At 39.4% G+C, this 207,881-nt stretch overlaps 20 protein-coding genes, 2 long non-coding RNA genes and 1 pseudogene across 39 annotated transcripts in view; 10 read left to right on the top strand and 13 right to left on the bottom strand.

Moving 5' to 3' along the window:
- Positions 1-6,988, bottom strand: part of LOC127143087 (uncharacterized) — a 51,250-nt gene extending 44,262 nt beyond the window's left edge. Inside the window, exons 1-4 of the long non-coding RNA XR_007814270.1 lie at positions 6,816-6,988; positions 5,348-5,741; positions 1,322-1,511; positions 979-1,017 (exon numbers count right to left, since the gene is read on the bottom strand). This is a non-coding gene — a long non-coding RNA (uncharacterized LOC127143087). The remainder of the gene's footprint in view (positions 1-978; positions 1,018-1,321; positions 1,512-5,347; positions 5,742-6,815) is intronic.
- A 1,875-nt stretch (positions 6,989-8,863) lies between these two features.
- Positions 8,864-12,312, bottom strand: LOC108889380 (green-sensitive opsin). The gene is made up of 5 exons (XM_018685805.2): positions 11,949-12,312; positions 11,639-11,807; positions 10,107-10,272; positions 9,654-9,893; positions 8,864-8,962 (listed from the first exon to the last, which is right to left on the bottom strand). The coding sequence occupies exons 1-5, from the start codon at positions 12,310-12,312 to the stop codon at positions 8,864-8,866; spliced, it is 1,038 nt and encodes a 345-aa protein (XP_018541321.1).
- Positions 12,313-14,012: 1,700 nt separating this feature from the next.
- LOC108889378 (green-sensitive opsin) lies at positions 14,013-17,870 on the bottom strand. Its single transcript, XM_018685804.2, has 5 exons — positions 17,507-17,870; positions 17,210-17,378; positions 15,395-15,560; positions 14,980-15,219; positions 14,013-14,338 (listed from the first exon to the last, which is right to left on the bottom strand). Exons 1-5 carry the CDS (start codon positions 17,868-17,870, stop codon positions 14,240-14,242), a joined length of 1,038 nt encoding a protein of 345 aa, XP_018541320.1. The 3' UTR covers positions 14,013-14,239.
- A 9,845-nt stretch (positions 17,871-27,715) lies between these two features.
- On the bottom strand, positions 27,716-33,502 carry LOC108889345 (sodium- and chloride-dependent GABA transporter 2). The gene is made up of 14 exons (XM_018685744.2): positions 32,755-33,502; positions 32,456-32,590; positions 32,163-32,303; positions 31,996-32,080; positions 31,776-31,908; positions 31,538-31,672; positions 31,072-31,175; positions 30,841-30,965; positions 30,636-30,748; positions 30,404-30,541; positions 30,025-30,127; positions 29,742-29,842; positions 29,123-29,293; positions 27,716-28,978 (listed from the first exon to the last, which is right to left on the bottom strand). Exons 1-14 carry the CDS (start codon positions 32,948-32,950, stop codon positions 28,814-28,816), a joined length of 1,845 nt encoding a protein of 614 aa, XP_018541260.1. The 5' UTR covers positions 32,951-33,502; the 3' UTR covers positions 27,716-28,813.
- A 2,870-nt stretch (positions 33,503-36,372) lies between these two features.
- On the top strand, positions 36,373-58,144 carry slc6a22.1 (solute carrier family 6 member 22, tandem duplicate 1). Of its 2 annotated transcripts, none has more exons than XM_018685742.2 (15): positions 36,373-36,538; positions 43,470-43,660; positions 46,672-46,806; positions 47,138-47,278; positions 48,690-48,777; positions 48,881-49,013; positions 49,898-50,032; positions 50,531-50,634; positions 50,772-50,896; positions 51,020-51,132; positions 51,558-51,695; positions 51,792-51,894; positions 51,974-52,074; positions 52,678-52,848; positions 52,928-58,144. In XM_018685742.2, the coding sequence occupies exons 1-15, from the start codon at positions 36,468-36,470 to the stop codon at positions 53,036-53,038; spliced, it is 1,860 nt and encodes a 619-aa protein (XP_018541258.1). In that variant the 5' UTR covers positions 36,373-36,467; the 3' UTR covers positions 53,039-58,144. The 2 variants fall into 2 exon arrangements, with proteins under 2 accessions (XP_018541258.1, XP_018541259.1); XM_018685743.2 differs by lacking the exon at positions 36,373-36,538 and adding an exon at positions 39,861-40,097.
- On the bottom strand, positions 36,771-45,377 carry LOC127143074 (uncharacterized). The gene is made up of 2 exons (XR_007814247.1): positions 44,440-45,377; positions 36,771-37,102 (listed from the first exon to the last, which is right to left on the bottom strand). It is a non-coding gene; the product is annotated as an uncharacterized LOC127143074 (long non-coding RNA).
- fkbp5 (FKBP prolyl isomerase 5) lies at positions 56,104-74,411 on the bottom strand. 2 transcript variants are annotated; one of them, XM_051074260.1, is made up of 11 exons: positions 72,900-74,411; positions 65,635-65,767; positions 65,311-65,455; positions 64,277-64,419; positions 62,776-62,890; positions 62,501-62,657; positions 60,873-60,963; positions 60,657-60,740; positions 60,391-60,576; positions 59,990-60,229; positions 56,104-58,793 (listed from the first exon to the last, which is right to left on the bottom strand). In XM_051074260.1, the coding sequence occupies exons 2-11, from the start codon at positions 65,737-65,739 to the stop codon at positions 58,692-58,694; spliced, it is 1,368 nt and encodes a 455-aa protein (XP_050930217.1). In that variant the 5' UTR covers positions 65,740-65,767; positions 72,900-74,411; the 3' UTR covers positions 56,104-58,691. The 2 variants fall into 2 exon arrangements, with proteins under 2 accessions (XP_050930217.1, XP_050930216.1); XM_051074259.1 differs by lacking the exon at positions 72,900-74,411 and adding an exon at positions 70,891-71,242.
- Positions 71,580-86,509, top strand: srsf3a (serine and arginine rich splicing factor 3a). Of its 3 annotated transcripts, none has more exons than XM_018685755.2 (8): positions 71,580-71,749; positions 80,683-80,830; positions 81,943-81,996; positions 82,999-83,209; positions 83,316-83,450; positions 85,513-85,551; positions 85,647-85,733; positions 85,818-86,509. In XM_018685755.2, the coding sequence occupies exons 3-8, from the start codon at positions 81,990-81,992 to the stop codon at positions 85,843-85,845; spliced, it is 507 nt and encodes a 168-aa protein (XP_018541271.1). In that variant the 5' UTR covers positions 71,580-71,749; positions 80,683-80,830; positions 81,943-81,989; the 3' UTR covers positions 85,846-86,509. The 3 variants fall into 3 exon arrangements, with proteins under 3 accessions (XP_018541271.1, XP_018541269.1, XP_018541272.1); XM_018685753.2 differs by having other exon boundaries at positions 80,683-80,879; XM_018685756.2 differs by lacking the exons at positions 71,580-71,749; positions 80,683-80,830 and adding an exon at positions 81,099-81,122.
- Positions 86,510-86,666: 157 nt separating this feature from the next.
- Positions 86,667-106,495, top strand: rab44 (RAB44, member RAS oncogene family). 3 transcript variants are annotated; one of them, XM_018685738.2, is made up of 10 exons: positions 86,667-86,820; positions 87,196-99,411; positions 100,472-100,545; positions 101,341-101,426; positions 101,590-101,724; positions 102,458-102,539; positions 104,311-104,425; positions 104,767-104,865; positions 104,970-105,046; positions 105,141-106,495. In XM_018685738.2, the coding sequence occupies exons 2-10, from the start codon at positions 87,214-87,216 to the stop codon at positions 105,226-105,228; spliced, it is 12,954 nt and encodes a 4,317-aa protein (XP_018541254.1). In that variant the 5' UTR covers positions 86,667-86,820; positions 87,196-87,213; the 3' UTR covers positions 105,229-106,495. The 3 variants fall into 3 exon arrangements, with proteins under 3 accessions (XP_018541254.1, XP_018541253.1, XP_050930215.1); XM_018685737.2 differs by having other exon boundaries at positions 101,587-101,724; XM_051074258.1 differs by lacking the exon at positions 105,141-106,495 and having other exon boundaries at positions 101,587-101,724; positions 104,970-105,050.
- A 503-nt stretch (positions 106,496-106,998) lies between these two features.
- On the bottom strand, positions 106,999-110,425 carry trub2 (TruB pseudouridine (psi) synthase family member 2). Its single transcript, XM_018685747.2, is given in 9 exon segments — positions 106,999-108,398; positions 108,497-108,633; positions 108,857-108,929; positions 109,250-109,301; positions 109,303-109,332; positions 109,418-109,479; positions 109,585-109,659; positions 109,870-110,004; positions 110,158-110,425. Coding segments are annotated over 9 exon segments (1,008 nt in total). The 5' UTR covers positions 110,276-110,425; the 3' UTR covers positions 106,999-108,072.
- A 30-nt stretch (positions 110,426-110,455) lies between these two features.
- hdhd3 (haloacid dehalogenase-like hydrolase domain containing 3) lies at positions 110,456-112,964 on the top strand. Of its 4 annotated transcripts, none has more exons than XM_018685749.2 (3): positions 110,456-110,562; positions 111,870-112,204; positions 112,337-112,964. In XM_018685749.2, the coding sequence occupies exons 2-3, from the start codon at positions 111,875-111,877 to the stop codon at positions 112,730-112,732; spliced, it is 726 nt and encodes a 241-aa protein (XP_018541265.1). In that variant the 5' UTR covers positions 110,456-110,562; positions 111,870-111,874; the 3' UTR covers positions 112,733-112,964. The 4 variants fall into 4 exon arrangements, with proteins under 4 accessions (XP_018541265.1, XP_018541266.1, XP_018541267.1 ...); XM_018685750.2 differs by lacking the exon at positions 110,456-110,562 and adding an exon at positions 110,584-110,761; XM_018685751.2 differs by lacking the exon at positions 110,456-110,562 and adding an exon at positions 110,785-111,299.
- A 1,711-nt stretch (positions 112,965-114,675) lies between these two features.
- Positions 114,676-120,786, bottom strand: tgfa (transforming growth factor, alpha). Of its 2 annotated transcripts, XM_018685730.2 has the most exons (8): positions 120,467-120,786; positions 119,791-119,820; positions 119,498-119,671; positions 119,176-119,358; positions 117,625-117,739; positions 117,398-117,547; positions 117,120-117,211; positions 114,676-116,431 (listed from the first exon to the last, which is right to left on the bottom strand). In XM_018685730.2, exons 1-8 carry the CDS (start codon positions 120,504-120,506, stop codon positions 116,424-116,426), a joined length of 792 nt encoding a protein of 263 aa, XP_018541246.1. In that variant the 5' UTR covers positions 120,507-120,786; the 3' UTR covers positions 114,676-116,423. The 2 variants fall into 2 exon arrangements, with proteins under 2 accessions (XP_018541246.1, XP_018541247.1); XM_018685731.2 differs by lacking the exon at positions 119,791-119,820.
- Positions 120,787-122,907: 2,121 nt separating this feature from the next.
- On the top strand, positions 122,908-130,030 carry slc2a11a (solute carrier family 2 member 11a). Its single transcript, XM_018685769.2, has 12 exons — positions 122,908-123,004; positions 123,464-123,562; positions 124,475-124,635; positions 125,266-125,390; positions 125,547-125,676; positions 125,755-125,903; positions 126,223-126,410; positions 127,067-127,177; positions 127,817-127,918; positions 128,529-128,604; positions 128,733-128,860; positions 128,984-130,030. The coding sequence occupies exons 1-12, from the start codon at positions 122,987-122,989 to the stop codon at positions 129,200-129,202; spliced, it is 1,506 nt and encodes a 501-aa protein (XP_018541285.1). The 5' UTR covers positions 122,908-122,986; the 3' UTR covers positions 129,203-130,030.
- Positions 130,031-130,901: 871 nt separating this feature from the next.
- Positions 130,902-137,183, top strand: LOC108889357 (solute carrier family 2, facilitated glucose transporter member 11-like; annotated as a pseudogene).
- A 74-nt stretch (positions 137,184-137,257) lies between these two features.
- Positions 137,258-150,701, bottom strand: patz1 (POZ/BTB and AT hook containing zinc finger 1). 3 transcript variants are annotated; one of them, XM_018685764.2, is made up of 6 exons: positions 147,779-150,701; positions 146,792-146,855; positions 146,509-146,680; positions 145,405-145,563; positions 141,748-141,960; positions 137,258-141,347 (listed from the first exon to the last, which is right to left on the bottom strand). In XM_018685764.2, the coding sequence occupies exons 1-6, from the start codon at positions 149,026-149,028 to the stop codon at positions 140,869-140,871; spliced, it is 2,337 nt and encodes a 778-aa protein (XP_018541280.1). In that variant the 5' UTR covers positions 149,029-150,701; the 3' UTR covers positions 137,258-140,868. The 3 variants fall into 3 exon arrangements, with proteins under 3 accessions (XP_018541280.1, XP_018541281.1, XP_018541282.1); XM_018685765.2 differs by lacking the exon at positions 141,748-141,960 and having other exon boundaries at positions 147,779-149,957; XM_018685766.2 differs by lacking the exons at positions 141,748-141,960; positions 145,405-145,563 and having other exon boundaries at positions 147,779-149,945.
- Positions 150,702-150,855: 154 nt separating this feature from the next.
- Positions 150,856-163,336, bottom strand: eif4enif1 (eukaryotic translation initiation factor 4E nuclear import factor 1). Of its 5 annotated transcripts, none has more exons than XM_018685758.2 (19): positions 162,975-163,336; positions 162,131-162,283; positions 161,971-162,044; positions 160,210-160,337; positions 159,528-159,802; positions 158,886-159,084; positions 158,547-158,710; positions 157,680-157,818; positions 157,090-157,266; positions 156,520-156,791; positions 155,814-155,888; positions 154,437-154,623; positions 154,009-154,097; positions 153,484-153,620; positions 153,089-153,170; positions 152,823-152,946; positions 152,421-152,738; positions 152,117-152,287; positions 150,856-151,722 (listed from the first exon to the last, which is right to left on the bottom strand). In XM_018685758.2, exons 2-19 carry the CDS (start codon positions 162,227-162,229, stop codon positions 151,535-151,537), a joined length of 2,898 nt encoding a protein of 965 aa, XP_018541274.1. In that variant the 5' UTR covers positions 162,230-162,283; positions 162,975-163,336; the 3' UTR covers positions 150,856-151,534. The 5 variants fall into 5 exon arrangements, with proteins under 5 accessions (XP_018541274.1, XP_018541279.1, XP_018541275.1 ...); XM_018685763.2 differs by having other exon boundaries at positions 156,565-156,791; XM_018685759.2 differs by having other exon boundaries at positions 162,131-162,280.
- Positions 163,337-166,315: 2,979 nt separating this feature from the next.
- Positions 166,316-179,780, top strand: sxph (saxiphilin). Of its 2 annotated transcripts, XR_007814265.1 has the most exons (22): positions 166,316-166,407; positions 166,508-166,606; positions 166,785-166,851; positions 167,119-167,249; positions 167,343-167,424; positions 167,498-167,676; positions 167,755-167,830; positions 168,422-168,517; positions 168,623-168,699; positions 168,818-168,920; positions 169,015-169,111; positions 169,424-169,584; positions 169,666-169,740; positions 170,240-170,314; positions 170,429-170,605; positions 170,683-170,888; positions 170,971-171,054; positions 171,152-171,420; positions 171,514-171,601; positions 171,721-171,862; positions 171,970-172,069; positions 172,785-173,121. XR_007814265.1 is itself a non-coding variant. In XM_051074355.1 (21 exons), the coding sequence occupies exons 5-21, from the start codon at positions 173,495-173,497 to the stop codon at positions 179,384-179,386; spliced, it is 2,187 nt and encodes a 728-aa protein (XP_050930312.1). In that variant the 5' UTR covers positions 171,274-171,420; positions 171,514-171,601; positions 171,721-171,862; positions 171,970-172,069; positions 172,785-173,494; the 3' UTR covers positions 179,387-179,780. The 2 variants fall into 2 exon arrangements, 1 of the variants encoding a protein (XP_050930312.1); XM_051074355.1 differs by lacking the exons at positions 166,316-166,407; positions 166,508-166,606; positions 166,785-166,851; ... (12 more) ...; positions 170,683-170,888; positions 170,971-171,054 and adding exons at positions 173,944-174,107; positions 174,609-174,708; positions 174,814-174,990; ... (11 more) ...; positions 179,056-179,242; positions 179,343-179,780 and having other exon boundaries at positions 171,274-171,420; positions 172,785-173,549.
- A 134-nt stretch (positions 179,781-179,914) lies between these two features.
- Positions 179,915-182,812, top strand: sirt4 (sirtuin 4). Its single transcript, XM_018685771.2, has 4 exons — positions 179,915-180,151; positions 180,937-181,421; positions 181,583-181,877; positions 181,967-182,812. Exons 2-4 carry the CDS (start codon positions 180,937-180,939, stop codon positions 182,117-182,119), a joined length of 933 nt encoding a protein of 310 aa, XP_018541287.1. The 5' UTR covers positions 179,915-180,151; the 3' UTR covers positions 182,120-182,812.
- A 134-nt stretch (positions 182,813-182,946) lies between these two features.
- Positions 182,947-183,826, bottom strand: lg12h1orf74 (linkage group 12 C1orf74 homolog). The gene has a single exon (XM_051074356.1). It carries the CDS (start codon positions 183,819-183,821, stop codon positions 183,030-183,032), a length of 792 nt encoding a protein of 263 aa, XP_050930313.1. The 5' UTR covers positions 183,822-183,826; the 3' UTR covers positions 182,947-183,029.
- A 280-nt stretch (positions 183,827-184,106) lies between these two features.
- Positions 184,107-185,207, bottom strand: tomm6 (translocase of outer mitochondrial membrane 6 homolog (yeast)). Its single transcript, XM_018685773.2, has 3 exons — positions 185,040-185,207; positions 184,278-184,411; positions 184,107-184,155 (listed from the first exon to the last, which is right to left on the bottom strand). Exons 1-2 carry the CDS (start codon positions 185,135-185,137, stop codon positions 184,315-184,317), a joined length of 195 nt encoding a protein of 64 aa, XP_018541289.1. The 5' UTR covers positions 185,138-185,207; the 3' UTR covers positions 184,107-184,155; positions 184,278-184,314.
- An 8-nt stretch (positions 185,208-185,215) lies between these two features.
- LOC108889361 (ubiquinol-cytochrome-c reductase complex assembly factor 2) lies at positions 185,216-187,239 on the top strand. Its single transcript, XM_018685775.2, has 4 exons — positions 185,216-185,429; positions 186,441-186,515; positions 186,882-186,948; positions 187,074-187,239. Exons 1-4 carry the CDS (start codon positions 185,292-185,294, stop codon positions 187,181-187,183), a joined length of 390 nt encoding a protein of 129 aa, XP_018541291.1. The 5' UTR covers positions 185,216-185,291; the 3' UTR covers positions 187,184-187,239.
- A 401-nt stretch (positions 187,240-187,640) lies between these two features.
- Positions 187,641-190,051, bottom strand: tspo (translocator protein). The gene is made up of 4 exons (XM_018685774.2): positions 189,881-190,051; positions 188,661-188,836; positions 188,426-188,564; positions 187,641-188,336 (listed from the first exon to the last, which is right to left on the bottom strand). The coding sequence occupies exons 2-4, from the start codon at positions 188,831-188,833 to the stop codon at positions 188,163-188,165; spliced, it is 486 nt and encodes a 161-aa protein (XP_018541290.1). The 5' UTR covers positions 188,834-188,836; positions 189,881-190,051; the 3' UTR covers positions 187,641-188,162.
- A 419-nt stretch (positions 190,052-190,470) lies between these two features.
- frs3 (fibroblast growth factor receptor substrate 3) lies at positions 190,471-206,226 on the top strand. The gene is made up of 7 exons (XM_018685768.2): positions 190,471-192,697; positions 194,581-194,706; positions 194,818-194,906; positions 195,000-195,186; positions 196,250-196,411; positions 198,556-198,677; positions 198,758-206,226. The coding sequence occupies exons 3-7, from the start codon at positions 194,841-194,843 to the stop codon at positions 200,078-200,080; spliced, it is 1,860 nt and encodes a 619-aa protein (XP_018541284.1). The 5' UTR covers positions 190,471-192,697; positions 194,581-194,706; positions 194,818-194,840; the 3' UTR covers positions 200,081-206,226.
- The last annotated feature ends 1,655 nt before the right edge of the window (positions 206,227-207,881 follow it).

The raw sequence follows: 207,881 nt of genomic DNA, 5'->3' as shown, positions 1-207,881 counted from the left end.
GATTTTTGACCCTTACTATACTATGACATTTTTTGACCATTTTTGACCCTTACTATACTATGACTTTTTTTTGATGATTTTTGACCCCTTACTATACTATGACATTTTTTGACCATTTTTGACCCCTTACTATACTATGACATTTTTTGACCATTTTTGACCCCTTACTATACTATAACTTTTTTTGATGATTTTTGACCCCTTACTATACTATAACTTTTTTTGATGATTTTTGACTCCCTACTATACTATGACTTTTTTTGATGATTTTTGACCCCTTACTATACTATGACTTTTTTTGATGATTTTTGACCCCTTACTATACTATGACATTTTTTGACCATTTTTGACCCCTTACTATACTATGACTTTTTTTGATGATTTTTGACCGTTTTTGATCCCTTACTATACTATGACATTTTTTGATGATTTTTGACCGTTTTTGATCCCTTACTATACTATGACTTTTTTTGATGATTTTTGACCGTTTTTGATCCCTTACTATACTATGACATTTTTTGACCATTTCTGATGTATTACTATATTGTGAGATTTTTTATGGTTTTTGATGCCTTACTATACTATACCATTCTTGATGGTTTTTAGTTTTTGCTATACAATGACCCTTTTTTTACGTTTTTGATGCCTTATTATGACTATTATCTCTTTTTTTGTGATTACTAATTACCTCTTAGTTACATTACTCCCATTAATACAGATTACTACGATATCATTAATTTTGTTTATGTTAAAGATTGTATGGTACAGACTTATACTTTTTTTGACATCATTACTTGTTACATGGTTTTTATTTAGCTCTGTGACATCTGAGAGACAGTTTAAGTGTCTTTTTCTTTCCTAATAATATTTTAATAATTGAATGAATTGTTTATGTTTTAAGGTTTACAAGTATTTACTACTTATTATTATTTACTGTTATTTATCTGTGTTTTTATGGAAATAAAAATATTTTCTTACCTTACCCTTTCGTGGATCCTATTGTTTCTGTGAATTCAGCTGAAACACACAGAACCTTTGTTTAAAACCCAAGTTTTTCCAAACACAACATTAATCATAAATAACAATTCACAACTTGGCATAACTGGTCATTATCTTTACAGTAGCAGTCGTTTCATCCTTAAATTCTTCATTTCTTTTAAGTTTTTTTAACAATAAGTATGTAAATAAACTTCATTAATGAGTTAAGTCTTTTTTTTTTTTTGACAAATTACGAACTATTCAGACTGAAGATCAAATATATAAAACATGCAATGTCAGTGCTCTGTGTTGGACAGTTGATGTAAAGCTATTTGTGAATTACCTGGAGGCCTCTGTCCTGGTCTGAAAGAACTTCTTCATTGTATGAGGACTCTGTGATCGTGGATGATATCTCTGCAAGTCATGGACAACGTCCCTGATTGTGGACAATGTCTCCCTCATCCTCAACAACATCTCTCTGATCATGGACAATGTCTCTGTGATCATGGACGATGTGGACAAAGTTGTGACACCTGAAGGAAATCAAACAGAAACATACAAAGGAATATTATCAATACACTACTACCTATTCCTCATTGACACTTTAATCATGAAAATTCTGAAAAACTTTCAACATTACAGCTGAGCCACAACATTTTCCATACATTGAGGGCTGTTCCAGAAAATGAACAGTTGACTGTCATCACCTCCTGAAGAACCAACAACAACAAGTATTTGGGAAAAGTAAAATGATTATTAATTGTGTGTCTATCAACTACTCAGTGAAGCAATGATGTATGTTACTGTGAACTGCACAACAATAATAAACACTATCAGTTAAGTCAATTTTTTGAATGCAGGATTTTAACTTATGTTGTTTATTACACTTCAGTAAAAAGTCTGAGTATTTCTTCCACCACAGACGATCACATAGAGAATCATTCCACATTTCAACCTTCTTCTTATTAACACATTTAAAATGTCTTTGTTTTGTGTTGTTTTCATGTAATGAATACAACCAAATTTACATAGGTCAGCAGCTTATGTGAAAATTTTTAAGTAAGTGTAGAACTCGTCGTCATATACTGTAAAGATATTTTTTTAAATCACACTCTGAACAGTTAAAATTAACACACTTATGAACAACTCACTCCAATATTTTATCTGTAGACTTGATATTGTTTTGCACAGTGTAGTCTAGTGTGTCTAGCACATACACATAATTAAGAATTTGTGATTATGTACAATCAAACTGAAGCTAAATATTTTTCAACCCCATTATAATCCTTAACAATAACATTTGACATTTTTGATGTCTAGTATAACATGACATTTTTACATCTGTTATTATTATTCTGCATATTATTACTTCTGCATTGTTTTTATATTACAGATTGCTTTTGCTGTGACTGACATTAAATTACTTTGCCATTATATATTACTTTTTTTATTCCATATTACTTCCATATTTACAGATAACTTTTACTGTTGCAAACTACATCTAGTTCAAATTTTAAAAATAAATGTATAAATGACTTGCATACATTCTTTATTTTAAGGACCTGGTCTAAAATTTCTGGTTTTAATAAACAATAAGAGAATTTTAGAGGGGTTTTTAGCAAAAATGTACCAAGTAATTTAACATGCTTTTAACATGCTTAAAAAAGGTTTAAATTTAAATAAAACATCCCATCAAGTAGTTTGGCATAATCTTACACGATCACTGTTTTATAGTAAATAAAAGTAAGCTAACAAAATTATTTTGAGTATTAACATTAGTTTGGGGAAATCGTGTCATGAACTCAATTTACTGAAATGTCAGCATGGTGTAACCACAGTTCAAGGAGCCCTTTTGTTAATATTGTTTATCATATCATGTGACAGGAAGTGTTATTACACAGAAGGACTCCTGACAAGCCTAGCTGCTGCAGGACAAGGTTAGCTGCTCTCTTTTAAAGATGAGATAATTTGACATTTGTAGAGCGTGGTCACATACGCTTGGGTGTACATGTCAAATGGTATGACCTCAGAAAAATATTTAAAATTCATGATATTTGTAAAAATGAGTATTTACTTTAAAAATTATGTTTGAATTGTTCAGACCAAAGACATGTGCATCCATAGGTGTCTATGATAATTCCTGAGAAATTTGATTTTAAGTTGAAATGTCAAGTGGTGTAACTGGTTACACCACTTGACTTCTAGTACAAACCTTTCCGTTAGAGGCCTGTTTTTTTAAATATCAGCAGTTTATTATGCTGATTAAAGGTGCAACATGAATAAGTTACTTATGCACAATTGCTGAACATGAAAATAACTGTAAAAGGCCTAAAACTCCAGTAAATTATAAGAGAAATGTTTTAAAGATGAAAATTTACATCTGGGCAATAAAATTCAATAAATTTCTGCTTTATCATAATTAATATGATATAATAGAGTCTTTTTTCTATCATTAGATGCCTTTTTCAAGTTGTAATGTATTGTGTAGTTACCAGGAAGGAGAGAGGGAAAGACTAAAAGCACTCTAGTAGCTGAGCTTTCCAAACAAAAGCCGGAGAAGATGTGAAAAAAGTGGAGAGAGTACCAGAGAAACTATAGAAAAAACAAAAAGGAGCTTGCTGATGTTCTTGACTTAACTCCACAATCTGTGGACATTTCAGTGGATGAGGAAATTCAACATCCAAATAATCCTGAGCCTATGCACAATCACCTTTCCAAAAAGCTTTCCACTTTAGTGGCAGCTGCAAGCAGGTTACAATCCACGCCTGTGTAGTGTATGCAGCCTCATCAGCCTTCTCCTATACACGATGAATGTGCTGTATGGGCTCACATGGAGCCTGTATTGAGAGATGTCATAGGCAAGTGTAACACACCACCCACAACTCTACATGTTATCAGTGATGGACCAGTGACCCAATACAGAAACAAGAAAAACATTTTCCTGCTCAGCACAGTGCCTTTCCTGACTGGTTTCAAGAAGGTCACTTGGAACTTCAGTGACAGCGGATGGCGGATACAGCCGTCTGAAGTGGCACTGATTTGCAAAGAACTTACTGAAAGTTCAGTCATCTAACATAAAATGCTAGTGGATATCTGAGGAAGCCATTTGCAAAGTATGATGAATCAGTGCCAACGAATGTCCCTGCTGTGAGGGGTACACTGAAAGTTCACCAAGTGACCTCTGAAGAGCCATCTGTGATTCAGTGGAGGGAACTTTCTTGTTTCTGTGCAAGACCTGGTATCTGCAAGTGCTATTATTCAACTGTGGTAGATTTCCACACCCCAAGAGAAAACCTTCCCTCAACGTCTACTGACGGTCAGCAGGATTTGAAAGGCAAGTTTGTTCTGGTCAGATATGAAAATAAGCCTTTTGTGGGACATGTTATGCAGGTGATTGGAGAAGAAGTAGAAGTGAGCTGCATGCAACAGCTGGGCGGGAAGAATGTCTTCACCTGGCCTCATCCACCTGACCTCATATTCTATTATGAGTCAGATGTGCTGCACATAATCTCAGAGCCAGAGCCTTTGAATTCACGTCATTCAAAACTGTGCTGAGCTGTCGCATTGAAATAGTTTTCTGGACAGTCAGGTTTCTCCCACACCTGCTTGCTCTCTCTTACTTCAGTAAGTTCAGTTCAGATGACCTGTCATTCTTGGTTTTCTTGGTCAATTTCTTCAAGAAACAATGGCCTTTGGCTGTAGGGGTGGTATTGTCAATTGGTGTAACCACTTAGCGTCAAGTGGAGTAACCAGAATTTCTTTTAAAAATATAAAAATATGCAGTTCAGTTATTGTGGAATGAATAATATTCTCTATTACAATGTAATAATGTGTTTTTCCACAATTTTTAAATAATTTGTCAAAAATTATTGAGAAAACCAAGGTCATTTCAGCCTTGTGTTGACCTCAGTACTGTGAAAACGGCTGAAATTTAAATTTACCGATTATCCCAATAAAATCCATTGACATGTGGTATTTTAAAATCAAATAATTACTTTTATGAGTACATGTACAAACACTTTAGATGTATAAAATATTCAATATTCTTCATTTTGTTGCGGTTACACCATTTGACATTTTCAGGTGTATTCAGTCTTTCCTTTTGTTAAAAATGTTGTAAATGTCATTTCAAATGACATAAAACCAACATGAACACAAAATATACATTTTAACAAACCTGAGGCATGCTTTCAAAACATGATTTTAAAAGATTTTTTAAATTGTCCTGTGGACAACCCTTATTTGTCACTGACCCAATTACAGATTAATTTTATCATTACACTTTTCTGGTATGCTGAATACTGAACATAAACTAGTTAAGGTCAGTGCTCTCTGTTGGACGGTTGATGCAAAGCTGTTTGTGAATTACCTGGAGGCCTCTGTCCTGGTCTCAAAGAACTTCTTCATTGTACGAAGACTCTCTGTGATCGTGGACGATGTTTCTCTGATTGTGGACGATGGCTCTGCGATAGTGGACAATGTCTTTGAGATCATCATAGGCGGTGTCTCTCTGATTGTGAGTGCTGCCGTCGAATCTGGGACCCCCGTCACTGCCGATTCTTGTGCAGGTCTCTACGAGTGATGGACAATGTCTCTGATCATGGACAACATCTCTCTCATCTCTGACAAGGTCTCTGTGATTGTGGACAATGTCTTTGATCATGGACAATGTCTCCCTCATCTTCAACAATGTCTCTGATCATGGACCATGTCTCTGTGATAGTGCACGACTGCTCGGTGATCGTGGATGGAAGTGGTGACACCTGGAAGAAATCGAACAGAAACATACAAAGGAAATGATCAATACACTACTACCTATTCCTCATCAACACTAACCATGAAAACACAGAAAAATATTCAACATTACAGCTGAACCAGAACATTTAACAAACATTAGAGAGTTGTTCCAAAAAATGAACAGTTGACTGTCATCACCTCCTGAAGAACCAAGAACAACAAATATTTGGGAAAAAGTAAAGTGATTATTGTCTGTCTATCAACTAATCAGTGAAGCAATGATGTATGTTACTGTGAACTGTACAACAATAAACACTATCAGTTAAGTACATTTTTGAATGCAGGATTTTAACTTGTGTTGTTTACTATATTTCAGTAAAAATCTGAGAATTTCTTCCACCACAGACAGTCACATACTGAATGATTATTTCACATTTCAACCTTCTTTTTATTAGCACATATTTAAAATGTTTTGTGTTGTTTAACCAAATTTATTAAGATCTTAACAGCAGCTTGTGTGAAAATTAGCAATAATGTAGAACTGGTCATTATATACTGTAAGGATATGTTTAAAGTCACCCTCTAACAGTGTATAAGCCCTGGGGCTAGAGCAGGCATATTACACTGAACAGGCTTGGTGACTGCAGTGAACAGAACTGCATGTAGCATGTTCGTTCCCCAGCTCACCACTAATGCTAACGCTAACATCCAGGTGTAAAGCAGCCAGTTACAGACGCGATATAATACAAAATGACCACAAATAGACACAATGTGATGACAACGACATGATAGACCGCTATAAAAGGAGTTAAAATGGCCAGGGTGGAACACAAAGTTACAAAGAGATGCAAAATGTCGATAAGGTGACTGTAAACAAATACAACTGAGATTTAAACAGAGAAGAGCTTGTTGTGTTTTCACCCGTCCATACTGAGGATCTATAACTCATATCAGGGACGCAGTCACAGAAACACAAACACAAATGACTGAAAATGGATTTAAGGTCAAAAGATGTCACTGAAAGAGAAGGCTAATGCTAACGCTCGCTGCTAACGCAAATGCTAAAGCTAGCCGCTGGCGAGTTCGCTCCTTAGCCTTACCTTCGCGCTGCAGGTGGATTCAGCGTCCAGTCTCACTCGTGTTCGACCAAAAAAACAGCTCCAAACCCTGTTTTAGTATCCAGGCTTCTTCAGAAATTAAGTTTTCTCACCGCACTGACAAACCGATGCAACACTTCAAATGTTGGTTTAAATCTGTTTGCCGACGTCGTTTCCCCGCCTCTCTGCGCTCCTCCCACAACGTCATGACCAATGACAACACACGCAAGCCAACGTCGGCAGAAGGAACGACAGTTGACCAGGTGATTCTCTTCCGCCTAGCAACCGACTCTGATTGGTCTGACAGGGGAAGGTAGGATACCAATAAGGTGTAAATCAATGCTGTCCAGGCATCAGAAACGAACATGCCGGAAAACGGGGAAAAGAGAGAGATGCATAAAATTAAAGAAACACAACACTAACAAATATATGATAATATAATGCATAGGCTGCAGGGTATTCTGTATATAGTATGGATGCATACACTATGCTTAGGCCTTCTTGGGTATTAATTATATTGAGGAATATAATGGCTATCTTATGTTATAATTCACCTATTGATTTTTGAATGGTGACACAGTCCCAGTGTCAGTGATCTCTAGCGCCCACCAGAGGGGAGAAGTTGAAATGTCCAGGGTGTGAAGGCTCTTCATTTTTCCTGCCTGCTTCCCTACTCAGGACGTGTATAAGCCCTGCAGACGTATTACACTGAACAGGCTTGGTGACTGCTGTGAACAGAACTGGGTCAACAGCTCCTGCAGGTGGCTTGTTCATTCCCCAGATTATATCAAAAAGTCCACCCTCTGCTGGGCCTTTTTATGTAGACTATGTGGCCTGGATTAAGTGTATGTAATCAAGTTATTTTCGGTATTGATTACTTTTCCTAAATAATAGTTACTGAGAGAAATTGTAGACTATAGGCTTAGCTGAGGTGTATTTTTATAGTGTATTTTGTGACTGTCCTCCAGGTAGGGATATTCAACCCCAGGAAAAGGGGAAGGTTTGATGTTTTGCTCTTCCAATACCTGCAACTGAACCTGTTATGCCATCTGGATATTAAGCCCAGAATGTGCTATTTCTACTGATTTTAGGGTTGAAGGCGCACAAGTTTGGAGCTCATTGAATATTTTTTCATAAATACTGTGTCAGGGTGTGTGATATATACTATATATGAGATATGATATATATGTATTTGATTGTGTATTTTAAGTATTGTGCCTTTCTGAAGCCATCAGCTACCAAACAAAATTTTGCCATGTGTATGCATAATGACAATAAATGATTCTTGAATCTTGAATTTTGAATATACTGTGAGGCAATATTAATCTGTCAACCATCAGACATTTTGCCATTTGGTTTGGTTTCTTTTCAACATCTTTAGGTTTATTATAGCTGTTTTGAAGATCAGTAAGTAAGGCTGCTTTAAGGTAATTCTTTAATTAATTCTTTGCTTGTACCTTGCTAGTACCAGATGTTGTCAGGTATTTAATTTGCTGTATTAGCCAAAAAATAAATATTCCTATCTAGTTATTTAATGCATTAAGAGTTTCTCAATTGATTTTCCAGAAAACCTTGGTACATTGCTAACATTGCTACCTACTTCAAAATAAAAGCATGTAAACTGTTTAAATGTTTGTTTTAAAATAAAAACACCACCACCAACAGGTCTTTTCATGCATGCATTTAATGACTTTTTCTACATTTTTTTTTTGTTGTTGTTTATAAAATATTTACATAATATTATGACAGAGGCCAACAAATATGCTAACCTCTCCATGTCATAAATATACAAAGGTGACTTTTGCCCACTCACCCATCCAGACATATCACAAGCATCTGTTACCATCAACATTTGTTACAAGAAAACACTTTTTTTGCTTGAGCCAAATGATGTTGGAGTCCTGACACACACAAAAATAAAGAATCTGTCCATTTGTTGGTGAAAACAATCATTCACTTGTATCCATTTGCTTATTTCCATTTGAAGACAGCCATTCAGAATCAGGGAGACATCAGGAAGGTGGACGTCCAGAGTAATGTAGTTATCATCCTTAAGAGACAGAGGACACTTCTGTCTTGCTGGTTGATACTGAGGTCTCATCATCCACCATACCACCCATTCCAACAGTGCTCAGCATGCAGTTACGGAACTGAAAAGGTGAAAGCATACAGGGGTGAGATATCAAGTGTAATATTATACAAATCTAACAAAAAGAAACCCTCATTTGGAGATCATGCATATAACTGTATAACTGAAATATAAAGGTGGTTTCTCAGTAAGTCAGCAAATGAAAGACTATACAAGCACTAATCTGAAAATTTGTTTCAATAAAAGCAATAGTATACAAACATTTAGTAAGTGTCACACAATAATGAAGTTATAAGAAGATATAAGGATATTTTTTATAGTTGTTGGCAAATTAATTAATAAAATTAATAAATACTCATGTCTTCTTATAACTACATTACACCACATTATAAATCATTTTTTGAATATTTATTTACCACTTAAAAATAGCAAATGGGGAACTTAAAAATGCCCTTCTCTGATAAGTCACAGTAATAAGCTCTTAATAACCACCGTGTTTGGGTTGCTAGGTTGTGGCTAATGTTTATGCTGCTCTTGTCTCCAATAAATCAAGTAATGTCTAATTTTATGGAAAAGCACTGCATAGCAACATTTATAAGTACTGAGGATTAAACAAATTATTAACCAACAACAAAGCCATCAGTTTTAACTTATATACTCCTTATAAAGGGAGACTTATCATGAAGAGGCACCTTTCCCAAGGACAATTGGTTTTCGCAGTAACAGTTGCTAGACCGTAGTAATAGACTGACCTGTTTGTTCATTAGCACATAGATAATAGGATTGAACAACGCTGAGCTCTTTGAGAAGAAGGCAGGGATGGCCATGGCTGTAGCTGTGAAGGCAGCTCCCTTGTTGAAGAAGATCCATGCAGCAAAGCTAGCATATGGGGTCCAGGCCACAAGGAAGCCCAGCACCATCAAGACGCACATGCGTGTCACTTCCTTCTCAGCTTTCTGGGTGGATGCAGAGTCCTGCTGCTGGGATGCAGCCTGAAGTATGTTGAAAATAGGAGCAGGAAGGAGGTTAGATAGATGAATATACAGCAGCCCTTTGCACAAGTATAAATGCCAAACACACTTATCACATCTGGGTGGTAGGGGATGTAGGTGTTAAAGTTACAGGTACAAGTGAGTTTATCTGAGGGATGACAGACTACTGCAGCACAGTTTATGATATGGAACAGTTAAGAAAGTAAGACTTACAGCTTTGACTGTCAGCACAAGGCTTCCATAAGTGAAAAAGATGGTGCCAACAGGGAAACAGAAGTGGCAGATGAACATGTACATGACATATGATTCGTTGTTGTAACCTGGGGCCAGAGTGTAGTAGTCTGGTCCACAAGAGCACTGTAGACCCTCAGGAATGTACCTAAGTGAGAACAGAGAGGGAGAAAACCATTCACTACTGAATAACAAATGAGCTGTAGGAATCAGTAAAGTTAATGAACATACTTTTCACTCTTACTTGAGACCATTTTGGAAGCAAGAAAAGTTTTCATTCACACTTTTCTCACTTTTACATTTCAATTGGTTTGAATTCTGATTGTTTAATTCTTAAATATGTGTTTGCACCCTAGCTGCAGCCTGCCCATTTCACCAACTGTAGAATAATGAATGAAGCAACAGCAGCAGATCTGGATGAGCCACAACATCCCTGGTCTCACTTTTTTTTTTTTTTTTTTTTTTTTTGCTCAGTGGGAAAATACATTTGTGTAGACAGCACAGGCAGTTCTTTGTGTCAGACTAAACTGGGCTGCAGGTGAAATCTTGTGTGACAGCAGATCAGCTGTTCAGCTACTGCTGTTTTCTCTCTTAGTACAAATATCCAAGTGATACTGCCAACAGTGTGCAGCGCAGTGTTGGAGCACAAGTACATTTATGCAAGCACAGTATTTAAGTTTGATGTAGAGGTACTTGTTCTTTATGTGAATAGTTACATTTAATGCTAGTTTACACTTACATCTTACACTATTCCACTGGAGTTGCCAAAATCATTCACAAAATCGCTATAGTTTTTTCCATAATCAGTTACAAATCTAGCTCTATGGTGCATTAACACATCAGTTTCCTTAAGTCATATCACATATCCATCACCTTGCATTTGTGGCTTTTTACATGTCATTTCACGCTTCGTCATTTCTCTACCTACTAACCCCTAACCCTCCCTCTGACACTAACCCTGACTAAAACTGTGTGACATGCAAAATGTCCTGAAAGTGGCGTGCTAATTATACACAATCCCATGAGATTACATTACCATGGGGGTTTGGGGCTATTTGCACCAGTGATGCTTGGCTAAATGTATTAGGGTCAGCTTCCCTTCAGAAACCAGAGGGTGATGCCACCAGTGATACATCAGTTTTATAATGTACATAATTGTCCCTAAACTACTATATTGCTGAAATTTGCTTGTTGTTTGTCATAATTTTTGTCATATTTTTTTCTAACAAAAGCTTCTGATTCTAAGAACATTTTTTGTGATGCAAGGTTGGTTCACACATTGTCAAAATTAAAGGATAGGTTCACCTTTTTTCAAGTCTATCTGTAAAGAGTACTTAGTTATCTGTATGTACATTGCAGCAGTGTATGGTCATCACAGCTGTTTCCATGCTGACTAGTTACATTATACATGTGTGCGGGTGACTACCATTTTAAGACAGGCTTCAAAAAATGTGTAGCTTCTCTGAATATTTTAGTTTTAGTGTATCAGCCCAGATGTTTGATATTTGAATTACCTAGACCAGCCAGCAAGCGGAGGGGCAGCACAAGCGAGAGCCATGATCCAGGTGAAAAGAACTCCAACTCCTGCATGAGTTGCAGTGAATTTGAAGCTTCCCATGGGTTTGCAGACAACAATGTATCTCTCAACAGCCAAGACGACCAGGGACCAGAGAGCGACTTGACCTGTGAGACAATCAATGAATAGAAAACATCTGGTTACAGCCAGAGTTGCATGAGACCCTTTTGGTAGATATTTAAAGATATATAAAATCTAAAGCAACAATATGCAATAACATGTACTAAACGTCCTATTGTATATTATACCTCCTAAAGTAGCCATGAACCCTTCAATGGCACAACCCATTGGTCCAAAAATGAAATAGCCGTTAAGAGCTGTTACGAAGGTGATGGTGAAACCAAAGCAGACCATGATGAGTCCGGCCACAGCCAGGTTGACCAGGATGAAGTTGAGAGGTTGCCGGAGTTTCTTGTTCTGAGCAGTGACCACCAGAGTCAGAGCGTTGATGGGGAAGCCAGTGCAGATCAGGAAGAACATGTAGACAGCAAGAATTTTGAATTGCCATGGATCCCCCAGATAGTACTGTGGATAATAAAAAGGACTCCTCACAAGCCCCGTCCTGTTGTTCATGGGGATGTAGAAGTTCTTGCCCTCTGTGCCGTTCTCCATCTTCTCTCAATTAAAGGACCGTCAGTGTGCAGTTTGTCCAACAGAGTGCTAACCCCTTCTTGTGCATCTCATGTCAGGTCTAGGCGTTAGCTTTATACTGTTCAAAAAGTGGATTACAGGGGGATTGAGAATTAGTGTTTTGTGTAAGCCTCAGTAATTCATCTTAACACCGGATAATCATTAGGTGGTTGAGGCGTGTTGTTATAAAAGTTTCAACAACACAGCTCTGTATCCGCCACCCCCCACCCCCCACCTTTTTTTGGGAGGGGTGTTACTGCAGTTGTGTTTGAGGTTGAAAATCTTGAATTTATCTGGAGAGGAAATAAATTCTCTTTTCTTAAATCCTCACATTCTAACAAAGGTACAAAGTTTCTTTCTGTAATAAAAATAAATGTATTCAATCTTGAAGTAATAGATTGTAATTTTGAATCATCATGTGTACCACCCAACTGATGATCTCTTACACATTTTAGTAGTTCTTATTACTGTTGTTACAACTGAGAGGAAACCTCTTGGTCCTTTGCACTTACTTGTTTTATGATTGCTTTACACAAGCTGACACCACCAATATAAAATTAAAGTGCATTTGATGTCTCATCTTCTAATACCATCTGAAAACTACATATATGCATGCAGTGAAAACTGTTCCATATTTCCAGGCATTTAAAAAAAACTTTTCTTTTTTTATTATGCATTTTTTAGTGTGTAGCATTTCAGCTGGATGAATGATTTCCTAACTATGTAAAATGTACTATTTGTGTTTAAACTAGACAACGTCACAGTAAATAATGTTTATGTGTCATTAAAAAATCTTAAATACTTGACTGAAGCGTATATATAAATACTAGTTACATGGATCATCTTGCTTAGTGTGAGCTGGGACTGGCTTCAACCCCCCAGCGATCCTCAAAGGATATGCAATATAGCTATAGGATGGATGGATGGATTTGTGTCATGACCGGAGAGTTATTTGTAAGAGGACCAGCAGAAATACCTCACACTGTTTTTCACCTTTCCCACCATCCCCACCATAACCACCACCACAACTAGACAGGATGCAGTTTAAAATGCTTAATGATTGCTGATAAGAGTAAATATAGTCTTTTACATGTATACGTCCATGTCAAATGTATTCTGCCATGATGCTTCATAAATTTGCTTTCAGTGTTATTGCTTTATTCATGCATTAATTTATTTATTAACCATCCAGCTGATTATTCTTATTCAGACTAACACAGACTGGAGAATGCTCAAATCTCCATTTGATGGACCCAAGAAATTTTGTTATTTGTTTCCTCTTCACTTTTGTTTTTTATTTCTTTTATTTTATGAGGCATTTTCAGCTGCATTTTGTGTAGGGCAGGTGCTCTATGACTGAAGTTTAAATAAAGGGACTATGTAAGTGGTCAGTGTTCATGTAATAATCCACCTATTCATCCATGACCTGTCCAGGTGAGCAATGTGAGCCTAGATAGGTCATGGACACTGAAAGTCAGTCTATGGCACGGCTAACAACATGTAGACAGACAACCACACACTATTTGCTTCCAAATAAATAATAAAATAACAGATAAGCGAAACTTTAAACTAAAATTATATATGTTTCATAAAAGGTGTACTAAAAGAAACAGACACATTTTGGATGCATGCATTTATTTACCTACATTTACAATCATGAGTATTTATAAAATATATATGTACAATAGGTCAAGAAAATTAATTCTGGCCCTCAAATATAAAGTTTCCATATGGCAGAACAAAGTAAGTGCTCGTACATTTGTATTGGTAACCTAGTTGTACATGGTAACCTAGTCTGCAGTATTTCTTGGAGACCCAACTGATTGTAACCAAATGATAACACTGTCCGTATTGAAATGTTATTAGTCCATGCGAAAAATCCATCAGAGTTGTTGAGATTTGTCCGTGTTTAGGAAACAGAGGACACTTCTGTCTTGCTGGTTGATACTGAGGTCTCATCATCCACCATACCACCCATTCCAACAGTGCTCAGCATGCAGTTACGGAACTGAAAACAGAATATATTACACAATAAGAAAATATAGATACAGTGAACACTGACTATAAACAAAAGTATTTCTCATAGTAATACTTGTCTTGAATTCAAAAGTATATAGAAACATATGGTTTATTTCACACTATAATGTAGTTGTAAGCACATACAGTTTAAAGGACACTGTTTAAGTGTTTATTAATCTATTTGTTAACAAATATAAATCTTCCTCTGAAGCATCCCCACATGTAACTGGTATATAAACATATGGCTGTAAAACATTATGCATTTTTGCTATATTCAGAAATTTGTGTTGTAAATAGATTTGTGATGGCATGACAACTGAGAAAAGTCTTAAGTAGGCCACAAGATAAAGCTAAAAGCCTTGGAGGAAATCTGGTAAGTTGACCTTAATTCACGCCCATCATGTCTTCTGTGAACATTCTTTTTAACAGCCTTTTAAGACTTGATCATGTGTTCAGTCATATATTATTAACAATGAATACAGCTATGTTATGCTGCATGAGCTGTGTTGACAAATACATTAATAAACCCTTAAAAAATGTCCTTTTGTCTACTGACTACTCCGTTATAGGTCGTTATAAACAGTTTATTAAGTGTACATAGACTGCTTACTAGTGTCAGTAGTATCATACCTGTTTGTTCATCAACACATAGATCACAGGATTGAATATTGCTGAGCTCTTTGAGAAGAAGGCAGGGACGGCCATAGCTGTAGCTGAAAAGGCAGCTCCCTTGTTGAAGAAGATCCATGCAGCAAAGCTAGCATATGGGGTCCAGGCCACAAGGAAGCCCAGCACCATCAGGATGCACATGCGTGTCACTTCCTTCTCAGCTTTCTGGGTGGATGCAGAGTCCTGCTGCTGGGCTGCAGCCTGGAAATTAGGTCATCATCAGTTATTGCATGTATATACTTCTTGTTTGATTTCACATTTAAAACAGAATGGGGCAAGATGTTAGGTAAGTTGTAGAAGTCTGTATGAAATATCCAAAAATGGATTTAAAGACATCACACTTCACATCACACAGATTAAAGAACATGTCTCTTACCGCCTTCACTGTGCACACCAAATTTCCATAAGTGAAGAAGATGGTGAAGACAGGAATACAGAAGTGGCAGCTGAACATGTACATGACGTATGATTCATTATTGTAGCCAGGTGCCAGAGTGTAGTAATCAGGTCCGCAGGAGACCTGAATACCCTCAGGAATGTACCTGTAAAGCCAAGACATGCAGCATTAGATGCATGAGATCAGTGTTTACATTATACAATATATCATAATCTCTTCTGTGTCTAGCCTAAGATTTTGGAAGTCAAGCACATTGGTCTTAGGAGGAACTGTAATTGAACAACATGCTGTGCCACTGTATAATGAATATACTAGGATTGCATGAGGGATTACAGTACTATGAGTATCAAATTATTCAAAGTAATAATGGTAGCAGGACCAAAGGTAGAGCACAAATCAACACTTTGTGGTGACCCACTGCTCTGCAACATGTACGGTTGTAATATTATGTGTGTTTCTTTGTAATGGTTTCTTGTGTGTGTAGATAATTAATAATAATCGTAATGTCATTACAATCTGATTTTAACTAATCCAAGAAATAGTGAAATGCCATAAACCTTGTGCTGGGAAGGGATTGGCATGCAGCTATAGTTACTGTAATATTTGATCATGCACAGCAGGAGGTACGTTTTCAAACTGCACCTCCAAATACTACAATAATCAATAGGTTTTATTGGGTACAGTGGTTGAAGTAAAGGATCATCATCTAAAAAGGAGAAAAGTTATCTCCAAACATTGCAAGGGTTGCAAGTAAATCATAAGTGACATCTGCAGAAAAGCTCAACAAGTAAAACATTACCAGCAAAAGCACTGATATGATACTAAATATGAAACTACAAAATTCAAGGGCAGTGTCATTTGGTTATATGAATGTGCAGTTCAGGCGTGAATGGGTAGTGACTAGTGGCCAAAGTGGATTTACAAAAGCAATACCTGTACCACTGAACCTAGTCGTACCCATTTCTACAGCCATGAAACATCCACATTTTTCACACATATCAGTACCAGTGCATGCAAGTATTGAGCTTTTCAGGAAACATGTGATCAATTGTCTCTTTTATGACAGTCCAACTATATACACATAAAGCTTTTAACACAAATGCCTCTATATTACTGCTGGAAAACTATTTCCTCCAGTACCTCAGAGCATTAGGTTAATACAATATTGTTTACCCTTGCATTGTGTTTAATTAAATAAGTAAAACTGAAAGCTTTTAGCTGGTTTTAAGACTGTGGTATCCATGGTCACGATTTACTTTTAAAATTTAATTTAAAAAAATAAAACATTTATAGTCTGTCTTATTTGAAGTCTGGACATCATCCCTGTTGGTTATGGCAACATTTTACCAACTTGATTGCTGAGAACTGAAGAAGCACCTGCATTACTAGGATAGAGGCCAGCGGAGCAGTCACATGAGCTGTCACATGACAACATGATCAGCCACAAAACAAGACAGGTTGGAAGCAAACATGTTTAAACTATGTTACCCACTTTTTTTTTTGGAGGAAAAATTAAAAGTAAACACACCCAGACTGTGTTGATGGTTTGTAGCCCTACTGGGTTTCAGTTAAATCGACACATCCCAACAACTGCATAATTAAGTTGGTAAAACGCCAATTAAACAGGACAAATGGACAAGACTACAAAAATAAGAGCCAGGTTTCACAGATAAATGCATAAATAGAAACAATATTGGTAATTCTGATGTGGAAAGAGTATCAATAAGGTCTTCTCCATTCTCCATCCTGCCACCCAAGGGTCATGTGAGCCATGTTGGGGAAGTAGCTTGTTACCTTGACCAGCCAACTAGAGGAGGTACTGCACAGGAGCAAGCCATGATCCAGGTGAATGCACAACCTACTGAAGCATGGGTGGCTGTAAATTTGAAGCTGCCCATGGGTTTGCAGACCACAATGTATCTCTCAATAGCTAGAACCACAAGAGACCACAGAGACACTTGACCTGTTGGTACAAAAATGGAGCAGAGGTTATTATGAGAATCTCAAAATCTTGGCATCTGTTATTGTAATTTAGTTTTATAGAATCATCAGTCAGAAACTAAAATGGTACTAGACAATAAGACATTTTACCTCCAATTGTAGACATGAATCCTTCAATAGCACAACCCATTGGTCCCAAGGAGAAATAGCCCATGAGGGCAGTATAAAAGGTGACTGTGAATCCAAAAATGACCATGACGAGTCCAGCCACAGCCAAGTTGACCAGGATGAAGTTGAGAGGTTGCCGTAGCTTCTTGTTCTGAGCTGTGACCAATAGTGTCAGACCGTTGATGGGGAAGCCAGCACACATCAGGAAGAACATGTAGAGAGCCAGTAGTTTGAACATCCATGGATCCGCCAAATAATACTGTGGATAATGAAAAGGACTCCTCACAAGCCCCGTCCTGTTGTTCATGGGGACGTAGAAGTTCTTGCCCTCTGTGCCGTTCTCCATCTTTGCTAATTAAGGATTTGGACTGGCAGAGTAGAGTAGCCTTGGAGTGCTGTCAATGCAGCCAAGAGTCTGCTCTGTGACTTGCTACATGTGATACTACAGCTATGGTTATATAGCCCCCAGGGGAGTCCCAGTGGATCAAGAAGATGAGCAAAGAGGATCTGCATGAGAATTCAGCCCATAATCTGAGTAATCTGAGTATAATCACTTGTTTTCTTTCATGTGTTTCATCATTCAAATGATGAATGTCACAGAATCACGAAGGTCAATTTCATAGAGAGATTCTTGATTTCTCTTCTTTCTTAAGGTTTTCCTTCAAGGTATATTTTTTAAAAATACATACACTTATTCATCCATTCCAACACGACAAAACCACAATGAAGCAGCAGATACTTTCCTGTTACAAACAGCTCTGACATAAATTCCTGTCTATCTGTCCACCTCTGTTTCTGCTCTTGTATGGCATTTCCTTTGAGGGAGCTAAGTGAATTATACTTTAGACACAATGTGTGCGCACAATTTTAAATGAATTAAGCCCTTTTAATTGAACAAAATGTGTTTATGTCCTAAACACCATTAAAGACAGTCTTGCACTGACTGCTGTAATTTGATTAGGTTGCCTATCCATTTAGTTTGTATACAGCCAACAATATGTTAATAGGATTTCAGAGTGCAGGTCAGTGCTTTGCTTACTTACTTGCTGTACTGCAGCAGCACATTTACTGTAGCAGAAGACAGTATGCTGTTTATTATAGACAGATAGATAGATAGATAGATAGATAGATAGATAGATAGATAGATAGATAGATAGATAGATAGATAGATAGACAGATAGATAGATAGATAGATAGATGTCACAACAACTTTTTTCACATCTTAGGACTAGTATTATGTAGCTAATGTATTTTCTGAGCTAACCATTTCAAATTTGCTGTAAGTTACCTGTAAAAAAAAAAATAGAAAAGAAAAAAGAATCTCAATTTGTCCAGCACTTCAGTTTAGTCAGGCACTGATTCAAAATGCTGAGTTTTAATGGTATATCTTATATATGAAGTTGTGTCTCTGTAAAAGCAGCATAACTATTTCACAAGCACACCTGTGTCTCTATGCAGATATTATGGATGGTATTAGGGGTCAAAAGTGCAACTCTGGAGACCTGAGTGTTTATCCAGTAATGAGATTACCATTTGGTCAAGCAAAACATGCTTCCAAAGATTACTGCAGAGGCCATGCCTTAGGTCTTTCTCTAGTTTGGTTAAATCCAAAGAAAATGGTAATTTGTCCATTTGTATTCTCAGTTATTTCATACAATTGTATGGAGCCCCTCTGGTGACATTTGAAGGAAAAAAATATTGTGTAGGGATGAGTTAATATAATGTGGGAACAAAATCATTCCATGGCTACAAATTAATAATGGGTGGGAACTAGATACAATTCCATGGCCACAACTCTCTTCATGAGTGGGAATGAGATTATTAAATTCTGGCCACACTATAATAACGCATGGGAGCAAGATGAACAATTTTGACTTGATGTCTTTTTATTTTAACCTTGGAATGAATTACAATGACATACTACAGTCATTTGCTTTTATGCATGGAGTAAATATTGGTTGCACTCATTCCCACTTGTCAGGAAAGTCATGGCCACAGAGTAAGAGCTCGTCCCCACACAATATATCTTTTTTCCTTCAACTGTCTCCAGAGGGGCTCTGTACAATTTCTGCAGTACACTAACTTCTAGGCATACTGGGCTGGTAGGCAAGTCTTCATTTTACCATTGTGTAATGACTCCGCTCCATGCAATTACACTTGCAATAAACTTTGCAGTAGAATTACAATTTACACCAGTCTGAAGTCAAGTCTTTTTTGTGTTTGTTCCTGGTCATCATTAACATGCTGTAGCTGTGGGCTGAGTGAACTGTGTCCCCATCATCAGGGTGTTACTCATTCTTATCCTAGGATAATCCACTTACTGAGGTGTAAAGCCAAGTGGAAGAGCTGCTTCTTTTTACCAGACAACAAGGAGCTTCAAAGCATAATGCAGGTTTGATTCAGTTTACCCTCCCCCACCTACCAAACCCCACATCCTCTGAGTGTTCCAGCCAACACTTCAATGTGTTCAATTGAAGGTGCAACCAAGGCACCACTAACAGGAATGGATCCTTCCCTGAGTCCCAGCCTTGAATTCTAGTGTTGCATGTAAAGTATATGGAGTTTCAAGCAACAACAGAAGTCATTATAAATACTGAAATTCTTTTGGTAGTTTTGAATCAATCTTCCACCTGACTTTGTGGTGTTTCCCTCTGTCTCAGGAAGTCAGGTCAATTCAGCTATAGTGCATATATAAAAACACCTAGTGTTGACCAAATTACTTTGCTGACAGATTAAAAATCCACAAAAATAATAATAATTTTTTTTAAATGGATATAAAATAGATAAATAAGTGGAAAATGTGCGCAGCTCTAAAAATAAGAACTGGTGAACCAGCTCTTTGCTGTCCGTCTGATTGCTATTAAAACCAAATTGATGCAGAATTGGCTGAAGCTAAAGTTCTAGAAGGTACCAGGTGAAAAGTTCCCACCAGTTGACGATCTATGTAAAGAGGAGCAGCATTGTTCTTGTACTGCAAGAACGTATTATAGAAGAAGAATTGATTTTATTATAAAGAACTAGAATTACCGCCTTATGGTTGTAGGCCTCTGGGAAACCAGTCCGGTTGCAGTTAATTTGAGTGTGTAATCTTGAGTTACAGCAACAAACATGCTTTGTGCAATCACACTGACCTTTGATTTTTGCTCACCACAATCTAATCAGTTCATCTTTGAGTTCAAGTGAACGTTTGTACCAAATTTGAAGAAATTCCCTCAAGGCATTCCTAAGATATCATGTTCACAAGAATGGTACAGACGTTGTTCAAACAAAGGTAACAAAAGTAAGTTTCAAATCATTCTTTCATGAAATTAACAAACATCATCATTTATTTAAACTGCTGAAAAATGACATAGATTTACATGTCAGTATTCTATATCACATAAGTCTGTTGTTCCTGCAGGTCTGCTTAACTGCTAGGACAAGGCTAATCCTTGTTCTGATTTAATTAGACAAGCCAGAACGTATTACCTTGTTATTATTGGCTTGTAAATAAGATCAATGGATGATGAACCAAGCACTGCAGTTAACCAGATTCAGTGTGCTTTTGGGTAAACACACTGTTTTAATTCACAGCCACTGACACTGGGTGTTTCTCTGAAGACTTGCTACAACTACAGCTAAACACAGTGATAGTTAGCAGCTGTCTGGTCCACTTTATGTAGCCTTTGAAGTTGCATAATTCTATTTCCAGGTGTTTCACACATTCTATCTAATACTCTAAGAACTTCCATTAAGGCATTACTTTTTCATTCAGAATTTCATGCACATGTCCCTGTAATTTAGTGTAAGATAGTGTAAGATTGCCTTGCAAAGATATGGAGAAAGATCTCTGTAGATATGATGGAGCTTGGCCACTCAGCAGGCCAGCATTATAATGCCCTGCCAGTATGACAGGTGTTTTTTAATGAATTTAAACCTTGAACCTTGTTGGCTGCCACTCTCAACACCTTAATGCCACTTTAAATAACCAGATCAGTAGCCAAGTAACGTCCATTCTATTTGTCAATTACGGTAAGAGTGTTTGCCACTAAACCATTTACAAGAACCATCTATTCATAGAAATACTGTAATGTAAAATGATCATGAAGGAAAAGAACTTTCTTTTCTGTCTTTTCCAGTTGAAATATTAGTTTAGATAGTTTTTTTTTTGAGAGAGAGAGAGAAAGAGAGAAAAATCAAACAACTCTCAGTGAAGAAACTTTCACACAAAGGTTGATACACACAGGTTACACGGGTTTACAGAAAATTTTTTGTTTTATCATCTGATGCATGAGTAGGTGGCCATTCAGGTCGTTCAAACTCTGATTCTGAGTTAGATGCACATAAAGCGTCCATCCTCCAACCAAACAAGCATTTATTTGGCACACACTACACGCACCCTAATACCAATTTAAATAACTAGATTACTGGCTGGAGTGAGACAGTTTGTCCTGCGGTGAACAATGTTTGGCAATACCTGAGGTTATCACCTCACCGCAGGGTCAGTCTTTGATGAGGAAAGAGAGCTTACTTCATTAGAGATTTAAAATTCAATTACATGGTTAGGATAAAGCTCTAATACTTATTGAACCACTTTGCTTTCCCTTAAATCTATTAACTTAGTTTGGGACCTTGGCATACAGCAGCAACTAGTGTGGCAACTAGCAGCTTTTTACTGAATGAATGCCAGCTGTTTGTTTTTACTGAATATTTTTTTATTTTGCACTGAAGTACATAATCAAATTAAAACTAAAGCAATCTCTCTTGATGACTATACATATAGTATCATATCACTAATTATCATTGCTAGTATTTGAAAATGCATTTTTTTTTTTATATTTGTATATTTGTAAATACTGTCAGTGTGAGATGAATCAATTTTCTCTGTGGTTTTTCTTGGTTGGTTGCCAGGGACTCCTTAAGCTGCTATTAAATATCATTGTTCAATATATGATGCTGAGGATTTGCTCATGCACCAGTCTGAATGGTGGTGAATGGAAGTTCACCTCACATGCTTTCATGACTTACATACTGTACGTAAATGAAAAAAACAAAACAAAACACATGTGTGATCTATTCTTGTTTGGTGCTGATCATTTAGTAATATTTGCACTGTTTATAATGGCTCAATTATTAAATGAACTGGAATTAACTGGATTGCAAATACTTTTGATTAGTTATATACAGTAACTAATAATGAGTTCTAAAGTGTGCATTCCATTTCTGTAAATATTTAAGGGTGTAAATGCAGAGCATTTCATGTTTTTTTTTATGTCTCTTAAACTGTAAATGCACAGATGAATAATGAGAAAATGGGTCACTGGGCACAGTCAGGTAAAAGGCCCCTTAGTCCTCCAATATCGCATCCTGAGACTGAGAGAAACACACTGTTTGTGTGTCCTTGTTGTTTTTGTTTTTCATCCCTTTGTGGTTATTTTTTGTCTTTAAGCTGAGCTCTGTGATAGTAACATTTTTCATTTTATTCAGACCATCAAGAGGCCCCCTGATCTCTCAGGCCCTCGGATGAGTAACATCCATTCAGAGACTCATCCACATGGACATGTTGTTCTCATAAGATTGTGTTGTATGCCACATTGAGTATTTTAAATTTTGAATATAGTGTGTGTATACATCATGGCTTAGTCACAGAAAGTGATTTTATAAAAGGAGATATACTTGTTGGTGTACTTCTCTGATGATTTCCAGGTTGCCTATAAAGTCTTGGCACATTTTTAGAAATTTGACATGAAGCAATAAAAATGATTTAATGTGGTCCAATTTACATTAATGAATTAGTAGTCATACATCTCCCCTATTATTTGCTGTTTGTTGTGTTTTTCTGGCTCTCTGGTATAACCTGGTCATTTGAAAATTTAATAAAAGCAGGCAAACGCCTATTAAAAATTAGCCTACACATAAAGAGTATCCTCTTGTCCCAAGTACAGCAAGAAAACTGTTTCTTTTCTTCAAACATTCAAATTGTTGACACAGCATGAGAAAGTGATTTGTAACAATTCTACCAATAAAACAATCATGTATGGCAATGGCCTGGATCTCCAGGCAGGAAACCATCTGTCACACAGCTTTCATAAGCGTGCCAATTCCCACAAGTGGGATTTCCAGACCAAGGAGCTTGTGTTTATCTGCTTAGCATCCAAAAATTGTCACTAGCAAGCTGTTAAACCGGAGGGATTTGGCCCTTTCTAATCTTCAATCCCCACAAATTGGATTCACACCTTGTACGCAATTCAGAGGTGTTGAGCAGGTTGTCTGGGAGTCAGGCTGCACGTTAGAGGTGACACCTGTCTCCCTCAATTGACGTACTCTTCAAAAGTGATTACAACAACCATGTACTGACTCCAGAGGTCAAAGACCTCAGGTTGCCTCTGTAGGCAGACAGTGAAGGTCATATGTGTTTTATTATTTTATTCCTCTGTATTTTCTTATTTAGTTGCCTTTATAATGAAATATCATTTGTCTGTTTGTTTGTTTGAGATGCACTGTTGTTGCACCATCGCTTCCTAATGAAGCACAATACAATAAAATTCAGTGTTAACTGCTTTATGTTTGGAATTTAAATGATGTTCATGTAATTTTTAAATGTTAAATATGTTAAATATGTTTGGAGGATCAATGCAGCATCATTAAACAATGCAGTGTAGATTAATGCAGTAAAGATCAAAACTGAAACCACCTGAACTGTGCATCCTTGTGTTACATATTATATTAATTGCATATAGACAGACAGACAGACAGATAGATAGATAGTCTTTAAAACTTATCTTCTTCTACCTTTCTCACACAAACAATAAATGCTCTGTTTTGTTTACAGTTTTATGTTTAACATGAACTTAGAGCATACATTATGATTGAATCACATCACTGGAGTTTATGTCTATGTAAAAGAATTTCAAAACTACAACTTAACAATAACAAATAGTGATCTTAACAATGACAAATTATAGCAAAACAGCACTGGAGATCTTTGCACAACTGCTGTTGTTTATACATCCAGGAATTAAAAGTGGTTTTAGCGTGAGTGAAAGGTCAGAGTGATTTGCTTATGTGGGGCATCTGGTCCAACAAGGATGTGAGAGTTGAGCTGTAAATGAGATTGATATAGAGGCTTTGAGATGCAGGTGAGAAGTCTGAAAAAGCTTAGATCAATAGGGTGTCTGCCTCGTGCCCTAAGTCACACGAAAACAACAGGTAATTGGAATTAGCCTTTTGCTTTACAGCTACACAAGCGCTTAAAACAGTGGAGGCTCAGTGTGTTGAACACTGTGACCGGAAGTGCTGTACCTGTGACAAACAGGAACTAGACCTAATCTGTTAGTGGGTCAGGAAGACGCATTATATGACCAATCTAGAACATTTTGTACCACTTTGCCAAATGTCAACCAGGGAAAGTAAGGCCCTCCTAATGTCGCCCATTTACCAGTTTTTACTCCGGGTGACTCAAATGCCAAAATCTGATTTCTCTGAGTAAAAAAAGCTGATATTCTCACCACATTTTGAGTTTTGTATTTGAATTTCTTATGGTGAGAGCAATAAGAAATGTTAAGAAGCAAGGTATGAAGAAGAGGGAAGGGTTTGTTCTTGTACTGTTGCATTTAATAAATCAGACATCTTACCACAGAGTACAGATATCTCTTATTGCTTTGTGTAAAATTAAAATACATACAGTAGGTTAGTGACCAGTGCATTTCTAGTATCTGTTCCAAGGACATCTGAAACATTTAGATGATTTGTCAAACAACTAGAAACTAACTGGCAACCATTTTGAGGGTCGATCAATCAGTCTCCTAATTTTTAGAAGATGCTTCACATGGCAGTAGGTCAGTCATCTTTAGGTTGTTTTCCTTTGAGGCTTAACTGAAAACGTGAAAATCGTTCAAGTTGCCTCATGTGAATTGATCCTGACAGGTGATTGAACATCAATAAAAAATGACGAAGTTTTCATTAAGTGTCCTGTCGTGTCATATGGTGTTTCAGTGGGATAAACATTAAATAAGTAACAATAATAACACTTTCTCTGAGGCCCTGTGAGAAGATCTGTGCTCTGTCTAATCTCTGCATTCACAGTGGCCCAGACACTCATGCGAACCAAAGGATTAAGATCTAATGCTCAGCTGTCCCACCCACCCTGCACATAGATGTTACAGCCCACCAGTACTGTGTTCAATAAATTATAAAGTCCTTCAAACACTTTCTATAGTATCTTATTACACCCCTCACATCTCAAAAGTCTGATAAACGAGAACCTCATGTTATTACATTAAAAAAAAAAAACAGTGTGTATCTATAAGACGGTTATCACCACCTAACCTGTTATCACTTTCATGAAGATTATTATTCAGTTTTTGTTTAAACTGTTTTAGAGGTTTTGATTCAGTTTTATTGTCCTGTTGGAGCCTGCTGTTTGTGGCACTGTTGAACTTTTTGTTTTGTGTCATATTCAAAGGTGTTTCTAATATTTTGTCCATCCAATTCATATGTCTCACATCAATACCTGTATCAGTGTGTAATTAGACGATAGGGCTGTCTCCTGTACATATTACACGTCAAAATAAATATAAAATGTATAAAATATGTGAATCAAAGATAAGATAATAATTAGTAGGTATATAAATAAAAAGTAAGGACATGTATCTCTAATGGCACAATAACTACCTGTATACTGGTTTATACATTTGGAAAACAAATTACATCTGCCAGCATTACCTTTCAATTATGATTATACCAGATAATACTATTGTAATAACGGAGTAGTTTAACGCTGGGTGTGTAGGTATAGATAGATAATATACCCTGCACTGCCTTTCAGGGAGTTTAAAAGACTATAGAGGCTGTGAAATCACAGGGCTCCATATGACCTGGAAGAGTGAAGAGACTGTTTGTGTTTCTGGCTGAAACGCCCCCTGGTGGTCAACTTTATTCTGCTCAGCACAGTTCACTCTGCGAATAATCACTAGGGGTGGTTGTTCAATGCTGTTGCATGTTGGGCTGATGTGGGTAATGACAGGAGTAGGATTGCCATGTTTATTTATGTCGTTTCTATTATTATTCTGTTCCACACCCCACCATTGTGTGTTATTTTCAGTGTTTTAAAAGTGCCTTAAGTGATCAGTTAACAATATTCCTCAGAACTTTTAGGAGGCTGTCGTGACCAGAGCTGTATGTTATATTTGCATTTTGTTAGATTTTTTTTTTACTCATTTTCTGAGCAACACTAGAGTATGTGCTAGTTTGCCCTACGTTATTTGTGCTGTTCTTGTAGCATGTCTTTCATATTTTGTTTGGGTGACCAAAACCAGTCTCCTATCTGAGAATTAATAAATAATATAAGTGCAAACATTAACATTAAATTATTCTTAATTATTCTACACCTTAGCTGAAGTTCTAGTTGTATGTTTTAACACATTTGAGCTGTTTCATTATTCAATAAAATAACCAGAGCACCAGCTTGGTGGTCCTCCCTGTGTCTGTGTGTAATGTCACAGTTCTGGCAGAAGATGTCCCACTGTTATTTTCAACCGATCTGAAGAAGCACCACTGTTCAGTCCAGTAGCCTATTTATTTTAGTCATATTATATATTTACATATATTTAGTCATACATACTGAGTACTTAACATCACATCTCTTCAGTGTATTTCATTTTATGTCAGAGACAAAATGAAAAATGACACATCACAGAGGTGCATGTGTATACCTGCTACTATGGAGCAGAGTCGAGAGCCCTTATTGCAGGAAATACGCTGTTCTTACATCAGGATGTTTTGAACAAAGACCTGCAGCGCCTCCCAGAGGCCAAAACTTAGAATAAGTGATGACCAGTATGAAGGGAGTCGGATATGACCATTTACAAGGTATAAGCACAGCTCCTGAGCAAGAATCAGGAACTGTGGGGAAATGTTCATAAACTCATTAAGTAGTTTTGATATAATTTAACAAAAAAATTATAATATACTTTTAAAAAAACAACAAAAAACATTTGGGTATAAAAATGAATGAGTTTTAGGGAAAGATGTTTTGAAATGTAAAGTGCAGTAAAAGTGAGTTAAGAGTGTATTTTCAGAAACATAGTTGTTGTTTTTTGTTTGTCTGTTAGGTTGTTTTTTAAACATATATATATATATATATATATATATATATGTGTGTGTGTGTACATATATATATATATATATATATATATATATAGTCCTGTCATAATAGTTATTTCATAAACAATAAAGGAGTCAAATCATTTGTGGCACTTTCCCTCCACTAAAGTTAGAGGATTAAGTTTATTTAGAGCACTTGTCAAAATCATTGACCACCAAAGTGCTTTTCAAAAACCAAATATAAAACAACTGAGTTAAGTTCAAATAAGATAAGAAGTTAGCCATTTGAAAAAAGTGGTTTAAAAGAAGTTTTAAAAAGTTTTCATCAGACAGGTTATTGACAGGTTTTTCGTTTTCACAGCAAAAGCCTCTGGTCTCGTACTGGTTTCAGCTTCAGTATGGGAACAGAAACAGATTTTCTACATGAGGACTGTGCGCAGGTTGATAAGGAGTAACAGAGATATGTCCCACATTATCTGTACTTACACTATAATTAAAGCGAAGCACGGCTGAACGGTTTATATTTCTCTGTAATTACTCTGTAATGTGTTGAATTACAGCCTGTATATCCAGTTTTCATACAGTTTCACATGCCCAAGACACACAGGTGTGGTCTGTTATACCTCTGAAAGCTACATTACAGGTGCATTGTAAAGTGCGCAACCTCCTTTGTCACTCTACCTTATTACCTGTTTTGTATACTCGTTTTTCCCAATGTATTTACATGAAGTATATCACTATTTTGCTTTTTCTCAAGCTTTTTGTTTATTCTAAAATTAGAATACTAATGCACCCTATAAATATGCACTAAGCACTCTTAATTTTATTTTAAAGTTTATCTTAATATAAACATTAATGGCACCAAAACTTATTTAGAATATTAATATTGTTAACCAGGGTCTTAAACACCTTATGTTTGTTACCTGGTAATGATCATAATAGGTATTAAGTAATTGATATTAATATAATCTCACCAAAATACATTGTTTTACATACTGCCAACTGGTGTACACAAGAAATACTGTATATAATACAGTTTATAATCAAAGGAAAAACATTTTTTCCTTCCTAAAACATAAATACATATTTTTTAAAAATTTTTACAGTTTGATTTTTAAAATCTTCTGTGACATAAATTGTTGTCTGAAACATTTTAACAGCTGAAAGATCTTTCTTTTCTTTGCCGTTCTGTTTTTCTCTTGCAGTTTAAATAAAAGAAGTTCTCTGAGATCTGTTCTCTCCGTTCTCAGGGTTTTCTGTCTTGCGTAAAGTGTGCAAGCTTGTGAAAGTCTGAAATGCTTCATGATTTGATGCTTTCTTTAACACTGCAGTGGGTAAGTCCTTTGCTGGAGTGCACAGAACTTTCAGTCTCTGTGTGAAGGAAAAGACAAATTATCCATTATGAATACTCTGAAACTAATTTATTCTGTGATGGGTTTTTTAAAAATTTGTAATCATTTTAACTGCATCGTCTGACCTACTTAAGTTTGTTACATCAACAACATATGACCGTACCTGTTTCAGGGTTCCTGGAGTGACACTCACAGAATATAGCATCCATAGAGGAACCATGAGTGTTGATGAGAGAGTAAAAAATCCTCCAAGGGTGTAGCCCCACCAGGGGTATTCGTAAGTTTGGTTGAATTTGAGTGGAGTATATTTTATCACAGAGAACAATAATGTGCACTACAAAAACACACAAGCAGAGAGAAAATGAGAGAAGGCATGAAAAAGATTCCAATTTTATATTTGATACCTTCAGTTCTATCAACTACTAAATCTTTTTTCTTAAAGTAAATGTGGTGGTGATAGCTTCAGATCAAGATTTCTTGGCCAAAGTATCACTTATCTAAGTTCTTTAGATCGTCCTGTAATTTAATATTTCTTCAGGAGAAACAAGCCAGTGATGAGCTGAATTCTTACACAGATTCCTTAAACATTTAATTCAAAATGATGGCGAACAGCTCTGTGTTGCTATACACTGTAGTACCCCATTAATGGAGCTGGTTTCCATCTGGTTCAGACAAGGACTAGCCTCAGGACAGAAGCCTCTGGCAGCTGTCAGATACACTTGCTTGATTATAAAGCATGACCAAAGTTACCAGGCAGGCCTGTGTACATTTCCAATACTTACAGTGCAGATAGCTGGCGTGAAGTACTGCCAACAATATTTCATAAAAGGCCACGGTCGATATCCAATCATGTCCTTTATATTATCATATTGACGATCTGCACCTTCAGAAAACAAGCAGTGTTCGTTAATACAGCGTTATGGCTTCGCAATGCACTCAAACACAATCTGGCATATACAGTATATAAACTCTTGGATCTTGGTGGAGAGACACTGGTTTGAAAATGACTGGGCTGTACAGCATCAGTCTATAAAAAGGCATCTAACAGTGCAGCTAGCTCCTTACCATACACCCATCCAATACAGAGAGACTGAAGAATAGCAAAAAGTAGCAGTGTCATCCCACTGCAGGCATAGTGGTCAAACAGCTGGAAAATATAAAGACCTCCCTACGAATAAGAAGAAACAGAATTATTCTGTGAAAGTCAATGAAAGGTTGTTATTGCATTGTGTGTTATTATATTAATATGGTCCATATACAGGTACAGCAAATAAAATGGTGTGTATATTTAACAGAGGTAGATTATTCTTGTAAATATGACTCTTAAAGAGACAAAAATGTTCTTTCTTTTGTTCAAAGATGCAGACAAATGTGTTTTAATAGTTAATATTAAGACCGGCATATACCATAAATACAGGACTGACTGACTGAAGAAACCACTTACCTCTGTAACCATCAAGAGGCCAACAAAGAAACTTGCTGCACTAATGGCAAGAAGAAGTAGTTTACGGCGACAATTGCCTTGAAAGAATGAGGGATACATGTCGGAGATGGTTGTGACCAGCGCCTCTTGATAAACAAACTGCGGCAACAAAACATATTATGTTAATAAATAAGAACTCTATTAAGATATCTGAATCTAACAATTAAAAAACAGAGTTGATATGTAGTCCTACCTCGCTGTCTAATCCTAGGAAGATGATCATAATGAAAAAGGCAACAGCCCAGAGCTGAGGAAGTGGCATTAGAGCCACAGCTCGAGGATAGGCAATAAATGCCAAACCTGGACCTGTAAAAGTACATGAAGAACATTGTCATATTCTTAAACAAAGAAGACAGCATCACTCTGGGTTTCTGTTAAGCATTATAAAAAGTCCATACCTGATTCAGCCACCATCGATATATCCACACCTTGCTCTTTTGCCATGAATCCCAGCACAGAGAAGATGGCGAAGCCAGCTACGAAGCTGGTCAAGCTGTTCAACAGGCACAGGTAAACACAGTCCCTGTAGGTGGAATTTGGAGATATGATTAATCCAAACTACAGTCAGTAGTAAGACGTTTGAATAGAAATGAATTCTATAGGGTCACCAAAGATATAATAATACAAACCTGTAGCAGTTGTTGCTGTACTTGTTGTAACTTCCTAAAGATGTCAGAACACCTGTACAAACTCCATAGGAGTAGAAAATTTGGCTGCCAGCGTCCATCCATACCTGAGGTTTGTAAAGATCCAGGAAGCCAAAGCTGTTAGGGAATGTTAGGGAAAGACTGTGGTCTTGCTTAAAGACTGAAAAGGTCAACACTTACTTAAAGGCAGGAGAGAGCAAGTCTTTAGTGTGATTTATCAAAAACTTTCTTTCCTTAACCCTAACCAAAGTGTTTTTGTTGCTTAAACCTAACCACACACAGGACCCTGGTCTGGAGTCACCCACGTCCCTGTGACTCTCCTGCCTCACAAGGTCACAGTGAGTGAACATAATGTGGCAGCAATCGCATTGTATAAACATAATTTCTAGAAAATAAGGTTGGTTGATGATGATGATTGCAGCAACAGTTGACTTTGTGATAAAAGTACCTCTGGATCAGTGAGGCGTGATGGGTCTGGGTAGAGGTAGAACATAATCCCATCTTTGGCCCCTGGTAATGTAAGACCTCGAACAAGCAACACCACCAGCATTACATACGGAAACGTGGCAGTGAAGTAGACCACCTGAAACACAACCAATAGTCAATATTTGTGTACTTTTTAAGATTAAATATTTTTTTTAACATGAAATCCGACACTACAAGTTAACATTATGATGGTGCTGTACCTTTCCTGTAGTCTTCACTCCGTTCCAGACACAGAAGTAGCACAATATCCAGGCAAGAAGTAGACAGAGGGCCAAGTCCCAACGAATATTTCCAATTTTCTCAATTCCACTGGACAGGCCCAAGATTCTCCTCCTGTAAAATGTCAAGTTTATTTAAGGGACATACATAAAAAAGGGGGAAAAACACCGCCAGTCCTTACATGATTCTGATACTACTTACTCCCAAAATTCAACAACTGAAGATGTACTCTCTCCATACAGGTGCAGAGGGGATGTTTGGTTGTGACTGTGCTCAAAACAGCCATCTAACATGAAAGAATAAGAGGCTGTGACAACCGAGCAGCAAAGGAGACACACCACACACACACAAACCATGTTACCCTGTACCTGTGTTCCAGCTGTTGCGGCAGCTCGCCCACGGAAGCTCAGACTTGAAGGAATGAAACAGGTAGAGAAACGTCCAAGCCAGTATGATGATGTAATACACCCCTGTGTACAGAACAACCACCTGGCTTCCATAACCTAAACCTGAGGAGAGACGGTGATGTCAAAAACACACCTGACTAATGTCTGAAACAGAGATAAGAACAACAATCTAATAGAGGGTAGACTGATCAAAACAGACTGTCAAAGTTACTCAAACAGCTGATATAAACACAAGCTCCAAGTACGAGATTAACCTTCAAAAAGAGGGCAGATTTTTCTCCAACATGTTATTCCACCCTGGCTGGTGTATTGGCCCAAAGATGTCTCCAGGAAGAAGAGTGGGATGCCACAGGTGAACAAGAACAAAACATAAGGGATGAAGAAAGCCCCTGGAAAATAAAAAAATTAAATTTCTTGTTATAATACTGCATTAATATGTGTTAATTAACAGTCTACAGCTTGTCCTTTGTGGTTTTACAGCATTTGCAAACTGTTGCCCCGACAGGCCAACTATCAGCTGAGTAAAATGTTAATCATAAAAGCAAAGATTTACCTCCTCCGTTTTTGTAACAAAGGTATGGAAATCTCCAGACGTTTCCCAGACCAACAATGTGTCCGGCCACTGCCAGGATGAACTCCAGCTTATTGGCCCACTGCTCCCTCTCCTGAGGTTTGGGTTGAGTTTGTTCTGGTCCAGTCCCAAGGATCGTCAGATTCATTCTCACCTGTGAGTTTTGGTTTCGGTCCATTTTAAACCTTAGTAATTATGACAGTGTATGTCTGTGAGTGTGTAATACAACAGAGGTCACAAAGTTGGCTGAAATATACAGGCTGGTTTCCTCATTGTTCTCAGGTTTCACTCAGTGGCATACCACACAGGCCATACTAGAAACTAGAGCTAAACATTGCCAAACAAACATTTGCCATCTTCAGAATCAGATATGAAAACAATATGAAAGAGTCTGTACATGTACAGCTGGTGGTACTATAGCATAGCAGTTCAGTTAAAAGCTAACATTCACATGCTAACATGACAACACAAACACAAACAACACAAACCAAAGTATTGGACACATTTAAAATTCGACCCGATGATGATGCCAGATGAAAAGTCAGTGCATCATCAGAATTATTACAATTCAACTGAACTTTAACTCTTTAAAATAGAAAACATTTTACTAAAAACTACAAAAAGCTGCATCATGGTGGGACTGCAGGAAAAGTTACTACCAAAGCCATTAGGATTCATCATGAGGGAACCATGAAAGTCTACAAAGAAAAGCTCAGTTTTGAAACATGGCCATGTAACAAGTGATTCTATCTACATCATTTATTTTTTCATTTTTTTACTAGTAAATTTTAGCATCTCAATCTGAGTGAATTAGAACATGACATGAAGTAAGAAGTAGTGAATAACCTGATAGTAAATTCAAGAAAAACACAGTTCCTTTACCAAACATTTCTGTGTAGAGCTGTAGTAAAGGAAAAAGAGATTTAACTGTATAAATAACCACCTCACTCTAATATAACATTAGAAAGAAAATTTGAAACTTGATGCACACCTTACCTTGAGCTGTGTTTCCTCCTCTGAGAAGTGAATGGAAACACCAGCCCCTCTCCAAGAATAAGTAGAGTTAAATCGGTTTCTGTGAGGAGTGGCTACTGAAACTAACAAAACCAGTCTTTTCTTTAGAACCAGTAGAAACCAATAGAGCAGGGCATTCACACACACACACACACACACACACACACTGTCTGTTTTGTCTGTTTGAAAACAGATAAAACAGATAACCATTTGAGGAGGGGGTCTCCTTTATCATGGGGCTACAGGCTTCCATGTATGTTTCTCTCTTGTTCTGTAGAATACATCTGAAAGCGCTGGATCGTGTCCAAAAGCAGCATCAGTGCTGTTTTTCATGAATCAAGGGTTATATCTGTTTTGTTTTTGAACTGAATTGTGCACTTTATGTTATCCATTATGCTACCTTTAACTGGTTTTCCCTCTGTTCACATCCACATCTCATCGCATAACAAGAGGAGCAAAAACATCAGATCAAAGGAAACAATTTCTCACGTTTCTTAGTCTCTTTGTTTCCAGAAAGGAGTCTGTTTTATCTGGTATCGAGCAGTCTGCTGATGTCTACACATAATTATACACATTTGACATAAGGATACAGGGGCTAAAATAAGAAGACCATTTCAGATTGAGGTATCTTCTGAAAGAGTGTACTAGTTACTCAAAGGAGTGTAGCTCTTAACAGTGAAAAAGTAAAGTAAAAAGTGCTTATTTTTGACTATAAATGTTTTAACACATTTCTTCAACATTATATGAGATCATACCTGATCACGTTTCACTGCTGCTAAACAGTGTGATCTGAGGTTTTGGTTTTTGTGCTAACACAATATAGCATAATTTAGTGTTTTCCTGGTCTGAAACATTAATTTTTTTTTTTACTTTAACACATCTGTGTGACAATGAGACCATTTCTGAGTTCATTAAAAAATAAATAAGTCTACATAAACAGTAGTATCCTTGTGATAAGCCATCCTGTTTTGGATCATATGATTGTCTAAACACATAAACATTATCTGGATTTTGCTTCTTTATATATCGTCATCAGTAATGGAAGACAGGAGCTACAAATGATATTCACCTTCAGTATACAGGGCAAACAAAGAACAGCACTAGAAAACAGGTTCAGTATTTACTATGTAAATTATTTCTAATACGAAATCCTCACACTATGCAGCATAGTGACACATATGAAAAGCTATACAGAGTACTGAAACTGGCTTATTATCCAAACACAGATGCTGCATGTCATTAGGCACTAGAGGGAGCCAATGATCTGCTTTCTATGAAACTGAAGCACATCTTGACCAGACATACACACATAAATATTAGGTACCAGGTGATGTTATCGTTTACAGGTACGACATTTATTTATCTGCAGCTGTTTTCCACATTTAAAATCTAATACACTGTACATCTGGGTACATCTGCTGTATTCAGGTTCATCTGGTATAGTAAAATCACCACTGATTTTAATGTGTTAATTTTGCAGTTGGAGAGAAAAAAAGTACATCTACATCTGTGCTACAATTTATAGTATTATATGTAGTACTTTTTTCTCAGTTTGCTGGTGCACTTTCCTGCAAGTCATTGTGCAATATTAATTTCGGCTAATGTTATTCCTTTCATGTATGTTAAACATAATTTTAGCACTTGACTGGCGTTGTTTGCGTTTCCTTCCATCTCACAGAGAAGACTGAACGACTCCTTTTAGTGCTTGTGTTTCTGACAAGCTGTTGTACCCACATGACAAAATAGGTCATTTGTCAGTGGTCATGTGACCCAACAAAAGGGTAACAGTGGTAAAGGTTAAGAGAAGTGATGGGATGTGAACTACAGTCTCTGGTGTCAGCGTCAGACAGCCAAACCCCATCCGCCCCCAACTTCCTCCTTAAAATAGATTAAGAGCTTTTGTAGCTGAACATCACACGATGTTTTTGTTTGTGAGAGAAGGACGGTCATTATTCACATGACCACAAGAGGTCACTGTTGGGGAAATATCAACAAAAGTCATCATAAACATTTGAATGAGGATTTTCTTGCATGGTGTTTCTCTCTTTGACCATTTGAATGTAATTTCTGCGTATTTTCAGGTGAGGTGGGTGAAGTATCTGGGGTCTTTGCTCTCTTCAGCATTGATGATGGTGATTAATGGAAATGCATGGTTTTTCTTACACTGCCCACCGCAGTTGTATCCGAGACTCCCATCTGGCTCAAAGGGTCAACGTGCCAACTGCTGAGAGGTGGTTCATTATTCTCTGGTGACTATTATTACATTCCACATTTAAGCACTGTCTCTGTGTTTGCACTATAAGTTTTAATACATTACCTGGGCTGCAGGTTGTGTTAGCCAATCCTACAGTATGACGGCTGGGACTGGAAGAAAAATGCTTCTATAAGTCTATATTTCAACTCAGAATGTCTTTGAGTGACACTGACAGAATTTGAAATATGTGTTTGATGGAAAAAGTCTGAACTTGTGTTCTCAGGGGCAGCTGTGTTGGTTTGAACTTGAGTAACCATGTACAGCGTCACTTTGAAGGAGGTTGGGTTGCCAAAGATAATTCATTAACAGCCAATATAATGATCTCTCCAGCATCTTGTACTTACTGTGTTCTACACACTCATTGCAAGCTCCTCCGTCAGAGATACACAGACAGACATTAGCACTGGACTGAGAAGGAGCATTCAAAATGGAAAAAGCTGAAACTAAGTCAGTCGGACACCCACAGGGACATCAAGCTGCTTCAGAGCATGATAAGTCGTAAGTATACATTAGATTAATTCCCCTTTTTAGTGTGTTTTTTTTTTCAAAGCTCTAACATCTGTGTTTGACATGTGATTTATTCTGTTAAATTTCTGACAAAACAATTAACAAATAAGCTAAGACAGAGATAAAGCTGTCAGCTGTCAGTCCAAAGACTGTTACCACATTTTTATGCAAGTGTATGTCTCTAACAATAATAATAATAATAATAACAATAATAATAAATAAGTGAAATTTTAGAAAATTTAATGCAATACTGCACATAGGAGCAAATATACATCACCAAATTCAGACATGAGCTTAGGTAAACACAGCACTATCAAAATAGGTTGTACAATTGAGCATTAAAGTACATATATAAACGTGGGAAAACTTTGGGAGATTGAGCACCAAAACAGGCAGCAGTGTGCTGTGTTAGCTATTTTGGTCTGGGGGCAGAAGCAGGTTGGAGATGACAAGTGCAACATCATTGTGATGGACGGTGACTGACTGCACAGGAATTCTTTCCCCTGACAAGATGAGTCTCTGCCAGGTTGAGCTTTAGATGCCTTGATACAGCGCCTAGGAGGGAGGAGTGGAGGGAGAGCACTGGCTACAGGTTATGCTCTACACAACACGCACTATAACACCCTGTGCAAATACTCAACTATGCTGCGCATAATTAAATGAAAAATGTTCGTAAAACAAATTACGGCCATAGAAGGAAAGTGATAATACCAATAAACAGTTGCTCTTAGTATCAATAAAATACCCCTGCAAATAGAAAGCCTGCATACATGTGGTATTTCACACAACGCGTGTTGAAAGCATATGTGTTGAATGTAACACAAAGTTGTGATGGAGGGTTGTGGATGTAGGACCTCGGGATGTCTGCGTGGGACGAGGACTGACACAGAGGGAGGGAGAGAATGGATCATCTTGGGTCACCAGCTGTGCCTTTGTGTCAGTAAAAATTATTTAGTGGCTGTGAGGAATTGTTTATCTGCTCTAGTATTAAGTGATCACAAAACCTTGTAGTTGTAAACACGCTCCTCGGCTCTTTCAGGTCATTTGCTTGCAGTTTTATTTGCAGATTTTAAGAGTTGCTGCATCAAAATTTTCAGCAAATTAAAACATCAAAAAGGAAACAGCGTGTTTCAATCATTATGATTTGCTCTGTCCTCAATTTGCCCTTTAACTTGACCAGTTAATAATAACAACAACAGAACAACTCAGTTTCACAGCTGTCAGCTGTTCATACTGGTATGTTGTCAGTGCAGCACTGTTTATTAAAATCCTCTAAAGGAGCACCAACACTGCCATTGTTATTGATTAAAAGCCCCTCACTCTGGTGACACCTAGTAGTAGTAACAAAATCAGACAATTAATTTTGGACTGAATACATAATCTTAATTTGTCTGTAGCTCAGCCAGTCGTCTTTGATGCCAATTTACCTAAATGGCCATTTGTTTGTATTCAAAAAAACATTAACAGACAGATCTGTGAATGTGTTAACACCTCAAACTCAAACAGGATGAATTATTACTCTGTCTATTATGAATTTTTAAACTACAGAGGTTTGTGTGTAAAATTTTCCTAGACAACAGTTCCAAAGTGGAGCCAATCACAGCTGACATTGGGCAGGAGTATACCCTGGACAGATCACCAGTCTATTGCAGGGCTGACACATGCAGACAAACAACTATTCACACTCACATTCACAACTACAATTTAGTCACCAATTAGCCTAACTTTTGCATGTTCTCCTTAGGGAGAAAAGCCTGGGATTCAAACCTGTAACCTTTTTGCTGTGACAACAGTGCTAACCACTGCACCGCCATGCTGTCTTAGACTTTTCTTCCCTTATAGATATTGCCTCAACACGTAGAGTAATGAGGGCAGTGAGGTCAGGTGATGCAGATGCCAGGAACAGGGAGATAACTGCAGGGCACACACACACACACACACACACACACAAACAAACAAGATACAGTGAATGAGTGACCCAGGCCTTCACTGGTGTCCTACCTGAATTAACTCACCTCTTAATATGGTCATTATGATGTCACTGCTATAGAAACCACCACAGTTTCACAGACAGACATGTCATGTAGCCAGAATAAATGCCATTACTAAAGCAATGCTGTAAAAACCCAATTAGCACAATTCAATAGGTCTCCAAACACTGCAGCCACAGCTGAGCCACACACATCATCTCCAGCAGCAGCATCATTATTAACTAATAAAATGACAAAAATGTAAACAATAAAATGTTGGTAAAATTCATTTTATTGACCAAAACTACTGATTATTTGTAGACTAAACTGCTTCTGTCGAGCGGACATTCTCAGCCTTAAAGCTAATTAAAACTAATGTGAAATATACGACCAGGCAGACTCGACTTTCTTTCCTGCAGCTATTAAATCTATACTAACAGGTTTTAGCTTGCGCTAGTAGCTTTAGACGCTGAAGCTATAAGAGGAAGAGAATAGACAATGGGGAACAGTTTACTACATATCGCATCAATGGAAAAAGCATATATAAAACTATGATTCAATGATTGTGACAGTTTTCGGGCCAGCAGAGAAGGTCTTGATTGGACAGTTGATTGAAAAGAGGCATGACCAAGGCAATGACAAGTCCATGCTTGAATCAGGGATGTTACACGTTACTGGGGACAAAAAATGTACGTGACTTTGTGTCAGGCAGCATCTCATTTTTGTTCAGATCTGTAGTTTTGGAGGAAAGGGACATACAAAAATGTAATCTGAAAGCCCCTGGATTTTTTCACAGGCACAACTTTTGCATAAGAGCCAAGGTCTGAGCTAAATGCTAACATCTGCATGCTAGCATTCTCACACTGGCAATGCTGGCAATTCTGACATTTATCACATTTACATCTTAGTCATTTGCTAAATAGCACTCACATACAACTAATGGCTAATGGGCCTGTTTGCAATTAAACCAAAACATTGGACAAATGAACAAATCAAGTTTAATGATGACACTAAATTAAAAAGGGACCACTTAGGATTCTTCTTCTGGGAACTATCAATTCAAATCACACTGCTGAGAAATTTCACTAAAACACAAAAATGACAACCGCATGGTGGCGCTAGAGGGACAGTCAGAGGATCACCAAAGTCAGCAGGATTCATTCAGTCTGAACTAAAGCGGTGGACGTACTGATAACCCGCATCGTCACCCTAGAGTAAAGCAGCTCGCATGGCTAATGTGCAAATCCCCTCCCCTACTCTGTGAAACCATGTGGCCCCTGGAACAGTCTCCGCCTTAAGTTGCTCATTCAGAAACACATAACACCCCGCCCCCGCCCCCTCCCCGCTCACCCTGTTCCTCTTGATCTTTCTCTCTCCCTCATTGTCATACAAACACTGCTCTCTCAAACCTCTACTTATGGACTCACTCACGGTCAGAGCTAGGAGGAACACTTGCCTTGGAGAGACTGGGGGATCTAGACTTGTGTTTTCCCCAAAAGGCACCAGATGAATTCCACCTAGAGCTAAATGGAAGCATAACACAGAACCACAGACTACTGACGTGAGGCTATCTTTCTCAGGTACTCTTTATCAATGCCTTTCCCTTGAGGTCACAGTATTTATTTTTTCTGTTTATGTGTTTCTCAGTTGTATAAATATTTGAGTGTTCACTACTATGGTTTCATTTCTTGAAGGGAAGCGGTATCCTCGCAGTTGAGAGACAGCTGGGCTTTTGTAGTTGCACTTACACTTGGCGCCTGTAGCTGTATTATCTAGGCCAAAGGTTACTGGCTACGCTGCAGCTACTTCCCTTATTTAGTGTAACACCTCAGGCTGCTCTGTGACCATGGCTGATAAAAGCTAATGTTGCTTTAAACAAATATATTTCTCTTGTGCAAATGTTTAAACAGATTACATATTAACAAACTCTTTAAAAAGTTACTTTGAAAAAAATTGGACAGATAAATACATAAATATTGCTATGATTGTTTTAAGAAAGTACATTGATAAGATTCATGCATAAATTCATAAAGAGTGTTTTCTTTTTTTTTTTAGCATGTTAAGAGTTTCTTAATATTACAATTAAAGGGTTTTTATATACATGGTCAGGGGCAGTCAGAGAATCAAAATAGAATCATACAGACAAGTATTTACCACACTTTGCTGTCAGGGTTGGGCAAGGATTTTAAAAAAATATCCAGCAGAAGAGACAATCTATCCCTTTCACTGCCAAGTTGCTCAATGTTTGGCCAGACGTGGAATAAAAATATCACCTGAAATATTTTTGAAAAACCACTGTAGACTTGTGGTGTTTTGCCTCCTCCTCATATATTCACTTGCTTATCATGTCAGTTGCTTCAAATGCAGACCAGTCTAGAGTCTAGTACAAAAGTGCAGATAACCATTTCCCCTGTTACCCAGCTGTCTTCCGAGAATCACATTCCTGTGTAAGTAATTTGTGATATCTGATCTGGGATATCTGTTCCACTACACTCAGCCAGACACAATATTTTCCATTTTATTTTAATAGCTGAAGCCTCATATTTTGGAAAAAAGTTATCTTGAACCATCTGGACCTTGATGATCATCAGATCTTCAGTGGTTCACTACACTTTGTCCATGCCAGAGCTGTAGCCTGTGGGTTGTCGGTGTCATAATTTAACAACTACTACTAAAGTTTCAACAAAATGCTCCCAGGTAGATTAATTGTACTAGTACCACAAGGAGGTTCAAATTTCTGTCTGTTCACTTGTTTGCTTTATGACCAAGTATTTAAACGACATTCACCTGTACTTTGTGTTCAGTGCTAACACGCTAAACCAAGGTAGTGATGTCCTTACTGATGAATGAATGAAATAATGCATTGTCTTTGTATGTATTATAGCATGCTAACATTCACATCATGCCATACAGCATCACAGTTTGACAAATGTAACAAGTTATTGGCTTAAAACTTCACAGTATAGAGTGTAATATTGAAACATATGTTTCAGACAGTTTTCTAATGGCGATCTGGGTAAAAATGCCTCATGCAAATCTTTTGTTGACGTTCCACAGGTGGTCACTGGAACAAATGCTGTCCGACCAGTTAACTGTGGTTGTGCTGTTGACGTCACATCATGCAGCAGACACTTCCATCTACCATGTCTGATAAAGAAAAGAAATATTTGGGTGGCAGGTGGTCTTGTGGTTAAAGTAGCGTGTCCTTGCTGAATCCCCAACAAATTCAAGGCTACTGTTGAATGTCTGGGCCTGCCACAGGCCTGTAATATTTCATCATTACCTAGGAAGAATGCCTTAAATATTTTCAAGCAGTTGTCACAGTAAAACATCTGGCCTTTATTTCATGGGCACTGCCAGTCAAATTAAATTATCTTTAAAAATTCCATGATTTAGTTTCCTGTGGCCATTGCTTTGCTCGCATCTGGGTTAAGGACTGGGCGATGAAGTTACAGCTGGATGGAAAAGACATTAACAGCAACAAAGTGTCTGTTATGATTATTCCAACAGACGGTTGGTGTTCTTGAAGGCTTAATTTGAAAAACCGCAACTCAAAACCAGTTTAAAATATTTAATTTTCTGTTCGTTAAGCTGTGTAGAATTTGCTACTTGTGCACAAAATAAGATACTTTCTGCATAAATATTACTGAATGAGACCCATTGTCAGTGTCCATACTCTCCCTACGTCGAGTAGTTCTGTGTTGTCTTCCAGGAAAACAATGACACCATTTATCTGATATAAACTGAGTTGATGATAAACATGACAGCCATGCTATATGCTGTGGCTTGGCTGATTTTTTGGGCAGTGGTACAGCTTTTTTCCTGGTTTGAACCTAACACAAAGGGGGGAGAATTTCTCTAGTGAACAGAGACAGGGACAGCCAGGTACAGAAATGTATCTTTTAATTCCTTTTAATTGTGTTGCACTCCTTTGTACATATGAAAAGTTACAGATAACTTGTAAAGAAAAAAACTGTCAGATGTGTCACAATGCAACAGGGTGCTCCCCTCCAGGGAGGGCGCTGTTTGTTTACAGTGTTTACTATGTAAAGTGTACTGTTTGTTTAAAACAGGACGCGTATCAAAACTGTTTGTAGATGTTAGGATGCAGTAGTTATTTTTAAAAGATTAGGTTTGTGAGTTTTTTTTTTCACCAAATGTCAACTTATATCTGCCTCAAAAATCCAGTATGATTTGGGCAGTAGTGACCTGTGATGTAATGCCAACAGTCAAAGCCTTCAGACCATCCAGTTCTTTTCATGTTCCGGCTCTTGAGTGCCAGTCATAATTAACACATAATTACAGGCCCCTACTGTTGATAACTGACGTCCTCTGTTGGTTTTCAGAACTCTCTTCTCCACTAAATGGTCACTAAAATGCTTTATGAAAGTTGTTTTTCAGTATCCCAGGATTTGAAGCTTTTTAACAGTAGTGGCACACATATTTTCCAGTCTAGTTGCTTCACTCCCACATTAAATCCAAAGCAGCAGCACAAAAGCAACATTGATAAAAGAATTGCCCTGATGCCAAGCAGCAATGACCCTCAGTTGACCTAACGTAGCAAGACTGCTGGCTTTGTACAGATTATGAACATTTATGTACAGTGATTAAATCATGGCAATATTCCTGATGTGGTTAGTGATTATGTTGTTAACTTGTTTACTTCACACTGATGAGACTCAGGCAAAGTGCAGGTCACTTTTCTTCTTAAATACAGAGAATGTGTTCTTTAGTTACAGTTTTCTACTGCAAAACAAAATTAATACACAAACCCCACATAGTTTAAAAGTGTGTATTATGACCAGATTGTGAACATTGTAATTTGGTCACTGAATGCTGCTGAATTGTTTTTGAACAGTGCATCGCCTAAATAATCTGCTCTCATCAGAAACACAGCTGCACCTACCACCTCTTTAAACTATTTCATCCTGTTGATCTTTCTCTTGTTACAGTGTGATGGAGAAGCCCCATGATCCAGAGCTCAAGTTCAAGCTGGATATGGGCCCAGTCCATCCTGCACCTAGCACCCTGACCAGAGGACAGTGGTCTAGCAAAATTGAGTTCCTCCTGGCTGTGGCAGGACAAATCATAGGTCTGGGAAACGTGTGGAGGTTTCCTTATCTGTGCTACAAAAATGGTGGAGGTGAGTGTTATGATGACAAGGGAAAACAGACACTATTTATAAGTGAAGATATGTATCACTGTGTCTTATATCAGAAGGCAAGCTGGCCTTCTTCCTCTTTATATATTAATTTATAAAGGACTATTTCAAAAATTACCACCTTACATATGGACATTGGACCTTTTGGTAGGCATTATCCACCACATATGGTGGACACTAATGTAACAGAATTAAAAATACACTTTATGAATTATTATTTCCAATTTGTAAGTTTTATTTATCATTTTATGATTTATGAATTTTATCTCAATTAGATATTTTCATTTACCATCATTTTATAAATTCTTTATGTGGAAATTGCCTTCTGCCTTTTGTGTATCTCCTGGGCTTCTGTAGCCCCTCCCCTCTGCCCTCACAGTCCCGGTTATGTTACTGAGGGATTAAATGAGCAGAGGAAACCATGCTTGAGTCCTGCCTTCTTCATATCTCCAGCCACACACCCGTTACACTAAGTAAAAAACCCTGTTATGGAGACTTTCTGACCGAGTCATCTAACCATCTCATTCTGGTCCTCATCACAGTCACTCAGATCCTTACCCTTACCCATTTTTCCTGCTTCCAACACATCAACTTCAAAAACTCTCTGTTCACTTGCTACCAAATATCCCATCCCTTGACAGGTGCCACTGATAAGGCACCACAAGATTTGCCTATGACTTTGAAGGTACTGCAAGGACCACAAGACCTGCGTCAGACCCTCGAGAAGACGCTTACCTCAAACTTGGACCAGGAACTCTTACCTTATGCTTCAGATCTGTCCGGGGACGATCAGGAAACCCCTGAAGCTTCTAAGTCCTCTCCATCTCCTAACGCCCATCAGCAACCTCGGATGCGCTTAGCAATCACCGTTCCCCGGGTCTCTCGGCTTTCTCCCTCCAACAGTTTCAAACGTGGTCGGCCTCCACACATCAGCAGCCTCGAGGAAAATTTCTTCTTCGGGCGTACAACAGATGTCGCCCGTCCTTCTCGCCTCTTCCCGACCCGCTAGAAATCCAGGCGCTCGAACAGCACGTGAAGTGTCCGCGACCCGAAGTCATCCTGTCTACACTCCCGACAGTCCCACTGCTCCGAACACTTCCGACCGGACAGTTTCTCACCTGAGACACGCACTCAGCCAGCGAGACATCTCGTTTCATTACACCAACATTAAAATAAACATTTCCAATTATTCAAGGACTCATATCAAAACGCTACTCGCCCTCACCGGGCCTCCAGACCACTTCCGCATTCGTAACGTTGCGTTCGCACCTACGCCGACGACGTCACGGCAAAAAACGGTCAAAAACTACTTTGCAATACAGGTAACTTTCTCACTGCGCCACCATCTTCACTCCCTTCATATGATCTTAAGTCTTTAACTTCCGCATTTCATGAATTAAGAGTTCATCTCCTCAAGAAAATGGAGATCCCGGCTCTTCCTCTGAATCTCTTGGCATCGTAAATTCTGTCTTACTCCAAACATCCCGCCCAACTGAGAAAATCCATCTGATTTCCTTAATTATATCAGGTTTTCTTACAATCCATAGATGGAATAAGCATCACCTACTCAATCCCTATCATCCCTCAAGGTCGATCCTTCTTGCCTCACCTTCATTTCTTAGTTGCACAATCACATTCCAATAGACAAACGAAAAATGAGAAGAAACTCTACCAGTTCCTCTCATCATTGAACCGCACCTCCTTCTTTTACGATGACCACAGCACCAAGCCAAATGACATCCAGTTGTTCAGAAACAGCCCTTTCCATCGGCTTTGGCAGATATTGCAGTGGCAGGGCCAGCAGAGTTCTCATCTGTCACGCCTTCCTCCACCATCTGCAAAATGTACCCAGTCATTATAGCAGTCATCCTTTGGGGGCAAGAACAGTCTAAGAAGACATCACCATCTACTCCAACAACACTACTGTCATGGACATCATCAACAAAGGACTATTACATCATCTGGACATAATGCTAAATTCAGACAATTGGCACCAACCACAGACCCTCTGCCGACTCCAATCCGACTGTTTTCAGCCACCATCTTAAATTAACCTCACAGTTGGCACATTTCACCATCACCTAGCGTCATGAGTTTGTTTCTTCATGTGAAATGCGGTGAATGGTTTGAAGGCTTTGACAGAGGATAAATTTTCTTTAGGGTATATGTCCTTGAATGCCTTATTCATCATTTAGTCACTCCATAACAAGACACCATCCTGAACAGATCTAATTGATATCCAAACACTCATGCCCATCTTTCTGTTCAAGTTCCTTCTGGGGGCTCTATTCATTCAAGCATGAAAAGATGGTTCCCTCACTCTGAGTCTCAACTCCCTGGTTCCTAATGATCTCCCATCTCTATCAGACACAATCCATCTGGCTTCTTATCGCCCATCCATATGCAAACCTGATTCCTCCACCCTCATCCCTCATTCCTCTTCCTATATCCCACTGTTCCTCCAATTCTTTCATTCCTCAACCCTCCCTTTGAACCCTCAATCCATCCTTCCTACATTATCATGGCTCACCTCCATCCATATCGTAATAAATGATGTTAACCCATATCTTTATTGGTGTGGGCTTTGTTAGTGAAATTCACCGTGTGCTATTGTGCAGCTTCACATCATATTGTGTGGTAAAATACCACGAATCACAGTCTGCTACTGTAATAACTGCACACCCAAACCTTGACATTGTTGCACAGTAGAAAGCTCAGTGCTCTGCAGTTGATGAAACCATTTGCTCATGGTTTTGTAAACCTGCATACCATTTAGACAACACATACTGTTATGTAATTAGGAAAAAGAAGTGGTCTGAGTAGCCTGACACAAAAAGAACAAGTTGAACACAACAGAAATGTCTAAAGGAAACTTAAAACATGCCCAGACATGTTGACTGTTGTAAAATGAACAAACAGTGTAAATCCTATGAATTACTGAGAGTGTTCAATCTACAAACAGCTCATGTGGTGTCATTTTCCATTTTCCATAGGGGTGTTCTTCATCCCTTATGTACTCTTCCTTTTTACCTGCGGCATCCCCCTGTTTCTGCTGGAGACGTCTCTCGGCCAGTACACCAAACAGGGAAGTATTACCTGCTGGAGGAAAATATGTCCCCTGTTTGAAGGTAAACATCGAGATTTAAAGTCAGTAGTAAAAATCATAATCACTCTCATATCTCATGTTAATTTTTCCTAAAAATCAACAAAACATTTCAAATACTTATTATTGTATATAATTTAATATTTTATATTACTATTGTTTTATTTATTTCAGATTGTCAGATTGTAGTTAGCAGTTTTGTATCAGTACACATATTTTTTGTATGTAATTTATCACTATTGCTCATTTACTCTTCACAGTAGTAAGCTGGACACAGTTGTGTCCAATGTTGTGTAAAGTACTAGAGAACATATGAAAGACTTTTTGTTTGTTTTTTTTTCTTCTCTTTTTTTCAGGGATGGGTTATGGCAGTCAGGTGGTTGTTTTGTACTCCAGCATCTATTACATTATCATACTGGCCTGGGCTTTCCTGTATCTCTTCTTCTCTTTTAACACTGAACTTCCCTGGGCAAGTTGTCGCAACAGTTGGAACACAGGTACGTCCCAGTATGAGATCTGACTGAACGCATGGAAACAAATCTGTGGATTATTATGAATCTTTAGTACAACAATGACTTATTTCATTATGTCAAAGTTCAGGGCAATCACCATAATGCTGACTGATTCATTCACTTCAGTGACTCAGTTTACTGGCTGCTTTAGACATTAATCAGATAATGTGACGAGATGGGTTTGGATCTGGAGTGCAAAGTCCAAGGAAACATTTTAAGTCATGGCTTGCCAGGTTTGCCATGTGGGCTGTGTTCATGTTACATAACATATTTAAAGATCCTGTCCAGACATGTAAAAATTGCTGTTTTTTCCACAAGCCAAGCTCATCATCAAGCTCAGAGAAAATGCAAAAAACATCCATCTGTGGAACTGGATTCTAGCCACTGTCAGTGAATATCAGTGGCTGCACCTCCTCTATATTGACTCTGAGCATAGGGTCACCTCAGGGATGTGTATTCAGTCCCCTCCTGTACTGTTTACACACAACTGTGCTGCCAGCTGTGGTTTTAAAATCATTTTAAAGTTTGCTGATGATACTACCATCCTGGGCCTCATTTCGGATGGATATGGCCTTATCACAGTGGTGCAATGACAGTAATTTCTTTCTCAATATCAGCAAAACAAAGGCAATGTTGACTACATTAAGCTAAGAGAGTCTATGGGAAGCTACGAGAGGCCCACACCCTCACCCCAGTAGAAGGAGTCAGCAGTGTTAAGACAGCACCACCACATTCCCATCCAGCATCATCAGGGTGAAGAATAGCTTTTACCTTCAGGCCATCAGAATTCTGAATAACCACATAACATGTTTAGTGTGTCACAATGGTTTCGCTAAGGATTCATCTGGATCTGGATTCAGGCATTTCACTGGGTGTTAAGGACTCAGATGTGACCTGAGCAGTCACACCCTTTACACTTTTAGAACTCCAAAAAGATCTGTGCAATTTCACCTTATATAGTAATTAAAAAAAAAAAAAAAAAATCTTTGTTGCATATCTGCCTCTTTTAAATATCTTATTTCTCTTATTTAATCTCATCACAAGCATTTCATTGTACAGTTGTTTGCAATATATTGTGCATAACACAAATAAACTTATCCTTAGTTTCAATTTTTTTTACAGTTGTGTAATTTCCATACTGGACCATGATTGAATTCTAAAGTAGTTGTATAAGACACACATTCCTTATACTCCTTAAGGCATGCTCACCTTAAACATTAAGGTGGGTACAGAGAAGCTGTTCCCACTTTCATTAGCCTCTAGCGTCATGAGTTTGTTTCTTCATGTGAAATGCGGTGAATGGTTTGAAGGCTTTGACAGAGGAGAAATTCTCTTTAGGGTATATGTCCTTGAATGCCTTATTCATCATCCTGTATTCTTTGTATCTTTGCAACAGAGACCTGTGTAGAGTTTGATCGAAGGGCTTATCCTGTCAACTGGACTGTGGCAGAAAACTCAACATCACCAGTGAGAGAGTTTTGGGAGTGAGTACGAACAGAAAGTCCAAAACCAAAGCTCAGCTGTATGTGTATAAACTCTGAAAGAGACTTGACAGTTATGAATTATAACTGAAAATTTGATTTGCAGGAGAAGAATTCTGAATGTCACAGGAAGTGTCAATGAGTTAGGCAGCATACGATGGGAGTTGGCTCTGTGTCTTCTGTTGTCCTGGGTCATCTGTTACTTTTGTGTCTGGAAGGGAGTGAAGTCCACGGGGAAGGTAGGACAAGGACCTTTTTTTGTGTTGTATGTAAAGTACCAAGCAACTGTTAAAAGGAAAAAGCATACAGGAAGAAAGGAATAACCATACTTTTTGCAGGCAAAGTTCTCTTTATCTCTTCATATCACTTTCTGAGAAAGCACACTACAGTTTAATATAATGTGTTTGTATAGTGTTAACGGTTGATCATAAATGTTTTGGGCATACAAGTATCAAAGAAAGTATCAATGGAACAACACTGTTAGTGTTCGCAGGTCACTGAACATGACTTTAGCTAATGGTTAAACTACCTCAGAAATGACTTTAGTCAGTCCACTGCATTGTTCCAGGACGAAATATCAATCATCTACAACTGAATTCATTTCCACTAAATTTCATTAAGATATTGTTTGTGGCCAGAGGATGGTTCTCACTGGCGATCCACGAGCAGCTCAAAGTTGTCATTTATCAGGGGAATATCTCAATATCTACAAAATCAATTGGCACAGAATTTGTACTGTCATAATTCTCGCATGATGAATTCTACTATCTTTGGTGATCCTCTGACTTTTCCTCTAGCATCATCATGAAGTTCACATCTCTTTTAGTGAAATATCTCAACAACTGCCCAATTGCTACTAATTCTGTTACATGTTGATTAAACTCTCTTAAATTTACAGCAGCACCAAAGGGTGTTGTGCCATATTTCCTATATCTCCTCGCACATCTTTACAGAATACAGTGCAAGTGTGGATTATTAGTATGTGTTTAAATCATATTAGAATATCTCAAATCCAGCCATCCAAGTGAACTCAGACAATGCTCCATGTCAGGGAATGTGACCACATAAAAATCCATCCTGGCAACAGAGCCACAGATTAACCTGCACTCTGGCTCTTCCACAGGTAGTTTACTTTACTGCTACATTTCCATATGTGATGCTGGCAGTGCTGCTTGTTCGTGGACTCACGTTGCCTGGAGCCTTAGATGGAATAAAGTTCTACCTCTACCCGGATCCATCCCGCCTCACTGATCCACAGGTATGAAAATGGTTCTACTACCTAATTTATGACTGTTTCCAAAGATGTAAAGATGAATTATACAGAAATTTGTTTTAAGTAATGCACACCACATCTTTATATTTCCATTTGATATAGTAATGAAGCCATAAGCAACTTTTTTAAAACTTTGTGTATTCAATGTAAGCATTATGTAGCTTAAATGTGTGTAACAAACATGTACAGATGATGATGTATATGTGACATATTGTACACACACAAAGCTTCTAACATGGTAATTTTAGGGGACTTCAGGAGATGATTGGTTACATGGTTTTAAACCTTGTCATGATTTTCAGTGTAATCACATAATCATTTGCAGATGAATGTTTTACCGATGTCACAAAAGTCGTCACAGATGTAAAACATTAGCAAACGCTCATGAGGTGATTCCATCTGGACTTACTACAGAGTTGCAACACACAGTGATTCATATGTAATTTATTGTAGATATGAAAATGTCCTTAATTTGTCTTGCAGGTGTGGATGGATGCTGGCACACAAATATTTTATTCGTATGCTATTTGCATTGGCTGTTTAACTGCACTTGGCAGTTATAATAAGTACAACAATAACTGCTACAAGTAAGTTTGGTATGATATATAGAAAAAATACACAAAAAACAAAAGGCAGAAAAGAAAAACAGTGTTTTTCAGGTGCCACCATAAGTAAGTCCAGTGATTTAATACAAAATAAAAGTGATTTTGTTTTTTGTTCGTAGGGACTGTGTGTACTTGTGCCTTCTGAACAGTGGAACCAGTTTTGTTGCTGGCTTTGCCATCTTCTCTGCACTTGGATTCATGGCATATGAGCAAAACACAGACATATCAAAAGTGGCAGAGTCAGGTGAGCGCATGTAAAGAAACAGTAGAATGAATAACTGAATTAACAAATGATTATAGTCATAAGGCATAAGAGAAAATTGTTTTTGACTCAACAGAAAAAATAATCACCTCATGCTCACTGCAGGTCCCGGCTTGGCGTTCATTGCCTACCCTCGAGCAGTCGCCATGATGCCCTTTCCTCAGCTCTGGGCGATATTTTTTTTCATTATGATCATTCTCCTGGGACTGGACAGTGAGGTAAACTTCCTCAGAAGTGAAATTGATCATAATAGTGGGGTAGTAGGGTTATTGATCATGAAATGCAGGATGTTATATTTAATATACAGAAAAAGGAAGTAAACATGCTAACATGCTATATCTTGGTGCGGACTCAAATCAAGGTTCAGATGCGGAAAAATTTAAGAGGATTTTTAACTTGTTAGAACATTTTATCATTCTAATGAACTACTGCATTTACTAATTTGTCACTTTGTGTATTTTAATGCAGATCCAGATCCAGCTGCAGATTAAAAACATTTAATCTTTATCATTATCAAAAAATAATTAGATTAGAAGATTGTGCAGACTTGGTGGAGGTATGCTCTCTCTGACATCAGCTCTGTAAAGCGTGAAGCAGCAGTAGAGTTACTGTGCTCTGTGTAACTGAGAGGTCTGTGTTTCAGTTTGTTGGTCTGGAAGCTCTCGCAACAGCAATTTCTGACTTGAATCCATCCTTCTTCCACGTTGGTCATCGACGTAAACTTCTTCTGCTTGCCATCAGTGTTGTCAGTTTCTTCATTGGCCTTGTGATGGTTACAGAAGTAAGAACAAGTTAAAATGCCACATCCTTTGTAATAACTACATTCTTTCATGTTAAAAATGAAGAATGGCTAACTGAACTCCCATCTCACACACAGGGTGGACTGTACATATTCCAGTTGTTTGACTACTATGCCTGCAGTGGGATGACTCTGCTTCTCTTTGCCTTTCTACAGTCTGTCTGTGTTGGATGGGTGTATGGTGAGTTGACAGAAAAATGAAAGCATCTCTTCACTGTGAATTTGAATTTCCTCACCTCTGTGTTTTCATCTGCTCACAGGTGCCAATCGGTTTTATGAAAACATTGAGGACATGATTGGATACAAGCCTTTATCCCTGATTAAGTACTGTTTGAAATATGTCACTCCAGTGATCTGCATGGTGAGTTACAGTACAAGTTAGCAAAGCTCTGCCCCCTTTTCTGTTCTTGCCTGGTGATGTTCAAATTTAAATTAATCATTCTTGATAAATGACCTGATAAATGACATGTTGATTCAGCCCTTAAAGGACCAGTGTGCAACATTTATGGGGATCTACTGGCAGGAAGGGAATATAATATACATAAGTCTGTTTTTATTAGAGTATGATCAGCTAAAACTAATAATCGCTTTCATACTCTTAGAATGAGGGAGCAGGTCCTCTTCCACAGACTCCCCCATGTTTCTACAGTAGCCCAGAATGGACAAACCAAACCAAACAGTGGCTCTGTACAGGGTCTTCCTCCTCACTTGACAGACTAGTCCCTGTTGATGCCATTGAATTGTCACCTGATGGCCACTGAGATGTGAGGGGACCAGAATTCAGCTGGTTGCAATTTGTATTCTCACCACGAGATGCCACTGAATCATACACACTTGTCCGTTAAGTGTTAAATGGTCTCACTTTCACTGCTTTATAGCTTGGGTTGACTTGAAGAACACTTTTTTTACATTGTGTAGATTGTATTCCCATGACCTAACCTGCTTTTCTCATGTCTATTTTCAGGGAACATTTATTTTCTCTTTGGCTAAATACACTCCACTGAAGTTCAACAACACTATCACGTACCCATGGTGGGGTTATGCTCTTGGCTGGTGGTTCACTCTCTCCTCTACACTCATGGTTCCCCTCTGGATGCTGTACAATCTTAGCATCACTCCTGGTACACTACGACAGGTGAGCTGGGGTCACGAAAAAGCTATGTGTTTGTGTATTTATTTATATTTTTATTAAAACCAACATTCTTCTTTGTTAGAGGATCTCCATCTTATGTACTCCAGCTGAGGACCTGCCTGTGACCAAATCAGAGAAAAAAGCTCTTGAACTGCTCAGCCTGAACCCAGCTCCTGACAACATGGTGCTCTAGTGAGACAAGACAAACTGGAGCCCCAGATACACTGAACACTTTGAGACATAAGGGCTTACCTTCATTGTAGTAGACGTAGACTAATTTCCTTTAAAAGCAGTGACTCCCAGACTTTTTCCCCTTAAAACAAAGTTTTTTCTATTTGTACTCGTTCCACCCCCCACCCCCACCCAGTACTGGTTGGATGTCTGCCAGTTGTGACCATTTCAACCAAAGACTCATTTTTGTTTGAATACTTTTGTAAGAATACCCAGTAATTCACAAAAATCCCAACCCCCTGATTGGGAATTGCTGCACTAAAGGAACTGTCCACTAAACACTGGAGAGATATATGTTTAAGAGTATCTGCACTTAGCGGTCCATGCACAGGAGACCATGTTGTCATTTCAGTTTCAGAGCTTTCGTAAACGTCTAGCGGAGCCGTCTTGAATGTCAACATGTGACTTTCAATCAGTGACAGCTCGGAAAGCCAGCTAGTATTTTCATCATGGAATAATCAATCAATTATTCTTTTGATAATCAATTGGCGACTCATTCATTAAAATTATTGTATTCTGTCAAACAACTGATTGATTTATCTCTTCTTGTGAGTGGACCTTATGTTCGTGAATGAACACACAGGCTCCAATTCAAACTGTTACTCATTTAAAGAAAAGGTTTTGAGAATAAGAATGCTTTTTTGTTTTGTTTTAACCAGGTTTTTACAAGTTACTTTAAAGGAGTAAAGTAACTTTGCTAAATACAGATTGTGCACTTGAGTCACTGTTAGGTCACTGTAAATAGCATGAACTGAATATCAAACTGATCGTGTCAATTACTGTAGCTAAATAAAGCAGTGACATGAAAGAAGGGAGGTTGTCAAGCATTAAGGGGTCAGATCCAGACCCTGAACACTGTGTGCACCTTAGCCGGCTAAGCCACTAGGCTCTCCTGCTACTGTAAAAATGTACACGTGCTGCTCAAGCAGGCATGAAACTATTCACCATTTGTGACTTTGTATTTGGTGTTATTTTTCAAAAAAAATGGGATTGTGATAATGGAAACACCAAAAGAGAAGCACAGTGTAAATCTGTTTGCCATAACAATCAGAATAAGTGTATTTTTTTTTAACAAGAATTAAATTGACGATATTTTTTGCTATAGTTTCAGCTTAAAGCTTTTTTAATTCTAGTTCTTATGCAGAATATTCATTTATCAAGCTTGCAAGTTAATGTTTGTATCATTTTGTATCATTTATATATCATGCAGTATTGAAATTTGTGGCAGTAGGTCTTTGTATAACACACAGATGCTGTAATGTGATATTTGTCTCATTTAAGGATCAATCAATAATCTGTTTTTGAAATGAAAATGTCTGTTTTCAGTAGATATCTGTGGCAGAAATTGTGTGAAGTCATGTTTAAATTGACAAGGTCACATTTTGAAAATGGATCATAGGATTGGTGTATAATAAATTAGTGTCATGATATAAATCTTATATATAAATTATTAATAACGTGCCATTTATTTACTATTATCCATGAATGGGGCAATCGGGTATTAATGTGATTAAACAATGTGCCATTTTTTAAGTTTTAATAGGCTTCAGTAAACTGGCAGTTCATCATTGTTGACTTATTTCTGCTGTTTTCGCCTCACTATTTGGTCAAACTAAATGGTGACAGTTTAAGTACTTAACATTTGATGATTCAAAAAGAAATACCTTATTAATAATTTACAAACATTCACTAATGGTGTAATAACCCCCACCAAGGTTGAGTACCTGGGACTCCCAAACCAGCCCTTAGAACTCATGAAGCCTTTCAGATGAGAGGTGAAATGTCTCAGAGAAACCTAAAAGAAGCCCAGTTGCCCTTAACTAAGAACCAACAGTTAGCAATGATGACTTACCAGTTTGCTGTTTCTGAGAGATATCATAAAAATCAACAGTTTGTTAGTAAAATGGTTAATAAAATGTTAATAAATCGCCAATTATTAAAAAAAAAGATTTGTTTTGTGAATGCTACACTTTTAGCTGGTGATGTAGTACACTACCTGCTCAGCACCAAACTGCATACAGACACAGTAAGCGACTATCTGGTGAAAATATTAGGGCTAAAGAGGCATATATTTCCCTTAAAAAAAACATTTTCCAGGTGGACAGAAACACTTCAAAATCAAGTTCCACCATCTTCCATCTTCTAGATAACCAGCTGTTTGTGAACAAGTTTACAGCATCAACTTAAAAGGTGATGTTATGTCACTGTTCTGTTTACAAGTTGTTCCGCTGCCACTAAGTGGCCAAAAGAATCAGTAGTTTGAAGTTTAAGAGAATCAGAATCAGAATCAAAATGTGATTAATGTAATTCATCCGTCATGAACATTTGTGGGAACACTGTTTATAATCTGCAGAGTCAAAATTAGTGAGAAAATGTATAAATCCCTAAAAAATAAACTGTAATTTATAGTTGTTGTAATAAATTAAGAGAATTAAAGCACCAGTGTGTAGGATTTAGTGGCATCTAGTGGTGAGGTTGCAGATTGCAACAAACCGAATACCCCTCACTCTCCAAGCGTGTAGGAGAGCCTTCAATGACCTTCACGTTTGGTTTGTTCTGGGCTACTGTAGAAACATGGCAGTGCAACATGGCAGGCTGAGTGGATATGAAGGGCTAATTTATGCTAATGAAAACACAATGATTTGTAGTTTCAGATGATTATACACTAATGAAAAGATCATTTTGAATATTATGAATACTGCATTCATTTTCTGACTGTTGATTACAGATCCCACCTGAGGAAAAAAAGTGAGAAATTAAGTAAAAAGGAAACATCAAGTATCGACTGGAAAGATGCTGTTACACTAAAAATGGGTGCTTGAGTTATAACAAATGGTAAAATAGCTGTTCTAGCAGTTCTGGTGGTCTCCATTTAACTCATATACAAGATTTCAACACAAATGATAACTTCTCCATAATCTTCCCTTTTAAACCCTTTTAAAAAATACTGTTTTAAGGTCAAAAGCAATATCTAAAGATATTATACAGTAAAATAATATGTATAACTATGACTTAAAGAGTGACATGTTTCTTTAAATGCAACTCTTTATTTAATGCTTTTAAAGTGCAAAAAAATAAAAAAATATATAAAGAAGACATGAACAAAGGTACCTTACGTAGTTTTTTGTCTGAAAATATTTCTTTTGCATAAATGCCGGTTTAAAACATTGATCACACTTTGCTTTACAGGGCGATGATCCTTTGAATACATGTAAACATTTTGTACGACATAAAACTTCACTTTCTAATAAAACCAAACTCACATCAGCTGTGCTGCAGTTTAAGTCATCAAAAGCTCCCAAATTTTTCCTGAAATTTACACCTTCAAGTTATCAAAATGATGAATGTAGGCCTGTAAATCTATTTGTAGTTAACAGTGGGGGGATAAATAGTCTATATAATTGCTAGGAAAAAAAGTACTTCATGCCCATTTCCACTGTACAAAATGTTTGAATGTTTAGAGCCGGCAGTACTTGAAAACATTTAGCAACAAGCTGTTTAAAAACCTTGCTAACATAGAACAATATATATTAACACACACACACACACACACACACACACACACACACACACATACACACTGTTGATTTTTTACACAAAATATTTAAGACAGCTAGGGTTTTCATTCTGAACCGACCAATGTTTATAAAACATCACCATTGTCCAGACTGTATCCAGACATTTCATGAAAAGATAACAGTGTTGGTTTGACAGTCACCAAAGTGTATAATTGTCCACTATCACCTGACATTCACACATTTAAAAAAAATAAAATAGATGCAGTGAAATAAAAAGACACCTTTTCTGGGACTGCGGCGAAAAGATCTACTCAGATGTAAAATTCTGTAGTTGATCACATTACCAGTTGAAAAATTCATGACATTTATAAAATATTGAGAGAAAACTGTGGTTCTGGAGATTTTAAAGCTTAACTGCAGTTTCTGTGTCCCTCTCCCAATTTGCACTCACAGAGTCAATACTAGTGTGTCTGCCCTGTCAAATACAAAATGGTGGGAATGGTGGGAGTGATTTTATGATCAAACGCCTCCTCCTGTGGGAAGTTTGAGTCATGATTATGAGGATTTTTGAAGTAATGCTGCGTGTATTCACCTGCTGAACGAAGATTTTATGTGCGCTGACGATTGTGCCATGCTGTTAGCTGATAAATCAACATACAGTGAGTGCAACAGAAGAAGAAACTTTGAGTCATCAATCACTTAAATGCACCAAAGCTCAGGAGCGGAAACATTTAAATTTATATATATGTATTTTAACATTTTTTTTTATTTTTTATTTTTTAATCAAAGGTTTTGCAGCTGCCACCAGCTTAAAATATCAGTCTATAAAATTATGTTTTCACTCCCATAGATGCCAATCATCAGTTGTTTCCCTTGATCATCTAGAAAAACCACACTGATCTCATCATTATAACTGTTTATACAGCCCCATGTGTTTTTGTAGATAAAATATATACGATTTAAACAAATTACTAATCACCTATCACGCGTCTATTCATGAATAAATTATTTTAGTGCATGATCGTGGTATTAACCCATCTTGGAAAAACAATGCCTCATTCTTGCCCAAAACACAAGACTACATTTGAATTGCAATTCTGTAAATAATGTCTCTACAAGGCAGTTTAGGTTTTGTCATAGGCTTTTAAAAAAAAAGATGCACTGCTTTGCCTTCATGTGTAGCAGCTAACCAAATACAGTAAATTGTGAATTTGCCAGAACGCTAAAATTACAGATTTATATTTTTGTATATTTTAGTATCTCTAATTTGTGCGTTTTTCAGATTCTTCTCTCTGCTTCTGGTGTCTGGGAACTTTTTCAGTGATTTCTGACAATATTCGAGGTTTATGTCTGGGGGAGAATTTAAGTTTTTTGAGTCCTTGAATTGTAGAATTTAAGTATTTCTGTATTTCCCACCATTAAAATTAATCTTCTTACATTTTTGAATTGATTGTGGAGTTTTTAAAATGCCATTGATCTGACAGGACATGTTACACCTTTTATTCAAAGTACATATTGCACATTTAAAAAAAAAAAAAAAAAAAAATATATATATATATATATATATATATATATATATATATAGCAAAGTTTCAAGCCTGAATCCCAAACACCTTGTGACACATGCATGCAGCTGCCCAAGAAAAGGCTTAATACCAAATACAAGTCTGAGGTCTGAAAACCAATGAGTGCAGTGTTGGAATCAGAAACACACCGTGGAGGCACATCTCAACTCTACACAGTAGCCTAATGAAATAATAAACTGTAATTCCTCTGTGTTTTTGAAGAAACTATCTTTTTTAAGGGGTGAGGGGCTAGAAGTGTTCACCAAATCTTAACTCACTGATTTTGCAGTATTGAATCCACCAGGAGGTACGTCCTGGCAGTTGCACAGTCCACGTGACAGGGGAAATGCTGTTTGGCTTGCAAATGTCCCTGCTTACACTCTGTTTTATATGCAGGAATGGTAACGCTGGATTTTGGGATAAAGAGGTTTGGATTAGAGGCTTTTATACGACTTCATTCCTGCTTCTGCTCCCTGGGCCTGGAAAGCAAAGGGAGGAATGTCCCTGTTTTTCTCCCTTTCAAATGTCATTGTTACGATGGACAGTCCTGACTCCTCCGCCGTCGTTTAATGCCCACCTCGCCATTCATGCCGCTCCTCACGCTCTCATCCCTCCTCCTCTTCGGCCTCCCAACCTGTGTAACAGACAATGTTTCAGATGAAGCTCAAATGAGTCTAAGGACTAATGAAAAGTGCTCTGAATTTTTCATGGACTCTACATGTCCCACAAACAAACTCCATGTATATCAACTGAAAAGTTAAAGTCAATAAAAATCATGAAAACAAACCTAATTCAGCTCGGTCATTAATATCAAGACGTTGCTCTAACCTGTTGTGTTGTTGCTTATCTATTCTTGATTTATTTTCCTCTTTTTAACAAAGACATGAAAAAAATCAGCAATTCCATCAACGAACACTAGAGGTCAGCAGTACACTACTAAAGAAGGCACAACGATACACAGGGCGACGATGCAGACGGACAGATTAAATATCCACATATAACTGAAAGCTTTGAAAACAACAATTATATCAGCTACATAAATGTAATATGTTTGAATGAAAAAGTCCTGTCATGAAAATCTAAATATTTTTGAAGGCACTGAAGGCATCTCCTTCAGTTGCATCAGTAAATCTCACCATGATATCCAAAATAGCTGATGAATGGTCAAATATCAACATACGTGTGAACATTTTTGTCATATATGTAATAGAGCTGGAGGAATAAGAGGCTTAAAGCTTTAAAAAAAAGCTAAAGATCCCAACCCTGGTAAAACAACTTATTTTAAAGGGTTTGATGGAGGTCGACAACATGTAGAAAGTCCAGAGCTTAGAAATGTATGTGTAGTTCACACAGTTATGTGCTACGTCAAACTGTTTCCACTTCTTGACTGTTTTGATATCAAGTCTCTCAACCATTTATGGTTTGACCTTAACTTTATGATGATGATCAATGAATGCAGTGTGCCTTGGTCTTGATATTCATGGAAAGTGATGACAAAAAAACAAAAAACAAACAACCAACATAAAACAGTACTTGAACTGTTCTGGTGGGTCGTAAAACTCAGGAAAACAGGACACAGATAACTGACTATATCAGTCCCGTGGTGCGTGTGTGTGTGTGTGTGTGTGTTTGGAAAGGTATGAGATCCAAATGTTAGCACAAATGACTATAATTATTTTTTCAAATGAAATGAATGCTAATATTCAATTCACTTAGTTAGAGAAAAGAACAGAAAAGAACAGAAAAGAAAAGAAAAGAAAGAGAAAACACAAAAAACAAGTCAGGCTGACTGTTTGTCTACACTCGGCCAAGAGCAGTGAGTTTACAGACCTTGGCATCCCGTTCTGCAAATTTCTGGAACATGTTGGCGTAGGTCCTCTTGTCCTGTTCATGATGTTCCTTAATCTTGCTCTGGCAGATGGAAATCTGAGCACGAGCTGCCCGATTTGAGGGGTTGACTTGAAGCACTTGCTGAAAGTCTGCCATGGCCAGGCTGAACTCGTTGCGGAGGAGACGCGCTTCCCCGCGACGATACAAAGCCTTCTCATTGCTCTCGTCAAGCTCAATAACCTTACACACACACACACACACACACACACACAAATATATACATACAGAGAGAGAGATTAGTTAAGAATAATATATCCACAAGAGAAGCAGCTACAGAGAGACACTGTTAGGAAATAATTGGTGTTTAAATATGGACTATCATTAGGGTCACACAGCCTCACCTTATTGCAGTTCTCCACTACTTGTGAGTACTCTTTTATCCGCAGGAAACACAACGCTAAATTGAGGTGGGCCGTCAAAATAAAGTCTTGTATCCTCTTCTGCTGCTCTATCCCTGTACCACACTCCATCTCTAGCCAGGAAACAATGCGTTGGTACTGGATGACTGCCTGGAAGTACCGCCCTGACTAATAGAGGAAGATAATAAGAACTTAGAAAAGATGTAAACAAGAAACAAAAATAATAAAATCATTTGTTAAGACTGTACCTTAAAATACTGATTCCCTTTATGCTTCACTCCAGCAGCCAAATCCAGCTTTTCATTCAAGTCCATTTCCCAGGATTCTTTAGCCTTGAGGAAACACAGATAGCATCACAGAAAGTAAGTGAGTGATCCCAAATCTAGTCTAAGGTTATGTAGAATTTGGCCGTTTATAATATATGTTCTATTCATGAAACCCTGAGAAGTAGAAAGAGTGCTCACCCTTTGAAAGTCTTTGAGGGTAACTTCATATACAATGTCTTTGTCTGGTCCTATTTTGTATTCTGCTTTACCTTCACTTCCAAAGCCATAGCTGTAAAAAATAAAAATAAAAACAAAACAGAAAAACCATCATGAGCCTGTTGACAATGCTTCTCACAAGACAAAGAACAAAAATAACTGCTAAACCTTAATTTTGGAAGAGTTCTCATCTGCGTGTCAAGCAGCCAAACTGGGTACAAAGGCTGCATCACCTGTCAGCAGTCAACTCAAGCCACCTGATATTTAAAATACAAGGTGGGAAACCCCGCCTGTGACAGAACTTAAAACCCGACACTGAAAATTTCCCAAATGTTGCACATTTTTACTAGGATTTCAGGCTCTTGCTCAAACTGCGATGACGCAACAGGAACATGCTTTCACTGCTTTTGGGAATGTAGGTTGGTGAGGAATTTGGAAAGATTTCTGGAAAGACGTTCATCACACAATAGAGCAGTTAGTTTCAACACTTCTCCCTTTAGTACTTCTTCTCTATGAATCTATACCCTATGGATTTTCATATAAAGCAGGGTTGGTATGCACTTATTAATGTGTGTATTTTGCTACCACAGAGGCTGATAGCTCTTATCTGAAAAAAAAAAAACCACCTATAGGACATTTATTATTTCAAAAATAGAAGATATAGTGCAGAACTTACATTGGAAGAAGGTTTTCCCATTGAGATAAATAGGGATTTTAAGTTGAAGAAGCATTAAGATCTTACTTTATCATGTTTGTCTCTTTCGCTTGTTTGTCTTTATTTTCTACTTTCACATTTCTTACACTAACACAGACTTCTTTTTGTGTTAGTTGGCCACATGCTGGCATGAACTCTCAGCATGAATTGTTACTGTGCAAGGAATTCCTAGTACTTATCACCGGTACTTTTTATTGCTTTTGCCTGAGGGGATGAAGTGGGGGGAGGTTGGAGTGGGCGGGGTAAAAGGAGTGATATGATGTGGTTTGGCCAGCACAATGTGTTCTATTTATTGGTCTGATTCCTCCATATTTCTGTCTGCTTTATTTATGTTTAAGTATTTTTTTAATTAGTGGAACAATATTATGTGGTTTGGACGATACTACATTCACTGCATTATATTATCTTTTCCTCTTTTGGTATATGTTATTTATATTATTGATTTATATTGATCTTTTTAACTTCACTTCACTTCATGTGAAAGCTATAGATACTAGTTTCTTTACAGATATAAGACGTTAAACCAGTGGTTCCCAACATTTTTGACTTCATTTGAGTAAGTGTTCAAGGCCCAAAGAGGTAAAACTGTCCAATCTTTCACTTAAAGGGAAAAATTCCCCCAAAATAAATCTAAATTTGTGTTTCTTTGTTTTTAATCATTTCACAACTCAGAGACCAGATCCTAGGCTAAACTAGCTCCACCTCAAACTGCTACAACAGTAAAATGCAGCCTATCCATTGATTGCTCAGTATTAACAATCTGTAATGTCATATATAATAATACACCCCAGATCAGACAAAAAAGATAGAAGACAGACAGCAAAAATCATACATGAAGTATCCTGAAATAAGAAAGAAAAAGTTTCACATTTTCAGATTGTTTTTACAAACTTACTTTGGTTTTAAGTAAAGTACACAGCACTCTCCTCTCTGCATCTTGTCCATGGCTCGGTCCACTCCCAGAGGAACGCCTTTATCTTCAGCCTCGCCGACGATAAAGCTAACATCCCTGCAGTCAAACAGTCGACCACCACAGCTCCCCTCCAGGTGCACTGTGGGATACGTGACACAAATCATGATGCAACTTCACCTCTGATATAACCGTTATTGTTTATTAAACATAACTGGCACAATAGCAATATTTATCCATGAAGCAAACAATGCTGTTACCGTCAACACTTGCTCCATCGTTGGGATTAGTGTAACCGTCCCCTTTGACCTTTATTCTTCTTATGATGCCGCCGTCATCTGTGAGCATCTCTCCTTCGAACTTGAGTAGCTCCATCTGTTTTGTTGTAAACATTTATTTAATCATTGTGTTACACAAATGGTCGTACAAAGCAGAATACAAAATTACAGCTCTGCAGAATTTGGTGTGTTTTGTCACAGTGTGTAGGTGTGGGAGGAGAAAAACAAAAAAAAAAACAAAAAAAACCCATGTAGGAGTCAACACGTAAGTCTTTTATTTAAAAAAAAAAAAGAAGTAATAATGGCTATTGAAGATACAACACAGATAGACCGTGCAATCAGACATATATGTGTACACTTCGTAGCTTTAAAAGAACAAGATAAACACAATGGATTAGTCAGCTAACATAAATAGATCTCTCTCAGCTACTTAACCACTAAACATCTTCCATATCCTTTTTATTTCTCCTCAAGTAGCTTTGATGTCAGAAACTCATCTTATTCCTCTCTGACAGCAGTTTGTCTATAAATATTATTGCAACCTATTGAGACCAGAGCTGCATGATATTTACCCTGAGAGATATTCAAACAAAGGAGTGTGCTTTTCATGGCTGAACCATTCAGTCAAATGGAAATATTTTTTAAAGCCTTGTGCATCATTTTATACATGTTCCCCCCAGATTCATCCTGACATATCAGACATCTTTGGAAACGTTGGGCTCTGCTAGACTTTTTCGAAAAAGTTCTGTGGGTTTGAAGAGGGTTTGGCTGCACAGCAGGACTTTGAAATGACTGTCCCACCCAGTGGGTCAGTAGGGTTTACAGCTAGAGGATAAATACTAAAATTCAATAACACTTTTCAGCATGTTGATGCAAGCCTCCACCTATGGAGTAATAGTTAAGCCCACAGGAGTAGTTACATCTTATAACAACTGTACCATGTCTCAAATGCTTACAAATGCTTAACAGGAGAATTCAGTAAATAACCTGACATGTCAACTTATGCAGCGCATGATGAATGATCACATTTAAACACCTGATTGTAGAACACTATGTAATATCTGACATAATTAGATTTTTGTTGGCAGTGATACAGTGGAAGAATTGACACAAGAAAATTTACGTGGGGTAGAATATTCAATTTTACGACTAAAATGCGTCTATGGGGGGTAACTTGTGAAGCAGAGCAGTTGGTAAAATCTCTTTTGATTCTTCCCTGAACTGAAATATAATTATCATCGAGTGTAGAGGACCGAGAAAGCCTGAATTGTATCCCAGCTGAGCTCCAAACAGCCTGGTAAGACTGGCAACTGGACTACTCTGGCTGTTTGACTGAGAGCGATTAAAATAGACAAACCAGTTAATTTTCATCAGAGAGCTCCATCTGCAGAAACTGACACATGCTCCTAAATTATCAGAGTCCCTCAGTGTGACGCAGAATTAATGCACGGCACAAATGGCAGCACTGACGTGGCACACCTACCTCAAACACTACTGGAGAGCTGGGAGGAATTTTGTCGGGATTTCCAGCAGGTCCGTAAGCATACTCTGGTTGACACAGTAACGTGCACACCTCACCTTTCTGCATGGACAACACACCAACGTCCCAGGCCTTCAGGACTTGTCCTGTGAGAGGATATAGCAAATTTAAAAAAAGATAAGGAGGGATATTAGTGGTTCGTTGAACTGGTTCAAAAATAATTACTAATATACAAGTATGATCATGACAACTTAAAGGATTAGTTCAACATATGAAATTTGTTTTCTGCCACTCTCATATTACCCTGGTAAATATCCAGGTAGCTTAGCTTAGCATAAAGTGGAAAAGAAGGAAAACAACTAGCCTGGCTCTCTCTAAAGGTAACAAAATCACCTCCAAATCTCATAATTAACATGCAATATGTCTTTTGTTTAACAAAAACAAGCAAAAGATTGACTTGGACTCCTCCAGCCAAGAAGCAGTCTGACACATAACTGCAGAACAAACACAACTTGGCATCTAAACATATGGCTTATTGTACAGATTAAAGCAAGACTATGTAACTTTAGCTGAACAACGGGAACAACAGTCTCTGCAAACACAAGTTTAAAGTCCGAGCAGCTAAGGGTACTGCAAGCTGTGCACCCCTAAAGCTAACAGCTCATGTACTGAAAACAAAGCCCGTCAATCGCTCAGGCAACAAACACAAATCATCTCAGTACAAACCAGCAATCATGCTGTCCCCTCATGTGAGCATTCAGCTAATCTGATTGACCGTAGTGCTGTAAAGTGTTACAAACTTCCTGCAGGAAATCATAACCATTCAACAATAGTTACATGATGCAAGAACAGGTGTTTGGGGCTTAGGGAATGAAAGAGGCACCAGTTTGAAGCTATTTTAAGGAGAAATAGTGGGATCAATCTTCTCATCTAACTCAAGAGAACAAATAAGCGCAATTCCTTAAAAGCCAAGCTATCCAGTGAGAGACAATCCTAACGCACAATCAGGTTTGTCAGTGATAAATAAAGTCTCCTACCCTTGCCCACATTGAAGCAAAAAGGTTCTTTGCGATCTCGACTGCAGTCAAACTTCTTCCCCGTGAGCAGTTTTCCCGTGTAGTGGACAGTCACTCTGTCTCCAATCATCGGTCGGTCTCCATCTAAGCCTGGACGCTTTACAACCTGCAGACAGAAAAGCAAGTTTCCAGTTCAACTAAGACGCCAAGAAAACAGAATTAATAGGGGCTGGTAGATCCAGAAAGAACAGACAAAAGAATCATGATCACACCATATGGTGAATCCTACTGGAGCCTGAACAGGTACAATAAAGTTTTAGAATTTAAAGCAATGACAAAAGTTACCTTTATAACTCCTTGGTCTTTATTGGGTGTTACATCGATGCCCTTTGCAGCAAACATGAGTGTGGCTGACTGGGCATCCATGGGTAAATCCTGATCAGTGGTCATTTCTGCGTGTGGGCATCACACAGTAACACTGCAAAAAAAAAAAAAAAAAAACACATGAACACATGTCTACGTGTCAGCAATCACAGAGCACCAAAAATAACATGTCCTCATGTCTCATGTTTTCACTTTGGGACAAACTTGAAACAAGGAAAAAAGCACATGGAGTAAATCTAATTTGTGGAGCCGGACTGGAAAATCACAATCTCAGACAAAAATATCAATAAAAGATCTCCATAATCCACCCAGTAAATATGACTTTTTCTTCACATTATATAACTTGTACTGTACGGATATTTACAGCTTCTCTGCAAAAGCCACATTAACATTGCTCCTGTTTGTATGAGGAACATGACTTTCCACTGCAGTTGTGATATCACTCAACTGCATCACAACGTGTCTGATCCCCCACAGAAGAAGTAATTACATAACTATAAATCTATGTTAAAGGCAGCAGTTAGTTGCTTACTTGTCATGTCATTCTATAATATGCGCTGTGTATTCACAAAGGTACAGCATGTTCAAGACTATTACTTTATGGCCCTGCGGCAATCTATAAATGACATCTGGATATTTTATGGACCAAATTAAATCTGCGGTAGAGCAGAACCTCATTTAGATATCCTCACTGTTAACGTTGTGATGACTGTTTCAGCATTAGTCTTCTTTGTGAAAGCCTCATGTGCACAGGAAAGTGTGGGCTCGACTACGCTCACACACTCAGTACTGATAAAGCTGCGCCATCACAAGAAGAGTCAGCTTTATCTCTCTCAGTGTTTGTGATGAGGCAGGTGAAAATCTTGAATTTGATCACGACTCTTCAACTCAGTGGTGATAGCAGTGATATAATATCAGGATGGGAGGCTACATAATGTCTGGTTTTGTCTGGTGATGTTGTGATATAGTTTAGATGTCGTCATTTCTGGGTCTTTCAGGCTGTGTTTCTATAAAGTGATACAGCTTCTACATGTGTGTGGCCATCATATCCACATAACTAATGAACCTTTCTTACAATTTTCATATTTCAGTAGCACCAACCAAAAACTATATAATCACTTTATTGACAGTAAAAATATTTAGTTTTCTTGCACTTCTTCAATTTCCTAGTAACAAATCCACCCTCTTACAGAAATATTATCAAACACATCAGACAATGAATTAGCATCCTTCTCTTTTCTCTTTCTTCAGAACGATACCATAGTAACACAAAATTAAACAATGTTGTAGAAAGATACAGTATACACATCTGCCTGGGTATTTAGCACTCAACAGTTTTAATACTTGATACAGACAGTCACACAGACAGGGACTGTTTAGAGACTGAAACTGAAATTGTTCAATTTTGTGCAAATATGATACTCTGAATAGTGCACTTTTTGGTGCCTTAGTTTGAGAAACTTAAAACCTCTCTTTCATTTGCTGCAGCAAAGGCGCCAAACTTTTGCTAAATATATATTTAAATTATGAACTATGTAACTGAAGAACAGGTAAACAACATTACGAATCTGACTAGACATTATAGGCAGAAACAGAATCATATACAATATAATGGTACACGATACAGTAAGGCTATGTATAATTTCCCTGATGTACTTTTTTGGTAGTTTTGGATACGTTACTTTGAGAAGTATGAACTTGTTTTTCTACAAGACTGTTTTTTAAAACAAAAGCCCAAATTCTCAAATGTTCTCAAGTTGTCGCACAAGAACTTTGCCTGGATAAAAAAGTCTAAAACTGGCGAATCAAATTAGGATTATCTGATCAGCGAACATGATTACAAATCTAATCAGACATTCAATGACCACTTTTGCTGGGTAGACAGATAGATAAACAGACAGACAGACAGAAAGATGCTGCATAACTCTCTCCCTCCATCTCACATGTCCATGTGGCAAAAAGAAAAACAAACTTCACCAGCAGCTCTGCCAGAGCAACTAAACTGTTATGACCTGTTGGTGTTACAGCTGCTAAATCTCGCCTCTCTCATCACAGCAGATCGTTGTCGACACAAATTGTTGCTGCTTGAGTACACGTGGCTGCAGGCATTTTCGGTCTGCCCTGGCACAATAATCTTGACACTGTTTTCAGACAATGAAAGAGCTAGTTAGCTATGTTAAGCATGTTGGCAAATGCTATTTGGTGATTATTATCACATGCACCAGCTGAGACGTTCACACTTGCTAACATAGCATCAGATCACAGCTGTTCTGGGACCGTGTCAGGATGTTACAAATGTTACGAATGAGTTGTGAAGTAACAACAGCCTAATGAAAATGTAACATTTACAATGAGATGCTCAATTTCAGGCAGATCAACAAGGGCTCTGTGCATCACTTTATTAGATTTGGAAGCAGAGTTTCGAGCCCAAACTGGCTCAAAGGTATTACACCACTTTGTGTCTGAAACGTTGAGCTTTTTCTAAACGTAGTAAAGACAAGCAAAATCATTTTTGTGAAAGGATTTTGCGAGTTTTTGGGAAGCCGAAATCACCGTACAGTCTTGAACACAGCACACAGACAAAAAAGATTTGTGTGCTGTGCACAATGACCAACAAGATACCTTCGTTTCAAACTTAATACACTGCAACAAAGAAATGATGCGAGTTCTTGCTTGAATTGTTGGTAATGTGCTGATAAGTCACAACCGAACAAGATGTGTATAAAAGATAGTGTGTTTGTAAACCAGAACTATATAAGATAAGAGATTATCTAACTGATGTCACATGCATAACTTTTATCACATCACACCTTCGCTCCCCTGCTCTGGATGTCATGTTAATGTACAGTAGCGTAGATAGATTTTCTCTCCTCAAACACATTTAATTTGTCAATATTTACTGCAAAGCCTCGACAGTAATGTGAGGGAGAGGACAGGTCACACCAGCTGCTGTCTCGTAGCCACTTAATATTTCCAAATAGATGGTTTAAGGTTATGAACTTTGCACAAGGGCTGTAGTTTTGACAGAGAGGAACGGCAGCTCTCGTCCCCTGCATCGTTTTTCAACATTTTTCCATCAGTCGCCCTGTCTGACTTTCAGGACATCCCAGATGCCGTTGACGATCATGTGCAAATTTTAGAGGACATTCTGCCGTGGTGGTGACTAAGTTCTTAAAGACCCTTTGAATATGAACATTTTAGCCGCAGAGGCTTGGCCTGAGATGCATCATCTTGGCAATAGGCTCGTCATATTGAGTGCTGCAGAAGAAATAGATTTCAACTCATTTTCTCAGTGTGGGCGAGATCTTAGGAACGGTAAGAGCTCAAGCCATGGCACCACCCATGTGCCAGGACCCACAGGGTAAAACCATAAAGATCCATCTTACTGATATTTGCAGTTTATTCTGCTCCTTCAATTTTGTGACTCTCACAAATACCAAGTGTTCTTTGGCTGGATCCTCTAACACAAGTCAGAACAAAATGTCCGTCCCCTCCGTAACTACACCTTGTCCTGTGTCTTTTAGATTTCATGGATTTCGTTTTAGATGTAACTCATTGTGCGTGTGTGTGCATTTGTGTGTGTGCATTCATATGTGTGTGTGCTTGTGTGCTTGTGTGTGTGTGTGTGTGTATATAAGTGTGTGAGCCTGAACACAATGTTCCTTCTATTCACAGTTCCCCGCTGGCAGAGCCTGATGGTCTTCACCAATCTGAGACCCCCTCACGTACAAACCAGCTTCAATTTTTGGATGACAACAAGCAAGATTTTAATTAGTCAAAGTGACATTAGCTTTACCTTTACATTAACAATGACTTAAATTCAACTAAAGCAAGTGACAAATGATCATCATTAATAAAGTCATACAATTAAAAGCAACTATTTCAATCAATTTTACCCTCCAGCTTTTTGCTTTTCCTGTATGAAAAATGTATTTTTATCAAACATTAAGCAGAGAAACCAGCTGCAAATAGTTACGACACAGATAAGATGGCATGTAGGCTACATGTACCTAAACCCAGATACCCTGCGGAGGAATGCAGGAACAGAACACAATGGAAGCCAAGACCACATCAACAGAGGCATACGACGTATCTGTACATTCTGTCTCACATCCGTACTCCTACTGCTGATTCATATGTGAACATGTGAGCACACACTGTGCATGACAAACCTGTACAGAGTGACACCCTTGAAGGACAGCATTGTCTGGCACCGGGGGAAGCCTTCCTTTTTTTTTTTTTTAACCTGACAAATTCATCACAGGACATTATGAAAGATGCAGGAAAAAGCTTGTAAAGTTGCTTTTATGGACATCACTTTTTTTCCTTTTCTTTTTGGAAATGCTACCATGATGAAGCTGTGTGCTGCACATACTTTGGGCATGTAATGACACTGCAAATCCTTATATTTGTATTAAGAGCTGGTCACCCTTTTAGACTTTGTGTCTGTGTATTTGGGGAAGAAGTTATTTGTTATCATTAGACGTAGCCTGAAATCATCTCTGGGACTTGAGCCTCAGCCCTTGCCAACGTCAGTAGGCCAACTCAGCTGTCTGTGTCACCTCCTCATCTAGATCTAAAATACATGTAACACCCATACATTTTAAGTTGTTCAGAGGCTGCTGTTATCCATCCTGTAATGTACACCTAGGTCCCAAAATGAGCAAGAATCAGCACAGAGTAAACTAGAGTTGATGTTATCAAATCTCTAAGAGACAGGGTTATACAACCTGTAATTTATGAAGATACACCTAAGCCTAAAGGGATTCTGGATGTAAACTGTCCTCATCCACCTCCACTGTGATCCACAGCCAAGTGCCACATTCACACGCACACACTCACCTACAAACACACACACATGGGGAGCCTTATCAGCCCTTATTTTCCAGAGGACCGTGGGGGACACGCTGTAACCTCACATGCCCCCAGACGTGTGGAAAATGAACATCCATCCTATAGTATAATTAAAGAAGACAACTTCAACCGGACGCCTTTAAAGAGTAAGCACTATATGTTTTTTTGAAAGTGGTGTCACTGCATTTTTTTCCAATCCCAGACAAAAGATACATCTTCATGATGTATAACAAGTGTCCCTTTAACTCAGCCAGCCGTGAGCAGAAAGCGCTAGAAAGCCGGCGTGAGCCTCGTGTCTTAATTAACTCCTTAATTGAGTGAAACAGCAGCAGAATGGAGAAGAGAAAATTAAAAGACACTCACATGTCCGTGCGCTCCTGGTCTCTTATTTCTTCGTCCCGAGAAACGACCGGTGACCCGCTGCAATATTCGCTCTGTGGATTTCTAAAAGCCGCGTCTATTCCACCTAATTCAAGCCCGCCCCTCTCATCTGATATCCAGGGTACTAAATGTTCTGCACATGTACTGTTTCTGTCTCTTCTTTCTTTCTTTCTCTACCACCACCACCTCCACCTTTTATCCCTTTGCTCTCTCTGAAACGTGCCGGTGTAGTAGCCGCATGGAGCTCAGACTTCAAAATGACACAACCGAGGGAGAGAGGCAGAGACACACACACACTGAGAGAGAGAGAGAAATAGAAAAAAAGAAAGAGCGAGCGAGAGAGAGAGAGAGTAGAATAGAGTAAGAGTGGAGTTGTGGGAGGGCGTTTAGAGTAAAATTAAGGGCAGGTCTTGGAAAGCAGCCACAAAGTAACACAATGTTCCGGCTGTACTGTAGCTGTACCGCTGCCGCTGCTGATGAGAACACTGTGTTCCAACAGACACCCTGACCTGTAACCCGTTCCGTGCCGAGCCAGGCCGGGAACAGCCTGTACCGCAGCAGGCTGTCCTCTCCGCTCAGCTGACAACACATATCATCAACAGTGCTGTGTAATAGCCGAGCGCCCAGCCCAGCCTGCCTCCCCGCACATTATACTACGGGGAAGTGTAAGCACCGAAATAAAAGCTCACCCCACTGCCCGATAAGACGCGCGGTGAGACGGATTACTGTTTCTATAAGAGACGGTAAAAAAAAAAAAAACTCCGCCGTTTATATTTTTGGTTACCGGACATTTTTGTGGTTTAAGTACAATCGCTGTAGCGTTTCTATAACATATTTTAAGGTAGGGATTTCGACAAATATTCAGAAATGTTTACTTTATATTATTATTATATAATAGTTATTAATATTTTTTAAATATGAGCCTACTGCCTGTTATTGTGTTTTTTTTTTACTGGGTGGAGATCATTTGTCATTTTTTTCCAGTGTTTACATTACTGCGGTGTTTACAGTGGTGAAACAATTATTCAGCTCTTTCAGGTGAGGGTAGCAACACTATAATGTAAAAATACCACAAGTACAAGTCATAAGTTTTGACCAAATCCAGTGTAAACAGACTTAGAATTAAAATATATTTAAGGATTTCAAGAGAAAATACTCACTATGAAGGATGGTTCTTGTGACAAGCAATATACCTGGTTCTGTTGATGTAATTTAGTTATTTTTTTGTGTTTTATGAGCTCTTGTTGCAAAATGAACTGTGCAGCTGTTTTCTGCAGTAATTTAAATTTCCATCTTATCATTAGTAAACTGCTAGTAAATATTGAAGGACTTTCAGTAAGGAGCAACCCCTGTCAAGGTGTTAATGATAACCTAAACTTATTAACCTTCTTCCTCATATTAATCTGATTTAATGTGTGATTCTCTGTGGTCATGTTGGAAAGCATCATGTTTCATGAGCTCTTTGGAAGACAAACCGTAATCTGCTCTAATCTGCAAAGAAAATAATAGCCTCCAGCTGTTTTGCAGTAACTATGTCAAAGATGAAACTTGATTAGCTTACATTAACTTGACTGGTTTGGTTACTTTCTTCCTTGCCTGCCATAACCTGTAGATTTTCCCATATGGCCAGTGCAAGAAAACAAGTGTTAGACCTAACACTGAGATACCAGTAAAAGTAAAAATGCTCTCACTGTGAAGTATACTGTAGTATGGATCCCTGTCAGAGTCTTAAATGAAGAGTTAAAGTAATAAATCCAGGCCAGGCAGTGATTATGAGGTAACAATTTCATGTTATGTTGTGAAGCAGTATAATGCATTGCATTTTATGAGCTCCTTTTTTTGCAAATCAAATATTATGCTGTCAATAGTACAGCTATCATGCAGTAAAACATACAGTACTTCCTACCTAATACTGATACTGTAGCCCGGTTAAGGCCACAGTATCAAAAAATCTTAGAGTACAAGTAAATATTGAAAGTAAAAGTACTCACTGTGAAGCATACTTCCTGCCAAAGTGACAAGTGATAACTTGAAGAACAACCCTTGTCCCAGGTGCTGTTATGTAATATCTGTGTAATGTGAAGTACTATGATGCATTATATTTACGAGCTCTTGATTTGCAAGGCAAATATTCATCTGCAAAGAACAGTACGGCTATTTCACAGAAGAACATACAATATATCAAAAATATAAGGCGTAATTACAGTAGTAAATATGTAAATATGGTCAGTTACTTCCTACATAACCTGTTCCTGTAGACTAATTAAGTATCTACATTGGCAACATCAAAGTACATTAAGTACAAGTAGGAGCTGAAAATAAAAGTACTTAGTGTTGAGGATAATCATTGTCAAAGTGTTAAATGACAACTTCTGTCAACACCTCCACCTGTCCAGGTGTTATGTGTAATTATTCTGTCTCATGTTGTGTAATGCATCAGATTTCATGAATAATATATTAATCTGCAATGAAGATAGTGCTGCTATTTTGCAGTGAAGCATACGGTAATGTCTTCTGAAATGTAGCAGAGTAAAAAATGTGAATACCCAAGCATGAATGTCAGAATGACATTTCACTTGTTGCTTTCTATTTAACTTAAAGGTTAGTCACTGTAGCCTAATTAGGTTTGCCACGCGACCTATAAAACAAGTATTAACTCAAAGTATTAGACCTAGCCTTAAAAAACAAGTAAATATCCAAAGTCAAAGTACTCACTGTGAAGGACAGTAAGGATTTGAGGGTTGATTTTCCTCTAGGCTTTTAATTGCACCAAGAGGCCTCACCAGGTGACTTTATGGTCAACACACCTTAAACAACAACACACGTCAGTATAGCTAACACAAGTAAAGAGAGACAGAGATACACATGAAAGAATGAGCAGTGGAACAGAGTAGTTTTGAGTTGTCTCGACTGTTTGGAAAAACCTGCACAAGATTTGACAGAGATTGATTTTGAATTGTTTTTAATCTCATGGAAAAAACACTGAGAGAATAAAAACAAGACGGTTGGTTGTGACTGGTATATGTGACCACAGCTTACATGCGTAAACATTCAGAGATAATTTATGAACAATGGGTGAATCAGACTTGTTGCACTCATTTGGTTTTACTGCGGTTAAGTGACATGTTGTGATGTGAGTTTGACTCTTACAGTTTTGGTGAATCAAATGAAAAAGTAGTGAGTCCTAATTTAAATACAGAGAGTACGATACAGAAAGAAGACATCTAACTTCCCCCTGTGGCATAAAATCCCAGAATTACCTACAGCATGTTGATGAAATCTTGTTTTTTCTTTCAAGAAGTTCTTTCATTATGAAACAAGATATAGCATTAAGCTTAAAAATGTGAGTTGTATCCTTTTTTGTGTGCTGCACTGTGTTTAAATAAAGGGTATTTTGCATATGTTTGCACACAGAGTTGAGATGTTTCTAAATGGAAATTCATGCTCTTTGATGTAGTCACACTTTCATTGAAACAAGACATATACTTCGGGGTGGGGGGGGTGGGGGTTGCAAGAGCAGCTGAAATTCCCATAAAAGTCATAAAAGATTTTTATGGCTTTGCTTTTGTTCTGTTGTGGTTTGACAGTGCCTGAGCTGTATATTATTACATCCATATATTGTTCAGTGTTTGCAATACAGGATGTTTCATGGCTGCTTTGTGTATTTATGTTCATCATATTTTTGAATTAAAATGTTTAAAAACCCTTAAGAGGCAGCACAAATACTTGGTGTGAGAGTGAGTGATCTTTGACAAGTTAACCAGGTTTGTTCATGTTAAAACTCTAAAAGTCTGTTTGAACTGAGACGCTGAGACGGTTAAAACCTTATTGCAGGTTTCTAGTGGGTGAATCCCACAATCAGAGGTGGCGAGGACACAGTCTGACCACACTGCTGGCAGACGGCCAGGCAGCTATTGAAGGGAACATGATGATCCCGTTAATTATAAAGGTGACATAACAACACAAGTGAACCTGATTCCGCAAAGCCACAGGGATGTTGTCAGCCGGCTGAGTAATCTTCTGAGCAATCACTTGTTGGAAGAAAGTGGGTTTCACACACTCTTGTATTAGAACATTTTATTCACATTAAAAGCAAAAGATAGCACAGAAACAGAGCAAGTGTGGTCTTGTGATAAAAAAAAACACTCAACCAGCTCTCACCATGTTCTGCCACCCACCTGAAGCTATTAGCAATATATAAATCCCTTTTTTATTTAAAAAAAGAAAAAAAAAACTTGCCAAGACAGTTGACTCCAGCTCGGGCAGAGATTTGTTTGTTTTCCCAAAACCCTGGTCTGTACTGCGGTGTCCTGGTAGTCTTGTTGGCACTTCCTCCTCACTGTGGAGGTCAAAAGTGAACACAACTGACCTGAGCTGAACTGAAATGCATGAATAGATTTCTATATTGACACATGGTCTGATCTGTTGTCTTCCTTCCTGAAACACCATGAACATCTTGTTTCTGTTCTAGTGAAAGCAACAGTCTGGTAGGAAACAGGAAAATTAGATGGTTCGAGGTTAAATCAGCTATCACACATAATAAACATAGTTACTATATATATATACATATACATAAATATATATTATATATATATAACTTGGCTTTAGGGCTTTAAGGCACTTCACTGCTTTGAGTAAGAAAATTTAGCTCAGTTTTTACTAAACAGTCTTTCATTCTTTTTTAAAATAAACCAATTAAACATTAGGTGTTTTTGATAATTGGCTACACACCATTCACTAAATATTGTATGTAGCACTAAGATCTGACAAGCAGTTGCGAGAATACGTCTGTCTGAATGAGTGTCTTGGTGTAACCAGAAGCACGCGGGTGAGTTCATACAGGGATACAGGCTGCACAGTCATCAGGAAGTGAAACAGAACAGAATGTGCTGTACTAATCTGATTGAAAAACACTGCCCTGAGTGGATGCATGAAAAAAAAGGATGTCTCATTTAAACAGCTAAAAGGAGAATCCTATGGCAGCAGGGGGATACGTACAAAGAAAACAAGCTGAGCTTAACTCTTCATTTTGTGATATAAAGACCAGTGGTGAAGATAAGGTTAGAGAAGCAACAGCTCTCGCACAAACATGCACACTGCACCTAAAATAAAGCTGAGCAACATAATGCTCTTTGTTTGTGTTCTAGACATCCGTGTTACGTACATGGGAGTAATCTCCTGAGTGATCCCTTTTATCCCTGAACTTTTGCCCCCTGAAGCAAGAGTTCTTTACTGCTGTGTCTGCCAAGGACCCTACATAAATGATTCCTCGCTGCTGCTGATGAGGAGAAACACAGTGGAACAGTGACTAACAGGAGGATTTTTAAAATCAAGTCAGCTTGGTCATTAAATTATTTTATTTTTAACAAGATCTGGTGGTCATTTTATTTTCCCTTGGATTAATCAGTTATAATGACTTCTTTAAAATCATGTTTGATATCACTGTCGGATCAATCATCGGATAAAAAGTTGGAATTTTCAATACATACAGCTGTTTACTTAAATTAAAGTAGCAACACTGTAAAATACTCCATTACTAATAAAAGTCACACTTAAAATCAGTAGAAAAGCATCACTGGCAAAATGCACTTAAAGTATTAAAATTATGCAAGCAGAAAAACCTCTATCAGTGTTATATTGTTATATAATACAGTATTGGATTATTGCTGATACTGATAATAATCTGTTTTATATTTAAAATCTTAATCTGCGAAGCAACTACTAACAATAGTTTTCATATAGATGTGGTACGAGTACATTGTTTCCCTCTGAAATGTAGTAAAGTAGAAGCATGAAGTAGTGGAAAATTAGAATATTTAAGTAAAGTGCATGTACCTCAAAACTCTATTTAAGTACAATACTTCAGTACTTGAATAAATCTGTTTAGTAAAGTTCATTGTGGTTATATATATATATATATATATATATATATATATATATATATATATACACACACACACACACACACACACACACACACACACATATATATATATATACATAAATTGGGGGGGGGGGGGGGTAACAGAGAATGGTTCCTTAGAAAGTGGCCTGTGTTTATTTATAAATGTCATTTACGTGACATCTCAGTTTAGGTGCTTTTTTTGTGGATGTTCCCCCCCACACACACACACTCTATTGTGGGAGTTAAGTTGTTTTGTATCCTTGGCAATAGATTACTCTCATGCATGATGGGTACACAGGAGTGAAAGACTTCCAGATGTGTGGCTGCTTTTATCTTGATGCTTTAATGTTTTGTCTGAAATTTTGTCAGTTTATACTCTGGGTCCAAAAATTATCATTATTGTATTTTGACAGTATTTATTTTTTTTTTTTTTACCATGAAAAACATGCAACTTATGGTTTGTTTGTAATCCTGGACACCACTTAACAATATTTTATCACCTTTATGCTCGCTGACTTCTTCTAATTTTACGAAGATTGAAAATAAACATGAAGTTGAACTTATGACATGTTTCAGAAATCCACCAAAGAAAATTATATATTGATTCTGTTTGGAGTCTCACAGCTGTAAAACAAGGTTAAATACAGTTAATCTGCTCTGTGTCTGTGACTGATACTAACAGAGCTTTTTATGTAGTGCTACCCTTCTACAGAGAGGTGTTTCTGTTATCTAGCCTACCCTTGTTGATCTAAATAGGGTGAACAAAAAATATAGAAACTCTGTTGGTATAACACAGTTCAACGCCACCACAAACTACTTCCTCCAAAATAATCATACAGTTGAATGAACAGCTCTCAGTTTCAACAAAAACTGAACATTATAATCTTAGTGAACCAAGGATTTATTGCAGGGCTGTTGAATCAGACTGCATTAGTCTTCACCGGGTGTACCTAATAAACTGCCCTCATAGCGTATGTGCTCACTCCTAGCCCATATACATCACATAAAACATGACGAACATCTTTATTTGTTGTAATAACAATGCTTTATGTTTATTTCCATATTTTGTCACCTTCATTTGATGTGTATAGGCACTATTTATTATGAAGGGGAGGGTTACCGCATCTCTACTATTGGATTTTAATAAGGTTGGAGGAAAAGAAAAACCACGTGTGTTATAATTCTTCTGGCATGATCTGGCATCAGTTACAGGGAAGCCTGGTGAGTTGCAATTTCATTTGTCATGTCAGACAATCATTAATCAAAGCGCAAGACATAACTGACTCATTGCTCAAATACTAATTTCAATCCTCATAATGACAGTTGTGGCCCTGTCCGGACATATTAGGGAGTAAACAATTGCTACGTACAAGACTTGTGACACTTTGGTTTACAAAAGAAATGCTTCAAAACAGAGTCAACTGTACAACTGCTGACTCTAAAACATATTTGATTAAGGGCTACGTTCAGGGCCAATGTGGTAACTCACTGTTAATACACTACGTGCAGATTTCCCCGTAAATAAAAAGGCAATCTTTCCTCATCTTACTCTGTGTTTCACTCTGCGATGTGAGGAGTGTCCTCAGAGGTTAGGTTCATGGTCAGAGACGCACAAAGACGTCTGTTACTCACATTTTTTCCCCTGCTCAGCACTCCTTCTTGAATGTGCCTCTATACGGGAAGTGTACATACAGTATCTAACCACCCACCTGAACACTTACAAGGGGTCGTTTGTGGTGTGGTCTCCTGTTGAGCAATAACCCTCCAGCTCTGTTGATTTACTCTTGTTCCCTGCATAGCAATCACTAAACGGCAGGCAGTAACTGTTTTCTGTTTTTAAGGTCAAACTGCATGAGTAAAGTTTGTGTTTCCTGTCAGCATAAAACATAACAACTAAATGACATACTATTTGCACTAGCAAAGCATTTAACGCACCATGACATGGTCAGGGCAGTGAATTTTCTCAAGCTCATTGCTTGGGCCACTGAATTCATTTTGTTGTTCGCCTTATCAATGGTGGAAGGAGTAAGTAAGTAAACACGTCAATACAAGTAAAAGCCCTGCATTTAAAATCTTGCTCAAGTAAATGCATAGAAGAAGAAGAAGAATCAGCTAACTTTATGAGTGAATACCAGTAAAAGAACTTGTTTTGCAGAGCTGTGACTGATATAATGAAAAACATTATCAGTATGATGGAGTTGAAACTAGTTTTAACCACTTACACTACATACAGTATATTCACATATAATATAGCTACTTTAAGCTGGTGGTTCCCAAACTAAAGGTAAGAACCCCTCACATAGGGTCACAAGACCACAGGGGTGTGAGATGATTAATGAAACCAAGATAAAGAAAGGTTTTTGCCTGACACTTCTGAATCATCTGAATCATGATGAGGGGGGCCCAACTAGAATATACTAAATATCAGTCTGTACTGTGATGGAGTATAAGTATAAAATGGAATAAAACAGAATAAAATGGAAATACTTCAGTTCACGTACAAGTACCTCAAAATTGTACTTAAGTATAGTACCAGAGTACATGTACATTCCACCACTTCCTCTTACAACTTTTGTGCTCTTTTTCAAAACATCATTTTTCCTGTTTATTCTGTTTTATTGTGTCTGTGTGCTGCTGTTGAACACGTTTGTTTTTCATAAGGACACAGAGTTTAATAAACTGTAGTAATGCGGGCACTTTGCCAGTTTGTGCTTTAAAACATTATATTGATGTGGAAGAAGAGTGAGGGGATTTTTAAGGGAGAGAAGCTGCACGTCCTCACTCAGTGGAAATGTAGTATTTGGCAAAAAAAAAAATCATGCACAGGCTCGAGCACACAGGAACGAGAGCAGCCATTATGAAAAATCTCCAGCCTTGAAGACAAGGTTTGAAATGAAAATCATCAGTGAAGAGAAGAGAAAAGAAAACAGACAAAAGCAGAGAAGCCCAACTGCTGCCTCTATGGTTATAACACATTCTGATATGACTTACTTGTAATAATGTGAAGTCTATTACTGTCTTTACTTACTCTATTACTATCACTGCAATCAGTATATACCGTTGGAGTATAATAAGCTCTTGGTTCCATCTCTATGCCTCCCTTATTTATGTCTTTTATTTTATATTATTTCTTTCCCACCTCCTCAAGTGTTTTCATCTCTCCTGTTTTGTGATTTATGCGACTTATCCGTAGGTGCTGTTATGCTGATATTTCCCTCCAGGTTTAATAACATACTGTATCTATCTATCTACCTGTCTATGACCAGAGTGTAGTGGATAGAGGTAATGATAGAGATGGGAGAAAATGTGCCTGGAAAATTGAAGTGGCTCACTTTGAGCTGAATAATTATTACAGCCCATACAGGATTAGAAGGATTATGTAGGCCTATTCTATGTAAAATCGCAGAGATTCTCTTATTTGTGTGATAACTTCAACGAATTATAGTGTGGTGATGCTGCTGAGTCACTGTTTTGTGGTTATAATGATCAAATATGGCAACTTAGATTTATGGACGGATTATGAGACAATGGGTATCTTTGGCAGAGACATGTAAAGGGGTCCCCACCCCCACTACATGGGAGCAAAACACTGAAAGAGTTGTTTTGTGCAATTATGTTCCTCTTTTTGTCTCTTTTTAATCGTTTAGTGTATCTTTATGGTCATTTTGCTACTTTTTGTCATCATATTGTGTCTTATTCTAGCAGTTTTACATCTCATTGTGGTCATTTTGCTACTCATAGTGGTCGTTTTATGTCTTCTTGTGGCTCTTTACATTCATTTTACATCACAAGGTGGCATTTTGAGTCTTTTTGCAGTTATTTTTCATTTATTTGGGGTTATTTTGCTTCTCTTTTTCTGTGTATTACAGCTGTGTATTACAACTGTCCACTCCGGTACAGTAGGTGGCGGTCTGTGCATTAACACTGGTTAAACAGAGAGAAGAAGACTGCCGACTCGCTCTCTTCCGCTGAGCTGCCGGTGCTAACAACAAGCCAAGCTAGTAGCAGGATTGGACGGTGAGAAATCAGCTGCTAACATTTTTATTCTACTATATCCACAAAAAAGGTGAACTATATTTTTGAACACGTTGATCTGCTTGATTCCCTCAGTGTTTCGCATCATATAATGTCGGTCAGTGTGCTGGTTGGCTCTGATGGTATATTTTTGTAATAACCGTGTGGTCGCGTTAGATGCTATATTTGCTAACTGCCACATTCTGTGCTACCTAGCATAGCCTTATTGGCATTGCCGTCGGGGGGGGTTGTGAGTCATCGCTTCAAAAATGCGTGGCAGCTAAGTGAGACTGATGTAATTATTTTATCCAGTCGCTGTGTACGTTTTGTGCGAAATTTGTGGCTTAAATTACCAAATATTGTCAAAATTATGTCTGATGTTACCCGGGTTTCTGTTGCGCACAAGCTAACGAGAACGAGCTACGTTATCTTTGATTGTTGCTAGCTTGAGTTAGCATGGGGGTGTGGAGGTAAAGTTAACGTTTAAATAGAATGAACCAACCGTTACACTGAGTTTCAGTTCATTTATAACATCAAGGAAGAAATAATGTAGCCTAATACAACAGTCCTGCAATAAACCTTAACTTCATTAGGGTTATACTGTTCAGTTTTTATTTTTACGTTTTAGAGAGGTGTTTATTCAGTTGTTTGATCATTTTGAAGGATCCAGTTTGGTGAACTGAATTTCATTATGTTGAGACGAAATGTCTGTTGTTCATTTCATTTGTTGATAAGAGGGGGACCAAATAGACACGCCAATAATGCACGTTATTTTTAGTTAGATGCTCTTAATGAACTAACAACTGAGGGTATAATCCGATTTGTTATGGTCACTGCACAGTTAGTCAGCTGCGAGTAATGTAACTTTCATGGCAGACAGACCAGTATTTGTAAACTTGAAGAGTCCTCCTGTGGTTTGAGGATGCTCCGTAAGTGCTCTAGAGTCAAGGTTATGTCTAGAAAGATAGTAAATGTTCTCTTGCTCAAGTTATTTTTTTGTTTGTTTGTTTTATATATGTTTGTCAAGCCGTTATACTGGGTTTTCAAAATAGGATCAACCTGTTAATGTTAAACAGGAGAGTGCATTTACAGTTTTTCTCTTTCTCTTCTTTCAGGAACATCATCTGACTGTAGGACCCTAAGAAGAAAATATTTGGTGAAAATGGGAGGTATGATAACTTGTTACTGCACTGAGTTAAATCAGTAAGGTTTAACTTTCCCCTCCAGCGCAAAACATGGTTTTCCCCAAGAAATTGTTGTACCTGAGGTGGTAAGCCACCCAGATCTTGACTTGACTTCACTGCCTCTTCTTGTGATCAGTTCTGTTTAATTTTATGTAATTTTCATTCTGAAATCGCAACTTTGCTCTTTTAACTTCTAAGATTACTGTTTACCGTAACAAACAATTATTTTCATTAGTGAGTAATTTACCATTTTTTGTCAATATTAATTAATTTTTACTCCAGAAAATAGAAAAAACTGTGGAAATAGTTCCCAGCTCAGATTTAGAGCACAAGGTGACCCCATCAATTGACTTGACTTGAATTGAATCAGTTGTCTTGTTGTGTATTACAAACAACCCAAATCTAAAAGATATTCAGAATACTGTAATGTTAATACCAGGGAAAGCAGCAAATCCTTATTCTTAAGGAGCTAAAATGTTTGGCATTTTGGTTTAACAATGACAACAATTAATTATTATCAACTATTACCAAAATTGTTGGCAATTAATTTCCTGCTGACTGACTCGTTTAAGTGTTGGCAATTACAGTGTTTTTACTTGAGATGATCTTTGCTCATTCTGGTCACCATGATCTGAGGCTGACTGCTGTGTCATGTCAGATGGACTTCCTCAATATTCAAATGGTGTTTACATGCTGCTGTGTACAGCAGTTTTTTTTTTAATTGTAGTATGAACTTAAATGTTGAAGTAGCAAATTTCCTGGACATTTGATTGATAAACCATATATAGATAACATAAAATGGTGAAAATGACTGTATTTAGTTAATTCAGGCAATGAGCTTCACCAGAGGCAAGTGTCCCAGTGACATTCGACCACCATTTTACATTCAACTAACCTGTTTTTAGTTGATGATGCAGACCGAGGTCCTGCAGAAGCCACCTTTATCATATCCCTCCATGTTTATGTTTGTGTGTCTTCTTCTTTCAGACCCTGCACTTCACAGAGACTGTCCCCTCGACTGCAAGGTTTATGTTGGAAATCTAGGAAACAATGGAAATAAAACAGAATTAGAAAGAGCTTTTGGCTTCTATGGTCCTTTAAGAAGTGTCTGGGTTGCCAGGAATCCACCAGGTTTTGCTTTTGTAGAGTTTGAAGATCCCAGAGATGCATCTGATGCTGTGAGAGAACTGGATGGAAGGTAATTCACTCACTGCATTTCTTAGTTGCTCTTTTTTTTAGTGCTTATGTTTTTTGTTCTTTTTTTTTAATTGCCCTGCCCCACTCATGTGATGACTTTTGTTTAGAAACATGTGTGGCTGTCGAGTGCGTGTGGAGTTATCCACCGGGGAAAAGCGCTCTAGGAGCCGTGGTCCTCCACCATCCTGGAGCAGACGCCCACGGGATGATTACAGGCGACGTAGTCCTCCAGTCAGACGCAGGTATGTATTTCCCACTTGATAATTCATTTTACCGTGTTTTTTAAAGTCTGAGTTGCATTGTCCTTTAAAAGCAGTTTTACATTCCTCACACAGTGTAAGCAATAGCTCTTTGACTGCTTCAAAACATTAGTTTGTTTTGTAAAGCCGTTTAAATCTACCGATCAGCCACAGAGGAAAAAATCATTTGTATCTTTAGGCCTATTAAGCTTTGTCGACCTCAAGCCAAGGCCAAGTAGGGAGTAAAGTTTCTGACTGGTCATCAATATGGCCTAACAATAAAATTATTATTAGCACACATACAATATGAGTTCATCAATAGATAATCTGTGGATCTGGCTGCTTCGGGATTTGATTCAAGGTGTTTCTTTTTTATCAGTCCCAATTTTGTTAAGTTTAAAAGTCGAGTTCAGTGGCAGCTTATGTCAGCACATGACTATTTATGAACTCTTAAAACAGTATGCCTGTAAACCACCAAGCTCTACCAGAGTGATATTGCATTACGGGGACATCTTAAGAAGCACAGTTAGCATTTCATCATCCATCAAACATTTTTATAGGTACTTTTTAGAATTTCCTTCTGCAGGTGTAAATTTTGTTTTCTTTCTGAGTTCAGTTGCCATCTATTAATAAAACTGAACCCCGTTGCAGAGTCACCACCACGCTTCTCACCATCTGAGTCAGTCAACTAGTCCTCTTTCAGCATCATGTGACTGCTGACCAGCGAGCCCCAGTCAGCTTGGCTGGTGTTGTCACATGACCCAGGCGCACCGCCAGTCGTCAGGTTCCACCAACCTTTTGGTTCCTGAGCATGCAGTTCCCAGCATCCTCTTCTTCTTCCTCCAACCTTAACCCAATCGACAGCGGTCCACTTCACATTATCAACCAATCAGCGTCTTTACTCTTTCTATTCTCCAAACAACTACTGTATCAACGGGAACAGCCCTTGGCTTACATCCCTTCCCATCCTCTCCCCCCCAAAAAAGGCAGGGAAAATCTACAACTACCCCCTCCAACCAGCCACCAAGCAACTTCATATCTCCAACATTTGCATCATGTGGCAAATCCTCTCTGCAATTCGACCTCCCTCACCATCAGTCTGGCTTCCTTGCGTCATTTCTATCTTGTCCAAATCCCCCAAAATAGTAAGTTTCTTTTATCCTGCTCTTTGTAGTTTTTATGCTTGATCTAACTTTCAACACTGCTTGAGAATTTTCTCTCAGCAGTTATGTAATTTAGAGCAATTTCAGCGCAGAGCTGCAAAAATCTAAAGGTCAAAAGTTGTGGTCAAGGAACTTTGCCGTCAATCTTTAATTTTCATTTGCAAAAATTAACAATTTTTATCAGCTGTTTGCAGTGTAAGTGTATTTTCACGGCTCGACATTAAGCCATCTTGAGTCATATCCATTTGAAAAAATCGTACTGTGTTGTCTGTTTGGTTTTTTTTTTTGGTTTGGTTGTTTGTTTTTTTTTTGTTTTTTTGGTTAATGCTAGCTGTAGCTCATCCTGGGTGCACCAATTACCTAATTAAATACGCATTTAGAATTTAAGCATTATTAACGTTGTTCTGCAGCCACCTTCAGAACCAGCTCATGAAGGCAACTAATGGTTTTGGTGCTACAGTCACAAGTCCTTTCAGTGGTTCAGGATATGTCCCACATCCAGGTTTCTCTGATGTGGAAGTGAAAAGAGTCACAGTCACCATTGTTACTGATCCACTGAAAGAGCAGTTTAATCAAGGACCAGCCTTGTTTCCCTCTTGTCATAATTGTCCCAGGTTAAACCTTAATGTCGAGCCCTGATTTTGGCCTAGATTCTGAAATCTTTCTCCATGATTGGTGCTCATTGGCCAAAGTTTCCTTTTAATGAGTTGATCTTGATGCAGTTCATGGATGCAGATGATCCTTCTATAAACAGACAAGGAACTACGTGTAACCACGTTTCCACGTGTAACCCATGGCTCTTTAAGGATCAAGAATACCAAAGGTTTCATTAGCGATAGGAAAGGTTGAATTCTCTTTTGTAATTTTTTTTGTTTCATTCTTTAACTTCACCTACAACATAGATCACCAAGGAGGAGGAGCCTCAGCCGCAGTCGCAGCAGGTAAGCTTGGAGTGACAGTTTTTACTGATACTGTTTGTTTGTTGTTGATAAACAAGAAAATTCATGTTGTTGTTGTTTTCTTCCTTTTACACCAGGTCTCTTTCAAGAGACAGACGTAGATATCGGTCTCTCTCCAGAGACAAGAATCGTAAGCGCTCAAGATCCTTCTCACGGTCGAGGAGGTAAGTTTAACTGTTAGTGTGATATTATTTTAAAACCCAATCCCGGTGGCCTTGTGTTTATTCACTAGTTCATGTATTTTACAGTCGTTCCCGGTCTACTGAGAGGAAATGAAGATGTCGAAGGATGGTTCATCTGCAGGATCTCTGCCATGGTTGTGGAAATACAAATTTTTATAGTCATGTTTTTCTTTTTAGATCTTGTTTGCTAGCTCAAGGTCGGTTTATTGGGTATGATGTAATAGCTGTCTGTTGCATTCATAACAAAAGATTTTTTTTTTTTCCCAAATTTTTTTTGTCTTTGAATTTACTGTTCACATGAAAAAAAATTTTATCTTAACATTGCATGTTCTGAATCTGAAATTGAATACTGGGTTTAGTTTCACGTTGCCATACTGTTTTTTGTTTTTTAACTGCTTGACAGAATTAAAGTAATGATGTTTTATTCGTTGTTGTTTGCTTTTTCTTATTCTTGATTGACTCTTAAATTACTTTTGATTAGGGGTTACTGTGATAAGCGTCAATGGTAGAAGGGGCACACCTCAAAGCAGTGACAGAAAGCAGACTCTCAGCAAATGTTGTAAATACTGGTGCTGTTATTTGCAGGCTATCCTAGGAGCCTAAAACATCATCTGTGATTCTGTGTTTTTTTTTACCTGTTGCATTTGCAAATGAAGTCATTTACTCTGTTCTACTTTGCTTGATTCTCTGAGCTCTGATAGTTTGTGCTGATGCAGTCAAACAACTTGTTCAATAAATGTTTTTCCAAGGTGAAATTATCTCTCTGGTGCCTGTGCTTTTTTATGTTTGGATAGTTGTTTAAACTTATTATTATGGAAGAACCTGCCATGTTCGATAATGAAATGAGATAATGAAATTGAGCTTGACTCAATTCAGGAAGTGCAGTATGTTGTTGTTGCTGCTAGCTGATAAAAGCTGCAAATGTAGCCCACACAGGAAGTTGTCAGTCATAGTTGCAGTATAGGAAAACCTCCATGTGTGAAATGTAACTACCGTTTAACTGAGGCTGATGACTTGACATTTCAAAGCAACTCATGTCGTGAGACAACAGAGGTGCCAGATTTGGGTGGTAAGTACATGAGGTGTTTTAACTATTTTGTAGGAGGCCTGTTATCAAATTTAATTTCAACTAATTATTTTGCATTTAAGTTCACGTCATTGTTGCAGTTTATCCCTCTAAAAGGAACTCAGAATTCTTACTTGAGAAACTTCATAGTATGGTGTTAAAAAAGTATGTCACAAAACTTGATGTGCATGTTTTGTGTGTGCTGTAAGTGGATTTTGGGGGGACCAAAACAATGATTTGAAGTAGTAAACTCAAGACAAATTATTATGGTAGAATTTTCTCCAGATTGAGTTGATGTTATCTGTTGGGTAGTATAATTGAACTTGAAATTTGCTGACACATTGCATGATTGCATGACTTAAATGTCTCGTGCTTTAGGAGAGAAGATTAGAAATCATGTCTGCTCAAAGAACAAAGAAAAAAAGACTTGGTTCACGTCGCTGGGTAGCAAACCAAAATGAAATACCCAATGCTGATGAGTTCCCTGTAATGGACAGTACTTCTGTGGCACAACGCCACACACCAGACGGAGATAATGAATCATTAAGTTTATCGTCTAATCCTGACAGTTCACAATCTGAAACCCAACATCCACCCTCACCAGATCTCACTTTGAACAGAAGAAAACTCGGGTCTAGACGAAAAAATAAAGAACGACAGCATGTAAGGGACTCAGCCCTCGAAGCTAGAGAGGAAGTTGAGGACAACAACTGGGACAACGAAGCCCTTGAAACAGCACAAATATCACTGACAGTACAATCTGAGAGGCAGGAGGTATGTCAAGGGAGTGAGGACAATATTTCTGCAACACATGACAACTCTTTGAATTCAGCCACTGCACCTGGTTATTCTAGTGAGGACCAGAACCCTACTACAACAAACTGTCCAGAGGATGTCCTGGAAATTGTAATTCCTAAAAATGGAAATCAACAAGCACACAAAGATGAAAACGAGACTGACTCTAAAGCAATATCTTATTCTTTTAAATTAGTGGAAACCAAGTTTGAAGTGACTGACAACTCTGATGTTCTTCAAAGTGAGGAAGTCAAAGAAAATGCACATCTTGTCAGCAACTCTGACTTAACTAGTTTAAATGTACTCTCATGTTCTGCTGTAGATCAACAGCTGATTGACCAATTAAATACCAGGCAGGTGACAGAAGAATTTACCAGTGTGCATTCTGCATCAGAAAAAGAAAACAGAGAGAGAGATGAGGGCCTGTTAGGGCAAGATGTAAATTTACAGGGCAACTATTTGGTGAGTGAGTCACATGTAGAATCAGAAGTTATAGGTTTTTCTACCACGGCAGAGATAACCACTGACAAAAATAGCAACAGACAAAATATTAAATGTGAGAGCAGTGTTGAGCAAGTAACATTTTCAATACCTACAGAGGAGCTGACTGAGAACCAAACTGAGCAGTTTTCTCTTCCTCTGGACTCCGAATCTCAAACCACTTCTGTCAGTATGGAAAAGCAAATCGACACCGATTTCAACCCAACAGTGAACAGAAGAAAACTGGGTTCTAGACGTAAAAATAAAGGACAACAGCATGTAAAGGATTGTGTTGCTGAAGAGGAAGTTGTTGAAAATGTTATTGGTAATGACGCCTCTGAAACAACTAAAATGCCATTACTAATAGAGACAGCAGTGCAGATAAAATCAGTGGAGACCATGCTGGAAGGAATGGAAAAATCTGACACTCAGCTCAGTGGTCAGGTCAAAGAAACTGCACATCTTGTTGGCATCTCTGAGTTAAATAGTTCAACTTTACATCCAGCTCCCTCAGTTGATCAACAGCTGTCGAGTGTCAGAGAGATGCCAGATGAGGAACCTCTCAGTATGTTTTCTGTAACATATGCAGAAAGCAAAGAAAGAGATAAGGACACAGAGTTGTTAAAGGAGTGGGGAATTTTACAGGCCAACAATTTGGTGAGTGAGTCACATGTGAAATCAGACAGTGTAGAGTCTCTTATGACACCAGAGATATCCACAGAAAAAAACAGCATGGGAGAACACACAGAACCTGAACGCAGTGCTGAGCGAATGACAGTTTCATCACCAAAAGAGGAGTTGTTGCATTCCAGCTCATCTGAAGTCAGAGGAAATCAGCACTCAGAGGATGCTGTAAGTAAAGTCCATGTAGAGGAGGTTAATCCAACAGAAATGCAAGCTGATTATTCCTCTGAGAGCCTGATACACAGTGCCATGTCTGAAATCTATTTTCCAAACCTGACAGATCAAGCTGAAGTCAGTGACACATACCAATCTGACCTGAATGTGACAAGTGTTGATGATTCTGCTACAACGCAGGAAGTTTCAAATCCTGATGATAAACAGGATGAGCATCCGAAAAAAGAAAGCAATGTGGAGGCTTTTGACCAGATTCATGAAAATTATCATGTATATGAAACCAAGAAACCACAGACCAGTGACATGGAAGGAGCAGACACTTCTCTAGGTCAGGTATATGAAGCTGAAGGCCAACTAGAGAATGATATAAAATCCGCTTCTGAACAAACAAGTCACCAGGAGAGGGAAGGACTCCTCTCTGAAATGGAGGAGAGCAAAACCTCTCTACAAAGCCTGCAATCAGAAACAAATGCTCCTTTGGACTCACAACCTCAGGACAATTCTGTTAAAATAGATGAGCAAAATGACACTGACTTCAACCCCATTGGGAATAGAAGAAAACTGGGATCTAGTCGCAGAAATAAAAGACAACAGCAGGTCAAGGGCTCTGTGGCTGAGTCACACCACAAACCTACAGAGGATGTTGTTGGAAAAAGCAGGAATGATGAACCCCTTGAAACAACAAAAATGTCATTAATGATAAAGACAGCAGTCCAGGAAATATCAATGGAAGGAAAGAACCAGTTTGTCCCCTCTCAGACTGAAGAAGTTAGTGATGAAGTAAAAGAAAATGCACTTGTTAGAACCTCTGAGTTAACTAGTATTAGTTTACAAGTAGACCAACAGGTAATAGACCAGTCAAATATCAGGAGGATGGCAGATGAGGAACCTTCCTGTGTGTATTCTGTAACAGATTCAGGAAATAAAGAAAGAGATGAGGACACAGACATGTTAAAGCAGTGGGGGATTTTACAGGCCAACAATTTGGTGAGTGGGTCACATGACAAATCAGACTATATAAGGTCTCCTATGACACTGCAGATATCCACAGAAAAAAGCAGCCCTGGACAACATAAAGAAACCAAACGCAGTGTTGAGCAAGCAACAGTTTCATCACCAAAAGAGAAGTTGTCTACAAATAATGAACAAAATGAGCACTCCAGCTCATCTGAAGTCAGAGGAACTCAACACTCAGAGGATGCTGTAAATGAAGTGCATGTAGAGGAGGTTAATCCAACAGAAATGCAAGAAATTCATCTTATTGCTTATTCCTCTGAGAGCGGGATACACGATACCACAGAAAATTCTGAAATCTTTACAAACTTGACAGACCGAACTGAAGTCAGTGACACATACCAATCTGAGCTGAGTGTGACAAGTGTTGATGATTCTGCTACAACACAGACGGAAGTTTCAAATCCTGATGATGAACAGGATGAGCATCCTACAAAAGAAAGCAATGTGGAGGCTTTCGACCAGATTAATGAATATTACCATGTAAATGAAACCAAGAAACCACAGACTACTGACACAGAAAGAGCAGACGCTTCTCTAGGTCAGGTATATGAGGGTGAGGGCCAACTAGAGAATGATATAAAATCCACTGCTGAACAAACAAGTCACCAGGAGAAGGAAGGACTCCTCTCTGAAATGGAGGAGAGCAAAGCCTCTCTACAAAGTCTGCAATCAGAGACAAATGCTCCTTTGGAGTCACAAGATACTAACACTGTCATCAACCCCATTGGCAACAGAAGAAAACTTGGGTCTAGTCGTAGAAAGAAAGGACGAGAGCATGTCAAGGATTCAATCTCTGAATTACACCACGAACCTACGGAGGAAGATGTAGACGATATTAAGGGTAATGAAGCCTTCAAAACCAGGTCATTAACATCACTTACAACAAGTCAGGAAGAATTAACTCAAGAGAGAGAGCATGACATTATGTCTGTGACATATGACAACTCTTTGTATCCAGCGTCTACGCCTGATTATTCTTCTGAGGTTCAGAATCCTACCACAACAAACTATCTTGGGACTGACCCGGAAAGTTTAATTCCTAAAAGTGAAAATCTTCAAGAAGTCCATGATGAAAGAGAGACTGACTTTAAAGTGGGGGAGTCTGATCAATTGGTGGATGCCACACTGGAAGGAATGGACGAATCTGACACTCTTCAAAGTGAAGAGGACAACAGCACTCTATATTCAGAGGATACTTTAAATGAAGTGCATGAACAGGAGGTTAACCCAACACAAATACAAAAAAGCCATGAAAGTGACTCCTTCTTTGAAAGTGTGATACATACTACTGCAGAAAATGCTGATACCTATTATGGAAACCTGAGAGACCATGAAGAAGTAAGAGACAAACACCAACCTGACTTGATTGTGAAAAGTATTGATGATCCTGTTACCAAGCAGGAAGTTTCAGATCCGGATGATACACAGGATGAGTATCATACAAAAGAAAGCAATGTGGACGCTGAATGCAGTGTTGAGCAAGCAACAGTTTCATCACCAAAGGAGGAGTTGTCTACAAATAATGAACAAAATGAGCACTCCAGCTCATCTGAAGTCAGAGGAACTCAGCACTCAGAGGATGCTGTAAATGAAGTGCACGTAGAGGAGGTTAATCCAACAGAAATGCAAGAAATTCATCTTATTGCTTATTCCTCTGAGAGCGGGATACACAATACCACAGAAAATTCTGAAATCTTTACAAACCTGACAGACCGAGCTGAAGTCAGTGACACATACCAATCTGAGCTGAGTGTGACAAGTGTTGATGATTCTGCTACAACGCAGACGGAAGTTTCAAATCCTGATGGTGAACAGGATGAGCATCCTACAAAAGAAAGCAATGTGGAGGCTTTCGACCAGATTAATGAATATTACCATGTAAATGAAACCAAGAAACCACAGACTACTGACACAGAAAGAGCAGACACTTCTCTAGGTCAGGTATATGAGGGTGAGGGCCAACTAGAGAATGATATAAAATCCACTGCTGAACAAACAAGTCACCAGGAGAAGGAAGGACTCCTCTCTGAAATGGAGGAGAGCAAAGCCTCTCTACAAAGTCTGCAATCAGAGACAAATGCTCCTTTGGAGTCACAAGATACTAACACTGTCATCAACCCCATTGGCAACAGAAGAAAACTTGGGTCTAGTCGTAGAAAGAAAGGACGAGAGCATGTCAAGGATTCAATCTCTGAATTACACCACGAACCTACGGAGGAAGATGTAGACGATATTAAGGGTAATGAAGCCTTCAAAACCAGGTCATTAACATCACTTACAACAAGTCAGGAAGAATTAACTCAAGAGAGAGAGCATGACATTATGTCTGTGACATATGACAACTCTTTGTATCCAGCGTCTACGCCTGATTATTCTTCTGAGGTTCAGAATCCTACTACAACAAACTATCTTGGGACTGACCCGGAAAGTTTAATTCCTAAAAGTGAAAATCTTCAAGAAGTCCATGATGAAAGAGAGACTGACTTTAAAGTGGAGGAGTCTGATCAATTGGTGGATGCCACACTGGAAGGAATGGACGAATCTGACACTCTTCAAAGTGAAGAGGACAACAGCACTCTATATTCAGAGGATACTTTAAATGAAGTGCATGAACAGGAGGTTAACCCAACACAAATACAAAAAAGCCATGAAAGTGACTCCTTCTTTGAAAGTGTGATACATACTACTGCAGAAAATGCTGATACCTATTATGGAAACCTGAGAGACCATGAAGAAGTAAGAGACAAACACCAACCTGACTTGATTGTGAAAAGTATTGATGATCCTGTTACCAAGCAGGAAGTTTCAGATCCGGATGATACACAGGATGAATATCATACAAAAGAAAGCAATGTGGACGCTGAATGCAGTGTTGAGCAAGCAACAGTTTCATCACCAAAGGAGGAGTTGTCTACAAATAATGAACAAAATGAGCACTCCAGCTCATCTGAAGTCAGAGGAACTCAGCACTCAGAGGATGCTGTAAATGAAGTGCACGTAGAGGAGGTTAATCCAACAGAAATGCAAGAAATTCATCTTATTGCTTATTCCTCTGAGAGCGGGATACACAATACCACAGAAAATTCTGAAATCTTTACAAACCTGACAGACCGAGCTGAAGTCAGTGACACATACCAATCTGAGCTGAGTGTGACAAGTGTTGATGATTCTGCTACAACGCAGACGGAAGTTTCAAATCCTGATGGTGAACAGGATGAGCATCCTACAAAAGAAAGCAATGTGGAGGCTTTCGACCAGATTAATGAATATTACCATGTAAATGAAACCAAGAAACCACAGACTACTGACACAGAAAGAGCAGACGCTTCTCTAGGTCAGGTATATGAGGGTGAGGGCCAACTAGAGAATGATATAAAATCCACTGCTGAACAAACAAGTCACCAGGAGAAGGAAGGACTCCTCTCTGAAATGGAGGAGAGCAAAGCCTCTCTACAAAGCCTGCAATCAGAGACAAATGTTCCTTTGGAGTCACAAGATACTATCATCAACCCCATTGGCAACAGAAGAAAACTTGGGTCTAGTCGTAGAAAGAAAGGACAAGAGCATGTCAAGGATTCAATCTCTGAATTACACCACGAACCTACGGAGGAAGATGTAGACGATATTAAGGGTAATGAAGCCTTCAAAACCAGGTCATTAACATCACTTACAACAAGTCAGGAAGAATTATCTCAAGAGAGAGAGCATGACATTATGTCTGTGACATATGACAACTCTTTGTATCCAGCGTCTACGCCTGATTATTCTTCTGAGGTTCAGAACCCTACTACAACAACAAACTATCTTGGGACTGACCCGGAAAGTTTAATTCCTAAAAGTGAAAATCTTCAAGAAGTCCATGATGAAAGAGAGACTGACTTTAAAGTGGAGGAGTCTGATCAATTGGTGGATGCCACACTGGAAGGAATGAACGAATCTGACACTCTTCAAAGTGAAGAGGACAACAGCACTCTATATTCAGAGGATACTGTAAATGAAGTGCATGAACAGGAGGTTAACCCAACACAAATACAAAAAAGCCATGAAAGTGACTCCTTCTTTGAAAGTGTGATACATACTACTGCAGAAAATGCTGATACCTATTATGGAAACCTGAGAGACCATGAAGAAGTAAGAGACAAACACCAACCTGACTTGACTGTGAAAAGTATTGATGATCCTGTTACCAAGCAGGAAGTTTCAGATCCGGATGATACACAGGATGAGTATCATACAAAAGAAAGCAATGTGGACGCTGAATGCAGTGTTGAGCAAGCAACAGTTTCATCACCAAAGGAGGAATTGTCTACAAATAATGAACAAAATGAGCACTCCAGCTCATCTGAAGTCAGAGGAACTCAGCACTCAGAGGATGCTGTAAATGAAGTGCACGTAGAGGAGGTTAATCCAACAGAAATGCAAGAAATTCATCTTATTTCTTATTCCTCTGAGAGCGGGATACACAATACCACAGAAAATTCTGAAATCTTTACAAACCTGACAGACCGAGCTGAAGTCAGTGACACATACCAATCTGAGCTGAGTGTGACAAGTTTTGATGATTCTGCTACAACGCAGGAAGTTTCAAATCCTGATGATGAACAGGATGAGCATCCTACAAAAGAAAGCAATGAGGAGGCTTTCGACCAGATTAATGAATATTACCATGTAAATGAAACCAAGAAACCACAGACTACTGACACAGAAAGAGCAGACACTTCTCTAGGTCAGGTATATGAGGGTGAGGGCCAACTAGAGAATGATATAAAATCCACTGCTGAACAAACAAGTCACCAGGAGAAGGAAGGACTCCTCTCTGAAATGGAGGAGAGCAAAGCCTCTCTACAAAGCCTGCAATCAGAGACAAATGCTCTTTTGGAGTCACAAGATACTGACACTGTCATCAACCCCATTGGCAACAGAAGAAAACTTGGGTCTAGTCGCAGAAAGAAAGGACGAGAACATGTCAAGGACTCAGTTGCTGAATCACACCACAAACCTACAGAAGAAGATGTAGAAGATATCAGGAGTAATGAAGCCCTCAAAACAAGGTCGCTAACATCACTTACAACAAGTCAGGAAGAATTAACTGAAGAGAGAGAGCATGACATTATGTCTGTGACATATGACAACTCTTTGTATCAAGCATCTATGCCTGATTATTCTTCTGAGGTTCAGAACCTTGCTACAACAAGCAATCCAGAGACTGACCTGGAAAGTTTAATTCCTAAAAATGAAAATCTTCAAGAAGTCCATGATGAAAGAGAGACTGACTTTAAAGTGGAGGAGTCTGATCAATTGGTGGATGCCACACTAGAAGGAATGGACGAATCTTACACTCTTCAGAGTGAAGAGGTCAACAGCACTCTATATTCAGTGGATACTGTAAATGAAGTGGATGAACAGGAGGTTAACCCAACACAAATGCAAAAAAGCCATGAAAGTGACTCCTTCTTTGAAAGTGTAATACATGATACTGCAGAAAATTCTGATACCTGTTATGGAAACCTGAGAGACCATGAAGAAGTAAGAGACAAACACCAACCTGACCTGAGTGTGAAAATTACTGATGATTCTGCTACAATGCAGGAAGTTTCAAATCCTGATGATAAACCGGATGAGCATCCTACAAAAGAAAGCAATGTGGAGGCTTTTGACCAGATTCATGAAAATTATCATGTATATGATACCAAGAAACCACAGACTAGTGACAGAGAAAGAGCAGACTCTTTTCTAGGTCAGGTATATGAGGGTGAAGGCCAAATAGAGAATGATATCAAATCCACTGCTGAACAAACAGGTCATCAGGAGAAGGAAGGACTCTCCTCTGAAATGGAGGAGAGCAAAGCCTCTCTACAAAGCCTGCAATCAGACACAAATGCTCCTGGGGACTTACAACCTAAGGACACTTCTGTGAAAACAGATGAGCAAAAAGATACTGACACTGACATCAACCCCATTGGCAACAGAAGAAAACTTGGGTCTAGTCGCAGAAAGAAAGGACGAGAACATGTCAAGGACTCAGTTGCTGAATCACACCACAAACCTACAGAAGAAGATGTAGAAGATATCAGGAGTAATGAAGCCCTCAAAACAAGGTTATTAACATCACTTACAACAAGTCAGGAAGAATTAACTCAAAAGAGAGAGCATGACATTATGTCTGTGACATATGATAACTCTTTGTATCCAATGTCTCCATCTGAGGTTAAGAACCCCGCTACCGCAAACTATCCAGAGACTGACCTGGAAAGTGATGATATTGAGAAACCACAGAGCAGTGACATAGTAAGAGCAGGCATTGCATTAGGTCAGGTATATAAGAATGAGGGCCAAGTAGAGCATGATATAAAACCCCCTGCTGAGCAAACAGGTCATCAGGAGAGGGAAGGACTCCTCTCTGAAATGGAGGAGAGTGCATTTTCCCCACAAACCCTGCAATCAGAAACAACTACTCCTCTGGACTCACAACCTCAAGACAATTCTGTAAAAATAGATGAGCAAAAGGACACCAACCACAACCCTACTGGGAACAGAAGAAAACTGGGGTCTAGTCGTAGAAATAAAGGACAGCAGCATGTCAAGGACTCTGTTGCTGAATCACACCATAAACCTACAGAGGATGTTGTTCAAAATACCATGGATGATAAACCCCTTGAAACAACAAAAATGTCACTGATGAATGAGACAGCTGTCCAGGAAACAGCAATGGAAATTATGCTGGAAGGAAATGACCAATTAGTCCCTTCTCAGACTGAAGATGTTAATGATGAAGTAAAAAAATTAACTAGTGTTAGTGTACATTCAAGTCCTACAGTAGACCAACAAGTAATAGACCAGTCAAATGTCTGGGAGATGCCAGATGAGGAACCTCCCAGTGTGTATTCTGTAACAAATACAGAAAGCAGAGAAAGAGATGAGGACACAGAGTTATTAAGGCAGTGGGGAATTTTACAGGCCAACAACTTGGTGGGTGAACCACATGTGAAATCAGTTGATGTAAAATCTCCTATGACACTGGAGATATCCACAGAAAAAAGTAGCCTCGGACAACACACAGAATACAGTGTTGAGCAAGCAACAGTTTCATCACCAAAAGAGGAGTTGTCCATAAATGAGGAACAAAGTGAGCATGTAAGCTTATATGAAGTCAGGGGAGCTCAGCACTCAGATAATGCTGTACATGAAATGCATGAAGAAGAAGAGCTAAATCCAACAGAAATGGAAAAAATGCATCAAATGGATTACACTTCAGTAAAGGAGAGTAAGTCAGAAATAAAGTCTCCTTTGGACTCACAACCTATGGACAATTCCCAGAGCATCAAAGAGGAAACTCACTCAAGCTTCAAACCTACAGGTAATAGAAGAAAACTGGGGTCAAGCCGAAGAAATAAAGGAAGACAACATGTACCGTTCTCTATTACTGAACCATCCCCTGAACTTAAAGAGGAAGCTGAAGAAGTTGATGAAGTTTCCAAAACAGAAGAAATTCCTGATTTCAAACCGGCTGAAAAAATAAGAAAATTTAGAACAACAAACACAGAAAAGATGCCAGAGGACATAAGTACAATTACTCCAAGGTCAGACAAAGATGACTTTCTCAAATCCACTGAAGAAGTCAATGAGGAGGAAAAGAAACATACAGAGGAGCTTGAGAATTTAACCCCACTAACAGGATATGATACAGATAAAATTGACTTGATACAATCTGCGGAAGCCACTGTTGGTAAAGATGATTCAGACACACAAAATATCTCATATCATGATGACAATACCAACACCAGATTAGTCACTTCTGGTGACCAAGAAGAGGCGTTTCAAGTCCAAAACTCGCTGGGACAAGAAATTTATGTCCAACAGATAAAGTACATGAAAGAAACTGAGGGAGATGTCACGGTAAAAGACTATAGTACAGAAGCAGAGAGGTCAATGGATGCACAAGGGCCTGGACAGGATGAAGTGAAAAAGGAAGGTGAAGATCCTGCAAATAAATACTATGCAGCAATGCCAATGGATGTGTCTGAACAAAGTGGAATTTCTTCAGCAGGGGATGCTTCTAACAGCCAACAAGATATGCAAGAAAACACTCCTGTAGATAACAGTGAAAATTTGCAAGGAAAATTCAAACAGAAGCGAAGAAAGCTGGGCTCCACTCGCAGAACTCAACTCAACAGAAAACAAGAGGGAGAAATGGACAACAAAGATGAAACAAAAGAAAGCAACTTGGACATGGAAGTTTATGTGACAAATGTTGACAGGGTGGAGGTGGTGGAGGAGTTACCATTGATACAAGGCAATACCTCTGACCTGCAAAATACACAGCGCAACATGATATCAGTCACGGATGATTCAGTGGCTCGCCTTCCTGCACTGTCCGCCTCCCACAATGAGGAAGTTGTTAGTCCTGTTACATTTGTTCATGGAGCTGATGCAAGGGATGGTGAGGGAAATGTGGATGTTAGTGTGAAGTCACCACAGCCAGATGATTTTACTAGCACTGAGATGCAAACAACCTCTGTGGCCACTCGAAGACACAGGCGCTCAGTAAATCAGTTGCCACCTCCAAATACAGAGGGTGCTATAAACACTGACTCCGGTATTACAGGATCTTTTGGGGAGACTGTACAAAGTACACAAAATGATGAACAAAGTCCACAAGGCATAAAAGAAATACAGGAACAAGGTTTGAAATCAACAGAAGCACCTAGTGTGGCTGTAGCAGAAGTGGGAAAAGTAAAATCTGTGGTCAGGGGAGGAGCTGGAGAAGAGCATAAGAATGACGAGCAGAGTACAGAAGAGCCAAACAATGTGAATGAAGGAGCTCACAACACAAACGTTGAGATGAAGAATGCAAGTCCAAATTTCAGTGCGACCAACAGGAGAAGAAAGCTAGGCTCCAGCCGCAGGAATCTTGTATTGCGAACCAAAGGAGAGGACTTAAATCAAAAGCAGGAAGTGGATAATGAGGAAACTGCAACAAGTGTTGGAGATATTTCAACTGAAAGTGTCTCAGGAATCGAAGAAAAAGTGCCACAACTTCAGGATGAACACAAAGACAGTGACTCTGAGGAAAAGAAAGAAAAAGTATTAGAAACAGTGGAATACAGCTACGCTGGTGAGTCTCAGTCAGAACCCTTGACTCACCGGACAGTTGAAGAAAATCCCCCCAGCCAACCAGTAGAACCGGAGCATCAGCAGGCTCCACATGACCTCCCGGCAAAACCATCCACTTCACCCAAACGTGATGTCATGTCAGAAACAGCAGCTGGAGGGAGAAGAAGAAAATTGGGATCTAGCCGGAAGTCACATGGACATCAAAACTTTGAGGAACAAACTGCAACAGAGGTCAGAATGAGAGATGTCAGCAGCCTGACAGATGAAAGTGCCATCAGGACAACTGAAGAGCACAGAGAAGGATCTCTGGGCCTGGACAAAATATCAGAGGTAAGCACCAAACCAGAAAGATAAACAAGATTTTGTGTGTTGTTCATTTTCTTAAAACAGATGGACACAGGTCTTTATATAGTTGGTTGTTAGATGTGACAAGTTCTGAAAAGACGTTGAATTTACTGGTCTCACTGTTACTTAGTTAGACATTTTTGTTCAGCAGCTTTCCTCAATTACATATCAGAATTTTCTTCAGTTATCTGTTTGAAGCTCATTTTATTATACAAATCGTTGGCATTTCACAATGGCATTTGATTAGTCAACAAAATCCCACACAGTATAATTGTGCTGTAAATTTAGTGCCCTCTGTAGTCTATAGTGAACTGTTATCTATCATTGGTGGTGTTCTTTGGCACACTCAGTCTATGATGTGCTGTGCATCCTATTTGCATAAAACCTCTTGCACACTGGTCAAGTGTTTGTTGCAAGAAGAACAAAATGACACAGTGAACCAAAATGAGGAACATGTGGTCCATACTACAAGTTTCACACAGTGAAAAGGAGAACATAAACATATATCTGTTTTCTTGATCTCGCTGCTGGTGTGTATTTTTATTTAAAGCATTCAGATGATTAATTTGTACAAGTAGTTGAATTACAACCAGTCAAGAAGGCTTTTGAATCTTAATGACATGAAAATGCTTGCACAAATGTTTTTCTTGCACATGTATTCAACATTTAAAACAGCCTATTTCTTCTTGTCTTGACATTTAAATATAAAGCCCCCCTTTTCCTTTCACATCCATCATATGTCAGGAGGAGTGCAAACACCGCACATTCCTGAAAATCTGATAACATCCTCATAAAACTTCACAAAACAAACACACCACTTCCTGTGTAATAGAGGATTATTCCTGGCTTATCCGTCAAATACAGATTTTAGATCAGCAAATGCTGACTTTCAAGAGTTCAGTGTAAAAGCGTTGGACAATATTCTTGTATCATTTGGCAAACAAAAGAGAAAACAGTATGTTTACTGTATATCAAAATGTCAGTGAAATATGTAATCAGAGTCCGCCTTAACTGTCACCTCATGACTGGGATTTTTTGTCTACAGGTTGATGAAAGAGACGAGAAACCGTTATCCAACATTAGCATCTTAAAGGCAACAGAGCACTCGAGGCCTGTGAGGTAAGTGCAACCCTGAGGTTCAACAAAGATAAAGTCAAACACAGCCTCCACCTAATTAGCTTAGTACACTTAGTACACACTTAGTACAAAGTGTTGACCTGCCCGTTTGTTAGTCAGAGAATAATCTTCATTCATGTCAACATGAACCAACTGCCAGAAATATTACAAATCAATTACAACTTAATTGATTAAATTACATGTCTTTGCATATAAAGGCATGAACAACCAACTATAGACTCAGCCACTTAAGAATTCAGAAACAGTAAAGCATCATTATATCAATAATTCAAGCAATGTTCTTCTGTGACAAACACTGTACCACTCACTTTGCTAGCAATCAAAACAAAGACTTACCATCTATCTTGTAATGTCAGTTCAAAATGAAACTATCCATTGAACTGTCAAAGACATTTTGCCACTCATCCATCTGACTCATCCAGGAAGCACAGCCTCCGGCTCATTCAAGCCTTACGTTTACACTAATCCTCATGCACATAGTACTGTGCAAATATTACAAAAACAAGTTTGTTTTGTCTGAATGCCAGTGGTATTGTTGGTCCATTGTTATCCTGTTATTTCCCAACAGGGTGATTAAGAGTCTACAGTGGATTCACTGCTAGTCCAACTTAAGAAAAAAAAGACAGGTCAAAGTGACATGATGTGACTCAAGTGTAAACACTGTTAATTCTGCTGCTCTGACACGGACTGACAACTAGAAACTGCAGCAGAGTGTCATGTCACTGATTTAATATACTGAATATTGTATCATATAACACTTGGTTGTCCGTTCCACAGTGTGGCACCTAAACCAGTGACTCCAGTTCAAGATCCCTATACTGAAATCCGCCTGGGTCGAGAGAGTCTAAATAAGGTTTCTTTGGGTAAGCAGAATATTAATACTTATACTTTGAAGTCAGAGTCACAGTAGAAGGCGACTGATTGTAGACAGAAGTTTTTGTATGGAGAAACAGAAATATAACATATAACAGTGATAATAAAATAATAATAATATAACAGTGAGTGTTTTTGTTTTCCCTTCAGCAGGTGATTTAACAGGAGCAAACGCCAGATCAAAAGGTTACAATGTGTTGATGGTTGGAGACAGCAGTGTAGGCAAGACCTCCTTCATGAAAAGGGCTCAGAGTGGGAAGTTTTCTTTAGATATACCTGCCTCTGTTGGTAAGATCCTGATCTTATGGTGCGTTCCATTTACATCGGAGGTCGGAACTCAGAACTGGGAGTGACGTCAGCTCCGAATTAACGGCGTTCCAGTTGAGAAGTTGGAAAAATATGGCCGCTCACAAAGCCTTTAAAGTTGCTCTTTCGGAATATAGACAACTTAAAAACTAATATGCACTCCACCTGAAGGACACCTCAGTTGTAGACAATTGATTGTAAGGTAAACTCGTTCTTAAAACGCTGCTCAAATTTAACTGTTTGAGAAAAAAAAAAACGTTAAGCCATGTACGTGAACCGTTTCAAACATATCCCCGACTAGCCATTGTCATTGCTAACCACCAGTTGGTAATAACGCTCTAAGTGGTATTTTGCTCATACAAACAGCATAGCAACATGTCCTCGGATAAACATTGAGCAGTACTATCTGTGTGGCTGACTTTATGTGGAACAAATAAAACATAACTGCTATAAATAGTAAAATTACAAGAGTGTCCCGAACTTTTGATGCGAGTAGCAGCCATCTTGATTTCTTGCGTCGGGGTTAGGGGGTGTTACTCCGACTTTCCGAGTTGGAATTCCGACTTCAGTGGGCGTTCCGGTTCAGGTAAAATTTCCGACTTGTAACTCGGAAATTCCGACTTCCGAGTACAACTGGAACGCGCCATTAATCCAATTACATTTGAATAAATGTAGGTAAATATACAGAATAATGTTACGTACATTTATTTTGTAGGACTTGATTCTTGTAAATGGACTGTGGTAGTGGATGGAAAGCCTGTGGTGCTCCATTTATGGGATACAGCAGGCCAAGAAAGGTAAGTTTCCTGTTTACTTTTACAGTACATTATTGAGAAACTCATACCAATTATTGTTGATATAATTGAACACATTAATTATTGGAGCCTAAGTTTTCCATCTTGAGAACACAGGTCATTGTTTACGTGTCATCTCAAATGACCTTTAAATGTTCTGCCCATATTTGTGGGGAAAAGACACAGGCCTAGCGCATTTTGGCTGTTTGTTGTCCTTGACCCCATTGGCCCTGATGAAGGCCACATGCTGTAAGTTGCATCTGAAAGTTGATCATCATTCCCTGAGTATTTGTGCAGATACACTTTAAAGTCCAGCAGCTTTACATGGGTTGACTCTGGATAGATTCGTCCTGATGTCTGCTGTGGGTAGGCACAGGATCTGGTCATGGTGGAAGTTGTTGGGTGTCTCTTTGTCAATATAATAATATAAAGAGTACAGTCTAATCTTGCTCTACATGAAAAGTGCCTTGAGTTAACTTCTGTTGTGACTTGGCGCTGTATAGATAAAACTGACTTGACTCAATTCTTTTGGATGGAAGCTCATAGGCTAGAAGTTATTTACCAGATCTGGGATGGAGGCATCACCATCAAAGTACAGGGTGTTATTTTGTGGTTTGTGGTGACCTAATTGCTCTGCCGCATGCACAGAGTGTCCTCTTATTCCAGGAAGTGAGGAGGACTTTCTGCGTATAGATGCACTTCTTTGGTGACTCTGAACAGAGAACCTGTCCTGAGCCACAAGGACAGGTTGTCCTCAGGGCTTTTTTGTCACCCAATCTGTAGGCAACATCCTGGGCTCTCAGCAGTGTGTACACTTCTGCACTCAGCCAAGACTGTGGTAATGCTTACATAAGTAACATTCTGTATGCACTTGTGACTGCAGCCAGCGACAGATTTTGTAGCAGCTTCTTGAACCTGTGCCAAACAGTGTGCTCAAGACACCCTTAAGGTGTGGAGAAGTCACTTTCAGGCCAGGTTGTAACCGGTTTCCGAACTGGTTTGGCACATGTCAGCAATGTTTTGTACACTGGAATGAACACAAAGGATTTGGTTTGGGGGTGCGGTACATGTGGAGTGAACATGGTGAACATATTTGATTGGTTATATCAGATTAGATTAGCATGATCAAAATACATGGTAACAAGGCTGTTGGGATGTTCAACTTTGAGTTCACTTATGGCCCTATAGAGTTAATGTCAGCACCAGGATGTACACATCATATCATCACTTGTCATTTGAACTCATGTTAACCCAGTGTAACATGACAGGCTCCAAAGATCCCATTCGCTTTTTCCAGAATCAGATCTGGATTCTGATTTAGTCCCAATACGCAGGTAAAATGACATCACCTAAGAAAGACAAGTTTGACTCGAACTTTGTGGACTTAAAATATAATAATGTGTGTGTGTGTGTGTGTGTGTCACAGTAAAATTCACTTGACCTCATTATAGAGACAAGTGTGTAATCACTGTGTTTACATCATTGCTCCTTCCTAGAAAGACATCCAGAATACATCTCTTGAAAAAAACCTTTGTAGTCTCTGCTCAACTAACCAGTATCATTACATCACTATTATTTCTACCTTTGGGCTGTTTAGTCATGGCACTGTGTTTCTCACTGCACTACAGCACAAATCTGTGATGATTACTGATGAATGTGAGGAAAGTAATTAAAATGTGTTAGTTTAGTAAAGTTAGCGGCTTCCTGATTTAAAAAGGATGTCAAATCTCTGTGTAGATTGTCTCTGATTGCTTTCTCTTGACTCCCTTTAAAGGTTTCGCAGCATCACAAGACAGGTGTTTCATAAAGCCCAGGCATTCCTGTTGATGTATGACATCACTTCCCCTCAGAGCTTCTCTGCAATCAGCTACTGGGCAAATTGTATTCAGGTATGGTGCATTTAAAGTTACAAGTTTTGTTTATATAACATTTTCTACTGATGTTGAAATTACAGGTTTTTAGAGACCACTACAGACTACACTACAAAGCCAATGACGGGCTGCTGGGACTGGGTTCTGTTAGATTTAGTTATGACACTTGCTTTGAATTAAATGCCAAGTCAGTGTCCAGAAAAAAAAAGAAATTTGTTTGCTGTAAACATGGTAGGATTAAAGTACATGGAACCTAAATGTCAGAAACATTTGAACCTGTCCATGAAGACAGATTAGTCTCTGCAAAGATGTCTGCATGGCAAGTAAAAACAATAATCAAACCAATCGATGTTTTGCAGGAAGGGGCTGCAGAAAATGTGACAGTTTTACTTCTTGGAAATAAGAGTGATCACGCAGAGCGGAAGGTTAAAACTCAGGAAGGAGAAAGTCTCGCTAAGGCATGGATCTGTGGCATTACACCTTCTCATATTTTCAGTTCCTCTGATGACGAGGAATTTAATTAAATAGTTTTAATTATCAATCTTGCACATTGCTTCCACAGGAGTACAACTTTGAATTTATGGAGTGCAGCGCTGCCACAGGTGAAAATGTGATTCATTCTTTGGAAACCGTCGCCAGGTAATAAAAGTCACATCCCTCACTGATATTGTCTTTTTAATAGTCCATGTTGTAATGTCAGCTGATTGTGTTGTTGTTGTTGTGTTGTTGCCAGGATGTTGAGCCAAAAACTTGACACAAGAGAGGAAGCGGTGGTGTTACACAAAGAGCCCCCACAGAGAAAAAGATCAGGATGTTGCTGAGCAGATGTGTTTGTCTAAGAAATCTGAAAAGTGGTGAAATCCTGCACACAGTGGACATTTCTACATGACAACTAAATCTGATACTCAAACCATCTTCTTAATCCAACGTGGTGTTAGCTACACAAATGTATATAAGATAAATTTCCTTTTTACATTTACCTTTAGCTGCTTTACTGTTTCTACCAGCCTTAACAAATATATTATTAATTTAGAGGACATAGGACCCAACATTTAAGACATAGGGCACTTTGTTTATCATTGTAGGCATACAATGAAATTGTGTTTGTACAATATAAGAGTAAGAAATTCCTGCACTTGCATAATGTATACTGTCAGAGTCACAGAGGGAACTCTGAACTTACTGTATGCCTTCATACTACACAGCTGATGCAGGCTTTCTCTAGTACCAAGTCAATTAACAGTGGCAAAATAATCATGGACAGTTACTACATTACGATAATTGATTCTTTCCTCTTGCAAAATGCTACTTTATATTGTTTTACATTGTACATTTTACCATTTTTGTTTTTTCCTTCTATGAAATACTTGCACACTTCTACTCTACTTGTGCAATTTCAAAAGATTCACATTAAGTCAATATTTATAGAGGAATTTTTAAAGATTTATTAATTAATCTCAGAGAAACTAAACATTTAGTACTTCAGCACTTTCTCAGGTCTTTCATTTTCACAAAGAGAATTTTCTAAATTGTACAGCTATTGAATGTTTGCTCTACACTCTTTATACTTTATGGAAATTGTCAGTTTTACTTTCATTAAATACATATATTCTAAATGTCTTTAATATAAAACAAATGTGTTTAAATGTTACTGTCAATATTTTCAAGGGTATATTATGATTTAGAGTGTGTGTACATGTATAAAGAAACTTGTTGTCATACATTGCAGTGTTAAACAACTTGTGCAATATGCCTATGAACAACATTTTTGTCGCTGTTTAGTACACAGTGTTATGCAAAAATTATATTAAGTTTATTGTGATTTTATGTGTTTACCATCTGTTCTAAATGAATGTTGTTGGCACTTGTCCTTGTAGTTGTCACACAGCTGTCAGATAATAATAAATAAATTTCATGCTTTTATAATTAAAGATAGTGGTGGCAAGAAGATAAACAAGGTTTCAATATAAATGTCATATTATTCTCTTGTAATGTTTCTGTTTATTTCCCTGAAACCTGTGTCACTGAATACCTTTCATCAGATTGTTCTAATGTCATTTTCTCATGCTTAATAAACCTCAACAACGACTTGTGTGCTCACGTAGTTAATTTGTGTCCTCACGGAAGTTGTGTGTTTCCAGGCTGACAAAGACAACAGTGTTCCCACTGGAACAACAAGTCCCTCAATGGTATGAAGAGCATGACAACAATGGCGCCACTGGAATAACCTCAAAACATCCCCAAAGGAGCTTTTGTGGGCAAGAGAAACGCTGAGACAGCGTCTTCCAACCTCATCAGAGGACAGAGATGATTACACCAAATCTGATATTAGTGATTGGCACTGACTTCACTGGTTACCAAGAGAATTATTTCTGTCTCCCTCTGTTATTCAGATAATTCTGTTTTAGGCTGGAACATGTTAATTCTGTTGAAATATTAAACATCAGAAAACCTGGTAATGCCTTAATTCATGGATCTGTAATTTCAGAATACTGATAATCCCCAAGATGCTAGAAAGAATGCAATTTGGCACTGATTGCAGACATCAATTGGTTATCTTCCAAGTTATTATTAATTCCAATTAATCACTGTTGTAAGATAAAATTCTTTTAGTGAAAGCAAGAAGGAACAAAAAGGTCAAATCTGTCTTAAGACAACCATACAATTCTATATATCTGAAGAATAAAGTTTTAATAAAGTATTACATGACATTACTCAAGGAAATTCCCACTTTTGTAACAATGTACTGGAAACCTCCTGGGAACTTACAGACCTGTAAACTAAACTGCTACCAAAAACCTTTGAGGGTTAAAGATTAAGGTTAAGAGTTCAGTTTTACATTGTATATCAGGAGTAATGTTAAAGTTACTGTTGCCGTCAATATTTCTTTCTCCTGTATGACAGAGGATCTGTTACTGCTCACAGTGGGAGAGCTGACTGGCATGACAACAGAGACGATCAACCACAGAAGGGATCAGACGGTTCTTTAAACACGTGGACAGGATCAGTCCACTTTGTCTAAACATTACTGCTGTCCTGGAGATGACTGATTTAAAACAATATCAGAAACATCTTTGAGATAAAAGTGTCTGTGACCTTGAGCCACCTGGGGGAGTATTTGTGCTGATGAAGCAGGTGAATCATCTCATCTACAGACTGTTGATTTATCTTCACTTGTCATACATGGCGCCAGCTGCTTTGTATAAATGCACTATTACACATTCTGTCTGTACATGTTGAAATAAGCTCAAATTATCAAATGCCAGCACAGTCGAACAACAGAAATGTTAAGAATTGTGGTCAAATTATTTTTTAGTTTACTTTTATATAAATATTTGGTAAATAGATAAAATACAAAATTAAGTGCAAAACAATGCTGAAAACACTGGAACATTTATATGATAAGATGATATGATAAGATGATATGATAGATGGAGAGAAATTTGCATATTAACCAAATGTATAATGTAATGAAATGTGTCCACATTGATGCTTACTCTATCTTTTGGAAACCAGAATCTCTGGCCTGGCAAATCTCTTTTCCAGCTGAGCTAAACTCAAAGTGATGCAGTGTGCAGGATCAGAGTCACTGTAGAGCAGTAATATTTTGTGAAATGTTAGTTATCTGTTTATCTGTCAGAGTGGCTGCTGGTCACAGCAACAAGTTATTCAGTTCTACCTGCTGCCACTGCTTCCACGTTGGTTTCATTTTGCTGACTATCTGTCGTATTCTCTTCCAGTGGGTGTAATCCTGGTTCCTTGACCTTTGATCGGGAGTAGTTTTTATTTTTTTTAGAGGATTTGTACTGTTGGATGGCCTGCATGATATCAGAGGCAGTCCAGTGATGACGTGTCAGGGCATCCTGCAGTGTGAAGGGTCCGTCTCTGGTCCGTCTGACTCCTTTACATACTGCTGTGCTGCGCAGCTCAAGTCCTATCTCGTGCACAACTTTGCGCAAATACTTCTGAGTTTCATTTAGGCACTGCACCTCTGAAGGTACATGAAAAAAAAATCAGAAAAAAGATTAGCATTTTCATTTTTTAATTGTGAAATGAGATGTTCAGTGTGTTTGATTGAAGATTATTTACCTATAGTGAAGTTGGGGGGCTCGAAGCGAATGCAACGCAGGCCTGTCAAAATAGGCGCTGATTTCCCATCTGGACCCAGTAAACCTTGCACAGCCATCTCATAAGCTTCCTGTGAGCGCATGTCTACATTGGAATACCTGTATAGGTAAGAAAAATACAAGTCATCTAACTGCATCTAGGAAGAGCTACATTATGGCTCAGTGATGTGTCATATTGTTTCAGGGGTGTCATATTCCAGGGCAAAGCACCACAGTGGGTGTATATTACAAGATGAATAAAGTCTAATAAGGAGGAACCTAAGAGCAAAAACTGTCAACACTGTTAATGAGGAATAATTAATGTGAAATGCAGTTAGCGTACATTAACAAGGACTTCTGGTTGGCTCCCTGCAGCATTGCCAGCACTCTGTCCAGCTTATCCTGTGTGATGTGGCCTGTTGACAATCAGTATTTCACAGTCAGACACAATAAAATAGATACAAATATTAGCACAAAACAGCACATAGTATGCCTTTTCATCCAAAAGGTTAGAAAAAACTTAAAGAACATTGACAAATGTAAGTATGCTGAAATCAAATATTACAGGGTTAATGGTTATATTAGACAATATCAATTACATGAAGGCATCAAGCGACTTTAGTTATCCTCCCATCAAATATAATTATGTAAAACTAGTTCATCTTAAGTGTATGAACTTATGAAACTGAAAAAATAAAACTTTATTCACAAATGACGTAAACGTAAGGTGTCCTACCATAGGTGGACCTTTCCACAACATGACCCATGTGAGAGAAATCATCTGTTGCCGATCCCAAACTCACCCTCCAGTGTGTAGTCCTGAAACACATCAACAGCATTAACCCTGCCTGTACTAAGTCTTAATTTTATTTCTCATACGAAACCAGTGGAAAACCAAATGTACCCTTGTGATTCGTGTTCTGTAGAGATCATTCAGGATCTTATTTCCATTCCCAACTGCAAGAACTGAAGATAAAAAAAAAAGAAAGGGTGTGAATATTCTGAGAAACTACATAAAAAAATAAAATAAAAACACAACATTTTCTCATATGAGCAGCACTAAACTCATACCTAGAACACCAGAGGAAAAGGCATCCAGGCGATGTCCTACTCCAACCTGAAGATACTGAAATTCAGGTCCAGTAACTAAAACAGAAAAAACACATTTCAATCACTCGTATACTGTTGTCAGGGTGCTATTGTCAAAATGCACTTCAAAAGGTCAAATGCATATTACCTGTTTGTTAGTGGATTAAGAATGTAGTTAGTTAACTATATAAAAGCAGAACTTAATGTGTGTGAACAATGAGCAAGGGCGGGACAGATGGAGCCATGCAGCCAAGTGTACATACATACCCAGAGGGTGTTTGGACAGCGCAGGAACAGAGGCTACAGACAGTGTGAGGCCCTTGGGTGCCTCAGCATCACCGCCTGGCTGTGCCAAGAAGCGAACCTCTTGAGGACACGGCTGGGACGGTGCTGCATTTAAACCTGTAAGGCGAAACACTCAGAGGTCAACAGGTTAAATGTAAAGCTGCTAAGTGACAATTGTTAGTACATGCATGATCTGCACATTAGCTGTACTATGTCATAACTGACAAAAACATTTAATGGCGAGAGTTAGGACGTGTGCGTTATCTTCACCTTTAAGGAGCTTTGTCTCGATGTTGTCCCGTACGAGTTTCCAGTGGACACCGGAGGGTTTGTACACACAAAACAGACCCTCTACCCTCCGAAACATGCGAACAGCTGGAGCCGCCATTGTTTTAACTACATCAAGTCATTCCGAGTTCTTGAAAAATGACAGTAGGTTAGTTATGAGACTTTACTATGGTGGGTTTTCTAAGGTTGGACCTGCTTTTCCTTCACTGGCATCTTGCATGTACGCATGTGGCTGCCAAGTGTAAGTTTTGATAGCTGCTCTCTGTCCACACCGCCGCCTGCTGGACTGGATGTATACATGGCGTGTAAGGGAATAAAGGGCATGACGATGTTTAGTAGTCTCAGCAATTTAAAAAAAATGGTTGGATTATGCGTGACAATAACTGGGTATGGCATAATATAATTGATAATTACTAATATTTTATTATTCAGGGGAATGAACAGCGATTGAGCTAAAACTCCAGAAGGTGGCAACAGTAACCGTAAAGCCCCAGAATTAGTAGCAGGCGAAGAAGCAGGCAGCTAACCGATGCTAGCTGCTGCTGCTAACTGTTTACAACCGTTGACAGTTGTGAAGACGACCTCGGTAACGTTTCAGCTGTTAAAACTTTTATAATAAGACACATGTGTTGGAATAACTCTCTAACATAGCTTCTTGTGCAGGAAGTTTTGACAGTTAGCAAAGAATACAAAATGAACGAGCATGGCGTTAGGTAGCTAGCGGCAGCAAACGCAGCAGCCAGGTTCGGCGCTTGGTTTTCACGTTCAGATTCAGAATTATAACTTGTTACCATGACGACGGCGATGATGACTTACTGTCACCAGTTTTGGGTTAACAGAAATAACATAGAGAACATATATTTTTAATTCACGATGTGTTTTTTAACGTTTACATTAAGCTGAGCTTGATTTAAGACCTGAATTGTTTTAGATAATGTTGTAAAGTAGTAAGCACAGGTGTAAACACTAAAATTAATGATAGGAGAACTCCGTTCAGCTGTTTCAGTTTCAGTGTCGCCGTACTGTGTATACTCACTCATTGTCATGACTGGGACCGCTGAATAAAACAGCCAGGCTTCAAGTCTTCAAAGGTCTAATCAGACAGAAGAATTGAAAACACCTGTGTAAGTCTGCAGGGCCTTTAATGTTATTAAGAGGAACACCTGTGCTTTTCCTACCATGATAAGTCAAAATGTCCTCTGTAAAAAAAGGACCAAAACTATACCATCCATGGCTGGATTAAATCTCTTGTGAGCTCTGGGGTAAAAAGCATCTGTGGCCCTCTATTGGCCCTCTAATTGTGACACTTGGTGACAAATGTATTCAGGTATATCCAGCGTGAGCCCCTCTTAAAGACAGATACACAAGTAGCCTTGAGATCATCTGATAATGTGCTTTTCTGCTTTGTATTCAATAAATTATCACAAACCAAATGACACACATTAAAGTTTGGTCTTAGGGAACCCTAAAGTGTACAACAATAACAATACTCACTATTCACTACTCCCTGTTATGGTTTGTTTGATGGCAAAATCAGCTACTTAGCTCACAGACCTTTTTCAATTTGACTCCACTATATTTTATTTAATAAAACAATTCTCAGTAGACATTCAGTGAGTCAATATGAGGAAACACATACCAATTTGTCAGGTTTCGTTTTAAACTTTCTTGTGTGTGTGGTCTTACCTGTGCAGGTGTAATGCGAGCTCCTCTGAGGTGGGTGCTATGGGATGTGAAGGACACCCTGCTCAAGGTGCGTTTGTCTGTGGGAGAGCAGTACTGCAAGGAGTCTGAACGAATGGGCCTGAGCCTCAGTCCCACGGAGGTCGACGCTGCTTTCCGCCAGGCGTATCAAAGTTACTCCCGCAGATACCCAAACTATGGCATCGCACAGGGCCTGGACGGACAGTCATGGTGGATGGGGGTGGTGCGGGACACTTTCTCTCAGTGCAGGGTGCAGGACCCAGCCCTGCTAAATACAATGGCTCACAACCTTTATCATAATTTTAGCAACGCAGAGAACTGGGAGGTAAATGACAGAAGACACGATCCAGCAAAAAAGATAATGTTTGAATTATTTTAAAAATTGTTTCAGATTTCAGATTCAGGTGAGCAAAATGACAGCAAAGCACTGATTTTGTGTAATATCCCTTTATTTTAGGTATTTCCAGACTCAAAGACAGCCCTGGAGAGTTGCTCTTCTCTAGGTTTGAACCTGGGTGTGGTATCCAACTTTGACAACCGCTTGGAAGCAATTTTACGTGTTTGCGGCCTTCTTTCTCACTTCAGCTTTTTGATAACTTCAGAGGAAGCAGGTGTAGCAAAGCCCAGTCCAGTCATCTTTAATCAGGCACTGCAGAGATGTGGTGTACCAGCTGCCAGCGTAGCTCACGTCGGGGACCACTATGTGAATGATTACCTCACCTCACGGGCTGTGGGCATCCACGGGCTCCTGCTAGACAGACACAACAAGCACTTCCAACGCAACGTTCCTGGAGAGCATCGGCTCAGCTCTCTGGAGGAGCTGCCATCACGGCTTCAGCAGCACATGGACTGATGCCAAACAGTCATGGGCTCAAGCGCAAAGCTACTCAGTCTAACTGTTGTTCAGTTAAGGAACTCGTTGCTGGGATGTAGCCATGTTGACTTGAGTGAACTTGTCACATAACAGACTTAATGTCCCTGACAGAAATGTATAAAGAAAAATCCAGAATAATATATAAACTGCATGTTGGTAAAATGTTGCTGCATGTTGGTGTAAATAAATATTTATTAACTGGGGAAACTCAGATATTTTTTTGGTAGTGATAGGAAGTACCAATAAGTCAAAACATACACTGCTGGAGGAGGAAGCTTTGTCAAGTCTGGTCATGACCATGGTGCGTGAGTGAGAAAAGCAAGAAAAAACTACAACTAGAAACACAGAGTTTGAAAGATGAGGGTGTTTTCCAGACAGGGAGGGTCAAATCAAGCATATTTAGAGCTTGACTGTGACTCTGAATCACAACACTTCAGCTCTGCTACATCCATTTGTTTTAGTTGATCTCGCAAGTGCCCGAACTTTTCAGAAGTGCAATGAATGAACATGAATCTAAACAAAACCAAACATCTGAAGAAGTAATCTTGGAATCTGTTAAACTGTGACAAACATTTTTCACTATCTTCTAATGTTTTTATAGTATAAACAATCTATTAAGAATCGGATCAGATTAAGACTCGTCAGCAGCCCAAGTAGGAGGCCTCGAAGTAAATACCCAGATGAACAGAGAAGAGAGAAGCATAGAAACAGACTGGGTACTAAACTCTGTTTATAGATATGAACTGAAACATCATGACCTCATGTTCATGCTCTCACGCTCTCAGGATCAGCTACCGCCACAAACTACATTCCTTTTTAGGTGATTTGGGTGAAGTGACCTTTACACTGAAGCTGCAGAGCTTTCATCATCCCTAATGATTTGTTTCAGTGCTTAGCAGTTAGGAGAACAAGGCAGGGTTGCTTAACCCTAATACCTTTGTAAATACTCTTATTTCAAACCATCTGGTCAGAGGCAGATACTGGGAATGCTGGGCTGAGGATCAAAAGGAGGAAGCAGAGGAGGAAAAAAAAGAGACCAGAATGGCACTGCAATTCAAAGCAGCACTCTGGCCTCTTATGGGGAATAGGGATTGACACTTGTCCAAATCAAATTTAAAGAGTTTCAAGAAAATTTCCTGAAGTTCACAAAACAGCCTTCTCCTTCAAGCAATATGAATCAACGCCCTTTTTTTTTTTTTATATCAACTCTATCTCCCTGCTTTTCCTTGTTCTCACCTCATTCGTTCCCCTCACACTGCTTTGTACGTTAAAGGGTATTGTGTATCTTTAGGGAAGCGCCCACAAGAGCTGCTTAATTCAAAGCTGGTTTAGTAGCTCAGCCAGACGGCTCTAAAGGGCTCCACAGAAATCCAATTGTGGACATAATGGGATTCCAAAACAAAAAACGAAGCTCCTCATGCCGAGAGCGAAAGGCAGGAGCAGAGGAGATGCAGCGCGCTGTGAGGGAAGACGTCAACCCAGTGACATACAATGGACATAAGCGACAAACAGGATGTATGCGGCGCAGTCTTTTTACGGCGAACAAATGCTTTAACATGAATAGGTAGAAATTCTGTGAACTCAAAAAGACAAATAAAAAAAAAAAACTGAATGGCAATATAGAAGAGGGCTGAAACATTTCCTTCAGCTATAAAAGCACTCAAGAGTTGGGCTCTTTGTTCAATTGTGCCTGAGGTTCAGGGTTTCATGTTGGCATTTCTGTGTCTTGAAATATTCAGTGCAAGAGAAAAATAGAAGAGCAGATTGTCAGAAAATCAGGGTATTTGTTGGGGGGGTTAAAAAAAAGGAAAGAGCTTGGGAAATGAAAAGAAGGTCACGCAATGAATCAAATAACAAGACTCCAGAGAGATCAAGAGAGAGTAATAATTCATAAGCACATAAATAAAAAAAAGACACCCACACATATTTGCATTTTTAATTCATCATTGGAAAACAAATGCAGATAACACTTTCCAAGTGTGACAACATAAGTCTGACAGAGTAAAGGGTCAATCAACATTGGGATGCCCTTTTCAGATGATTTTGTATTGACACAATATATACATACATACATATACATAGAATATTCCTGTGTGTTTTTGATATTTACATATCAATGTCGTAATAATAAACATTAACAGATATTCTGACTGTAAATATCATGACATACTGTAAACAAAGACAAGCATATCATCCCCTCAGAGTCTTTTGGCATATAAATACCATCACATTCATTTTATGGTGGATTTTTTTTTTCAAAGCATACTTTATATCCATGTCAGTTTTTGATAAATTTGTATTCCCTCACCACTTACTGTTCCAGTTTTTTCCAGAAAATCTTAAATATTCAGTTTTAAATCAACCTCCAGAGGCTTTTCTCACTTTAAAATGATTTAAATTCAAAGCAGAGACAATACTATAACACACCTGAATTAAAAAAGAAAGTATTTTTGTGTTGCCTCTTTAAAAACTACAAGCTGCGATTTAAGTGCATGCATGCTCAGGTGGATGAGTACAAACCATGTGCCTCTTCCCATAGGTGCTCATTCAGGCAAAGTTAGAAACAAGTGTATTTGGCATCTCTCATTATGTGGACGCTTTTTCAAAGTGACTACATTGTACAGTAAGAGCAGTGTTCTTTTTTTAAATAAACAGTGAGCAAGCTTGCAGAAAAGTGTAATTCTACAATAGTACCATTCAGGATGTGCATGTGTCAGTACGGTTATAGTTTGCAAATCAAAAAAACCTCTGTTCAAGTACAGCTCAGGAATAAGAAATAAAACTGAGAGATATTTTAGCTTCAGTAGCAATCATCAGTCATCAAGTCATTTTGAAATAACACCTGAATGATTATTTTCCATCAATACATATCAAAAACATATTGGAACGATTTTCAATTGCATCCTTTTTTTGTGTGATTATTAGTGGAAGTCCACGTATGTCCAGGGTTTTTAATCCTTTAGCAGTCAGTCCAGTTACAATTCCTACTCCTGTCAGGTGAAGTGAGTTCCCTCTTTAAAAACCAAGACACTAAAATGTTTTTAAAGCATCAGTTTCCACCACCTTAATTTCTTAAAAATGTCCTCTGTGCTTGTAAGAGTTCTGAAGAAAGTGAGCGATGATATTAAAAGACAAAAATAGGAATTGGGGTCTTCTGACTTAAAGTCAGTGAATTACTGTTGTCCCGCAGCCCAGAATAAACGTTCCTATTCAACATCCACACCGGATGATTAATGGCCTTGTGGACCATTTCTTATACTCTCTGGGCGAGCCGTAAACAGTAATCAGGACACACGGAGCTCTTCCCATGTTAAGATTTGGCAGCAGCTTCATCCTCGGAGCTTCACACAGACAGTAGCAGTTCTGCATGTATTTCCACAGAATCAAAGAGTGAAGAAAACATGGCCCTAGGTTGCTGCCACCCAAAGGTCCCAGTCAGTGTAAAAAAAAAAAAAAAAAAAAAAAGTCAGGTAACATTTAACCACCCACGTCAAGCAGGCCTACCTCAGCCACACTGAAGATAACGCTTCTTCACCTCTGGCCAGGATTGCTTGAGCAGAACATGTGAATACCACTTTGGATGAAATCCTGAGGGTTTTGCAGGCTGGAGAGATGAGGAAAACTAAACACGCCATGATGCAAACAGCTCATGTTCCAGCAACATGTCTTCTCAAACCACTGAAAGGATAAAAAATTAACAGGTAAGTTCTCTGTTTTCTATAAGGATTTCAAGATCTTTACACAATAAGGTTGGCCACATTATAAGTCTTTCTTATTGTCAAGAAATACGATAAAAAGGGATAAAAGAAAAAAACAAACAAAAAACATTGAAAGAACATCACATCACTGAGCCAGGACATTCCACTGAAAATGGCCACTGTAGTTTATTTTAAGTAAATCCCATATACAACGTCATGCTGCCATAAATACTCACTAGAGCAGCAAATGTGTATTCATCCACTACTGAAAATAGTCCCTCATAAATACACGATTTACTCCTGCTTGAGTAACATTTTTCTAAACAACTAAGTTGTTCTGCTGATTTAGGAAACTTGACAGGAAACTGGCTTTATGCTTGTTTGCACAGGTTTACGCTTACATTAGGAACAAATGGCTTGGTGCCACAAGCTGGAAAGAACAGGGATTGTTGAACTGAACGACATTTAGTTTTTTGCTGAAATGTTGAGTTCTTCAGTCTACCCATAGCAGTTTATGCAAAATACACTGGACTCTCCACATTCATACAATTCTTCACTTGTATCAACTATTGCTTATGCTTTAATTTCATTTATTAGTTTCTGGTGTTGCCAACAGCTGATAAGTAAAATCAAACACATTTTTAGACACAAGAAAAAAAGAAAAGTACCACTCTCAGATGGATAGTAGGATGCTCCGTGCTTCTCTGGGATGTAGTGCAGTGCGTGTCTCCGCCTGCGACAGTCCTGTCTCCACCAGCAACTGAACAAGAAAGAACTCAAATACTCAAAGTCTGGCATCAAGTCCATCATTTCATTTCTTAAATGAAAAAACCACTGTGTTATCCAAAAAACCGTGCAGTTCATCAGCTATGAACCCAGAAAATGGTACAAGGGATGGGGAGATTATTGTTTTAAGAAAATCTAATAAAATATGCTTGTTACTCACTGTAAAAGTGTACACAACACCATGATCAGAACACAGCCAATAACACACAACACCAGCACTGTGGCGACGGTCTGTTGTCTGTGATTAGTTGCTACCACAGCGAGCAGGTCGGCATGTTCACACCTCATCCCGACGAAGCCTGGATGACACCTGCAACATGGAGTCAAATTAGTCTAGCAAAGTATTGAATAATGTTGGCATTTTATATTTAAATGAGTATGACTTACACGCATGCAGGTGTCTCCTCTAATATCAGGAAGCGGCATGTGCCATGGAAGCAGAAATGGCGGTGGGAGTCTGGACAGTCATCGAAATGAGACCGAACAGCCGCAGCCACAAACTCTGTGGAGACATATGACGAGATACTGTTGACATTTTCAGAAAGACGTGTGTGTAGTTTCTGAAAATTCAGGCCAGCGTTTCAAATATTCCCCCTTGAAATCAATACAGTTTAACTCATTTTACTGCAGTTGGGTGGCCAGTTCTCTTTGAGAGCAAGGTATAAGGAGACATCGACTCATGATTAGGTGAATTACTTAAAGGACGGGAACCTTCTATCTTCAGAAGTCCTTTCAGTGCATGAATTCTTCCCTCAAGTACAATATCAAATGTAATTCAAGTGCCCTTAATCAGTGTAAAGAACACAGGTGAATATGATAAATCTAAAAATAGCCTAAGCTCGCAGAGACCTGAAACAACAACATGTTCTAAATCCTAAAGCTGACACCCACGCCACCACCGGCAGACTGAAGCCTTTTGTTCGCAGTTGCGTGTGGATTTGCGATGGCTTACATCTCTCGCTGTACCTGGGAGGGACAATTAGAGTCAGGAAAAGTCAATGAAAACTCCCAGCGAGACGCTTCAGACAAAAACCTCTGTCCATCAACCCGCATTAGGACTCAGGAGAGAGCACACCCCTGCAGGAACCCTAATTCTTCAGCAGAAATTAAAACCTTTATTGTGGCTTACTCTTTTTTTTATATAGCAACTATATCAGTTTTCACTCTGACAAACAAAACAACAGAACAGAAATATCTGATTAAATGAACCACCCAGACAAAACGGGACATTTTTTACACATAAGCTGTACAGTCAGACAAATTCCTACATAGCTGACTCAAACAAAAGTCAATGTTCCACGAGCGGCTGAAACAGATGCCACAGTGTGGCATTCAGGGTGGGAAGGAGGATGAACATCCAGACAGATAGCTGCATAACAGCCTTCGTCACACACTCCATTCCAACGGTAAATGGGCTTTTGGATTGCAGCCTACATGTATTGTCTCCTTCTTTCAGACTCTGTGAAAGCCCTCTGTTGTCCCTGAGGCATCTGCCTACCACCCCTCTCCCTTTCCATGTGATTTTGGCAGTCGGACGACATTGAGACCGAAACCAGCCTTTAGGGCAAGAAAGGTGCTTTTCACATAATAACCTGAATACTGTAGGTGCAGCTTCTGTGAAATTGCTGAATATACTGCACATAATCTTTAATTTACCACAACTGCTGCCCTCACTCATGCTAAGAGGATCAATTATCAGTGCGCGCCACTCTGTCTGCATAATGTTGATGCACTGCAGCTCAATAGGAAGCTTTACAGTGATGAGGACTCCTGCTGTGAAAGCAACGCTACAGTGAGAGTGGATCAAGGGCCGCAAAGGGGACAACTGGCACATTTTATCTGAAATACAGTGATTTTTTTTTTTTTTTTTTAATGAGATGGCTTGACAATGACCTTCAACTCTTCCATGCATCTTGGCACAACTGTACCAAATCTTACTTTTAACTGGGGGGATGCTAGTGGTCGTAGTTGCAGTAGTTGTGGCGGTGGTGCCTCTGCTGCTGGTTGTTGCAGAGCTGGTTGTTGATGTGTTTGGAGCTGCAGAGGAATTTGTGTCGATGGAAATGACAGCGTCAATAATCTGTGAATCGGTCTGCCCTGCTCCAAATGTAAAGAGGGAATCTGCAGAGAGGAAAACCAACAGCTGTTAACATGTCATTCAGCCTGATGTGTAGAATTACAGGCATAACAACTAATCCCTGAGGGAAAGTTATATCATATCCCCTACAGCTTCACATCATACGACTGCTCTGAGACTTACTTTTAACCACAGGGACATCACTTGTGGTTGTAATCGTTGTGGTGCTTGCGCTGCCAGTTGTTGCAGAGCTGCCCATGGAGGTGTTTGGAGCAGCGGTGGAGTTTGTATCGATGGAAATGCGAGCTTCAATGATTGTCGAATTGCTCGGCCCAGCTCCAAATGTAAAGAGTGAACCTGCAGAGAGGGAAAGCAAACATCTGTTAGAATATGATACGGCCCTAACGTGAAAAATTTGAGGAATAACAACAAATCCCTGCAGGAATATAATAGCAAAAAAATTACTGCAAACTCACCATTGAATACCACAGACATACTAAAAGTACCTATAGGAATATAAAAAATATATATTACTATACTGTGATCCGGATCACGCCCTTAAGAAAGCCAGGTGTCACATATCCTTCTATACAATAAGCAACCTGAGGGTTAGTCCCAGAAAACTTAAATCCGATATCGATGCTTCATTGAGTACCTGGTACCCAACAATAGTAACAGGGTCAAGCATCCACTAAAAGGATGAAACCAAAACACTATAAATACAGCAGCTCCTGTGAAGACATGCGATCACAACTATAGACTGAAACCAGCTCAGAAATAGTCGTTTGTTGTTGTAAAAAGTCAAAAGGAATATGGTCGTTTCCCACCCTTTATCTCTCACCATAAAATATATATAACACAGAAATCCATCAAAATAACACACACTTCTTAAAAAATACATTGAGAAACTTACTAAAGGCATACAACCAGGTGTCAGTGACACCACAGAGGATAAACAAGTTACAATGTAAACCACTGAATTAATGTTAAATATTAGAGTCAACAGAGAGCAGCACTGAGGAGCTCCACCTCACATTCAACTCTGTTAACTTCAATAATTAATCCCTAGATGTTATCAATACCTAAACTGACAAATCAGGATCAGATTTAGACTCAGGTAAAAGCCATTTTCGTGCTGAATCAGCTACTCACCGCTTATGAGAAAAATTGTATCCCAGAAAATCCGCGTCATCCTGACGACTCGAAGCCTAAACTGTGGTAACTTGACGGGCAGCTTCACTGAAATGCGGGCGTGCGTTGAGAAACCACATTAGTCATCAGTGTTGCAGACTCCAGGGCGAGGAGCAGCAGCAGCAGCAGCAGCGACCACCAGCACAGAAAACATTTAATCACACAGCAGCTCTGTCGACCGATGTCAAACACTAACATTAGTTCAGATGTAGCGGTGGATATGTGTGTTTTTTTTCTTCTTCTTTTCTCTTCTCCGGCTGGTTGAGCGACCGTTTAACTTCACTGTGATCAATTGAGGAAACTCGTGTAATCCTGTCAGAGGCTGACCAATTAGAGATAGAGAGGGAGGAGGAGGAGGAGGAAGGGGCATCGTCTCACTGTGTCCTCAATATGACTTCTTTTGTTTCTGTTTTTTGTTAATTGAATTTGTTTGGTGCACCTTAGCTTGTATCTTAATATTAAATTATTTATTTCTAGGTGATTTAAACCAAAAGAGAATGTGAATTTTCCTCCCATTTGCAAGACCTCCTGAAATGCACTGAATTATTTTAAGTAATACCTACTTACATTTAAATAGCATGTGAAATTCAGAGTATATAACGTAAATAAAATGACTTCTTCCCCCATTTTGAGATTTCAAGACGTCATAAGACGTGTGATTTTGAGATAAATAAATAAAACTGACTTAATTTACTCTGCTGAAAAAAGTTCACAGATTTAAATGTTTGTCTTTTTCACTTGGTTCTAAAATTAACATTTTTTTTCCTTGTTTGTTTATTTGTTTGTGGGGCCTAAGAATAGCTTTTCTGCTCCTTCTGTTCGTTCATCTGTCAAACAGTTTGGTCCAGAATGAGATATCTTGACAAACGTTGGCCAGATTCCCATGAAATTTGGTGTGGATATTCATGAGCTGCAAAGGACAATTTCCAATGGTTTGAAGTGATTTTTTGACTGTCTATAGTGCCACTGTGCCTTCAATCGGGTTCAGAAAAGCTGCCAAACTTCCCAGGAAAGTTCAGCAGTGAAAGGATTTTGGATAAACTCGAGTTTAGTCAGTTTAAACTGACTGGGAAATTGTGCAGTCTGTGCTTCCTTTACACTTGCTTTAGAACATCCCAATAATCCAAAATGTGTCTCCTCTCCTTTTTTATCTGTGGCCTTGTCACCTTTACTGCATTAAGGGAGAGAAATATCCCCTGAAGGGACAAATTCATATTAAACTTATTTACCTCTTCTTTTCCTTTCACACTCTCAGCTGATGATTGTGTGACAATATGTAAAATTGTAAAAATAAAAAAGTATCCGTGGGGATGTGTCTGTAGTCTTTTCACTGTCACCTGAAGCTCCAATGCAACTGAGATGATGATGTACCCTTTTTAATAATGTATGTAAACAATTCCTTTCATTCTACAATCAAACTGCCGTCTTTATCAACCACGTGTTTTCCTATCCACAGCTGAGTTGCTTGTTCTGATTTGTGGGGCACTGATCTGTCTCACTTTCACACACACACACACACACACACACACACACAGAGTGAGCATATTGGGAGGAAAACAACAGATTTCCATGTTATGGCAGCCTGCAACATTTCAAACCAGCACCATCTGCTGGACATGAACAGTTAGTTTGCTAAGGACACATGCTTTCATGAAACAAGATCATGAAGGTTCATGTAGTAAAATAATGTCCCAATAAATGGAAATATACCAACAAATATTAGAATAACTGAAAAAAATACTTGAACATAGGTAGATAAAAGACTGGATTACCAAGGTGAAGCAGCTTCTGCGAATATATATAGATATAGATATATACACACATAGACATGTATTTCATATGTCAGTGTTGCTTAAAAAACAGTATTTAAATGCACTTTATTTATTTAGAAAAATATATATTAATAAATATATTAATTCTCACGAGAGATAAATGTGCTAAAACTACACACTTCATTATTATTTTCATGAAATATAAACTGATCCGTTAGGAGATAAAGGACATTTGAACAATGTGCAGGTGAGTTTTCATGATTAAGATACTGAGAGTTGACGTTTCCTTTATTTATTTATTTATAAAGTGAAACCGCACGTGTCAGCACCACTCCTCTGTGGTTGATGGAAAACCTCACTAACCCCACTGCGCATGCGTTGTTGTTCTTAATTACTCACTGAATACAGTATGTTGCATTAATTCTTCTCACACTCTTGTCTCCGCAACACTTCCCTTCAGTAAATCATTGTTGTGTCGTTTGAAGAGTCCTGGTGAGACATCACCTCACTGTTTGATCACTTGTGCGTAACCGGCTGATTGCGCAACTTCAGCCAATCATAACAGGCCCTAACTGCGCCTCATGCACGCTTCAGGCGCGTGCTCGAGCTCTGGGGGATGGTCAGGAGGTGGGCTGACCTGTGAGAGACTCTCTTCTGTCGGACTTCATCAAGTGACTTTTTACCCTTTTACCACCACCTTCGATTAACAATGTCCAACACAGAAAAGGTAAATTACACTTTTCACTGAGTAATCCAGGCTCTGTTAGAGTTTAATTCCCTTGTGTTTTGAACTGTAGACTCGGGGAAACCCTGTCAGAAAATCTTCATTTGACCGTGTAGTTCTTATAAGTTCCATTTGACAATCTTTAGTTTTTTAATGGGATTTTACTTTTACACCTGATCTTGTATCGCTATCATGAGACAAAAACACTCGTGCCCAGCAACAAACTATGATGACTATTTGAGAGGAAATATCAGGTAGTGTTTGCAGGTGTCTTATTGTCAGATACTGCAGCTGTAATTCTGATTCTGTCTCTCCGGCTGCAGCTGTTTTGAAGCAGATAATAGATCTTGAGAAAACAAAGAAACAATCAGATCCATTACCTGACATGGTTTTGCACTTGATCAAATGTGAATGTACATATTGTCATGAAACCTACATATCTGCCTGTATCTCTTTGTACAGGGCAGTCCTGTGACACTGGTGCTGATGGTTGCTTCTGCAGCCATTGGAGGAACTCTTCAGTATGGCTACAACCTCGCCATAATGAATGCTCCTACAATTGTAAGTTCTTTGAGTCTTTACTTTGAACTTTCTGTTTGTGTCTGTGGCACCAGATTTCCCTCTGCTGCTGAGAGGTGATTACTCAGTGGAACATGTGTACATGTGGTATATTTATTTATTTATTTAAAGCCCTGGACAGGCTCAGAGGTGAGAGTTGAGAAGGCGTTAACAATGTCTAACAGTGTGGACACCTGGCTGCAAGTAAAGCAGTCTACAACAATCCTGTGATAAATTCTCCCTTTGCGGAGATCTGCAACAACAACACAATCTGCATCTCTCAAAATGATCATAAAGTTGTATTAGATTACATCAGTTGTAACCAGGTGTATGTAACAAACAGCCAGCTATGTAAGGCTGGCACTGTGGTAAATTAAAACCAGTGATACTTCTCTATATATGTGTATTTTGTGTTGCAGACCAGCATCAGTATTATTTTAACATTTGGGTCACAGTATAAATTGGCACAATCGGGAATTAGGCTACTTGTACCAGTGATTGGTCATTCTCATTGTAACACGTCCAGTTTTACTGAGCTGTGGGTGCAGGATCTTTCCTCAGTGTTTAATGAAACCAACAGCCGCTACACACTCATAAAAGATAAAAGTAGACAATATATCATTTTATATCGTTCAGAATAACAGTGGAATTGATTTGCTGAGGCTGTTGATTGACCCTGCAGGATTTAGAATCAAGCCTCTCTCTGTTACTGGAATAAATCAATAAATTAAAATCGTCAAAAGGCAGAAATCACAGCGAGGATCGCCACCAAAATATAAACAAACCAGCTAAGAAAGTATTGCACAAGCTCCTTTGGCGGAGGTAATAAGTGTCAGCTTTAATTGCTGCTCTGTTTGAGTGTGTGTGTGTGTTTGGTTACGATTTAATGGTAAACTGACTTGTCGTCTCTCACAGTTTATTCAGACCTTTATCAATGATACGTTCATGGAGCGCTGGGACATCCAGTTGGAGGACTACCAGGTGACGCTGGTCTGGACAATCATTGTCTCTATCTTCTCACTGGGAGGCTTTGCAGGGGCTCTTATTGCAGGACCTATGACTATACGCTTCGGGAGGTAACATATATATATATATATATATATATATATATATATATATATATATATATATATATACATATAATATACACAGAGGGTTAGAAATTAAGATTTTCTCTGCAACATGCCAAGAGGGAATGATCAACGTGTGGCACACAGGTATAAATGATTACTGTGGTTATTAATTTACATGTGTATGATTGATCAGTAACACACATGTGCAGAGATCAATGATATCACACTGCTTTTAAAGGATAATTCTGGATTTATTCAATTATATGTCTTATTGTTGACAAATTCCATAAAAAGACCAAAATCCAGGCTATTTGTTATTCTCCCAGTACTCTCCGACTTCCTTACCCTTGTCATGCTCGGCCCCAAGTCCACCGATACACATTGAGGATGTAAGAGAAAGTTACTGAAGTAGTAATAAATATTGCTTTTATTGGGACTATTTGCAGTCATGTCCATGTTCATTGTAATGAAGAAATATGTCACCCAGTTCAACGTTGCTGGATAACAAAGGAATAAGATATACAAGGCTTTGGTTACACAGATTGTTGGTGTGATCTTTTCATTGCTGGTTTGGGGATCATATAGGACAACAGTTATTAATCTGTTAATTTTGTTCTCTTTTCTCTCCAAAAGGAAGAAATGTCTGCTGTTGAACAACATTTTCCTCATGACTGGTGCAGTCTTAGCTGTGACAAGTAGAGCTGCCAAGTCTTTTGAGATGATCATTATTGCACGGGTGCTGGTTGGAATAAACGCTGGTATGATATACTGTATACTGTGTGTGTGTCTTCTGATACTGTCTTCTGTACTCGTCAGACTGAAGAGAACTGAACTAAACGGAGACATTAAGCAATAATAGACTCCATGGAAACTGCAACTTAATCTTCGCTGAAAAAACACGGTTTGTTTTGCAGGAATCAGCATGAACGTGCAACCCATGTACTTTGGAGAAAGCGCGCCAAAGCACCTGCGAGGGGCTATCTCATTGTCATCAGCTGTTTTTACAGCTTTTGGTGTTGTGTTAGGACAGGTGGTGGGACTCAGGTATGGGCAGTATGAAGTAAAAATGTGTGCTGTAGGTCTCAGAGAAATCTACTGTAACACTGGATTATTTATTTATAGAGAGATTTTGGGCAGCGAGTCGTGTTGGCAGTACCTTCTCGCCAGTAACGCCATTCCCGGCCTCATTCAGCTCCTGACCCTGCCGTGGTTCCCAGAAAGCCCCAGATACCTGCTCATCGACAGGGGGGACAAGGAGGCTTGTATTAACGGTGGGTACTGTGATACATCAACCAGTGGTAGAAAGTAATCAGATACATTTACATTTACAGGACAAATTTAAGGTACTTAATAGAGTATCTCAGTTTTATATTTCTGTGTATTAGCCTTCTACTCCACCATATTTCAGAGGGAAATAATGTTTTTATCTGACAGCTGCAGTTACTGGTTAAACACAAAAAAAACACGATAAGCCGATGGTGTAAAAAAGATATAGAAACATACAGTATTTATAATGATAATAATTCAGCAGACTTTCAACAGAACAGATCATTCTCAGGTGGTAAAGTTGTTTGTTTTTGTCCCGGTCAGCTCTGAGACGTCTCCGTGGCTGTGAGGTCCAGAGCAGCGAGCTGGATGAGATCCTGCAGGAACAGGCTGAAACCAAAGGCATGAGGCCCAAACGACCCTGGGAGCTGTTCACTGATCGATCTGTGCGCTGGCAGCTCATCACCGTCATGGTCATCAGCAGCGCCATGCAGCTCTGTGGCAATGACTCGGTAAGAAGAACTGGCATTAATGTCACGATTAGAGATATTTTTTACAGCGTGTGTTGTCTCTCTTGGTGTGTAGTCGGGTCTCTCCATAGAAAATAATGTTATGTAACACGAGGATCAGTGTTACTGATACTGACCTACAGTAACAGTATCAGATGTTTCCTCCTCCTATGTCCAACAGCAGATTAGAAATTTGAGATGATCCATCAGCGGTTTGTGCCGTGTCTGGGTTTCTTTACGTTGCTGCAGATCATATCAATAATGCATACTGGTGATGGAGCATCATTCCTCATTATAATACACAGTGAATGACATGTAAAGGCAGCTTATGGATTCAAATGTGCAATATGAAGTAAAGGACTAATGGGCTTTGTTTTTTATTGATGTCTTTTGTTTCTTTTTTCACATATGAGCATTAATAACAGGTCTAGACTGATTTTCAGAGCTGCATCCAGTTGCCTTCTCATCAGAAAATGCTGACTAAATACCTCCTGTGTTTCAAGGCTTTTAACCACATGCTTGGCAGGTTTAGAGAGGGGACTGGGTATTAACACAATTACTCCATGTACAAAATGCTTAATCAGCTTAGCAACAGTTGAAACACTTGTAATGATGCTCTGCAGTATTCTCATGTCTTCCTATGTTTCTCTTTCTTCCAGATTTACTTCTATGCATCATATGTGTTTAAAGAGGCCGGAATAGCAGATGATAAAATCCAGTATGTCACCATTGGCACCGGTACATGTGAATTCACAGCCTGTATAATGTGTGTAAGTATCCGTCATTACAGCGCATGTTATGTAACCGGCTGGAGGCAAAGAGAGACTGCTGTTTGCATTCTTCTCAAAGATTACACAGCATAGTTTCTGTGTGAGAATACTAGTATGTGGTTGACATAATCATGTGCTCTGTATATACAGTATTATGTAGAATGACATTTGTTAAATGCAAGGACACTAGTTCAAGAGGGGGGAGGACAATAAAGTATATATTGCATCATATGAGCAGTACAATGCCAGTTTTATATTTCTTTGTTGAGAACATTTATGCACAACGTTACAGTAACACCTTTTACAGTTCATGAATATCTTTGCACGGGTTTTATAGTAGATAATAAGTCACTAAAGAAGAAGAAGATGTCTGAGGAAGAGTGTGATATTTTTTTGAAATACATGCAAAGATAAGCACCACTTTTGTGTCCGTATGGTAAATATGAGGCTACAGGCAGGAAACAGTTAGCTTAGCTTAGCATAAAGACTATAAACAGGTGGAAATCCAAACACATTCAGAGTGCATATACTGTACATAATATTGGCTATTAATTCATTAACAGCATGTTATCGTATGTCTCTTAATGTAAATTCAGTACAAGAGCAGAGTATAATGCACATACTTTTAATATTTTTCAGAACCTGTTGATTGAGCGCAAAGGTCGGAGGTTCATGCTGATGGGGGGGTTCATCCTCATGACCATCTGGGCTGTTGTCTTCACAATCGCTCTGTCGTTTGAGGTATTACAGACCACTCGAACTTTTTCAACGTATGTATCTTCAATATTCAAATTAACAGTGAATATGTACTGATTTGGGGGGATAATTATGTGAGTATTTAGTAAGTTACTGGGTAATTATGGTAGAGCTGTCTGGTTAGGGTTAGAGGTCAGTTGCTGGGCAAACATTACAAAACTTCACAGTCACAAACAGGAGGAAGCTTTCAGGTTTTTGTCCATTTGACTGAAAATCTGAAATTCTTATCACCCATTTTGTGTCACGCCCACTTGTACATCAAGTGAAAACACAGTGCTGTTGTATAAAGGAATGTACTCAGACATTGTCCACTAGGAGGCATCGTGAGTCAACATTCAGGCCTTAGTTGATGTCTGGGGGAAAATACTTGATGGAGGTGACAGGAGGATGATTTAAGATGTTTCACAGTTTGATTTCACCCCAGCAGAACAGATTCTTGTTCCAGTTACTCAAAGGGTTTATACAATAATGTTAAACAGGTACACTGACTAAAACACTTACCACATACCTATGGTCAGTCTATGAGATATCAGAGAGTCAGAACATCTGGTCTGGTTTATATTCTTCTTGCTTTCCTCCCCTTATATGCAAACAGCACTATATATCCTGGATGCCATACCTGAGCATGGCCTGCATCTTCACCTACATCCTCAGCTTTGGCATGGGACCAGGTCAGTTAAATATGTGCTTGTATCATGATTTCACATCAGACAAGACTCACACAATGTCTCAAGGTGAAATCTGAAATGTAAAATATTTATTTGGGTTGATTTGAGTTGAATGAGCTCTCGCTCCTCAGCTGGAGTGACCGGCGTTCTGCCCACAGAGATCTTCAACCAGACCGCTCGGCCTGCAGCCTACATGATCGCTGGCTCCATGATGTGGCTCAACCTTTTCATCATTGGAATGATCTTCCCATTTCTAGTGGTCAGTCTGTCAGACCATGTCCATTCATACACAATCCACTCATCAGCATCTGTACATCTATACAAATTAATGTTTCAAGTCATTCCTAATACTCTACACATACACCTTATGTTTCCTTCACAGAGTGAGCTGAGTGAGTACTGCTTCGTGCCTTTCGGAGCCGTCTGCCTGTTGTCTGCGCTCTACGTCGGCATGTTTCTGCCTGAAACCAAGGGGAAGTCTCTGTCAGTCATCACAAGTGAATTCCACACGCTCAACTTCAAAGGCCAGGACAGAAAGCGTACATCTCAGACTCAAGCTCAGTATCAGCTGGGTGAAGTGTGTCATTCCACAGCCTTGTAGACTGACTCTTTCTCCTGAGACAGAGTCACATTCATTGTGTGCCTCACATTGACCTGCCCTGTTGGAAAAGGAAGAAGTCATGTGCAGTCTGACAGTTACAGGAGAATGTTCACTTTTATATCACTGAAAGCAACTTTATCTGGAGCGTGTTTTCTTTAAAGGATTTAAAGAAATTACCTTCACATGTATACACTTTTATTTTGCTACTCTGTCACTGATTAATATGAAATACAAGTAATTATGGTACATTCAGCTAACTCTATTGCAGAAAAGAAATCATCTGGTGAATAGAAATAAATTGAAAATTGACTGCATGTGTCTGCTGGAGCACCTGTTGTCACCATTGCTGAGAAAACCCTCTAAAACACATCTGACATTTATTTATAAAGGTGTTTTCAGGTAGAGAATGACCATTTTAGCCTAGTAAATAAACAGTAATGCATTTTGCAAAGAGCAGTCCTTGCCTTAGCCTCTGTTTCGTTAGGTCAAAGGTCAGAGTAAGCTGTACACAGGCCTTTCTACAGGGAACTGTACTTTTTCCGGTGTGGACCTTGAAGAGAATGTACAGTATTTTCACAGAGGCAAACACATGCATTAATGTTAATTTGCACCTTATTAATTTACACTGTACATGCATTGTGCACACTTCATTCATGAAAATGGTCTATGATCCTGAGCATTAATGCTGTCTTTTGTAAAGAGTGAAATTAGTGACCCACTGTTAAGTGTTTATGTTGACTATGAAAGTCATTATTTTGTTGTTTTTACAGTCTGGAGCAGAACAAATAAAGTATTTCCCATTAACACAGTTTTTTAAATTTGTGATTTTTGATGTACATCATCAAAATGTCCCTTTCAGACAAAATACAGCAAAGACATACCCTCACATTATGTAATGGGAAACCAAATTTGTCTGACGAACACCTGGTAACAAGTGACTGTAAAGCTATTTTCTAGTCTTTTGCACTGATTGACACAGCTACACATTCAAACCAGAAGGTCACCACAATTATTTTTCATTTGATATAATGATTATGATGAGGATAAGATAAGTGTGACTTTTTACATGCCAGTTCTCATTTTAGGATAGATTGAAGATCCCTTAACAGACAACAGGAGTGGACATATTTGGGTGAGAGCAACAGGAACAGGAAGATCGGAAGTTGACAAAAAAGGATATCATTAAAATGATATTGACAATATTTCTATTTGATGTAATGGTGCGACCATAGAAAAGTGTGACTCCTGCACCTGAGCCATTTATCATCAGTATAATGATGGAACAAACAGATACAGTGTCACATATTTCAGATGGGATCACTTTATTTTTCTACCACTGTTATATTTCTTTTTATTATATTTTATTTCTCTTTAGGTAAGTGCTTCTGATATTATTTATACTACACCAATTCTTTGTACCTCAGACTTTTAAAATTAGTATTTAAATGCAGTTTACATTGCAGTTAACTTGAAACTTGTTACAGAGGCTGCGTTGATACATCATCTGGGTTATTTTTTCAGAGTTTATAAAACTCATCCCCTGCTCAGTGGAGCTGCTCTTTAATGTACACATGTACTGCGTTGATATAGGATTAATGATGTACAGTACAAACTCAATGTGAGCTTTGTTTTGTTTTTTTAAGCCACCTCCCTCTCAGATTAAGATAATGTCTAACCAGTAGAGACAGAGTTACTGGCAGGACATGTTCCACCACAGCCAGAGGAATAACCGAACCGGCCAGGTTTAATCCAGTGCAGCGTTTGTCCATCCCTATCACTCACGTCAAAACATGACGATCTTGCTCTAATAACATGAATGAACAACTAAAGTCTATTGATGTGTAACTTCAGGCGGCATCCTTCATATATGCTTGCTGTGACGCTCTTTCTTTCCAGCATCCACAGAGCCAGAGCGAAATCATGGAGAGTGCATCAAAAAAGGTGGGTGACTGTTGTTACATTACAGCACTGTTTGTGTATTCTCACTTTTCAATACTTGATTTAAAAATGTTCACTTATGCAATACACAGTTTGGGGAACATTTTATTGTGCTCAGAGAATGGACGCAATAGAAGTAAAGATATTCAATAATTTGTCAACATTTAGAAGAAGAAAAAAAAAAAATACTGCAGATGTAAGCAAAAATGAAAAAAAATGCGATTTTCTCAACTTGCTTTTTTTCCTTCTCTCTTTTAAATTGCAGCAGGTTGGGCTCTGCATATAACTTTACAATAATTATCAATTTCAAATATTTTTACTTTTTATAAGTCAATAGTCAGTGATGAACTAATATTAAGAAAAACATTTTAATGAAACAGAAAATGTTTCTACTTCTACTATAGTTAAAGGGTGTGAGATATGTGCCTGTAAAATGTCTAATGCTAAAAAATAAAACTGGGCTCAATGTAGCTCAATGTAATTTGTTTGGACTGTTTTCACTGCAAGCTATTTCTGATCAAAGGAACAGTCGTGCTTTGCCTCAAAAATGAAAATGTATTCACTTCCAAGCTACCTACATGGCTAAATATTAGTGCAGGGTTGGTCAGGGAAGATACGTTTTTCATCTTAAGTGAACATAACTAATAATTTGTTGTTATTTTGTGCAACAAAATATGAACTGGGCTGCTGTGTGGGCTTAGTCTTAGAGATAGGGAGAGGAGGGAGCTCAGATTAGAGCCACTGCTCTGTCGTGTCGAAAGGAGCCAGCTGAGGTGGTTTGGGCATCTGGTGCCTCCTGGGCAGCTTTTGGAGGGGACTCCAGGGGAGACCCAGAACTCATTGGAGGGGTTCCATATCTCATCTGGCCTGGGAACACCTTGGGATGTCTGGAACACCTCGGATAAGAGGAAGAAAATGATGATGATTAAAATATGAATTTGGGAGGAGTCCAAGTGTTCTCCTTTAAATACTTGCAGGGACAATTTTTTACATTTTTACAATGCATGATAACCCCACATGAATCCCAGCTGAGCTCTGCACAGCTGCAACTCGTGCAGGTCTAATCAGCAACTTAACTGAAAACAGCTGTGTTGGTGTGCAGGGGCTTTGATCTCTAATTACACTGAGAGAGGTCAGGTAAATGTTGTCGAGTGAAGAAGAGTTATAAAGAAGCAAATATATGAAAACTGAGTACATCAAAACTTGAGTAATGTACTTCAGGTAATGTAACTTTCTACCACTGAGTACAGGTGAAGCATTTATATAGCACATTTATTACGTAAATTAAGTAATTTATTAATAACATGAAAATAGAAAATTTTAGAAAAGCTTTTTTAAAATGTACTTTTATTTTTTTTAAACAACAAATTCTATTAAAAAAAAGAAGATATCATAGATTTAGTTGCAAGAGCGACAAGAGTTTTAAACAATTTCTAACCTTTGTGTGTCTGCACTTATGACAAGAGGGTGAAGGTTGAGGTTAAACAAACATATGTAACAGGCAGGACTGTTGAGTGCACAGTGTGACGTCATACTAAGCATCATGCAGGTTAATACATGTGGTAGTCATGGATGTCATTTATAATCATTAAACACATGTCAGGGCCCATGTCAGTGAACCATTAAGGGAATTAGCACACACCAGCTACCCTCTCCTATACTATCTAATTGCTGTTCAGAGAAAAGACAAGATAATTCATGTATATGTGATTCCCACTTCACATTTCAGCTGCAATACTGGAGGCTGTATGTGCTATCGATGGTGTTGGGAATAGGCGGATCGTTTCAGTATGGGATTCAAGTGTCTGTCATTGCCTCTCCAGCTGTGGTAAGATTTCAGAAGACGTTGTGCTTTAATTATGTCTTAATGGGGGTTTTGTCAGTGCAGTGCACCACAGTGGTATGTTTCCTACTGCACAGAAATGACATGTAGCACTGCATTCTCCTCACCACAGTAGTAAAATATATTCTTATATACATGGTGCTCACTGTCGCAGGATGATGAATGTTAAAGTGACACAAGCAGAGAAAACCTCTCTGACCTCTCTGCAGCACGTTCAGAATTTTGTGAACTACACGTGGATGTTGAGGTACCAAGGTCCAGTGGACAAATTGGCCAATCAGCTCATCTGGTCCTTCATTGTGGCTGTGCTAAGTCTGGGAGCCTGGGCCGGGGCTATTCACAGCGGCAGCCTTCCTGTCACATACGGCCGGTGAGACGCACACACAGTCATTATAGGTGTGTTATCTACAGCATATCTGCGGGGTTAGACAGGGTTGTTAATAAACAGCAAACACTCAACAGTTATTTGCTGACGTGTTTTTTTCAGAACTCACTGACCTGCCACACATCTGTTTCAGAGCCAAAAGAACCATGGGAGAAATAACAACATGAACTTTTTGCCCTGACTTTTTCAGCCACAAAGGTTGAAGAAACAGTCCAAAACCACAAGTTATCATTTTTACACATCAGTTTCTGTACATATTAACACATTTGTGCTAAGCTAAGCTAATTGTCATGCTATATAGATGTGGATTTTAAAGGCTGACATGGGTAAAACCTGAAAGACATGTGTAAAACTCTGTGTAACCTTGACTAACTTCAGCTCCTCAGTAACATTTGTATGAACTTATCCTTGATACATTTATGTGTTTAATACCTTATTTACCAGAAAGGGTGAAAGAGCGTATTGTTCCACAGACACCATTCTTGTAGCACTGGAAGTTGAGATTAACTGTGTTCAAGGCCATGGGAGAGTTCATTACAATCTATTCTTTCAATGTGCGATTGTCTCTGTGCTTCTTTGTTAGACTCAACAGGTGCACAAGCTTTGTCCTTTCAGCTGAAATAGATTGACTCTGTTATACTCAATTATTGTACAACATTTTATTAAATATGCAAAAAACAACTTCTTGATGAATTATTATTATAATAATAATTATATTATCCTAGAATTAATGGTGTATCTTCTGACTCTTCAGGAAAAAAGCTCTCTTGTTCAACAACATTGTGGCAATTGTCGCTGCTCTGCTCATGGTCTTCAGTCGCATGGCCAAATCTTTTGAGATGATCTTGCTGGGCAGATTTCTCTACGGATACAATGTCGGTATGTTCTGATGATGTGTAATGTGTGTTGTTTTTTTATCTTCTACTTTTTGTCAGGCTATTATGTTTTGTTTTTTTCATGTTGTCTTTCTCCACAGGTCTTGGCCTGAGTGTTCACCTCATGTATCTCGGAGAGAGTTCGCCAAAGAAACTCAGAGGTTTCCTGACTCTCACCAGCTCAATCTTCATCGGTTTTGGGAAAGTTATGGGTCAAATAATTGGCATCAAGTAAGAAATGTCTGTTAGCACATAACACATAAAATGAATAATATTTATAACCAAAAAACAAACTTCAAGTTAAAATGAATTTTAAGTGTAGATCTACAGTGTCGTCCTTTTTCCTTCTTCGCTCCCGATGTAAGTTTCTTTCCAACTCATCACTTGTTTACCCTCTGTTTAGGGAGATAATGGGAACAGAAGAAATGTGGCCTTATCTCTTGGCTGTCAGTGGCATTCCTGCCATCCTGCAGTTTGTGACGCTGCTTTTCTTCCCCAGAGGCACCTCGATACCTTTATATTGACAAAGGGGACACTGAAGGCAGCGTAAGAGGTGAGTGGACGATGGGAGGGAATCCTGAGGGAAAGGTTTCCAAAGCATTATTTCCAAATTAACAGTGAGACAAATATGTGATTTGATTGAGGCAGTCTAATGACCTGTGTGGTTGTGGTCAGATTTGTAAACGATGAAACAAACTTTTATCCATGTTATTATAGCAGAAAGTTTATCTTGTGTCCCAGATTAACTCACAGTTTGCGTGCATTATGTGTACCAGCCCTGCAGTGGCTGTGGCAGGAGGATGACTTAAAGGTGGAGCTGGACGACATGCAGAAAGGAGAGAGAGCGCTCACAGGGAGAGAAGGCGAAGACTGTGAAGGACGTCCTGACCTCTCGCTGTGTGAGGTGGCAGCTGCTGACTCTGGCCATCCCCTGTGCTGGTGTTCAGTTCTGCGGCATCAACGCTGTGCGTTCATTTCACCCTTTGTACCACAAAGAAAATATACATCATAATCACATACACATGGTCCAGTTTTACCTTCATGCAGGTCATCTAGTTATGTTCTCTCGTTCAGCTGTACTTCTATGCCTTTGACATCTTCCGTGAGTCAGGAGTGCCAGAGGACCAGATGCATTACTTGGCCATTGGCATCGGAGCAACAGAGCTCATCACCATATCCCTGTGTGTAAGTATTTCTTTAAAGAGAAGTGAAACAGTGGAACACACCACAGCTGAGGTCTAACAAGGCCTCTGTCCTCTGTGGAGTCTAAAAATCTGGATTTAAAGTGTGGATGCCCAAGCTATCACAGGTTGATTGTGAAAATAATATTCAGTACTTCAGTATACTCAGCAATATTCACTCACACTACATAAACATGTGATATAAATAAAAAATAAAAGAGGGTAAAAATGGGAAAATCTCAGAATTTTAGGAAAACCTTTTTATTTCCTATTTCTACTCACAGTCACTAGGATAGGATAGGTGTCAGAGGGCAGATTGATTTGTATGTTGGGACTGGAAATATAATAAATAGAAAGACAGAAAGAATAATGCACTGAGTCCTGTTGTGATAAAGAACTAAACACACAGCTGCTGTCTCTCAGTCTTTCCTGATAGATCGTGCTGGCAGAAAGAAGCTGATGGGCTACGGGTATTTATTGATGGGTGTCACCATGATTCTACTGACTGTCACGCTGTCCATCAAGGTGACTGTACCCAAACGCTTTGCTCACCTCCTCCCCTCAGTCTTGTAGAGATAAAAATCTAAATTCTCATGTATTCATGCAGGATCTGAACTCCTGGATCCCGTATGTGAACATCGCCCTGATCTTTTGTGTCATCTGCATTTATGGACTTGGACCTTGTGAGTTTTCTGTTGCTTGTCCACCTCTCAAATAAAAAAAACATTGATATTAGTCACTTGAACATGATCAAGCTTATAGTTTTGATTGCCTTTTTAAAAACAGTGTTTAATCTCCTCTCAGCTGGAGTGTCCATGGCTCTTCCTGCTGACCTCTTCCTACAAGCCTGGCGTCCTTCTGCTTATGTCATCAGTGGGACGATCAACTGGCTGGGCATGTTCGTTGTGGGGATGTTATTCGGCTATATAGTGGTGAGAGATCAGCTGTGCATCGTATCGTTATCTACAGTAAACTACATATCATGCTGTTCATTTATCACAACCTGTTTTTGTGTGTTTCCATGCAGGATGAACTTGGGCAGTTCTGCTTCCTGATTTTCGTGACTTACTCCATTTTCAGTGCAGTGTTTATGATTTATTTTGTCCCAGAGACCAAAGGAAAAACAATGGTTGAGATTATGGAAGAATTCAACAAACTGAATTACAAAAACAGTGGAATCGACATTGAAAAGACAGACATTACCCTTGCAACTAAATTATAACCTTTTTTTATTTATATTGTTTATTTATAATTTCTGTCATTTTTTTGTAAACTTTTAAGAATAAATTAGTAATTTTAAAATTAAATGCTAAACTACATGTATTTCAGGGAACATGTATGCATATATGCTTTTAACATAACCATCTAACACCTGAGATATTTTAAGCAGATCACATACACTCAACGAGCACTTAATTAGGAACACCTGTACACCTGCTTCATGCAGTATCCAGTCCAGTTACACAGCAGCAGCACGGTGCTTCAGGAGCTTCAGTCAATGTTCACATCAAACATCAGGATTGAGCTTTTGCTCAGAATAGTGTGGAAAACAAAAAACATCAAAGAGGATGTCACCATCTTCTGATGGCTACTTCCAGCATGAAAAATGAACCCTGTCACAGAAGTCATCTCACTGTGCTTCAGCAACTTCCTGAGTCACCAGATCTGAATCCAGTAGAACACCGTTGAGATGCTGAACAGGTTCAGAATAAAATGCTTGGTGAGAGGACACAGACTGCTACCATTTTGCATTGTTGGTATGAACGTGTGAAAGAGTATAAACCAGACAGATGTTTCAGTATCAACCAGCAATAATTCCAAGACAAACGTTAGGAGCTTTTTCAATTGCAATTTATTTGATGCTCATCTCTGTACCAACAAGAGAGATGAGACTCAATAACAGAGTACAAAAACAAATATCTATAGAAAAGTATGCTTATATTGAAATATGTCCAAAGACGTTATAACAAAACATGTAGCTCACATGTTTTAAGAGCAATCTTGTTGAGTACGATGATAAAATACCAAGTTAACATATTGTACATTTTCTGTGTGTGTTTTTTATACAAAAGTGTCAATGCAAGTCACTCTGTACAATTCTCAACCTTTAGAAAAGAGGACCTTTTTTAATCCACTGCTGTGCACAATCAGTATTTGGAAGGCACTTTGCAACAGACCAAAAGCAGAAAGGAAAAAAAAAAAAAAACATTAGGCCCAAATAATTCATGAAAAGTACCAACATGAGTGAAACAAATCATACATCCCAGTGAAGAAAAACACTCCTTTGCGGCATCTTCCACTTGAACTTAAACAACAATGACATAACACAACCCTTATTACCTTTTAAGGAGTAAATACTAGTGCAGAGTGGATCAAAAAAGGAAGAAGAAGAAGGGAAAAAAAAAAAAAAAACCTTGGTCAAAGACGTGAGTCGTGCAGCTGGCAGTGTGAGTGCTACCAGAGCAGAGTGACAGTACGGTGGACAGTCAAACTATTACTGCCACCACCCAGTGATCGACATTCAGTCCCCAGCTCAGCTCAGCTCAGCATGCCAGAACATGCAGTTTCAATCAAAATGGATATAACTTAACACCCCTCCACATTAAAAGACATGAAAAAAATCTATATATGTACAGGACCACCATTGACAAACACTGATCATATTGGTTGGTTCATATATATTTATATATATATATATCTATAGAATGTGTATATGAATGGTATATACACTTGTTACAATCACAATAAAACCATAAATAATATAGGAATGTACTGAATTTAACAGACTAAATTACTCACAAATAATAATTAAACAGAAAGCAGGAAACACAGAGACAAACACACACAGACGGCACGTCTACACTCTCTTTTTACAGAGTTGTCATCACCACACACACACACACACACACACACACACACACACACACACACACACACACACACACGCACACACCGCTAGCCCCTTGACTCGAAGTATTACAATAAAAAGAAATGACATCGACCTGTGAGAAATACAATAATCAACTGATGCATGTGATTTATGAGAGGTCCTTACGATACTCAATAATTACATTTTATATTGTGTATTTTGCATGTGTGTTGTTTGGTGTAGATCTTATGTTTCAATATGTACAAGACGATGAGGGAGTGCTGTATGTCATGATTGTGAAAAGACTATGCTTGAATTCTTCATTCTTTTAACTGAAACTTAAGTAGAGCTGCTTCTACAATATAAATCTGCTGCTTTTCTTTGTCATACATGACAGTATTCTGAATCTTTGGGTTTTGAACTGTTGGTCAGACAAAGCAGATTGAATAATGAAAATAATGATTAGTTGCAGCCCTAAAATGAATTAAACTCAAATTAAACAGAATCTATCTTTGCACCTAAGTTTTTCTAATCAATAACATCCTATTAGGTCATTTAAAGTGTAAAAACTGTTCCTCACAGGAATGTCTCTGGATTTAACACTTTTTCACTGTAAGACAACAAGATGAAAGCTTGTGTCCTAATTGAGCGACCATTAGTGCAAATACAGGTCATGTCGTCTGCATGATAGCACAAGCAACTGACAGGCAAGGGATGGTGGTGGGGGGTGAGGGGTGCGGGTGGTAAATACAAAATGTGCAGGTGATGAAGAAACACTGGAGAGTTAAAGTGAGCTTAATTACTTGATTCTGTAAAAGTTGCATTACGTTTGGTCGGTCCAGAGGCTGGTGGATCAGGGTGTGAATCCTTCCTCTAACCCCTTAACTGCTGCACAACACACACAAAAAACACACAACTCCATTTAACATAATTTAGAGTGAAAAATTATCAAAATGAGCAAATCACAAGATTTTTGTTTGACAATTTAAAAAAAACTGTACACAAAAACGAGGGCATGAATAAGTTAATAAAATATAATTTACATTTCTCAAAATATATACTGAAAATATACCTGACCTTGGTCCCTGTTTAATGTACACAACTGATTTTATACCTAACAAACAATACTCGGGAACATTGTCACTGTAGGGTTGGGGGGCGATACAAAGCTAATTCCCAACAAGCTCAAGGCATGTTTCAATACCATTTTCAAATCTAAATTTACGTAGACATATTTAGACTCCACCCTATTTCATTTCAACAATATTCCTGTTCACAGTATACTGTAGATCACAACAACAAAAGACTTTCCTCTTCTTACTATTGATTTTTCATATGAATTATTCTTTTCAAATCACTCGGTGTACCAATGCTTTCTGGTTAAGATTCACAACAGCTCGGACTGATAATGAACGATAACCACCCTCTAAGGTTTTTCTAAAATAACGAAAAAGCACAAGATTGGGAACTTAAAAATACTGGAAAAAAATCAAAAGCTTTGGTGCTGCTAGGACTTTATTATTATTATTTTTTTAATTTCTAAATCGACTGTGACTATTTATTTTCTAAATCCAATGAAGCTGAAAAATTAAACTTGATTAGGCTATGATCAACAAAGCCCTATGGTGTTATTTTTTACTATGAGGTAGCTTAATTATTCATTTGTTTCAGGTGAGATGATTTTTGCCAGCTTTTATGTTGCCAAATGCACTTTGTGTGGATGCTGTAACAATTCACATTTTAAGTTTTTATGACATGTTTTAAAGGTGCTTCTGAACTGCCTGTCATCAATTACAATCAATTCCTTAAGGTCCTTGACAACTATCAGTGCTACTCAGTCTTTAAAATGACTCTTTTTGAACAAAGCCGCTGCTTATAATAAATGTGTAATGAAATATGCCGTGGGCCTGTTGGGAATATGATAAGTTATTCACAATTAACTGATCCCAAGCAAAACCTGCTATCGAAATTGAGGCCAATTTAAATCCCTGTCCTTAAGAAAAACTAAATCCTCCTCAAAAGAAGAACAACATAAACACAGAACTCAGCCCTCTTGTTGCTCTGAGGTAAAGACGTCTGTTTACAGCCTTCGGGGGAAACAAGGAATATGAAGCATTAAAAATTGTTGTAATGGCCAAGGTTTGATTTACCAAGCACATCAGAGCAGTTAAAGTGGGCCAAGAGACAACAAATTTCTCATTTTAAGAATGCGGTAAATAATTCATCTCATGTCAAGAACATATGTGCAGCCAAGAATAACACACGAGCCAAAAACAACTGAAAGCCTACCAAACATAACCTCAACAGATCCACGTCAGATAAAGGAAATAAAACCTTCATGTCATTTCTTTACAAAGAAAATTTAAACACCGTTCACTTTTCATACTCTGAAAAAGTAGAAAAAGTAGGAATCGTATGGCAGTCTCTGACAAAAATATTGGATACACATTAAGCAACGTAACGAACAGAAAAAGTAGTCTTGAGGCAAAGTTATTCCCAAATACAGAGCGTCTTCTGTGGGCAACCCGGCTTTGTCCAACGAGTGAGAAGCTTTGTTACAGCTCTAGCAAATATGTCACTTCCCTCCAAAGTCGATTCCACTTTGACCGGCCTCAGCATCCACCAGTGAAGAGGCAAAAGCAGACTGGACAATCTGAAAGCCAAAGGACTCGAGCAGAGACATGTTTTGCTGAGGGGAGAAAGGAGAGGTCAGGGACGGGGCCAGCTCACTTAAGCCAGACCCAGACACCCCCTGGGCTTTCTGGGCTTTGTGAACTCTGTGCTGGTGCTTGTTGAGGTAGGACTTGGTGCGAAAGGCCTGACCGCAGATCCCACAGGTAAACTTCTTCTCTGGGTCCGTCTTGGCTTTGGATCCCTCTGGGGACCCCAACGCCTCCACGGAGGCTCCGTTACAGGCTAAAGAGGGCATCTCGAGCTCCGGCCTGTCGGGTTTGTGTGGAGATTTAAGCTCGTCGTCGTTGGGCAATTCTCCAAATGAAGGGTCTGATTCTTCTGATTCCAGGTGAGGGCATTTCCCAGCGTTTTCCTGTCCGTCTGAGATGAACACCGCGTTGATAGGAAGAGGGGAGTGAGGAAGAAGGAGAAAAAGGGGAAATGAGAGGGAAGAGATTCATGAATTAGGACAAATGGATTATCAAACAGGTTTTGTCAGATACAACTTTAATCCAATAGATGGCTGGCACCTGCAAAAAAGAGGGCAACAAGCACAACTGGAACAAGCCGTGACAATTGATTTTACACAACAATAACTACATACAGTTAAAAAAAAGACAGATCCTTAAAAAAAAGTGGCTATAGCATTAAACCAATCTATGATCTAGCTCAGTCCATTTGCCCAGTGTCCACTGAGAATTGTGCTGTGCTCATCCAACCAGTGGGCCATGCTGGCACCATTCCCCACCCCCGACCCACCCTCCTGCTGGACTGTACTGACCTGCGACAGGCCCATGGACGGGGAAGCCAGGCACCCCACCAGAGCGACACTCCCAGAAATATGGAGTCCCACCTGGCTTCCCCATGAGCAGCTCAGGCTGCAGGCCCAAGGCTGGAGGGCCAGGCTGGGGAAGAACTGGGTGTCCAGAGAGCCCATGAAAGCGACCCTCTGCCTCAGATGAGGTGAGAAGCAGCTGGCGACTGGCACACAGGTCTACACGACACCCGGCCAGGGAGAAAGGAAGGGGGAGGGACAAGACATAACAGGCCGGCGGAAACCATATGGACAGAATTACCTTCATTTCAAATGCTGTCTGTAAACACAGTTAGCTAGAGGTTTACTAGTATGCGTGAATCCATGCTGAGTGAGTCCCATCACTGAAGCTGTCGATGGTAAATTAATTAACTTTTCCCTTCTTTTCCCTTTCAGCAAATGCCACATCCCTGAACTAAGTGAACTGTAGTACACTGCTCAGCCACAACATTAGGACCACTGACAGATGAAGTGAATAACACTGATCTTCTCATTACAATGCAATGTCCTGCTGGGAAACCTTGGATCCTGCATTTGTCTGGACTTGACACGTAACAACAACTGCACAACAACCTTTTTTAGTTGGCAAAAGCACTCCCCAATGGCAGGGGCCTCCCCCAGCAGGACAATCTGTCCATCACACCGCAGAAGTGCAAGTCACTGCAAAGCACTGACATGGCCTCCAAACTCCTGAGATCACAAGGATCCAATCAGGTCAGTGGTTTTAATGTTGTGGCTGATGTGTAAATAATTATCGCAAATAATGAACTAAAACAGTTCATGTTTGTGAAAAGTACACTAGATGTGAATCATCCATTTGACTAACAAGCTAATTTTATCAGATAAAATTACATAAACTGTGTTCCATTTGAGTACAAGCCTTCCTCACAGTGGAAATTCTGACTTGTTAATCACAGGTGTAATTAAAAACATTAATAAACACATATAATGTAGGTGTAACAATGCCAGGCCTGGCTCACTGACACACAAACATAGGCATCATTAATGTTATTAGTTACACATCCTGTTGTAACATGTCAGAATACCCCTGTGAGAAAAATACCCAAGTGCAATGTTCACACATACAACTTGTTTGTCTCACATCTAGCATGACACTAAATGAAGACTACAGTGAAAACTACAGTAAATATAGTGACAGTACACATTTCTGGCCGTGGCCATTTCCACTCAGAAATTATATTTTTAGCTTTTTCTGCTCACGTATCTGAAGAGCTGTGCCACTCAGAATTAAATCATTTAACCAAATCATCTCCACATCATGCGAGTTCTCTTTCTATATCGTTATTTGCTTTACAGGAACTTGTGGTTCAGGTTCTTTCTCTGTAGCACTTTGGTTACTGGCTTGGGTGATGGTCAATCTTGCACAAATTTGAACTGCTGAAGGAAAACACATATATACTACACACTGTACAAGAGCTTTGTTAATTTAATGACACACTATAGCAGAAGAGAGGAATTAGAGGAATCACCATAACCAACTATTTAAGTCCCATAATTCTCTTACAACCTGTACTGAATAAGCAGAGAAAAAAGACAGATGTGCATAAAGTGTAAAATGCACAGGCAAATAAACAAAAAAAAAAAAGCCGCCTAACGGAGTCACATGTTAAGTATAACTAATCAGCTGACACTGTTGAATAATTGCAGCTAGTTTTTCCTCCAGCCACCCTGTTTTAACACATCTCCCATTCCTCTGTAATAACTTACAGTATATATACAATATTTTCAGCAATAAAAGTTCCCATGATACTGCACTTAACTTTACAAATGGCAAATAAAGTCTAACTACCTAACACACACACCTAGCCTGCCATAGTTCCCTTAGTTTTCATGCTTACGGTGCACCTGACCCAATATCAGAAACAAGTTAGGAAAGGGCTTTGAGGAGAGATTATGTACATCATGTGTCCACAGTCCACGTCAATAACTCAAAAGCAAGAACATGTAATCTTGCCACACTTCATTTTTTTTAATCAACAAACCTCATGGTGCATAAATACTGTGATGCGATTAAAGGCTAATATGCTAATGCTAATAAAAAGACCAAAATTGCTATTTATTGCACAGGTAATCAAAATCAACAAATAACTACAAATAACGGGCTAATAGTTTCAACACTACTCTCTGTGTCATCAGTTATTTTGTCATACGTCAGCTCCAAGTACAAATCAAGACAGAAAATTATTTTCTGCCGTGTTATTTTTGCCAATTGTGGTTGTGGCTCACAGTTTACTGTGCACTGTCTCTATGCTACTGGTTCTCCCACAAAAATGGCACAACGACAAAAGTTTCAATGAATCCAGGGCAAATGGAGCACACATTAGGGCGATCATGCAACACTGTGCGTTGCTGAACAACTGCTGATGGACCAGCCAAGCAGGAACAGACGCTGTTAACCATATGTTGCCATGGCCATGCTGGACAGACACACACATACAAAAGCAAAGGTGACTCAGCACTCCACATTCTTATGTTGTTATGGGTAAAGCCTGCAAATGTCTTAGGCTGACTCGAACCCTTCAAAGTGTGGGAGCTTCTCCCGATGCCACGGCAATCGAGGTCCAAATCGGTATTTGAATGCTTCACTTTTAAAAAATTATATATGCATTTCCACAGAAATCCCAAATATCCAACATTATCCATCATGCACCAACATTAATTAATAGTTATTCCAGGCAAGGACATTTAATTGTAGTTTTAATTTTGTGTATCACGTGATTCAATCAGATTACCTGCACAGACACTGGGATGGTGACACATGACCACGTGACAGGCTTACAAGTTACAACTAGACTAGCTAGATGTTGCAAAAATTTAACGTCTGGAATAACCTCTAAATTTAAGGAGATGATCTCCAGTCGAGGAGTGTCAGATATCCCAGAGGAAACTGGCATATCACAAATGTACGAGTTTGGCAAATCACCCAAAAACTCTAAGTAACAACTGAGTTGTCTTGTAAATGTTAAAATGTCAGTTTTTCTCCACTGTGGATGATGTCCATGCGACCTGAATGCTAACAAAGTAGAACACTGAAGTCCGATCGTGCTGAAGATGTTTCCTCAGAACAAATATTAAAGTCTTTACCAGTGAGGACATTTGTTAAGTTTTAATGGTGCAACCCTGTTTTGGTTTGAAACTAGCTAGTAGTTACTGACAATTTAGGAAGGACCTTACTTCAGACTTAGTGATGGATTTATGAAGACCTTGTACAACCCAGTGCAGCTCTTTATGTAGAGCTGACTGCCTGACTTCCTGTCTAATCCTGAGCTATTTAATCTCCAATTCAAATTAAAACGGCACAGCCGTTAGATGATAATTACAGAAAATGCCCAGTTGTGTCCCTTTTACCTAAATACCACAGGTTCTGTACACACTGCCCCCTCTCAGTAAAAGGCCCTCACAGTCAGCTAACAGAAAGACAACCAGCAGATGAAAGTGCACGATAGTAAACAATAGTTTGAGGGAAAAGCTTGGCAGCAGAGGTTGATGTATGCTTGTGTTTTAAACATGTACAGAGATGCAGCAGCATGTTTCTCCAAAAAGCAGCAGAGCACATGAAAGCCAGAAACATGAAAATTTGGGATGGGGCGGACGGCTGCTTGCCTTCCACTGAGCACTGGCGTCCCATGTGGTAAGGGGTGCCGTTGTGCATCTGCAGTCCCCCCCTTGGCTCAGGGAAGGTGTGCATTGCGGCAGAGGGGGGCAGTGGAGAGCCATGGTGTGTCTTTATATGCACCTTAAGGTAGGACGCAGTGGAGAAACCTGGGACCAGAAGAACAAAGAACAAGGCAGTTGTTTTGACACACTCAAAGCCTTGGCTGTGTGAGGGACGCCCTATAAACAAGGACAGGCTGTCCAGCGTCAAAGCTGATTGGTTTGGAAACATGATCAGAACTGCTGAAGACCAGGATATCTCTGAAACACTGATGATAAATCAGGGGTTTAGTTCAGTTCAATTAATATAATTTTCTTTGAACTGTAAATCACAACAGTGAACAGAATCACAATGTCTTGGACAAAAGTCCCATCATGAGCAAACAAACTAATTCCTTGGGTCCGATTTCATTCATCCGAGGAACATTATCAACAACAGAGTTCAGACATTTCAACACAAAGTGTGATGCAAACTGTAAAGAGAAGTTTTTATAGAGCTCATTAAAAACTTTCATCCTTGTTTCATCCAAAAAACAAAAGGCTATACTGTTGCTAGCTAGCTATTTTACTTTGAGAGAGGATTATTAAAATTTTTTTAAAGTCTGCACTCATATTTACAGATCATTTTTAAGGTTACATGTATTATGTAGATTGATGAGTCTTGGTAAAACCACAAAAACTGACTTCAATTTGAAAACATGCCATCAAATCCCAGCCCTGCCTGTGAGGCTAAGTTCCGACAAAAAATAGAAATGCATCATTGTAGTGCAAGAGAGGGCCCAAGCTACTGATGAGACAATAAAATGCGAACCATTGTTCAGTTTGAAAACCAACCAATCACATTAAAGATATCAACAAATTGGACAGATCTGGAAAAAGCCAACCATAACTCTAGACTCTCATCATTTTCCTGTGAGTATACAGCACCGCCGACGAGAACACAGACAGCAACCTCTGAATATTCATCAGGACATGGGGCAGAGTTGTCTCAGAGGAGCTTGTGGCATATTGACGTTTTTTCTTTTCTTTTTTTTTTTTTTTTTAAAGGATTACCTTTGTTGCAAATGCCACAGTAGTTATGTGTTCCTTCACTGTGTTTCTTGAGGTGGTCCGTCATGTAGGCAGCTCGCAGGAACTTGCCACAAACTTTGCAGGGGATTTTGTCCTCATGGCATGCAAGGTGTGACCGCAGGCGATCTCTCGTAGCAAAAGAGGCATTACAAATCTGTAATACAGAAATCAACGTGTTAATGTTTTTCTTACATATGATGATTTAAAACCATAAATAACTTTGAATTTTCATAATGCATTCACTCTGATATATCCCGAATGTTACCTGGCACTTGTGGGGTCTCTCTGTTGTATGAACTTGTTTGATATGTCCATTCAGGTGGTCGGGTCTGGAAGGAAACAAGGCAATAAAATCTTGTGTACATCAACATGACTGTTTAATTTTATTTCCACATAGTTATAGATGCCTGGTGGGTGATGACATTCCCCTGACAATGAAATGACTGCCTCTATTATGACCACAGGACTTGTTATTCTAACATTGTCTTAATGTTTGTACATTGCATTCAATTTGTCTGTATCATTTTAAAACAAAGTTTTTTTCCCCCTGTAACTGCGAATCAAACATGCTGGCATAATGACGCTAAAAAACTCTATAGTAACTACTTGAAGGAAGCCTGGCTATATCCCTTGACTACATTTATGGATTTTTTTTAAAAACACGTGATAGCTTTTCATTTATTCTCCGTCCTGTATGTTAACCTCCAAAGCAGTAGGTGGTGACAGTGAGTTTGTATCAGGGCCTAGGAGCACTGAGCTGAAGCCTGGGAAACTGGTGTTTGTGGTTGAGGCTAAATTACAGTGATGACAGTCACTGTGACAGTTATGCAGTTGTCTGATAAAAGAAACCGAAAGTTCTGTCAATAACAACGCTTTACTGTTAGATTTTACACTGACTGTGACACTAATAGTCGGGTCAGGGCTAGCAGAAACAACTGGCCTTAATATAACTGAAAATACCAAGAACCTTTCCCCTCTTATTTTAAGATTTGAACTCTGCCCTGTTTCTGTTAATGGTGACAACTTGCAAGAGTGACTATTGATAAATACTATATCCTGGATTCAGGCGGCTGTCTCTGGTTAAAAACATTTTACATAGGTACAGAGACGTACAGCTATAAACAAAGCAGGAAACAACACTGCAACCTGTGCAGTGTCCTAAATGATGCCCAGGCACCGAGGTCACAATCACATTGTTTTTATGACTCCCAAACAAAAGACACCTTGTCAGAGGGAATAAAGCTCAGCTCACCTTGAAAAGCCTTTACCACAGCTTTGGCACACATACGGTTTTCCGACTGACCCGTCATGGGACCGCACATGGTATGACATCCTGTCCTTGCGTTTGAACCGGAGCCCGCACACATGGCACGCGTACGGCTTTTCCCCGGAATGGGAGAGCTTGTGTCGGTTCAGGTGGTAAACGTCGCGGAAAACTTTCCCGCAAATCTCACAGCCGACGTGCCGCCTGGTCCTCTCCCGTTTGCGGCCGTTGTCCAGCGTCAGCCCCCCGTGCAACTGCAAGCCGTTCTCCACCAGACCCGGGTGAGACATTAAAGACATGCCGCCCGCCGCTGACAGGCTGTCACCGACGTTGTTTACACCGCCGGTGGAGGCTCCGTGTTGCGCTTCGTGGTTCTTCAAGCGGGAGGCTTCTGTGAAAGCTTTACCGCAAGTCCCGCACGGAAAAAGCCCATTGTCTTTCTGGGTGTTGTGGTTGAAGTGCACAGCCTCCGCTACTCCGCCAGCTTTCTTTGGTCTCCCCCTGCCCCTCTTTGACCCCGGGGAGCCAGCGTCGTGATGAAGCGCGTTCCCCGTTATTTCCGTCGATGGGGAAACCGACAGTCCTTCGACGGGCTCTAACATTGACACCGACGACTCGCCGCCGTCCTCCAGTAGCACGGTGGCGGCGGCGTCTTCGCTCCCGTCCACATGCATTTGCGCATTGTTAGCAAAGCTCTGACCGTTCACCAGCATTCCCGTTCCGTTTACCAGATCCTGCTGTGCCACCGGGAAACCCAGCTCCGTGGCCCCCGTGGCCTGGAAAAGACTGGCGTCACCTCCCCGAGAGGTCGGGACGAGGATCTGTACGTTGGACTGTTTGATGACCTCCTGACAGATCTCGATGACCGACCGCATCAGCAGAAACTTGGCAGCTGTCATCAACTCCGGGAAGCACTCCAGTCGCACCACGATCCTGGAGGTGTAGGCGAAGTCCAGGATGTCTTTAAAAACTTTCGGGCTGATCGTGTGCATCTCCAGCTCCTTGGCGTCGCCGTCGCCCTCCGTCTGGCGGCCGAAGACCGACTCGAAATACTCACTGCAGGCGGCCAACACAGCCTTGTGGGCAGGGAAGCTCTCCTCGCCGACGCGCAAGACCACATCGCAGAACCTGCCTCCATCTTTCCTCTGAACGTTGAGGTTGTGTAGCATCTCCGCACTGTGCTTGCTCACCTGGTAGGTGTACGAAGAAGTCCAAGACGGCTCCGCTACTTTCTCCATGCCGAATTCATCCAATAACGATGGTTGTTCGCGACAACGGTCGGAGGAATGGCGGATTGCGTGTAACGATTTCGATCGGTTGATTCCAAGCTAGCTACAAAATCCAAAACCAACCGCCCCTCCCCGTCGGTTTAGCATCTAACGTTGAACGTTAGCAGTAGCAGCAGGGAAAAATGGCAGCCCCCCAGCTTCCTGTGAACTTTGACCCCGGTTTCTTGAGGGGTGGGGGTCGCTCTTGTTTTGTGAGGAAAAAAATGGCTCTCCTGGGTTTCATGCTGTAACGTATGTTTATATTGACTCTTAATGGTTGTCTCGTTACAATGGCTGTCAGTCAGAGGAGTAGAAGAGTCCCGGCACCGCAGGGGTCTTTTATGTCTTTATGCCAAAATGTGAACACGCAGGTCTCTTCCTGCCTGGTCTGTTTGTAAAACCCCTCCCCCCACCAGCCACAAGCCCGAACCCCACCCCCCCTCTCTTTTTCCTCTCTGTGAGCTCAGTCTGTAAAGCCCACTCAAAGACACATGTAACAAATTACACTGTACCAGTCGCTCCAGGTAAGGCTCGACTCGTCTACAACACAATAAAAAAACTACCCACGAAATCATTTGTAAATAACAGCACACGCTCATGAAAATATCAACTTCCACTGTCTGTAGAAACACTGTAATTTAACGGTTGATTGTCAATTTTTGAGACACGTTACACTTTCAGAATCAGTTTTTAGGTTATTAAACCTTAAATTGTGAAAGATATTGACCGCTTATTTTGCCCATTGTCATATATGAGTGGCGTTATATTTGGTGCTACTCTCTGTTAAGACGCCGTTTATAAGATATAATTAATGGCTTTAAGAGTGTTAATAATTTATTGCCAGCGACTTCTGGGTTGCCAGGTTGTGGAAAATCCTACCCCGGCATTACACTTTGTTTTCGTTAGGGATACCTTTCAAATAGACATCTACAGGTGGCTCGATGTGTTTCTCACTTTCCACATGAACTATTATCAAAAGTTAGTCAGTCGCCTCTAATTATACATGTTAATAAATCACAGGTTCTACATACCATCATGTATCCATTTGTAAATGTTAATGCGCGGTTTATAAATTGATTTTTTGTCCACGTTTCCTGCTGCACTTCTACAGAGGATAAATGGTCGAACAGTCCATTAGAGGGGGCTCTCTGATGAATGGAAGAGCTCGCTAGGACGACTTCTTCACAACCTGGCAACCCAAAAGTTGTTCTTTTTGGTGTCTTATAACTGATCTATTAGGCGTTAGTAAAAGGTTTATTAAAATAAAGCCATTAATTACAGCACACAAACTTTCAACATTTTCTTTTGACAATTACCTACCATAGCATCTTGAAAATAACCAGTCAAATATACACCTGACAAAGGCAGCAAATTTTAAAGAGATTTTTGAGGAAGAAATATTTAAGCTAAAAAAAAAAAAAAAAAAAAAACTTTGTGTGTTTAAATCATGGAATGGAACGGAAACTTTGGGTCCTGGCATTCATCTGGATGTGACTTGACGCATACCACCCACCTCAACACTGCTGCAGACCGGCCGCCATGCTGCAACAACGGCTCAGAAACGGTTCGAGGAACAAGACAAAAGAGCTCCAGTTTTTGAGGTGTGGTGGGTGTACTGTCCTGCTAGGGAACAATGATGATTGATATTCACTTCATGTCAGTGGCTGTATTCACTTCACCTCTGGCAGTCTGCTGTATTGCCTATGATTGTACTAGTGAACCTAATAAAGTGGACAGTGCAGCTACCCAGCCAGGCTTCTATGATCAAGGGAACAATACAAAACCACCTAAAAACCATTTAACTGTTTTACTGAACATTTTATTTATTATTTCTAGTTGTGCTTTCAGCACATCAAATGCACCCCTTCCACCCACAAACTGACAGTGAGCAGTGCAGTCCCCAGTTGCCCATTGTGACATGTTTGATGGGAGAGGAAACATTTAAAGGGGGAAAAAAAAGGCACAACCATCAGCCACTTCTACAGAAAAGGGCCATTTACCATGCCACAAAAGGAAAGTTAGAGTATAAGTTACTCCTCAACCCAACATTTCTCACTAGCAGTGGCCCTGAGTGGGTCAAAGGGAGAATTTAGGTGGACAAGAGGAATGCTACCAGCTCTTCGGTGGCTCTCAGTTTTCCCCTCACCTTGATAAAGAAACCATACGTATATACAAGATTCTTTCCAATGGTCTGTACAATTAGGCCTATACATTTTTTACTGGACAGAATCTAATACAAAAAAAAAGGGGGAAAAAAAAAAAAAAAAATTCACTAAGCGGCAAAAAACAATCTCCATCACTAGCCTCTTCAAAAGAGTGACTTCAAGGTTGAAGACAAAGCATGGCATGATTAAACTATCCAGTTCTGTGCACTGTCTTTCAAATTAAAGTTCACATTTTTATGGTAACATGGAGGTGGAGATGAGCACCAAAAAAAAAAAAAAAATCTTGCTATCCAGCTCAGTGTTTTATTTTCTTATGGCCGGAACTCCAATTCATCTACACTTATGACCTTGGCGGGCATGGAGGGGAGTGGTTGCTCTAGCACGTCTGATCCAAACCACTTGGCAAGGCCAAGAGGGGGGCTGCCCCCGTGTCGCTGGGAGCCGTTTGTCCGGTGGGGGCCTTGGCTCTGTGACTGAGGGCCTGGGACACTTGGATGTACTGCAAGATGAGACAAAAAAAAAAAAAAAAAAAAAAGTTTAATCCCCAAGCAAACACACAAAAACAACATTTTAATGCTTTAGTTTGTACCCATTTAACCTATTTCTGCTGTTATTGCTCCTGTAGTAATAAAGCTTATTCTCTGTGGTACAAGCACCATACTATGGTAGATAACAGTAGTTTTATGTCTGATTAGCTGTAGCCACTATTTACTGAGCATTCACAGCCTGAAAATGACAAAATACCCCCTGTGTAAGTTTTATATACAGAATTTCTTGTGTACACAGTATGTACCACCACAGACTCTGACAAATACTGTAATCGCTTAGATAATTCAAAATTTCTGAGGTGACTTGATGCTGCCACTACCATATACAGCTTTGCTCCAACTCACTTGGCCTCTGGTGCTGAAGTTGCTGCTGCATTACTGCTAACTGCATCTGAGTGTTGGCTCTGGGAGGTAGAAGTGGATGCCCTGTTGCACCTAGAGAGTACAGCGGTTGTCCAAGCAGGGCAGGAGGCAAGCCTTGAAGTTGTGCAAGGTCAGCGTGTGGTGGAAATATACCTGTGAGGACAGGTTCAAACTTCATTTGTTCGCAGGGTCAGAGGTTTAACAACAGGTCAATAATTATATTACAGTAAAGTAAAAATAAGTTTTAGAAAAGATGAGAGCACAGGGAAAACAAGAATACACTAACCAGCTTGCACAAGAGCAGGTCCAAGCTGCTGGGGCTGGATACCCTGTGCCAGCATTCGCTGAACCACATTAGGGTGGAGCTGGGGAGGAGGACGCACCATAGGTACATGGGATAGCAGCGGTACCGGGTAAATGGGACGAGGAAAAGACGAGGATGGTCCTGGAGGTACCATGGTGGGCGTATGGCGTCCACCTCCGGAGCCAGGCCTGAGACGCTCCTGGTCCTTGCCTGGCAAGGTCTGTGAGTTGGCCTTTACTCCTCCAGACTGGGCAGCATTCCCATCCATCGCTTCCAGGTAAAGATTTGGGGAGCTGCTGTCTGTTATCACACAACCCAAATCTCAGTGTTAGTGTTATATTGCTTCAGCTTAAATTCAAAATAAGATCATTTGATGCTCTATACCTTCTTGAGAGTGTGATGCTCCCTCCTCCTTGGTTTCTGAACGACTTGACGGTTCATCTCTGCTTTTCTCTTTTGTCGCATACATTTTGCGGATCACAGATGTGGGTGTAAATGAAGGAGACAACTGTAGAAAGGAAAAAAAACCCACACACATTAACATTAGCAATACCAAGATGTGTAGAAATTACAGAGAAAAGTTTAGTTGGACTTTAGAGGACACTTGTGTGTGTGGTGGTGAGAGAGGGGGCAGTTGGTTTTATACTCACCATGCTGGTGACAGCATTGCCTGGAGAGTTCCTCCCAGCAGGCTGAGGGCCTGGACCAGGGGAGCGATTAGCACGCTGCGGTCTGTTGATCACAAGCACACCAGTCATACATAACTAGCAAAAGCTAACCAAGTCACACGTGTACATGTAGTACACTAAATACGTGGCAATATGTATCAAAAATAACTAATAATTTTGTAAATCAAATATCAGAAAAAAAAAAACACACTAAGCTACACTTAAGCTGAGACAAATGTGTTCTCATGGGATAGAAAGGCAGCTAATAAGCTAAGGAGGCATTAAATCACATTTAATCTTCACATTTACAGTCATTATCCATCAATACGTACAGAATTTAAATATTCTTTATAAAAAAAAAAATAAAAAAAACTAACCGATTTCGAAAAGATTTGTCTTGTTGTGGCTTATTGTAGCCGGGCTGGAATGAGTGGTGAGCATGTAGAGCGAGGTCCTGTTGGAATGCCAGTGCTTCCAGGTCGGCCTGATTCACTGGCATTGACAGCGCCCTCATCTGGACAAACACAATACATATAGCTAAAGAGATCCTCAAATGTCGTCTAATGGGCTACTTTTATTTTAAAAAAAAAAAAAAAAAAAAAAAAATTATATATCTATTGATGATGCCTAAAGAAAAGCTAAACAAAGATTTTTGTATGACAGCAAGGTAGCTGGTCAGTCAACGTGACATTTCTGATCCATGAAAACTGATAATATTGAGGGGCGAGGTGAGAATGGTTACATGCAGTACAACCTCTGCTTCTTCACTCACATTTACTATTATAAAATAAAGTCTTTCAAACAGAATAATTTATATACATATATAACCAAGTTATCAAATCAAATCCAAGCCCTTAGATTGTTTACTGCTAATTACACCCAAAATGGACAAGTTAAGTTACCTGTTGCTGTGCAGCAGATCCAGGGCTGATGGACCTGTGTACATCAGCAAACTGTTCTGGCAGCATGGACTGAGGACCAACAGGAAAACCTTGAGATATAAGAGGGAAATAAAAATCACAACTAGTGAATGATGTAGCTCGTCTATCCAACACCATCTCCTCAAACAAAAAACAGATGAAGTAGATGTAGATCAGATGTTGGTGGCCATTTGTTATTTTGCGATCATATATGTTTCCACATTTGGGACCCCACAAGCATCCAAATAACTTTACTGTGATCATTTCTGATTATGTGATAATGAAATCTGTGGGTACAATGTTAAGATTAAAAAGGGAGAAAGTCACTGCATATATGTCTATTTCCTACTCTATAGTATAGTTTAAGACTTCTTTAAGGCTGCAACTTGTCACTTCTGTAACAAACCTACCTGCTGAAGTCTGCAACCGACTGTTGAAGTAGTCAGGTGAGGGCGCCCTCTGTGGAAAGAGAGGGGGTGACGGTCCCTTGTGTAGTAGGCCATGAAGAGGGGCAGAGGTTGTTGAGCCCTCAGAGCTGCCCAACAGATTGCCAAGTAGCGTAGGGGAGGCACTACGAGCAGGACCGCCTAAGAGCTCCTACAATACACACATTTCAAATGAAATCCCAATTCACTTTAATGTCATTGATCTAAGTTAGTCAGGTGCAGAAATACTGTTAATACAGGATGGAGTATTTCCCCCCCCATAAAGCTCAACCAGGCAATCTGCCAACTTGAGACCTAGCAGTATTCCACAGTAGCTCTCGTAAATCAACACACCACAGACAAGGTTACAGTGTTCTTAGTCTACTGTGGTGTTTTCAAACTCGGTCCAAAGATTGGAAACCCAATGTGCAGCCAAAGACAATTTTTGACATGACTGGATTCAGCAGGCCCCTCAAACACAATCTGAAAAGTATGAAGTTTAACAAGTACATATACTATTTCTATGAAATTGTTGAATATAGACTACATTTTCGCAGCAGGCAGCAGTCAAGTTTACATATAGTATTCATTCAATGCTGCTTTCATCTGGCAGCGATAAAGGTGAGAAAGAACTTTCCAACTACATTTTTCTCCAGCAGCAGTGTGTAGAGCCTCGGTGTGATGTGCTTGGCAACTTGTGGCAGCACTGAAGGTTAGCAAATGCTGTTTTAAAAATCTTTTAGGCTGCATGTGTCAAAACTCAAAACCAAAGTCTTCTGTGGTTTTCTTATTTACTAAATTCACTGGCAGTGTTGACAGCTAAGCATGCTGAGAGGAAAACTATGAATGATCATGTTAATGATTAATGGAGAGTTATGTGTTGAAGGTGGTGAAAGGGCACTGCCATGGAGATTCAAAATCAAAATCCAAAATCTGATGCAAAACTGACCTGGGGAACTTACCCAAACCCACCATGCAGAAAAGAAGGAAGAAAAAACAAAAAAGAAGAAAAAAAAAAAACCAGGAACAGGCTGGAAATGGACCCAAGGACCTGATCCAAAATGCAGTTGCCCCAAAAAGACTCAAATAGAAAAAATACTGGCAGCAGCCTGAATGTGCTTCAAATTAATGAGCAGCTGCTGTCAAAAAGACCAACAATACATATCATTTTTCCTGCGGTACACTCTCCATCTGCTGCACAAAAAACAGATTTATCCTGCAATAATGAAGCACCACCTGATCAGAGAACTTTACTTCAAGTGTAATTTGCCCTTACTCTGAGCAGGAATCGAGTGGACCCGTGAAGACCTCTATATTAGACATCTGTTAGCATTAGCCTGACAGGACAGTCAGCATACACACCTGGAATATGTTTTTCTGCTGTTGAGCAGGCACCTGAGCTTCAGACAATGTCACCACAGCTGGGTCTGAAGGTTGCTGCATTGTACAGAGAGAAAACATTTGTTGTGGGTCCAGTGCAACCAAAACAGTTTTCTTGTAAAAATCCATCCCAGTGTAGACTGTGATAGGTGTTTTGAAATCAAAACACAAACTGTAAGACAAACTGGCTTTTAAATAGTGATACCACATGGACAAAATCTGGGTGTGTGACAGACTTTGCTGAAACCTTCTTCAACTCCAATCACTGCAAGCCCACTGAGATAGATTTGTACATGTGAGTCACAATCAAAGTGCTTCATGCAAGTCAGTTATGCTTTTGGATTAATGTTCTGTCATTTTCCTTAATGAACATCCATCCACTGACAGATGAGATGGGTCTCACCTTGGCCCAATCAGACAATAAACTCAGAAACTGACTTGCATAAAAAAAGAACACTTGCAGCTTTCACACATCAAACATTCAAAAACAAAAACCTCCAAAACAGTTGAGAAGCAAATTTATGCCCATCTCTCTTTCAATAGAGATCTAGTGTTACGGCTTAAAATGTGGTATGTTTGCATTTGTTTCAAAAGTTACCTGTTCCATTCCGACATGCACAATGCTGTTATTTATCCAGTGTAAGCCTGAGGCTACATAAATAAAAACTATATATTTAGTTATACTTACATTGCTTGTGTTGGTTTTGGGGTGAGTTGGCAGAGTTCCACTTGCCTTCATGCTGCTGACCAGTTTATTAAAGGCTGACATGTCTGTGTCACGTGAGCGTGGACGGACACTGGAGCCCCCGGTTAAAGCCTCCTCTAAATGCTCAGCCATGAAGGGCGTGCCATTTCCTCTCTGTGGAGGCGGCACCTTTCGCACCTGTGGTTCTGAGCCCAGCTTCATCCCCTTCATCTCTCCCTCCACCTCCTCCAGAGAGAGCACCACTCCAGAATTAGCTGGGCACAGACAAATAAAATCCAACATTATGTAGCTGCTGGAGATGGAAGGTTACACAGTTCTTTACAACTAAGTGAGAATAGACTGAAAGGCAAATCAAAGTCCAGTTTGTAATGCCCCAAAATTCATGGACACCCAAACGCTGCACAGACGTTTATAATACTATCTGAGTGGACATCAGGATTTTTCTGGATTGTTTCTACAGAATATCTGGAAATATCTTTTGCACAGTATATTCCCAGTGAAATGCATCATTAGATCTCAACAGTGCAAACATTTCAGCGAACTGAAACTTACTGCTTTCCCGTAGCCGAGCTTTGTTGACTGACAGGGTGGACAGCAGGGGCTTCAGGTCTATTTTGGCCTTGTGTAGTAGCTCGAGGATGTCCACCTTCTCCTTGCACTCCGATGACTGAATAGGTGTGAAGTAGGGGGCAGGGCCTTGGCTGGGGGATGTGCAGCGTGGCTCAAGCCCTGCAAAAAAAAAAGAAAAAAGGAGAAAAATAAAGGTTTTGCAGATTCAACATGAAAATCTATGAGTTTGTTTTGGGAGCATGAACAAAACAAAATAGCATTTGGCACAGTAAACTAGTAAACTGAGGTTGACAAAACTTAATTCATTGGGTTTCTTTATCAATGCCTTACAAGCATGGTTGTTCCATGACCCAGATTTACTGAAGCATCTGGATAACTTTAAAACCCAAGAAACCCTTAAATCTTAAACACTGACATTATTGTGATAATTCATTAAACCAGACTTTAAAGAGCAGGACTCTGATTTTTAAATACTTCAAAGAGTGATTTGGTCTGTTTTAAGCTACAGTATACTATTACATGAAATGTCTTCAGACACACAGTGAGACAGCCAAGGAAATCAAATCATTTACCTGCTAGTTTTTCCAGCTCCTCGTGAGGAGTGGACCTCAGACTGCTTGACCGGCTGCCTGAAGGGCTCAGGTTACTGGAGAACCACTGACTGAAGCGGCTAGCTGATACAGGGCCCTCCCCCAAAACGTCCTCTATCATCTGCAAGACACAAACAGGCGCCTGTGAGGCAGAGTGGAAAACACTAAATCGGCAGACAGAAAGCAGAAGGGTACAAGAACAAAGATGACACTTACGTTTAGAGCGCTTTCCATCGATTTAGCACAAAATGTGCTAGAAGACTGAGGGCAATGTCAGTGAATGCAGTGCTGTTTGGCTTTGTGTTACCAGTCTCATTTAGCTTGTAGACTGGTGCTGTTAGTTCTCCAATTAGTTACAAGGCTAATGTAGATATAATGATGGGCATAAATTTGGTCTGTTAACCTCTCCTTAACACCCATGCAAGAGCCCACTGTCAAAACTATTTAGAAAGTGCACCCATTCAGTGACAATACCCACCACCACAGATCAAGTTCAGTGAGATTAAGCCAGTGGCAGCAGAGGTAATCTCATACTGAAAGTATTCTGCTGAGTTAATGGTTGGATTCAAAAAGGCTTGCTGAACTTGGACATGAACAAACTATGTAATCTGTCAGGACAAAACTGTATCGCAACTGTCAGTCTGGCCTCCGAAGAGGTTCTTAATGATTACATACTGAAATACGCTTGAAAACCTCTACTGTTCTAGCTTACGCTGTTTAGTACACAGCATGAGGGAGAGAGAAAAATAATTACACTGATAGGGTTTGAAGAGCCATCCCATCTGTGAAGTTCACACCTTTTGAAAAAGAAAACACCAATAAAACCACACAGTGCACCCCAGTACTTACAGAGGCCAGTCCTGGCATGGTCTTCTCCAGATTGAAGAATTCGTTGAAGTCAAAGTCCCCAGTTGACTGCTCCGGCAGGACGTCAGGGTGGGGAACCTCCTGATCGGCTGTAGACTGCAAACCCACATCTTGATCTTCCACTTGTCCACCATTACATTCCACTGCTACACATGATAAATGTGACAACAAAACACAACTGTAAGTATCCCTGACATGATAGCTGTGACACTAAGCTAGTTATCCAATACTGTGCACTGACTGCAAAAAACTAATGTAAAAAGCTAAAATGTATTATGCTGCTGTAATTCAGAGGGACAATTTCATGCAGTTTTGACATGCCTTCCTTCACAGACTCTGTCCGCTTCCTTGACCGCTTGGACTTGCGTTTATCATCTTCCAGGATTTTGTCATCAAATCCAATGAGTTCAATTGTCTCGGACTGGCTTGTGGGACCCCCAGAGAACCACTCTGGTTCCTCCTCTGCGTAAGAGTCATTCCTTCTCCTTTCACTAAACACACGTTTGTCACCAAAATCTCTCTGCAAATGACGATACAAAACAAATATAATGCTCCTGTATTTGTAAAATGGAAGAAAAGACCTACAGATGCTGCTAAACATTGGACTAAATGAATAGAACCATTCTTGAGGTAAAATCTTTGAGTGGAGAAAATATATTCAGTTCATTCACTTAGAGATGTTCAGAATAAACACTGTTTGCTTTTACACAGTTTAAGAAACACTAAATAAGGGAGTCAAAATCCAGTTCTGGAAAAAAAAAAAAAAAAAAACATTTCACAGAACATTTTATCCTGTAAAAACAGTAGTTTTGTGAAACAAACTGAAGGGTATATGTGGCCACTATTTTGAACATCTCTTAATCACATTTAGCTTTGTAAAGAAACTGTGACATCAGTGCACTAAAAACATCTGAACACTAAGGGAAATACATTATGAATGGACTGAAAGTAATGAACACCAACCCTGAATCTTTTATCTTTAAAGTCTCTCTCTCGTTCCCTCTCTTTCTCTGCTCGGGCTTCTCTCTCAAAGGCTCTGGCAGCAATTATGCGTCCACTGCCGATTCTGCGTGCCCCTCCTAGACGGAGACTTTCATTCTCCTTATTTTCCAGGGGGCTGATTGGGCGTCGGGTGTGGGGGGCAGGTGCAGCGTTGCCTTGACATCCACCTCCAAAGCTGCGTCGCTGCGGGCTCAGTATGACATCCAGATCATCCTCCTTTAACCGCTCACGAGGATCTGAATACAATGCGGCAAACGGGCTGGGTTTTAGATGTTTAGAGTGCACAGACTACATCAATAGTCACATTATACCACGTCATCAACCCAGTGCAGGGCTCCGGTTTAAAAAAAGATCTTGGAAATTTCTTAAGGAATACAACTTTTCACTCGTATTACTTGTATACTTATCGTTTCCTTTAACATTAAAATGTTTAAATATTTGCTTAAGCATAATCCAGAGCCACTGCAACATCAGTGTTACAATTACAGACACCTCTGCTAGATAAAATTTTCACAGCTTCATAACATGTCAGATCTCTAGCACAAAAGACGTTTGTTTTGTGGACCTCAAGACATTTGTTTTGGTTTAAATCTAAATCTGTAGATTTCTGGCTTTGGTCTAAAAAAATAAAAAAATCATTTACCTGGGATTCTTCGTTTCAGGGGAACTCTGTCATCCACATAGTCCTTCTTAAAACCTTCCACTGGAGAGCTACGCTCTGAAGTGGGATACAATGAGGCATGCCACTTCTCAGGATCCCAGACACCATCACTGTATCAAAACACCATTTGAAAACCATGGTCAGGAGGCATACTCAGCAAAAGATTCATTAAAATGATTCCAAAACAAATACAACTTTCAGGCTGGTATTTATCAGTTCTGAGCATTAGAAAGACCAATTACAGTTCAATCTCACAACTTAATTTCAGAAAAGTTAGTATGGCCAACATTATTTACAAACCAACTGCAACCATAGGTTTCAACCTTTACCGTGTGAGGCAAGTTATTTTCTATCAAGCCAGCTACTTTTTCATTTTCATCTTTCATCCAAGGTCTAAAAATCAACCCCCAATTATTTATCTGTAATGAAAGATAGAAAGGTTCGGCAGGACTGGCAATCACACACAAAAGGCTGATGATGACAGCTTAAGGCTTGCCTGGGAAGGTTATAAAAGAAGTTTGAAACAGAACAGAATATTTAATTTATCTGTCAAGGTTGTCTGAATGTCCCGACAATCAGTTGGCATTATTCACATCTCAAATCTCAATGTAAGCCATATACAATGTAATGTGAAAAAAAAGAAAGAGCTAGTCGAAGGCCAAAGATTGCCACTGGGGGAAAAGGCGTCCTAGATTATAATGGTACCACCAAAATAAGATTCAAAATTGTTATAAAATTGCCCTTGAACACACAGAAGCAAAACTGCATGTCGAAGCCCACATTTTACTATACCTGACAGGCACTATCCTTTGGATTTAAGCCAACACTGCGACTGCAATTAAATGAAATTAAAAATGCTAAAAGATCTGCAGACGAACCTGTGCCCACATGTGCTTTTACTCTCAAGAGAAGACATCTCTAACATCTGAAAACATTTTTGACCAGCCACATGCAGCACCTTACATGTTCAAAAAGAAATTATTGGTTTGTACTCAGATTCAAGAAATACGCAAATGTAACGGATTAAGAGCAGATTTTGAGCTCATTCAGGCCACTGGATGATAACTTATCTTGTCAAGTCAGTTAATAGTTGGTGTGTTTGATTTCAGTGTGCAAGTTGCCAAAAAGCAGTGCACACTCTCTTCATCAGGCCACCGGCTGTACCTCAGAATCTGATCTGTTCAAAGGGACCTTTAAAGCATTTGATCCTATACATTTGACACATTTCCAGCAACACACAAAATTTGACTAAGATGAGACTTTGATCTCTATGCTGAGATGTGGTTTGAACTTCAGAGGCATGTGAGGACATGGTGCTTTATTCCATATACTTAAGCTCTAGCAACTGTCAACCTCAGTAGTAGTAGTTTTTTCAAAGCCACCCCCTAGAGGAAGAAAAAGAAAAAAAAAGAAAAAAAAAAAACATCTTATCCTGTGAGTAATATCAGAACTTTAATACTTTCTTGGCCCAAATTTATCAATTAAAGCCCATCGGTTTTGTTTTCAAAAACAATCTTACAGGACTGCTAATGAAATTATAACAAACTAATGTTGTTGACTCAGAATAAATGCCCATGCTTTCCAATTCTCATCTGCTCATATGAAGGTGAACACATACCTGTGTCAAATGCCTACTTAAAGTATAGGCCAAACAAGTGGCATTCTTTGCTGAGTAGAGCATAGCTAAGCAAAATTAGCAAAATTAGACTCTTTTCCAAATGCTGAGGAGAAATGAATTCTTACCTGTCATATTTCTCAGAGAGACATTCTGGCCTCTCATTGGAGATTGGCAATTCTTTTATTTCCAGAAGCTCCTCCTGTGGAATAATAATTTCAAAATGGTTACATAGTGTTAAGGAAGACCTCTGCCAGTAGATCATCATATAGCTGGTTTTTCAATTACCTTAGTGTATCTGTAAGGAGCTGTGGTGGCAGGCTGTTGCTTAGCTTGATCCACAGCTGCATCACCAGTCTTGGGTTCGACACAAGCATCATTCTCCATGATTGATTGCAGACAGAACAAACGGCTTCTATCCCAACAATGTCTGTGTTCCTGCTGGATACAAAGGTTAACGTTTAACAGTTAATCAAGCATTACAGTTACTGCTTCATTGACTTCACTTGGACCTGTCCTGCCTAAAAGTTTACCTAACTGCTTCAGGTGATGTTGATCAATTCATCATCAAGAGCATTTTTCAAAATTGTAACAACACAGTGTCATTCTAGTTTAAGTGGAAAATTAGAACACTGGAATATCAACCCGGCCTCAAACATAAACACACAGCACAAGCACAAATTACATAAATACATTTTTGAAAATCAAATTAACAATAAACTTTACTGAGGGTCGAACTAATTTACCATGGGGACAGGTTTAGCAAATGCTGCTAGCCAATTAGCAAGTTAATTGACAACAGCCAGAGACGCCAACATGAGACGTGACATGTCAATTACGATAAATTACCTGGCGTTTGCGTTAATTGAAAAATTGGCCTGTAGCGTCTGGACTGTGAACAACGCAGTTTTTAAAAAAGTACTAGTAGTACTCAAAACACACGCTACTTTACCAATCTTTGTTCGAATGAATCAACTCTTCACCGAGTTTAAGGAAAATAAACGTCAACAGTTAGCTCACAGACCGGTAGAGGGTTAGCTAGGCAACGTCCCACATACAGCTAACACTATACCCATCCGTTGTACAAAATTACCACAAAGGACTGTCTAGCCGATACATTAATAAAACTTACTTCTCTGTTTGAACGTTGTGTGGAGGACTGGCAGCCAACGGCCGAGAAGCGTCAGCTCACGATAGTCAGCTAGCTAGCTAACCTAGCACCTTTAGCTAGCTAGCTAACTAGCTGGGGAATGGGGATAATGCCCACCCAGCGAGTATCAAATCTAAAGCCGGTTGAGTTGTTGCAGGTATTTCAGAAAACGCACACTGTCCTGTGGTAAGTTAATACAATAACAGAGATCCAAACAACAAATTAATTCACACGGAGACTGTGTAATCTCAAATAATTCTCAGCTCTTTCTCTGTTTTCTAAGTCGTAGCACCAATTTTCCTCTGATCGCCGCTTTAAGAAGGTCCTTGGAAAGATTACATTGTGCCCACAGCGCCTTTGTAGAATGTTTAGTAGTCTCGTGTGCGTCAGCCGTGTTGCATTTTAATTATTAAATCACAATATAGAAATCATATGTTGCTAATAAGATATTTGTGTGTAGTTATATAAACCGTGTAAAAAGTATAACTTACGTCGTAGAAGAATAAATTATAATAAATTTAGAACACTCGAAAGGCATTATCTGAGCCAGCTATTCATTGTCTTGGGGTATGCTCGATTTGTAACTCCGTCATAGCGATCACCCTGAGGTTCTGTTAAACTATGAGAGCCCGCCCTCAGGGGCTGTAAAGGACTGACATTGCGCATAATCGTTACTTGGACAGGACCTTGGGGGCGTTCCAGACTACTTCACCACACAGAAAGAGTAAACAAATTACGGTTTATGTTGATGTATAGTGGGAGAGGGTGTTATAATAGTTGCCTCATTGTCAACCTGAAAAGATTATTAGACACTGTGAAAACACCAGAGAGACACATTTAACGTTCAGAACCTGAACTCGGTGCGGTGAGTGCACCGCGCAGGATGTCGGCGCAGCCTGTTGCCGTTGGCAACTGAATCTCTGGAACACACCCCAGCGTCACACCCGCGGTCACGTGACAAGGAAAAACAAATGCGCGGCACTTAGTTACCTCTACCCGTTTGTTCACATCGAATAAACACACCTATGTACCGAACTGGACACTGTTGCTTTCACTTCAAAACTCATGCTAACGCTTCAGTTCTGTAACCCATGCACTTGGCGTGATTTAATATAATGCAGGGTAACAACAGAAAGCCTGACGCAGGACGACCCAGACCAAGCAGCGTTAGATCTGGTGGTGAAACAAAACAAGTCCGCAAAGTACACATCAGAAAAGTTCCTTACAGAGTTGGATACAGCTGGAACAAAGGTGGAAGACTCAAGGAGCTGAGGATAAGGTGCTAAAACACTTAATTCACTTTATTTTAGCATACTGCTTTTAACATTTATAATTTAGTCTGACTTTTTCAACCACTGCAGACACTTGGCCAGAAAGTTCCTAAAGATATGGATCCAGAATACCTTTGGCCGAGTTCTTCCTCATAAAGCCAGGTAATATGTTACACTTATTTACAAAGTGGAATCCTTGAAATAAGTCATGTGTAAATTAGTTTAGTTGTAAAGCTGGCTCTCAGGTCTGTGTCACTGTCACCTGTTCACCTGGGTTCTCTAATTCAAAGGAATATTGGATGTTGCAGGTCTCACTATGACAGCGTGGTGCTGAGACGAGCCTTTGAAGGATGGAGAGAAGAGTGGTGGACATCCAGACGGGAGTGGAGCCTCACAATGCGAGCAGAGTGTCACTACAGGTCAGCTCAAGCACTGTACTTAAGAACCATTTTGATGTACTTGATTATTTATATTTTATGCCACTTAATATTTCTCCACTTCAGTTAAGAGGGAACTATTGTACTTTTTATTCACACTACATTTATCCTATAGAAAAACAGATTTGGATCGGATGGGACTTTGTAGCCCAGAAACCTGGTCACAGGTGGTTACTGTGTTATTTTGTGTTTCAGGTATTATCTGTATAACTTGACACTTCATAGCTGGCGGACATTTACAACAGTTCAGAGGGAAAAGAAGAGCAAAGTGCAAAATGCTCAGTCACATGGTATGATTTTACAAACAAGAGTTTATCCAACCTTATATAGCCTCATGTTTCATCAGATATCTCACGAAGCTGCTGTGTTATTAATCACTTTGTTTCCTCAACCAGCTGACAGGCAGCGGATGCGTGTGGTTTGGGACAGGTGGGAGGTTTTCATAGAGATGAGGCGAATGAAGAAGAGAATGCTTGAATCAGCTTTTGAGCAGAACAGACTCACAACCCTGCAGTAAGTTCACAGTATTTACCAAGCATAGTACTGTACAGATACCGCCGTGACTGGATAAAAATCTGAACATCTAAAGTGCCAACCTTAGTACAGTACTGTAGCTCTACACTCTTAGTATTAAGCAAGCTATCAGCTTTACTCCTGTTGTATTTCTTTTTACCTGTGCAGTTCTGCATGGAGCCTGTGGCAGACTAGGCTGCAGCAGCATCAACACCTCCACATTTTGGAAGACCAAGCTCTTAAACAACAGGCGCTGACTTTACAGTGGAGGGTAAACATCCAACTTGCTCATCTGTCATAAATTTTCACCTTCATTTACCTCAACATAAATACGGGTCTCTGTGGTATTTCCTTTTCTACTTTGTGTGATGTGTGCGCTGCTCTTTTTTTGGCAAAGGCTTGGCTTCGGTGGAAAGAAATGCACACAGCTTCCTGTTGCCAGAAAGAGAAAGAATCCAAGGCTTCACTTCACTTCATCCTCAGACTGAAAAGAAAAACATTGCATCAGTGGACGAGTTATGTGTCCTGCTGCCATAACAAAAGAAGATCACAAGGTCATTTTAATCACCTGCCTGGCATACATACTTTTTGTGCATATCTTAACTTTTTTTTAGCTGCAGTGCTCTATTTTCTCTTACCATTCCCTTTCTGATGTTGTAGCTGCAGCTCAGCGTGCCTGTCATCTCCGCCTGCTGAGGATGTGTTGGAATAAGTGGAGCAAGGCATTGCATCGCAGGTGGAGCGAGGAGGACCGCTTGCAAGCTGCAGGGCAGTTAGCCATACACAGCACCCAACGCAGAACACTGGAGCGATGGAGAGCTTGTATCCTAATCTGTACATAGAATTAATATATCTTTATCTACAGCATCATAAGTAGTCCACTGCAGGACACTAAGTTCTTACATTTATCAGTACAGTTATTTTGATCCTGAGCTCGTCAGTAGATGTGGCGTTGTGCAAAGATGAAGCTGAGATAAACCAGATGGCGAGTCAACACCACCAACATCATCTCCTGGTGAGTACCCAAAAAAATTAAGCAGCTACATATCAGTAGAGAACGTGTTCATTTCATGTGTTGATCAGTGTGTATCCTTGTTGCAGAGTGCTGGGTTGCAGGGACTTTCTCTTAACGTCATCCAGAACAAAACACATCGCTTAAACAACAACATGGCTCTTCAGCATCATTATCAAACTGTAATAGATGAACACTCATCCTAAAACTACATTTATAAGTTAAGTACTTCAGTTAAAGTTTCCATTGACGGTTGAAGGTTTATGTTTTTGCCTCTTGTAGATGATAAGGAGGTTTTTGAAAGCTGTGGCAGGACCGTCTGGAGGAGGCTGAAGACAAGAGTTTTCAACCACTAACAGAAATGGCACAGACTAACTACAGGTGCTGTTATTTACTTTTTCCATAATGTGGCTTCACCTACATTTGCCCTGGAGTAAAATAATGTATTAACCGGGGCACAGAATTGCATCTGCATGTTCAAAATTTAATTTGAAGTCATTCCTGTGTGAATAATTTTGGTTTAAATGTTTATCTAAAATGTTTTTTTCCCTTTTGACAGCACGTCTCTGTTGAGCAGCTGTTTTCACCACTGGAGAGAGAAACTTGCTGAACAGAGACACATGCAGGTATTTTTAGGACAAAAACAGAATTTTCAGTTCAAGAGCAATACTTACAGAACAGGAATACCTTTATAGAAATAAGAGAGATTTATCTAAAAGACTTCAATTATACAAGCAATCATACAAGTTACTCACTCAATCAACATAAAACACCTATTTTGATAACCAAGCAAAAATACCAAACAAGCACTGGCTTCTTAAATGTTAGTATTTTCTGCTTTTCTCTACTGTGTGATACTAATAAACTAAAAAAAACATCATGTTTTTCTGCAGGAATTGGAGCATCGTGCAGATGTGTGGTTTGCAGAGCGCATTCTGCCTCAGTGTTTCAACTCATGGGTTGAGTTCACTCTGCAGAGGAGACTCCATAAACTGAGGAAACACAAGGCAGAAGTCCATGATCAGTGAGTTACTGTCTTTTTCCTCCAGACTTGTAGTTTTTTTGAGGTTTATTTCCAAATTATTAAGCAGGTGAACTGATTTGTTTGTGTTATCAGGCGGCGGCAGTACACCTGGGTGTTCTACACCTGGTGGGAACGGTCGGAGAAGCACAAGGAGCAGATGCTCTCTGAGCGGATGGTATGCCAGCTGTAGATGGAAGCTATGTTGTTGAATGTGTATCAGACACTAACAGATAACTTGTTGTCATCAGGCTATTCTTCACGAGGAGCAATGCCACATGCAGAGAGCCTGGGCTCGCTGGAGGCAAAGGACTGAGCAGCGGATCAGTGAGGAGGAGAAACAGAAAGCTTCAGACTGTCTGTACCTGCACCGACTTCTCCACAAGACGATGACACAGTGGAAGGACAACAGCACTGAGATTCGAGACAGGTGCTGCTGAAGTGATTCACTGGTCTGAGTACATCAGAACTGTTGACTCACACATTTGTTTGTTTATTTATGTGTCAGGAGAAACCGAGAGCAGCAGGCCTGTCATCAGGGTGATCTGCACCGCATGAAATGGGCTCTGGAAAAATGGAAAAAGGTGCTTTTTGTGGTCTTCATCCTGTCTCATCTGTGGAGCAGCTTTTCATACACTGCAGGGCATCAGTGCTTTGGCTAAACAGAGAAAAAACTTAAACTAAAATGAAAAAAAGTTTGGAAAGAGCTTCTTGTGCATCCCCTTTAAATGCTTATCACTGGCATTTCTGGTGTCTTTCATTTTCAAATTTTGCATTCATATTCTTAGGACTGTAACTAAAACCTGCCAGTTGTATCGTTGATTAATTCATTACTAGTTTTGTCTCTAAAATTAGGAAAATTATAAAAATGTTATAATATCCATCAGCCCAAGTTAGTGTCTTCCAGTGTCTTCATTTGTCCAGACAACAATCAAACATTTTAAAGATATTCAGTCGACTTTAATGTATGATAAAGAAAAGGATCAATCTGTCACATTTGGAGACGCTGGAAGCATCAAATGTTTGTTAGAAAAATGACTAAATGGTTGCTGCTTAATTTTCTGTCGATCAGCTGATCGATTGATAATTGCTCTATATATCTTAAAGAATATCAAGGAGGCACAGTTATTTGTGTAAGGTGCCTGTGTGTTAGTGATTCTTGTGTGTTTGATCAGTTTGTTCAGAGCCAGAGAGTGAAAAAAAGCAAACTGGACGAGATGCAGCGTTACCATGAAGCTAAAGTTCTCAAACACACTTTTACAGCCTGGGAGGTGATATAAGCATCAGTTACAAGTATTAAAATCACATGATATCATACATTTGGAGTAATAAAGATAATGTGAGAGCTGACACACCGTGGCCTGCTGTATTCACAGACACACCACCAACAAATGTCTCACATCTACTGTCATGCAGAGGAACTTTACAGACAGCAAACACAGCGATTTCTCAGGTATTAAACACAAATACACAAATATATTCTTCAGATATCTGAAATTAAACATTGACTTTCTCTAATTAGAAACCACAGCTTCGTATGAGCGTCATCAGTTTCAATCATGTCTCTCCAGGACGGTTCTGTTGGTGTGGACGGAGAACGCAGCGCTACAGGCAGAGGTCCGGCTCATGGAGCAGCGAGCACAGAGTCACTATCAGCACTTTCTTCAGTTTAAGGTTATAAAGCAGTCTGATGCCTTAATCCTCACAAATTAATACAGTTCTCTTCTGAACCTTTGCTCATTGCTTTCTTTGCACTAAATCTCTACAGGTGTTTCTTGCGTGGAGAGAAGCGACAACACGTGCAGTGTCAAAGCGTCACCAGCAGGAGGAAGCAGTCAGCAGGGCTCAGAGGTCCATAAACCAAGGTAACAACATGCAGTGTCTCCACAAATAGCGCAGTTCAACTCCAATTCAGTTTTTATTCAATAAAAACAAACTTTATTTTATTTATGGAAATGTCACTTCCCTGCAGCCCTTAGCAAAATTTCCAGTGTGTTTTGCAAGTAAAACATTTTTTTTGTAGTAACAGACACAGCTTCATGGCTAAAAAAGTTTTGTTTAATGCAACGTGATTGGCTTTCCCACTCACTTGGCCAAATGTCAGAGATACATAAAACTGCAGGAGACTTTGATGGAGTGAGCTTTACACTTTGTAAGCTGATGTTTTCTGTGTTTAGTGCGTCTGCTGCGGTCTTTCAGACGATGGAGGAAACAAACCAGAGAGGCTCGGAGGGAGAGGATGTGTATGGAAAAAGCCAGGCAGCACCATAACTCCAAACTCCTCTCTAAAGCACTGAAAGCATGGAATAAGCATCACTACCAGCACCGGAAATATAAGGTTTCCAATTAATTTTCCCTTAACTGTTAAATAAAGCCACACGCTGTGACATGGATACTTAAAAATGTGATTATCTCATAGGTGATGAAAAGACAAGGAGTCTTGTTGCTGAGATTAAAGATGTACCAGACCTACTTTGAACAGTGGAAAATAAAGGTTTGTTTATGTTGCATTTCACATGCTAAACACTGATTTTACACATAAAGATCAGTTTACTTGTCATGAAGAGTCGCTCTCAGAGTAGGACTCAGCCAGTGAAAAAAAGGAGCCTTGCAAAGTTTGGGGGAAAAAAAACAACTACCATCACTAAAAAGGATATATCGTCCTCTGCTGCTTTGATTTGATCAAATCTGTTTTCTAATGGTCCCTCACACCTCTGTCCAATGCTAAATCTTTGGAATCAGGCACAGATAGAGAAGTGAAAACAGACAATTGGCACTGTTTTATTGGTATGATACTGTTTCTTGTGGTGCTAATTGTTCAGCTTGCTATGTGAAGATTTAATGTGAGTAGATAATGAGCTCACTCCATCAAAGTCTCCTGCTGTTTTATGTATCTTTGACATTTGGCCAATCAGTTGTACATAGTGAGTGGGAGAACCAATCACATTGCATTAAACAACCGGCTGTGACTTTGGTTTACTTCCTGCTAACAGCTGCAGCACAGACGGAGAGAAGTTAAGCAGACGGAGCGAGCGCTCTGGCACTGGTCCCTCACTCTTCAGGCCAAGGTAACACATTCTTTTTTTCCCAGGGCCTCACGAGGAAATTGAGCACAAACATTGTAGAACTGGCACTCACAAGGTTTTAACGTGTCTCTGTGTGTTTCGGTGAACCTGCCGCAGGTGCTGTGCAGATGGAGGCTGCTGGTCGCTGAGGAGCGCAAGAAGCAGGAGCAGGCGGCCAGAGCTGCACAGGTCTACAGAGACCAGCTGCTGCGGGAGGGCGTGACGTGCATCCTCACATATGCAGCTCACATGAACGATCTCACAACAAGCCTCACGCAACACAACCAAGAGCAAGTGGGTATTTATGTGTGTGCTCATGTCACTTCAGACGTCGTGTGCTCTGTTTCTTAAAGTCCGCCTGTGTCCTGCAGAGAGCACGCCATCTCCAGAGAGTGGTTAAACGCTGTGCGATGCGGTGGAAGCAGCGGGCGCTGTGTAAAACACCAAGAGAACAGGGGGTCAAAGGGCAACCGCAGAAGAAGAGCGTGACCTTCTGTTTGACTGCCCCTGGACTGGAGAGCGTCTCCTCGTCTGACTCAGCGGAGCAGAAAGCTGAGGATGGAGTGCTGAGCAAGCTGTGAGTCTGAGCCTCTGACAGGCTGTGAATCTGTCTTTAACACATGGACTCAGTCTTACAGAGTTTGTCACTTCTTTTGCAGGCTGTCCACCCGCATGCCTCGACGACAGCCGCGTCGCTACATAGAAATGTTCAAGTCTCCACCGACAGTCTTGTCACATAAAGGGTAAACATCTGTGAATACATTTTTGATTCAAAATAATCATCATGCACCTCTATTTACATGAAACCACTGACGAACACGTTTTTCCTTTTTTCTCTAGCGCCCAAAACCAGACTGGCATCACTGGCACTGAATCAGCTCCAAAACCTTTTGGGTTCAGCTCTCCCCCACAGAAAAACCATCCTGCAGTGTTGCTGCCAGCTCCCTCCTGCTAAAGTCCCTGTTACCTCCACACATCAGAGCACCATCACATCTACTGTGTCACCCTCTCACCCTCAGTTGTCTGTTGTTGACTCCTCTCAGGGAACTGAAAACCAAGACCTTCTTTTACCTCCTTCTGCTTTCATGAGCATTGGATTTCAAAATACGGTAATAATCACCCGTTCTTTGGACAGATATCAGTGTGCATTCGCTGCCAAATTAAGTGACTCAGCTTTGGCTATATCATTCTTTTTTTTCAAGTTGGGAAAGTCCAGCAACCCAGGTGATGTCCCACTTGTGCCTTTTCATCATTTTGTTGCTCCTGTTAAAGATAGTTCCAGGTATCCAGGTACTGTAGCTGCACTTCTCCTCCCAGTAACGATTATAAAAACATGATTGTTAAGTTTGGATTGTGAAGAACATCATTAACACCATGGTCAAAACAACTATCTGTTGTGCTTTTTAAAGAGACACATCTGAGAGCACCCAGTGAAAACACTGACGGTCTTTGTGTAAAAGATGTTACTGATCCAGCATCAGTTCTGACAAGAGAACTGCTCAGCATTCAGCTGGACATGAAGAGTTTCCATCAGGACAGGAAGCAGCTCCGGTAAAAAAACAAAACATAAATACAAGAAAAGATTTCCATTCTTATTGTGTTGTTGTCCACTTTGTCACCATAGTAACTGATGTTTGATTGTGTGTGTGTTCACTCAGGGCGTGGCAGAAACTGAGGGAGGTATTGCAGAGTTGGCTGCAGACCAGTGGAGAGGATGAAGAAATGGAAAAAAACTCTGTTTGTGAGGAGTTGAAGGAGGTGATAAGATGTTTAACAAGTAACAACACTTTAATACTACGAAAAGGGGCAGACTGTACAGTTGTACAATGGCACAGTTATCGGCAGTAGCACCTAAGTTTGTTATTTACATTTAAAAAATATATATATATTTTTGTGCCCTAAGTCTTCAGTTTTCCTCCCAGGTTCATTTCGATGTTTTGAAACTTTTGAAACATCAACGCTGAGCTGAGATTACATCAGTCACACTTATCATTAATTTGTAAAATCACTTTTTAAAAAGACTTCTCAGGAAAACAATTAATAATTAATCTGAAAAAAGTGTGTTTTGTCGGTTAATGGCCCCACTTGCCATTCACTTCACAACCTTGACTAATTATAACTGTACCTAATGAGAAAGAATGTACTGTATCCACTCACTTAGACCAAGCTGGGAGAGAAGAAATGTTCACTGCTCGGCTAAAATTTATGCGGTCTTGCTCTATCATCAAGTGGAAATACATTTAACTGTCCGAGGCAATTGAATTATGGAAAGAGACGTGGCAGGCTGCCAGTGCCAAGCTACCTCTATCTAACTTCCCCAAATCACACTGATGGCTTAAATTTTGCATGCATTCTTCTGAGCAATAAATCTCCGGCTGTGAAAAAGGGGTCATATGAGGGGAAACTGTATCAAATCACCGACACTGATTCTGAGTTTTCCTGTGACACAGTTGATGTTTTTGATGTTTGACAGCTGGACGAGCGCATCGACAGAATGTCGGCCGAACTGGCGAAACGCAAACCGATGATGCTGCTGCACGCAGAGAGGATCCAGCATTTACAGACCGTCCTCCACGCTACAGGAGTTTCCGCTCACTATCGAAAAGCACAAGAGATGGAAACTGAGAACTCTGTGTTTACAACGTGACAGGAAACAGCACCGGTCCTCACACACTCCCAAAGTGATTACACCTGCTGACTGTTTGAACGCCTGTTCATCTCCCCATGATCACATTTCTTATAACAATATGAAGCCTGCTTGTTTTTTAGACTAAACCTTTCTACCTTTTATAAAATGGTTATCTTAATGACCAAGTAATCTATTTATTATTGTTAAATATCATGTAAACAGTCTTAAAATCGTCCTTAGTACCTTAGAGCAAGCCCTCACCTCTACATCTATACTTTTAACCTACTTGAGACGTTGGGTAGGGGTCGTCCTTGTGACAGATGGTGCTAAATGTTTTCCATATGTGTGCAAAAAGTGACTACTGTTTTCAAAGGAGCCGAGCCCTTACGCAATAGGTTCTCTATTTCCCGGTTAGTACCAATGCCTCTAATACTTTGGAAAATCTATGCAGGCAAATCAGTGATTTCAGACTAACGGAGAGGACAGCTGTCTGCTGCGCTCTGCAGACTGCATGAGACCGATTCATTAGAGTCTTTGATCCACTACAGGACAGAATGCGAGGACTTTATGCTTTTTTAGTCTTGTTCATCTTTGTCTGCTGCGTCAGGGGTAAGTTTTGTCACTGCGCCAGTTTCAGTTTCTATTTACGCTGATAAGTGATTTTATTCTCATTTTCAGTCTCACTGTGTTGTTGAATGTTTTATGTTTTTTTCTTTTGTAACTTTTGGCTTTTCTTTGTTACTGACAAAGTTGTCAGTTGTCTGTGGAGCTCTTTGCCTCTCAGGACATTATTAAAACTGATTTTAACATAAATGTCGTAAAATCATTTCCCAGTTTAATGATCTGTGAATCTGCCTTCAGATTTTTTGTATTTAATTCATTAAATACCTGCATCTTAAAACACAATTAAGTTGACAGACAACTAAATTCTGCACTAGATGCACAGTGTGTTAAACTTCTGACTGACTTGTGTGGACTGTTTGAACTGTTTCTTACATGACAGCGAAGAAGGTGCGGTGGTGCACGGTGTCAGATCCTGAACAGAGGAAGTGTGCAGAACTAGCTAAAGCTCTGGTGGCGGTGCTGCCTCCAGCTGATGTGGTAGCTTTTGCCCGACTCTCATGCATACGAGCGTCCAGCACGACTGACTGCATCGAAAGGATCAGGGTGAGCCACGCTTCACCTTCAACACCTGCAACATCATGATTGTAACCCTGGTTGAAATAGTGAGTAAAAAGTTCTGCATGGGTCAAGGTTGCAGCTTCATGTTGAAATTGTAAAAGATATAATTCGCTCAGTAGACCAGCATATATTAATGAATGAATAAATGATGCTGTTCATCTTCCATGATCACATTTCTAAATAAATGAAGAAAGAAACTTTGCACTGTTTTGGTGATAAAATAAGTTTTTTCACTTAAAGTATATTGTCCAGGGTTTGAATTTGGAGTTTGAATTCCCTGCTAATATTGAGATGAATTTAAAAATAAAATGTTTTAAATTGAAGTTGCAACCCCACCCTGCAGAATCTGGACAAGTGAGCAGGTTTGATTCCTTGGTTTGTCTTTGGATGGTTTGTATAATGAATGAAGCCTGATGGAATCACGCTACATTAACATCTGCTTTGAGTTGTGAGGTTAAGACTCACTCTTTGAATTCTTTCTCTCAGGCAAACCGTGCTGATATTGTGACATTAGATGCAGGAGAAGTTTATTCTGCTGTGAAGCAGTTCGGCCTCGTCGCCATTGCTAAGGAGATCTACAGTGATGGTAGGTTCACGTCACATTTCGGAGACACTTCCACATGTCTCTTCAGCTTTATTTTCTAAGCCTAGTGTTCCTGTCTGTGATTGTCCGCCTGTGTCTGTACTACAGGAGGCTGTATTCTGTCTGTGGCTGTGGTGAGAAACAGCAGCTTGGACATACGGTCCCTGCAGGGCCTCAGGAGTTGTCACAGCGGGGCTCGATGGACAGCTGGATGGAGTCTTCCTCTCGGCTTCCTGCTGTCCCGAAACTACCTGAGCTGGTCAAAGGAGCAGCCACTCAGTCAGGGTAATGATATTATCAGCAGCAACCAGTGAATGCAGCACAGTGTGGAAATGTCCTCTTTCTATTTTCTCTTTTCTCTTTACTGGTCCTCTGGTTTTTCAGTCTCCTGACTTGTTTTTCTCCTCTCGAGCAGACGTCAGTACATTTTTCAGTGCCAGCTGTATTCCTGGAGCTGCTGCCATGGCACCTCCTCTGTGCGCTCTGTGCCAAGGCCAGAAGTCTTACATTCGCCAGAAGAATTACCTCTGTGAAACGTCTCACAGTGAGCCCTTCTACAACAACCAGGGAGCCCTCAGGTCAGGTTCAACTAAAGATCAATAAGGATGCATGTTTACTATATTTGAAATATGTGAAATAACAGTGAAAACATTGATGAATTTCTCCTACTGCACAGATGTCTCAGGAGCGGGGCAGGGGATGTTGCATTTGTGGACCACCTAGCCCTTGAAAGTATTGAAGGTAAACAATATCTTCTAATGGATTTAATCCTGTAGTATCTTACTTTTCATTCATTCTATTAGAAATTAAAAACTTTCTTGCAGCATCCTTGTGGCCTAAAGGTTTAAGACACGGACCATGTCGTCTTCAGTTTCAGTCCAGCCAGAGCAAATCCTCCCTCATGTCCCTGTCCTTTAATTTCCTGTCAGCTCGAGGCAAAAATGCCTGAAAAATACTCTGAAAAAAAGAGAAATAAACAGGGGTATACATGTACCTTCCAGGGGCTATTTCTGCTGTTATCAGAGGGTAGTTAGTTGTAACACCTGAACGCCACCTGAGCTGCAGCTAAGAGTGAGAGAGAAGTCGGAAAGATCAATCCCAAACACTGACAATTCCAGGATCCCTACATCTTGTATGAAAACATTATTACAACAATTCTGTTGTTTTTAATAATTCATAGTGTTAAATAAAAATATAAACAACATCCTGCTGATTTTTTAAAGAAAGCAACCATCTGCTTTTTCACCCTCTCATCTGTTTTCTCAGAGAGTGAGAGTGATGAGTTCAGGTTACTGTGTACTAACGGCACACAGGCTCCTCTCAGCCACTACAGAACCTGTAATCTGGGACGTGGTCCTGGGGGGGGCACAGTCACCAGATTAAACTTTCGCAAGTTTGCTCGCAAATTCCTAACAACAGTGCAGGTATGTTTTTTTTTCTTCAGTCCTTTGCTTCACCCACAAATATCACATGTTTTCTTTGTGTGCTCCGTGTCTGTAGTTACCTTTTTATCACTGTAAAACATTCTTTAAGGATTCTTTGTTATTCTACAGACGATGTTTGGCCAACGAGGAAGAGAGAGGCAGCGCTTCCAACTCTTCAACTCTTCGACTTTTGGGGAAAACGATCTTCTCTTCAAAGACGTGACAGATAAACTTGCTGTTCTGGCAGATGACATGGACGTCAGTCAGGTGCTGGGGCTGGATTATGTGGCTCTTCTCAAAGGCCTCGGACATGAAGGTGCTTATCCTCCTCTGATGTGTGGTTCTTAATTTTTATATTGAAGACTTTTGAAGAGTGGCTGTGATTGAACCTGTGTGTGTGCAGGAAGCTCACTGGAGGACAGTGTTGTGCGATGGTGCTGCATCAGCCATGCAGAGCAGAAGAAATGCGAACAGTGGGCTCTCAGTATTAAGTCAGACCCGCTGGTGTGTGTTAGAGCAGTGTCAATGCGTGACTGTATCGAGAAAATTAAGGTACGTCATGTAAACTGAAGAATATCAGGGTTTTTTATCACAGTCTGTAAAGTAATATTATAAAAGCTCTGCACCTTCACTACAGAGGGACGAGGTGGACGCTGTCTCACTGGATGCAACTCACTCATTCATTGCTGGGAGATGTGGTCTCGTCCCTGTTGTAACAGAATATTACGGTAAGTAATTTGTCTTCATTACTCCTCCAACTATTAGCCAATGAATCAATTGAAAATAATGTGAATCATGACAAAGATATGTATTTGATTAATTCAAGCTCATTCAATCTTGTCAATATTTGCTTCGTTCAGCTTCTCAGATGTGAATATGTGCAACTTTTTTTGTTTTTATATCAGTATGAACTAAATATCTTTAAGTTTTGAACTGATAATCACAAAACGAGCAATTTAAAGTCATTGGGAAAGTCAGTATACAAATGACTGTCTCACTTAACTAGTAATTGTATCTATAAAATGTCAGAAAACAGTGAAAACACCTCATATTTCTTAGTGCGCCTCAGTATTGATCCTACAGGTGTTCAGTTGAGTTGAGATTTGGCGACTGTGAGAGCCATAGCATATGATTCACATCGTTTTCATATTGATGAGGGTAGACGTCCTATTCCTCCACTCATTTTTCAGGTTTTTCCTTTGATTTGTCACCTGTTTGTACATTTATCTGTTTCTCCTTGTTGTCTTGGACTCTCTCAGGAAAAAAATGTGTGCTCGCTGAAGGATCAACTCACTTAGAGACAGATGGTAAGATGAAAATAAAAACCAGCTAAATGCCGGGCTTACAGTGACCCTGAAAGCTGAGGTGATTATCGTCACCGCTGTCTGTCTCCTCAGTGTTGCCCTCTGTGGTTGGTGTAGCAGTTGCAAAGCGCTCCAGCAGAAACATTTTCATTGGGAACCTCGGAGGTCGTCGCTCCTGTCACAGCCACATGTACAGCCCCTCGGGCTGGCTGCTGCCATACAGACACACACTGAGCCTGGAGCATAACAGCAGCTCCCCCTGTGACCCAGACCAAGGTGCTGTTTGCTGTTTAACTTATTCACCAGTATTCACCTTTTATTTCCAGCAGCAGTCCTCTTGCTGTTGGCTGCTTGTGTTATTGGCATTTTATTGCACTATGTAACTGTCTATGTTTTCTCAGTGTACAACCAGGTGTTTTGGAAAGGCTGTCTTCCTGGATCTCAGGGGAATCTGTGTAAAGTGTGTATGGGAGGCACCGGGGAGGCCGCAACCAAACGCTGTGCTGACAACCACAATGAGCGTTACTATGGCAACATGGGGGCTTTAAGGTCTGAACGGTGGCTTATCTGAACCAGAGTTTTCTGCTTAAATTGGGAAAAAAAGCAACAAATATAAGTCCAGTATTCACTCTGCTTTTTGCTATTTTAGCTTCTCCAACAACTCTCGAGGGAAATACATAGTTGCTAACTTTGTGTGTGTTATTAAGTGCAGGTAGCGTACAGAGGGTTTATCAGAGCTGTTTCACAGCTGAAAACAGGTGAGAGCTGCACCTCAATACAAAAACTAGCAAGAGGGAACCAAAACAGTGAAATTGTTGGCTGGAAAACCACAAAATGACCTGAGAGGTTTTAAGAGCCACATACAAGTGGTCATTTGATCCTTTGTTAATATAAATATAATGTTTATTGTCAGTTTAAACAGCAACATTGGATAATAGACAGAACACACTATCAGCTGCTGTTAGCTGTTTCAGTGAAAATTGTTCTGCCTCCACCGCCACTATATTAAAGTGGGTGCTGAAATTTTAGAGACTGATGTCTCAAATAAAACCAGAACTGTCTGTGTGGATGGATGCTAAGAGGTCTAAATGAGAAAATATGATTTTTATGTGATTTGGTTGAACTGACCCTTTAATTGTTTACATTATTCACAGGTGTCTGGTTGGAGATCCCACTGGAAAAAGCTACGGAGATGTGGCCTTCCTCGAGCAGCACAACCTTGAGGCCAACATCCTCAGTGAGACATTCAAGATAAAGATTTGACATAAACACACACTCATGCTAACATACTGTATAGTGTGTGTTTGTTATGCTACAGTATGTTTTTGTCTTGTTGTACTTCAGGTCTGAGCTCCACTGGTTGGGCAGACGGCTGGACGTCGTCAGAGTTTGAGCTGCTGTGTGGTGATGGTCGTCGGGCCCCGTTGTCAGAGTGGGAGAGCTGTAACCTCGGAGTCATCCCACCGAACACCATCATGACTCGGCCAGTGCTCACGGCACGAGTGTACGACTTCCTCATGAAGTCACAGGTCAGTTTATGTCCTAATTTTTTTTATTTTTTTTTTACAATAAATAGGATTGTTTTAAATCAGTTTTTTAAATCGTTTCTTTTTTACATAAAGGAAACATTGGCAGCCACCCCAAACACAGAGTTCAAGCTCTTTGAGTCTCAGCAGTACGGAGAGAGTGATCTGCTGTTTAAAGATGCAACGAAGTGTTTCGTCCACACGAGCCATATCGACTACCGCTCCATCCTCGGAGAAGAGTTTTACACTCATGCAGAAACTGTCTTCAACTGCACACACTCTGGTACGACTGCAACCACTACACTGGCTGATTGTCATGCACGTCAAATATAACGTTTAACCAACTCCAATGCTAATGTATACCTTATACTTCCTCCCAACAGATATCTTGGAGTTTTGCAATCAGGACGTGTGCAGCATTTTCTAACAGACACAGAGTGGGAAACAACCTTTTGTGTGCTTCTCGATGATTAAATCCGGCAAACCATTGCTTGTATCATCAAGTTCACACAAAAACTGAGTGACTGTTTCTGCACAACAAAGGCTGGGATTTCAGTCATCACTAGATTGCTACACTTGTAAAAAAATATAGATGTAAAATCAGTGTGAAGAGAGTATGAAAATATATTAATGTGTACATTTTTCTAAGTATCAGCTAAATTCTTAGCAGTTTATATGGACCAGTTATATCACTGTATTTGTTTATAAAAGTCAAAATGATGGTGAGAATAAGAACTTTAAGAGCTATGTAGATGCAGATGTTATTATATCAGACTTTGTTAGTTTTAACTAGGTGTACTTAATAAACTGACCATGTATTATGTGTTATGTTATTCTATTTATATATTTACTGTTTAAGCAATCACTAGTATAAGTAATAGAAAAACACTGATTCATTCGGGCTATAATTTGTCAAGTACATTTTGGCAAGTAAAGCTAAATAACGTTGCTTTCTTGAGTTAAAAGTCCTTTGACTACAACTCCCAGACTACAGCGCGACTGTGTGGTGTTACGTAAAATCGAGTATTTCCTGTTGATGTCAGTGTCACAGCCCGACAAAGGTTCCTATCTTATATCATCCTGTTGTGGTTTGTCATGTTATTCAACCAACACATTGTAGCCGCTGACGCTTTGTTGAGCCAGAAACTACAATAACGTTAAACTGTAGTTACCGCTGTAACGCACAGAGAAGGTACAGTAGCTAACTAACGTTCGTGAACAAAGTTAGCTAGCTGACATTGTAACTATCGTTAGCCAGGTGCTAGTTACCGGCTGAATAGACACTTATGTAAAACTGAATAGTGACGGTTTGGTTTTCTTTTGCTACCTTTTCTTTAATTCTAGCTTTGTTGTTATTAAAGGTCATAAGAGCATTAAAATGTAATGGTCATGTTAAGCAGGTGTGATAGCATGTTGCACAGCTTATTAGCTAACTACTTCTTCATTGATTGAGATTCCCTCAAAAAATATCTTTAGAGCTATTAAAGTCTTCATTTTCATTTACAAAGGTCTTAACGGTTAAGTAATTCCCTGTTTCACACCAAATATATCAGTCAACTTTTAATTTGAAAATTCATCAATCCATTCACTTAATTTGTTTTCTGATGATTATCCAGGTCTAAGTTATACTTTATGATTAATTATTTATTTAATTATGTATATGTCTAGAAATGGATGACAAAAATGTAAATAAATGGACATGTGTTTTACATTGCACTTGTTAAATAATTCTAGGTCTTAGCATCATAGTGGTTTTTCATTATACTTTGACAATTTGTGTGATAATGTGAAATACTTATTAAATTGCATTCTATGTGGTATCAAATAAGTGAGGTCTGTCTTTAAAAGTCTTAATTTTAATTTGGTGACCCTGCAGAGACCCTGTAACAGTTTACATTCAGTGTCAGTGGGGTAAGTGCTATAATGAAATTATATATTTAGTTTATAACCATCAGCTCTGTGTTTGTCCTGGTTTAGATGAGACTGCCCTGGTGGACCCTCACATTACACACAGGACCTGTGAGGAGGGCATCTTCAGTCCCTGAGGGTATGCTGAACTTCGTCCCCGCCTGCAGCACCGCTGATGTCCAGTCACTGGACCTGCTGCAGGACTTTGTGTCCCGATCCAGATGCCTGTTTGTTATCACCGGGGCAGGTCTCTCCACAGAGTCAGGCATCCCTGATTATCGCTCGGAGGGTGTTGGACTGTACGCCCGCACCGACAGACGACCCATGCAGCATGCAGAATTCGTCCGCAGTGCAAAGTCCCGTCAGCGATACTGGGCCAGAAATTTTCTCGGGTGGCCGCAGTTCTCCTCACATCAGCCAAATTCTGCACACAAGGTCCTGCAGCAGTGGGAGGAGAGGGGGAAGCTGCACTGGCTGGTCACACAAAACGTGGATGCTCTTCACTCAAAGGCAGGACAGAAGAGACTGACTGAGCTCCACGGCTGCACCCACAGGTGAGAAAACATCACATGACCCCTTAATCATGGGCCTTCGCTGGTATAGATGAAGTTCACATCCATGGCTTTGGTAACAGTAGCAATACTGTAACAAGAAAATACTCTCTCTTTTTGTCACATGGCTAAACTGACATTACAAGTCATGTTGGTGTCCTCAGGGTGATGTGCCTGGGCTGTGGTGCCATCTCAGCGAGGGAGGAGCTGCAGAGACGATTCATATCGCTAAACCCAGACTGGAGAGCTCAGGCAGGCGCCGTGGCTCCAGACGGTGATGTCTTCTTGGAGGACGAGCAGGTCCTCCATTTCAGAGTTCCCTCCTGTGATGACTGTGGAGGAATATTGAAGCCTGAGGTCACGTTTTTTGGAGACACTGTGAAGAAAGGGACAGTACATTTCGTGCACGAGAGACTGACGGAGTCTGACGCGGTGCTAGTCGTGGGCTCCTCACTACAGGTAGGACTTTGGTCACAGTAACACTCGATTGCAACACAGTTATTCTGGGCTTTGGCATTTTATTTGTGTCCCTCTTTGTTATTCCCCAGGTATATTCAGGATACAGGTTCTTACTGGCAGCAAGCGACAGGAAAATGCCCATCGCCATCCTGAACATCGGGCCCACAAGAGCCGACCACCTGGCTGAGCTGAAAGTGAGCGGCCGCTGCGGTGAAGTGCTGTCGGTCATTCACCCCCTCTGACTGTCATGGACATCCTGTTTGAATATTCTGTTGATCACTAACATGTGAAAACTACCTCAGATTTAACAAGGTAACAATATCACCTTCAGGATGATATTCTCATTTGTTTGGTACATCTCTACCAGGAGTTCTCGCTGCTATTATCAAAACTGGGCAAAAACAGACAAGTCTGCTCTCACACAATGTTGTCAGAGCAACTGAATGTTAAGAAGACAAATGTTCTTAGTTGAAAAATGTGTGCCCGTCTTGGAAAATCAACACAACAGATTGGTGTTTAAGTACCAGTATCTTTGCTCTGTACACTCACAGTATACTGATGGTTTTATTTAAAGAAACTGTGCTGGGAAATCAGCCTAAACTCACCTGTTTTTATTAGATTAAACTACAAAAGTGCAAGTTGCTGTTGCATAAAGGCATAAAATCATGTAGCAGGTAAGATGCAATAGATATATACAAAGTATACTAGAATCAAATGGTTTCTAAAGGGTTACATTTATGGGTTAATGGTTTTATTTATATTCATGAAATGGATTATGTATATGGTGCTGAGACTGACAGACCTACAGTGTAACTACTAACATAGCGAAGAGACCGTTTGTCAGTTTGTTCAACAAGTCAGAGGCTTGAGACTGTAAACTGTGTCTGTTCAGAAAACTGTCAAGCAGTAGATCTCATTTTAACTAAAATGGATGCAAATGTTTCATATTTAAAATGTCAACAAAAACTTTGTTCGGTTATTTTGAATAAATTATTTTAAAGAATGACATAAAGTGGTGGGAAGTAACTAAGTACATTTACTCAGGTACTGCACATGAAAAATAAACAGCTGTTTTGACCAAGTTTAATGGAGTAATAAAGTACACTCACATACTTTTTAACAGGTTATCATAAAGACAAACTTGTATTAGCATCACAAACAGACTGAGGGCAGAGTTACTGTGGTTTGACAAACAATGAGATCCATGAGGACATTTTGCTGCTGAAATCTTTCTTGTAATCGAAGGTTCCAGTCCTCCAGGTTGGACTGCGTCTCTTTAAGCAGAACAGCTGGGACGCTGAAAGAGTACAGACAACATCTGTGACCTGTGGCCTCTGCCTGCCATGTTGCTGCAGCTGTAGTCACCATCAGGGGAGCCATGGACAAACAGTTTTCAAAGCTTTTGGTCTGATCGAACCAGTATGTGACAGGGTAACCCAACAGAAGGCCGAAGACGGTGCACAGGTTCCATTCTTCACATTTCTCTCCAACATAAAGAGGTTTCTCAGCCTCCTTCAGTTGTTCAGACTCCCTCAGAAGAAGCAGTAAATCTTGTATCGTGCTCTTCATCTCTCCTCTGAGCAGGTCAGTGATGGTCGGCCTCTCCAGCGAGGGGCAGATGTCGATCGCAGCCACACCGCTGCCACGAAGCACCAGCTCTAGATTTGATCTGACTGTAACTGGATTGACAATAAGACTGTTTCCATTTAAATCCAATGTGAGAAGTGATTTAGACACAAGCTGGGAAAACTGCAAAGAGCTCAAATACTGCTGCACCTGCTCTGAACTGGCGCCGTTACTGTCGTACAGCAGAGTGGGTTTTAGCCCCAAATCGACAGCTGAGACCTGTGCGGCCAGGTCCAGGCTCTGGGGAACGGAGAGAGATTTTCTGCTAACACACAGACATTTACGAGCTGCAGCAACAAAGAGCTCCTGAATGGACATAGCTGCGTAAATCACAACACACACAGTTCAAATGCGTTCAAACGTTACACCTCTGTAACTAGATATGTTTCTGATGCACTTTCAAACAACAAAGTAGCAAGAGCTTAAAAAATTCAAATTCTTCTTCAAAATCTGAGTCAAAGATGACAAAAACACAGACACTGAATGTAATTTTTTGTTTTCAGGCCATCTATAATGAGATGAAAATAAAAAAAAAATCATCAGAGAAGTGAAGCAAATTCAGGTAAACAAGATGATGTGTTTTGCAAAGTATAACTCGTCATAAAAGTTTCATGATTGTTTATTCATGTTCCTCTTTGTTGGTCCAAGACACCTGGAGGAACAGAAACATGACATCAGTTATAAATATGTTCCTCCTTAAAGCAAATCATTTGTAATTTTATCACCTGACTGCATTTTAATCATCATTAATTAATTAGTAGAAGATGATCTCACCATCATCCTGGTTCTGGTGGTGCTGTATTTTTGATCGTTATGTCACAGGCTGAGGAGACATCAGGTCAAAATCTGAGAGATTCCTTGCGACCCAAACACCGGCTGCAAACAAACCCAAGTTGACCAGAAGATTCCTGAAAGAAATTGGACATCTGCTGGGTCACAAATGATGATTTATTCTGACAAGATAAAAGCTTTTAGAACTACATCTCTACATCAGGCCAGATCAAACTCCTTTGGGGACCTGGAGCACAAATTACCTGCTGTTTTGATTCAGGGACCCTCTTCAAGATAGATCCCAAAGATCAGACAATACAGCAAGAACCACAAAGCTTATGTTGTGGTGTAGGTCCCGAGGAAATTATTGACTTAACTTGGTCAAAACAGTTGACATACGGTAGACCTGGAGCTATAAGGGGGCCCAGGCCAGCTGCCCACTTTGCCCGGTAATGGTTGAGAAGTCTTACTGGTAACAATGGGGTTTAAAAGATAGTCTTCTCAAACAAGATGACATCCTCACATGTTTTGTTTTGTCTGATTAACTTTCTAAAACTCAAAGATAATCAACTGACTATCAAAATGTTTACGGACTTAACTTTCTGTCATTTAACTAAGCTGGCCGATTCATTGTTAATAGTTTTAGCTTGCAGTTAAATCCAGGAGAAGGACTCAAGGGCAAACCCCCTCATGGACCCAGTGATGTTAGCCGTGTGGCTAAAGTTAGCTCCCAATTCACACCACAGATCATCTAAATTAACCCACCTTCTGAAGTCGTTTCTGTCTGATGCAAACCGACAAGCTGAACCGATCCAGTCCATCACACCGGAGGAAGGGCTCTTTTTACCGTTTGAACCGGTCATCGTGCTAACGTGCGATAGAACGACAGCAGCGGCAACGGCAGGAACTAACTAACAGGAAGGAGCAGGAAGAGTTTCGTTGTAACACCAGTACGGTGCGCGATAAAGTTCAAACTGAACACCTCCTTATTCAACTCGGTAACCAAATCGTTCAGAGATGTCTGCCACTCGGTACCGTCGGTTCTTGAAGCTGTGTGAAGAGTGGCCCCGGGACGAGACCAAGAAAGGCCGCGATTTGGGGACGTTCCTGCGGCAGAAAGTAGCCGCCGCCTTCCGCGAGGGTGAAAACACACAGGTACTGTAGCTTAGCTACCGCCACAGCTCTGCTACATGAACACACCGAGCTAAGCTGGGGGTTTAACCGGGAGTTAGGAGGACTAACAGCCGGCGACCTTGGCTGCCCTGACTGTGTGTTGTTAACCGTGGAGCCTCTTTACTATGAACTGTAGAGGCCAATACTAATAAACAACTAGCTGTGTTTATACCTACACGGCTAACTAATCACCCTAACATAATAAGAGACCACAATTTCATTCATGTAAACAGTGTTGCATAACAGTGGCGGAGTGCAAGTAAGTACATTCACCCCAGTACTGTATTTAAATGCACTTCTGACTGACTTTACTACATGTTAGAGAAAACTATTACACTTATCACTCTTACTGAATTTATAAGGTTTGCTATTAGACATTTGGGAGTGTGAAAACATATGATATTGACCGACTTGAGAGAAAGACAATAAAATAAATTAAAAACTCATAAAATCAGAAAAGCCTCTCCTGTAAAGGTATGCGTACTGTGTGAAGGAAGCCTGTTGAACACGTACACTAATTACTTACTTATTTTGTTATTGGTTGTTTCTTTAACAGGGACAATGCACATTACATTTAATGCACCAGGTGTAGCTGATTTCCACCTGGAGTGCCTGGTGGAGGAGGAGGCAGCGCCACTTGTCTGAAGCTTTAGAAACAGACAACTAACAGCAAATATAACATCACTGTAAATTTGCATAAAATATTAACTGTATAATACAAATACATCAAGTTATACCATACTATGATTTCTTTTCACCTATCAACCAACATGCAGTAACCATCAGTACTGATATTTGCAGAGAACATCAGCCTGCTGTTGTGTCAGTTTGATTCTGAAGTTACTTTATTAAAGTTTTAATTCAAAACATGAGATGAATGTGTGAAATATGGCTCATTATTATAGATTTAGATGTTCGACAACAGTTAAATTAGGTAATTGACATTGAGTTCTTTAATTTTTTTCTATGTGAATTTAATTTTTTTCCCTCCAGATCTCAGATCCAGACAAATGTGACCAGATGTATGAAAGTTTGGCCCGAATAAATGGCAACGTATACAGACAACGAGTGAGTATATATTCATCTCATACATTGCTCAGACATCTATCCATTGTAATGAATGAAAGACATTATGTAGTCACTTCTTTTTTCCTTTAAATGCAACAAATGAAAGAGAAAACCCTCTGCGTACAGTACCCTGCCATCCATAAATGTTAATATGAAAGGCATCAGCTAAGGAATAACATATCCATCTTATTTAAGCCTGTAAAAGAAACCTTGTGACCATTACCTTTTAGCATTCATTCTGTGATGAGGATAATAAAACATTTTATAGTTAGTGCAAAGGTCTCAGCAGCTCCGTACTTTTATTCCTGAGTGAAATCCAGTAAAATGTTTATGTGTATTCAGTCCAGTCTTTGTGTTTGTTGACAGTTTCCTCGTGTAAGAGACACAAGCTTTACTGGCGTTACAGTGGAAGAATGTAAAGTGCTATTGTCAGGTATGGACTCATCTACAATATCACATGTGCTCTATGTTGTATCTTGACTTTCTACAACAAAACAACACAGTTAACTTGTAACATACAAATTACTACTAAGTTGATATTTCATTTTAATTTTACAGGGAATATGCAACAGATGGACGAGGAGAAAAAGGGTCTGTGGAAGACGTTAATGGAGAGATTCTCCTCCAAATCACCAGAAGATGTTCCAGAGAAAGCTCCTGAAAAATAACTGTCTTTTCTTTTCTCATTGCATGTACAGAAATAAAGCTTATTGTTGGTATCTTTTCCGACTGTTATGTTATTTCTATATGTGTGAACAGATTTTATTTAAATTTGGTGGAAACTATGGTCATGGAATTTTCTAAACTGTGAACTATTTGGCATATTCATATAATTGTTTATTACTTTGATGCAGATCCAGAAACACATTGAAGATTTCTGTTATTTTATACATAGATACATTTTTTTTGCAGCTGGTCTGAGCTGCTGAGTGTCTGCTTCAAGTACCGAGATTCACTTTACTGTTACTACATCATTAGTTGTCCTAAAACACTGAAAACATGCACAATCTTTCATATTTTTACCACATTTTCTCTGAATAAAACAAGTCCTTGACCTTACATTATAATTAATTTCCACTCTTCCATAGCTGTGCGGTGAAAATGATAACACATTTAAATGGTAAATTGGACAGAAATCTTTTATTTTTATAGTTAAATCAGTAACTTCAACACAACTTTCTTCATCATAAATGCACACATGGGACAGTCTTCATAAAAACAAAAACATTTAGTTTTACTCCCAACTTAAAAAAAAAACAATTTTAGAAAAATATGTTTGACTTCAATTTGATGATGTAGCCTGATTTGTGTTGCATTTTTGTGTTTGATACGTATATTGACAAATTGTAATGATATACTGGCTTTTTAAAAAGAGCTTTGAATGGAAAATTAGAGGCAGGTTGTTTTACCGTTGAATATTTAACTTACAGAGTAATAACACCACAACTTCTAACGGACCTCATTGATTTGACACCAGCCATCATCAGCCTTGACGAGCTGATTTTATGTGAACAATCCTCAGACATCAGTTGGACTAAGTTGTGAAACTACTGCAATTTCATAGGAAGAAAAGTTATTTCAAAATATTGTCATTTGTAATGATTCAAAATTTAAGTAGTCTCTTCAAAGCACCCACAGAACTGTCTCCTACTCTTCTTTCTTTTCAGGGTTGTCTTTCCATATGCAGTAGTTGAGGGAGGTGGCGAGGCACAGCCAGGCCAGGTAGGGCGCCATGAGCAGAGTGGCGGTGCGGTTGACGGGATACCAAGACACCATAGTGGCTCCGACAGTCCCAGTGAGAAGCACAATCTCAAAGAGCGCCTGAATTGGACAGAGAAACAGTGTTGAATGGACAACGATGCAGAATACTGAGCTGTCACACAGAAGAAATGACTATGTGTTAAATTTACCCATTTCAGCTTGTGTGCACCAAAGAAAATAGGAGTCCAGGCCCAGTTCAGAGCTAGCTGTAGCCCATAAAGTCCCAGTGGAACCACTGCATCCTCAGTGAAACCTCCCAGCTCTTTCCACACCAGGTAGGAGCCATACCTGCAGGACAGAATTCAAAACAAGAACATTCAGATAAGGACGATGCTACAGAGAATAGAAAAAAAGACTGTACGACTCCGTCACAGTGATTCTTACCCCATGCCTGTGTACAGACACGTCCACACCACAGGGAATGCTGCATTCGGTGGGCGCCATGATGGTTTCTGCAGGGTTGTGTACCAGGTCTTCACCTCTTTGCGTGTAATGTAACCACCATAGAGCCCTCCCAGGTGTGGCAGGGCGGTCATTCCAATCATAGGCAGCCACATGATCTGAGATAAGAACAGGAACACATTATAGACGTTTAACCTCTGCTCTACATGTATAGATGATTCCACTCAGATGATCAAAATTAAACTCATTTTCATGACTACTTCCCTTAAGACAACATTTAACACTTGGGAAGTTTATCTGAGCTTCTTTAGTTAAATTTATAAAACATTTTTTAGAAAGACGTATTGCATAATGTACAAAAACTTTCATATTGTGGCAGCACTAGTATCAAACATTTCAAATGATATTCAGCCCTACCCTGTGCCTCCATCAAGAGATCCAAACGCTATTTTTTTTTTTTTTCCTGCATCATGGGACTCAGGACACACAACTGTTGTCTCAAGACTGGCTGTGTGCTGATTAAATTGGCTTAGCAATTAGACAAAACCTGAGAAACATGTCCTGAAGCCGTCCTATATCACATATTTCAAGTGTGCATGTGTACTGACAAACGGTCACGGCCAATATATTGTCTGATATTAGCTTAGTGCAGATATATCGGTATCAGCATGTGTCGGCTGATAAGGAACAAGAAATTACAGAGCAGAAATGTGTTCGAGATGGTTTGGAAAAAGTGTCACAGTTACACCATCAGCAAGCCCTGCCAGGATTACTGTACAACTTAATAATGTCTAGATTATGTTTAATGTTTGGTTGCAAAAAATAGTTTTGGTTATTAGTTTAGTTTTGGATATCTGTCTGAGATCTTAAGAGTAGTTTAACACCAAGGCTGTAGAGTTTGACAGTAAAGTTCTGCAAATCTAAATGCAATCTAAAACATGGACGGATGGATGTATAAGCTTTGGAATCCCGTTGACAGTTATGGTGTAACTCGTTTTTACGCAACAGCAAAGCATGCTAACTTTAGCATAACCTATCTTTTCTTAATTGTATATGTGAAGACATTAATTGGGAAGACTTACTGAGGCCATAAAGCACTAAAACGCTCTAGGTCGAAGTTTCAGTGGCTTGAAATCATCATGTAAGATAATTTTTCTATCAACATGGCAGGTAGGTTATGAGCTGCGGGTTATCATACTCACCCCTTCTCTCAGGTGTCAGCTCCTCCACACAGTATGTATAGTGTGTATGTTGTATTGTCGAACTGTAAAGCTACACACCCAGAGTGAAATCCTCGGGCATGCTGGTGTGTAGTGATATAACTGTGTTGAACGGGTAGGGCAGTCTTATCGAAGCGGTCACGCCGTGGATACTCCCAGCGCTACGGCCGCACGGGAGCCAAGCAACGTGATGTCACCGCGCGCTCACCAGCGATTGGTCTCCGGGATAAACAGTTAGTGACGTCACTGGTCACTGAAGTTAGTTTCTAACTCAACAACGGATATCTTAGGGTTCTTTTCTGGTTTTTCCCCGTTTCCCTGACCTGTCTTTCATAAGCGAACTTCAGCGCTATCGGTTGGTGGAATATTTGGTGGTTTAAGAAATATGTTGTGTAACTGCCGCTGTGGTCCAAAGGTCGAAAAACCCAGAGTCTAACACTTCCTGTTTGGCCAGTTGTTTCGTATTTCCTCGATGGTTTCAAAACGCACACAGCTGCATCCATGAGCTGGATACGTGACTTGTGAGGAGACGACAAAGATTACAAAACCATCAAGATAGTTCCCACCCCCTTCTCGTCGCCAGCTCCCGTCCCTCCTCTTGGAAGGCTAAAATATGCAAGAAGGAAGTAAAGGCAAGCTATATTTAGGTTCATTAGCGACTGTTAAAGGCTCAATCCGGATAAAACGTGTCATAAAATGTCTTCAAAACACTAAAGACCAACAAGGAATCATCCTATACACAAGTTATCTTTAACGGTACATAACTCCATCTCGCTATTGACTTTAGCTGTTGTTCAGTGAGTATTAAAAACACATCAGGGAGCCCATAGATGGATTACAGTATGAGACAGTGGGCCCCTGGGCTCACATGTAGAAGCGAGTCTCTGTGGTTGTTTTGTGTCTCTTTACAGCTTGGTTGTGCCACATTGTAGTCATTTTACAGTCTTTTTAATCTATTTGTAGTTACACATTGCTTCTTTTTCTGAGTCTTTCCAAGAGGAAATTAATAATAATAAAAATAATTCATAACAGAGACTCTGGCCCAGGGGCCGACTGAGTCACACTGTCACACTGGGTGTCATGTTCCTTCACTTACAATGAATGTGAGCACTGTATTGTGTTTTGAGTCAATCACATCCTCCATCCTTAGAGGAGCATTAAATGTGTATTAATCAGCAGCTTAAAATAGTCCCCAAAAATGTACTTTATACTCCTGTATGATTAAAATTAGCTAAAAAGTAAACTGCCCAGCTGTTTTATGAAATTACTGAGACCCTTTTCTTTAAAGGAAGCAATGTATTTGTGGCACATTTTTAAGATGTATGTCTTCAGGTGGATCTGGGACTGAGAGCCACAGAAAGGCTGGTGTACTTGTAAAGTACTGAGAGGTGGACTAATGCATGGTTGTTTTGGTCCCTTTTTATTGGATCTGCTGATAGTAACAAAAATATAGAATTTCACCTGCCTTATCTTTTAACCATCTATGCTGCAAATTTTATACCTTCTGTGACCTTTAGTTGAGTAATTCAGTTTTCTGCTGCTTTATACTTGTACTCCACTACATTTCAGAAGAAAGTATCTCACTCTCTGCTCCGCTACATTTATTTTACATCATTACTCACTGGTTACTTTGCATATTCACATTATTAATACAAAACGTAACAATTCCTCCAGGCACCCAGAAACCAACTGGTTCTGTAAAGATGATTAAATTGATTGATTGATTAGTTGACAGACAGAAAATTAACTTACAAAAAATTGGTTTACTGATGAACTGTTGAAGTTTTTACAAAAAGATTCCACCAGCCACTCAAATGTGAATATTTGTTGTTTTTTCCTGTTTTTTTCTGTGACAGTAAACAACATCAACATCTTTATAGTTTTGACTGTTTGTCAGACAGAAAAAGAGATATGAACATGTTCAGTTGGGCTTCAGGTAATATTGATAGGCATTTCTCCAACTTAACAATCAGTTAATTATTAAAGAAAATAATTATCAGATGTGTTGATATTGAAAGTCTTTCAGATTTCAGCTTTACAGTACTTCTATAATTGGATAATGCTACATTTTCTGTGTGTTAATCACTGGAAACACAGAAAAATTGAAACAGTTTGATCAAACACAACCTCACAACAAATTAGTTATATATAAACTAGAACAATGAACGACTTAAAACTAGATTTTAATGCAAGACCAGGGTCACAAGATGAAGGAACGAACAAAGTTAAATTGTATATTCAACTTAATTAAATAATATAGAACAGGTAGGGTTAGCCTCAGCCTGGGTGGAGGGAATGTAAGCATTAAATAAAAAGTCATAGTTATTGTCTGAAACAGACAAAAACTCTGTATGTATTATTTTCCTTAGATCCACGGTGTCTTCCCAGGTAGTGATGCCCTTTCCTCTCAGTTCGGTGGGGTTTTTTCCTCACCGTCCGTCAGGCAGGCACACCTTTCCTCTCTGGTCCTCCAGCGTTTCTTACCTTCTTGCCGCTCCCTCTCAGCCTCGTTGTCTGGCTGTGAACTCTCACCCCAGCTGCTTGGGAAATGTCATACAGGCAGAGGCCCGTGCTGCAGTAGGGGGGCGTAATAGGAGGAAGGAAAGGAAGAAAAAAAAATAACAACATTTTTTACTGCTCTCTCTGCATCTATTAATCGCGTCTCTGTCGTGCAAGTGCCACATCCCGCTACCACCACCACCAGCAGCAGCAGCAGCAGCAGCAGCAGCCGATAACTAATCGCAGTCTCAATGCTTATTTCGCATTAGGGCTAATATAAAAAAAATCCGTGCCAGACATGTGAGTAGCAAACCATCGCTGTCGTTCTCCACTCACCGCTATTGTATCCTCACACCAGCGAGAACAAATGCTCATTGAACCGTGTCGTTGTGCATTTTAGTGTCAGTGTGCGGGTTTCACGGTAGCATGGCTGAGCCGGAGCCTGTGCACATTGACGGGGGCAGATGAAGCCTCGCTGTCGGCTTGTTTTGGGGATGGGGGGGCTCTGCGTCGGCTTCGGTTAATTGAGTGGAAAAAAAGCAAAGGCAGTGCTTTTTCTGCTGTAAATAGCTCAGATGGAAGGAAAGCCCATTCAATCACTGGCTGTGTGACAAGTGTGTGATGTAGCTTAGCTCTTTTAGCCTGCTCGCACTGATTCAAGGTAGCCCTGAGTGTGTGTGTGTGTGTGTGTGTGTGTGTGTTTGTGTTTGAATTGGTGGTGTGGAGTCCAGCCTGGCATCTCCCTGTCAGATGTGGAGGCCCAGGTTAGGGCACATATAATGCGGCGGTGTTGCTCTGAAACGTGTTTGTAAGCCCGTGTGAAGGGTGACAAAGTGAGCAGGAATCACAGGATGATGGTCACAGGTGCAGACGTGTGATGTTGTCTGTTCAGTGGTGTGGTGTTACATTTTAGCTCTGAGCTCCAGCCACATTTGTGAGATTGTTTCTGTGTGTTTGATGAAACCATACAGTGTTTCTGGAGCATGTTAACTTTTTGTTTGGGATTTTCAGGAAAGAAAAAACTGAAGAGGGAACTCACTGTACTTTTTTCATGACATTATTCTTATAGTAAATTGTAGTGTTGGGGTTTCTGCTTTGGTTTTTCTGTGATTGTACATGGGAGATGTGTGATAAAATGATCTCAACGCAAAGGTTCTTTCTTGCTTTTCAAAGCTTTTGAGTAGGATGCAACTTTTTCCTTAACTTTGGGTGCTGATGTAAAACCTGTGCTCTTTATCCCCCAAGTTCAATTTGTTTGTTTTCTTAATGAATCCTTCTGTTTATATTGTGTGTCTTAGTGAAAATGCCCATCACAATCTGCTAAGGTCCAAGGTTACATCCTTGTTTAGTCCGACCATATCAAAGATATTCAGTTTAATGTCATGTATGATGAAGAAAAGCAGAGCTAATTCTTACATTCGAGAAGCAGGAACAAGAGAATGTTTGTTTAAAAATGACTTGAATGATTTTTCATCCGTTGGAAGAATTGCAGATTAATTTTCTGTACTCAACTGATCGACTATTTGTTGCGGCTCCAATTGGTATAATTTTACTTGAAGGTAACGTGGTACTAAAAACTGAGACCCACTGTGAATGAAAGAATATAAATGACAGTGGAAGCAGTTAATTTTAAGATAAAATTAACAAAGAAACTGGGTTTAGTGTGGATTGGTTACGCTACAGCTGATATCTAAACCGCTAAGTAAAGTCAGTATTGGTGCTGATACGCGTTCAATCGGTGCATCTCTGCTTTTAATAGTTAGGATATTCTCTGGTATCTATTATTAGTAACTGTCACTAAATTGTCAGAATGTTTCATGTTTAATCGGTTATAGGCTTTTGAAACTTTGACTGTATTATTCATTGTTTTTTGTTGCTGTCAAGTGAGAGAAAAAGAAAAACGTAATAGGCATTATGATGAATATTACCTGTTAAGTCCATCTTTATTTTTCTTTGGACATTTTTGTCTTTATTTTGACAGTGGCTAGTAGAGAGGTGACTGGAAATGAGAGGAGAGAGAAGGAGGGATAACATGCAACAGGTTCAGCGTCTTAAATCCCTACGCCACAACAATGCCCTGAATCAAACCTTTATTTCTGCTAAAATGAACAGAATTTACGTGTGATATCTGGCTGCAGGCGAGACGTTCTCTATGTAAACCTAAATGTGGTTCATGGTTTCAGGGGGGAGAACGTCCTGCTTCTCTTGAAGATGTCAGTCCAACAAACTAAGTGGCTTGTGACGCCGATGCCCAGTAGAAGATCCTGGGATTGAGACGTGAATCCCTTTACACTGATGGCCTGGACTGAGTAAGAAGTTTTAAGTGTGACTGTGCTGTTTTGTTTGTGTTGCATGAACAGCTTTAAGTTGTTGATGTTGTTAAAGGCGGTGGGTGATGATGTTTGCTTCACCTGTGGCAGGTTTCAGCTGGCCTGCTGAAGCTATGGGGAGCTGTTGGAGCTGTCTGTACAGAGACCCCATCCGAGACAACCATCTCACCAAATTTAAGGTTGATTATCCTAAATACATATTGCTCTCTGTTTTCGTTTTGTGATTGTAATGTACTGTTTCCTTCACTTCATGTTTTTCCTCTGTGTCCCAGGTCACCAATGTGGACGATGAGGGCAACGAGCTGGGCTCTGGCATCATGGAGCTCACACAGACCGAGCTCATTCTCCACACACGCAAGAGAGACGCCATCCGGTGGCCGTATCTCTGCCTGCGACGCTACGGCTACGACTCCAACCTGTTTTCTTTTGAGAGTGGTCGCCGCTGTCAGACTGGGCAGGGTAAGTAAATGTGCCTCTGTCTCTCTGGTTCAGTTACACTGTTGTAGAGTCATGATGGTCATGTGTGTGTGTTTATCATGTGTTATTCATGTTTACATTTATATGTTCCATTGTAACCATGGAGTTGCTCACTGGGGCTTTTTCACTAGAGATATTTTGACTCATCAGATTAGGAAAAGCACAGGCATTAAAGGCAATTAAAAACATTTAGCTGCTTCAGTTTCAGTCTTGATATCACTGTCTCACTGTCATGCTTTACTGGGACACTTGACCAGGACAGAGCCATCATTAATATTCATGTTAAAATGTCTGCTGTGAAAAAGGGCCTATGCCAAATTCAGACTACACAATATCAGCCCAACCCTGCAGATACAGGGCGTCCAGTATGGAAATGAGTTAGATGCACAGCAGTTGTTTGTTTTATCCCATGTTGTGTGTCACAGTGAAAGACGGCACATAATCATGACGTCCCAACAAAAACACGAGGACGTCAGTGTTGATCTACTACAGTTTGTTTTGTGGCATTGACCCACAGCAGCACACAGCAATCTCGTACAACTTTTAACTTTGTGAAGTGTGTGCTGGTGTGACATCAGCCTCTGTGCACAACCACGCATACGTACACTCACCTCATCTTACTGAACAGGAAGAAAAAGCGTTAAGCTCTTCTTCATCGCAGAGTAGTGATGCCTGGCTCCAGGTTCACTTTCATTCATAAAACTGATTAACCATTGTTGTTATTGCTGTTGGGAGTAGTAAAATCAGTCTACACATCACACAAGTTGTAAAAGCTGTGAACACTCATGGTCCGCCAAGTTATGGCAACAATCTATGACCGCGATCACCTAATCTGACACAGTTCTCATCTTGAAACAAACACTGAAGTCTTATCTCGGTCTCACGTCATATATAACTATGTAAACCTAAAGCCAAGTTGTCATTTGACCATTTATTGATATGTTGTGTGTTAATATAACCATCTATCCTTCAACCATGTGTTTTTATTGTGTTATTGATGACTGATCGGACTCTAACACTGTTGTTATTTTGCTCTTTTCGTTAGGAATCTTTGCATTCAAGTGCTCCCGGGCAGAGGAGATCTTCAATTTGCTCCAGGAGCTGATGCAATGTAACAGCATCAACGTGGTGGAAGAGTCGATGATGATGAGTCGCAGTGGTCACACGCCAGAGATGGACATGTCTCGCACGCCACAGACTCCCAACAGTGAGTCACACAACCACACAAACACAAGTGGAGTCCTGCTAATTATACACTCGATTTGAGATTAATTGTGGAACTTGCATGCAGCAGTGCAGCAGTAAATTTAGCAGAATATCTAAGCTATTAATAGACACAGGTTAGACTGAGTCAGAGATACAAAGGTATCCAAATAACACCAGGGTGAAGGGGGAGCCTCAGAACATCAGCCTGCAGCTACAGACATCCACTTCATACAGCTGGTTAGGGTTGGGTGACAAGTTACTGTTGTCATCAGATGGCTCTTTTTATGGCTGTGCTGCGACAAAATTATTATATTGAGATATTGCAGCTCATAGTCCTCATAGTCCTAAATGAATTCTAGTTGAATCTGAGAAAGTGCAAAATTTTAAATTGTCTGTAAATCTGCAATTCTTTTAAGGATTTTAGCCTAAGACATAATTTGATGAGCTCAAGTCACATGGCAAAATATTAATTGGAATTTTTATCATGTTTCTTTGTTCTTATAACGACAGTGTATCAAATGACAATGTTGTTTAACACTGATTGTGACTGTGTGAAAGAGCTTCCTCATAGTGATGAATCTATCTGAATCTGCAGCTCCCATCAGCTGCTTTTATAGCAAGTTTCAGCCCATTGTTTTGATTTTCCAGCTCACAACATTACCGTTGAGGTTCACTCTCCCTGATCTCCACAGCATCGGTTTCAGCCACAGCTGTAAGATAGCCTAAAGCTATAAAGATATTTCCCACTGGAGTTGGCAGAGACAAAAAAAACAGAGCCAGAAGAGAGTGAGGTGGCCAGAAACATGACTCCAAATCAAAGATGATGCTCTGTAACTTCTGGATGTATAAATAAGCAACAATCAGCTAACAAGTATCAGCTTCACATTTGTCACTATTGTGTTCACAACTTGTTTCTGCTGCCCCCAAGTGTCCAAACAAATCAGCTGTTGTAGGTTTAAACACAGTAAATGAGTGACACCTCCACTGTGGCACTGACACCTCATCTCATGTTGCACTTAAGCAGTCAGAGAAAAAACTATGACTTTCTGTGTAGATGTTTTGTTACATAAAGGGAGGATGTTCTTATAGCCTTGTGTATAAAGTTGCATTATAGCATATTGTCTGGCTGAAACAGTTTTTATATCTTTCAAGCAAAATGTTAGAGAACATCACTGATGTTAGTAAATAGCTCTATATTCTCCTGTTGACAGCCGGCTCAGGTCAGTGTTGGCAGGCAGCACTGTTTTCATTGGATCTTCTGTAGTTCTGGATTACTGATCGTTGTGAATGCAGCACTGCTCTTCAACGAGTTGCCTTGGTGTGGGGTCATATTCTTGTTGACATTAGTGCTGCTTACAGACAAAAAACAGAGACAGAAACTTGTGCTAAGCCTTTTCTTTCTGTATGTTTATCAAGGAGTCTTTTCTGTGTACAAAGTGTTCTGCTGCAGTGAGAAGAAAATATTTTTGCAGCACATTGTAAAATTCTACTTTTGTTTTTGTGATTTAAATTCTCTTTGAAACGATTTGTCTCAAAATCCACTGACAAGAAAACCCCTTAGGTTGAGAAATACTGGTGTGATTCGTCCCGTAATTTTTAGCCCAAATAAAGTAGAGTGGGTGAACACTTACTGATGTTATTTAATATTACATGAGTTCTGAAAAAATGAGTGAATTTTGTTTCCTCAGAAGTCATAATCATTATTATTAATGCTGGTATTTTTCAGTCCAGAGGTTAGCTAGCACTTAAACTGAGAGACTTTGTTAATGAATGAATGACTCCTGTAACTTCAGATATACTCAAGAAAACATTAAGGGGAATGAAACATGGTAAATTGCTATATTTTGATATACACAGGTACTTCTGCTAAATCTTTTGAACAAAGTCAGTTTTTGGCATTAGTTATAAACCAAAAACATTTGAATTACATATCAGAAAATTATAAGATTGAGCTCAAAAACTGAAAACAAAATACATTTACAGTAGCTTCTTAATGCCCCTTTTTAAAACATTAACTTTCCAGAGAGATCAGTGTCTCGTGTTTGCTCATGTTGAGCTCACTGAATCAGTACTCCACCTGATGATAATGGCCTCCGTGAAGTTCTTTGTCTGTGTCTTTATATTGTCTCATAACTGTGTTTGTAGCTCCAGCGTTCCCTGTCCAGGCTTTTCCCAATGGATACCCTGGTTATCCGGTCAGAGGCGACTCCTCCCAGCCCTCTCTTGCTGATGATCATGGACATAGCCTCATGGGTTTGGAGGACCAGGTAAAACCTATCCATGTACTTCATAGCTCACAGTGTCTGTGCTAGTTCACAGTTTGACCTGTTTATATTTTTCCCAACAGACCCACACTTATGTAAATACTGTTAGCATGGAGGGGGATCTCTCTATGCGTCACTGTGTGCACTCCCTACCTGAGGTGCGGCCCAGCACTTTCCCCGAAACAACACGGGGAGCCATGCCCGTCGGGGGCCAAGGGAACCCGCAGTCCAACCTGCGGTGCTGTCCTCTCGAGGAGCATAAAGATCCTCAGGTGTTCTTACAGCCGTCATCGCAGGAGGTCAAATTCATGCTGGGCCCCACTCCAGCACAGCGCCATCTGCTGGAGAGAGAGAGGGAGAGAGAGAGGGAGAGACATGGGCACAATCCTCACAACCTTCAGCCAGTAGAGGGTGCAACAGGCTCAGAGACGGAAGGAGACGAGCCCTCTATGCACCTGTGCAACTCTCACTCCTATCACCATTTCCATCACCATGCGCACCGCCACCCGGGCCATGAGCACCCGGACGGCTGCCAGAGCGGCGAGCTCACCTATGAGAACATCAACGGCCTGAGGAGCGGCCGCAAGCAGCGGCTGAGTCCCAGCAGCGTGTCGCAGTCTGTGGGCTCGAGCAGCAGCAGCAGCACCGGGGACAGTCACTCCCACTCCCTCTTGCACCCGCATGCCCACGGCCCCTCGTCTCTGCCCCCGCAGGGCTACGCCTGCGAGAGGGGCATGGGCGGAGGTCACCGTCGGACAGCTCTGCTCAACTACGAGAACCTGCCCTCTCTGCCCCCCGTGTGGGAGTACAGTGCTCTGCAGCGGGACGATGAACAGGAGGAGGAAGACGATGAGCAGGATGAGGACGAATATGAAGAAGAAGAGGAAGACTTTGATGAGTATGAGTTCTCAGAGGGTCCTGGGACGCCTAATGGGTACCACCAGGACGGCCGGGGCATCCACAGAGATGCCCTGCAGAACTATGTCAACACAGAGCAGGTCCAGCCGCCCCGGCTCCGACACGCCTGCCCCCCGCACCCACGGCCATGTCAGCCAGACAGAGGGGGACGAATATTTAGCTTTGATTTCGGCAGACGATCGAGGTCAGGGGTTGGGGGCTGTGAGCACAGCCACATGCCTCCGTCGCGGCAGCTGAATTACATCCAGGTGGACCTAGAGGGAGAACCTCCCTGCCAAGCCCTCAGCGGCGGGGGTGCCCAGAACCAGCCACAGCACCAGCGCCTACCACCCAAAAAATGTGGCCCGCAGGCACCCCGGCGCAGCGAGTGCTACGCAGTCATTGACCTAAAGAAGACCGCTGCCATGTCCAACCTGCAGAAAGCTCTGCCCAGGGATGATGGGACTTCCAGAAAGACTCGCCACAACAGCACAGACCTGCCTCTGTAAACGATGTTCAAACTGAAGAGGAACGATGAAGACAGATGAAGGCTTATCCTCATCTTAGCACACTGGACCCTTCACTGTCATCCATCCATTCAACTGTCGGGCTGACTAATACAGTACAGGTACCTAATTAGAAACTTACTGAAACCTATCTGTGCATATAAAAGGAAATAAGAAATCTCTGAGGAGAATTTGCCATTTTATTCTGTGTTATTTATTAGATGTGTGGTGTGAAGCTCTCTCGAGAAATCTGCAGTTTTTACTGCAAATACTGTTTGCTGGATATATGGATATTTATATATAAGCATAAAATCATACATACACAAGAAAATCAAACATGTATGATTTTATGCTTAGCCATGACTTAGAGCAGAGACCTCTGTTTTCAGTGGAAGTATTCATTGCCATTCTGTATGAGCAAATTTGAATTCGTAAACCCATCTCCACTCACAAATATTATTGTTCCTATCATTTAGTTACACTACATCCATGTGGTTTTCTTTATTTAAACACTCTGAGAGTCAGAAATGTGACCCTCATCACAGAAGGCTTAGAGGAGTTGTTGGCATACAGGAAGGTTAATGGTTCCTCCAAGATACTGGCCAATATTCATACCTCATCACAAGCACCTAAGTCTAATGTTGTGGCTGGTAGAAGAGACCATTCTTTGTTACTATATGTCTATAGAGCATTTTGCACACAATCCTATGGAATTGTATTTTATCATATTTTAGGAACAGTATCGTCCAATTCAAGTTGAAAAAAGGAATAAAATAGATGGTGATATATTTGGAGAATTAGACTTCAACTGAATGATGGTTTAAAAAAAAAAAGTAGCACACATGGATTAAACGGGCTTCGGCTCCCTCCTATCCACATGCAGCAAAATGAAAAAGTAGCATATCACCTTCGATCACACCTCCCCTGCGCATCATCCCAGACCCGCAGGAGGTCTGCAGCGGTTTACGCTTGTCACGTTGCACTTTTTGACCCTGGGCCACTGAAAAAAAAAAAAGGAAAGAAAAAAAACGCTCTCTTGTCACCGCTCTCTCTCTGCTGGAGCCGCAGGTTCGACTGTGTCCTTTTACCAAAAGCAGGAGGCCAAATACTTCACGGACATGTAGATAGGGTTTATTTCAATGTTTTGATGGAGACATCAATAACCTCAAATAGTGGCATTAAGCTATAACCTCACATAAAATGTGCTGAATCTATAATTTGTCACTTATCAGGTGTGAGTGGTCTGTTTTTAAAGGGTAATCAAGTACGTTGCAAAGTCATGCAGTCAAGATTTTTGTGAGGCTTTATCAACCTCCTTAGTCAGATATTTATTTATTTATTTCATTATTTATTTATTCATTCTTTTTTTTTGTAATAATTCTGTTTTTCCATGTGACGACCAGCGTTTTGTAATCCAGTTGGTAATATGGAGACCAAAGTTTCACCTCAAATTATCACTGGACACTGGTGTATTACTGTTATAACTGTACGTAATTCTATTTTAAAAAGAGATTTATATTTTAAGTGCCAAAACTTAATTGCAAACTGTATGATGAGTAAAATCAAACGTGCCATTAGGATTCATAGGACAGAAAGGTCTAAGGTGATAGCGGTCGAGATACAAAATATATCTGAATCCAACTTTTTAAGGATGGGAGAAATTAAAATAATAAACACTGCACATTCCACCTCATCTGCATCGACAGCCATTATGGAGGGAGATATAAGAATGGTAATCTTGTAGTCTGATAATCACAGTTAGGGTGGTTTTATGCTGCTACGTGTACATACTAACAGTAGCCCATGTAAGCTACAGGTACTTGTCAAAATGAAAACTTAACGCGATGTCAGATCTTTTATCATATTGTTAATAGAAGTAGCATTGTTGTGTTCTTCTGAGATTCTGAGAATTTTTTTTTTCTTCTGAACAGTAGAAATGTACCATTTCAGAGAATGTTTCATTTGGCTCAAATTAAATTTCACTGAGATTGTTTTCCTGACAAACCGGCTGTCTGGTAGGAGAGGTAACAGAAGCACAGGCCCCACTGATGCTGTCATCTTTTTGTTGAGCGCTCATATCAAGTTGATATTTTCAGCCGATGGACGAAGGCCAAAATGTTTTAGATTTATACACGTGTATAGGCCTTCAGATGCAGATGTATTGTGGCATTTAGCTGAAGTTGATTTTTTTCTTTTTAACCAAACGTTCAAGAGATGAATATATGACACAAATACAAATTCTCAACTTCTGATGAAGAGGGTTTTTCTGCTTCTGTGTTAACATGAGCTAAAGTGCATATTGACTGAAATACAAAGCTAAATTGATGACCTCTGACCTTTTAAATTTGTTTGTGCAAGGGAAAAAGAACAGCCTAGGCTATGTGATTGGTGCTCACATCCCCATTTTCTAACAGAGCCGTGTCCACAAAACAAGATTTCTCTTGTTAAAAAAAAATGTTAGAGGAACAGCCCATAACCTAAACCATATTTCATTCATGACGATAAACAACAGACATTTTCTCATCTCAGAAGACAGAAATCATGAATGTTTTGCATTTTTTCTTGATGATCAGCCAAATAGTTTGAAGATATTTGATTTATAATTATATAATACAAACAAACCCAGCAAATCCTCACATTTGAGAATCTGGAATCAACAAATATTTGGTGTTTTTCCTTGATAATGACTCATATGTTTCATCTTTAAAATGCTTGTTTTTTCCAACCAAAACCCAAAAATGTTCAGTTTACAGTGACGTAAAAACAGAGAAAAGCAAGAAATTCATCACAAATAAACAGATTTTTGGCAATTTTATTTGATCAGTTAATTAAGTAATGATTTCAGTGCTACTGATACGTTAGTATAAGTAATGTGAAAAAAGGAGAAATGGGTTTAGTCTAGCCTCTGATCAACATTCCCAACATAGAAGCCTTGAATAACCCTAAATCAAAAGCTGATAGTTTGTATTTTTGCCTGAGCGTCATACTTTGAAATGAGATTTTTAAAAATGTCTAAGCCAACTCTTAGCTCGTCCCAATACTGACATTTTTAATTGTATTTGCAAAGATATTGTCAAGAGACATTGGAGGGATGTTTACATTTTTGCAATAATAGGTAAATTATTGTTTTGTCGATCGAAATCAGACCAACGTGTGAAGTGTGAAATTTAAATAGTAGTCTATAGAGCTGTGGGCTTAATGTATTTAATCGCCTGTTCTTCTGTGAATCAGCAGTCTTATTATTATTATTATTTCAGGTATGATGTTTTCTTTTCAACCTTCATAGTGCGATTTTAGCTATGAAAGTAAAAAAAAAAAAAAAAGATGCCTGTTTTCTTGATTGTCAGACACTGTGTTTGCTTAAACTCACATTAACAGTGCCATACAGTAGGTGACCATTGCCAGTACTTAAATTAAACTTTATTGTATTAAACTTTTCAAACCAGTGGCGATGTTTCATACAGGAATCAGCAAGTGGTTCATCTAATTTCTCAGAATATTGTTATGTGTGGTTTTATGGTCATTTAAAAAAAACAAAACAAAAACAAAAAAATCCATGTTTAAATGTGTCAACTATCTTTGTTATAACGCAGTAACCTCACCACCACCCGAACCAGTAAACAGTGATTACAGCATCATTACCACATACTCCTGTGTTTACTGATTAATATTCAAAATAAATAGGTATGTTAAGTAATTGTTTTTCAGATCTAAAACCTCTCATGTGATCTCACTGCACCCTGAGTTCAAATGAAGTGCAGCTCCCACCTCCATCACTGACTGTGACTTGCTCCATGTTGATACTATCTCAAGCATTTCATTTTCACAACCCTCTTTGTTTATGCTCGGGGCGTGATTCACACAGGTGTCTGTGAGATCGTTAAGCGCCTATCGCGGGTGTGATTAGTTCTGCTGGTGTAATCTGCAGGGCAAGGAGTCAGAAGTCAAGATAACAACTCCTGTCGCTAAGTTCCCCAAACTGAATTTATTGAATGGGTTGTTTAACTAAAGGGCTTGCTCTGTGTTTACTGTGCAAACATGAACACGTATCTTAAAGTCCATTTAAAGAAATTTCTCACTGTGCCTTTCATATTCAAGCTGGTAAACATTGTCACTGCTGTTTATGAGGATGGCCTGTTGTTCAAAAAAAAAAAAGAAAAAGTCACTGCTTGTTGAAAGGCTGATGAAGCTAAAAGGAGCTTTAGTCAAAGTGGTTTCATACTTCAAGTTGTGCCAACTTTTGATTGTTTTATAGGAAACTGTATTTAAAAGTGATGTCTGTTGAAGGAATGTTTTGGGAAATACACTTAGATTTAGTATGTAAACATGAAGATACTAACAGAGGACAGTTAGCTTAGCTTAGCATAAACACTGGAAACCGCTTGTGTGGCTCTGTCCAGCAGTTGCCAGGCAACGAGTAGAGACTCCAAGAGGTCACTGCTTCAGGCCAAGAAAAAAAAAAACCATAAAACAACAAAATGTCAGTGTCAACATTTGACTGACTGTCAAAAGGTTCAACAAACGAGACATAATGTGTTAGTTTGTGAGCATTAGAGGTGCTAGTAGACAGATTTTTTTTATATTCAAACAGAGCTGTTAACCCCTTTTTCCAGTCTTTATGCTAACTAGCAAGCTAAGCTAACCCTGTCCTGGCTGTTGCCTCATATTTAGAGTACAGAGATGAGTAGCATCAATTTTTCAGGTAACTTCCAGTTAGAATTGCCAATATGTGTACTTCCCAAATTTGAACTAGTCCTTTAAGTTATAGACCTCAAATTTGAATGAATCATGACTTGTTACATTAGACAGAATATAACCTATAATAATCTGCTCAGTGGTTCAGGAGATGCAGTGAAACAGCCAAATTCAATGTGACTGAAAAGGTGTTGAATCATGACTCGTATGTTCTGTAGCATATAATGTTAATTATGAGTAAAGACCGTGTGTTTGTCATTTTAATGCCATGTGGCTCTGGTGCACTCCATGACTATCTGATCTCTCATCAGCTGCCATTTCTTCTCATAGTGCTGAAGAATGTGGAAATAAACCTCCTTTCAGAGATTTCTGTTTTTTGTGTGCTTTTCCAGTTTACAAAACAAAGAAAAAAAAAACACAAGTGTAATACACACGTATGTCAAGATTTCAAGAATATTGTAAGAGCAGAAAGAAAGGCAGGTTGCACCATAGTGCTACACATCATCTTCATCAGTGGTTTTTATCATCATCGTCATCTCTTTGGTGATTTTGTACATCATTTTCGAAAAAAAAAAGATCTCACATCTAAATGACATATTGTAAAACCTCAACTTCCTGTTCATGCTACAAGATAGATCTCTGTCAAAATACTGAAAATATCAGAAAACTGTAATATCTCTTCTTATTGTGTATTTTATTTTTATTTTCCTAAATCTGGTTTGTTTTTGTCTGGTACGAGAGTGTGATCGCCACCAGAGGGTGATGTACATGTACGGGTCTGAGCTGTACATTTTTGTGACAGATTTGTGTATTTACATAACAGGTTGCATTGGTCTTAACTTTGTGACTATTATATCAATTTATGAATCGAATGAGTGCCAAATATGCTTGAGCATGACAAAAACTCGGGACCTACGAGGAACTGCAGGTACTCTCTGACTCACCGAGTGAGACTCAAGTGACTCACTGCTGTTGTAGACTCTACTTGTGATATGAATGCACAGCCGGAGGTTTTAACCATGCTAAATATTTTTGCTGAAAGAGGAGCTGGGGCAGGTGGGGGTTAGGGGGACTTCTTTATGTTTTTTGTCTTGGTTTGAAAAAGTTTATTCAAATATTTGTTGTATGTTTCTGTGTCCATCCATGGCTTTTAAAATGAGTATGCAGTGAGGGTCTTATCATGCTGCCATTAGAGGTGAATATAAAAAGCTGATTTGCTTCATTTGTTGGACTGTCAAAAAGAAGAAAAAAAAAACATTTGGGTCATTTTCATTCTTAAATCATTCCACACAGAGATGCGTTGTATGTTATCTGACCTCCTCTTCATCCCAAAAAACAAAGTGAGCCTGACATTTGGTGAATTTTACCCTGAATTTTATCAATTATAGAGTGTGGATTTGTGCAAAATGTAAAAGTAAATGTAATTCTAATATTAAAATGAAGCTATGAAAATATCTTACTGCGCACTAAACAGTGTCTATTTTCCTTTTCTTTAAGTCAAACCTTTAATGTCTCTGAATCAATAAATGCATTCAAGCAAACAAAGCTTTATTTTCCCGCCTCCAGGATCATGTGCCTCCTCAGTTCATGTAAAATTTTTAACATTACAGCATTTACAAGATATTTTTTAAGGTATTCCTAGAATATTTTTATAAAATATACCAGAACAGGCTGCTCAACAATCTGAACAGTACAAGATCTAAAAAAAAAAAAAAAAACAAGTAACTTTTTTTAAGAGAGAAAGAAAATGTGTCAGGTCTCAACACAGCTTACACAGTGAACACCAAACCTTTTTTGGGCTGTCGATGATCAAACCTGATCACTCCTGGAGGTGAAATGCCTTTGTTTGCTCTGGTGCATTTATTATTTTCTGAGGAAACATTGAAGACATCAGGCCTGATTAAAATGTGTGTAATACAATACTCAAACTTTTTTTTGTGGATAACCATACATCCTCTGGCCCAGCAGCTGAGTAAAAAAAAAACACTGCGCTGTGTGAAGGATGTCTGTATGCCCCAGAGGAGAGAAATGTTAAACATGTGAACACCATTCAAAGTCAGATTGCCTTCTTGTTGAGAACATGTACAGCTGTCTGCAGCTCAACAACCTGCCCAGGATTAATTACTTATCCAAGTGGACATAATCATGTTTCCCATTTTTTGCTTAAACCAGAAATTAAATCGTGATTTTACTCAACAGTTGTTTTTGCAGCTGAATATTAACTTCTTTTGAGCATGTACTTAGTGTTTGCCTGTGTGTAAACAATTTGAATAATTTTATGTACAGAGAGCATGGTCCTTGTTAGCTCTAGAGATTTACAGCAAAGTGTAAATATATGCCTTAAATAGTAGCTGTCTTGTCTTGTGTTCGTATGTCTGTCTTGTTTTATGGTTATTAAATTATTGTATCAAAAGAGGAGCCTCACAAATAAAGCAGAGCTTTTATTGTTTCTACTCTACTTGGCGTCAGTAATGTTAAGTCTGGAGGGTTTTAACATAACTGAAACTCTCAATAATTCATTTTGTTGTAACAGAACACAGGTAGATAGACAATACCTGTACATGTCGTCATGAAACTCGTGCTGCAGTCTGTCATTTGAGTGTTGGATTTCTGCCTGAGCCCCCCCTGAAATATGATCACCTTAAATTTCCAGTCTCCCAGTAGAGTTTTCACTACAAACAGTTCAGCTGCTGCTTCACCGTGCAAAAACCAGCCGGGGTTTTTCACATGTGTGCAGGCGTGTGACAGGAAGTTGTGACATTTATAGGAAGGGGGGAAAAAATGAGGTTACGGTTGATTTGCAGTGCAGTGTTGATGGCTCCCATCCAGCAAGTATGGTGTTTATATGCCTTGTGATTTCTGAGGTAAAATCCCTGCATGCATTGAGTCCATGATTACTGAGCCAAAAAAAAAATCATCAGCAAATTACTATTATAAAGTAGCTGTGCAATGCATTTTTAAAATCTTAAGTCAGCATCTAATGGTGTATTTTTGGGTGCTTAAAGCTGTGATAATTAATATTTTATAACTGCATTGTGCAAAACGACCCCTTAACAGGTCACTCGTGGTGATGAAACCACAGAGAATTATCATCTGAATCTGCTTTACA

This window comes from Lates calcarifer, linkage group LG12, assembly GCF_001640805.2.
Source record: "Lates calcarifer isolate ASB-BC8 linkage group LG12, TLL_Latcal_v3, whole genome shotgun sequence".
Classification (NCBI taxonomy): Eukaryota; Metazoa; Chordata; class Actinopteri; family Centropomidae; genus Lates; species Lates calcarifer.
Note: the sequence above shows the minus strand (reverse complement) of the source record. Positions and strands in the feature narration are given on the sequence as shown.

Coding starts and splice junctions, on each gene's coding strand:
- LOC108889380 (XM_018685805.2), bottom strand. CDS start 12,312: ATGGAGAACGGCACAGAGGGCAAGAACTTCTACATCCCCATGAACAAC. Junction 11,808..11,948: donor GTTCATGGCTACTTTAGGAG/GTATAATATACA, acceptor ATTGTCTCACAG/GTCAAGTCGCTCTCTGGTCC. Junction 9,894..10,106: donor TTGTGCTGACAGTCAAAGCT/GTAAGTCTTACT, acceptor AACATACTTCAG/GCTGCATCCCAGCAGCAGGA.
- LOC108889378 (XM_018685804.2), bottom strand. CDS start 17,870: ATGGAGAACGGCACAGAGGGCAAGAACTTCTACGTCCCCATGAACAAC. Junction 15,561..17,209: donor CCTCTAGTTGGCTGGTCAAG/GTAACAAGCTAC, acceptor TTGGCTTTACAG/GTACATTCCTGAGGGTATTC. Junction 15,220..15,394: donor TGGTGTGCACAGTGAAGGCG/GTAAGAGACATG, acceptor CCTAATTTCCAG/GCTGCAGCCCAGCAGCAGGA.
- LOC108889345 (XM_018685744.2), bottom strand. CDS start 32,950: ATGGACCGAAACCAAAACTCACAGGTGAGAATGAATCTGACGATCCTT. Junction 32,081..32,162: donor CCGCAACAGCTGGAACACAG/GTACAGGGTAAC, acceptor CTTTCATGTTAG/ATGGCTGTTTTGAGCACAGT. Junction 31,176..31,537: donor CACGCCTCACTGATCCAGAG/GTACTTTTATCA, acceptor TACAAACCTCAG/GTATGGATGGACGCTGGCAG.
- slc6a22.1 (XM_018685742.2), top strand. CDS start 36,468: ATGGAAAAAGCTGAAACTAAGTCAGTCGGACACCCACAGGGACATCAA. Junction 50,635..50,771: donor TACAACAATAACTGCTACAA/GTAAGTTTGGTA, acceptor TTTTGTTCGTAG/GGACTGTGTGTACTTGTGCC. Junction 52,075..52,677: donor TCACTCCAGTGATCTGCATG/GTGAGTTACAGT, acceptor GTCTATTTTCAG/GGAACATTTATTTTCTCTTT.
- fkbp5 (XM_051074260.1), bottom strand. CDS start 65,739: ATGACCACTGATCAGGATTTACCCATGGATGCCCAGTCAGCCACACTC. Junction 60,964..62,500: donor GTACTTTACTTAAAACCAAA/GTAAGTTTGTAA, acceptor TATTTTTTACAG/CTATGGCTTTGGAAGTGAAG. Junction 60,741..60,872: donor CCCTCAAAGACTTTCAAAGG/GTGAGCACTCTT, acceptor TGTTTCCTCAAG/GCTAAAGAATCCTGGGAAAT.
- srsf3a (XM_018685755.2), top strand. Junction 83,210..83,315: donor GTGAGAGAACTGGATGGAAG/GTAATTCACTCA, acceptor ACTTTTGTTTAG/AAACATGTGTGGCTGTCGAG. Junction 85,734..85,817: donor TCCTTCTCACGGTCGAGGAG/GTAAGTTTAACT, acceptor TGTATTTTACAG/TCGTTCCCGGTCTACTGAGA.
- rab44 (XM_018685737.2), top strand. CDS start 87,214: ATGTCTGCTCAAAGAACAAAGAAAAAAAGACTTGGTTCACGTCGCTGG. Junction 100,546..101,340: donor GAGCACTCGAGGCCTGTGAG/GTAAGTGCAACC, acceptor TCCGTTCCACAG/TGTGGCACCTAAACCAGTGA. Junction 105,047..105,140: donor TCTTTGGAAACCGTCGCCAG/GTAATAAAAGTC, acceptor TGTTGTTGCCAG/GATGTTGAGCCAAAAACTTG.
- hdhd3 (XM_018685748.2), top strand. Junction 112,205..112,336: donor GCAACGCAGAGAACTGGGAG/GTAAATGACAGA, acceptor CCTTTATTTTAG/GTATTTCCAGACTCAAAGAC.
- tgfa (XM_018685730.2), bottom strand. CDS start 120,506: ATGACGCGGATTTTCTGGGATACAATTTTTCTCATAAGCG. Junction 119,359..119,497: donor TGATGTCCCTGTGGTTAAAA/GTAAGTCTCAGA, acceptor TCCTCTCTGCAG/ATTCCCTCTTTACATTTGGA. Junction 117,548..117,624: donor GAGGAGACACCTGCATGCGT/GTAAGTCATACT, acceptor TCCATGTTGCAG/GTGTCATCCAGGCTTCGTCG.
- slc2a11a (XM_018685769.2), top strand. Junction 125,904..126,222: donor CAAGGAGGCTTGTATTAACG/GTGGGTACTGTG, acceptor TGTCCCGGTCAG/CTCTGAGACGTCTCCGTGGC. Junction 126,411..127,066: donor AGCTCTGTGGCAATGACTCG/GTAAGAAGAACT, acceptor TCTTTCTTCCAG/ATTTACTTCTATGCATCATA.
- patz1 (XM_018685764.2), bottom strand. CDS start 149,028: ATGGAGAAAGTAGCGGAGCCGTCTTGGACTTCTTCGTACACCTACCAG. Junction 146,681..146,791: donor AGAGACCCCACAAGTGCCAG/GTAACATTCGGG, acceptor TCTGTATTACAG/ATTTGTAATGCCTCTTTTGC. Junction 141,348..141,747: donor CGTCCATGGGCCTGTCGCAG/GTCAGTACAGTC, acceptor TGTTCATCTCAG/ACGGACAGGAAAACGCTGGG.
- eif4enif1 (XM_018685758.2), bottom strand. CDS start 162,229: ATGGAGAATGATGCTTGTGTCGAACCCAAGACTGGTGATGCAGCTGTG. Junction 156,792..157,089: donor AGCTCGGCTACGGGAAAGCA/GTAAGTTTCAGT, acceptor GTCTGTGCCCAG/CTAATTCTGGAGTGGTGCTC. Junction 155,889..156,519: donor CCAAAACCAACACAAGCAAT/GTAAGTATAACT, acceptor TGTACAATGCAG/CAACCTTCAGACCCAGCTGT.
- sxph (XM_051074355.1), top strand. CDS start 173,495: ATGCGAGGACTTTATGCTTTTTTAGTCTTGTTCATCTTTGTCTGCTGC. Junction 175,284..175,381: donor AACAACCAGGGAGCCCTCAG/GTCAGGTTCAAC, acceptor CCTACTGCACAG/ATGTCTCAGGAGCGGGGCAG. Junction 176,858..177,388: donor TGTTGTAACAGAATATTACG/GTAAGTAATTTG, acceptor GGACTCTCTCAG/GAAAAAAATGTGTGCTCGCT.
- sirt4 (XM_018685771.2), top strand. CDS start 180,937: ATGAGACTGCCCTGGTGGACCCTCACATTACACACAGGACCTGTGAGG. Junction 181,422..181,582: donor CTCCACGGCTGCACCCACAG/GTGAGAAAACAT, acceptor TGGTGTCCTCAG/GGTGATGTGCCTGGGCTGTG. Junction 181,878..181,966: donor TCGTGGGCTCCTCACTACAG/GTAGGACTTTGG, acceptor GTTATTCCCCAG/GTATATTCAGGATACAGGTT.
- lg12h1orf74 (XM_051074356.1), bottom strand. CDS start 183,821: ATGTCCATTCAGGAGCTCTTTGTTGCTGCAGCTCGTAAATGTCTGTGT.
- tomm6 (XM_018685773.2), bottom strand. CDS start 185,137: ATGACCGGTTCAAACGGTAAAAAGAGCCCTTCCTCCGGTGTGATGGAC. Junction 184,412..185,039: donor GACAGAAACGACTTCAGAAG/GTGGGTTAATTT, acceptor AATTTCTTTCAG/GAATCTTCTGGTCAACTTGG.
- LOC108889361 (XM_018685775.2), top strand. CDS start 185,292: ATGTCTGCCACTCGGTACCGTCGGTTCTTGAAGCTGTGTGAAGAGTGG. Junction 185,430..186,440: donor GCGAGGGTGAAAACACACAG/GTACTGTAGCTT, acceptor TTTTCCCTCCAG/ATCTCAGATCCAGACAAATG. Junction 186,516..186,881: donor GCAACGTATACAGACAACGA/GTGAGTATATAT, acceptor GTTTGTTGACAG/TTTCCTCGTGTAAGAGACAC.
- tspo (XM_018685774.2), bottom strand. CDS start 188,833: ATGTGGCTGCCTATGATTGGAATGACCGCCCTGCCACACCTGGGAGGG. Junction 188,565..188,660: donor TGTCTGTACACAGGCATGGG/GTAAGAATCACT, acceptor TCTGTCCTGCAG/GTATGGCTCCTACCTGGTGT. Junction 188,337..188,425: donor GTGCACACAAGCTGAAATGG/GTAAATTTAACA, acceptor TGTCCAATTCAG/GCGCTCTTTGAGATTGTGCT.
- frs3 (XM_018685768.2), top strand. CDS start 194,841: ATGGGGAGCTGTTGGAGCTGTCTGTACAGAGACCCCATCCGAGACAAC. Junction 196,412..198,555: donor CACGCCACAGACTCCCAACA/GTGAGTCACACA, acceptor CTGTGTTTGTAG/CTCCAGCGTTCCCTGTCCAG. Junction 198,678..198,757: donor TCATGGGTTTGGAGGACCAG/GTAAAACCTATC, acceptor TTTTCCCAACAG/ACCCACACTTATGTAAATAC.